The sequence below is a fragment of the Orbicella faveolata genome, unplaced genomic scaffold, assembly GCF_042242905.1.
Source record: "Orbicella faveolata isolate gen_17 unplaced genomic scaffold, um_ofav_v1 contig_25, whole genome shotgun sequence".
Classification (NCBI taxonomy): Eukaryota; Metazoa; Cnidaria; class Anthozoa; order Scleractinia; family Merulinidae; genus Orbicella; species Orbicella faveolata.
Genome location: NW_028301553.1, coordinates 13,936,751 through 14,197,437, shown reverse-complemented (window position 1 = coordinate 14,197,437; position 260,687 = coordinate 13,936,751). Strand labels below are relative to the sequence as shown.

The following is a 260,687-nucleotide window of genomic DNA, read 5'->3' as shown; positions in this document are numbered from 1 at the left end:
ACCTCTAAGCGGTGAAAAAAAACTTTCAAGCCACGCCCACAAAACAGGATCTTGGTACCTCTTAGGAATTCTGTTCAAAATTTCCGAGGGGCACCCCAGTTTTTTTTTTTTATATGGGAGTCCCCCGGGAACGTGATTTGTGACCTAGAAATCCACCTTACTCGCACGACACTTTATAACTATTATCGCCATCTTTTAGCCGGCCAAATGTAAGCATGGTTTGAGGTACCCATGTTCAATGCGCTCAAAGTGAATCGAGTCGTCTCTGTCTATGGACGAGTGGTCTTAGCAGAAGTCATGTCGGGAAATTCTCTGACTACTTGGCCTTTCTGGAAGTTTACATACCTTTAAGAAAGTCTGACTACACGCACCGTGACGAGTCCACTAACAATACCGCGTTAAAGAATTGGAAGTCGCAGTCTCGCTGTCACGACTCACCGATACGAGTAGCCTCTTCCAGGCGTTCAGTTAGTTAAGGTGCAGAGCGTAAAACGGCGAGCGAAAAAATAGGGGAGAAGCGCGGCGAGAGAAAGCTTTCTTCCTATTTTTTCCGATAGCCTTTTTTCGCGCTGCATCCCAACTAACTGAACGCCTGGAAGTGGATAGATGCGACTCGATATGACCAAGAGCCCATGACTCGATCCGTTCTTCAAATGTCTAGCGCAATATGTGTGCAGACAAAAAACAATGCATGAAAAAATAATAATAATAAAAAAAGCAATAAAATAGAAATAAAGCGAAAACAAAAAGAGCCCAAGCAACATATACCTCGTTAGCGGGACAGCCCTCTTGGTGTAAATACAAACGTAAAAATTAAGTACTTTCAGAAAGCTATCCTGCTGCACAAAGTCCGTAAAGTCGGCGAAAAACAGTTTTCAAAACTTATTTTCGAAGGGAAGCTAAAAAGCACGATTTTACATAGTTCCGATTCATCTTCGGCTGGGGTGCGAAGTTAGTTTGAATTAATTAGCAATTTATCCCTCGGACGTACAAGCTAACTCATATCTCCACCGTGGTACAAGGGGGAGGGGGGGTTGATGGAACCCCCCTCTGGATTTTCGTTCTGTTAAGGCACAGCGAAAAATAAATTTCCTCTATTTAGATAGCCCTGAGCCTGCTCTACAAGATGATACCATTTTTGCTGGTTATGACGTCATATTACGTCAACTGACGTCATTTAATCCGCTATCTTAGATCCGCCATCTTAGATTTCACTAAAGTCAAGAAATAACGGAAATTAGTATATACCACACAAGTGAATAGTGCTTTTCGTGCGCTCTGATTGGTTAACTCGGAGGTGATTAGCAAGTACTATTCACCTTCGAGCAACCGACGCGAGAGATTTTAAAATTTCCGACTGCTTGTCACACATAAATAACGTTTTGGTCCGCTAATTATTCAGTTTGTGTGGTATATACTAAAACAATTATTCACCTCAGTGTCGGTGAAAGTGATGGATGTTTACCTCCACTTCGGTGAATAATTGTTAATAAATGGAAAAACAAGACAAATGTTTATGAAATCTACAAATTCGCGATTTTCGGAAAATTGATGAAGAAAACTGGAAAAAAGTATAGCGTTATGTCTAAAAAGTTGATTTTTGGCCAAACCTACATGAAATTTGTGGTTGCCATGGCAACGTCAAAAATTGCAGAGGATGAATGAACAGCTACTGAAAGTTTCAGCCCCTTAGAGTAAATCGTCTTTTCAAAAATTTGAAAAAACCTTATGGGGGCATGATCCCACCCCCTCCCCCTTGTACGTCCGAGGGTTAACATAACTGTATATCTACAAAGTTCTTTCTGTGATATAGATTTACTTGCGGATAACTTTTGTGCTCCATTCATTTTTTAATTCATCATTGCTCGCATGCGGGTGACTGTACAAGTCTGGAAGCCATAATGTAAGAATTGTTTAACGTTTGCGATGGAAATACACACTTAGAGAAATAGTACAAGAAATGTCTACTACCTGACAGGCTCCGTTCATAAACTGGTAAGAAAATAAGGCGCACTTGAATAACTGATTTGGAGAAGTTATAGATTTAAAGTTACTCATTTTGTAGAAAGTTCTTCATTTTGTATTAGGAAGGGTTGGGGGGGGGGTGCGATTGTTTTTTATAGATTATAACGTTCTGATTGTGGGACTGATCCCAGCGGTTAACTTGCATTGAAAAATAAAAGGCTCTAAACTAAGAGGACAGAAAAACAAAACACATCGCAGAAAAGTAACTTTTTTCTACGCGATCCTCTCTTGCCAGAGAAAAATTCATTCCTGGAAATAATGGAAAATGCATGTTTTTGAAATTGATTTAAAAAATCCGGCTTTTTTGTAGAACGAAATTTGGGGGTGTTTTTCAAAATCTGAGGGCTTGAATTGTTCAATGAAACCTAAAAGAAAACAAAATCAAAAAAATGATTTCGTTGTTGTCTCCTTTTTTTTTGTACAAGCAGTCAAAGTCACACGGGCGAATATGTAGCACTGCTTACGCAAAAATAACTTTAGACAAGGAGTTGAAGCATATATTTATATTTAATCCCAGAAGCTAAGATCTGGGTACTAGGATCACTGACCCTCCCCTCCCCAATCAGCCAACTCCTTGTCAGCGGTTGAACACCAGACAGCTGTCATGGCGTCCACTCGCGCTACAGCCTTTTCAATTTTCATTTGCAAATAGTTAGACTTTGCAAAGCCTTAGAACACGAAAATGAACGTCGAACGAATTGTCTTCCCTGGACCGTTGTGTGCACCTCTTGCCTACGACCCTTCATTCAAAGGTTTGTGCATGTTCTTGCTTGTTTTCCAAACTCGAAACCAGTATATTGTTTCACCTGTTTGTTTGCGTTCTTTAGTGGAAGTTCGACTTCATGAACCACTTTGGAAGGTTCAGTTCTCTCCAGACGATGTTGCCATTGAGGTTTTAACGTTATGCTCCCAACTGGAGCCCCTTTGCAAGAAAGAATACGCTGTAAGCAACGTGTTTCACCTATCAAGATTTTTATTGATTGTTAAGTTAATTTTGCTTTTCTAGGTAAGCTGACATGTACATTTACGAAAATCTAAAAATATCTTCAAGTCAGATAAGTGTTACGTCAAGTCTTGACCCAGCCTATCTACACACATGAAACTGTAAGAAATGACTTTAAGTTAGCTATTTCATGTAAAAAAAAAAAAAATACATGGATGCAGAATAAAACCATGCAGAAATATCTATTAGAACACCTAATTCATTAAGCTTACAATGTGGTGTTAGGCATTATGCACCAAATGGGGGTAAACAGACCTAAGAAAGTGATCCCTTATCAAAGATCATGGGACAGGTTTCTTTTTTTTATATAGCAAAAGCCAGGGTTTTCATTGCCGTTTTCAGTAGGAGAGCAACCAGTTTTCACAGGTGGGCTAAGCTCTTTGAACTGAATTTCTTTGCAAGAAAAATTTCTCCTCTAGATGGTCAAACCAGCTGGTCAGTTTGTCCAGTGCCTGACCCTTAGTGAAACCCCTGAAAAACTGTAAACAAGTATATGTCACTGGAGGTATATTCAGAAGGTATGTCACCTTGCAGTAGAAGATCTATATAAGTGAGACAAGCCATGTATTCAAATTGCCTTTCTCTTACCCATTTCCCATACCTTCCTTCTTTTTGAGGCTACCTAAATCTGCCACTGTGCCTGGGATAAGGAAGGTCAGATTTATGAAATTGTGGTATACATTACTGGAATGAATTTAATTTATAAATTAAAATGTTATATTTGATTTGTTTTATGCACTTAGACAACTCTGGGCAAGATTGATGCAGCTCATAAAGTGGAATACCAAAATAAGTTTGAACCAAAAGGTACAATATAAAGCAAATTTAATTGGTAGCTAATGGATAACAATGCAAGTCAATTTGAAAGAGAGAACTTTGCAAGATCTGGAGATTTTGAGAAAATTCATGTATAGTGACGAACAGGTGTCCCGTCCCCTGATAGAAAAGTTAGTTTAACTGATCTGGTCCAGTCACCAGTCACCTTATCAGGCCTTCTGACAGGGTGCAGGGGTGCGGGAACCGCACAATTCAGTGAAAACTCAGACAATAATATAATTTGGATCCAGGATTTTTCAAGAAGGGGAGGCATGGCTAGTACTTTGGGGTTGTAGAGTCAACTGAGCATGCCCCAAAATGTTGGAATCTGAGAATTGAAACCTAATTTTAAAATGTTCTTCCAGAAATACTAGCAATGCCACAAACTAGAAATTACGATCTTACGATTTTTCTTTACTATGACATTCTATTGATTTTGGTTTCATACATGTTGAGTCTAGTCAGTTATCACGCAAGAAACAGAGTCAGTCAGACACAGTTTGTTAAAACAAGTGGTGATCGCTAGTATTATTTGAAAGTCTACTACACAGTAAAATAAATTTGGCTAAGTGTTCATCAGTGCAGTATTTCCTTGCTATAGGACTTAGCAAGAACACTTGAAATTGGATTGCACAATCCTGCACAATTCCCAGCACAATCGACGTTTTCCCTGGCACAATTTGCCTCCTAACCCTCGCACATATTTTTTTTTCCCCGGGCCCTGTCAAAAGGCCAGCATCATGCTATTGAACCTAGGCTGCAAAGTGACTACCAAATAGTTTGCACAGGTCTCAATGCTGAGGGTTCAAAGAAAATGCTTTTACAAGACATTTCTTGGCTAGATTTGCAGTGAAACATTTTAAAACCAAATTTCATTTTCCAATCCCAAGTGGTTTCAACTGCAGTCTGATATTAAAATTGTACACATGGTCTTTTGAAAAGTACCGGTCAAAGAGATTGCAGCACCTACACACACGTAAAATGCATGTAGTCTGGGTGTAGTATTCGTGGACACTGCGTGTAAGGTGCGTGTGAGGTGCGTGTAATTACACGCGTGTAAAATTTACTGATCTGGTAGTTACACACATTTATGTGTAATTTCACCTGTATGCGTGTATTTTAATTGGAAGAAGAAACCTTTGTTATTCATACACGCAGGATTTTCGCCTGGGTAGATTTTGGTCACGTGCTAGGCAACGCTATTCAAGAAACAGATTGAATTTCATTTTTGTCAGATTAAAGCAATATCAGATAGAGAACATTCGCTTCTGAGCACTATTAATGACAAATCTTCAAATGCTATTTGAACTTAAAGAAGGATAACTGATGTTTAAAAATTAACTGAAAATCTCAAGCGAAATATTTTGTTTTGCTGTTATTTCGTGTCCGTCAAGCCTCAGTTTGTCAGTCACTGACGCCCTCGTTATTTCTCAGGAAAAGATAAACACACGTCGGGAAAAGCTTTAGAACACCGGTAAACTCTGAACGTTTCGGAGTACGAAATATTTTTAATGAATCTTCGGATTGATTTTACGTACACTGATTGCTGTTATTTAAAATTGAAAGCGACATTATAAGTTCGTGTTCTGCTATCTCAGTGAATCCTAACACACCTGCCAGTTGTTGGCACCGCTTGTTGAAACTACAACGGAATTAAAATACTTTTACTCTCGAGCAGTAAGTCGGTTTAAGGAAACTGGTCGATTCTTTTGGAAATGTTTGATAACCAGAAGTAAGAAGGCAAAAGACGAAACTGCATCGCATTACAGTGCAGTGCAGTACGGTTAATGTTACACAGTAAATGTTTTGTTTTCATTACATGCACTTTTAATATTTCGTTCTCATTACATGCACTTAATGAGTTCCAGTTGAACGACTGCGAGTAATTTTACCCGCAATATCACGTCAACTGTGTGTGTAATTACACACATTTTCTTGTATTTACATGTAAGGCGCGTGTGAGGTGTGTGGACACTGCGTGTAATGTGCGTGTAGTACATGCGCTTTATGCGCGTGTAATGCTGCAGTCCCTTTGACCAGTACTGTATTTAGAATTTGAGAAATCACTAGGAGCTTCATGTGGTTTGCATAATTATGCAAACACTAGTAACTAGTTATAATACCAGTATCAAATGATTTGTGGCATAGCTAACAGATAGTAAAATCTTCTAAATTTCAGCTCAAGTACTTTTTGAAAAAATGCGGGAAATGATTCACTTTCTCCCAGACCCCAGACCAACACTGAAAGTAAGTGAAACTTTACTTGATGCTTTTACATTCAAATTGTAATTTGATGATCAAAATTCAACCAAACTGGTGTTTATTTATGATAATTATAACCAATCTTGAGGGAATTCAATTAAATCAAAATATCACAAATTATTATTTTGTTCTTGAGGTGATAAGTTCTCCATCCAGGGTTCTTTCTGGTCATGCAATCCCTGTGGGGGATACTCCCTTATATGGGCTTTATAGATATGTGTGGCCCCAAAGGGTATCACAAGTTTTTGACCGTTTTAGTTAGAAATAGTTTATCGATTGTGGTCATTTTTGTCTCCGAAATAGGGTATGGTTTTGGCACTCTTGTTTGAATTCAAGGCCCTTTGCAATGCCTTTAACATTGTTTTGAACTATGTATTTTAATTAATCATGAGACAGGTCTGAAACAGGGTATCGATTTAAAGGTCAGGTCTTTAATAGGGTATCAAATTTTGGTTAGGTCATAAATAAGCTAGGTAGAGAAAATCACAAATTTTTGTCTTAAATAGGTTAAGGGTTTTGGGAAGCAGGCAGCACACTCCCCTCTGATTTTTCTAGGCATACCCCCCCTCCTTCCCCCTGTGGGATAGAATCCTACCTGCATTGCCTTCCTATCATTTTAGAAAGTGCAAGAGCTATAGTACGTGAAAGCTTGTGGTGAATGATTGAGCAAATAAAAGCATTGAGAGGGGACAGGTGGAGAATGAAAGAAACCATATACATGCATGGGTAATCAAATGGTGATAAAGGAGATTAGGAAATAATTTCAAGTTTTATAATTTCCCAAGCCTTTAGGTGAAGGACATTATTACTGTTTTGACAAAACATAAGTGAAATATTATTACTTGCTAATTTCACATGTGTACTATCGTGGGTGTCAAAAATTTGTGAGCTTTTTACTTATTTTAATTAATATGTTGTCAAGAGATTTTGTACCAAACATTGCCATTGATGGCAATTTTGTTATTTCACATGACTGTGAAAAATTAATATAAATTATTGCTGAATCTTTGTGCCAAAATTATGGAGTAATTTGTCACCCATGTATGATATTAGGTTCCGTTACAATTGATCCCAAAGATTTTGAAGGAAATTAAGCCTGTTTGTCCATAAATGGGAGGCTATGAAGCATGTTGGTTGGCCTATAGCTCAGTAGTTAACCATGCATGATTAATGGGCTACATATGGTGCTCTTAAGGTCATTCCACTGAAATAGAACCTGTACTGAGATTTTTGTGAAACTTTGTCTATTGATTGTTTATATTATAGGAACTTAAATTTTGAAATAAAAATGAGGGGTCCCCATGTTCATTTAGGAGCAACAGCACCTTGTTTATACCCATATAAATCCTTATAATAGCATCATGATTGTAGTCACGATTGCTTGCTAAATTTACGTTTCTGAAGATTGCTTTGTGTCCTACACTGAGAATTGGTCCATATTTATTTTACACAGAGAAATTTATTACTCAATTCAAAACAACAGAAAAAAATGATAGGTCACCATACTCGTTTGCGAGAAAATGACGATTTACCTCTAGGGCGAGGTCCAGCTGTAAACAAAAAGCCGCCATTTTTTAATGCGCGCGCGCTAATCACGTGTGAAATTATGCGCAGTAGGGATGCGCAATGCAATACTGGGGAATGACCTTAAACAGTACCTTAATTAGAGCAGAAATCTGCTACCTGCTACCTCTTGTTTCACTTTTTTTTTAAACAGATATTTAAGATTTTATTAAATTTTTTAAGTTTCCACAAGTTTCCTCTTGAAATTTATTAAATACAAATTAGTTTAAATTAGCATAGGAGATGCGGTGATCTCATGGTTAGTGTACTCGACTCTGGATCAAGCAGTCTGGGTTCAAGCCCTGGCCATGGACATTGTGTTGTGTTCTTGGGCAAGACACTGTACTCTCACAGTGCCTCTCTCCACCCAGTTGTATATATGATTGGCTACTGGCGAATTTAATGCTGGGGGGGGGGGGGGGGGGGTAACTGTTTGATGGACTAGCATCCCATCCAGGGGGGAGTAGAAATACTCCTAGTCGCTTCATGCAACAGAAACCGGGACCAGCTCCAGCCTGATGGGCCACTTGGCTCATTTGCAGACTTAAAATTTTACCTTTTAAATCACCAGTGATTTTTCACTAATTTGTGAGCATGATCTTTTCGTTACAGGAGTACCTTAGACAGACTGGATTGTCATTACTGTTTCCAAGAGTCACTTCTTATTTAACAAATCCTGAGAGGCCGGCATTTCAAACTCAGAAATCCTCCATGGATGGTAATTATTGTTTCTTTCAGTAATAAAACAAAATAATGCCCAAAAAATGGTGAACAGTTTATAAAGAAAATATCACTATAATATTTATCACAATTAGCATTTTTCTACTTATTATAAATTCAACTTCCAACGAGCTCTGTACTTTAATCAACTGAAGATGACAGTAGGTTCTGTCGAAACGTGTCTTTTAAACATAAACGTTTTGTTGTTTTCTTGAAAAATAATAAATAAAAATGGATAATAAACTTTAAGGTAATTAGTCACTGTGATGATATGTTACTTTGAGTCTTGACTTTTGCAAGCCAGAAATGCCTTCCTCTCCTCAAAAACCATTGTTAAATACTTATCATTAATTGTGACATTAACAGATAATTAATTTTATGTGATGAAAACTCTGAAAATTGCACGAATTTTGAAATAACTAGTCCAAAAGTACAAGTGGAGTATTTTATAAGTGCAAATTTTACAAGACATGTAAATTCAAATACATATAACTATGAATTTATGGTTCAAATAAGCGTGGCTGTTATAATTTCCACCCCTACACTGTAGTTTATTGAAAACATATTTTTGAACTGTTGTTTTAGAGGAGATTATAATTATACTAGCTGAAGGGAATTTGACGTCATATTTTGAATGTTTTTTGGGTTTTTTTTTGAATAATTTTCACCAGGATAGGCAAGTACCTAGCAAGTTAACTGTGAGCTCGGGGAGGGGAGTACTCTACATAGTTTTATAAGGGGAGACTCCACCCGAGGTCCAACCCCTTACCCTTTTATATACTATTTTGGCAGAAAAGGTACATCTTTCATATATCTGTTGTTGCAAAAAGGTATCCCTTTCACATACCTACTTAAGAACACTGTATCACTTTTCTAAACCCTTGGGGTGAAGATAATGAACAATACTATGGGAGAACATCAAGAATTACCAGAAGTGTTGTCAACCAAAAAACAGGTTTGATTTATTCAGTTACCATTCATGTTATGTCTAAATGACAGATTTTCCAACCCTTTCGTCCCTCAACTTGTGAAATCCCTGCCCTTTCATATATCTGAAAGCTGAAAAAGGTACCCCTCTTGGGCAGAACCTCTGTGTATAGGCAGTTATAGGGAATATCCCACCTCCTTGGGCCATAAGCTAAGCTACTGTATGTGGTTGGTCTCATTGCAGGGTATTTTCTGCACCTTGGAATGTTGAACCAGCTGATAACCCTGAGTCACCAGCTGAACAGTGATGCATTCAACCTCGCAAATCACAAATACATGGCTCATCAGACAGCGCTTCTATATGTGAGATACTTACCACTGTTTATCTAATCCATTCCCTTATTGAGATACATGTATCTCAGCTACTGTTGTTGAAGGGTGAAAGTTCTACAAGTTTTTTGCATTAATTTTAGAACTTGAAGATCAGATATGACTCGTTAAAATAAATTATAAGTCTGTATAGCAAACTAAGATGAACTTCATAAAAACATAGCAGAGTATGCACTGATTATTGCTTAAATTGCAAGTTTGGTGGCTCCTAGAAGAGCTTTTCTTTGTTCATAAGCATAAATGAAAACACCAGAAAAAGATCAAAGTTATTTCTAAGTGAGTACACACCCTGTCCGTACTACATGTATTAATTACAGAGCTAAAATTATAGGGAAGGGTTTCAGTTTGAAGTTTGCATGGGTTTATGTTCAATGAGTCAACAAATGTACTACTTTTGATTTAGTTTGATTTCTTTCTAAAAACTTTTTTTTCCCAAAAGTTGGGTTGCCCAACTCAGGGTGTGGTTTATCTGCGAGTGCGGCTTATCCGCCGGTGTTAATGATACTAACTCAGTTGTAATCCCTCTCAGGTTTTTTCTAAAATAGATTTTAAAAAGCCTTGTCTTTCTATGTTTATTGAGTCTAAACGGTCTCGGAGAGCTCAAAAAAGTTGTGGAATCACTTAATGTCTACTTATGGCTAATGTTCCCACAGCATTTCTTCAAAATTTCAGTTGTGTTTCTATACCTGATTGATTATGTAAGCACAGGAAATGTGTCCTTTTTACTAGATATTTGTTTCATACTCTGCAATGCTACTAAAACGTTGCTGCATTATTTGCAATACTTACATGTAGCTTCCATGTAATTAGTTGTGAAGGTCTAGTATATACATGACTGGATTTTTGAAAACCATGTTTAATGAAAAGTGCATTCCTTTTCACTAAGTGATTTAGTGGTACACACTTTTATGACTTGAAAAGACCTAAAAACAAGTACAGTGGAACCCTGCTCTACGGACACCTGCTTAATACAGACCCCCGCTTATAAGGGACAGTTTCTTTGTCCCAACAAAATGCTCAAATCTTTTCTTTAAAATTGACGTACTTTATACCGACACCAGTTAACCCATTGACACCTGCATAAAATTGCCTGCAACCCACTCCTAAATCCCTGGCATTTTTGTGAAATATTTCAGAGTGAGGGAAAGCACAAAAATAAACATGTGCACAGTAACCACAGACACAAGATCAGGTTTCAAGACATCGTTTATTTAAAGTTGAATAAATGAAAGGCCAAAATATTAAAATATATCAACGAAAAGAACTCAACTTAATGTGTAAAACTTATAAGAAAACGTGAAATTATATTTTTTTTTCTTTGCCGCACGACAAAAGCTGAGAAAATTGAACACGCGAAAATGAGTTAAGTTTTGACTTCAGAAGACAAAATGAAATCAAATACAATTGAATTTCCATTCTTTTACTATAATGGATAACATGTGAGAAAACACCAGAAAATAAAGGCGAAAGACACATGTTAAGGCCAATTCAAAAAGAAGAAATCAGATAATTTCTTTGCTGCGTGATGAAATAATACAGTACAGTGAAAGGAAGATGAAAGTTGTACTTCAAAAAGGCAACAAAAACAAGCCAATTTTTAGAGATAAATCGTATTTCAACTGTGTTAATTTAGTGCCCACTTAGATCTTTTCTGAGGAGTTCTATAGTAACTAGATAAGACTCAACAAAACATATTTGAGCGAAGCAAATAAACTAAACAAACAAACTACAGGGGTCGCTGGAAATTAAATATGCAGAAATTGCACATGCAAAAATACTGTTCACTTTTAAAACCTAAAATTCCGAAACAAAGGCCACCAAATGAAAGAAACGGGACAGGAAGTTCAATAACAATAAATTTTCATTCAAGTTGAGGCAAAAAACTTATCTAAAAACATAAATACGTTCAAAATTTCGCAGACTTGCTTGCTGTAGGGCCGCATGTTCAAATTAATTCTTCTCGCTAAAGCGAAAGTTTGAGTTTTTGCTGACGAGTTTTGCAGTTATTTTATCAGCCTTGACTTTGCCAATCATTGTAAAAGTTGAATTCAACTTCGAAGTAATACTGTACATTACCATTTTTGTTTTCTTAAGTCCAGGAAGCTGCTTTAAATCCACGATCTGTATTCAAAACTCACTTGAAAGTGCACTGATCACCTTGTTTTTGTGGCAGTTGAAAGAAGGAAATATTCTTCACCAGAAAGGTTTGACGACTCTGTACACCTTAATCTTCCATTCTGAAGCCACCTAAACATCGATTTATGTTTTTCCGTTCTATTTTAAGTGCCAAAGAAGTAATTTCTCCATTTTAGGAATGAAAACAAGACTGTGGAAGTTTGTAGATTTGGCCCGCAATGAACCCTGATTACCTCTGCTTTTCAAGCACATAATTTTCAGATGAAAAACCGTCTTTCTACGACCCCTAAAGTCATCTAAAAATATGCTCAGAAAGTCAATTCTCATTGGTTTATTTGTCCTTAACAACAATAGAACAATAGGAGAACCAAAAAGTCTTTAGGGAGGGTAGGAAAGGCAATTATCCTCATGTGCTTTTTTATGGCCGGTTACGCCCGGCACAGGAAGTTGGAGGTGGGTTTTCGCACGGCTGGTTACAACCGGCACCGGGGTCAATGGGTTAATATGGACAATGGACACTTGTCTGTGTCCTGAGTCACAAACTCTCATATATTGTCAGCCCCGCTTTACAGACACTGGTTATCTGCACACTGTCTTTTTTCATTGTCACAATTATATGATAATTATAGACATTGTACCCTGTTCAAATAATAACAGATTTTCACAGGTTAGTAAAATTTTATTACTAAAAAAAGTAGTGTGACATATTTGATTTTGAGCAGTCTGTCTTTCTTCCAGTGTTTGACTCTTGTACTACTTATAGTCCTTTAATAAAGTTTTCTGCCTCCTGTTCCACACGTTTCACTTCCTTGTGGTAATCAATGAGAGTGCATTTGATGCCTTGACTTCTTAAAATAGCTTGAATGATTCCATTAGCCTACTTTAAACAAATGCCTATTGGTAAAATCAACATCATTATTTACAATATCAACAGCTGAAGTTTTAGACATTATGACAAAGTCCAGTACTTTCCTTGGATTCTCTGTTCCCCTCTATAAACTATGATTTGCTGATATGTTGTGTGATGGCGACAGTATTTGTAAACTTACAAGTTTAATACACTGTAGATATTTACATTTCCCTTCAAATTTCCTGCCAAACAAATCATAAAAGCTTTTTTTTAAAGGTACATTTTTTTATGTACAGTGTTCTGAGCCGGAAATACCAATATTAATCCAGTCTGCATTAGGACTGCGTTCTCCATTTCGTCAAATGTAATCACTCCCAAGTGATGAGAAAGGAAAGAAAATGATGTCGAAGAGTACAGTTTAAGAAAACTGAGATAATAGAGTGGGAAAAAAAGTCTGACACACCTTTAAATTTTTATATTGTTGACTTTGGAGACTTTTTGGAGAAAAAAATGCCACTTGGCCAGGGTGAAACTTTCATGAACACTATTTTCATAAATTCAGACATATGTATTCAATAATATTCATGATTGTTATGAATGTCTCTGTCAACAGCAATCAGTTAATCAGGCTGGCTCACCCATGACCGATTGCAAAAAGAACATTGAATCTAATTTCAAAGGTTTGAAAGCTGGTTTAGTTCCAAAAGACAAGGAGTCTGTACCAAAGCTTCCACAGGCACAAAAAGAATGGTGAGAAGATAAGCTTTTTATTGGTGTACATTTTGTTAGGTAATCTAATGTACGATTCTATCACTGGATGGTGGAGACACTGTAGCCTAATGGATAGTGGGCTGGACTCTGGCGTTGAGTGGTCCAGATCTGAGCCCTTGCTCGGGTAATGGCATTTTGTTCTTGGACAAGACACAGTGCCTCTCTCTACTCAGGTGCATAAGTTTGTACTGGCAAATTCAATGTTGGGGGTAGCCCCTGCAATGGACTTGTACCCTTCCAGGGGGGAGAAGAAATACCTCTAGTTGCTTCATACTACAGAAACTGGGATGAACTCCCATTGTATGGGCCACTAGCTGTATCATTGTTCATCTATGATAATCTCAAGTAAAGGATGCTCAGTTTACCAAAGCAATCAAACCGCTGATCGGCACATCATATTTTCAACCTTTTTCCCAAGACAAGGTGGTAATTTCCTGATATAGTTGCTACTGTCATTATTCACCAAAAGCTGGGTAAGCTCAAGTCTTTGTGATTAAAGAGGAACTCTGGTGTCGTATTGACCGAAGAAAAAATCTTCAGGTCACTTATGTCACCTTGGTTCATGTATCTAAAATTAATATGCTTTATTTGCTTTCTAGGATTAGCAATGTCACAGCCAATATTCTTGACAGTGTCCATTCCTTGCCACCAGGCCTCACTCAACCCATGATATCAGCCATGAGTTTTGTTGAACAGCAGAGACAGTAAAATAACTTTTTAAACGTAGCTTGGTAGGCATTTGCTGTGGTCTAAAATTGCAAATCTGGGAATTTGAGTGGCTCTCCCACTGATCATTAATGATTTACTAAAAGTCAGTGACCTATAGCATTAATAACGTTATGTAATCCTATTGAACATATTTATATTTGAATTCCCACTAGTCACATGCATTGATCAGCACAAGATATGGACCAGAAGTTTGTTTGTTTTTTTTGGTTTTCTAGTATACAAATCAGCTCCACCACTGTGTTGAAATTACCCTAAAATTTATGTTTTATGATAAAAATGGCTTTCCCTTAATATCTTTCCTTTGTTTTGAGCAATTAGACCACAGCAGAAAACGTATTCTACAGTTAAAGTTTATGTTTACAGCCCAATTCTCCACTTAAGGAGACTAGAACAGTGATGTCAAACTAAGTTTACTTCTGGAGCAGGGTCTAAATTGGTCGAGTCTAATGGAAGAAAGACAGAATTTGAATTACATGTAGGTAAATTTGATTTACAACAAGAATTACGTGCATCTTGAATACGATATCATAATTAAATGCACTGTTTGCATCTAGTGTGGAGTTATTTCATTAAACTAGAGTGATTGCACAGTCATATTCCTTTAGGCAGTGTGTTTTGATTACAATTATTATGAATTCCTTACTTTACAATTGCCTTGAAGAAAACTGCAAACTAATGGTCTTGGAAAGAATAAATATTTCTGCTTTAGGTCTTATTACAATAATGTAAGGTCTTTGTTGTGGTTCAGTGGTTTCATATACATTATAACATCTCACCATATATATTATACAAGAGCAAAGAAAAAATACAAGCTTTCCCAAGGGTAAAATAATTATTAAACCACAACATCTGTTTCAATTAATATGTCTCTGATAGTAGGTAATGTATTGAAAATAATAAGTTGTATTATGCTTAGACTTATCAGGTAAAGAGGGAAAGTCCATTTTGAAAAAAAAATCGAGAAGTAATATATCAAACACAAGAGACAGTGTTCCGTGGGGATATCCGAACACCGAGAAGGGAGTTGAAAATACGACGCGTAGCGGAGTATTTTTGACGAAATTCGAGGTGTTTGGATAGTCGGGGAAACACGGTCTTTCTTAGTAGTTGCAGTAAAGCAAAGAGGCCGTAGCAGTGTAAGAGAAGACGACTCTCCATTTGTATTATTTCATAACCAGTGAAAAATGAGCCCTTACACAATCTTTCTGAAATAGGCGAGACTACTGCTACATGTGTTGTAAAATTCTCCCAACCTTGTATTATAAGAAACATGAGAACCATTAAAGAGAATTCGATTTTACAATCAGATTTCTCAGCCCTCAACTAGCTATGCAATCCTCTAGCACATGCACATATCAGAATTTAATGAGGGTTGTAAATAATCTTTTGAGGGACGGTATATTTAAGGTGTTGGAAAATAAAATATGAAGGCATGTATAGCTATGGAATGATAATTTCTTCTAATTTATTTATTTTATTTGTTTTGTAAGATATTTGACTTAGCTAGCGAGGATGCATAAAGATTTTGAATAAATTGCACATGCCGAAGGGAGAGTCTTATTTGCCTCCCTTGATTTGCTGTGTCACTTCTTTTACTGTACCTTACATTGACTGCAAATACACTTCGCCTACTACTTGTCATGGTAAGTGGAGCGGGGTGGGCTCATGGTTAGTGTGTTCGACTCTAGATCGAGCGCCCCTGTTTAAAGCCCTGGCCAGGGCCATTGTGTTCTTGGGCAAGACACTTTACTTTCACAGTGCCTCTCTCCACCCAGGTGTATAAATGGGTACTAGCGAATTTAATGCTGGGGGGTAGCCCTGCGATGAACTAGCATCCCATCCAGGGGGAGTAGAAATACGCCTAGTTGCTTCATGCTACAGAAACCGGGATAAGGTCCGGCCTGCTGGGTCACTTGGCTCGCATACAGACTTAACCTTTTACTTTACCACAGTACGTAGGCAGCCATCCTTTTGGCCACCTCTTGCTGAAGTTGGTGTTTCGACCATATGTAGAGAACTCCTTTTCGATTGTAACCCAATGAGGTTTGAGCTGAAATCCTGGAATTGCAGTTTTCTAAGTTGATTTTTCTTGTTTGCATCATTGATAATAAAATTTAACATGGATGCGAGGCAGTTTCGAGCAGAAGCCTCAAAATAGGCCATTTCCGAGTTTCCTTGAAAATGAGTTTGATTTGCATGGAAATGAACTTGCTGGCGGAACTAATTCTCATGAATGGTTTCGCAGGTAGACTCGTTCTCAAATAAAGGCAAAAGGCAAGTCAGATATGGCCTATTCCCCGAAATTAATCCTCATTCTTGTTGGACTAAATTACAGTGCAAATAAGAAAACAACAACAACCATGAAAAGAGCCATTGAAACCGGCCAGGGGTCGTTAATGTTGGCGCTGCTTAAAGGGATCTTGGACCCTGTTGACGAGAATTTAACCTAAAACAATTGAGGGGGGAGGGGATAGATTTTTACACTGCCAAAGATAAACTCGCTTGAAACGAAAGGATCATCGAAGATTAAAAGACAGTGCCTTCCTTCATGTAGTGACTTTTCTTCGCAATAACTGTATTTACAATAGCTCTGGAGCTACTGGATAACGTTAGGTTACCTCATACCCCGGAACCCATTCCAGACGTCCCTCTCGCCACTGTACAGATACGTTCTCGGTAAGTTCCGAGTAGAGGTCACAGCCATGCTGACCTCCTGTCAGATGCAATTCTTTTGAAACATTAAAAAAGTATATCGAGAGCACTGCACGGCTCCACAAACCATAAACAATTTATATATTGATTGATATTTTGGTCAATTTATATGTTCATAACAGTTCATGGCTACCAAAACTATAACAATCCTAGAGATGGAGAAATACAGTTGGGTGGCGATTTATCGAATTTACCATAACTAGAACCAAAACCCAAAAGTTGTTTCCCCTGGATTCTGCATTTTACAGTAATTTTACCTCTGATAACATCCACTCCACATTTTTTGATCATGAACTAATATTTTCCCTTTGAGGGTCGAGAAATCGGTACTCTCGTGTTGTCAAAAAGCAACAGTGACAAAGTAAGCAAAAATCATGATCTGCAAAAGTGTCCAGACTCCATTCTACTGATAGATAAATGAATTTGCTCTTTTTTCACTTTGAAAGATCCCCGATGTTGACCATCGTATAACTATGCGCACAGTGCAAACCACAAGGATTCCCTGAAGCTTATCTTGCTATAAAGTGATGGCGACTTATTTAATCATCGGGAAGACATTTTTGGTGCAGTTTGATTTAAAACTTTTTTTTACAGTTTGTGATAGAGGACGATAATTTCGAGAAAGTTGGCTTCTGTGACTATGCATACTAGAGAGTTCATTCGTCTCTCTCAGAGTATTGCTGGTTTTCAGTGTCACGCAATTCAAAATATATCAAAATAAAAATCAAAACCGGTCAATAGATAAAGTCCAGAATCTGGGAAATGAAAGAAGGTAAATATGCAAAGACTCTCGCCCAACTTCTGTTGACAGCAATTTTTCTCGGAGAAATTTTTTACCCAAATTTATAGAGATTTGTATGGAGACGCCATGCTGGTGCCCATCCGTATGGGCACCAACATGGCGGCCGGAAACCAACAGAAACATCTGTCACTGAGTTTTGCACAAAACCGTGAATTTATCCCTCGAGGAACTCTAAAACATTAAAATAATACTTTTTGGAAGACATGAACTGTTCAGATAGCCAAATTCCCCGAAATAAGTCACTTTTTAACCATCATGACAGCTCTCTAGGCCGTAATGTAAATGCCGCGTCACGCAAAAGCTTAGAAATTCAAGCCTAGTGTATCACAAAACCAAGAACCTATTCGGAGCGAAAATTTGTATGAATATTAGTTTTCAGCTGCTCTTATACGTCATTAAAGTAAAATCTCAGGAAGATCAGTAGTTTTGTAGTTCGAATTTTAGTGACGTGATGTGAAAAAAAAGCCATTAGCTATAATTTTGGCCCGCTGTAATCCCAATCATTTTATTTTAAATATTACATACTACGCTCCAAAACGGTTTTCAAATCTTCTTTCGATGTACCTGTTGCTTGTTACTATTTTTGCCACCGATGCGCATTGGTTGAATTACAATAAACAATCCCACCTGAAAGTGAGGCCTGATTGCAATTGACATTTGAGCGCTCGATCCAACATGGCGATCAAATTGAGTTCTGCGGTAGCAAGCAAAGAATGGATTTAAAGGTGAGTTATTTTCGTAAAGTTGAAGCTTTAAAAAAGATTTTCAGACTTATTAGCTAAGGTAAAAACTGCCCTAGGAGTTTTTGGTGTAAAGGTTTCACTTCAAAACAAGAAACTCGTGGAAACTAGACCTCGTGGCGCAGAGTCGTGGATCTCAAGTCCTCCACAATTCCCTGTAAAAAGCCTGCCTGTTTTAATGAAAGGCATACATGGTAGATTCTTAAAGCCGAAGAATAAGGTGTCAGATAATCGAATAAGATAAAAGTTCCATCATTATACCGAGGGATAACTGCTGTTAAAACGTATGCGAACGAGATCTCTTATCTGGGATCATCCGATCGATGTGTATGGAGACTTGGTATGTTGACACTAGTTGACATCGATGTTTTTGCAACTTTTCAGCTGTAGCGCTTTATGCAAGTGCTTCTTCCCTGTGAATTTTATCCAGTTTCGTTTATAATTCCTCAACAGTTACCAGTGTTTAACACAGTAGATGTCAGCTTGTTTTGAACTTGTTGTATTGTTAACATGCAGTGAGTGTTTCATCTATTGATTTTCCAGTGTTTACATGTAAAGTGAGTTTCACTTGCCTAGCAGTATCACAACACTGTTTTGCTAGGTTAAATAATTCATGTTTCTATAAACTTGAAATTCAAGATGTGCCAATTAAAGCAGAGGGATGTATACTGTATTACATTGCCTCACCGAATTCACCAGTATTGGAAATGAAGTGGGAAAATTGTATAAAAGAGCTGAAAGCTCACTGTCTACTTTCCAGAAGTTTGACAGTGCAGATCAAAATGTTTAATCTGGGTTTGCCTTTTCTACAACTTATAGCTCACGAGACCATTCTACATTGAGCAGCCTATAAGCCCATTCTCCCCCTGGATCTAAGCTTTCCCTACAGTTTAAATCCCAACTAAAAGTCATAACAAAGTTGTATGAGGTAGCCCAGGGTCATAACCAGCTGGTTTTACCAGTGTATTTCATGTTATGATTCAGCCTCAGTCAAAATGAATTCAAAATAAATGCACTGGCACTGGCATATAGAGGCCTGAAGTAATACAAACAACACAAGTTTTCTTTGCAACTGTTTTGTACAACAACAACAAAAAAATGTCACCATGCAAGTTGAAAAGCATTGTTGCTGCACTTACTAACACCAAGTCATAGGATTATCTTGCACAGAGGTAATAATTATTAGTAATTTCTTCTTTATGCATATATATGTTGTTGCAGTTGCCACTTGGGCAGTTAAACAAGCACAACAGCACTTTTAAACTTGTAATGTGACATTGCTTGACACCAAAGTGAAAGAAAATGTTGCTCATATTACCTCGCCTTATTACAGAGCTTATTGTTTTATCTTTTTCAGCAGTATATTATAGATTTCCTTGAATTGTGAGAAAGGAAATAGAGAAACATTGTTGATCTAGTATTGTGTTATACATTAGTGACTGGCGTGAGCATAGAATTTTTTACATCTAATTACTCGACTTATTGTACTGTAACAATGCTTACAATTTAACCTGTACATACACTGATTACTCTCCCAACAATACTTACAAATACCTACAATATTGATTTAGGTAGGAAAAATTGAGAGTCATTACATAAAAGGATTATTGACTAGTTTTTCACGAAGTATGATTTACTCAAAAAGCTATACTTCATACTAAAAGTCAGAGACACATAAAAGTATAATAAACTGGTGTTCTGTAAAGTATGATTTACACATAAAGTGAGTTAAGTCATAAGTGCAAAACATCAGATGAGTATGAACCAACACATGAGATTACACTCTCCCCCACCTTTCAAAGTGTTGTGAATGGGTTTAACTGTACATTAAATTTTGATTTTTTTTTCAGAAATGAAAGTCAGTTTATTTTGTAATCCACTTAACTGAAGAACTGTTATCTCAAAGTATGGTACAAGCATGGAAACTGGAATGGACTGAATGGACTGAATTCCTGCTTGCCCATGGTACGGGTAATTTAGATGTAGAAAGTTCAACTCTACGAGCTGAGGGAGTTTATTTTTTTTTAATTTCAGTAAGTCATTTTCTTTACAACTTCCATACAACTTCCATAATTTAAAACTAACTTTAGTTTTGAGGCCGGGTGGTCTAATGGTCTGGGTTCGAACCCTGGCTGGGTACTTTGTGTTGTGTTCTTGGGCAAGACACTTTACTCTCACAGTGCCTCTGTCCACCCAGGTGTACAAATGGATAATGGGGAATTTGATGCTGGGGTTAGCCCTTCGATGGACTAGCATCTCATCCAAGGGGGAAATTCCTAGTCATTTCATGCTATAGAAACCAGCTTAAGCTCTGGCCTGATGGGCTACTTGGCTTGTATGCAGACTTTACCTTTCTTACCATTACAATAAGTTAGTAAAATGTGATTGAACCTCCCTGAGAGAAGCCTTGTATAAGCTTTTTTATATACCACCTCTTCAAAGTGTCTTGATTTAAGCACATTGTCAGTGTCCAACTTCGCCTCATTAACATGGAATGATCAATGACCAGATATAGAAAGTTTAACTCTGTAAGTTGAAGGAATTTATTATTTTTTTTACTTTAGGGATCATTTTCTTTACAACTGCAATTGTTTTAAACTAACTTTAGATTTGATGCATGCCTGGTAGTCTAATGGCTTAGTGTGCTGAACACTGGTTCAAGCAGTCTGTGTTTGAACATGGGCTCTGCAATGTCCCTAGAAAGCAAGCTGGTCTCTTCGTTGTGTTCTTGTGCAAGACTCTGTACTCTCACTGTGCCTCTCTCTGTCATTGTGTATATTTTGAATGGTTGGCACCAGTGAATTAAATGCTGGGATGACCATAATGAAAAGCTATGGTTTGATAAGATCGTGCTCTGCCACAAGACTCAAATACACGCTACATCTCTCTTAATCTTGGACATATTTCACTGGCCAGTTAACCTTGAGCAGTCTGTCACATTTCGTTAGATTATGAATTATTTCTCTCTGCACGTTGCATTTTGTTTTTTTTTGTTTTTTTCAGAATAATTATCATGGTTTGGTATGGACTGCAATAGGTTTTTTCAAGTGAAATTCAAATGCATAGAAGCAGGCTTAACTTTGTAAACTGTGATAGCTATGCAAGTGTGCAGCATGCAAAGAAAATTGTGTCTGATAGCTTAGGACCAGTAGATTCCTTCACTTGCATGAAGTGCCTTGGAAACTTTTTGAGCATGTTCAAATAACAGAAGTACTGAAAGACATGAAATTTTGTGGGACTTGTAAGAATGGCTATGATGCACTAGTATATACATCATAGTCACGGATGGACCATTATTTTGTGGAGGAGGGGAGGTGGGGTTTGGGCAATATTCTGGAGCATGAACATTTTCTTCTCGCCTTTAGATTGTGCATTTTTTTTTTCAGGGTGGGGAGGGGGGGCAATAGATTGTGCGAGAGTTTTTTAAAGGCAAACACAGGACCTGTATAGTAGAAAGCACTTGCTCAATTTTTTTTTTTTTTTTTCAGTGGCACAATGTTTTTTCAGCTGTCTTAAATGTAGCTGTGCAGGAATTTTTTTTGGAAATTGCCCAGCTCCCACCCTCCTCCCCAACCCTCCCCACTCAAAAAAGTTATGGTCTATCCCTTAGAGCTTGCATAAAGAGCAAGCCAAAAATTTGGTTTCCTCTTGCACCCTAGTTTGTGTTAAATTTTCACCAAATCTTCTTAGATAGCCAAAATAGAGGAGTGGCACATTTACTTCATTTTGAAAACTTGTGAAAAGTACTGTCTACATTAAATTGTAGTCCAGCTCATGTGTCAGACAACCGTATTGTAGCTTGGAGGTTAGGCAAAGCTGGTACTAAAATTTAAATCATCTATAACCTGCACTGAAAAAAGACTTTCAATTTACCATTGCTACCAATAAACATAATTACACAGTAACAAAAACTAAATCGAAGTTACAAAGAAATCGTGTTAAATGAAGTTGATTAAACAATTATTATTGGAAAAATAAAGAAAAGAATAATGTGGCGCAGTGGTGTCATGGTTAGTGTACTCGGTTCCGGATTGAGCAATCTGGATTTGAGCCCTGGCTGAGGACATTGCATTGTGTTCTTTGGCACGACACTTTACTCTTACAGTGCCTCTCTCCTCCCAGGTGTATAAATGGTTACTGGCCACCTTAATGCTGGAGGTAACCCTGCGATGGACTAGCATCCCATCCAGGGCAGAATAGAAATATTCCTAATTGCTTTATGCTACAGAAACTAAGATAAGCTGCGGCCTGATGGGCCACTTGGCTCGTATGCAGACTCTGCTTCTCACCTTTACCAATTCAAAAATAATAAAAAGATATTTCATTATTTTGCAGTAAAGTCCTACGTCTTGTTCTTTTACTAATCATTTACTGTATTTAAATTTAATGCGCTAAAATGTTTAAACATTTTACTTAATTGTGTTGTTAGCAATCTAATTCTATTTCATAACAGTGATGTGTGAGAGTTCTTTTTCATGATCTTTTAATTTGTTTAGTTAGTAAATCAGCTTAAAGTAAACCAGATGAAAACAAAAGAAAACAAGAAGATCTTTCAGATCTTATAACCGCGCTTTTAAAATTAAACTGTTTCTTAGCACTACAATCGCAATGCAGTGCGAGAGTCCCCTTTTTTGCATTTTGAAATCTCTGTGCACTTCATGCTTGGAATGTGGTGGTGCCCTTTGTTATTATAACAGTCCATCGAAAGTCACTTTATTTACGCTAGATGATATAAAACGATGTTTAAAAATAACTTTGAAGTGCAATTTCTGTAATATTTCTTAAGGACATGCACAATATGGTGACAGCAACAATGGATAGAAATTTAATGCTAAATCACTACAATACATATGAAGTTTCCATGTATCACAGATGACATTGTAAGCTTGTAAATGTGTAGTTTTGCCTATAGGCAACCTTCAAAGCAAGTGTTACGAGTGAAGACAGTGAAGTGTAGACAATAAAGACAGTGAACCACACCCCCTACAGTGAAAAGACAACACCGAGTAGGACTGGCTGCATAATAACATCAACTGAACAATTGTGACCATAGCAATACAGGTTAATGGATTACAACGAAATGCAAACAGCTGCTTTGGAGATGAAGATTGCAGTTGAGACACCCCTTAGAGAGTATTCTAATTAGCACGATGGTGATAAGAAAAGTGCGCCGTCGGTGTGGAGTGAACAAATTCCAACTGAAATTTAAAGATAATTGCAGGCAGGAGCACAAAGAAGTGATAAGGTCGGCAACTCATGTTAAGTTGCAGAGGATTTGGAAGGGTTTTATCATGCCATTGAAGCTGCTACTGAAAATGCATTCAATCCGGAAGACACTTGAAATAGCAAATACGTAAAGAGGAGTTATAGCGCGCTTTCGAGATTACTTGCTTATCGCGTGAAGATCTAGGGTGATAGAATTCACTGATTAGGTGAATTATTGCTTAAAAGATTTCACCGGGCTTCAAAACAAATTGTAATGAAACTTTGTCCAAACAGTTGAGATATGGATTTCTAATGCTGCTTTGTTTAAGTTTGTCACCCTTCCGTGTAGGTTAAAATGCACTACTTGAAAGGCGGGAAAACTCCGGGGGTGGGCCTTGAAACTATGTACTTCTGTGTTTCTTTACATAATCTAACCATCAGCACCAGTCAGAACACCCGCTCACCACAGAATCATTTGGTCATTATGTGCAGATAATTATAGCTTAATCCTTTTAAATGGCTGGTGTTAAATAAGGACTTTAGGTGATTTTATTTTTGGGATAATTTGCGCAACGGATAGTAGATCTAAACTTCAAGGGATTGTTGTCCAAATCAAAAAGCTTTTTAACACTTTCTCGAATTGAATTAGTGGGCCTGTTTTCAACTTATTTTTAAGATGTTCCATTAACTGTCAATTCAATTTTAAAAGAATGAACAACATTTCTCCTATTAGACATATCTGCAGGCAGTTGACTTTGAAGACAAGTTCTAATGAGGCGTAAACCGAAAAATCTGATATGAAATTGATCCCTGTCAATAACAGCTTTTAAAGATATAATTGTAAAATAGCTTTGCTGTGTGTAGAGTGTTAACCATGGATGTTGTTATCGAAAGGTGAGTTGTTAGTGTGCAGTTTATAAAATATTGTGCAGTTTTCATTAGGGTGAACAGGACATATATTGCATGATGGAAAATAGCTGAATTGATTGTTATGAGCTAGTACAAGTAGTGTGGAAAGCGTCAGCAATTATTTCAGATCGTGATGAAAGTCGATTGATAATCACACTGCGCGATGCTCACCGGTAAACCGCTTTTAGCCGGTTTCAGTTAGATTTCAATGAAATCAAATAAGTAGAGCGGACTTACAAAAAGGGTAACAATGCCGATGATCTAAACAGTGCAATGACAAAGTATTACGCGAAGGAGCGCTCGATTTGTTGAGATGATAAATAAAGGCTGCACTGAACTGGGATTTCTTCACAGAAAACGTGTTGTAGTTATAAGTGGTACTAATGAGCATTTTGTAACAGAGTTTGTAGGTTTTGTCAGGGATGATCAGTATTGCATGTTTGTAATAATGCACTTAACTTTGAATCGAAGACGCAAATTGTGATATGACATCATGAATGTGCTACATTAGCAAATTATGGATCTTTAGGAACATGCTATTTTCAAGAAAGTATGGGGTAAGGGGTGGAATGCAACAAACAAAACTTAAAAGTATAAATTTCTCAATCTTTGTTCTGTTTTTGTATTCCATTTATCGTTTTCTTGTAAGAAGTGTAAGAATTGGCGGGAAAAATTCAGGTCACGTGACCCTCGTTACCCCTAGAAAAATACAAGAACTTTCAGGTATATGGACAGTAAGAGTTAAGGTATACTAGAGCTGTATTGTTAATGCTGTTATTCAAAATGTGGAAGCAGTCCATGGAACTGAACCATTAAACTTACTATAAGGTTGGATGGATGTTCCACCCAACTAGTATTGTTTTTTTCAGACTCTGGGGGATGGGGTTGGTAAAAAATGCGGACCCCTTAATCTGGGCCCCGTACTGGACAGCGTTCTGGCCCTCCTTATTTTTTATCGAAAATACCGGCTCTATTTAGTCAGTGGGCAGAATGTGAAGAAACAGTGAATTCACGCAGTGTTGTGAGTGATATTATGGAATAATGAGAAGTTTGCCTATTATTTCATTTATGATCAAACAAAAAGTCTCCAACTGTGTTCACGGATTCATTCATTGATCTGCATGTCTTGTTACTTTAACGAATTGCCACTTCCCTTTGATATATACTTCTGTGCTTTGCGGAGGTCGATAAAAATTTTTCATTGTAAGCTGAACGATCGCTTGCTGTTAAGGTTATGGTTGAGGCATCAATTCATTCCTTGCAAACTTCACTGATATGGTATAGCAGAAGGATATTAGAAAAAAGTGGAAATAAGCTGTGATAATAAAACTGTATGGAACTGTATTTACAATTCACAATTTTAAGTAGAAGATTATGCACTTGTTTGAGCTGGTCTAGGTTCAAGGAAATGCGGACTATAACTGCCACTAACTTTTTTCCGGTAATCTCATTAATGGTAATTGATAACTTAGAAGTAAGTTGGTGACTGGTAACTCTATTTGTCAATGTTTTGTTAACTTAAAAGCTAATGTTTAAACAATTGTCAATTGAGTTTAGGGGTCGTACATAGCTATCCGAACAACCCCTTGATACTTCCAATGTTTGCGCTGTCTGCACTGATCATACAGAGAAAGAATTTTGTTTATGAGAAGTTTTGGTTTTTTCAGCAGAGAAAGAAAGATGATCTTCAGATAAAAATGTTTGGTCTGTGGGATATTGCTAACTATAATAAAAGTGTTGCACAGAAATACTAAATGCGATAGAGTGCTGTTAAAGTAAAGTCCTAGTAGCAGGTGTCTGGAAAAGGCGAATAGCGAATAGTTTCGAATACTGAGCAGTGAATAGTCTCGAATAGCAAATAGCGAATAGTGCGAATAGTGCGAATAATTGCGAGCAGTCTCGAATAGTAGTGTATTGTGGCAAATAGTGGCAAATATTGGCATATAGTAACAAATAGGGTACCCAGTATCTCGCTGCTAACCTTGTAGCAACCTAGGATGGGTTTTTTTCAGCTAAAAAGCACAGATGCTTATAAGGACAGGTGTTTCTAAACGTAATTTCTTCTGTTTTCACCGCTGCAAAAGTGTAAATATGTTTTTATTAGGTTATCTTTGTGTTTTCTGTTTTGTTAATGTCTGCGATGGACAGCCTACCAGCCTGAGTCCGGAGAAGAAAAGGTAATAAACTCACTGAGATTCTGTTGCTTATCTGGATAATTAATTAACGGTGGATATTAGATCTAAAGCGGTAACTGTTGAGGACTATTCGTCAGTATTTGCTACTTTTCGCGACTGTTCGCCACTATTCGCACTGTTTGAGACTATTGGTACTATTCGGAACTATTCGCTATTCGCTACTATTCGCCTTGCTATTTGAGTTTTCAAGACACCCTTTGAGTAGGCATTTACAAAAAGGACTCCAGTTAGCAGAATAAAGGGAAAGGGATACTAGGCAATGAGTAACTAAATTATAATTAATAACTAAGTGCAATGGGGAACTAAAGCAAACATTTCTTTTCAGAATGGAGAGTTTGACTTTGCAAGAAGACCAGGTGGAGGAGTAAGTGGTAATTCTTGTTAACAATGATGAATGTGCCCTGGCAAACTAACCTTAAAAAAAGGCCAAAAAGATGTGATTCTGTACAGGGTGTAATAGAACAGAAATATAGAACAGAAAATAAAAAGTGCTTGTATTCATTTCAATTTATTGAGAAACGTTTTCTTAATACTGTTTCAATGAAATAAAAAACACTCTAGTAAAAGCAAGGGATTAATGTTTTGTAGAAGTACTAAGTGTAGCATTATATTACAATCAGCAAAGGGCAAGAACAGTACATGCTAGTTATCTACAATTAGGGAATGAGTAGCTAAATAACTTAGTAACTGCACTGAAGAACTAAAACAAAGATTTCTTTTCAGGATGGAATGGGAGACAACCGATGTACAAGAAGTTAGTAAAAATTGAGTTGCACCATATTTCTCTACAAGAGGCAGTTGTCCCCATTATGTGCTATGAGGAGATGTTGTGAGCTGTTAGAAAGAGGAGCTTGGAAAGAGCGGTTTCTTTAAGATCTTTAGGCAACATATTGTCTTAAACAAATAGTGAAATTTTCCTCCAACTTTGGGCTATACTTATTTTGGAAGCGAGGGAGGGGAAGTGTTGGTAGTAGTTATTTTTGAATCTTTACATTTTATCTACACTTTGTCCCTGATTGCACCTAGGTCTGCCTATGGGGATGTGTTAGCGATTAAAGGGGCGCTGTATGAAATTGTAGTTGTCTTAGGGACAGTTGATAACCTTGTCAGGAGTGTAAAAGTTTATGGAGACTGACCAATTTGTTTGGATGTAAATTGTGGGTTTTAAGATGCCAGGGAAAGAAATGTAATGGGGAATATACAGCGTATGGTCTCCATTTCTGTTACGAAAATTATAAATAACTTAAAAATTGTGACAATCTCAGGGCTGGATAGGGAGTAGACTTGGCAGGGAGGAGGGGTAAGAGTTGGGGTGGGGGTGGAATGGTGAGATATGTTTCAGTGTGCCTTAACGAACTCTTGAACAGAACAACTCATCCAATCCTTTCCTTAGCTCTTTATCTTGTTTTTAGCAACTGAATTCCCGGGCCCCACCAATTGCAATGAGTTCGATGGGTTTGGCCGAACGTGAGGCGAGTAAACAAGAAAGATCTTAAAGACTAATTTTTGTCCTGATGTACTTGTATTTTAATTTTTTTACCGTTTATCCCCAGGACGCCAATGAGGGTTTGCCTCGAGCTTTGCCAGAGGTTATTGCCTCCCTGGACGTAATTAAGATTACTCAGGAAAAAGTGGATGAGTCTTGGCTTTGTCTACTGAGATGATGAAGCAATTCTTTTCTCTCTTTTCACCTCTTTCAATTAATAATTTGCTTCAAAATTTAAGAGTTCTGGATACAGTCCTGTCATTTTGTGTTTATTAAATAAGTGTACCATCAACCTTGATTGATCTGTATGTTTGCGTTAACAATATTTCTGTGGTCACTTCTATGGGTTAGTGAAATTAGCAATTTTTTTCTGTGTCCTTTGATGGTAAATTTGCGTACTTTAAAAGTAAAGTTGTAGAAGGATGTTTTTATTTGACTATTTCACTTATAATTTTTGGTTAAATTACCTATAGCTCTTATGTTATCCTGCACCATTTGCCTAATTGAATTTGAGGAGGGTGAAGAGGTGAATCAACTACCTTGTAGTCACATATTTCACGAGAAGTGCATCAACACATGGTTGAAAATGGTAAATGCAATAATATTTGCGTAATTAATAGACAGACAGGTAGATTGACAAACAGACAGGCAATTTATTTCAACACGGTATGTCTTCAATTGCAAAGAACTAAATTACAAAGATAATTATTAATCCGAAGAGTTGTTACAGTAAAGTTTTTAATTGTAACATTTCCTGACTGACTGACTGATTGTGAGCCATTAAGTTAGTTTTATTTGTAGCCTTAAACTTTTTTCATGATAGGAAAATACAGTCTATTTTGTGCATTCTCGTGTAAACAAATGAGGCAAAATACAACCCTTTGGCAGATAATCAACAGACTATTTGAACGTAGTTTGAGTTTCCTTGGCACTGAGCAAGGATTCATGCGAAGAAAGTAGTGTTGATAAGGCACACTGAAGGGGGGAGGCTGAACTTTGTGGCAAATAAAAGTTGATTAAAATCTTTGGACTTTTGTTGTCAATACAGTATGTGTTGTCTCGCTGATCTAGCGGGAGCATGTTTTCTTAAAATTCCTGATAGAGGCCTTTTTTGTGGAATGTAGTGGAAAAAAAGTTGAAGTACTAGACAGGGTAAAATTTCTGATGGCTGCAAATTCAATATCTATAAGGGGGAGAGTTGTATTTAAGATTAAAGATGCTTTCTTTTCTTTGTAGCATGCCACTTGTCCAATGTGTCGGGATGAATTGCCGCAATAAAGAAATACTGAAATTATTGTAAATAATTATTATAAATAATGTTAGGAACAACTAAATTGTAAATAATGTTAGGAACAACTAAATTGTAAATAATGTTAGTATTGTAAGTTTTGTTAGTATAGTTAAATTGTAAGTTATGTTAACATTGTAAGTACTAAGTAATTTTTGTATGTAATGTAATGTAAGTTATTGCATTAATCACAAAAAAAACTGTACATTTAATTTCAACTGTAGTTTAGGAAGTTAGTTAAAAATGAAAGTATTAGAAGTAAAGTGCTATTTTTTTCAGCCATCACTTTTTTTGACTGTTAGATGGTGTTGCTTTCACTTGTATATGTAGCAGCTGCCTAAGAAGTGAAAAGAAGTTACATTATGGTTTTTTCAAACTGAAATAGTAGTACAGTGTTTTATACTGAACGAACAAAATGATATAAATTTTAGTTGCAGATGAGATCTTAAGATGCCATTTTTTTGTAAAGTCTGTTGAATTCAAAAATCAAATTATTATATTTATTAGCATTTCTTGTTTGCCATCTTCTTTGTTACCATCAGCAGCGATTGTTACTGATCTTTTTTTAAAACTTTACAGTGCCCATTACATTTTTTCCTGTCACCTCCCCACCAGGTAAAACAATTGCATATCTCACACTTGTTTTGCATGCACGCTATGCTATCTGCAGGTACATGTTTACAGTTGAATTTTAGGATAATTTTCAACAGATAACAGCAAGTCAGCCTAGTGATATACTACTATTTTGGAATTCCTGGTTTAAGTACAAGTTCTTTAAACTTGATCTGGTCACAGTAGGAAAATTTTGCTTTCAATTTAGTCGTGTACTAGGTAGCATAGTTGATTGCTTCACTGTTCACCCTAGCGTATGCGTGGCGCTTAAACCATACCTTGCCTGATGTGCAGAACATGTGCGTACTAACGAAAGTAGGCATTGTCTTTAAAAGCATCATAGTTATGAAAAAAGATAATTCAATCTAATATACTAGTACATTTACCTTATCCCAGTACAGATGGTGGTTTTTGATCTTTTCATAGAGTTTCTTAATGGCCTATAGATAATAGATAAAATATAGCACATGTTTACTAGAGAGCTGATATATGCTAAACTAATGTATCAATATTGTTTGATATTGAAAAATATAAAATATGTAATGTGCAGTGTTTTTCATTTTGAGTTGATATGTATCTAATACTTGAAGTAAATGGATTGAATTAAACAAATTAATGTTCTTACCTTTTTGCATTCTCCAGATATAATTTTATTCTGTACAGGATCATCTGTTGAAGTCTGTTGTATAGCAGTATCAAAAAGTTTTTTAATATTTACCATTTTCCATAAGGGTTCCATAGAATCAAATATGTTAGTGATATTGATTACATGATTTTTGGCCCACGTGTAGTCGGCGCTATGATGATATCTAAAAAAATAAATGTTGACATCATTTAGCTGTAAGTGTCAGTAAGCTACTATTAATTGTTGCATCTACTTAGCATATGGTAAATGGTATATATTGAGAACTTTGCAGTTTTGGAAAATGCATAGAAGTTAAAATATTTCATCAATGAAGTAAGTTAATTTTGCAGACATTATTTTCACATCTAGTCCTTTTGATATTTCATCTGTGTTTGTGTGGTGGAGTTGAGAATAGTTAATTTGTCAACTTATGGCAAGTGTACAGTAATGTATTCTATGTCTATTACTGTTCTGACTGTTTGAAATGCCTGAAATGTAGCCAATAATTATTTTTGTCAAATATGACAGTTTAGATGTAGTGCTTAATTTTGTTACTTTGATATTTGTTTTTTTTTTTACAAAATGTACTCATGGAAAATATTAGACTTGAGCTTAAAGCTACTTCATGGTTGTTGAATTATTTTATTGGTAACTATCAATAGTTAGTGTTTTAATGTTTAATTACCTCGTAACACCTTGTGTGAGATGTAATCTAAAACACAAATTCAAAGTAAAGTTAATTTTCTTACAGTTCTGAGTTTATAGTTCTGCTAGTCACAAGAAACTTTACTATCGATCAGAATTTATTATTTTGCAATTAAAAATTTTTAAAAGTTATAGTCATAGATTTTATACTTATAAGGTTTTGACATGTGCCTTGGAGCATTAAGTTTTTGGTGTCTGTACTGTTTTTCTGAAATAAAGTTAATGTTGATATTAGTAAATTTGTGCGCTTTTGTGCTGCAATTCTGATTAGTCATGGTTTATGTACTTGCAGGGAATTTTTGAATTTTTGTTTGGCAAAGCTGAGCTTATGCATTTTGTAAATCTTTCCAGTTTAACATAGTAGTTTGGAGACCCTATTCCTTCATGACTTTTCAATGGCCTTCCCTGGGGTTACAGTGACAATGGGTACTATGTGGAATTGTGTAGTGTGTTGTTCCAGTAATGTCCATATTTGTGCCACAGAAGGGATTTGAAATTCTTGGCGCAAGGAGGGTTCTCGAAGGGTACAGAGTTTAAGAAAATTTATGAAGCATAATTGAAAGTATTAGAATGTTGGGCTTGGGGTGTGATGAAACATTTCTTTCATGGGGAGTGTATTGATAATATACAGAACTATATACAATAATGTTTAGAAGCCAATTTTCAACATGTAAAGTTGAAAAATATCTGTATTATTTGATTTTGGTAGATTTTATTGAAAACAATAGATGTACTTACGCTGGTGTCGTGTTGTCATCTGGGCATCATGATCTAAAACAAGATCAGTAATTTATGCTGCTGTTACTTGTACTTAAAATTGTAGGTTGTGCAATGTTGAGTTTTATATATAGTTTAACAAAAAGTTCAATATTAATTACAAAATTGATAGATATTTTAATTGAAGGTTTTGTTTCTTTTGTCATATTAGAAATGATGTTGCAGGTATTTTTGCACTTTAATATATTAGGCATTGATTTTCTCTTGTGGTTCTGAGTTGCAAATTAGTCTCACTTTACATTTATGGAGGTGAAAATGGGTATTATTGTGAACTATGATGAATCATTTTTATTACTTGTGAATTGTGAAATCGCTATTTTTTTCTTTTAGAATTGTTATTTGTATATTAGCTATTGATTGTTATTTTCTAAAATGCATTGTTTTGTTTTCCATGAAGCTTGAAGTGCCAATATTATTTTTTTTGTGAATTGTTTATGTGTCCTTTTTCGTAAAATTTGATCTATAGCGTGCTCCCTGAAAAGGCCTACTGTGGGACCTTAAGTCAGCATAACTTAAGGCATCTTTGGGCAATTTAAGGCACCTTTAGGCGACTTAAGCAAAATTGGCAAGAAAAGCATTGCGACTTTAGGCAACTTAAGGTAATTTTAGGCAACTTAAGGCGAGTTAAGGCAACTTAAGGAGACTTAAGGTGACTTAAGGTTACTTGAGGAGACCTTATTTCACTTGAGTGATATAAATTTAAACTTAGCAACAGTCTCTCCATATATCTTTTGCAATAACCCAATATTGTACCAATACTGGTATATAATTAAGTCACCACAGTCTCAAATATCCAAGGTCGGGTTGTTCAAAGCCTAATTAAACTAACCCAGGATTAGAGAGAATTTTTATTACTTTCAGTTTTGTAACTTTTTGTTCTAGTTTTCTGTTTATGTAGTTTGTCTTTTAGTTTTGAGTTGATTCATTTTAAAACTACACAACTATAAGGAGTGAAAGATATTTCTATACAAAAAAAATATATTACCTGAGTTAGCGCTACCCAGCTTTCGAACAACCCGGGCCAGATTTCAAACCATTAAAAAATAAGTACTATTGAAGAAAGAATTACCACAACACTGGTTAGCTCAGTTGGTAGAGCTTCGGACTACCGTGCGAGAGTTTTCGGGTTCGAGCCCCAGACCGGACCAACACTCAGGGTCTTAAAATAACTGAGGAAAATATGCTGGGTTTGCAATGACATCTGCAAATGGTTAGATATTCTAGTCTTCTCGGATAAGGACGGTAAACCGTAGGCCCCGTCTCCTGCATCTTCACTGTTATGGTCAGCAGGGGACGTTAAAGACACCACACACTCATCGTAAAGATCAGGGCACGAAGTTCCCGGTGTTTGTGGTCTGGTCTTTGCCCATTGTGCTGCTGAAATGCTCGGAGACATTAGCTGTTAAAGCTACTCTACAATCCGGGGGTAAATAAAGTATACATACCACTACTTATCTGCTATCTTGCATCTCGAGTGTCAATTTTAGTCCTTTTCGGGGACCCAATCGATTTGATGCTCTCTTGCCTCACTGAGGCAAAATATTCCAATACCATAGCGAGTACCGCATGCTAAGTTGTTTCGTAAGAACACTTCTTGTCAAATTTCACCAACCACTTGTGAGGTTCCAGAAAACTTTGATGACCCTGGCAGTTTACACAGTGAATCGAATCTTTTTAGAAGGTTTTGTTGATCAGACCACCAGGAAATACATCTTCCAAGTTTCACTAGTTTCCACGTGACAAATTACAAATGCCCAGAACTACATTTTCACAATTAAATACTAGAAATTGTTACATCGATACTAGGCACAGTGGTTTCCGCTATTTTGATTTTCCCAGTAACCCTTGTGTCACAGTGATATGTGTATCCCCGTGATATGTGTATCCCCGTGATATGTGTATCCCCGCACACATATCACTAGTGATATGTGTATCCCCCGTGGGGATACACAAAACAGTGATGCGCGCCTGGACATTCAACGAACAAAATGGCGACTCGGTTGCGAGGTTCCGACGAGCGCTGTAAAGAGTAGAAGAAACCAGAAATGAATTCGCGCCCAACGGAGCAGATTAGGATTTCTTGAGTTTGGTTGAGTTCCAACCGACTCGATTGTATATCTGACTAAAACTTCGAACAGCGGATACGCATATCACTAATTATTTCATGGCGCAGTGATCTCAGTGTGTATCCCCTAAACACAGCCGTTAGATTGGCTATCTACCTGATCGAAGAAAATGGCCAATTATTGCCGAAACGTGCTGGCTGCTTACTCGCTACGACGTTTATACCCAGGTTGAGGTTTGCGGAGTTTGCAACTCGAATGTTTAAATATCTAAACTGAAATCGCGTGCAGGGGATACACATATCACTAATTATTTCATGGCGCAGTGATATGTGTATCCCCAGAAACACAACTGTTATAATATAGCGCATCAACCTTGTCAAAACTGCAGGCAATATTAGCACCCGACGTTTTTACACGGCTTGGGTTCACTGAAGTTTGAAACTCGATAATTCCACTAAAAACGCGTGCACGCGTGTACAGGATAGTAAGGGATACGCATATCACTGATTATTTCATGAACTAGTGATATGTGTATCCCCATGGACACAGCTGTTATATTGGCTTTCTACCCAAGAAGAAAAATGCCCATAACATTTGCATTGTCAAAACTGGCTTGCTAGAAATATTCACACCAGGCATTTATTCATAGCTTGGGATTTCTGGAGTTTCACTGACCTCGGTTGTACACCGTCGCCGACCGCATGCAGGGGATACACACAGGGGCACCCAGCGACCGTTTTCTCTCTAATGCTGTTAGATGCTGTTTTAGGCTATCTGGAGTACTTTTAAAGCTCTGTAGGTTAATTTTAGGTTGCACTAAAAAATTTTTATCTGTTCGGATATTCTAGGGGAACTTGAGTATTCTCGAATTTATTAGGGCTTTTTTGTCCATTTCCCGAAAACCTTAGGTCTTATCGCCTTTCCGAAAATGATAGCTGACCTTTTTTCGGTACTCAAAACGACATTTTCAACAGTCCGAAAACAACAGACATTAAATTTCTCATATCACGAAAGTGCCAGGTGCCAATTCTCTCAAGAAAATCAGAGGGGATTTAAGGCCTTCCGAACAGATAATTTACCGAAACGATCCATACTCCAAAGAGACGAGACATCTGTGCCACGAAAATATGAATTTTCTTGCGAAGTGTTCGGGTGATTTCAAATCACCCGAGAATAAATTTCTGTATTCAAATTTTGGAGAGTATTAGTTTGGCGATTTGTTTTCTTTCTGGTTTTTTGTTACTCGCGTGAGAACGAGTAGCTCACGTGAGCTCGTGTAGACTTTAGTCACGGGGCCAAACTAAGGCACGTGTTCCAAACAGTAGTCTGGCGGCCATGTTTACTGAGAGTTGAGCGCAAGGGTTATGTTAGATTTCGATAGTAACAGTAGTAACAGTAAGCGTAGTCCACGTAAAGTGTATAAGATAATGTGAATAGCTGGCTTTATCAAATGTACGAAAAGGATAGATAAACTTTACTTTGCAAGTTGGTTCTTCAATTACGAAATTCACAAGTTTACAGTTGGTCTGAGTTGGTCGAATGTGGAATCAAATGCAAATAATGATTTTTGTTGGAGAAATGGGCCACTTTTGTCACTTTTTTACACTGGGTAAGTGAAGTATTTAAAGCGTAGACTCAGTTCGGTTCAATTGAATTTGGATGACAATATTTTTACTGCTCAGTGTAAAAGTGACTAGAAAGAATTAAGCCTTAACCCAGAAATATCTTTCTGTTTTTTGCTTTTCTCGTTAATGATTTGGAACACCTCTCACTGTTGTTGTTTATTAATTATAGACTGTAAGTCTTTGGAAGATTGGATTCAATAATATTGTACAAAAATTAATAAGCTTAAATGAAATTATTGCAGTATAGTTATTTGCTGTATCTTTCCATATTTAATATATTTTGTGATGATAACACAGAGTGTCATCTTGTTTATTAATTCTTTCACAATGAAATACTCGAAAAATAAAACTTAATAGAAATAAAAAGGCATCTGTGAGACAGTATAGATGAGATTGTCATTCCTATTTAATTATTGTCCACATGTAGAAATTATTCCTGCTAACATTAGGGGCTAGAGAGGTGCAGGACTATAATAATACTAGATTTTTTATGTATAAGGCAACTACGACTATGAGGCATAATACAGTAATTGTTGGGTTCTTGTCCTCTTAAAGGCATTGATTTTCTCTTGTGGTTCTGAGTTGCAAATTAGTCTCACTTTACATTTATGGAGGTGAAAATGGGTATTATTGTGAACTATGATGAATCATTTTTATTACTTGTGAATTGTGAAATCGCTATTTTTTTCTTTTAGAATTGTTATTTGTATATTAGCTATTGATTGTTATTTTCTAAAATGCATTGTTTTGTTTTCCATGAAGCTTGAAGTGCCAATATTATTTTTTTTGTGAATTGTTTATGTGTCCTTTTTCGTAAAATTTGATCTATAGCGTGCTCCCTGAAAAGGCCTACTGTGGGACCTTAAGTCAGCATAACTTAAGGCATCTTTGGGCAATTTAAGGCACCTTTAGGCGACTTAAGCAAAATTGGCAAGAAAAGCATTGCGACTTTAGGCAACTTAAGGTAATTTTAGGCAACTTAAGGTGAGTTAAGGCAACTTAAGGAGACTTAAGGTGACTTAAGGTTACTTGAGGAGACCTTATTTCACTTGAGTGATATAAATTTAAACTTAGCAACAGTCTCTCCATATATCTTTTGCAATAACCCAATATTGTACCAATACTGGTATATAATTAAGTCACCACAGTCTCAAGTATCCAAGGTCGGGTTGTTCAAAGCCTAATTAAACTAACCCAGGATTAGAGAGAACTTTTATTACTTTCAGTTTTGTAACTTTTTGTTCTAGTTTTCTGTTTATGTAGTTTGTCTTTTAGTTTTGAGTTGATTCATTTTAAAACTACACAACTATAAGGAGTGAAAGATATTTCTATACAAAAAAAATATACTACCTGAGTTAGCGCTACCCAGCTTTCGAACAACCCGGGCCAGATTTCAAACCATTAAAAAATAAGTACTATTAAAGAAAGAATTACCACAACACTGGTTAGCTCAGTTGGTAGAGCTTCGGACTACCGTGCGAGAGTTTTCGGGTTCGAGCCCCAGACCGGACCAACACTCAGGGTCTTAAAATAACTGAGGAAAATATGCTGGGTTTGCAATGACATCTGCAAATGGTTAGATATTCTATTCTTCTCGGATAAGGACGATAAACCGTAGGCCCCGTCTCCTGCATCTTCACTGTTATGGTCAGCAGGGGACGTTAAAGACACCACACACTCATCGTAAAGATCAGGGCACGAAGTTCCCGGTGTTGTGGTCTGGTCTTTGCCCATTGTGCTGCTGAAATGCTCGGAGACATTAGCTGTTAAAGCTACTCTACAATCCGAGGGTAAATAAAGTATGCATACTACTACTTATCTGCTATCTTGCATCTCCAGCGTCAATTTCAGTCCTTTTCGGGGACCCAATCGATTTGATGCTCTCTTGCCTCACTGAGGCAAAATATTCCAATACCATAGTGAGTACCGCATGCTAAGTTGTTTCGTAAGAACACTTCTTGTCAAATTTCACCAACTACTTGTGAGGTTCCAGAAAACTATGATGACCCTGGCAGTTTACACAGTGAATCGAATCTTTTTAGAAGGTTTTGTTGATCAGACCGCCAGGAAATACATCTTCCAAGTTTCACTAGTTTCCACGTGACAAATTACAAATCCCCAGAACTACATTTTCACAATTAAATACTAAAAATTGTTACATCGATACTAGGCACAGTGGTTTCCGCCATTTTGATTTTCCCAGTAACCCTTGTGCCGCTAACTGGTTTCCATACTCCAAAGAGACGAGACATCTGTGCCACGAAAATATGAATTTTCTTGCTAAGTGTTTGGGTGATTTCAAATCACCCGATAATAAATTTCTGTATTCAAATTTTGGAGAGTATTAGTTTGGCGATTTGTTTTCTTTCTGGTTTTCTGTTACTCGCGTGAGAACGAGTAGCTCACGTGAGCTCGTGTAGACTTTAGTCACGGGGCCAAACTAAGGCACGTGTTCCAAACAGTAGTCTGGCGGCCATGTTTAGTGAGAGTTGATCGCAAGGGTTATGTTGGATTTCGATAGTAACAGTAGTAACAGTAAGCGTAGTCCACGTTAAGTGTATAAGATAATGTGAATAGCTGGCTTTATCAAATGTACGAAAAGGATAGATAAACTTTACTTTGCAAGTTGGTTCTTCAATTACGAAATTCACAAGTTTACAGTTGGTCTGAGTTGGTCGAATGTGGAATCAAATGCAAATGATGATTTTTGCTGGAGAAATGGGCCACTTTTGTCACTTTTTTACACTGGGTAAGTGAAGTATTTAAAGTGTAGACTCAGTTCGGTTCAATTGAATTTGGATGACAGTATTTTTACTGCTCAGTGTAAAAGTGGCTAGAGAGAATTAATCCTTAACCCAGAAATATCTTTCTGTTTTTTGCTTTTCTCGTTAATGATTTGGAACACCTCTCACTGTTGTTGTTTATTAATTATAGACTGTAAGTCTTTGGAAGATTGGATTCAATAATATTGTACAAAAATTAATAAGCTTAAATGAAATTATTGCAGTATAGTTATTTGCTGTATCTTTCCATATTTAATATATTTTGTGATGATAACACAGAGTGTCATCTTGTTTATTAATTCTTTCACAATGAAATACACGAAAAATAAAACTTAATAGAAATAAAAAGGCATCTGTGAGACAGTATAGATAAGATTGTCATTCCTATTTAATTATTGTCCACATCTAGAAATTATTCCTGCTAACATTAGGGGCTAGAGAGGTGCAGGACTATAATAATACTAGATTTTTTATGTATAAGGCAACTATGACTATGAGGCATAATACAGTAATTGTTGGGTTCTTGTCCTCTTAAAGGACCCTAGTCAGCCCTTGCTACTTTTGAGGCCATCAATATTATTGATATTACAGGTGAAGTCTTGCTGCTTTACTGTAAGTTGTGTTCCTGATAGTATGTCCCTTTATCTTTAGTAGTTTCACAGTGATTTTCTTTGCTTTAACATGCTATGAATAAAACATAAATGCCAACCTCTTGTATGCAAACAAAACAAAGGTGTGGTTGACTAGGATCCTTTAAGGAGGAGGGGGGTTTAGGTGGCTCCAATACATTGGGAACAAGTGTTTTAAAAAAATCAAAGGCACACCTATTGAGGTTACCTCTGGTGCACCCTGCACCCTGCCCCTCCTGTTCTGTAACCATTACGCATTTATACATCTGGGTGAGGAGAGACACTATAAGAGTGCAAACACAATGCCATGATCTCCAATAGGGGTCCATTGCACCAACCATTGGGTCATCATGCCTCCTCCTTCATAGGGTTAGAGTGCACTTTATCCAAACATGACAGTTACAAGTTTGATAACTTTCTAGAGGGGCAATTTGAGTGTGTTGAAACCTAGCTTCTGACATTGCATAACCATTAGCAACTTAAGGCGACTTAGGAAGACTCAAGGCGACTTAAGGCGAGTTAAGGTTACTTTAAGCGACTTAAGGTCCCAGCATAGGCCTTCGTAACCTCCTTGGTTTATGTTGATATAATCAGCTGTGTTACTGTTGGATGTTACCCTCTCCAATAAAGTCTACTCACTCACTTATTGTCTCACTTACTCAATTTAAGCATTGTGATTTCAAGTAAATACTTACATTCCTCATTGTAACTTTCAGGATTCATTGAGTCTGTAATTATAGACAAAATTGTTTCTTGTTTTAATAACAGATTGCTTTGGTCTTTTTTTTAGCTTGAAAAATCTTCTAGTCAAGATTAATTGTTGTCATGCAAGTCATATTAAATGATGCCAATCATAAACCATTTACACAAGAAAGCTGTACAGTCACAAATATAATACCGCAAAATTTTGCAGTTCTTGGAAAATTTGGCTTTTATTGTCAATGCTTGCAAAATTTTGGTAGGTTTGGTTGCTTGTACTTCAGAATATTCTCATAAGTGCTTAACAGCTTCATTTGGGAAAGTGCTTGTTGCTCAGAAAGCCAAGTTTCGTCAGTGTTTGTGCTTTCTGAAAAAAGTTTTTGATATGCTTGGCCAGAACATTTGATTCCTTTACATACTCCTTTGTTGGTGGTTGAATCACAATTTAGAGAAACTGTTTCAATTTGGAATAGCATTACTATGGGTGTAAAATGGGTATAAAATTTTCTACATGTACAAGATAACAGTTTCATAACTTAATTTTCAAAAAGAATATTAAAGGTCTTAATACAAAAGTTGATGATGGCTGGCTGTAGTTGTTCATCTTCACCTGTAATATTTGAGAAGATCATTAAAAAGAGACTGGTTATCGGTTGAAGGGTGGCTTTGTTATGCATTTACTAGGGGAGGGAGGGATATGTTGAAATTCTCTTTATTTTCCCCTTTGTACAGCATACTCTCTTACTCTGTTTTAGTTTGTCATTCATCACTTGGTGACTGTTGAAGGTATATTATTTAAAGTAGGATGCTTTTTATCCAAGCATAAGAATGAGGGACATTAACAGCTATTAATTTGCACCAACTATCTTTCCTGCAATATAATGACGGGATCTTTGCTGTGAGACTAAGTGATACATTGCTGTTTAAAGGTTATTTGATTATAAAGTGTAATTGATTCTTATTTATATTTACCTCGTATCCTAGTAATGTGTTGCTGCAGAGAATACTTATACTCTACTGTTGAAGGATAGTTTTCATTTGAATTGTCTCTTTTGTGTCTCTGTAAATCGAGTCTTTAAATATAAGGTAGAAAAAGTAGAATCATAAGTGACGCCTTGCTTTTTCTAGTAGAGGCAGTGTATTGTTCTCCTTCACTTGTGATATTGAGAAGATCATTAAAAAGAGACTGGTTATTAGTTGGTGGGGTGGCTTTGTTAATGCAGTTATCAGGGGGACGGGGGCATGTTGAAATTTTCTTTATTTTTCCCTTTATACATCAATATTCTGTTACTCTGTTTTCGTTTGTCAATCATTACTTGGTTACTGTTGAATGTATATTATTTAAATATATTTGCTTTTACTCTAGCATAAGAATCAGTGACGAACAGCTATTTGTACCAACTCTCTTTCCCTCAACATAGTGAGGAGTTCTAATTGCTGTGGGATCAACTGATGGATTGCTTTTTAAAAGTTGTTTGATTGTGTAATTAATTCTTATTTATTTTGACCTCATATCTTAAGTAATGTGGTGCTATAGAGAATATTTATATTCTACCCTTGAAGAATAGTTTTCATTTTAATTGTCTTTTTTGTGTCTCTATAAATTGAGTCTTTAAATATAAGATAGAGAAAGTATAATCATGACTGAAGGCTAGCTTGCTCTCCAGCAAAGGCAGTGTATTGCTATTTGTTGTCTTATTACAGTAAAGTACATAGTAAAGAGGTGCAGTCAACAGAATTCCAGACAATAGTCTAAAGGAATAGTTTTAGCTTCTATATGTACTTAATTGGACAAAATGTCCATATACTCTTTCCACAGAAGGAATTGGAAATTCCAGAGGGTGAAAGGGTTTTCAAATGCTTAAAACTTTAAGGAAATGTATAAAGCTTAATTAGAATTTCCAGAAGGATGGGGGATTTTATGAAAAATTCTTTCTGTAGTGAAATTTGAATAATCTATGCAACTACACATTATGATTTTGCTTTTGCCTGTGGTATGTCATAGGAACAAGTTGGTTTTAAGGCACATCATTTAAGTACCTGCATTTTAACAAAGAAAACTTCACAAAGCCAATTGAATGAAAGGTTTTAAGTTTGCTTTGTTACAAGAAAATATAAGATGAGATATGGCTGATTTTATTGACTTGATTTTAATTTCACTTGCCACTTAAATATTCAATTATGAGCACATTGCCTTTAATAAGACTGCATAGTGTCAGCAGGAAAAACACTATTAACAAGGGCTCTGAACTTCAAATAAGTGATCAGCCAGCCCTCATCTCATCAAAAAAAAAAATAAATAAATAAATAAATAATGACAAAGTGCACAAGAGGAGTATTGGGATTACGAATTATGGGATTAAAATTTGCTAGGTAGCAATAACAAGAGTAAACGTTTGTTAGAATTTTAGACAAACTTTTCATGAACACTTAGACTTCTCTTTTAATAAATCTTCATGCATACCATGTTTTGTGAAAAATTAGTTTACTACATGTTGAAAAAGGTGACATTTTAATTACTGCCTAGTTTCAAATAACGCAATGGAGGAGGTACTAACTGTGATCATGGAGGCAGTGCTTTTAAAATGAGGGCGTTTGATTTACACTTTGATAAGCTTGACCTTTGCAAATTTTGTTGTTGCCAACTTTCCCCATCGATTCCAAGTAGAAAATATATATCAATGTGTGTATGGAGATTATTGCAGCTTTCATTTCTATTTTTCTTGACTGGTATTTTTTTGCCATCAACTCGCAATTTGCATTATAGACGGTAGTATTCTGTATCTAGCAGAACATATCGGCTTTAAGTTGCGATTCAAACTTCTTTTCTTTGCTTTTCTCTCTTTTCGCAAGAGTTTTTGTGCTAATCTCAGTTCGCAAGCGAACATTTGCGCGGTTTCGGTTCCTAAGCCTAAATGAGATACTTTACCGAAAATCAATCTTACCGCGGAGGCCTGGAAGAAAGCCGTACCGGAACTTTAAATGTACACGGTAGGTTTTTACGAGAAGAACAAATTAAGGCGCAAAGTTGAAGCCAGATTTCTTTTTAACTTTCTAAACAATTAAAGCCAAAAAAAACTTAAGAATATGAAAACAAATAAAACTAAGATTACAATGATTAATTTGGTTGGAGAATAGTTTTAGTGGTTACATGTAGCATGCGCTCAAATATAAAGCACAAAACAATTTCAAGAAATCTTCTCTTTTCTCAATCAGGCGGCAACCAGCTAATCTAATTATTCCTGTTTAAGTTGTAAAAGTAACTTGAAAAAAAATGTAACAAAGCAAATAAATAATTGGAACTATCCAATGCAATTGGGTCTAAAAAGTTCATAGGGCGAAAATTACTTTGCGATTATAATTACCATTGTTTATTCGTAATAGGGCAATCGAACTTTTATATCAAGAAAGCAGTTTAAAATATAATAAAACGGAATACTTACGATCATCCAATGGCGCAAAAACTAGAATAAAATGTGAAAAGAAATAAAAGTAAGATTAAGGGAACTTTACATGTACCAAAATAAACGCAAAATGATATCTGGTTCTTATGTAATCTTGGCGCGAGAAAACTGATGTTATAAACTCCTTACAAAGTTTTTCAAAACGCAGCTTGAAAACAAAAAAAAAAGTAAGTTTGTAAGAATATAAGTGATATTTACTTACAAGTGCTTTCTTCCGCAATGGGAACTTCGTGTGGCACTGAAAAGTTTCATAGAGATAAAGGTTTTAACTTTAAGATGACTGTTGAGCAATCAAATCTTCACGTAAGTAAAGCAAAGAAGTTTAAAATAGAAAACTAAAGATAAAATACGTACACTCGTCTGAATTAATCTTTATGTTGATTTGCTGTTGATCTAGAAGACAAATATACATTTTAACACCATTAGAAATTATCTTGGCTTACGGAGCAACATCGGTATTCTAACGACGATTGTCATATTTAGAGAAAAAGTAATACAGTTTACTTCATTAAAGTGCCCTAGTGAGAAGAAACTTTAAATTTGCGCTGTATTCATTTTGCGAGGTGTAAATTTCTTGACAAAGGCAGCTTTAAACTTACCCATCTTAATGAAACGTAGAAAAACAATTAACTGAACTTGCAGCGCAATGTTACATTGGCGCAAAACAAGCAGGGTGTTGGCGTTTTATACAGGAATCGTTAAACGATGTCATTGTGTTGCATAAAAAGACGTTATTGGTTCTGCGACGTTTGAGTGACAAAAACGTAGATTGGCTATTGCGTTTGCTCTTTGGCTTGAGGCGGGGTTAAAAAAGTACCCTGGGGCCGAGATTGGAGATAGGCCCTTTGCAGAACACACTACTTTATTAATCATAAAAATCAAGTAATTGAATTATCCACTACGGATCTACCGTACAACCATTTTAAAATTTTAGCTTGAGTTTCAATTCAAACGCAAAGACAAGTCTCTTGTCTTATAATATATCAAAGTTACAAAAAAGAGGAAAACTTTACCTTTAGAACCATGTAAAGAACAGGCAAGTAACAGCAACAGAAAGAGATGGTTGTTTAGGGTTTCCATTTTGCATTAACCATGTCAACCAATTTCACTGGATGACTGAAAATTAAAACCTACAAAGGTATCTTTATATCCAATTTGGCAACAGTGAACAGCAACCTTATTGACTTATGGTTTGATAAATATTGCAAAAAATTTCATTTATAGCAAAGTGAGTGCTGATTATCCTCCACTTATTTTGTTTACCTTTTTGTAGCGCTTTATCTTTTTGAGATCATTTCGCTATGTTAACAATGCATTTTTCTCTTCGTTGCATTTGAATCTAAATTTATGTTATCAGTTCCCAGAGTGGTTACTGATGTTTTTTAAAGTTATTTTAACTTTGTTTTTGGCGCTGTTTTCCAAGTATATATGTTATCTTTGAATGCATTAGTTAGGCTCCATTGGAAAATTTTTACTATTTTCTTTTTCCGTCTACTTTTTCTTGATAACATAACTACATAACCGGCAACACGTTTTGTCAAGGCAACAATTTTCATATTCTTATCTTTATCTTTCTTGATCTTGTTGTTACTATTTTTGTGTGCTAACACCTCTTCTCGGTTGTCTAGTGATCTCTTCTGTTTTCCAGTAAAAGTATTAGCACGCTTTTTTTTGTTGTTTTTTTTCTAACTAGGTTTGCACCCTATGATTGTCGCTATCAGGATGTGATAAAAAATATGTCTTTTTTCCTTTTTTTATACTTTCCGTTAACCACATTTCTTACTTCTTAAGAATAACAATTTTAAGGAAATTTATCGTTTAATCTAGCAGATCTAAAATGACGCAAGTATTTCTTGTATCTTTTCTACTGTATGCGCCATTGTCTTGTTTTGTATGTACATCATATTTCCTTTTAAGGAGTTGTTTCTGCACTTGTTCAAACATGCAGCCTACATGTTCTGTTTCTCCATTGCGTCTTCGCATGTCTCCATTTCTATCTGTAAACATTTTGCTATGTCCTTATGCGCAGTCAAGGACTGTTATAACAGAACTGTATTTTTTTATACTCAAGCTTTATTTCATTATCTTGAGGCAGATGTACTTTGCTACGAAATAACAAGTTTTCAAAACCTCCCCTGTTGATTCCATCTCCTTTCAAATGGGACGGGTTGTTATCAGGCCAACTGACCACTTTGACATAGCTATAATTATTCATTTTTAAAATAAGTGGATTTTTCGGCAACTTTCAAAGTCCAGTTATGAGTAGAAAAGTCTATTTTTCTGTGGGGACTTTTTTACTTCTTTGTTCTCTGGGAAAATGACTTTATGCACACTTTTTTAAAGAGCGTATTTGGAAAAAAAACTATTTTGTGATATACCTCTTTTAGTTATTGTTGCAGTTGTATGTTGCCTATTGTTCAAAAAATTAGGTCTTATCTCTATGTTACCAAACTGTGGCTAGTATTGTTTATCGATCAATTAATGCAATTGATCACACAGGAACTTCTTGTTCTTGTTCTGAGGTCCCTTTATTTTCTACACTGTGACAGGGATGTTTGCAAAAAAAAAAAAAAAAAAAAAAAAAACAGTTAAGAGCAAGGAAGATAACATCAGAGTGAAATAAAGCATTATCTATCTTATTCGCCGGGCAGGCTTCATTTATCGACTGGCCAAGATTCTCCGTTATCTTTGGACTTCATTTCCGGCATGAAGCAACTTGAGACTATGCTACATGAGCTGTGTAGGATGTTAATCTTACTTTCAGTGTAGTTGTCTATAACTAGTCATTTTGCTTCGCTTCTTTTACTTCTCACTTAAGCCATTTGTTTAGCGTTAAATGTCGAACCGTACTATTAAAGCTTTATTTCATTGGTCTGAGGCATATGTACTTTGCTACCTTACTGGCTTGTGGTTTGATAAATATTGCAAGAATTTTCATATATAGCCGCCACTTGAGTGCTGATTATCCTCCAATTATTTTGTTAACCTTTTTGTAGTTTTTTATCTTTTTGAGATCATTTCTGTATGTTTACAATGCACTCCTCTCTTCACGGCATTTCAATCTAAATTTATATTATCAATTCCTATAGTGGTTACTGAATGAGGTTAGCCTTGTTTTTGGCACTTTTTCCAAGTAGATATATTATTTTCGATTGCATTAGTTAGACTCCATTGGAAAATGCTTATTCTTTTCTTTTTCCGTCTACTCTCTCATGATAACATAACATCATGAGCGGCTACACGTTTTATGAAGGCAATTGTATCCCTAACTTTCTTGATCTTGCTACATCATTTGTCTACGTTTCTCATGTATTGTTCCACTGGTTGTGTAATTATTTTCGTGTGCTAACACCTATTCCCGGTTGTATAGTGAGCTCTGTTGTTTTTTAGCAAAGTTATTAGCACGCTTCTTTTTGCTTTTTTCTAACTAGGTCTGCCCTCTATGATTGTCGCTGTAAGGATCTAATAAAAAATATGCCTTTTTTTCTTCTTTTTTTTATACTTTCTCTTATCAACATTTTTTACTTCTTAAGAACAACAATTTTAACGAAATGCCATCCTTTAGTCCAGTAGGTCTAAAATGACGCCAAGTATTCCTTGTATCTTTTCCGTTGTATGCGCCATTGTCTGGTTCGTATATGCACATCATATTTCCTTTTAAGGAGTTGTTTATGCACTTGTTCAAATGTGTCGCCTACATATTCTGTTTCTCCATTGCGTCTTCGCATGTCTCCATTTCTATCTGTAAACATTTTGCTATGTTTTTATGTGCAATCAAGGACTGTTACAACAGAACTATATTTTTTTATACTGAAACTTTATTTCATTATTTTGAGGCAGATGTACATTGCTACAAAATAACGAAATTTACCAAACCTCCCCTGTTGATACCATCTCGTTTTAAATGGGACGGGTTGTTATCAGGCCAACTGACCACTTTGACATAGCTATAATTATTCATTTTTAAAAGAAGTGGATGTTTCTGCAACTTTCAAAGTCCAGTTATATGTAGAAAAGTCTATTTTTCTGTGGGGACTATAACCAAGGCTGTCCGCGTGTTTCTACGATGTTAATTTCTAAGTCTTTTTCATTTCTTTGTTTTCTGGGACAATGACTTTATGCATACTTTTTTAAAGAGCGCATTTCAAAAAGAAAGAATATTTTGTGACTTACCTTTTTCAGTTATTGTTGCAGTTGTATATCGGCTATTGTTCAAAAAATTATTTCTTATCTTTATATCAAAGAAGTGTGGCTAGAACTGTTTACCCATCAATTTTCCCAATTGATCACACAGGAACTTTTTGTTCTTGCTGGGGTCCTTTTATGTTTGACAGTACAACAGGAACGTTTGCAAGAAAAAAGAAATCAGTTGAAAGCAAGGAAGATAACATAAAAGTTAAAAAAAGCATCACATATCTTAGTTGTCGGGCAGGCTTCATTTCCCGAATGGACAAGATTCTTCGTTATCTTTGGACTTCATTTCCGGCATGAAGCAACTACAGACTATACTATGTAGGATGCTAATCCTATTCCCAGGGTCGAAAGTGGTTTTCTATAACTATCCATTTGGCTTCGGTTCTTCTACTTTTCACTAAGGCGTTTGTTTAGTTTTAAATAGCGAACTGTATATATTCAACACAAGAACAATTTTCAACAGTTTATTAAACATTATGCATTTCAGTGATATTACAATATTTTTCACTAATGAATTATTTCTTACACTTTCAAAAAAGGAAACAATTTCTAGAAGATAAACAATATTGGGCATTCTACAAATCAATCTCCTTACTTGCTATACACGTATCTTATAGCATTAAGTTTCAACAAAGTAAGATTCAGCAAGGAAATGCTTTTCCATTTCTTTACGTTGCAAAGCAATAACTTTTACAACTCCTTGCTAACCTAAATAAAACAACAGGCAATGTTACTTTAACTTATTTGCTATATAAAATCGAAGACACCAGTTTACTTTTAGTGTTGAAAGTTATTTTCAACTCGCGCGCTGCCAAAAATGCAGCGATAATCTCAGAATTTGTGGGATTTTCCACATTGATTTTGTTGTAAGACTCTGCTTGTTCATTATACAACTTTATGAAAGATTCCACTTGATCTTGAAGAACCCTTAAAAGAACGTTGTGTTCTCCGCCAATGAATACCCCTACACTGAAGTGTGTTTGATCTGCAGCTGTCTTGATTTGACTTAACCCACAAGAATCACAAGTACTTAGATATGACTGGAGATTGCTCAGTCTACGGTGACAACTGTTGCAAACTGCATAGCGTTGAATTTCTTGCACCCCAGCAATTCGATTGACAGTTATAGTATTCAGTGAAAGAGACTCTTCATTTTCCATTAGCTGTGGAACAACTGTCATATTCCGCACATCCGATTTCACTGTAGTAATGATGGTGTCAAAATTACTTGATAAATATTTCTCTCCTTGGAATGAGCGAACTCTTGCATTGACAATTTCGTATACTTGCCCTTCTTGGACTAAGGGGATATTTTTGTTCCATAAAGTAAGTTTAATTGCACTGGTGTCGTCCGCTATATTACAATCCAATTTCATTACTGACCGCTCCTGAACCTTAACTTCACTCTGCTCTGATCTGATATGTACTTTCCCGATAACTGAAACTAAAGTGAAATCTGAAATATTATCGATTTCACTGATTTTTATAAATCGTTTTGAAGGTGCCTCAATCTTGGACAAAACAAATGGAACATCTGGACCACCCCTCCCCCCATTTCAATGATGCCAAAATGGCGCGCTTTTGCTCCTTCGCGCCTTCATCATTGCTTTGGGGGGGATGGGGGATAATTGTTCCATTTTATTCTGTCCAAGATTGCTGGTGATCAAATGGGCACTCTGAAATACTCTCAAGTTTTAGTACGTTTATTAATGACAATTGTCGTGTCATTGCTATTTTGCAATGACCTTTTCAATGAATAGTTGGAGAGCCTAACACTCTTTTGCGTTTCGTCTTTTTGCTTCACCTGATTATAGAGACTCTTATCAAAGCACACTCCATCGCAGAAACCATTTGCACTTTGAAACTTAAAGTTGAAATATGTATAATTATTGCGGCTCGGCTTTACTGGTGAAGTATCATGAATATATCCAGAGATCGGAACTTTCTTTAGATGATCACATTCCTTTGCATCTCCATCAAACTGTTTATTCAGTTGACCTTCACTAAAAGATGCTACAAAAAAGAGAATAAGATTTTGTATCATTCCTTTACTAACTGTTTTAAAACTTCCATATTCTAAAGTGCTGGCAGTCTTTGATGTTTTAACCATTTGTCTTAAAGAAATTGAGCTAAATTGTTCCACGCTCCCCAATCATTCTAGGCCTATCAGCGGATTGAGTTATTACTTTAGCATAATTTACTCAGTAAAATGACTATTTGCCAGCACATTTGGTAATCACGATTTTTGGTAATGTCATTAGTTGTTAGGCTAAGGCCTGTAGCTATTAACGGCATCTGGGACATTAAAGTTTTACATTACGATGTAGACAGAAAATAACACAATTCTGACATTCTGTACCTTCAGTTAATGCTGACGTTTCTCCAGTGCAGAAAGAGTAGTCATGAGATATCAATGTTTCATCTCTCTTTTCTTTAGTTTCACCTGTAACAAAACAATGATAGCAGTTCACCTTGAATACAAATCAAAGTGGCTGTGACCCACTGAACTCGGAAAATAATAATGAAAGGGTGTTATGGGGCACTTGAGCCTTCTGTACCTAATTATATAGGTAACGTTTCCCCAAGTAAATTCTTATGTGCACGTAGCACAGTCTGATCAGTGCTTACTCGCTGCGCGAGAGTCCACGAATTCCAATCCTGTTAAAATAAATCATTTGTTTCAGGCGATTGCTTTGGAACTTACGATATTGCGTAGCTTTTTGAATGAAAAACCACTAACACTTTTCCTGAATCGAATCGCTAAGTCAAGAACCATAAGTATTTTCCTTACTATGGAAAATTCGTTACACCTTCAACTTCTATATTTCAAAAATAATTAACTTGACACGCAGCAAGAAACTTTAAAATGGCCTTAGACTGCTCATGTTCGAAACCCGGCGGGGAAATAACAATATGTAAGATAGGGGATGCTCGTCGTCCCGGTTGCAAACCAAGGACTCTGGTCTACGCTCTAATTTAATTTCTGTTTTCAGGCTTGATTTCCCTCATCTCTCCAGTACCCGAGTTGGATCTACAACTGCGCGTGGAATCCTTTCTTGAACAGTGGCTAATAATCGAACCTATTCCGTGTAATGAAGCTCAGGCAACGTCCACATTAGTCTCCGTCAGGAGTTAAATTGTAATTTTCCGAAGAGTATTTCTTGCCTTTTCATATGAGAGTTCCCCCCTTCCGGTTTCCACATGTCTAATGGGAAGTGAGTTAAAGAGTAAAGGAGTGATGGAGTGATGGAGTGTAACCGTTTCACCACCGCAACTTGGAAAATAATAAACATATTCCGAGTTAAAAAGTACCTTTAATGCTTCTTGCTAAACCACAGCCGGACTAAGACTAAAGAAGATTTAGTATCATTCTTTTACTGGCTGTTTCAAAACCTGCATGATCTAAAGAGGTGGCAGCCTTTGGTCTTGTAAATATTTGTACTGAACAAATTGAGCTGGATTGTTACAACCTGCTGACCCTTTTTCTAGACCATCAGCGGATTGACTTATTACTTATTTAGCATAATTTACTACAATGACTATTTTCCGGTACATTTGGTAATGATGGTCGTGCATAAAGCCATTAGTTGTTAACCCGAAGCCTGTAGTTATTAACGGCATTTGGTAGATTAAAGTTTCAGTTCACCGTGTAGACGCAAAATAACACAGTTGTGACATTTGGTACCTTCATTTTGTCCAGTGCAAAAAGAGTAGTCACTGGATTTCAAAGTTTCATCTTTTTTTTCTTCAGTTTCGCCTGTGAAAAAACGAGTCGAGTCAAACGGTTATTTATTACAGCATCCGAAATGTTTAAATACAACATCGGTAGAGCAATCCAACCAGCTTATCTTAAAAAGCAAAAAGATAATAAGTATGTAAGGAAAATTTAGTAATTCAGAAACCATCGACGGACAGAAATAACATTTCACTCACCTGTAGATTTTGACGTCCCTGTTTCACTAAAAGAATTTTCAATATTGGCAGTAAAGATTTCCTGTTGTTTAATTTGCTGCTTTTGTTTGCCTAGTAAAGCAAAAATAAAGGTTATTATTTTTACCATTTTTCTCGCAAGATGCCGCTATTTCTACCGCTTATCTCTTTTAATTTACAACTGAAAGTGACAACAACAGACCTGTGTTTGAAACTCTTTCCTCCACGGTACTACTATTTTTCCTTAAACATTTACTCTTACCAAAGTCTTTCCTTTCTGCAATAGAGAAAATAAATTATAAAAATATAGTCTATTTTAATATAGTTCCCCAGTTTCGGCTGTCCCTTACCTTTCGACATTTTCACAGCAAGAAACAATTATGCACTGATGGAAGAGAATTGTAACCACTATTCACCTCTGAGAATTCGCGTTACTCCACTGCACTGTTCAGCAACATCATACGTGAGCTATTTAACTAAACTATTGCACCATCAACATATAAACTATTGCACCATCATTGAACAATAACTAGCTGTCATTTAAATGTTACAACAGAACATACTGTTGCACTATCATTGTGTAATCGATACTTACTTGACTAATATTTTTATAATTCATGATTTCTTGTTAATTACAGCAAAAATTTCAAAGTTTCGAAGTTTTCCATGGCATATATTTTTGCTAACTGCCCACTCAACTAACCCCCACTCCTTCCCCCACCCAGCCAAAAAGCTTTGCCCATCCCTCGGTCCATTCTCAATTCGGACAACACTCTTAAGGTAATTCCTCTGAAATAAAAGTGACAATAGATTTTTGTTCAAACTTTGTCCACTGAATATTTGTCATATGATAACTTCAATTTTGAAATAAAAAAGGGGGGTGCCCATGTTCATTTAGGAGCAGTGAGGCATTGAAAATGCCCCATTTTGGCATTATTTAATGCCTATTATAACAATGCAGTCCCAGTAATTGTAACATTTTTATAAGCCCGGACTCATAAGAACACGCATTAAACTACAGTCAATACATTGTGTCGGACACAAATGAAAGTTTAAGTTTGATTCAGACAGAAAGCTAAATCCTTGATTAAAAATTTGAACCAAATTTCTTGACGTGATTACCGACTGCAAAATAGAAAAGACCACACTGTATCTGCTGTTTTCCTTATTTATTCAATTTTCAGCAATAGAAATTAGATCAGTCTTTTCTCACACAAAGCTTATGATTAGTTGATTACAATGACTAGAAAAAAAATTGGGGTGCCCATGCTCGTTGGTGAGCTAGAGCCATTTTTCAACTGACAGAGCTCAATATCAAGGCAAATCTGTCATGTTTTCAATATGTGCGTACACAAGCATGCGCTAATGACGCCATAAATTATGTGCAGTAAGGATGCGCAATGCAAATGTGAGGAATGACCTTAAACATTCCTGGTGTTACATTATGACAATCATCACAATCAGCAGTTATTCCCCACTCGGTAAAACCAAGTCCACTGCACTGTTTTAAATTTTTAGAAGTCTTTTCCAACTGCTTTAAAAGGAACAAAATGTTTCAAATTTACTCAATAGAAACAATTGCATACGTAAAGAAAGCACACAAAGTCTCTGTGGAAAACTTCCTTGGAACAAAGGATTTTTAAATATTTGGGAAGTTACACGCCATGTTGCGGTTTTAAAACAAAAACAAAATTCCAACAAAGGACCGATTCATCGAGAGTATTTACAACAGGCCAATTCGTCGACTACATGAAGTTGTGACCTTCATTAATTCAGCTTTTTGGATCATCACCCATAAAACCTGTGGGATGCATGTAATTAGAAGGAATAAACCAAGGTAATTCAAAATTTCTCTATTTTCTGTATTAAGTCTTGATCGATTTGTATGTTAATGAGTGTGCTGTACGCGCTATACTCGACATGTAATTTGACATGTGCTATTTTTATTATTTCTGTTCTTCATAGAGAGAGAAGGATGACAATAATAATAGTAAATTGCACAGCATATAATTAATGTCAACTGAATACTCTACTGAATATTGTCATCAAGATCATCATGTTTTCTATTCAACAGTAGCTTTAATGTTGTTGTTAATCTCCTAAGGCAGTGACTATAGATTTTATGTTCCTCAAAATGATCTCAAAGTTTAGAAGACAAATGCCTTCCCGAATCAATACAAATTAATTGAGAAGGTAATTTTTCCTAAAAGAAATGTCATTCTACTGGCATTGAATATCATCATATTTTGAACTATGGTTTCATCTTCACTTTGTTATATGTCAAATAGTTTCTCTTTAGAATTTCATTTCCATTGTCTTGAAGTAAACTAGACCACCAATTCCTTGACTTAAATAACACTTGATGACTTCCACACTTGAGATGCATGAGCCAGTAATGTTTTTGTGCTGATTGAGATGTCCATTGTGTTCAAACTGTACTTCACATTCACTTGTTTTTGGTTACATGTATACTTTATCCATTATTGAGAAAGTGACACAATGTGGTGCAATGTCCCCAATCTGCAAGTTATATAACAATCAGAAAAGAAATATTTGAGTTCTGCTATTTTGACAAGGAAGACTATTGAATTAATATATATCCAAGTTCATGATAAAAATCAAAAGGTTTACTTTTACAAATTACAATTTCGGCACTTTCAACAGCTAGTAAAGTACTTGTTCCCATAATTAATTACAACAAAAAATAACAATACAAAAAACTATGAATAAAAAGTATCTTATATGAATACAAGTGCATTGATTCAAACATGGTGTTGATCCTTAGCATAAATGGCCACACAAGTAAATGAATAAAATTCAAAACTATGCAGTAGTTTCAATAATCCAAGTCACATTTTAATTTTAAACTATAAATTTACAATTATGAAACTTACCTTGGTGGTGGTCCGGGCTTCATGTTTCTACACATTGTGTACAACATTGACTGCTATGCACTAACATAGAATTTCTCTGTAATACTCACTTTATCACCATATTCACTTCATTCATTAAATTTTCTGTTCAAATTAAATGATACTATTTCAATAATCGTACTGTTGCATAAAATCAAAAATGCATGCAACATGTATTTTAAGCCTTTAGAAAACACTTACATGTTTCTTCAGCTGCAAATTATTGTTTACATCATAAATGAATGACGATTTTAACTGCATCATGATCTGAATAGTAAACCCCAATCACACTATTATCAACACTTTTAAATTTATGTGATCTGATGTAAACATGATCAAGAAGACTTCCTGATAAAAATGTTGATGTGCTCACAATTTGTTGATAACCCAATCTACTTTCCAATATATTCTTTAAATTGTGTGATTCTTTTTCATTAAAGTAATTGATATTAAAATCTCCAAGAATTACATCAAATGTGTACGCATTTGTGATATGACTAAGATTGTTAACAAAATCATGTACATTAGAACTCTCCTGTAGTCAAAAAGCAACAGTGACAAAGTAAGTAAAAGTCATGATCTGCAAAAGAGTCCAGACTCCATTCTACTGATAGATAAATTAATTTGCTCTTTTTTTTACTTTGAAAGATCCCCGATGTTGACCATCGTATAACTATGCGCACAGTGCAAACCACAAGGATTCCCTGAAGCTTATCTTACTATAAAGTGATGGCGACTTATTTAATCATCGGGAAGAAATTTTTAGAAGCATTCTTGGTGCAGTTTGATTTAAAACTTTTTTTTTACAGTTCGTGATAGAGGACGATAATTTCGAGAAAGTAGGCTTCTGTGACAATGCATACTAGAGAGTTCATTCGTCTTTCTGAGAGTATTAGCTCATTTTGGCCGGCTGTAATCCCAGTCATTTTATTTTAAATATTACATACTACGCTCCAAAACGGTTTTCAAATCTTCTTTCAATGTACTTGTTGCTTGTTACTATTTTTGCCACCGATGCGCATTGGTTGAAAAAACAATCCCACCTGAAAGTGAGGTCTGTTTGCATTTGACATTTGAGCGCTCCATCCAATATGGCGATCGAATTGAGTTCTGCGGTAGCAAGCAAAGAATGTATTTAAAGGTGAGTTATTTTCGTAAAGTTGAAGCTTTAAAAAAGATTTTCAGACTTATTAGCCAAGGTAAAAACTGCCCCAGGAGTTTTTGGTGTAAAGGTTTCACTTCGAAACAAGAAACTCGTGGAAACTAGACCTCGTGGCGCAGAGTTATCGATCTCAAGTCCTCCACAATACCCTGTAAAAAGCCTGCCTGTTTTAATGAAAGGCATACATGGTTGATTCTTGAAACCGAGGAATAAGGTGTCAGATAATCGAATAAAATACACGATCCATCATTATAGTGAGAGGTAACTGCGTTTAAAACGTATGCGAACGAGATTCTCTTATCTGGGACCATCCGATCGATGAGTATGGAGACTTGGTATGTTGACACTAGTTGACATCGATGTTTTTGCAACTTTTCAGCTGTAGTGCTTTATGCAAGTGCTTCTTCCCTGTGAATTTTATCCAGTTTCGTTTATAGTTCCTCAACAGTTACCAGTGTTTAACACAGTAGATGTCAGCTTGTTTTGAACTTGTTGTATTGTTAACATGCAGTAAGTGTTTCATCTATTGATCTTCCAGTGTTTACATGTAAAGTGAGTTTCACTTGCCTAGCAGTATCACAACACTGTTTTGCTAGGTTAAATAATTCATGTTTCTATAAACTTGAAATTCAAGATGTGCCAATTAAAGCAGAGGGATGTATACTGTATTACATTGCCTCACCGAATTCACCAGTATTGGAAATGAAGTTGGAAAATTGTATAAAAGAGCTGAAAGCTCACTGTCTACTTTCCAGAAGTTTGACAGTGCAGATCAAAATGTTTAATCTGGGTTTGCCTTTTCTACAACTTATAGCTCACGAGACCATTCTACATTGAGCAGCCTATAAGCCCATTCTCCCCCTGGATCTAAGCTTTCCCTACAGTTTAAATCCCAACTAAAAGTCATAACAAAGTTGTATGAGGTAGCCCAGGGTCATAACCAGCTGGTTTTACCAGTGTATTTCATGTTATGATTCAGCCTCAGTCAAAATGAATTCAAAATAAATGCACTGGCACTGGCATATAGAGGCCTGAAGTAATACAAACAACACAAGTTTTCTTTGCAACTGTTTTGTACAACAACAACAAAAAAATGTCACCATGCAAGTTGAAAAGCATTGTTGCTGCACTTACTAACACCAAGTCATAGGATTATCTTGCACAGAGGTAATAATTATTAGTAATTTCTTCTTCATGCATATATATGTTGTTGCAGTTGCCACTTGGGCAGTTAAACAAGCACAACAGCACTTTTAAACTTGTAATGTGACATTGCTTGACACCAAAGTGAAAGAAAATGTTGCTCATATTACCTCGCCTTATTACAGAGCTTATTGTTTTATCTTTTTCAGCAGTATATTATAGATTTCCTTGAATTGTGAGAAAGGAAATAGAGAAACATTGTTGATCTAGTATTGTGTTATACATTAGTGACTGGCGTGAGCATAGAATTTTTTACATCTAATTACTCGACTTATTGTACTGTAACAATGCTTACAATTTAACCTGTACATACACTGATTACTCTCCCAACAATACTTACAAATACCTACAATATTGATTTAGGTAGGAAAAATTGAGAGTCATTACATAAAAGGATTATTAACTAGTTTTTCACGAAGTATGATTTACTCGAAAGCTATACTTCATACTAAAAGTCAGAGACACATAAAAGTATAATAAACTGGTGTTCTGTAAAGTATGATTTACACATAAAGTGAGTGAAGTCATAAGTGCAAAACATCAGATGAGTATGAACCAACACATGAGATTACACTCTCCCCCACCTTTCAAAGTGTTGTGAATGGGTTTAACTGTACATTAAATTTTGATTTTTTTTTCAGAAATGAAAGTCAGTTTATTTTGTAATCCACTTAACTGAAGAACTGTTATCTCAAAGTATGGTACAAGCATGGAAACTGGAATGGACTGAATGGACTGAATTCCTGCTTGCCCATGGTACAGGTAATTTAGATGTAGAAAGTTGAACTCTACGAGCTGAGGGAGTTTATTTTTTTTTAATTTCAGTAAGTCATTTTCTTTACAACTTCCATACAACTTCCATAATTTAAAACTAACTTTAGTTTTGAGGCCGGGTGGTCTAATGGTCTGGGTTCGAACCCTGGCTGGGTACTTTGTGTTGTGTTCTTGGGCAAGACACTTTACTCTCACAGTGCCTCTGTCCACCCAGGTGTACAAATGGATAATGGGGAATTTGATGCTGGGGAATTTGATGCTGGGGTTAGCCCTTCGATGGACTAGCATCTCATCCAAGGGGGAAATTCCTAGTCATTTCATGCTATAGAAACCAGCTTAAGCTCTGGCCTGATGGGCTACTTGGCTTGTATGCAGACTTTACCTTTCTTACCATTACAATAAGTTAGTAAAATGTGATTGAACCTCCCTGAGAGAAGCCTTGTATAAGCTTTTTTATATACCACCTCTTCAAAGTGTCTTGATTTAAGCACATTGTCAGTGTCCAACTTCGCCTCATTAACATGGAATGATCAATGACCAGATATAGAAAGTTTAACTCTGTAAGTTGAAGGAATTTATTATTTTTTTTTACTTTAGGGATCATTTTCTTTACAACTGCAATTGTTTTAAACTAACTTTAGATTTGATGCATGCCTGGTAGTCTAATGGCTTAGTGTGCTGAACACTGGTTCAAGAAGTCTGTGTTTGAACATGGGCTCTGCAATGTCCCTAGAAAGCAAGCTGGTCTCTTCGTTGTGTTCTTGTGCAAGACTCTGTACTCTCACTGTGCCTCTCTCTGTCATTGTGTATATTTTGAATGGTTGGCACCAGTGAATTAAATGCTGGGATAACCATGCTGAAAAGCTATGGCTTGATAAGATCATGCGCTGCCACAAGACTCAAATACATGCTACATCTCTCTTAAAATCTTGCACATATTTCACTGGCCAGTTAACCTTGAGCAGTCAGTCACATTTCCTTAGATTATGAATTATTTCTCTCTGCAAGTTGCATTTTGTTTTTGTTTTTGTTTTTTTCAGAATAATTATCCTGGCTTAGTATGGACTGCAATAGGTTTTTTCAAGTGAAATTCAAATGCATACAGGGCTCGAAATTGCGACTCACTGGTCGCCAATGCGACCAAAAATTGAGCACTGGCGACTAAATTTTCAGAACTGGTCGCCAGCTGGCGACTTGCGATTTGTACGATAAGTAAAGATGACCACAACACAACTTTTGTTTTTAAATCTTAAGATAGCGAAATTATTCAGATCTGGTAGCTAGTAGACAATTCACCTTTCCGTCCCCACTAAAATAATGTCTGAATATTACAAGAAAATTGTAAAAATTACTTGTAATGGTAAAAATTACTTCGACACGTCGAAACTGCGTTTACCAAGCGTCATATTGTTTCAGCGGCCTCTTCCAAAACGCGAGAACAATGGCGGCAGATGTGATCAGTTGTGTAGAAGCCTAGACCAAGCACAGTGTTGTTTATCAGCGGCGAAAGGCGACGAAAATAAAGAACTGCGTTTTGAAGAAATACGAAAGGACCCATGTTTGGGTCATTACGAAAACCATGGACGTAAAAGTTTTTGTGCTTCGCTCCATTTAAAATAACTTAGAAGAAAACCATCACCTGCGAACCAGAGACATCAGGGAACTTAAGCACGCACGTTTTTGAGATGTGGACGGTAACCAGAAGTGAGCTTTTTTCACTTTAAACTTGTCCTTACACACCCATATTCACATTGCTAAGTATCTTTTCTTCATTAGAGATGAGTAGTATAAAAATCTGGGGGACAATACAGTCCAAGCATGCGAAATCTTCTCTTCCAGTTGCCGTCCGCCTCTCAAAAACGCTCGTGCTTAAGCTCCCTATAATCTGAGAACAACGGTAGCTTTATAACAGTGTATAAGTCTTACTCGTGTTGTTTTCAAAAGTTTTAGCTCTTCATTTGTGACTTTCTTGCATGCAAAGTAACGTAGAAAATCATGTTAGTGTTCTCATGTGAGTTATATATAAAATAAGTTGGCGACCAAAATTTACGATCTGGCGAGTTTGCAACATGCAAAGAAAATCGTGTCTGATAGCTTAGGACTAGTAGATTCCTCAACTTGCGTGAAGTGCCTTGGGAAACGTTTTGAGCACATTCAAATAACAGAAGTACCGAAAGACATGAAATTTTCTAGGGCTTGTAAGAATGGCTATGATGCACTAGTATATACATCATAGTCAGGGATGGACCATTATTTTGTGGAGGAGGGGAGGTGGGGGTTGGGCAATATTCTGGAGCATGAATATTTTCTTCTCGTCTTTAGATTGTGCATTAAATTTTTTTTTTTTTTCGGGGTGGGGAAGGAGGGGGGAGGGCAATAGCTTGTGCAAGAGTTTTTTAAAGTCAAACACAAGACCTGGATAGTAGAAAGCACTTGCTCATTTTTTTTTTTTTTTTTTTTTTTTTTCACTGGCACAATGTTTTTCAGCTGTCTTAAATGTAGTTGTGCAGGAATCTTTTTTGGAAATTGCCCAGCTCCCACCCTCTCCCCCCCCCCTCTCCCCACCCAAAAAGTTATGGTCTGTCCCTTAGAGCTTGCATAAAGAGCAAGCCAAAAATTTGGTTTCCTTTGCACCCTAGTTTGTCTTAAATTTTCACCGAATCTTCTTAGATGGCCAAAATAGAGGAGTGGCACATTTACTTCTTTTTGAAAACTTGTGAAAAGTACTGTCTACATTAAATTGTAGTCCAGCTCATGTGTCAGACAACCACATTGTAGCTCAGAGGTTAGGCAAAGCTGGTACTAAGATTTAAATCATCTATAGCCTGCAATGAAACAAAGACTTTCAATTTACAATTGCTACTAATAAACATAATTATACAGTAACAAAAAATAAATCAAAGTTATAAAGAAATTGTATTAAATGAAGTTGATTAAACAATTATTATTGAAAAAAGAAAGAAAAGAATAATGTGGCGCAGTGGTGTTGTGGTTAGTGTCCTTGTTTCCGGATCGAGCAATCTGGGTTTGAGCCCTGACTGGGGACATTGCATTGTGTTCTTTGGCAAGACACTTTACTCTCACAGTGCCTCTCTCCACCCAGGTGTATAAATGGGTACTGGCCACCTTGATACTGGGGGTAACCCTGTGATGGACTAGCATCCCATCCAGGGGGAAATAGAAATATTCCTAATTGCTTCATGCTACAGAAACTGAGATAAGCTGCAGCCTGATGGGCCACTTGGCTCGTATGCAGACTTTACTTTTTACCTTTACCAATTCAAAAATAATAAAAAGATATTCCATTGTTTTGCAGTAAAGGGCTATGTCTTGTTCTTTTACTAATCATTTACTGTATTTAAATTTAATGCGGGTAAAATTTTTAAGCATTTTTCTTTATCGTGTTGTTTTAATTAGCAATCTAATTTTATTTCATAACAGTGATGTGTGAGAATTCTTTTTCATGATCTTTTAATTTGTTTAGTTAGTAAACCAGCTTAAAGTAAACCGGATGAAAACAAAAAAAAATTAATTAAAATTGGTTTGTTCAAGCTCTATACTTATCTGTTCTGTCATTCAAGCTTTGTCCTTGTCTGCAGAATGTATAATTGTTGGCATAAATGTGGTCATATTGCAAGCAAGGATTTTTCGTGCGCTCAGTATACAGCAAAAAGTATTTTGCTCTAGACATAATTAAAGACACCTTAGGCAGACAACTTCATTGATCGCCAGCATAATTATCAAATATTAGTAAGATTTTTGGGCAGTAATGAGTTTAAAATAAGATAAAGTAAAAATCGTCGCAGGCTTCTTCATGTCATTTCCGGGAGCGGACGCGCTAAAATGTGTTTTTAAGGATTGTTGTGTTTTCGTTGTTCATAGTGGGTGATATTTTAATTACAGAGCGTAAGTAACCCTAGATAAGTCAGTCGACTCGAATGACTTGTGATGGTGTTTAATCTTTGGTTTCAAAGCTGTGTGCTTCGTCGACGATAATTTTTGTGTTCATGCACGTTTACGTCAGACAACTTACAACAAAGCAGTATTACAAACTTCTGGAAACTTTGCGCGCAAAACAGCAACTGCAAAACGTACGGGTGAAACTTGTAGGTTGTCGAGGCCCGTGATTATATGAAACTGCCAAAGTGTTGCTACAACAAATGTTGCGTTAAAAACCATTGTATCCCTGCAAACGAGAGACGCTTGTTCATTTGAGAGAGCGCCTTAATGTCTAAGAAATATTTTTTTAAGATGGTTGAAACGATAAGAATTTTGTACAGAAATTACGTTTAAAATTTCCATGACACTTAAGGGTACGTTTTCTGAAGCTTTTCTTTAAAATTGAAAGCTCAAATGGGTTACAAAAGCCATGAAATTGTTAGTTTTTAGTACCGTGTTCTCGATCGAGCCTTCAGGTTATAGACTACTTATCTTTTCTATAATCATGAAAGCGCACGGTATTTCAAATGCCGCAAAGATAAAATGCGCGTGCAAATTGGCAGCTATTGAAAGAAAGCCGACAAAAAGAAAGCATGCGAGCGTGCGCGCGTGTCACGACAGATTAATCAACCAATAGGAATCCGCCTTTAAAAGCCACGCATTATATCGCTATGGAAACGCCAATTGATTACGTGTCTGATAACTGCGCTTTTGCAGTCTTATAGCAACAAAGCTGATACTGTGCGCGTCTAGGCTGTGTGATAAGAACAAAGCCCGCAAGGGGTTAGAACAAACAAAGATCCTTTTGAAGCATGTTCACAGAAGAAGTTAACGAAGAAGATACTCGGTGATGTCGAGCTGCAATGAAGGGCGCTTTCCAGGTACTGCATTTTTAAAAGTTTGCGTGATAATGTGCTATGTCTCGCTGCCGTCTTGTGCCTGTTTCATTAGGATAATTGTGAGACCGATCGATAAGATCTTCATGGATTGAATTCCATCTTGCAGTTAGCCTAATGCCAGGACTTGTGCTACGTTCTTTAGTAACAGTAAAACGCTAGTGATTGTGAGGTAGAGTAGAGTATACCACTATAGGAAAATAGAGGTTAATCGATGTTCAGTTAGCTGCTTCCCTTAACTTGCGGTAGTTGTAAATCGCCACATGTAGTGCGCAGTTGAGCGTTGATATTACGTTGTGAATTGCATGCATGCTTGTCTCTGTGATTGTTTCAATTGGGATTTTGATGACATTTGCGTTATAAATTAGGAACAAGCGATGCCCCAGCCACTGTACTCATTTGCGCTATCATCCTTGAAACCGCTAACGATTCTTGTGATCACGTTGTTCCAAAATACAGTTTCAATCTATTAAATCGCGGCAAGAATTGCGTAATTTAAACCGTTGAACTAGTTTCTGTGTTTAGAAAGCGAGCTTAGATTACTGTATGCAAAGTTGTTTACAAGTTTAATTGGTAGAATTCCTTTGTTTGAATAACTACATTCCACGGCTTAAAAATAAACAACGGGAAATAATGTGTAGGTTACTCTTTCTCCGATAATGCGATTTTAATGTACGAGTGCAATTAACATGATATTAAGTAACATTCGTTACCACAGACTATAACCTCAAAAATCAACCTCTATATAATTAATATTCGAGAAAATTAAACGCCTTACTCGTACATGTGAATCTTTAAAGCAGCCTGTTTAGGCTTAGCTGTATTAATGAGCGCTAATTAACTTTGAATTTAGTTTCATAAATAACGATTAGTGACTCCGTAACTTATATTTGTTCTTCAGTGTTGATTTTGACCAACCTTTACAGGTAACTTAAAATCGTAACTGGAAAGCACTTCTGGCTGGGAGGGATTAAACCTTGCTTAACTTTTAATTCCTGAATAACGTTAATACTTCTGTCATCGTCTTTTTTATCAAAAATCGTTGATCTTTTGCTTGTTTTGAATGAGACAAAGAAATTTTATTTCAATTCTTTTCGTCATTATTCAAGCGCATACATTAAATGAAACTGTTTGTTAGTAGAAAAGCGAAAGCCGCAGAATTGCACTAGCTTGTGAAATATGCAACTTAATCGTTTAATTTAGAGCTATGGAGGTCTAATTTTAGGCTCGTGTTTTGCTGCCCTTTCCGAATTTGTTGATCGTAAACGTATAGCCAATCGTTTGCGATACTGCTACTTTAAAACAACTAGTTCATAAGAATTAATGGTCGGGCTGGATTTATCTACTTGCCAGTTGTATAGAGTCTTTCTTTTGGAATATGAGTGAAGTTTAAAGTGCGTAACAATTGCGAAAATTCGCTTGAATTACAGTCGTCTTTACCGACTCAAAGAATGGCTTTTCTTCGTTCGTACGAAGACTGGTTTTCTAAACGAAAACAATTTAGACTCCAAAAGAAGACAAACCAGACCAAATAGAATTTTGATTTAAAAATCGACAGAATTTTGGTTTAAAAATCACAGGCCCAATGCGCGCAATCTATTCTTCGATGTTGTTCCTCAGTTTCAATCACTTACCTTCAGTTTCAACTTGCTTCACAATGAATAGCACCTTGTGTGCTCATACGCTGCAATGAAGACGGATGAGCAATTCAGGAGACACTTGCTTCGAAATAAAACGGGTCTTTAAAATAGGGGATGCTGTCTTTTGCTTCATTGTCTGGTGTTAGATTCGGTCTCAAACGACATTTCTTCGGCAGTAGATCGTGATATCCATGGCATTCTTTTTTAGCTGTTCGTTTTTTCTCGTTTGCCACTTTGTTGTCTTGCCTTTCTAATATCTCGGGTTAGTATTTTCCTTCATTTCTTCTTTTGGACATTTGTTTATGCTGGTTACATGTTTGCGCATTAAAGAACTCCTTCGATCATCTAGATAGACAGAATAACTTGGCTTGAACGGCACTCGAAATTTTCCATTCGCTGCTTTAGAAACGAGCAGAAGTCTGGAGCGAGTCTTATCTTGCAGTGGCTTGTGGGATCGTTACTGGAAACAATATAGCTTTGTGCCTAGTAACGGCCTCACAAGCCACTGCGAGATGAGACCTGCCCCAGGTTTCTTCCCGTTTTTAAAGTGGCAAATTTGAGTGAGTCTTAAGTGCAATTTTCGACCCAGGGCTTCGGTTTTTGTGCGCGGAAGAACAAAACGCAGGTGACTGGGATGAAATGTCCTTGTGCGCATTCTCTAAATTCCTTTCTATTAGTTCAGGCATGCCGTGAATTTCCAATGAATCAGGCGCCTCGTATTCGAGTTAGTTACTGGCCCCGAAAAGATCATTTTGTTTATTCTATCAAGTAACGATACTCGATTAAAATTGGCCATTTTTCGAGTAAAAAACAAATTTTATGCATGAATTCGCGTTTTTGTTAATCTTCGTATGCACGTGACGTCATCACTTTCTAAAAACCAAAACTAAAGAGCCACCAAAGCTGTTATCCTCATCAGGCACAAGAGGTAGTAAATTTATATCTTTTAACAGCTTTTCACCTCAACAGCTTGCTTCGTCCGGCACATTTTGAACAGGCACATTTTGAATTTCAGAATTATGGCGGTGCGTGACATAAAGTCATGAACGCGTTTGTCGAAAAAGATAACTCCTCTCGTGATTTTAAGCCTTTTTAGAAGTTAAAGTATTAGGAAAAGTGCTTATTCAAATGTGTGCTTGATCAGTTCAGATAATCAGTCGCCTAGATAGCCAAAGTAAGTTCCAGATGTTTACACTATTTTCCGGCTGCCATGTTGGTGTACCATGGAGGTATAGCAACATGGCGGCTCCATACTGGGCTCTGTAAATTTGCGCAAAATATTTCGACGAATATTTGAAGTTTGGGAAAACGTACAGACCTAAAACTTGGAGAAGTGTCTTGTTTATTTATCTCCTATAACATCAAAATTTCTTGACTTTATATACTGAATAGTTTTTGAATTATTTTTTTATTGCGTGACAGTGCAACCAAAGAATTAGCATTAACGCGTGGTGAATGTGGCCACACATAACCAATAGCCTCCCTTTGGGCGCGAAAATATGCCCACATATTTGTCTGCGGACATTACCTGTCCCGTGAAGTGATAGGAAATTTGTAAGCTTCGAGGAACAGATAATGTCTAAAGACAAATATCCGGGCATATTTTTGAAGTTAAATGGAGGCTATTGAGTTTATTATCCTTCAAATATTTTTCACAACCCGCGGGATTTGGAGAATGGAGAATATGAAATTGATAAAGCGTGATAGGTTCTTATAATGTATCTTCCGTACTTTTTCTAAATTTGTCTGCTTAAAAATTTTTCAAAAGTGATCAATATCCGTTTTCTCTTCACAATTTCAATACGTGTTCATAAGAAAGTTGATGAGAATATACGAAATAATCACTCGTTTTAGTGACCCTCCCTTGCCCAGGAACACTTCATTGATGGATACACCAAGAGATATGTTTTCAACGCGACATATTTAATAAGCTTTTCATATAACATAGTACAGAATTCAAAATGTCGAGTTTAAATGTGCCCGTTACTATCAGACATTGCAACGAGGACCTGCGAACAGTCTAGTCTCTACGGCATTGACAAGCGTTTCATATAATACATTGCAGAAGTGCTAAAGGGTGCGCATTACAACAGGGAACTCACAATAAGTCTGTATACGACAAGAACTGTTATTCGGCTAGACGATTTTTATTATTAAACAACTCCTAGTTTTTGTCTTTTTCCTCTTCTTCGTCCTCTGAAATCTGCAGGGCAAAAAATCATTTTCAATTTTATTATATAAACACCAGTGAAATACCAGGATTTTTCCTTTTACTAAAACATCATATCTTCATCGCGCGCAGTGAAGATACTATTTTTATCTTTCACACCGTGAAGATATCACTCCTTTTTATAACATTTTTCTTTTGTCCCTTTCACTACACTTAAATTTGTTGATGTATGATCGAAACATCTTCCGATCTTCTTCGGTCTTCTTCGGCAATCTTCGGCAATTTTCGGAAAATGTTCGGAAAATGTTCGGAAGCGTTAATATGGCCTTCGGAACAATTTTGGAAAATCTTCGGGATCTTCGGAAAGTGGTCGGAAATATTCGGAGAATCGTCAAAAACGTCGTCATTAGTGTGTTCAACTCAATATCGATATCTCATGAGTGAGCTGCGCTCACTTGTGAGATATCGAGTTGAACACTCGAAGATAAAATTCGTATCCACGCGCGGGCATGTAATATCCTCTATATCTCTCGAGCAGGTTGTAGAAGATAAGTGATATTAAGCCTGCGACCCACCAGTCGATTGAATGCGTTGTCGCGGCGATTTTCATCCCTAGCGAAAATAGCAAGGAAATTTCGTCGCAATTTGCTGTTAACACGTTCGTTGACTGATGCAAAATCACCGGCGGATTTTTTAGGTGATGTTTGACATAGCAGACATATCGACGATTTCGAGTCTCGTAGCGGAGATCAGAATTGCTAGTGAAAGCACGCGTTAGTAGCAGTGAGCACATAGGGTGACTTTTCTCAATCGCCGGACAATTATAATATAATGTATTTTTTGCTCACAAGCTGAGGGAATGGCTAACGATTTCTGTCGATTAAAACGTTACATGATTAAAATACATCAAAAAAATGTAACTTAGTGGTACTTACATCCGCACTACAGGGCTTCTGATAGGTTGCGGAAAAAGGTCAAATTTCGCGGGATTTTCCGAGACAAATTCGCGGAAAAAAACGGCCTATTTCGCGGGAAATTGGAGGAAATTTTCAGCGCAAATAGTTCGCTGAAAAAAGATGGGTAAAAACGGCCGATTTTGTGGGCATTTTCTGGGCGCATTTCGCTGGCAAGTGATCGGTTTTGGACCGATTTGGCGAGCGTTCTTAACTAAAAAAAGACAGCAATTTTGCCAACTTTTTGGGAAAATTACGACTGTTAGCCTATGCAATGACAGATACACCGTTTTGCCTTTGTAAAACCGGCGATTTACTTTTGCAGGAAAATTTGGATTATCTTCCGTGTTTGTATTTGTTGACAAGAGGTTATTTTAACAGTGATCATCATTTGCTCTTTTAACAACAATGCGCTCAAGAAATGCGCCAATGGCAAAGCTTTTTACATCGTGGCCACAGAGAGTGCCCAGTTTTTCGCAACATTACTCCAAGAACGCCTGGTAGTTTTGGGATGTTGTTTACTCGTTGTAGTGACGAAGATTCACGATAAATTTGCAAGTTTACTGCAAGTAAACAGCCCCAACAGCCAAGATAAGTTTCAAATATGTTGTACCAACATGTGTTTGGTACGATTTCTTGTGAATTCCGCGGCATTTTGCGGATTTACATGAAATTCGCAACTCCGCGACCGCGCGAAATATCAGAAGCCCTGGCACTATCCTGTGGATTCGGAGTGTCTTCAGTAGAAGAGAAATTTCTCTGCTGTCCCTCACTCAATCTGTTGGTTTTGAGTGCCTTCTTTAACGGTGGGACTACTCGCTAGGTATTCTTTTTCTTTTTCCGGTACCTAAAGCATCGGGTTCCTGATATACTTCATCTACAGCAGTTGGTTCTATCTCAATATTTTCACTTCTTTGGTTGCGCCTTTTATTAGGCCCATCTATCGGCGCGTTATCTGTTGCTCTGAATTTCTGGGACATTTTGATTCAGCTCTTGTTATACTAACACTACTATCCTTGCTGTCAAGTGAAAATACTGCTTCAGTGATAGACAACTTATTTTCTGCCGAGGCAGTCTCTTCTTAGTTTGCTAAATTTAGACTTTGAATCGCCTCATTCCCCCTTGTAAGACAACTATTTTCTCAGCGCTCTTAAAGAAACACAACACAAATGAATCTATGGATATCAATTTGCCGCCAAGGTATTTGGTAATGATTGAAACTCTGCTTACCTTCTGTTGTCATTGCAAAATGCAGGACGAGTTGTACCCTGGAGTAGGAAAAAGAAGCACTCGTTAGAGAGAGGATTTAAAATAGCAAAGGAAAACGTCCCATTATCTCTTACCTCCTTCGCAATTCGGTTGGCTTTGGGTATCGGCAGAGGTAGTAACATTTGGCGAGTGCTGGTCGTATGTATCACTTGGACTTTGTAGAGAATTCCTGCTACACTCGCCTCTTCTTGCAGTGCCGGGGTGCTGGTGTGATGTAGTTTTAGAACGCCCCCGAGAATTCCTGCTACACTCGCCGCTTCTCGCAGTGCCGGAGTGGTGGTGTGATGTAGTTTCTGAATGTCCGCGAGAATTCCTGCTACACTCGCCGCTTCTTGCAGTGCCGGAGTGGTGGTGTGATGTATTTTCTGAACGTCCTCGAGAATTCCTGCTACACTCGCCGCTTCTCGCAGTGCCGGAGTGCTGGTGTGATGTAGTTTCTGAATGTCCCCGAGAATTTCTGCTACGCTCGCCGTTTCTCGTAGAGCGGGAGTGCTGGAGTGGTCTATTAGTTGAATGTCCGCCAGAATTCCTGCTACTCTCGCTGCTTCTAGCAGAGCCGGAGTGTTCACGTACCCTGCTTCTCGACGTATTTGTTCGTCGTTGTGGATTTCCACGACATGAGTTGTCTCTGGAATAACCCGCGTCCTTTGTAGAATTCCCTGTTGCCCCAGATTTTCCAGACATTTTGAAAACTGTCAGTTTCTTTCAATATAAATTTACCTATGTCCTCTTCTTTCTACCTCGTACAGCTTATCTCGAAGGATCGCAATATTTTGTTGCACGTGGTACTGTTAAACCAATGAGAAGGTTCGTCGAATGCGCAAACAAAATGCGCTCTATTTGTATACAAAGGTGCGGGGACCATACTATTTGTTCTTTCTATGGCATCATTATTTCTCGATGGCGGGAGAGAGCCTAGTTTGGTTGCGTCGCAATAAGTCGAGGAACTTCCCGTCAGATCGAATGTTCGTAAGGATATGGAGGAATATTCGAGTAAACAATGACTGTTGGTGCTTGGAAAGAACACGAGAATGGGAATTTTGAAGGAGTTTGTTGGGGCGTAACGATCCTAATTCATTTTCTTTCGTTTGTGGCGTGCGAAAATAGTTATAAGACAAGGAGTGAGCGAATAATTTGTTTTGCTATATCTGGTCCTGCCTGCCCACTTATATTTAAACAAACTTAAATTTGTCCTCTATTCTTGTTATGAAGTTTGCGCGCCATGGAAAAATGGATTCTCAGGTTATTTTCGCGTCGCTTTCAATCACTGTTAATCATTTCATCAATCAAAGCGTTTTCTTTGAATAGGTTGTGTGCGCTCATTGGGTTTCCACTGCCGCGGCAGTTGGTCGTTGCTTGACCGAAAATTTGCTAACACTGCATATGACAAAACGCTGGCAAAGCAGCGGGCTGTCTATTTATGGGTATTCTTGTTTTGAAATTGTCTAATAACCACGTGATTTACTTGATAAAAATATGCTTACACCGCAAATTATGAAACGCTAGAAAAACGCACCTAATATTTAGTCGTCCTTGTATTAAAAATTTTCAGCGGAATACTGCGAACTTTGTGCTTCATAGATTTGCTCTTAATACTGGCAGGGACATGTAGAGTATGGAAGTCATTTTACTAGAGTTTATGCTCAATATTCGTTCACTTCCCTTTGACCATTTTTGAGCGCGAAGCTAGTTTTATATTCTCTGCTAAATTGGTCTGTTATCGTGGTCAGAGAATCATTGTTTTACCCTCATCTATCATCTAACGAAACAGCTCGTGTAAGCCAGAAACAGAAACGCAACTGATGGTACTTTCTATATGATGTTTATTTCACAAAGCTGTGTTTCGCAACATCAGTACTTGACTCTTGCAAAGTTCACATTAGAAATGAAAGCTCAAAATGATGGAATGCTTCCAACGTTCATGAAAGAAACAGTCCTATTCTTGTGCTGAAGAAATTCAACTTCAAAGTACCGTACATGTTTTTAAATAGACTTGGATATAATATCTTCAAAGGTGCAAAGAACGAGCCTAATCCTTGTGATAAATATTTTGAACAAAACTAAAGAAACTCGAAGAAAACTGCAATAAAATTGCTAAAGTCTTTCAATGCTGACTGAGGCCTGCAACCAAATAGTAACAGCTAAACTTGGTCATTGTAAGAAGAGATAAATCATCCGTCCATTTTCCAAGGTCTTCATCCTCTCTTCTTACTTTTTCTTGGTTGCTGAAAGACAAAATAATTTATCTCAGGGGAAGAGAGCAATGTAATAGAGAGTTATAGATCATCTAAGATGGAAGTCGCTGTATGTTAGGTGTTGTGAAACATTTGGGCGATGTAGCCAGTGTCTCTAATGCTCTTCTCTATGACAGTAATCATCTAGTTTCTTTCTCGTGTTTTGAGCGGTGCTTAAGTGCAAACTGCACATACGGCCTCCATTTTGCGTTAGTCTTTAAGCAAGAACCTATCCTTTCTCTTCAAACGTTTCTCATGAAGCAAATTATTCAAACATTTTCGTTGGGATTTTGCTAAGTTGGTGATTTTAAGAAGAGAATTCTTTCACGATTTGCGGCGATAAATGTACAAGCTAATTTTTTTTTAGATATTACTTTCGGCTCCTTTCGAGCGATGCTCTAGAAAGGTGCTTTGTAAGCAATTCAAGGATAAAGAAGGAAACGTTCGGCCTTTGAAATATGTAACGACATTCTTTATTTCTCATTCAGCTGGTAGCATAATAGAGTACAAAATGGATGCATCTTGCAATTAATTTTACCGTTAAAATGATCTTTTTCGCCAGCAATTCCTAATTTTACAAAATCGCATCTTCGTATCACACTCAAAACCGTCTTGCAAGACCTGGGTGGTAGCTTGATAAGGAAAATCACTTTGACTCAAGAAAAAAAGTAAAAAAAATACAACTTACCTTGTTAGGTCATGGTACAGGAGTCGCGCCACTCTGAAATAGAGTTATAAAAATACGCGTTAGGTCGTAGAATTGCAAAGAAAAACATCTTAATGACTAGCAATATACGTTACTTGAAGCCCGTCCAGCTGTCCGTCGTCGCGAAACAACCGTTTGCGTCGCCGTTTTTGTTCTGCATCGACCGTCGGAAGTCTTCCCCTGACTAGATTTCTTCTTGATTGTTTTAGCCTTCTTCTTTGGATAACCTGCGTCGCGACTGCTGTTAGCGTTCAATCTTGATTTCCCTGGCATAATTGACGGTGCACGAAGAAACTTTTGCGCTCTATGTTTGCGCCACGAAAAATTATCAACTGAAGTACAACGTATTTCGCCTGATCCCGCGTTTTTCTGGTGTGCGCGGCGCACACGGTTTGTATTCAACAAACGTTTGGTCAACCCCTCAGAACTGATCTATCTAAAGACGCTCCGGCTAAGTTCCGGTCTAGCTATCACCAAAATTTAGCATAAATCGAATACAGCCTAATCCAAAGGTGATGCTCAAGTGCATCATTTTGTACAAACGATGATCTTCAATACCAACAACGATTGCTCTGAAGCGAAACACAGCTACTTACCTTTTCTCGTCTTAAGATTATGCATGCTGAAATAAAATGGAAGAAAACCAGTTACATAGTTCACAAGTGAAAGAAGCACATGATATTATTAAAGGAGCTCAATCGCGGCAGTTTGAGTTATTTTGGCCATGGACAAAATTACCTTTAAAGTGAAGGAAACCTGAAAATAATAATTTACTAAGGGCCGACTTACACGGTACGACTTTGTCGCACGCGACAAGCTTACGACAGACCTACGGCATGACTTAGGACCATTTACACGCGCTCGACTTTTTCACTTACAAAATTAAACATGCACAAGTTTGCACCTGGATTTTCGGAGCGAAAGTTCTCACAGAGTAAAAAAATATATTGGCTGTCCTGCGCTTTGAAAAGAACTTTCTAAAGAGATGTTTTTCGCTTTAATCTGTTCAGTACTTTTTGAGAAACGTCTTCATGTGAATCAGTCAACAGCAACTTCGTCCGCCATTTTGACGCAAGAAAACATCACCTTCGTCCCCTACTCAGTAGAAATTTGTCACAAGATACTTCATTTTCTATCGACTTCGGCTACGATTGTCGTCGCGTTTTAAAACATGTTTTAAAATTCTACGACATTTTTTTTGACGTACACAACAGTCGTAAGCGAGTTGTAGGTTTGATTTACACGAAACAATTCATGTCGTAGGCCTGTCGTAAGCTTGTCGAATGCGACGAAGTCTTACCGTGTAAATCGGCCTTAAGATAGAAAAACAACAAAGAAATTATAATAAACCATAAAGGAACAAGGATGGTTAAGGGGAAGACTGACGCTGATTACAAACGACGAACTAGGAAAATTTGCTCAAGATGAGCGAACCGAGACGTAGCTCCTCTAATTTTCACTCACAACACCCGCCATTCCCTTGACTGTTTGAACTGCCTCCACCATATCCAGCATCAGTTCCCGAATTCCCGGTAGATCCTGATTTTCCAGTCATGGTAAATGCGTTTTATAATTTTGCGATACCGTTGCTATTTTAGCTTTATCTTGCCGAAGCAGACGCAAAGCGGAAATGGCGATCCTTTTTATGGGCATGTTGCATATATTCATGAGGGGCTCTATTCTCTGAGCTCCGCATTCGATTGATTGAGAGCATGTTTGGGTTGAGCAGCATGTGTTTTGAACAACAGAATGTATTTTCGCCCAACGCAAAGAAAATTTGCTAACCCTCTATCTTCGTAGCAAAATGCAGCACGAGCCATGATTCGCTGAAACTGCAAAGAGGATATGATCGTCAGCCAAAGGAACACACGTCATTTGTCTGTTTCAGGGTAAAGTTGCGCGTAAAATTATGGCAGAACAAATTTTATCGAGCTATTTTACTCCCCCCCCTCCCCCCCCCCCCCCCAACCCGGCTCGCAGCGTGGTTCATAACTCTTGAAAGATGTGCGGGTCACAAAATTTTAACACATCATGGCATGTTTGTTACTCGAGGACGGGAAATCAATCTTAAGCGCTTTGTTTGAATAGGTTGTGTATTGGGTTTCCATAGAGATGGCGGGATGTTGGCTGACCAAAATAAATGTGCTTACATTGCATATTAGAAAACGCTGGCAAAGCGTGCTTTCTATTTTTATATATCTTTGTTCTGAAATACATAATTTCCATTTATGTGGCACTCCAGATGCTTTTCTTGACAAAAATATGCTTACTCCGCATATTTCAGACCTTAGAAAAGCGCGTTTTGTGTTTAATCAAACTTGTAGTGAAAATTTTCCAACAGAATACCACTAAAGTTGCGTTGGTTTCATTAGATTCATAACGAATACCAAGACTTGCACAGTGTGGAAGCTATTTAACAGGAGGTTTTGCTCAATATCAGTTTAATTGCCTTGTTGGAAATTTCTTGTGCGGAGCTATGTTGAATTCACTTATAAAGTAGTCTGTTTTCATGCTTGGAATATCAATGTTTTACACGCATCTAAAAGCTAAGAAACACCACGTGTCAGTCGTAAATGAAACAGAACTGAAGTTACTTCCTTCACAATGTTTATTTCATGATAGCTCTATGTTCTACAAAAATCATGCGTTTCACAGTTCACGCCAGAAATGATAGAATAAATGGTGCTTTTCTCGTATACAAGCACTGAATTTAACTTAAAAATGATACATGCACTTAAACACATGTAATAGCTTTCTCTTGACACAAAGTGATGTTCCAACTACAAAAGTCTTAAGTTTTTCAAAACAGGCTTGCAAACTGTCACAAGTAAACTTGAAGAAAACAGATCAGAAGAGATAACACATCTGGTCCTTGTGCCCAAGGCTTCATATACTCTCTTTCTTGTGTCAGGTTTCTGAAAAACAGGATATTCTTATTAATTATCTCCTCCTAACACTAACAGTGCAAAAAACATAACCTAGGGGAGAAGGGAAATGCATTTCTGATTCCCAACTAAGACCATGTTTGCTAGAGTATAGAGACACTAGGGCAATGTGGTCAGTCACTTTATTTAAGTTGTGTTTATCGAATTATGAGTAAGTTCTTTCCTCTTCGTTTGATTTAATTGTAAAGTATACGAAAGCGCGCAAATGTTCTTCATCTGTTGAACGTTAAGATCACTAAATCAGATCCAAGTTTTCTATTTGCTAACAAAGGACATAGTGGTCAGAAACTATTAAAGCCACATAGATGTTAAAAATCCCGCGTGCATTGATCAAGTTCCTTGTGTTAATCCACTGACAACTATTTTCAAAACATAGACCAACTACTTTCAACTTAAAAAAGTAATGGATGGAAATTGACTTAGGAATGGACATTTTCACGAAATCTGAACGTAAACCGTGCAGTAGAATTCAATCGGAGATTGAACAAATAAGACAAAATGAATATGGGAATCACTGCACCATCTTGTAACATTTATCAGGAAGTAAGATTTGCGGTGGACAATCCATATTATTTTGCTAAAATTGTGATTTTATGAAGTGGTTTGGAAACAGTAAATAATTTTCGATGAAAATAAAGCGAACTTTGTGTTCAGATATCACTTTCAGCTGCTTTGTAGTGACGCTCTGGAAATGTGCTGTGCAAGCAATTCCTGGTCGAAGAAGGACACTTTCAGCCTTTGAAATAACTGATGACAGATTCTACATCTCTGATATTATACTTGAATCCAAAATCGACACAACTGAGATTAAATGTACTAGTGAAATGATTTGTTTCGCTAACAATTCGAAAGTAAGTGAATCGTATATTTGCGAAGCGCAGCGCTATCTTGTATCTAATGTTTGGGTGGCAAAACACTAGCAAAGAATGACTTTCGCTTTTGAAACAAGCTGAATGTAACAACACACCTTCTTAAAGTATTGTACAGGATGCGAACCATGCTGAAATAGGGAAGAAAAAGCATGTTAGATGTGGCAGAAAAGGGAAAACGAGTTAAAAACAACACGCATTATAGATACTTTACATCGAAGGTTTCTTGGCAGGAGTAGAACAACTCCTCGCGGATTTCTACGCCTGTGTCGATTTGCGCGAGTTGCAATTTGGCAAAGAGATCTCTGACATTCCTCCACAACTTGCTGAACACGTCTAACGCACTGAGAACCAGCATCAAGAGGTAAATTAGCTGTTGCTCTAGATTTTTCAGGCATTCTAGAAGGTTACCGATTCTAAGACGCTTGCTCGTTTACGCAGTCCTATTCGTGACCCAAGGGATTCGTATTTGTCACAGAAAGTTAAGGCAAGCACAAATTATTACAGAACCGCACTTTCAAAGCATACGCGGCGCGTTTTGGAAGTGGAATTTCTGTATTCAGCTTTTTGCTTGATTGGACACCGAGAAAAAGCTGATTTTTGCTGACCATTGAATCGACCTTGGAGTGTACTGAAGATATTCTTTCTAAATATAACCTTAAATTATATCACGCCGCGACGCGGTTTAGGCGGAATAAAAATACGAGTTTTCCGTTCTACACTATGCACGTTTTGCATCATCATTTTCAGTCTATGCCGCGTGAATCTTCAGTAAGAAAATTGGTTCCAAATCAAGTAACGACTGCTGGAAAGACAACGAGTGAATCCGCCGCCATGTTGCTCGAACAATTGTGCAAAGATATATACTCACACGTGAGCTTACATTTATACAAAACAGTTTTTCAAAACCAGATCTTAAATAGTTGTTGGAAAGCAGCAAATCTTCAATAGATACAGTACACGAATTTTGAACCAAGTTTTGTAATAACAAATAATCGTACTAACTCAGTTTGATGCATCTTGAAGGAAGAAGCACTTGGTCCGCCATTTTGAATATAGCGACCAGTTCAATTCTAAACCACACCGTTTAATAAGTAAAATGGATGCATCTTGCAATTGATTTTTCCGTTAAAATGATTTGTTTCGCCAGCAATTTCTAACTTTTACAAAATTGCATCATCGTATCACACTCCACACCGTCTTGCAAGACGTGGGTGGTAACTTGATAACGGAAATCACTTTCACTCAAGAAAAAAGTAAAAAAAATACAACTCACCCTGTTAGGTCATGGTAATGGAATCGCTCCACGCTGAAATAGAGTTATAAAAATACACGTTAGGTCGCAGAATTGCAAAGAAAAACATTTAAATGACTAACAATATACGTTACTTAAAGCCCGTCGTCACGAAACACCCGTTTGCGTCGCCATTTTAGTTTTGCGTTGACTGTTGTAAGTTTTCTTCTGACTAGATTTCTTCTTGATTTGCTTTGCCTTCTTCTTTGGATAAGCAGCGTCGCGACTGCTGTTAGCGCTCGCTCTTGATTTCCCTTTGGGCATTATCGACGATTCACGAAGAAACGTTTGCGCTCTATGTTTGCGCCACGAGAAATTATCAACTGAAGTGCAACGTATTTCGCCTGATCCCGCGCTTTTCTTGTGTGCGCGGCGCACACGGTTTGTATTCAACAAACGTTTGGTCAACCCCTCAGAACTGATCTATCTAAAGACGCTCCGGCTAATTTCCGGTCTAGTTATCACCAAAATTTAGCATAATCGAGTACAGCCTAATCCAAAGGTGACGCTTGAGACTTTCAATATCATCAACGATTGCTCAGAAGCGAAACACAGCTACTTACCTTTTCTCGTCTTAATATTATGCACGATGCTGAAATAAAAGGGAAGAAAACCAGTCAGGTAGTTCACAAGTGAGAGAAGCACATGGAATTATGAAAGGAGCTCAGTCGCGGCATTTTGAGTTATTTTGGCCATGGACAAAAGTTACTTTTAAAATGAAGGAAACCTGAAAATAATAGTTTACTAAGACAGAAAAACAGCGAAGAAATTATAATAAACCATAAAGGAGCAAGGATAGTTAAGGACAGAGCTAGAAGATTGGCGCGGATTACAAGCGACGAACTTGAAAAATTTGATCAAGATGAGCAAACGGTGACGTAGCTCCTCACTCACAACACCAACTATTATCTTGACTGCTTGAACTGCTTCCACTACATCCACAATCATCTGTCGAATTCCCGGTACATCCTGATTTTCCAGGCATGGTAAATGCGTTTTATAACGTTGCGATACCGTTACCGTACTATTTTAGCTTTATCTTGTCGAAGCAGGCGTCAACGCTAAAATGGCGATGTACGCAAATGATTCCTTTTTTATGGGTATGTTGCATATATTCATGAGGGGCTCTATTCTCTGAATTCCGCAGTCGATTGATTGACAGCATGCTTAGGTTGAGCAGCATGTGTTTTGAACAACAGAATGTATTTTCGTCCTACGCAAAGAAAATTTGCTAACCCTCTATCTGCACAGCAAAATGCAGCACGAGCCCTAATTCGCTGAAACAGCAAAGAGGATATGATCGCCAGCCAAAGGAACACGCGTCATTTGTCTGTTTCAGGGAAAAGTTGCGCGTAAAATTACGGCGGAAAGAAATTTTATCGAGTTGTTTTACCCCCCCCCCCCCCCCCCCCCCGCAAACCCGGGTCGCACCGTGGACCATAACTGTTGAAAGATGTGCGGGTCACAAAATTTTAACATATCATGGCATCTTTGTTTCTCGTGGGCGGGAAATCAATCTTAACCGCTTTCTTTGAATGGGTTGTGCATTGGGTTTCCATAGAGATGGCGGGATGTTGGCTGACCAAAATAAATGTGCTTACATTGCATATTAGAAAACGCTGGCAAAGCATGCTTTTTATTTTTGTATATCTTTGTTCTGAAATACATAATTTCCATTTATGTGGCACTCCAAATGCTTTGCTTGACAAAAATATGCTCACTCCGCATATTTCAGACCTTAGAAAAGCGCGCTTTGTGTTTAATCATACTTGTAGTGAAATTTTCCTACAGAATTCCACTAACTTTGTGTTAGTTTCACTAGCTCATAACGAATACCAAGACTTGGACAGTGTGGAAGCTATTTAACAGGAGTTTGTGCTTGATATTAATTCAATTGCCTCGTTGAAAATCTCGTGTGCGAAGCTAATTTGAATTCACTGTTAAATTGGTCTGTTCACTTGTGCTTTGAATATCAATGTTTTACCCTCATCTATAAGCTAAGAAACACAGCGCCTAAGCCGCAATTAAAACAGAACTGAAGTTACTTTTTTCAAATTGTGTATTTCGTGATAGCTCTGTGTCCTATAAAATCATGAGTTTCACAGTTAATACCAGAAGTGAGAGCCTTCAATGGTGCTTTTCTTGTGCGCAATAGGGTTAGATACATTATGCTCAAAAATTTGGGCAGTATGCTTTTGAGCCTCACCCTCAAAACAACAGCACTATGCCTAAAATAATGCTCGAGAAGAAGCATTATGGTCGACTGATCTTGGTTATATTTGACGCCCTTTTCCATCCCTGAGGACAAAAAGATGAAAGTGAAGAATAAGTCATAAACACATAAGTCAGAAACACAACATTTTATTGCAGCAGCTACAACTTTACAAACAATAAATAACAAATAATGTTCAAAAGCACTTGAAATGTCTTCTTTCAATGGAACCCGTCATCGTTAGGATACTCTCTGATCACTTCAATGCCTTGAAAGTAGCAACCAAGCTTTTGAATATGTTAAATCCTTGCTAAAAGTACTAGAAAGTGAAAATGTCTCATTACAGTTATGAAAATATTAATTTTATATATTATTATTACTCTCTTCATGCTGAAAAAATATCCATTATGCCAGCATTATGCTCGATTCTCAGACTATGGCATAATGCCCAAAATTATGCAAGCAACTTAACCTAGAAGTGAAACATACACTTAAACACACGAGATTATAATATCATGAGATCGCGCAAAGTTAATGTTCTACTAAACTACAAATGTCTCAGGCAACAAAAGTCTCGGTCTCGCAAACTGTTAAAAGTAAACCTCTTCCACGTCAGAGATAAGAGATAATCCATTCGGTCCTATGTTCAAGGGCTTCATCAACTCTTTCTTTCTTGTGTCCAGTGTCTGAAAAACAGGTTTATTGTTATTAATTTTTGTTACTCTTAACTCTAATAGTGCAAAAACATAACCTAGGGGAGAACAGAAATGCATCTCTGATTCCCAACTCCATGATTGCTGGAGTATGAAGTCATGAAGGCAATGTGGGCAGTTAGTTATTAAAGCTGCATTGAGCAACATTATGAGCTAATTCTTTCCTCGTTGTTTGACTGAATTGCAAAGTACAGGAACCCGTGCAAATATTTGAGATTAAATGCACTAGCGAAGTGATTTGTTTCGCCAACAATTCGAAATTAGGTGAATCGGAAGGACGGCAGCGCCATCTTGTATCTACGGTTTGGGTGGCAAAACACTAGCAAAAAATAACTTTCGCTTTTGGAGCAAGCTGAATATAACAATTCACCTTCTTAAAGTGTTGTACGGGGTGCGAACCACGCTGAAATGGAGAAGAAAAAGCGTGTTAGATGTGCCAGAAAAGGGAAAACGAATTAAAACGACATGCTTTATCGATACTCGACATCGAAGGTTTGTTAGCGGTAGTGGAACAACTCCACGCGAATTTCTTCGCCTTTGTCGATTTACGCGAGTTGTAGTTTGGTAGAGAGATCTCTAGCATCCCTCTACTACTTGTTGAACACGTCTAATACACTGATAACCAGCACCAATAGGCGAATTAGCTGTCGTTCTTGATTTCCCTGAAGGCGTTTTTGACGATTCGCGAAGCAACCTTCACGCTCTATGTTTGCGCCACGAGGAATTATCAACTGAAATACAACGTATTTCGCATGATCTCGCGCTTTTCTGGAGTATACGGTTTGCATTCAACACACTTTTGATTGAGACCTCGAACTGATCCATGTAAAGACTCTTCGGCTGAGTTCAGGTCTGGCTATCATCAAAATTTAACTTAATTCAAATGCAGCCTGATCTTAAGTTGACACGCAGTTCCACAGTTTGTACCAACGACGGCCTAGATAGTAACGACGGTTGCTCTGAAGCGAAACATAGCTACTTACCTTCTTTCATCACAATATCATGCATGCTGAAATAGAATGGAGAAAAGCAAGTCAGATAGTTCACGAGTGAGAGGAGCACTTGTCAATATTAAATTTCACTCACAAAACCAGCTTCCCCCTCCATTGCCTTTCCTAGATTCACTGCTTGGATTGTCTCTAGGATATCCAGCATCAGTTCCCGAATTCCCGCTAGATCCTGATTTTCCAGGCATGGTAAAGGCGTTTTACAATGCTGCGATACCGTTACCGTACTATTTTAACTTTATCTTGCCGAAGAAGGCGTCAAATTTAAAATTAAAATGGCGATTTTGGCAAATGATTCACTTTTTTTATTGCATATATTAATGTGGGCTCCGCATTCGATTGGTTGACAGCAAGATTGCGTTGAGCAGCATGTGCTTTGAACAACAGAATGTATTTCCGTCAAACGCAAAGAAAATTCACTAGCCCTCTACCTTCGTAGCAAAATGGAGCACGAGCCTTTATTCGCTAAAACAGCGAAAAAGGAAATAATCGCTTGCCAAAGGAACACGCGTCATTTATCTCTTTCAGGGAAAAGTTACGCGTAAAATTACGGCTGAATGAAATTTTATCGAGTTGTTCCCCCCCCCCCCCCCCCCCGAACGCGGTCGCACCGTGGTTCATAACGCTTCGAAGATGTGCGGGTCACAAAATTTTAACATATCATGGCATCTTTGTTCCTTGTGGGCGGGAAATAGCCTAGTTTGGTTGCGATTCAGACAGTTAAGGAACTTACTCCTCCGAACGATTTTGAGGAACATTTCGGTTCACGAGGCGCACAATGACTGTTGTTACTTGTTAATTAGATAAGAATGTGAATTTTGGAGATGTTTGTTGATGCGCAACGATGCTGGCTTCATTTTTATCTCGTTTGCGGTGCGCAAATAGGACTAAGCAAATTTATTTCAGTTGTTTCGGATTCCTGCCCGCGCCAGTTATATCCAGACAAAGTGAATTAATCTTATTGTAACCTTTGCGCGCAATAGAAAGCCAGTTTATCTCAGTTCTTCCACATCTATTTTCATCGCTGTCAATCGATCGATCAATCTGCCAATCAATCTTAAGCCCTTTCTTTGAATGGGGTGTGTATTGGGTTTCCATAGACGTGGCGGAATGTTGGTTGACCAAAATAAATGTGCTTGCATTGTATATTGGAAAACGCTGACAAAGCGCGCTTTCTATTTTTGCATATTTTTGTTCTGAAATACATAATTTTCATTTATGTGGCACCCCAGGTGCTTTACTTGACAAAAATATGGTTACTCCGCATATTTTAGACCTTAGAAAAGCGCGTTTTCTGTTTAATCATACTTGTAGTGAAATTTTCCAACAAAATACCACTAAATTTGTGTTAGTTTCATTAGATTCTTAACGAATACTAAGATTTGCACAGTGTGGAAGCTTTTTAACAGGAGTTTATGCTCGACATTAGTTCAATTACCCTATTGAAAATTTCTTGTGCGAAGCTAAGTTGAATTCATTTCTCAAGTGGTCTGTTTTCATGCTTGGAATATCAATGTTTCACATTCATCTATAAGCTAAGAAACACCACGTGTAAGCCGTAAATAAAACAGAACTGAAGTCACTTTCTTCACAATATTTATTTCATGATGGCTCTGTCTACAAAAATCATGCGTTTCACAGTTCACACCAGAAATGAAAGAATAAATGATGCTTTTCTTGTACGCAAGCAATTTAACTTAAAAATGATGCATGCACTTAAACAGACGTGATTATAATCTCATGAAAACTGTAACGAATTTATAGCTTTTCCTACTGATACAAAGTAATGTTCCAACAAAGTACAAGAGTCTTTAAAGTTTTTCAAAACAGGAGTGCAAACTGTCACAAGTAAACTTGAAGAAAACAGAACAGAAAAGATAACACATCGGTCCTTGTGCGCTAGGCTTCATTTACTCTCTTTCTTGTGTCATGTTTCTGAAAAACAGGATATTCTTATTAATTATCTCGTCCTAACACTAACAGTGCAAAGACATAACCTAGGGGAGACGAGAAATGCATTTCTGATTCCCAAGACCATGTTTGCTAGAGTATAGAGAGACACGAGGGCAATGTGGGAAGTCACTTTATTTAAGTTGTGTTTATCGACATAATGAGCTAGCTCTTTCCTCTTCGTTTGACTTCATTGTAAAGCATACGAAAGCGCGCAAATGTTCTCCCTCCGTTGAACGTTGAGATCACTAAATCAGATCTAAGTTTTCTATTTGCTAACAAAGGACTTAGTGGTCAGAAACTATTAAAGCCACATCGATGTCAAAAATCCCGCGTGCATTCATCAAGTTCCTTGTGTTAATCCACTGACAACAATTTTCGAAACATAGACCAACTACTTTAAACTTAAAAAAAATTAATGGAGGTAAAATGCCTGAGAAATCGATGTTTTCACGAAGTCTTTGAGTTAAACATGCGAGAGAATTCTCCTCGAGACTGAATAAGTAAGACAAAATGAGTATGCGCCATCCCTTAACATTTATCAGGAAGTAAGATTTGTGGTGTACAATCGATATCATTTTGCTAAAATTGTGATTTTATGAAGTGGTTTGGAAACAGTAATGATTTTCGATGAAAATAAAGCGAACTTTGTGTTCAGATATCACTTTCAGCTGCTTTGCAGGGACGTTCTGGAAATGAGCAGTGTAAGCAATTCTTGGTCGAAGAACGAAACCTGCAGCCTTTGAAATAGCTAAATCGAATCGACACAACTGAGATTAAATGCACTAATGAAATGATTTCTTTGCGCTAACAATTCGAAATTAAGTGAATCGTATAATTGTGAAGCGCAGCGCTCTCTTGTGTCTAAGGTTTGGGTGGCAGAACACTAGCAAAGATTGACTTTCGCTTTTGAAACAAGCTGACTACAACAACTCACCTTCTTAAAGTATCGTACAGGATGCGAACCATGCTGAAATAGAGAAGAAAAACCGTGTTAGATGTGCCAGAAAAGGGAAAACGAATTGAAACGACACGCATTATAGATACACTACATTGAAGGTTTCTTGGCAGGAGTGAAACACCTCCACGCGGATTTCTACGCCTTTGTCGATTTGCGCGAGTTGCAACTTGGCAAAGAGATCCCTGACATCCCTCCACTACTTGCTGAACACGTCTGACGCACTGATAACCAGCATCAAGAGGCAAATTAGCTGTTGCTCTAGATTTTCCAGGCATTCTAGAAGGTTACTGATTCTAAGACGCTTGCTCGTTCACTCAGTCCTATTCGTAACCCCAAAGATTCATATTTGTCATAAAAACGTATGGCAAGCACAATTTATTTCAGAACCGCACTTTCAAAACATACGTGGCGCGTATCGGGAGCGGAGTTTTTGTATTCAATTTTTTTGCTTGATTGAACACCGAGAAAAAGTTGATTTTTGCTGACCATTGAACCGACCTTGCCGTGTACCGAAGATTTTCTTTCTAAATATAACCTTAAATTATATCACGCTGCTACGCGGTTTAGGCGGGACATTTTTCATTTCAAATACTAGTTTTCCGTTCTATACTATGCCATGTTTTTTATCGTCAGCAAAATTGGTTCGAAATCAAGTAATGACTGCTGGAAAGACAGCGAGTGAATCCGCCGCCATGTTGCTCGAACAATTGAGCAAAGCTTTATACTCAGACATAAGCTTACATTTATACAAAACAGTTTTTCAAAACCAGATCTTAAATAGTAGTTCGAAAGAGGCAAATCTTCAATAGATACAGTATATGAATTTTGAACCAATTTTTGTAATAACAAATAATCGTGCTAACTCAATTCGATGCATCTTGAAGGAAGAAGCACGTGGTCCGCCATTTTGAATTGAGCGACCAGTTCAATTCTAAACCACATCGTTTAATAAGTAGAAAAATAACAAAACTTCTTACTTTCGTCTTTACGTCTTCTTCAGAACACGATCTGGAAGAAATAAACGCTTGTAAGATGGTTCAAACGGGAAGAGAGAAAGACGATCTTACCCACAGGTGCGCGCGTATATGAACTTACACTGTTACTGTTGGTTAGCAGGCGGTTTGTAACCTGGATCGGGAGTGACGTTAGGCCTTAGTTTAGATTGTGGCGGCTTTTCTGGCGGCTTTTCTGGCGTCGGTTTTGGTGGCATTTCGGCGAGATAAATTGTAACGCGCCCAGTTGGAGGAAACTCACACTCGACTGTAATGATGCTTACTAAGCTGACGCCAGATATATTGACACGACCATGCGCGGTTTGGATGACTTTGACGAGCAGCAACATTGAAAGAGTTGTGAGCTATATACGGATAATCACATTGTAAAGATATGGACACTTGCTTACCTTCTTCGTCATAGAATAGTACAGCTCGAATGATACGCTGAAATAGCAGAGAGGAAAAGCTCGTTAGATGTTTTAAAACCGAAAAACGCAATAGTGTCGCAAAGGCGCTTACATTCCCGACTACTTGAAGAGCTTTGCGTGTTCGTTTTTGTCTGTGAGCTGCTGTTATTGTAGCCGGAATCTGGGGTGGTGTTTTCAGTTGATTTAGATTTACCAGGCATATTAATTCTCTCTCAAAATGGATAGTAGACAGAAAGAACCTAATGGGTTTTCTAGCTCGAGCTAGACCTAAGAGTTTTTATGCGGAAAACAGGGTTTTATAGGTGTCGCGCGCCCATTGGAGGGAAGTCGACATTCGAATGATTGGCAGGTTAAAATCACCTGACTAGCATTTATATGCGTTGAATTTTTTTTTTTAATGGCGACCATTTCTCTTACCTTGTAGATCGAAACTTTACATCGCCGCACTCAACTCTCTGAGGACTAAATGGAAAACAAATATGAGAAACGCGCGAGTTTGTTTTTCCTTCAGAAAATTTTACATAAGATAACCAGTACACATGCGTGCTTATTCGTTTTGGGGAAAAGTTGGGCGTAAATTAAACTAGAAAAAAGTTCAGTACTTCTCTTACTTCTCTTGGTTTCTCCGCTGACAAAATGTGTGCCTCTTGTTTGTGTCACAAAGGTGCGCACGCCACGCTTTCATATCCATAAGAAGGCGAGAAAAAGCGCAGTTTAGTTGGAACGCAATCAGAGGAGGGACTTTCCCGTCTTATCAAATGTTCGAAGCGATGTGGATGAACATTCTAATAAACCACGACTGTTGGTGCTTCTATTGAAAGAACAGCAGAACGCGTCTTTGGTCGACGCGCAACGTTCTTGCTCACTTCGTTTGTCGAGGTTCATTTGTCTCCTTTGTGTTGTGCAAGGTATCAGTACAAATAAGTGGGATTGCCTTTCTCTTCTTGCTCAAAGTATGACGTCTTTCATTAAACTAGTCAATTAATGTGACCTTCAGTTAGGTTTGGCGCACGATCTCCTGATTTGGGTGCAAATCCTTTCTCCCACGACGATATCATCTCTTTGTTTTGACGGCTATTGACACAAAGAAGTCGTTCTTGATTGTTTTTTCGCTTTCCCTGAAAGCGCGCTAACAAAGCACTTCGGGGTTTACTAGAAAACGCGCTAGCGAAGCACTTTCGAGATGATTCATGGCCAAAATATGTGCTTGTGACGCAGTTTAAGAAGTGCTAATGAGGACGCGCAACACAGCTTAAGTGACAATCTGTCATTCTGCAAGCGCCAAGGTGGCGAGAAATGTATCTCTTAATGTCTTTGACGCCTCTTTGTGCACGAGATCTGTTATCTTTACATCGTGAATTCTGTTATCTGAACATCATAGAATCACAATTGAAGCAAGAATCATTCCTTTTTTGGCCATTGTGTATATTAGAGTTGAAACCACACTCTGCAAAATGGCCTTGGGCTATATTGCTTTGTTCAGCTTTTAATTTCATCGCGTAAGAAACCAGCGTCGTCTTTTATTTTCTTTCAGTAGATGTTAATCTGCTTTTGTTTCAGACGCTCAACATTTAATTGCTTTCTGTTTGTCATGGTCACGCAATTTTCCAGCTATCTGAAGCGTCGCATTCTGATTGGTTGATATTTTAAGCTCCACAACGCGTGTGACAAGTTCTGTCAATGAAACAAAAGGCCCACGCCACTTCGGACATCCTGATTGGTGGATAATGTGCCTTTTTAGACAAGAGGGCTGCAGGGTTTTTTCCCTTCTCAAGTATTCATGGTCAAAGGTTTTACGATTTCGATACCTCGCCTGTCTCGCTGTTATTCCAAACGCAATGGATCCCACAGTGGTAAAGCTCTTAGAAGGAAAGACTGACCAAGAGAAATTTCAAGCGATAGCATTCTCTTTTGGGTGCCTTTTAACACGGCCTACAATCAACTCATCCAAGGACGCGCCAATGAAAGGTAAGACAGTGCATGTTTATTCTATTCTCGGCTGCGGTTTTATTGTTGCGCTGTTTGTTGAGCGATTGAATGCTAAATGTTATTGCTCCTTCGTTTACAGGTGAACTTAAGACGAAGAAGAAGTCGCACAGTGAACCGAAATATTCCTTCGAAGAACTGAGCGATGAAGAGGAAACCGCAGGTAAAATTACATCGATGTGTATTTGTAGTGTTGTTGCTGCTTGGTTAACATCTTCTAAGATCGATGGAGGGGTTGTAAACTCAATTAGACAAAGCTACTTTCACTGCACGATGTTCTAAACCCTTTCAAGACTTCTTTGAATATAAAATCGTTTATGACATTTATGCAATTAAGACACAATTTAATGAATAATGATAGTTGTAATTAGTTCTGTGCCATTTCTTCTCCTTTTACGACGTTTTATCATGTTTCAAGATCTTGCGCATGTAACTGAACTCCGCGATGTTCTTAGTTTTCACCCGTATCTTAAATATTTTTGTGTCGGGAATCCGATTTCATAGACTGTCAATGTTTATAATTTACATATTTGATTGTTTATTTATTTCAGAATGACGAATCAGCGAGGAGAAAAAAAATGCATGGAAATTCAAGCAATGAAATGATATGAACACGAGGAGCTTATGCATCACGGACAAGTTAAATCCCGTCAACACGATGTTTGGATTTGTTGAGCATTTGAAGCCAGAATGCGGCAAATTGAGAGGCGATCCGGTGACGCAAATCGACGCGTACTGAAATGGATCTTTTCCTTCATTTTCGCTCCGGTGGTTTCGTTCCATATTTTCATTCATTTTCAAAACGACTAGATTCTTTTCAACTAATTTTGTTGCCCTTGTAAACATTTTTGAATTATATTAGTTATTTTTTTCTGTGGATAACTGCGCTCTGTAATGTAGTTTTACTATGCTCTCTATTTTGGCTTTTGTGGGGCTTTATTGAAACGTGCCGAAAGTTAAATTTCCCAAATTGCACTTTAAGTGTCTCATATGTTTCGAAGTAATATATGTATTTAATCTATCACTTGTCATAGAATCATTAAAATTGCTGTGTGTTATTTTGTAACAGAAAAGTGTCAAAGAGCGTTTCTTCAACATGTTGTAACAATATTATGATCCCATATAATGTTCTTTTCCCGCAACCAGGCTTGTGAATAAAATCAGTTCAGCGCACGACTTTTACTCGGCGCTTGCTGTGCTTGTATTTAGTTTTAGGGTATATTTTGTACAGCTAAGATGGGCTTATTTTGGTTGTGTGAAGCTGTTGGTCTTTTGACATTAGAAAACCGTCATCAGTCACTACATCAATTGTGTCAAAAAATCGCGGCATTCCAGTGTAAAAGATTCGAAAATATATCTATTGTAATAGCATACGAACTCATCAATGATCAGTTATTTTTTGTCCCTTCAAGCATGGCCATTTTCTGCCGCTCCCATTTATTCTGTAAAACACGCCAAATAGTTTATAATTCCTGATTAAAGAAATAAACCTATCGATGATTTCCTATGAATATAGTTCTTTTTGACAAGAATTTTTTTCGACACTGAAAGTCGCTTGAAGCCATGTTTGGCTTTGAAATGTTTCATATTGACATTTGGAAAGGTTTCATTCTTTCAGCTTTTTGATTTAACATCGGCGTAACCTATTTCCCTTGAAATATATACATAATTAAGCTTTTTGGAAACTTATTCAGGAAAAGTGTGGTTGGCTCTAGAAAACTTGTTTAAAATCGCAAGACATCATTTCTTGGCCAGTGTTTTTCCCCTCTAAAATTGTTGCTCACTTTAATCCTTGCTTTGGCAAATTTCGCGAATAGGACTCATTTGTTATACGGTTTATCTTTGTAAATAACAGGTCGTTCTATTAAATTGTATTGTGAATTCAGCTTGTAGGGTTTTTCGTTTCCTTTTCAAGGTGTTCAGTTTGCTTCAAATTTGCCAAAGAAGGCACGGACGCAGAAGTAAGGATCTTCAACAAGGATAAGATTCGAGGATTCTCATGACGGTCAAGGAACTTTTTTGCAAGGCGTTCGAAGCGCGTTTGAGCGGAGGTTGGGTCCCACAACATTGTCTTAAGGGCCAAAAGATTCTGTGTTTTTTTCCGAGAAACGTGGCGACGCGACTTCATAACAACCACTTTTTGAAACCTCTACACTTGATGATTAAAGCTCTTTTTCTGATCACTGTGGATAACAACAATTCAAACACCGTTCGTTATACAATATAAGTATCATTAATGATTTGGTATGTACCTTTTGACTGAATATCGGCGGAGCAATGATTCGCTGACGATTGAAAGTGAGTTTTGAATATGTAACGCAATGCTGCGATCTCGCGATTCTTCTTCTAACAATGCATTGACCGTAACGAACTAGTCGCCTTCTATTTATTCCTATTCGCTTTAGAATTACGCACTAATTCTGCCAGCTTTTTGGGGAATTCAAAATCTATTTTCAGTTTCCTTCGCTTAGAAGAAGAAGAAGTCGAAGAAGTTAAGATTTGCCCACGCTTACGTATAGGGGAAGAAAAGTTAAAATTTGATTTTGACAACGGAAGTTCTAGAACGAGTGAGATAAGCAGAGAAAATAGTTTGAATTGAATTGTATAATCCAGTGATCCAATAGAGTGTTTCATTCTTGCGAACGAGCGGACGTTTGCGACGCTGCTATTTCTTTGTTTATGGTAGATTTTCTGTAGTTTAGGCTTTGAAAGTTAGGCTCAATATTTGTCAACAAATGTTGGCTAATTAGTATTCAAAAACTACGGTGTCACGAATGTGCAAAAGAGCGTGACGGAGGTCGATGGCAAACGTATGAAACTACTGCACTGCTTTCCTTTTGAGAAAATGAGTCAGATTTCGTCAGGTCAATGCGTTTAAAAACGTCCAGGGGCAAAGTATAATGTCCTTCTTACTTCATATCTTCCTTATATAAAAAAGCTGACCCCGATAAATGCATCTGTCAGCGACTGATGTTCACGTGCAGGAAAATGTAGGAAAAAGTGATTTTAAATTAGTTCGCGCTGCACTTAAATAATTCTCCTTGACTCTCTCTAATAGAAAAATAAATAGCTGAATAGATGCCTTCCTCTAAATTCATCTAAAATACAAACAGCCTGTTGTCTCAAAGTATAAGACGGTAAAGTCTGCATTTGAGCTAAGTGGCCCATCAGGCGGGCACCTTTGGCGGGCACCTATCTCTGGTTTCTGTAGTATGAAGCAACTAAGAGTATTTCTACTCCCCATGGATGGGATGCTAGTCCATCGCAGGGTTATCCCTTAACGTTAAATTCGCCGGTACCCATTTGTACTGTACACCGGGGTGGAGAGAGACACTGTGCGAGTAAAGTGTCCCGCCTAAGAACCCAACACAATGTCCCCAGCAAGGGCTCGAACCCAGATCGCTCGATCCGGAGTCCTGTCCCTTTCTCCTATCCCTCCAGCATCACCTCTTCCTCTACTTCCTCCACCCTTTCCTCTACTTCCTCCATCCTTTCCTCCTTTCTTTCTCCCAACTTTTTTCCTCCCCCTGTTGCTGTTCCTTCACCCCCCCCCCGTTTCTCCTTTTTTCCTGCCAATTTTCCCCGTCATTATCTATATGCGATTCCTAAACGAAATGCATTGATTTTCACAAGTAAACTTAACTTTTATTCAAGTCGGTGGTTATTAGAAATAATAGACACTGTTACAATGTGATTTGCTTTCTCTGTCCTTAATTTTCCGTCCCAAGATTTAGATTATTTTCAATAGACCGAGTTGTCTCTTGTCAGAGAATGGCGTTTTTCTCACCATTCGTAGTAGCAATGTTACAACTGTATCATATTCATGAGTGTAAGATTAGCGAGTTATTGATATTCATTTGAAGTTCACGGCACCTTTTTCAAATTTACCTTCTCAAGTTGCTCTCAGTTGATCTTCATAACTTAAGTCCTTAATCCTTAATCTTTGACAATATATTTCTAAAGCAGCGACAACAATCATGAACTATACTATGAGTTTATTTATAAAACAGAATGGCATCTAAAAATGATTTCTATGGATAAATAACAACATTTAAAATTTAAAAGTCGATAAAATGAAAGAGCTGTCCACTTCTCTCTCAATGCAGGCTCATTTGGGAAAAGATAATTAACCCAAGCGTTTCTCCTTGCATTATTGAAGCATTCGGAACATGTAATGCCACTACTTCGTCCGTTCAAAGCGACTTTTCATCCCCTCTGAAGTCGTCCGCCATCTTGGACCTGCAAAACCTGGACTGGAATTGACTTGATGAATACAACTACCACAATTCCATGCAGGCTTGTCTCATGGAGGGAAAGGGCCGTTGGGTGCTCCTAAAGCAATAAAAACTATGCTAGGAAGTTTAAGGTTACACTTAACTCTACATTTACAATAATAAAATCTAATTTAAATTTAAGAACGCTTAAACCTAACTAGTTAAAAGACTTACCTTTAAATTAATTCTAAATTTGAACTAATGAAATTTATTCTACATGTATATAAACAAATTATTTGTCTAGTTAACAAAACCTTACATAGTAAGTGATCGACTAACAGAAAAGTAAATAAAGAGAGAGACTGGGCCTAGAACATAGTGGTGATGAAAATTCTGGCTCGGGAATTTTTGTCTTTTTGGCCTTGCTTTTAAGAAATAAGCTCGTGTCAGCGAAACTGCTCTGCGATTCTTGACTCCTGTCTTCAATTCATCACGTTCGCACCAATTTTCTATTTGTCTGAACGAAGGGAGTCGGTGAGGGAGCGTGATAGAGCGCGAAGAGTGTGATCGAGTCAAAGGGAGTCCATGAGGACGCGTGGTAAAGCGTTGTAGAGCGTGAAGAGTGTGATCGCGCGAAGAGTGTGATCGAGTCAAAGGGAGTCGATGAGGGCGCGTGGTAAAGCGTTATAGAGCGTGAGGAGTGTGATCGAGTCGAAGGGAGTCGATGAGGGCGCGTGATAGAGCGTGAAGAGCGTGGCAAAGTCGAAGGGAGTCGATGAGGACGTATGAGAGTTTTAGGCCAGGCTTGGTAAAGAGTCTACCTGATGTGGAGTAACCACTGCAAATCTTGCAACTTGTTATCTAAATCTGAAATCTCGACCCTTTCACTTCTCTTGTACCAGTACTCTCACATCTCTTCCAACTTAAAGGGCACTAGCTAAGGCATGCATCTATGTTAATTAGACCTGGGCCGATGTGCTTCATTCGATTGGAAGGCCTGTGTACTGAAGTGCCGACACCACAGGGAAGGTAACTGTAGGGCGATGAAACAGTAGACCTGAGTGGAAAGCTGTGATACCGAACACAGTGTTCCACAGAAACGCGTTTTGTACACTAATTCTACACTGGAATCGGTGATTGCGAGACAGAGCCGGTTAATATTTTTCGGGAGGGAAAATTTCGCGATAGCAATAAGTGAACCACGTGGTCTTTATTTAATCGATTCTTTCCTTTTATAAATCTTAAATTAAAGACTCCCGAAATATGCGAAAGTGTAAGGGATTTTTTGATAACTATGCGTCCTGAATTTTGCTTGCTTGAAAGGCAAATGATTGATTAAAGGGCTTTTAGAACTGAGAAAGAGAACAAATGATTAAAATATTGTACTTTTTTCACGAGTCATGCTTTTCTAGTGAAGCGCAGTGTTTTTCACTCTGCATAAAAAATAAGCAGGAAACGTTATCGAAAATAGATAAATAATTAACAAATTACTACACGAGCGCGTGTTGGCCATAATCATCTGATATCCAACAAGCGCGAGTGGAATAACTGTTTTACTGGAAGCGTCCCCAAAACATAGAAAAGAAAAAATAATCAAACTGGCCATGAGCCACTCAACTTGGAAAATGGATTGTCTGTAAACAGTGACAATTTTGATGCCACTTGAGGTTTTAATCCGAAGATTAAGTTAAAGTTTAAGCCCACTGGCAAAACGCAACGGTAAGAGAGTACACAAGGAGATATAACGCCGTTGAAAAGTTATTGACAATTATGAAGAAAGTACGGCTTCTTGTCTGATCAGCAAAGCAAGTATAATCGGGTTCTCATCTTCATTCCTGTTTTTCGTTCTTTATTTTCCCAGGCAATTATAATATCACAAAGACAGCACCGCGTCCTTTCCGCTCAATAAAGTTAAGCCCTGTTCGGCGGGGTTCCTGCTCGAATGGGTTACCAAATACCAATACCCCGTGTTGTAATAACTTCTTTTTTCTTCTTTTGTTTTCTTCCCTTTCCAAGGCGATATTAGTGACCGCTGATCTCCCAGTGATTCTTGTGTAATGTTTCTTTTTCCTATTTATCAACTATTTTGTTCAAATCATTTCGCCTTGTCCATATTCATCTTTGAAGTATTTATTTACAATACTGTATAAATAGTAGCGAAACGCGTCGTTCAAATTCTCCTCAATTCTCTTGTCTGTTTATTTTCCCCAATTAGTATACATTGTATGCTAGCTGTTTCGAAGCTTTATTCACACAGGTAACGGTAGAAGACTTAACTAACGATTCAAAATACATAATTTATATGTACGGCAGAAAGTCCGCTGACAATTACAGCTACAGAAATTTGCATAATATCGTAACATCCTTCCCTCAAAAGAAAAAAAAAAAAAGGGTAAAAACAGAAAAAAAAAATCAGTTCTTCTATACGCTAACAGTTCTTAAAATGTCACTCGTTAGACCTTAAGAGTTACAAGATCTGTAAAACGACTAGGCGGTTTGACCAGTCTCCCACTTCTTGTACGGACTTGGCTTTCACACCCCGTAGGTGACACTTGTTGTCTCAAGGGCTGATCTTTGATGGTTCGATCTTGGTCTACTGAAGTGGCCGATAAGGGCTGATCCTTATTTGACTCAGTGGTGGTCGTGGACTGATTAACTTTCGTCGTTGCCACTGGCTTCAGCGTTGGCTGTTCCTTGGCGAGGTGATCCTTAACTTTAGAGTCATGGTGGTTTGAAGGCGTTGACCATTCCTCAGCTGGAACACTATCAGCCTCTGCAGAACGTTTCAGGTGTCTCCGATTCCTGATATAGAGCTGACCATTTGACTCCACTACATACGATCTTCTGCCCAGTGGCTTCAGCACTTTCGCTTTCCTCCATGTTTTCTCGTTCAGCCGAAAGGGTTGCATCCGAACAACGTCATCTTTCTGAAGGTCCCGTAGGTCGTTTGCTGATCTGTCATAATAGAACTTCTGCTTCAACTTTCTCAGCTTGTCTTTCTCTAGAGTGTCTTCAGCCACGCTAGGTTTCAGCAAGTTGCTAGAAGTAGGGAGGTTTGTTTTTGTCCTCCTGCTTAACAGACGCTGGGCAGGGCTGGTACCAAATCCTTCCTGTGGGGTGTTACGATGAGCCAACAGCGCCAGGTAAGGGTCACTTTTGGACGCTGCAGTTTTCTTGAGGATCTTCTTTGCTTCCTTGACAGCAGACTCAGCTTTACCATTGGACTGATGGTGGTAGGGACTTGTTGTCACGTGATTGAAACCGTACTCCTTGGTCTCAGGATAAAAAATCGCCGCATAACTGCAAGATGTCAGGCGACGAGGGAACTACGGCGACAAATACAACTAATACAGCGTCCGTTGGAAGTGCACAAATGCAGCAAATCTCTTCTTTGCCGAGTGGAATACCAATGCCGAAACCGTTAAATCTTGACAACGTTGCCGCTAACTGGAAAAAATTAAAAGAGCCTGGGATAATTACGCCGTAGTTGTGAGGCTCCAGCAGTTCGACGAAGAATATAAGACTGCAACTTTTCTTTCTGCGATCGGCGAAGAAGCTCTTGAAATTTATGAAGGTATGACATTCAACCCGCCCGAAAGTTCGAAAGTACTCGACTCTGTAGTTCAAAAATTCGAGGAATATTGCATCGGACAAACCAATGAGACCTTCGAGCGGTATTTATTTAACTCCAGATCACAGAAAGAAGATGAAAGTATCGATCACTATGTATCGGCACTTAGAACACTTGCGAAATCGTGTAATTTTTGTCAGTGTTTACATGATTCACTTATACGTGATAGAATAGTGTTTGGCGTTAGAGAGCCTGCCTTGAGAAAGAAGCTGTTGCAAGAAAGACAACTCACTCTAGAAAAAGCAATCGACATCTGCGGAGAAACAACTGCACAGCATTTAAAGGATCTCGCCACAGCTACGGATCCGAATGAAATACACGCTTTGAAACATCGCAACGAAAGAAAACCAAGATTACCGGAAGATCCAAGAGATTCAAAGGGTGCCAAAAAATGCAAGTACTGTGGAGGAAATCACGTGCTCAAGAGGGAAAAATATCCGGCCTATGGAAAGACTTGCGGAAAGTGCGGAAAGAGTAATCACTTCGCTAGAGTGTGTAAGCAGCGTGGACGAAGGAAAAAACCGGTCAACACAGTCTCAGTCTCTTCCAGTGAATCTGGTGAATCACTGTTTACGATTCAATTAACTCCAGAAGTCGACTCGGTGCACGCGATACAGAGCAACATCCCATCAAAGATCACTGCGGTTATGAAATTAAAGGGAGGACCCGAAGTTAATTTCCAAATCGACACCGGAGCAACGTGTGATGTACTCAAGCTAAGCTCCATCAAAGGAACGAAGTACGCTAATAGGATCACGCCCACTAATCAACTCCTAAAAATGTACAACGCCTCTACGCTCAGGCCGCTTGGAAAGTGCAAGGTTCAACTGACGAATTCCAGGGATAAAAGGAAGTACAAAGTTAACTTTACCATTGTAGAGGATGAACACTGTGTCAATCTGATCGGGAGTAAAACCGCCCAGCAAATTCAGTTAATTACAATCAGAAATGATAAGATCAAGCCGTGTTCCGAACCTGCAGAGTGCGCTTCTACAGCAAATGTGGATGTGAATCTGACAAGTAGCCGACAGTTCGAAGGACTTACCCTGGAACACGTGTGCTCCCAGTGCGAAGATGTTTTTGATCGCCTTGGCAATCTGGGAACTCCATTGCGACTTGAAGTTGACGAAACGGTTAAACCTGTCCAACAACCGTTAAGAAGAGTGCCTGAAGCTTTAAGAACTCCGCTTAAAGAGTATCTTGACGATCTGGAAGCTAGAGGTGTTATCGAGAAAGTTGAGAGGCCGACTGAATGGGTAAATTCCGTGGTGATCGCAAGGAAGGCTAACGGTAACCTTTGCCTTTGCCTGGACCCTAAGCCCTTGAACAAAGCGTTGAAGAGATGCCATTTCCCTATGCCAGTCATTGAAGACATACTGCCGGAGTTGGGCAAGGCCAAAATCTTTACTAAAGTCGACTGCAAGGATGGTTATTGACAAATAAAGTTTACAGAAGAGAGTTCACTGCTTACGACCTTCGCCACATCCTTTGGCAGATACAAATGGAATCGTATGCCCCTCGGGATTTCACCCGCTAGTGAAATGTTTCAGCTCCGTTTACATGAAGCTGTTGAAGGCCTTGACGGAGTATATGCAATAGCTGATGACATCCTTGTAGCAGGCACTGGAGACACTATGAAGGATGCGATAGCAGATCATGACCTCAAAATTAAGAAGCTGTTGAGGCGATGCCAAGAACGTAACATTAAGCTAAACAAGCAAAAAGTCGCTTTTAAGCAAACAGAGGTACCCTACATCGGACATCTCCTGACCTCAGAGGGAATAAAGGCAGACCCGTCCAAGGTTGAAGCAGTACTACGGATGGAGAAGCCGACTGATGTAACTGGTGTTCAGCGGATTATGGGCACCGTGGGTTACCTAGCAAAGTTCCTGCCGAGATTATCCGAGGTCTCACAGCCTCTCAGACAGCTCACCAAGAAGGGAACAGAATTTTTATGGGACGAGATCCATGATAGAGCATTCAGCAGGATCAAAGAGACGGTGACAGCCCCACCACTGCTCAAGTACTATGAGCGAGAGAAGGACCTAGTCATTCAGTGTGACGCAAGCGAAGGGGGCCTGGGAGCCGCATTACTTCAAAATGGAAGGCCGCTGGCATACGCAAGCAGAGCCCTGACTGCAGCTGAGAGGAACTACGTCCAAATAAAAAAAGAGCTCCTTGCAATTGTGTTCTCAACAGAGAGGTTTCATCAGTATACGTATGGTAATTGTCGAGTCAGACCATAAGCCCCTAGAAACGATTCTTGCCAAGCCGCTGGTCTCTGCTCCTAAGAGATTACAGAGGATGATCTTGAGGCTGCAACGTTATGATCTGGACGTGCGATACAAGAAAGGAAGTGAGCTGCATCTCGCAGACACCTTGAGTCGGCACTACCCCAAGTTGACAGAGGCAACCCAAGATCAGAGAGAACATGTCCTGTTCGCAAGATCTGCCTTTGAAGAGGGACTGGAAGTCGAGCAAGACGTTCAAGAAATAAACCACTTGCTGGTGAGCGAGCACGAAGCAGAAATGTTCCGCGAAGAGACTAAGAACGATGAAGTTGTTGGCAATGAAGATATCGCTGGACCATTGGCACGCCATCAGCCAGCTTTTAAGGGTGCAGGATATCGCCTTGGAGACACAGAGGCTGAAAGTTCACAACCTCTTCCAGAAACAATATCAAACAGACAAAGCAACAGTCAACAGCAAACAAAAGAAGTTGTTTTGAAGTTCTGGTCCAATGGTTTTTCTGTCGATGATGGTCCTTTAAGATCTTTTTAAGATCCCGCGAATGGGGCATTCCTGAATTCTGTCAAGCGAGGAGAGATTCCACAGGAGTTGTTGAGGCAGTCACGGAGAGGAGAAGTCCATGTGAACATGGAGGATCACCGACATGAAGACTACATCCCACTCCTGACACCATGTTTCGAAGCTTTATTCACACAGCTAACGGTAGAAGACTAAACTAACGATTCAAAATACATAATTTATATGTACCGCAGAAAGTCCGCTGACAATTACAGCTACAGAAATTTGCATAATATCGTAACACTAGCGACCTCGACACGTTAATAAAGTTCTTATCTTATCTTATCACGGCATGAATCATAATTCGAAAATTCGTACAGCCCATCAATTTTGTGATTTTCAATTAAATTCAATTTCAGCTCATCTATTTTTACGATTTCGTGATCTCAGTTTTTCGGCAATGATGTGCGGTTAAACCTGTATAAACGGACACCTTCAGGAAATGAGCTATTTATATAATAATTAGCTTCTATATATAAAAACATTCGTGCGAAAATCTATTCAATTTAGATCATTTCTGCGGTAAGATATTGAGTACTTGCGCCAGAAAGTCAAAGAATAGCTGACTTGACAGTGTAAGACAGTACATTGTTCAAAACCTGGTTGGGGGGGGGGGGGGGGAAGACTCCTATATGAATAGGTTCGGGGATGCTCGTCGTCTCGGGTACAAATCAAAGATTCTGGTCTCACTTAGGGTGTTGAGGACGAAACGTTCCCATTCTTAGCTGTCAAAGTATCCTTCAGGGTGCACTCGAAGAAATAATAATAATAATGATGATGATGATGATAACAATGATGATAATAAAAGAAACGCTCTCATTTGTTCTCCGCTGATCTCTCAAGTACACGAGTTGAGTCTACAAGTGCGCGCGGGATCTTTTCTTGAACAGTCGCTAGTAATCGAGCCTCTTCCGTTCTAAGTGGTATCTTTTTGGGGTCTAATGAAGCTCGAGCAACTCCCACATTAGTGTTCTTTAGGAGTTAAATTCAAATTTTCATACGAGCATCCCTGACCTTCTCATATGGGTGTACCCCCCCCCCCCCCGGGGCTCAAAATGTCTAACAGGAAGTGAAGGAGTGAAGGAGGGAATCGACCCACCACGACAACTTGGAAAATATCAATATTTTACTAAGTTAAAAACGTTCCAAAAAAGTTACGCGTATGCCTACCATATTTTTAGAGCATGGTATAATGGCTCACATATCATGAAGGCTAAGCCAATGAAAACTCTTGAGTTTCATTATCCAATGATCGGTTTTTAATACTGAAGGATATAAATAAATAGATAAATAAATAAATGAATAAATAAATAAATAAATAAATAGATAGATAGATAGATAGATATACATAAATAAATAAATAAATAATAAGCACATAAAGAGCGTCCAATCAGAAACCGAACGAACTAATTATTTGTTAAAACAGGTGCAAAATTTGTTATTGGTGTATACGATTTTTTTAGTTACAGTTCGACTAAAGAAATCACGTCAATTTTGTGGGAAATTAGCCTTTCTCCTTTACAGACATTTAGACGCTTGTCAGCTATGCTAACAAAACAGTTTGAAAATTAAATTTTAAGAACGGCAAACAATGCCTAATTTTAGAAAAAAATTTAATATAATTCTAACTCGACTCCAAAACAAATCATCTAAATAAACCGCATGGAGGCTGAAGGATGAATTAGTCGATGATTTGTACACGTCTTTGCATTCAAGTTCTCAGCTGGATGTGAATTTTATCCGTGTAAATTTGAACTTGTTGCCACGTAACGCTGCCAATTAAAAGAATGTCTTCATTGAAGGGGTTTACCAAAACAGAAGCAAGTTTTGGAAAAAACAGTTTTCGAGCCTATTGCCACAGATTTTAATTAATCGTGATCCATTCGTTTTTGTGTCAATTGTGATCACAGGTGCACCACACGGAATTGTGTTATTTATTAAATTACAAAGGCAGGGAAAATTAGTTTTTGTTCACCAATTGAGGCGAAAAACACGCACCCGTCTCAAATGGAAGACGAAAACTGCTCGCCAAAGTTAAACGCGGCGTCTTCTATTGTTTTAGCCTCGTTCAATGGCGTTTCTGGCATTTCAACAATAGTTGGTAACTCGATTATTCTTCTAGCGTTGTACAAAACACCTTCTCTCCAGACGGTCTCTAACTATTTTGTTGGTTCCTTAGCCGGCGCCGATCTCTTTGTGGGTCTGTCTGCTAACTCGTTGTACGTGGCTTTGAGTGGCTTTGTTTCTCTGCAAGAAATACAAGAATTAAAGGACGCTGAAACTTTTGTTTGGTTGTTAACTACGACTGTTACGACTTTCAACCTATGTTTTGTCGCAGTTGACCGTTATGTCGCTATAATTCGACCTCTACGATACCCATCGGAAGTAACCACAAAGCGATTTCTTAAAGCAATCACTTCCATGTGGATCTTCGCTTTTTTATTCTCAACCATCGGTTTTTATATTCCATACAGCGACCTGCCGAAACTGTGGATAATTGGTTCTTTTGTGACTTTTCTCCTTCCTCTCGGAGTAGTTTTATTTTGTTATTTTCGCATTTACGCGATTGCGAGAGCGCAAAACTCTCGGTGGAAACAGCAGCCCGCATTTCACCGCTCAGCTCAAGTGACCGAGGGGTTGAAAAACAGGAAAGCAGCTGTGACGTTTGCAATCATAACAAGCTTTTTTGTTGCTCTCTTCTTGCCAACCCTTGTCATAAACTTTGTTGTAATTGCCGTAGAAGGCCGTTGTCACAGATTCAGGCTTAACATCGCGTGGTTTTGGGCGGCAGCTCTGTCGTACACTTCTTCTACGTTAAATCCTTGGATTTACGCTATACGAATGACAGATTTCAAACGAGCCTTAAAACATTTACTGTGCAGAATTTAAAAAGCCGTGACATCTTCGATATCAGCATGAACGCATAGCTACTATGAACATTACCTAAGATCGATATGCGGTTGGCACTTGGTGAGATTTTGTTGACTTTGTTTGTGGCTTCCCGCTTTTTAACCAATGGAAATCGAAGTCCTGTGCAAAGAGGTGGAGACGTTAGATCAGATCAAATGAACTTATGTGCGGTCAGCTCCTTAAGAAAATTACAGAACAAACCGACAGTTTAAATACGCCTAAACGCTGTTCAAAAAAAAAAGATTAAAAAGAACTCGCTAACCAATTTTTTTTCGGACATTCGTGCCAGACAACTCGCTATACATTAGATAGTGGTCAATTTTCGCCCAGATTTCACGAGAAAGCGAATGTGTCTATGGATATCAGGCACACATTTATCCTCGCGTGACAAAACAAAGCAAACAAAGCGGACAGACAAGTTGTAAACTCTGTTTTAATAATATCACATCAGCAACTCCTGAGATAACGCCAGCATTAAATTGAATTTACTTTGGAATCTCGTATTTATCTAGATTTATATTCAGACCATCGGTTGTCAGAATTATGTTCAGCTGAAGACTTGAGAAATTGCCTCTCGTGTTTTTTGTTTGTTTGTTTGTTTGTTTGTTTTTTTTTAGCCCTCTACATAACCGTACAGTGTTCCTCAAGTTGTAAAAGTCTTTTTTCGTAATACCGAGTTCTCGATCTCGTGGCCGTTGTGTTTTGCCGGCGGGATATTTTATTACTCCTAGCACGGGGTTGCAGCTTGGAATTCAACTAAGCTACGATCCGCCAAGCGTCCTGCCCAAAAAACTAAGCTCCAAAGGAAAGTTTAGCTTCGAAGGCCTGGGTCCTGTTTGAGGAATAGAGGAGAACGCACTTGGAGTCAGAGATAACCTTCTTTTTCAAGTCCCTTTAAAACCTTTTGTAATTGCATGTACTCTACAGTCGAACTCCCCTACAACGGCCACCGTGGGGATAGAGTTTACTGGCCATTGTGGAGAGATGGCCATTGTTATAAGGCTAAAATCATCACAGATCTCTCGACTAGTACGAAAATAGGTATCTGTAGCAGAGAGGTGGATATTGTGGGGAGGTGACCGATAGTAGAGGTTCGACTGAATTATGCCCTCTGTCTGTCTTTTGACCTGAGTTGGGACAGAGGAGGCTGAAGGCGTATTACCTTGTAAATGATACTGTCTAGTAACTCTGATCACTTTAAAAAAAGACCGGAAAAAAGAAACAATGAAGGGTTACACATTAAAATGTGCCACAGGCGAATCTCTCTACAAAGGCCACCCTGCGAACAAATTTTTCTGGCCACTGTGGAGAGCCAGAGTGTTGGAAGACGAAAAGGCGAAACTCTCAACTGGCTCGAAAATATGAAGTGACCGTTAGTAGAGGTTCGACCGTAGTTAAAACCAAAATAGATCCAAATTGAATGTCCATCTCATTATTTTGCAGCTCTTATACCAGATTATCTCTGTGCTCCGTGGATAATGTCTCGATACTGTTTCTCTCATGTGTCCCCAGCTATTCAGTACTTATAATGAAATGTGTTGCACGACATCTTGTGTTTTATTCATCATTATATTCATAATGTTAAGAAGATAACTGTCTGAACAAATGAAAGATTTTACTTCATTTATTGTTCTGGTGCTAGATCCCTGACCGGACACCGGCTCGATGTCGTTTCACTTCTCACCTTACCGTCAAAGTGGAGGAGCGTGGCTTATGATTTACTCGAAAAGCTATACTTCATATTAGAAGTCAGAGACACATAAAAGTATAATAAGCTGGTGTTCTGTAGAGTATGATTTACACATAAAGTGAGTTAAGTCATAAGTGTAAAACATCAGATGAGTATGAACCAACATATGAGATTACACTCTCCCCCACCTTTCAAAGTGTTTTGAATGGGTTTAACTGTACGTTAAATTTTGATTTTTTTTTTTTTCAGAAATGAAAGTCAGTTTATTTTGTAATCCACTTAACTGAAGAACTGTCATCTCAAAGTTTGGTACAGGCATGGAAACTGGAATGGACTGAATGGACTCCACTGTAATTGTAACAAAAGTGTGAGTACCTCAAATAATAGTGAAATGTTTGCTCAGGGAATTTTAAGGAGATATAATAAGTTACAGGGTTGGAAAAAGAAACTTGAATTCCAGCTTGCCCATTGTACAGGTAACTTAAGATGTAGTAAGTTCGACTCTACAAGCTGAGGGAGTTTATTTTTTTTAATTTCAGTAAGTCATTTTCTTTACAACTTCCATACAACTTCCATAATTTAAAACTAACTTTAGTTTTGAGGCCGGGTGGTCTAATGGTCTGGGTTCGAACCCCGGCTGGGTACTTTGTGTTGTGTTCTTGGGCAAGACACTTTACTCTCACAGTGCCTCTTTCCACCCAGGTGTACAAATGGATAATGGGGAATTTGATGCTGGGGTTAGCCCTTCGATGGACTAGCATCTCATCCAAGGGGGGAATTCCTAGTCATTTCATGCTATAGAAACCAGCTTAAGCTCTGGCCTGATGGGTTACTTGGCTTGTATGCAGACTTTACCTTTCTTACCATTACAATAAGTTAGTAAAATGTGATTGAACCTCCCTGAGAGAAGCCTTGTATAAGCTGGTTTATATACCACTTCTTCAGAGTCTCTTGATTTAAGCACATTGTTAGTGTCCAACTTCCTCTCATTAACATGGAATGATCAATGACCGGATATAGAAAGTTTAACTCTGTAAGTTGAAGGAATTTATTTATTTATTTTTTTTACTTTAGGGGTCATTTTCTTTACAACTGCAATAGTTTTAAACTAACTTTAGATTTGATGCATGCCTGGTAGTCTAATGGCTTAGTGTGCTGAACACTGGTTCAAGCAGTCTGTGTTTGAACATGGGCTCCGCAACATCCCTAGAAAGCAAGCTGGTTTCTTTGTTGTGTTCTTGTGCAAGGCTCTGTGCTCTCACTGTGCCTCTCTCTGTCATTGTGTATATTTTGAATGGTTGGCACCAGTGAATTAAATGCTGGGATAACCATGCTGAAAAGCTGTGGTTTAATAAGATCGTGCGCTGCCACAAGACTCAAATACACGCTACATCTCTCTTAATCTTGGAAATATTTCACTGGCCAGTTAACCTTGAGCAGTCAGTCACATTTCCTTAGATTATGAATTATTTCTCTGTGCACGTTGCATTTTGTTTTATTTTTGTTTTTCAGAATAATTATCGTGGCTTAGTATGGACCGCAATAGGTTTTTTCAAGTGAAATTCAAATGCATAGAAGCAGGCTTAACTTTGTAAACTGTGATAGCTATGCGAGTTTGCAGCATGCAAAGAAAATCGTGTCTGATAGCTTAGGACTAGTAGATTCCTTCACTTGCATGAAGTGCCTTGGGAAACGTTTTGAGCACATTCAAATAACAGAAGTACTGAAAGACATGAAATTTTCTAGGGCTTGTAAGAATGGCTCTGATGCACTAGTATATACATCATAGTCAGGGATGGACCATTATTTTGTGGAGGAGGGGAGGTGGGGGTTGGGGAATATTCTGGAGCATGAATATTTTCTTCTCGTCTTTAGATTGTGCATTAATTTTTTTTTTTTCGGGATGGGGAAGGAGGGGGGGAGGGCAATAGCTTGTGCAAGAGTTTTTTAAAGTCAAACACAGGACCTGGATAGTAGAAAGCACTTGCTCATTTTTTTTTTTTTTTTTTTTTCAGTGGCACAATGTTTTTTCAGCTGTCTTAAATGTAGTTGTGCAGGAATCTTTTTTGGAAATTGCCCAGCTCCCACCCTCTCCCCCCCCCCCCCCCCCCTCTCCCCACTCAAAAAAGTTATGGTCTGTCCCTTAGAGCTTGCCTAAAGAGCAAGCCAAAAATTTGGTTTCCTTTGCACCCTAGTTTGTCTTAAATTTTCACCGAATCTTCTTAGATGGCCAAAATAGAGGAGTGGCACATTTACTTCTTTTTGAAAACTTGTGAAAAGTACTGTCTACATTAAATTGTAGTCCAGCTCATGTGTCAGACAACCATATTGTAGCTCGGAGGTTAGGCAAAGCTGGTACTAAAATTTAAATCATCTATAGCCTGCAATGAAACAAAGACTTTCAATTTACAATTGCTACTAATAAACATAATTACACAGTAACAAAAATAAATCAAAGTTATAAAGAAATTGCATGAAATGAAGTTGATTAAACAATTATTATTGAAAAAAGAAAGAAAAGAATAATGTGGCGCAGTGGTGTCGTGGTTAGTGTCCTTGTTTCTGGATCGAGCAATCTGGGTTTGAGCCCTGGCTGGGGACATTGCATTGTGTTCTTTGGCAAGACACTTTACTCTCACAGTGCCTCTCTCCACCCAGGTGTATAAATGGGTACTGGCCACCTTGATGCTGGGGGTAACCCTGTGATGGACTAGCATCCCATCCAGGGGGGGATAGAAATATTCCTAATTGCTTCATGCTACAGAAACTGAGATAAGCTGCAGCCTGATGGGCCACTTGGCTCGTATGCAGACTTTACTTTTTACCATTACCTATTCAAAAATAATAAAAAGATATTCCATTTTTTTGCAGTATTTAAAGGGCTATGTCTTGTTCTTTTACTAATCATTTACTGTATTTAAATTTAATGCGGGTAAAATTTTTAAGCATTTTACTTTATCGTCTTGTTTTAATTAGGAATCTAATTTTATTTCATAACAGTGATGTGTGAGAATTCTTTTTCATGATCTTTTAATTTGTTTAGTTAGTAAACCAGCTTAAAGTAGACCGAGTGAAAAAAAAAATTAATTAAAATTGGTTTGTTCAAGCTCTATACTTATCTGTTCTGTCATTCAAGCTTTGTCCTTATCTGCAGAATTTATACCGGTAATTGTCTGCATAAATGTGGTCACATTGCAAGCAAGGATTTTTCGTGCGCTCAGTATAGAGCAAAAAGTATATAGCTCTAGACATAACTAAAGACGCCTTAGGCAGACAACTTCATTAACCGCCAGCATAATTATCAAATATTAGTAAGATTTTTGGGCAGTAATGAGTTTAAAATAAGATAAAGTAAAAATCGTCGCAGGCTTCTTAATGTCATATCCGGGAGCGGACGCGCTAACATGTGTTTTTAAAGATTGGTGTGTTTTCGTTGTTCATAGTGGGTGATATTTTAATTACAGGGCGTAAGTGATCCTAGATAAGTCAGTCTACTCGAATGACTTGTGATGGTGTTTAATTTTTGGTTTCAAAGCTGTATGCTTCGTGGAGGATAATTTTTGTGTTCACGCACGTTACGCCAGACAACTTACAACAAAGCAGTATTACAAACTTCTGGAAACTTTGCGCGCAAAGTAGCAACTCCAAAACGTTCGGGTGAAACTGTTGCAGGTTGTCGAGGCCCGTGATTATAAGAAACTGCCAAAGTGTTACTACAACAAATGTTGCGTTAAAAACCATTGTATCCCCGCAAACGAGAGACGCTTGTTCATTTGAAAGAGCGCCTTAATGTCTAAGAAATATTTTTTTAAGATGGTTGAAACGATAACAATTTTCTACAGAAATTACGTTTAAAATTCCCATGACACTTAAGGGTACGTTTTCTCAAGCTTTTATTTAAAATTGAAACCTCAAATGGGTTACATAAGCCATGAAATTGTTAGTTTGTAGTACCGTGTTCTCGATCGAGCCTTCAGGTTATAGACTACTTATCTCTTCTACAATCATGAAAGCGCACGGTATTTCAAATGCAGCAAAGATAAAATGCGCGTGCAAATTGGCAGCTATTGAAAAAAGCCGACAAAAAGAAAGCATGCGAGCGTGCGCGCGTGTCACGGCAGATTAATCAACCAATAGGAATCCGCCTTTAAAAGCCACGCATTATATCGCTATGGAAACGCCAATTGATTACGTGTCTGATAACTGCGCTTTTGCAGTCTTAACGGCAACAAAGCTGATACTGTGCGCGTCTAGGCTGTGTGATAAGAACAAAGCCCGCAAGGGGTTAGAACAAACAAAGATCCTTTTGAAGCATGTTTAGAGAAGAAGTTAAAGACGAAGATACTCGGTGATGTCGAACTGTATTGGAAGGCGCTCTCCAGGTACCGCAATTTTTATAGTGTGCGTGATGATGAGCTATATCTCGCTGTTGTCTTGTGCCTGTTTCATTAGGATAATTGTGAGACCGATCGATAAGATCTTTATGGATTGAATTCCATCTTGCAGTTAGCCTAATGCCAGGACTTGTGCTACGTTCTTTAGTAACAGTAAAACGCTAGAGATTGTGAGGTAGAGTAGAGTATACCACTACAGGAAAATAGAGGTTAATCGATGTTCAGTTAGTTGCTTCCCACAACTTGCGGTGGTTGTAAATCGCCACATGTAGTGCGCAGTTGAGCGTTGATATTACGTTGTGAATTGCATGCATGCTTGTCTCTGTGATTGTTTCAATTGGGATTTTGATGACATTTGCGCTATAAATTAGGAACAAGCGATGCCCCAGCGACTGTACTCGTTTGCGCTATCATCCTTGAATCCGCTAACGATTCTTGTGATCACGTCGTTCCAAAATACAGTTTCAATCTATTAAATCGCGGCAAGAATTTCGTAATTTAAACCGTTGAACTAGTTTCTGTGTTTAGAAAGCGAGCTTAGATTACTGTTTGCAAAGTTGTTTACAAGTTTAATTGGTAGAATTCCTTTGTTTGAATAACTACATTCCACGGCTTAAAAATAAACAACGGGCAATAATCTGTAGGTTACTCTTTCTCCGATAATGCGATTTTAATTTACGAGTGCAATTAACATGATATTAAGTAACACTCGTTACCACAGACTATAACCTCAAAAATCAACCTCTATATAATTAATATTCGAGAAAATTAAACGCCTTACTCGTACATGTGAATCTTTAAAGCAGCGTGTTTAGGCTTAGCTGTATTAATGAGCGCTAATTAACTTTGAATTTAGTTTTATAAATAACGATTAGTGACTCCGTAATTTATATTTGTTCTTCAGTGTTGATTTTGACCAACCTTTACAGGTAACTTAAAATCGTAACTTGAAAGCACTTCTGGCTGGGAGGGATTAAACCTTGCTTAACTTTTAATTCCTGAATAACGTTAATACTTCTGTCATCGTCTTTTTATCAAAAATCGTTGATCTTTTGCTTGTTTTGAATGAGACAAAGAAATTTTATTTCAATTCTTTTCGTCATTATTCAAGCGCATACATTAAATGAAACTGTTTGTTAGTAGAAAAGCGAAAGCCGCAGAATTGTACTAGCTTTTGAAATATGCAACTTAATCGTTTAATTTAGAGCTATGGAGGTCTAATTTTAGGCTCGTGTTTTGCTGCCCTTTCCGAATTTGTTGATCGTAAACGTATAGCCTGTCGTTTGTGATACTGCTACTTTAAAACAATTAGGTCATAAAAATTAATGGTCGGGCCGGATTTATCTACTTGCCAGTTGTATAGAGTTTTTCTTCTGGAATATGAGTGAAGTTTACAGTGCGTAACAATTGCGAAAATTCGCTTGAATTACAGTCGTCTTTACCGACTCAAAGAATGGCTTTCCTTCGTTCGTACGAAGACTGGTTTTCTAAACGAAAACAATTTAGACTTCAAAAGAAGACAAAGCAGACCAAATAGAATTTTGATTTAAAAATCGACAGAATTTTGGTTTATAAATCACAGGCCAAATGCGCGCAATCTATTCTTCGATGTTGTTCCTCAGTTTCAATCACTTACCTTCAGTTTCAACTTGCTTCACAATGAATAGCACCTTGTGTGCTCATACGCTGCAATGAAGACGAATGAGCAATTCAGCAGACACCTGCTTCGAAATAAAACGGGTCTTTAAAATAGGGGATGCTGTCTTTTGCTTCATTGTCTGGTGTTAGATTCGGTCTCAAACGACATTTCTTCGACAGTAGATCATGATATCCATGGCATTCTTTTTTAGCTGTTCGTTTTTTCTCATTTGCCACTTTGTTGTCTTGCCTTTCTAATATCTCGGGTTAGTATTTTCCTTCATTTCTTCTTTTGGACATTTTTTTATGCTGGTTACATGTTTGCGCATTAAAGAACTCCTTCGATCATCTAGATAAACAGAATAACTTGGCTTGAACGGCACTCGAAATTTTCCATTCGCTGCTTTAGAAACGAGCAGAAGTCTGGAGCGAGCCTCATCTTGCAGTGGCTTGTGGGATCGTTACTGGAAACAATATAGCTTTGTGCCTAGTAACGGCCTCACAAGCTACTGCGAGATGAGACCTGCCCCAGGTTTCTTCCCATTTCTAGAGTGGCAAATTTGTATGACTCTTAAGTGCAATTTTCGGCCCAGGGCTTTTGTGCGCGGAAGAACAAAACGCAGGTGACTGGGATGAAATGTCCTTGTGCGCATTCTCTAAATTCCTCTCTATTAGTTCAAGCATGCCTTGAATTTCCAATGAATCAGGCCCCTCGCAATCGAGTTAGTTACTGGCCCCGAAAAGATTATTTTGTTTATTCTATCAAGTAACGATACTCGATTAAAATTGGCCATTTTTCGAGTAAAAAACAAATTTTATGCATGAGTTCGCGTTTTTGTTAATCTTGGTATGCACGTGACGTCATCACTTTCTAAAAACCAAAACTAAAGAGCCACCAAAGCTGTTATCCTCATCAGGCACAAGAGGCGGTAAATTTATATCTGTTAACAGCTTTTCACCTCAACAGCTTGCTTCGTCCGCACATTTTGAACAGGCACATTTTGAATTTCAGAGTTATGGCGGTGCGTGACATAAAGCGATGAACGCGTTTGTCAAAAAAGATAACTCCTCTCGTGATTTTAAGCCTTTTTAGAAGTTAAAGTATTAGGAAAAGTGCTTGTTTATATGTGTGCTTGATCAGTTCAGTTAATCAGTCGCCTAGATAGCCAAAGTAAGTTCCAGATGTTTACACTATTTTCCGGCTGCCATGTTGGTGTACCATGGAGGTATAGCAACATGGCGCCTCCATACTGGGCTCTGTAAATTTGCGCAAAATATTTGGACGAATATTTGAAGTTTGGGAAAACGTTCAGACCTAACACTTGGAGAAGTGTCTTCTTTATTTATCTCCTATAACATCAAAATTTCTTGACTTTATATACTGAATAGTTTTTGAAATATTTTTTTATTGCGTGACAGTGCAACCAAAGAATTAGCATTAACGCGTGGTGAATGTGGCCACACATAACCAATAGCCTCCCTTTGGCGCGAAAACATGCCCACATATTTGTCTGCGGACATTACCTGTCCCGTGAAGTGACAGGAAATTTGTAAGCTTCGAGGAACAGATAATGTCTAAAGACAAATATCCGGGCATATTTTTGAAGTTAAATGGAGGCTATTGAGTTTATTATCCTTCAAATATTTTTCACAACCCGCGGATATAAAGCGTGATAGGTTCTTATAATGTATCTTCCGTACTTTTTCTAAATTTGTCTGTTTAAAAATTTTTCAAAAGTGATCAATATCCGTTTTCTCTTCACAATTTCAATACGTGTTCATGAGAAAGTTGATGAGAATATACGAAATAATCACTCGTTTTAGTGACCCTCTCTTGCCCAGTAACACTTTATTGATGGATACACCAAGTGATATGTTTTCAACGCGACATATTTAATAAACTTTTCATATAACATAGTACAGAATTTAAAATGTCGAGTTTAAATGTGCGCGTTACTATCAGACATTGCAACGAGGACCTGCGAACAGTCTAGTCTCTACGGCATTGACAAGCGTTTCATATAATACATTGCAGAAGTGTTAAAGGGTGCGCATTACAACAGGGAACTCACAATAAGTCTGTATACGACAAGAACTGTTATTCGGCTAGACGATTTTTATTATTGAACAACTCCTAGTTTTTGTCTTTTTCGTTTTCTTCGTCCTCTGAAATCTGCAGGGAAAAAACATAATATTCAGTTTTATTACATAAACACCAGTGAAATACCAGGATTTTTCCTTTTACTAAAAAATCATATCTTCATCACGCGCAGTGAAGATACTATTTTTATCTCTCACACTGTGAAGATATCATTCCTTTCTTATAACATTTTTCTTTTCTCCCTTTAATTACATTTAAATTTGTCGATGTATGATCGAAACATCTTCGGATCTTCTTCGGTCTTCTTCTGCAATCTTCGGATAATGTTCGGATAATGTTCGGAAAATGTTCGGAAGCGTTAACCTGGCCTTCGGAACAATTTTGGAAAATCTTCGGAAATCTTCGGAAAGTGGTCGGAAATCTTCGGAGAATTGTCAAAACGTCCTCATTAGTATGTTTATATAATAAACACAATATTACATGCCCGCTTGTGGATATGAATTTTATCTTCTCGTGTTCAACTCAATATCTCACGAGTTGGCTGCGCTCACTCGTGAGATATCGAGTTGAACTCTCGAAGATAAAATTCGTATCCACGCGCGGGCATGTAATATCCTCTATATCTCTCGAGCAGGTTGTAGAAGATAAGTGATATTAAGCCAGCCACACACCAGTCGATTCAATGCGTTGTTGCGGCGATTTTCATAGCTAGCGAAAATCGCAAGCGAATTTCGTCGCAATTCGCTGTTAACACGCTCATCGACTGCTGCAAAATCACCTTCGGAAATTTTAGATGATATTTGACATGTCAGACATATCGACGACTTCGAGGCTCGTAGCGGAGATCAGAAATGCTAGTGAAAGCACGCGTTAGTAGCAGTGTGCACAGAGGGTGATTTTTCCCAGTCGCCGGATGATTGTATAAAATCGTCTAGTTTGTCGCTGGCTTTAGGGGCAAGGTAAAGGATGTTCCTGTATAATGTATTTTTTGTCGAATCCTACTTAAAACTCAAATGCTGAGGGAATGGCTCACGCTTTCTGTCGGTAAAATTTTTACATGATTAAAATACACCAGAAAAATGTAACTTAGTGGTACTTACATCCGCACTACAGGGCTTCTGATAGGTTGCGGAAAAGGGTCAAATTTCGCGGGATTTTCCGAGACAAATTCGCGGAAAAAAACGGCCGATTTCGCGGGAAATTGGAGGAAATTTTCCGGGCAAATTTCGCTGAAAAACGATCGGTAAAAACGGCCGATTTGGGAGGCATTTTCTGGGCGCATTTCGCTGGAAAGCGATCGGTTTTGGACCAATTTGGCGAACGTTTTTAACTAAAAAAAGACAGCAATTTTGCAAACTTTTTCGGAAAATTACGACTGTTAACCTATGCAACGACAGATACACCGTTTTGCCTTTGTAAAACGGACGATTTTGTTTTGCAGGAAAATTTGGATTATCTTGCGTGTTTGTATTTGTTTGACAAGAGGTTTTTTTTAACAGTGATCATCATTTGCTCTTTCAACAACAATGCGCTCAAGAAATGCGCCAATGGCAAAGCTTTTTACATCGTGGCCACAGAGAGTGCCCAGTTTTTCGCAACATTACTCCAAGAACGCCTGGTAGTTTTAGGATGTTGTTTATCCGTTGCAGTGACGAAGTTTCACGATAAATTTGCAAGTTTACGGCAAGTAAACGGCCCCAACAGCCAAGATAAGTTTCAAATATGTTGTACCGACATGTATTTGGTACGATTTCTAGTGAATTCCGCGGCATTTTGCGGATTTACATGAAATTCGCAGCTCCGCGACCGCGCGAAATATCAGAAGCCCTGGCACTATCCTGTGGATTCGGAGTGTCTTCAGTAGAAGAGAAATTTCTCTGCTGTCCCTCACTCAATCTGTTGGTTTTGAGTGCCTTCTTTGACGGTGGGACTACTCGCTAGGTATTCTTTTTCTTTTTCCGGTACCTAACGTATCGGGTTCCTGATATACTACATCTACAGCAGTTGGTTCTATCTCAAAATTTTCACTTCTTTGGTTGCGCCTTTTATTAGGCGCATCCACCGGCGCGTTGTCTGTTGCTCTGGTTTCTTGGACATTTTGATTCAGCTCTTGTTATACTAACACTCCTGTCCTTGCTGTCGAGTGAAACTAATGCTTCAGTGATAGACAACTTATTTTCTGCCGAGGCAGTCTCTTCTTAGTTTCCTAAATTTAGACTTTGAATCGCCTCATTCCCCCTTGTAAGACAACTATTTTCTCAGCGCTCTTAAGGAAACACAACACAGATGAATCTGATGATGTCAATTTGCCGCCAAGGTATTTGGTAATGATTGAAACTCTGCTTACCTTCTGTTGTCATTGCAAAATGCAGGACGAGTTGTACCCTGGAGTAGGAAAAAGAAGCACTCGTTAGAGAGAGGATTTAAAATAGCAAAGGAAAACGTCCCATTATCTCTTACCTCCTTCGCAATTCGGTTGGCTTTGGGTATCGGCGGAGGTAGTAACATTTGGCGAGTGCTGGTCGGATGTATCACTTGAACTTTGTAGAGAATTCCTGTTACACTCGCCGCTTCTCGTAGTGCCGGAGTGGTGGTGTGATGTATTTTCTGAACGTCCCCGAGAATTCCTGCTACACTCGCCCCTTCTCGCAGTGCCGGAGTGGTGGTGTGATGTATTTTCTGAACGTCCCCGAGAATTCCTGCTACACTCGCCGCTTCTCGCAGTGCCGGAGTGGTGGTGTGATGTAGTTTCCGAATGTCGCCGAGAATTCCTGCTACACTCGCCGCTTCTCGCAGTGCCGGAGTGCTGGTGTGATGTAGTTTCTGAATGTCCCCGAGAATTCCTGCTACGCTCGCCGTTTCTCGTAGAGCCGGAGTGCTGGAGTGGTCTATTAGTTGAATGTCCGCCAGAATTCCTGCTACTCTCGCTGCTTCTAGCAGAGCCGGAGTGTTCACGTCCCCCGCTTCTCGACGTATTTGTTCGTCGTTGTGGATTTCCACGACATGAGTTGTCTCTGGAATAACCCGCGTCCTTTGTAGAATTCCCTGTTGCCCCAGATTTTCCAGACATTTTGAAAACTGTCAGTTTCTTTCAATATAAATTGACCTATGTCCTCTTCTTTCTACCTCGTACAGCTTATGTCGAAGGATCACAATATTTTGTTGGACGTGGCACTGTTAAACCAATGAGAAGGTTCGTCGAATGCGCAAACAAAATGCGCTCTATTTGTATACAAAGGTGCGGGGACCATACTATTTGTTCTTTCTATGGCATCATTATTTCTAGATGGCGGGAGAGAGCCTAGTTTGGTTGCGACGCAATAAGTCCAGGGACTTCCCGTCAGATCGAATGTTCGTAAGGATATGGAGGAATATTCGAGTAAACAATGACTGTTGGTGCTTGGAAAGAACACGAGAATGGGAATTTTGAAGGAGTTTGTTGAGGCGTAACGATCCTAATTCAGTTTCTTTCGTTTGTGGTGTGCGAAAATAGTTATAAGACAAGAAGTGAGCGAATAATTTGTTTTATTATTTCTGGTCCTGTCTGCCCACTTATATTTAAACAAACTTAAATTTGTCCACTATTCTTATTATGAAGTTTGCGCGCCATGGAAAAATGGATTCTCACGTTATTTTCGCGTCGCTTTCAATCGCTGTTAATCATTTCATCAATCAAAGTGTTTTCTTTGAATGGGTTGTGTGCGCTCATTGGGTTTCCACTGCCGCGGCAGTTGGTCGTTGCTTGACCGAAAATTTGCTAACACTGCATATGACAAAACGCTGGCAAAGCCACGGGCTGTCTATTTATGAGTATTCTTGTTTTGAAATTGTCTAATAACCACGTGATTTACTTGATAAAAATATGCTTACGCCGCAAATTATGAAACGCTAGAAAAACGCACGTAATATTTAGCCGTCCATGTATTAAAAATTTTCAACGGAATACTGCGAACTTTGTCCTTCATAGATTTGCTCTTAATACTGGCCAAGACATGTAGAGTATGGAAGTCATTTTACTAGAGTTTATACTCAATATTCGTTCAATTCCCTTTGACCATTTTCGAGCGCGAAGCTAGTTTTGTATTCTCTGCTAAATTGGTCTGTTAACGTGGTCAGAGAATCAATGTTTTACCCTCATCTATCATCTAACGAAACACTTCGTGTAAGCCATAAACAAAAACGCAACTGAAGATACTTTCTATATGATGTTTATTTCACAAAGCCGTGTTCCGCAACATCAGTACTCGACTCTTGCAAAGTTCACATTAGAAATGAAAGCTCAAAATGATGGAATGCTTCCAACGTTCATGAAACAAACAGTGCTATTCTTGTGCTGAAGAAATTCAACTTCAAAGTGCCGTACATGTTTTTAAATAGACTTGGATATAATATCTTCAAAGGTGCAAAGAACGAGCCTAATCCTTGTGATAAATATTTTGAACAAAACTACAGAAACTCGAAGAAAACTGCAATAAAATTGCTAAAGTCTTTCAATGCTGACTGAGGCCTGCAACCAAATAGTAACAGCTAAACTTGGTCAATGTAAGAAGAGATAAATCATCCGTTCTTGTTTCCAAGGTCTTCATCCTCTCTTCTTTCTTCCTCTTGGTTGCTAAAAGACAAAATAATTTTATTTATTCTGGTTCTGCTAAGCACTGGTTGTAAAAAAGGATATATCTCAGGGGAAGAGAGCAATGTAATGGAGAGTTATAGATTATCTAAGATGGAAGTCCCTGTATGTTAGGTGTTGTGAAACATTTGGGCGATGTAGCCAGTATCTCTAATGCTCTTCTCTATCACAATAATCATCTAGTTTCTTTCTCGTGTTTTGAGCGTTGCTTAAGTATAAACTGCACATACGGCCTCCATTTTCCGTTAGTCTCTAAGCAAGAGCGTATCCTTTCCCTTCAAACGTTTCTAATGAAGTAAATTATTCCAACATTTTCGTTGGGATTTTGCTAAGTTGGTGATTTTAAGAAAAGAATGCTTGCACGATTTGCAGCGATAAATGCAAGCTAATTTTTCGTTTAGATATTACTTTCAGCTCCTTTCGAGCGATGCTCTCGAAAAGTGCCTTGTAAGCAATTCAAGGTTAAAGAAGGAAAAGTTCGGCCTTTGAAATATGTAATGACATTCTTTATTTCTCATTTAGCTGGCATCATACTAAAGTACAAAATGGATGCTTCTTGCAATTAATTTTACCGTTAAAATGATCTTTTTCGCCAGCAATTCCTAATTTTAGAACATCGCATCTTCGTATCACACGCAACACCGTCTTGCAAGACGTGGGTGGTAACTTGATAACGGAAATCACTTTCACTCAAGAAAAAAAGTAAAAACAATACAACTCACCTTGTTAGGTCATGGTACAGGAGTCGCGCCACTCTGAAATAGAGTTATAAAAATACGCGTTAGGTCGCAGAATTGCAAAGAAAAACATCTTAATGACTAGCAATATACGTTACTTGAAGCCCGTCCGGCTGTCCGTCGTCGCGAAACAACTGTTTGCGTGACCGTTTTAGTTTTGGGTCGACCGTTGGAAGTCTTCCTCTGACTAGATTTCTTCTTGATTTTTTTAGCTTTCTTCTTTGTATAACCTGCGTCGTGACTGCTGTTAGCGCTCGTTCTCGATTTTCCTGTCATAATTGACGATCCACGAAGAAACTTTTGCGCTCTATGCTTGGGCCACGAGAAATTATCAACCGAAGTAGCACGTATTTCGCCTGATCCCGCGCTTTTCTGGTGTGCGCGGCGCACACGGTTTGTATTCAACAAACGTTTGGTCAACCCCTCAGAACTGATCTATCTAAAGAGTTCCGGTCTACCTATCAACAAAATTTAGCATAAATTGGATGCAGCCTAATCCAAAGGTGACGCTTAAGTCCGTCATTTTGTACAAATGATGATCTTCAATATCAACAACGATTGCTCAGAAGCGAAACACAGCTACTTACCTTTTCTCGCCTTAAGATTATGCATGCTGAAATAGAATGGAAAAAAACCAGTCAGATAGTTCACAAGTGAGAGAAGCACATGATATTATTAAAGGAGTTCAGTCGCGGCAGTTTGAGTTATTTTGGCCATGGACAAAATTACCTTTAAAGTGAAGGAAACCTGAAAATAATAGTTCACTAAGGGCCGATTTACACGGTTCGACTTTGTCGCACGCGACAAGCTTACGACAGGCCTACGACATGACTTAGGACCATTTACACGCGCTCGACCTTTTCACTTACAAAATTAAACATGCAAAAGTTTACACCTTGAGTTTTCGGAGCGAAAGTTCTAACAGAGTAAAAAAAAATATTTTAGCTGTCCTGCGCTTTGAAAAGAACTTTCTAAAGAGATGTTTTTCGCTTTAATCTGTTCAGTACTTTTCGAGAAACGTCTTCAAGTGAATCAGTCAACAACAAGTTCGTCCGCCATTTTGACGCAACAGCACTTCACCTCGTCCCCTGCTAAGTAGAAATTTGTCACAAAATACGTTATTTTCTATCGACTTCGGCTATGATTGTCGCAGCGTCTTAAAACATGTTTTGAAATTCTACGACATTTTTTTTTTGACGTACACAACAGTCGTAAGCGAGTTGTAGGTTTGATTTACACGAAACAATTCATGTCGTAGGCCTGTCGTAAGCTTGTCGAATGCGACAAAGTCTTACCGTGTAAATCGGCCTTAAGATAGAAAAACAACAAAGAAATTATAATAAACCATAAAGGAACAAGGATGGTTAAGGAGAAGACTGACGCTGATTACAAACGACGAACTAGAAAAATTTGCTCAAGATGAGCGAACCGCGACAAAGCTCCTCTAATTTTCACTCACAACACCCGCCATTCCCTTGACTGTTTGAACTGCCTCCACCATATCCAGCATCAGTTCCCGAATTCCCGGTAGATCCTGATTTTCCAGTCATGGTAAATGCGTTTTATAATGTTGCGATGCCGTTACCGTGCTATTTTAGCTTTATCTTGCCGAAGCAGACGCAAAGCGGAAATGGCGATCCTTTTTATGGGCATGTTGCATATATTCATGAGGGTCTCTATTCTCTGAGTTCCGCATTCGATTGATTGACAGCATGCTTAGGTTGAGCAGCATGTGTTTTGAACAACAGAATGTATTCTCGTCAAACGCAAAGAAAATTTGCTAACCCTCTATCTTCATAGCAAAATGCAGCACGAGCCATAATTTGCCGAAACAGCAAAGAGGATATGATCGCCAGCCAAAGGAACACACGTCATTTGTCTGTTTCAGGGAAACGTTGCGCGTAAAATTACGGCAGAAAGAAATTTTATCGAGTTATTTTACCCCCCCCCCCCCCCCCCCTCGGAACCCAGGTCGCACCGTGGACCATAACTCTTCAAAGATGTGCGGGTCACAAAATTTTAACATATCATGACGTCTTTGTTTCTCGAGGGCGGGAAATCAATCCTAAGCGCTTTCTTTGAATGGGTTGTGCATTGGGTTTCCATAGAGATGGCGGGATGTTGGTTGACCAAAATAAATGTGCTTACATTGCATACTGGAAAATGCTGGCGAAACCGCTTTCTATTTTTGTATATCTTTGTTTTGAAATACACAATTTCCATTTATGTGGCACTCCAGATGCTTTTCTTGTCAAAAATATGCTTACTCCGCATATTTCAGACCTTAGAAAAGCGCGTTTTGTGTTTAATCAAACTTGTAGTGAAAATTTTCCAACAGAATACCACTAAATTTGCGTTAGTTTCATCAGATTCATAATACCACGACTTGCACAGTGTGGAAGCTATTTAACAGGAGGTTTTGCTCAATGTCAGTTTAATTGCCTTGTTGAAAATTTCTTGTGCGAAGCTATGTTGAATTCACTTATAAAGTAGTCTGTTTTCATGCTTGAAATATCAATGTTTTACACGCATCTAAAAGCTAAGAAACACCACGTGTAAGTCGTAAATGAAACAGAACTGAAGGTACTTCCTTCACAATGTTTATTTCATGATAGCTCTATGTTCTACAAAAATCATGCGTTTCACAGTTCACGCCAGAAATGATAGAATAAATGGTGCTTTTCTCGTATACAAGCACTGAATTTAACTTAAAAATGATACATGCACTTAAACACACGTGATTATAATACCATGCAATAGCTTTTTCCTATTGACACAAAGTAATGTTCCAACTACAAAAGTCTAAAGTTTTTCAAAACAGGCTTGCAAACTGTCACAAGTAAACTTAAAGAAAACAGATCAGAAGAGATAACACATCTGGTCCTTGTGCCCAAGGCTTCATATACTCTCTTTCTTGTGTCAGGTTTCTGAAAAACAGGATATTCTTATTAATTATCTCCTCCTAACACTAACAGTGCAAAAACATAACCTAGGGGAGAAGGGAAATGTATTTCTGATTCCCAACTAAGACCATGTTTGCTAGAGTATAGAGACACGAGGGCAATGTGGTCAGTCACTTTATTTAAGTTGTGTTTATCGAATTATGAGTGAGTTCTTTCCTCTTCGTTTGATTTAATTGTAAAGTATACGAAAGCGCGCAAATGTTCTTCATCTGTTGAACGTTAAGATCACTAAATCAGGTCCAAGTTTTCTATTTGCTAACAAAGGACTTAGTGGTCAGAAACTATTAAAGCCACATAGATGTTAAAAATCCCGCGTGCATTGATCAAGTTCCTTGTGTTAATCCACTGACAACTATTTTCAAAACATAGACCAACTACTTTCAACTTAAAAAAGTAATGGATGTAAACTGACTTAGGAATGGACATTTTCACGAAATCTGAACGTAAAACGTGCAGTAGAATTCAATTGGAGATTGAGCAAATAAGACAAAATGAATATGGGAATCACTGCACCATCTTGTAACATTTATCAGGAAGTAAGATTTGCGGTGGACAATCCATATTATTTTGCTAAAATTGTGATTTTATGAAGTGGTTTGGAAACAGTAAATGATTTTCCATGAAAATAAAGCGAACTTTGTGTTCAGATATCACTTTCAGCTGCTTTGTAGTGACGCTCTGGAAATGTGCTGTGCAAGCAATTCCTGGTCGAAGAAGGACGCATTCAGCCTTTGAAATAACTGATGACAGATTCTACATCTCTGATATTATACTTGAATCCAAAATCGATACAACTGAGATTAAATGTACTAGTGAAATGATTTGTTTCGCTAACAATTCGGGATTAACCGAATCGTATATTTGTGAAGGGCAGCGCTATCTAGTATCTAAGGTTTGCGTGGCTAAACACTAGCAAAGAATCACTTTCGCTTTTGAAACAAGCTGAATGTAACAACTCACCTTCTTAAAGTATTGCACAGGATGCGAACCATGCTGAAATAGAGAAGAAAAAGCATGTTAGATGTGCCAGAAAAGGGAAAACGAATTAAAACTACACGCATTATAGATACTTTACATCGAAGGTTTCTTGGCTGGAACAACTCCACGCGGATTTCTACGCCTCCGTGGATTTGCGCGAGTTGCAGTTTGGCAAGGAGATCTCCGACATCCCTCCACTACTTGCTGAACACGTCTAACGCACTGATAACCAGCATCAAGAGGTAAATTAGCTGTTGCTCTAGATTTTCCAGGCATTCATAAAGGTTACTGATTCTAAGACGCTTGCTCGTTCACTCAGTCTTGTCCGTAACCCGCAGGATTCGTATTTGTCATAAAAACGTATGGCAAGCACAATTTATTTCATTACCACACTTTCAAGGCATACGTGGCTCGTATTGGGAGCGGAGTTTCTGTGTTCAGTTTTTGCTTGATTGAACACCGAGAAAAAGCTGATTTTTGCTGACCATTGAATCGACCTTGGAGTGTACCGAAGATTTTCTTTCTAAATATACCCTTAAATTATATCACGCTGCGACGCGGTTTAGGCGAACATTTTTCATTCAAACTAAGACTTACTAGTTTTCCGTTCTATACTATGCCACGTTTTGTATCATCAGTCTCAGTGTGTTCAGCGTGAATCTTCAGGAGGAAAATTGGTTCCGAATCAAGCAACGACTGCTGGAAAGACAACGAGTGAATCCGCTGCCGTGTTGCTCGAACAATTGTGCAAAGCTTCATGCTCATACATAAGCTTACATTTGTACAAAACAGTTTTTCAAAACCAGATTTTAAATAGTTGTTGGAAAGTAGCAAATCTTGAATAGATACAGTACACGAATTTTAAACCAATTTTTGTAATAACAAAAATAACTCAATTTGATGCATCTCGAGGAAGAAGCACATGGTCCGCCATTTTGAATTGAGCGACCAGTTCAATTTTAAACCACATCGTTTAATAAGTAGAAAAATAACAAAACTTCTTACTTTCGTCTTTACCTCTTCTTTTGCCGCCGCTACTGTTTCTGCTGCTGCTGCTGCTGCTGCTGCTGGCACTGAGACGGTGGAACAGTATCTGGAAGAAATAAACGCTTGTTAGATGGTTCACGGCAAAAGGGAAGAGAGAAAGACGAACTTACCCACAGGTGTGCGCATATATGAACTTACTCTGTTGCTGTTGGATAGAAGGCTGTATTGCCTTTTCTTTAGGTGGGAAACCTGGTTCGGTAGGTGTGCAAGGCGTTGGTCTACATTTTCTTGGCGGCATGGCGGGATCAATTGTAACGTGTCCAGTCGGGGGAAACTCACACTCGACTATGATGATGCTGACTAAGCTGACTGCAGATATATTGACACGACCATGCGCGGTTTGAATGACTTTCAGCAAATTAAAAAAAAAAAGCTGTTGACAGGCGAATCGCGTGCCCTCAAAAAATGACGCACAAGCCCGCAATATTGGGAAAGAGTAATGAGATGTATACGGATAATCACACTGTAAAGATATGGACAATTACTTACCTTCTTCATCAGAGAATAGTACAGCTCGAGTCATGCGCTGAAATAATAAAGACGAAAAGCTCGTTAGATGTTTTAAAAACGAAAAGTGTCAAAAAGGGGCTTACATTCCCGACTACTTGAAGAGCTTTGCGTGTTCGGTTTTGTCTGTGAACTGCTGTTATTGTATCCGGAATCTGTGGTGGTGTTTGCAGTTGGTCTAGATTTACCAGGCATGTTAATTCTTTCTCAAAATGGATAGTAGACAGAAAGAACCTAATGGGTTTTCTAGCTCGAGCTAGACCTTAGAGTTTTTGTTCGGAAAATAGGGTTTTATAGGTGTCGCGCGCCCATTGGAGGGAAATCGACATTCAAATGATTGGCAGGTTAAAATCACCTGACTAGCACTTATATGCGTTGAATTTTTTTTAATGGTGACCATTTCTCTTACCCTGTAAATCGAAACTTTACATCGCCACACTCAACTCTCTGAGGACTAAATGGAAAACAAATATCAGGAACGCGCGAATTTGTTTTTCCTTCAGAAAACTTTACACAAGATATTCAGTACACACACACGCTTATTCGTTTTGGGGAAAAGTTGGGCGTAAATTAAACTAGAACAACAAAAAAAAACAAAATTCGGTACTTCTCTTAGTTCTCTTGGGTTCTCCGCTGACAGAATGTGTGCCTCTTGTTTGTGCTACGAAGATGCGCACGCCACGCCTTCATATACATAAGAAGGCGAGAAAGAGCGCAGTTTAGTTGCAACGTAATCAGAGGAGGGACTTTCCCTTCGCATCAAATGTTCGAAGCGATGTGGAGGAACATTCCAATAAACCATAACTTGATGCTTGTCTTGAAAGAACAGGAGAGCGCGTCTTTGGTCGACGCGCAACGTTCTTGCCAACTTGGTTCGTCGAGGTTCATTTTGTCTCCTTTGTGTTGCGCAAAGTATCAATACAAATAAGTGGAATTGCCTTTATCTTCTTGCTCAAAGTATGACGTCTTTCAGTGAACTAGTCAATCAATCTGACCTTCAGTTACGTTTGGCGCATGATCTCCTGATTTGGTTGCAAATCTTTTCTCCCACGATGGCATCATCTCTTTGTTTTGACGGCGTATTGACACAAGGAAGTCGTTCTTGATTGTTTTTCGCTTTCCCAGAAAACGCGCTAGCAAAGCACTTTCGAGGTTTACTAGAAAACGCGCTAGCGAAGCACTTTCGAGATGATTCATGGCCAAAATATGTGCTTGTGATGCAGTTTAAGAAGTGCTAATGAGGACGCACCCCACAGCTTAAGTGACAATCTGTCATTCTGCAAGCGCCAAGGTGGCGAGAAATGTATATCAATGTCTTTGACGCCTCTTTGTGCACGGGATCTGTTATCTTTACATCGTGAATTCTGTTGTCTGAACATCATAGAATCACAATTGAAGCAAGAATTATTCCTTTTTTGGCCATTGTGTATTTGAGAGTTGAAACCGCACTTTGCAAAATTGCCTTGGGGTATATTGCTTTGTGCAGCTTTTAATTTCATCGCGTGAGAAATCAGCGTCGTCCTTTATTTTCTTTCAGTAGATGTTAGTCTGCTTTTGTTTAAGACGCTCAACATTTAATTGCTTTCTGTTTGTCATGGTCACGCAATTTTCCAGCTATCTAAAGCGTCGCATTCTGATTGATTGATATTTTAAGCTCCACAACGCGTGTGACAAGTTCTGTCAATGAAACAAAAGCTCCACGTCACTTCGGACATCCTGATTGGTGGAAAATTTCCCTTTTTAGACAAGAGGGCTGCTGGGTTTTTTCCCTTCTCAAGTATTCATGGTCAAAGGTTTTACGATTTCCATACCTCACCAACCTCGTTATTCCAAACGCAATGGATCCCAAAGTCGCAAAGCTCTTCGAAGGAAAGACTCACCAAGAGAAATTTCAAGCGATAGCATTCTCTTTTGGGTGCCTTTTAACAAGGCCTGCAGCGAACTCACCCCCTGACGCGCCAATGAAGGGTAAGGCAGTGCATATATATTCTATTCTTGGCTGCGTTTTTACTGTTGCGCTCTTTGTTGCGCGATTGAAGGCTAAATGTTATTGTTCCTTCGTTTATAGATGAGCTTAACGCGAAGGAGGAATCGCACAGTAAACCGAAATATTCCTTCGAAGAATTGAGCGACGAAGAGGAAACCGCAGGTAAAATTACATCGATGTGTATTTGTAGTATTATGTTACTCGTTTAACTTCTTCTAAGATCGATGGAGGATTGCAAAGTCAATTAGACAAAGCTACTTTCATTACACGATGTTCTAAACCCTTTCAAGACTTCTTTGAATATAAAATCGTTTACGACATTTTCGGGAAAATTTTCTTACACTTCGCAATTAAGATACAATTTAATGAATAATGATAGTTGTAATTAGTTCTGTGCCATTTCTTCTCCTTTTACGACGTTTTATCATTTTTCAAGATCTTGCACATGTAACTGAACTCCGCGATGTTCTTAGTTTTCACCCGTATCGGGAATCCGATTTCATAGACCGTCGATGTTTATAATTTACATATTTGATTGTTTATTTATTTCAGAATGACGAATCAGCACGAGAAAAAAATGCATGGAAATTCAAGCAATGAAATGATATGAACACGAGGAGCTTATGCATCACGGAGAAGTTAAATCCCGTCAACACAATGTTTGTGTTTGTTGAACATTTGAAGCCAGACTGCAGCAAATAAGGTTGAAGCCTTTCAAAGGCTATCGGTTGACGCAAAAGGACACGTACTGAAATGGATCTTCTCCTTCATTTTCGCTTCGGTGGTTTCGTTCCATATTTTCATTCATTTCAAAACGACTAGATTCTTTTCAACTAATTCTGTTGTCCTTGTGAACATTTTTTAACTATATTAGTTATTTATTTCTGTGGATAACTGCGCTCTGTAATGTAGTTTTACTATACTCTCTATTTTGGCTTTTGTGGGGCTTTATTGAAACGTGCCGAAAGTTAAATTTCCCAAATTGCACTTTGAGTGTCTTATATGTTTCGAAGCAATATATATATTTAAACTATCACTTATCATAGAACCATTAAAATTGCTGTACGTTATTTTGTAACAGAAAAGTGTCAAAGAGCGTTTCTTCAACATGTTGCAACAATAATAAATTATGATCCCATATAATGTTCTTTTCCCGCAACCAGGCTGGTGAATAAAGTCAGTTCAGCTCACGACTTTTGCTTGGCGCTTGCTGTGTTTTTATTTAGTTGTAGGGTATATTTTGTACAGCTAAGGTGGGCTTATTTTGGTTGTGTGAAGCTGTTGTTCTTTTGACAGTGAAAAACCATCATCAGTCACTACATCAACTGTGTCAAAAAGTCTCGGCGTTCCCGTGTAAAAGATTCGAAAATATATCTATTGTAATAGCATACGAAGTCATCAATGATCAGTTATTTTTTGTCCCTTCAAGCATGGCCATTTTCTGCCGCTCCCATTTATTCTGTAAAACACGCCAAATAGTTTATAATTCCTGATTAAAGAAATAAACATATCGATGATTTCCTATGAATATAGCTCTTTTTGACAAGAATTTTTTTCGACACTGAAAGTCGCTTGAAGCCATGTTTGGATTTTAAATGTTTCATATTTACATTTGGAAAGGTTTCATTCTTTCAGCTTTTCGATTTAACATCGGCGTAACCTATTTCCCTTGAAATATATACATAGTTAAGCTTTTTGGAAACTTATTCAGGAAAAGTGTGGTTGGCTCTAGAAAACTTGTTTAAAATCGCAAGATATCATTTCTCGGCCAGTGTTTTTCCCCTCTAAAATTGTTGCTTACTTGAATCCTTGCTTTTGCAAATTTCGCGAATAGGACTCATTTGTTATACTGTTTATCTTTGCAAATAACAGGTCGTTCTATTAAATTGCATTGTGAATTCAGCTTGTAGGGTTTTTCGTTTCCTTTTCAAGGTATTCAGTTTGCTTCAAATTTACCAAAGAAGGCACGGACGTTGAAGTAAGGATCTTCAACAAGGATAAGATTCGAGGATTCTCATGACGGTCAAGGAACTTTTCTGCAAGGCGTTCGAAGCGCGTTTGAGCGGAGGTTGGGTCCCACAATTAAGGGCCAAAAGATTGTTTTTTTCCCGAGAAACGTGGCGACGCGACTTCACAACAACCGCTTTTTGAAACCGCTACACTTGATGATTAAAGCTCTTTTTCTGATCACTGTGGATAACAACAATTCTAACACCTTTCGTTATACAATGTAAGTATCATTAATGATTTGGTATGTACCTTTTGACTGAATATCGGCGGAGGAATCATTCGCTGACGATTGAAAGTGAGTTTTAAATATGTAACGCAATGCTGCGATCTTGCGATTCTTCTTCCAACAATGCATTGACCGTAACGAACTGGTCGCCTTCTATTTATTCCTATTCGCTTTAGAATTACGCACTAATTCTGCCAGCTTTCTGGGGAATTCCAAATCTATTTTCAGTTCCCTTCGCTTAGAAGAAGAAGAAGTCGAAGAAGTTAAGATTTGCCCACGCATTCGTATAGGGGAAGAAAAGTTAAAATTTGATTTTGACAACGGAAGTTCTAGAACGAGTGAGATAAGCAGAGAAAATAGTTTGAAATGAATTGTATAATCCAGTGATCCAATAGAGTTTTTCATTCTCGCGAACGAGCGGACGTTTGCGAGGCTTCTATTTCTTTGTTTATGGTAGATTTTTCTGTAGTTTAGGCTTTGAAAGTTAGGCTCAAAATTTGTCAACAAATGTTGGTCAATTAGTATTCATATACTAGCGTGTCACGAATGCGCAAAAGAGCGTGACGGAGGTCTGTAGAAAATGTATGAAATTACTGCACTGCTTTCCTTTTGACAAAATGAGTCAGATTTCGTCGAGTCAATCCGTTTAAAAACGTCCAGGGGCAAAGTATAATGTTCTTCTTCATATCTTCCTTATATAAAAAAGCTGACCCCGATAAATGCGTATATCAGCGACTGATGTTTACATACAGGAAAATGTAGGAAAAAGTGATTTTAAATTAGTTCGCGCTGCACTTAAATAATTCTCCTTAACTCTCTCTTATAGAAAAACAAATAGCTGAATAGATGCCTTTCTCTAAATTCATCTAAAATACAAACAGCTTGTTGTCTCAAAGTATAAGACGGTAAAGTCTGCATTTGAGCTAAGTGGCCCATCAGGCGGGCACCTTTGGCGGGCACCTATCTCTGGTTTCTGTAGTATGAAGCAACTAAGAGTATTTCTACTCCCCCTGGATGGGATGCTAGTCCATCGCAGGGTTACCGCTTAACGTTAAATTCGCCGGTACCCATTTGTACTGTACACCGGGGTGGAGAGAGACACTGTGAGAGTAAAGTGTCCCGCCTAAGAACCCAACACGATGTCCCCAGCAAGGGCTCGAACCCAGATCGCTCGATCCGGAGTCCTGTCCCTTTCTCCTTTCCCTCCAGCATCACCTCTTCCTCTACTTCCTCCATCCTTTCCTCCTTTCTTTCTCCCAACTTTTTTCCTTCCCCTGTTGCTGTTCCTTCACCCCCCCCCCCCTTTCTCCTTTTTTCCTGCTAATTTTTCCCGTCATTATTTATATGTGATTCCTAAACGAAATGCAGTTTATACCAGGAGCATTAATTTTCACAAGTAAATTAACTTTTATTCAAGTCGGTGGTTATTAGAAATAGTAGAAACTGTGACGATGTGGCTTGCTTCCTCTGTCCTCAATTTTCCGTCCCGAGATTTAGCTTATTTTCAATAGACCGAGTTGTTTCTTGTCAGAGAATGGCGTTTTTCTCACCATTCGTAGTAGCAATGTTACAACTGTATCATATTCATGAGTGTAAGATTAGCGGATTATTGATATTCATTTGAAGTTCACGGCACCTTTTTCAAATTTACCTTCTCAAGTTGCTCTCAGTTGATCTTCTTAACTTAAGTCCTTAATCCTTAATCTTTGACAATATATTTCTAAAGCAGCGACAACAATCATGAACTATACTATGAGTTTATTTATAAAACAGAATGGCATCTAAAAATGATTTCTATGGATAAATAACAACATTTAAAATTTAAAAGTCGATAAAATGAAAAAGCTATCCACTTCTCTCTCAATGCAGGCTCATTTGGGAAAAGATAATTAGCCCCAGCGTTTCTCCTTGCATTATTGAAGCATTCGGAACATGTAATGCCACTACTTCGTCCGTTCAAAGCGACTTTTCATCCCCTCTGAAGTCGTCCGCCATCTTGGACCTGCAAAACCTGGACTGGAATTGACTTGATGAATACAACTACCACAATTCCATGCAGGTTTGTCTCATAGAGGGAAAGGGCCGTTGGGTGCTCCTAAAACAGTAAAAACTATACTAGGAAGTTTAAGGTTACACTTGACTCTACATTTACAATAATAAAATCTAATTTAAATTTAAGAACGCTTTAACCTAACTAGTTAAAGGATTTACCTTTAAATTAATCCTAAATTTACACTAATGAAATTTATTCTACATGTATATAAACAAATTATTTGTCTAGTTAACAAAACCTTAAATACTAAGTGATCGACTAACAGAAAAGTAAATAAAGAGAGAGACTCGGCCTAGAACACAGTGGTGACGAAAATTCTGGCTCGGGAATTTTTGTCTTTTTGGCCTTGCTTTTAAGAAATAAGCCTCGTGTCAGCGAAACTGCTCTGCGATTCTTGACTCCTGTCTTCAATTCATCACATTCGCACCAATTTTGTATTTGTCTGAACGAAGGGAGTCGGTGAGGGAGCGTGATAGAGCGCGAAGAGTGTGATCGAGTCAAAGGGAGTCCACGAGGACGCGTGGTAAAGCGTTGTAGAGCGTGAAGAGTGTGATCGCGCGAAGAGTGTGATCGAGTCAAAGGAAGTCGATGAGGGCGCGTGGTAAAGCGTTATGGAGCGTGAAGAGTGTGATCGAGTCGAAGGGAGTCGATGAGGGCGCGTGATAGAGCGTGAAGAGCGTGGCAGAGTCGAAGGGAGTCGATGAGGACGTATGAGAGTTTTAGGCCAGGCTTGGTAAAGAGTCTACCTGATGTGGAGTAACCACTGCAAATCTTGCATCTTGTTATCTAAATCCGAAATCTCGACCCTTTCACTTCTCTAGTACCAGTACTCTCACATCTCTTCCAACTTAAAGGGCACTAGCTAAGGCATGCATCTATGTTAATTAGACCTGGGCCGATGTGCTTCATTCGATTGGAAGGCCTGTGTACTGAAGTGCCGACACCACAGGGAAGGTAACTGTAGGGCGTTGAAACAGTAGACCTGAGTGGAAAGCTGTGATACCGAACAGAGTGTTCCACAGAAACGCGTTTTGTACACTAATTCTACACTGGAATCGGTGATTGCGAGACAGAGCCGGTTAATATTTCTCGAGAGGGAAAATTTCGTGATAGCAATAAGTGAACCACGTGGTCTTTTTTTTAATCGATTCTTTCCTTTTATAAATCTTAAATTAAAGACTCCCGAAATATGCAAAAGTGTAAGGGATTTTTTGATAACTATGCGTCCTGAATTTCGTTTACTTGAAATGGAAATGATTGATTAAAGGGCTTTTAGAACTGAGAAAGAGAACAAATGATTGAAATATTGTACTTTTTTTACGAGTCATGCTTTTCTAGTGAAGCGCAGTATTTTTCACTCTGCATAAAAAATAAGCAGGAAACGTTATCGAAAATAGATAAATAATTAACAAATTACTACACGAGCGCGCGTTGGCCATAATCATCTGATATCCAACATGCGCGAGTGGAATAACTGCTTTACTGGAAGCGTCCCCAAAATATAGAAAAGAAAAAATAATCAAACTGGCCATGAGCCACTCAACTTGGAAAATGGATTGTCTGTAAACAGTACAATTTTGATGCTACTTGAGGTTTTAATCCGAAGATTAAGTTACAGTTTAAGCCCACTGGCAAAACGCAACGGTAAGAGAGTACACAAGGAGATGCAACGCCGTTGAAAAGTTATTGGCAATTATGAAGAAAGTACGGCTCCTTGTCTGATCAGCAAACCAAGTATAATCGGATTCTCATTTTCATTCCTGTTTTTTCGTTGTTTATTTTCACAGGCAATCATAATATCACGAAGACAGCAGCGCGTCCTTTCCGCTCAATAAAGTTAAGCCCTGTTCGGTGGGGTTCCTGCTTGAATGGGTTACCAAATACCAATACCCCGTGTTGTAATAACTTCTTTTTTCTTCTTTTGTTTTCTTCCCTTTCCAAGGCGATATTAGTGACTGCTGAACTCCCAGTGATTCTTGTGTAATGTTTCTTTTTCCTATTTATCAACTATTTTGTTCAAATCATTTCGCCATGTCCACATTCATCTTTGAAGTATTTATTTACAATACTGTACAAATAATAGCGAAACGCGTCGTTCAAATTCTCCTCAATTCTCTTGTCTGTTTATTTTCCCCAATTAGTATACATTGTACGCTAGCGACTTCGACACGTTAATAAAGTTCGTATCTTATCTTATCACGGCATGGATCATAATTCGAAAATTCGTACAGCCCATCAATTTTGTGATTTTCAATTCAATTCAATTTCAGCTCATCAATTTTTGCGATTTTGTGATCTCAGTTTTTCGGCAATCAAGTGCGGTTAAACCTGTATAAACGGACACCTTCAGGAAATGAGCTATTTATATAATAATTAGCTTCTATATATAAAAACATTCGTGCGAAAATCTATTCAATTTAGATCATTTCTGCGGTAAGATATTGAGTACTTGCGCCAGAAAGTCAAAGAATAGCTAACTTGACACGATGCAATCGACTGTAAGACAGCGCATTGTTCAAAACCTGTTTGGGGGGGGGGGGGGGGGGGACTCCTATATGAATAGGTTCGGAGATGCTCGTCGTCTCGGGTACAAATCAAAGATTCTGGTCTCACTTAGGGTGTTGAGGACGAAACGTTCCCATTCTTAGCTGTCAAAGTATCCTTCAGGGTGCACTCGAAGTTTTTAAAGGATTAGGATTTTAATTTTAGGATTTTAAACTTAGGATTTTAATTTTTAAAGTATTGTAAAGCGCCATGGACAATTAATGGAAAATGGCGCTATATAAATGTATATTTATTTATTTATTTATGTATAATAATAATGATAATGATGATGATGATAACAATAATGATAATAAAAGAAACGCTCTCATTTGTTCTCCGCTGATCTCTCAAGTACGCGAGTTGAGTCTACAAGTGCGCGCGGGATCTTTTCTTGAACAGTCGCTAGCAATCGAGCCTCTTCCGTTTTAAATGATATCTTTTTGGGGTCTAATGAAGCTCGAGCAACTCCCACATTAGTGTTCTTTAGGAGTTAAATTCAAATTTTCAGACGAGCATCCCTGACCCCCTTCTCATATGGGTGTACCCCCCCCCCCCCGGGTTCCAAATGTCTAACAGGAAGTGAAGGAGTGAAGGAGTAAAATCGACCCACCACGACAACTTGGAAAATATCAATATTTTACCAAGTTAAAAACGTTCCAAAAAAGTTACGCGTGTGCTTACTATATGTTTAGAGCATGGTATAATGGCTCACATATCATGAAGGCTAAGCCGATGAAAACTCTTGAATTGCATTATCCAATGATCGATTTTTAATACTGAAGGATATAAATAAATAAATAAATAAATAGATAGATAGATATACATAAATAAATAAATAAATAGATAGATAGATATACATAAATAAATAAATAAATAAATAATAAGCACATAACGAGCGTCGAATCAGAAACCGAACGAACTAATTATTTGTTAAAACAGGTGCAAAATTCGTTATTGGTGTATACGATTTTTTAGTTACAGTTCGACTAAGGAAATCACGTCAATTTTGTGGGAAATTAGCCTTTCTCCTTCACAGACATTTAGACGCTTGTCAGCTATGCTAACAAAACAGTTTGAAAATTAAATTTTAAGAACGGCAAACAATGCCTAATTTTAGAAAAAAATTTAATATAATTCTAACTCGACTCCAAAACAAATAATCTAAATAAATCGCATGGAGGCTGAAGGATGAATTAGTCGATGATTTGTATACGTCTTTGCATTCAAGTTCTCAGCTGGATGTGAATTGTATCCGTGTAAATTTGAAGTTGTTGCCACGTAACGCTGCCAATTAAAAGAATGTCTTCATTGAAGGTGTTTACCAAAACAGAAGCAAGTTTTGGAAAAAACAGTTTTCGAGCCTATCGCCACAGATTTTAATTAATCGTGATCCACTCGTTTTTGTGTCAATTGTGATCACAGGTGCACCACACGGAATTGTGTTATTTATTCAACTACAAAGACAGGGAAAATTAGTTTTTGTTCACCAATTGAGGCGAAAAACACGCACCCGTCTCAAATGGAAGACGAAAACTGCTCGCCAAAGTTAAACGCGGCCTCTTCCATTGTTTTAGCCTCGTTCAATGGCGTTTCTGGCATTTCAACAATAGTTGGTAACTCGATTATTCTTCTAGCGTTGTACAAAACACCTTCTCTCCAGACGGTCTCTAACTATTTTGTTGGTTCCTTAGCCGGCGCCGATCTCTTTGTGGGTCTGTTTGCTAACTGGTTGTACGTGGCTTTGAGTGGCTTTGTTTCTCTGCAAGAAATACAAGAATTAAAGGACGCTGAAACTTTTGTTTGGTTGTTAACTACGACTGTTACGACTTTCAACCTATGTTTTGTCGCAGTTGACCGTTATGTCGCTATTATTCGACCTCTACGATACCCATCGGAAGTAACCACAAAGCGATTTCTTAAAGCAATCACTTCCATGTGGATCTTCGCTCTTTTATTCTCAACCATCGGTTTTTATATTCCATACAGCGACCTGCCGAAACTGTGGATAATTGGTTCTTTTGTGACTTTTCTCCTTCCTCTCGGAGTACTTTTATTTTGTTATTTTCACATTTACGCGATTGCGAGAGCGCAAAACTCTCGGTGGAAACAGCAGCCCGCATTTCACCGCTCAGCTCAAGTGGCCGAGGGGTTGAAAAACAGGAAAGCAGCTGTGACGTTTGCAATCATAACAAGCTTTTTTGTTGCTCTCTTCTTGCCAACCCTTGTCATAAACTTTGTTGTAATTGCCGTAGAAGGCCGTTGTCACAGATTCAGGCTTAACATCGCGTGGTTTTGGGCGGCAGCTCTGTCGTACACTTCTTCTACGTTAAATCCTTGGATTTACGCTATACGAATGACAGATTTCAAACGAGCCATAAAACATTTACTGTGCAGAATTTAAAAAGCCGTGACATCTTCGATATCAGCATGAACGCATAGCTACTATGAACATTACCTAAGATCGATATGCGGTTGGCACTTGGTGAGATTTTGTTGACTTTGTTTGTGGCTTCCCGCTTTTTAACCAATGGAAATCGAAGTCCTGTGCAAAGAGGTGGAGACGTTAGATCAGATCAAATGAACTTATGTGCGGTCAGCTCCTTAAGAAAATTACAGAACAAACCGACAGTTTAAATACGCCTAAACGCTGTTCCAAAAAAAAAAAAAGATTAAAAAGAACTCGCTAACCAATTTTTTTTCGGACATTCGTGCCAGACAACTCGCTATACATTAGATAGTGGTCAATTTTCGCCCAGATTTCATGAGAAATCGAATGTGTCTATGGAAATCAGGCAGACATTCATCCTCGCGTGACAAAGAAAAAGCAAACAAAGCGGACAGACAAGTTGTAAACTCTGTTTTAATAATATCACAACAGCAACTCCTGAGATAACGCCAGCATTAAATTTAATTTACTTTGGAATCTCGTACTTATCTAGATTTATATTCAGACCGTCGGTTGTCAGAATTATGTTCAGCTGAAGACTTGAAAAATTGCCTCTCGTGTGCGTTTTTTTTTTTTTTTTAGCCTTCTACCTAACCGTACAGTGTTCCTCAAATCTTTTTTCGTAATACCGAGTTCTTGTTCTCGTTGCCGTTGTGTTTTGCCGGCGGGATATTTTATTACTCCTAGCACGGGGTTGCAGCTTGGAATTCAACTAAGCTACGATCCGCCAAGCGTCCTGCCCGAAAAACTAAGCTCCAAAGGAAAGTTTAGCTTAGAAGGCCTGGGTCCTGTTTGGGGAATAGAGGAGAAGGCACTTGGAGCCAGAGATAACCTTCTTTTTCAAGTCACTTTAAAACCTTTTATAACTGTATGTACTCTACAGTCGAACTCCCCTACAACGGCCACCGTGGGGATAGAGTTTACTCGCCATTGTGGAGAGATGGCCATTGTTAGAAAGCTAAAATCATAACAGATCTCTAGACTATTACGAAAATAGGTAAGTGTAGTAGAGAGGTAGATGTTGTGGGGAGGTGACCGACATTAGAGGTTCGACTGAAATATGCCCTCTGTCTGTCTTTTGACCTGAGTTGGGACAGAGGAGGTTGAAGGCGTATTATCTTGTAAATGATACTGTCTAGTAACTCTGATCACTTTTAAAAAAAGGCCGGAAAAAAGAAACAATGAAGGGTTATTTGTTAAAATGTGCCACAGGCGAACCTCTCTACAAAGGCCACCCTGCGAACAGATTTTTCTGGCCACTGTGGAGAGCCAGAGCGTTGGAAGGCGAAAAGGCGAATCTCTCAACTGGCTCGAAAATATGAAGTGGCCGTTAGTAGAGGTTCGACTGTAGTTAAAACCAAAATAGATCCAAAGTGAATCAGTGCAATATAGACTTCAATTTTGTGGAATAAAAAAGAGGTCGAAAATTTCATTTCATAGGCACTTTAAACCAGATTATCTGTGTGCTCCGTGGATAATGTCTCGATACTGTTTCTCTCATGTATCCCCGGCTATTCAGTACTTATAGTGAAATGTGTTGCGCAACATCTTATGTTTTACTCATCATCATATTCATAATGTTAAGAAGATAACTGTCTGAACAAATGAAAGATTTTACTTCATTTATTGTTCTGGTGCTAGATCTCTGACCGGATAACGGCTCGATGTGGTTTCACTTCTGACCTTACCGTCAAAGTGGAGGAGCGTGGCCGACTGGTTAGGGCGCCGGACTTGAAATTCGGAGGTCACCGGTTTAAGTCCCGCTCTGACCACTAAGCTGGAGTTGTTTTTCGGTAGACCCTAGTTCAATTCCCCGGTCTTGCATGTAAATAGCCAACTTGCCCTTCCGCCAGTTGGGATTTTTAAGCCAATTTGTTTAGTTAATATATTTGTTTCTGTCAGTTTAGTGGCATGCCTGTGAACTAGCTAGGTGTAGCTAAGCGCATTGACCACTATAAACAACAACATTTGAACAACATTTGAGCACGCCATGCTTCATTCAACTATCTTATGCTCTTTATTACCTAGCATCCTTTACGCCTAAAATATTTTAAAACGTCCTTCGAAAGAGCGACTCGCAAACTTGACAATGTCCCCGAGGGCAATAAATCGCTTGAAGACAAAGCTACAATACATGTCAATTATTGGGACATTTGATTTTCGTCTCCTCCATTGGTAATAAAATATCAGTGTCGTGAATGTCGCATAACAGAGTTTTTAATTTGTCTTTACATCCCAGAATTTATCCCTTGATGTTCCCTCAGTACATACTAATTATGCAACGCTTTCGAGTGGTATACTATGAAATATCCCACGAGTTACTTGAATTCTCTTGGTATACACACTCGCCTAAAGGCTCTAAGACGCGGTAGGACGTTATTCGGTTTGATTTTGCTTTTTGAATTTGGTGTCTTCGACAGTAGCTGTCTTAAGGCCTTTTTGAAATTTGCCATTCTAATGGCGTAGATCCAAGGGTTTATGGCCGACGAAGTGTATGACAGAGCTGCCGCCCAAAACCATGCTATATTGAGCCATATTCTATGGCAATGTCTTTGTAAGGCTATTCCAACAAAGTTTACAGCTAGCGTTGGCAGAAACAATGCAGCAAAAAGCCCAGTTATGATTGCAAATGTCAAAGCTGCTTTTGTATTCTTCAACTCATCGACAGGTCGAGTCGAGCCGTCGAAAGTGGGCTGTCTTGTTTTCCACCGCGAATTTTGTTCCTTTGCAGCCAGGTAAATGCGGCAATAGCAGAATACGAGTACACCTAAAGGAAGGAAAAAGGTCACAAAAGAACCAATTATCCACAGCTTCGGCAAGTCGTTGTACGGAAGACAAAAACTGATGGCTGCGAATAGTACAGCGAAGATCCATATGCAGATGGTCGCCAGGAAGGATCGGTTTCTTGTCATAATCTGTGGATACAGTAGAGGCCGAATAATCGCCACATAACGATCTATTGCGACGAAACACAAACTAAACGTCGTAATAGTTGTCGTGAACAACCAGATAAAAGTTTCAGCGTTCTTTAGCTCTTGAATTTCTTGAAGAGAAACGAAACCAGTTAGCGCCACGTACAACGAGTTGGCAAATAGACCCACAAAGAGATCGGCGCAAGCCAGCGAGCCAACAAAATAGTTCGAGATCGTCTGGAGAGTAGGTGTTTTATACAATGTCAGAAGAATAATCGAGTTACCAACTATAGTTGAAATACCAGAAAAGCCATTGAACGATGCTAACACGACGGAAGATTCGGTGGTTAACGTTTGCGAACAATTTTCCACCATTGGCTGGAGGCAATTTCACTAGATGAGATCACCAGTGACGCGAAATGATAAAGTCAGTTTTGATAAAGCCTTGCGCTAGAAAACACTGTGAAGTACTAGTAGAAAGGAATTTTCTGTCAAACGGCTAAAACGTGTAGCGTTTAAAAAGTGAGAATAACTTCAACTTAAAGTAGTTTCGAACCTTCTGGCAAATGTGATTTTACATGAAGGTCAGAGGATGTAACTTCCAAAATATTTCAATTACTTTCAGTCCATATTTAAATTCTCTCCAAAATACCATTTTCCATTTTCCATGTTTTAATAACTTTTTTTCGCTACAGGCACAACTTGAAAATTTTTCCAAAAAAATAATCCAAAAAAAAAAAGAATGTTTAAAAAACGGAAACTGATTTGAATAAAATATTCGCCGTTAGTAGAGGTTTGATTTAAATGATTTAGGTATTCGGTCGAACTTTTGAGACTTGAGATTTAGGATCAAAACCAACCTGGATTTGTGAAAGTTATATTTGTTTGTCTCATTTAAACTGATCACTTCACCGTATAGTATAGTTTTCAAATAATCCAACCAGGGAGGACTGGGGTGGGGAAGAGCTAAACGACTTATTATGAAATAGAGCTGCCATCTTACAATTTGTAAAGCAATCATCGCGGCACTAGGCAGCGGTATGTTGTCTGCGAGCGCAGTAGGTGCATGACGGGGAAACAATATCGAGAACATTTTTGCTTTTGAGGCGATGTCAGTGTATGTTAGCGTAACCACGGCTACTTATACCAGGAGCATACAATAATTGCGTTCAAGTAGTGTAACGCAATCCTAATCCAGTTTGTATCGAGAATTTTTCTTACGGATTTGCTCGCCGATTTGCACCCTCCCCCCCCCTCCCCCACAGCAGGGGCAAATTACATCATAAGCGCATGCACGCAGTCATATTTAACAATAACTGTCTAATTTCTAGCGCGCTGATTGGCTCATTTTCATCATGAATAAGAGTACAGACGGATAAAATTTTAATTTATGCAAGCTTTCAAGTTCAACTTTCAGCAGTCGAACTGTCAACTTTTTAGCCAATGAGATTTTATGGACTTTTTTAAGCAGGCAGTGCCCCCCCCCCCTCCCCCACCAGGCAATCAAAAAGCGAGAAAGCTATCGACAATGTTCGCGTCATTTTCAATAAATTTCATTCATCTTTGTTCACGGCAAGTTTACGGCGTCTTTTCCCCTCATTTATTCCCAACATTTGATCGTGACAATTTTGGGGTCTTACTATTGTAAAAAAAACAAATTGACGTCCGTTTTTTATGCGTCTGTCCTCTTATTGATGATAAATTTCGTCATAACATTGTCAAAGTTTACTGTGGAACCACTCGCCTGCGGCTTGTGGTTCCACAGCCACTTTGACAATGTTATGACGCAATTTATCATCACTAAGAGGACAGACACACAAAAAAACTGACGTCAATTTGTTAATTCGCCGTATAGTTTCGAAGTGTGTATGATTTCAGCAAAGCTACTTATATTTTGACCCGCTGGCCTTCGACAACAAGTAACTAAGGCCTGCGTCATCAGGAAAGAATGTTTTGTAGCTCGGCGACGGCAGATGGCCAGGAGTTGTGGTAAGCTCGTTAGTTCGGCAAATTTCCGTGTAGCTCGGCAAATTTTCTGTGATCAGAAAATAAATTTTTCGATTTGTAGCTCAGCAAATTCGTTTTGGCCATAATTGTTTGTCAAAAAAACAAACTTTCCGTGTTGCGTAACTCGCCAAAAGGTCGTGTTTTGTGTTCAGAATGGTTCACCTTTTTCATTTGTAAAAACAAGATGTAAATTCGAGTAAAGTAAACAAATACAAACACAAAATTTAAAAACATTTGGCGACGCGCTGTCTTGCAGGGTCGCTGGTCAAAACTTTATTTCCTCAAAAAATATTTGTTACAAGTGTTTCTCGATCTGAAATTGAATTCTAAGTGTGACCAACAGTTCAAATGCGTTAACTGGAAAATATTTCGCGTGCTTTGCATGTTTGGTCAACTTTAGTGACGTTTGAGTAGCCCAATAGAAAAACTAAGTTTGATCGAATGACAGATAATAATGAGATACGATCGTGAAGTTGAAGCATGCGATAAAAGTGCTTTTAACTAATTAAGTATTAACTAGTAGCCATATTATTGTAATTTGTAATTTGTGATACGTGTAACTTGTTAAAGATGTGTTACTTTAAATAAAAAAAATAAATAAAAGAAAAAAATTAAGAATTAACTTGCACTGAACAAAATATTTTCCATGTCGAGGAAAAGGTTGTTGTTATTCATCGTGGTAGATGCAATAATAAGGTGTATTATCGTTTGTCTCACGATGTAGTCACTTGAGATGTAGATCGCGACGTTTCGACTGCTTACTGCTAGTCTTCTTCAGGCGATAAGGTCGACTGATTGTACGGTATCATTTATATCACAAAGGTCGGCTGTGATTGGTGCATTTCGATCCTCCTATTGTTCCATTATTCCGGCGAGTAGCTGTTCCCTCAGTGGTCCGCTGTTGTACCGTTCTCCTGTTGTTGTGTTTCTTGATCGTGGGTATCCATGCTTCAGGAATTTCAATTCCACCATCCCTGTTGATGTTGTTAGGGTGAAGTCTTATGTGAATAGCTTCCTTGACCCTACGTGTGTACCAATGAGGATCTCGATCAATAAACTTGACCTCATTCCAGATAGGATAGTGGCCGGTCTCGTGGGTGTGTTCAGAAACGGCGGAGGTCTGGGTTCGGGCGAGTCGTATATCCCTGTCGTGTTCTTTGATCCTCTCCTGCATAGATCTCCCTGTTTCCCCGATGTAGACTTTGTCGCACTCACAGGGAATCCTGTAGACAACACCATCTTGTTTAGCCGGGTTGACGGTGTCCTTTGGTCGCACTAAGTGTGACCGAAGTGTCGTGTCGGACTTAAAGACGGTGCGAATGCCTTGTTACATACATACATACATACATACATACATATATTTTTGATGAGGCAGGTCTGCGTCTGGCAACCCAGAGGGCTGGTGTGGACCTGCCATAAAATATATACCTAAAAACTAAAATCTAAAATTATTAAAAATACATCGTTAGGACTCAAAAGCTAGTAAAAGATAATTTAAAATGACTTGTTGTTCTAGACAGCGGTGGAGAGACTCCGAAACTCCTTGGACATAAGGTAAAACGGCGGTGGATTTAAATTCCGCGACAGGCTCTCTTCTTGGGGTTGTTCGTGCCTTTGTGATCTTCTGTACAAAAGAGGAGGGATATCCGTTAGAAACAAGTTCAGATGACAGATGTTTCTTCTCTCCAGCGATTACTGATGGTTTGGTGACGAGACGTTTAGCCCGGTCGTACAGACACTTCACAATACCGCGCTTTACTGAACGAGGGTGGTGTGAATCATACGCTAGGTACTGATCAGTATGTGTTGGTTTCCTGTAGACACTGGTGGTAAGGCGGCCATCAGGTTCTCTGTAAACTGACGTGTCGAGAAAGGCGATCTTGTTGTTGTTCTCGATCTCCATGGTGAAACGGATTGATGGTTGTTGACAGTTCAGGTGTTGCAGGAAGACGTCAACTCTATCCCGATCCAGGATGGTGAAAGTATCATCTACGTAGCGTTTCCAGATCTTAGGCTTGCAAGGTGCGGACTCTATTGCTTGTTCTTCAAATATCTCCATGTAGAGATTAGCAATAACCGCGGATACAGGGCTCCCAGGGCACTTAGTGCGACCAAAGGACACCGTCAACCCGGCTAAACAAGATGGTGTTGTCTACAGGATTTCCTGTGAGTGCGACAAAGTCTACATCGGGGAAACAGGGAGATCTATGCAGGAGAGGATCAAAGAACACGACAGGGATATACGACTCGCCCGAACCCAGACCTCCGCCGTTTCTGAACACACCCACGAGACCGGCCACTATCCTATCTGGAATGAGGTCAAGTTTATTGATCGAGATCCTCACTGGTACACACGTAGGGTCAAGGAAGCTATTCACATAAGACTTCACCCTAACAACATCAACAGGGATAGTGGAATTGAAATTCCTGAAGCATGGATACCCACGATCAAGAAACACAACAACAGGAGAACGGTACAACAGCGGACCACTGAGGGAACAGCTACTCGCCGGAATAATGGAACAATAGCAGGATCGAAATGCACCAATCACAGCCGACCTTTGTGATATAAATGATACCGTGCAATCAGTCGACCTTATCGCCTGAAGAAGACTAGCAGTAAGCAGTCGAAACGTCGCGATCTACATCTCAAGTGACTACATCGTGAGACAAACGATAATACACCTTATTATTGCATCTACCACGATGAATAACAACAACCTTTTCCTCGACATGGAAAATATTTTGTTCAGTGCAAGTTAATTCTTAATTTTTTTCTTTTATTTATTTTTTTTATTTAAAGTAACACATCTTTAACAAGTTACACGTATCACAAATTACAAATTACAATAGTATGGCTACTAGTTAATACTTAATTAGTTAAAAGCACTTTTATCGCATGCTTCAACTTCACGATCGTATCTCATTATTATCTGTCATTCGATCAAACTTAGTTTTTCTATTGGGCTACTCAAACGTCACTAAAGTTGACCAAACATGCAAAGCACGCGTGAAGGCACTGCTCAATCTAATCTTTTATTACTACTAGTCTTTATTCAGGAAGTAAACGGGACCAAATCATAATGTGGTTCACAACTAGGGACATGGAGATTAAAATAAGTTGAAATTAATTAGCACTGAAAACAGCGTCATGTTTTAAAGCTGACAGTGTCACACCAGGATCAAATGCAATAAAATTAACTTTAAAAAGATATTTGCAGTGAAAGTTAAAAACCGACAAAGAATAAAAAAATAAGTTAATATGAGGGCCTTGCGAGGCAGATTGAAATTCCAATTTTGTTGCCAATGTATCTTATTCTGTTTGAAGGTCTGCTGCAAAGTTAAAAGATTTTCAATGCTACACCGTACTACACTTGTAGAGGATTTAAATGGGGTGCTCTTATTTCAGTTGCCAGTAAATTTTGGAAATTTACTAGCTATCCGTTAAAAATTTCCGCCCATTTCTCGGCTAGCCGTTAATTTTGTAGATCTCGAGACTCACGCCCCGTCTACTCTACGCAAGAGAAATTTCAAAACGCAATAATCACCAGTCATTTTGGATTTTTCAGGTTTGAGGAAAACTCTGTCAGGGGAATCACATGGTTATTGTAACGTCGTCGTTTTCGAAAAACTCCGTTTTCAAAATGTTTTCCGTGCGTACTAAAATGCAAAGCCCGCGTTTTCAAATTCCTCCGTTCGAAAAGCTCCGTTTTCGTGACGGATTAGTGTGGACGGTAGGCCTAGCCGCGGAAATAAAGCTGCGTTTTCAAATTTCTCCGACGTAATGTAAAAGGGGCCTCAGCCATCGGTTTATAAACGTGTTATTTCTCAGCTGATATATAGTAAAGGCTAAAACAATTTTCAGCTAACAGTTTAACTCCATCTAGACCCGCAGAATTATTTTTTCAAGTATTCAGTCAGCATCTTAACAAATGTCCGGGACCGAAAAGATCTGTTAGTTGCGCCTATGATATCATTCCCTGATACTGTTCTGAGTCTTTCACGCCCTGCTTAACAACACTGTTATGGCGCGTTTGAAATCTGTCATTCGTATTGCGTAAATCCAAGGATTTATCGCAGAAGAAGTAAACGACACAACTGCTGCCCAAAACCAAGCCATGTTCAGTTTTACTATATGACATTGTCTTTGTAAGGCCATGCCTAGAAAGTTTACCACAAGCGTCGGCAGAAATAACGCAACAAAAACGCCAGTCAAAATTGCAAAGGTTGTGGCTACTTTTCTGTTTTTCAACTTTTCCGCAGATGGCGTTGAACGGTCGAAGGTGGGCTGTCTGTTCAACCGAGAATTTTGTTCCTTAACAACCAAGTAAATACGACAATAGCAGAAGAAAAGCACTGCTAAAGGAAAGAAAAATGTCACAAAGGAACCAGCTATCCACAGTTTCGGCAAGTCGCTGTACGGAAGGTAAAAAGGAATGGTAGCAAATAAAACAGCGAAAATCCACATGCAAATAATTGCCCGAAAGAGTCGCTTGGTCGTTATCACCTCTGGGTATCGCAGAGGGTGAATAATGGCGACGTAACGATCAGCTGCTACAAAACACAAATTAAAAGTTGTAACAGTTGTAGTTAACAACCAAACAAAAGTTTCAGCGTTCTTTAACTCTTGAATTTCTTGAAGAGAAACAAAGCCACTTAAAGCCACGTACAAGGAGTTAGCAAACAGACCTACAGAGAGATCGGCACAAGCCAGCGAGCCAACAAAATAATTTGAGGTTGTCTTCTTAAGCGAAGGTGTTTTGTACAATGCCAGAAGAATAATTGAGTTACCAATTATTGTCAAAAAGCCAGAAACGCCATTTAACGAGGCTAAAATGACAGAAGAAGTGGTAGTCAAGATTAGCGAGCAATTTTCCTCCATGTTCCTTTACTCTTCTGCCTGTTCAGTTTAGAAAGACAGGTGGTTATTGCAGCTGGTTCCATTAGTAATTATCAAAGCAAAACGTGAGACGAATAAATTTCCAGACGCAACATTTGACAACAAAATAAGCCTTAGGGACTAATTGCCGTTAACTTTTTAAGCAGTATAAAGCGATTTTTATGTCTAATGTTAGTGGTTTTCTCTAGAAATATGTGTTTGCATGCAGGGAAGCTTTTTAAAAGAAGAAATTTACTCTCACGTCGGTCAAGTTAAGTCATCACGTAACACGCCAACACAATATGGAAGCTATACACAACTTAGAGTAACACGATTTTGATATAATTTCATCAGCCACTTCGAGATTATGCCTTTCCTTTCATTTTAATGTTAAAACCTTGGAGTCGAGTTAGAAATTCAATAGCGTGGCAAATAACCTGTCACAATCGAACAAAATTTTGCCTGAATTTGAAATCAGTGATCTTCCTCTTCAAAAGGTTAATGTGATTTTCTTCAAAAACCTGCAAGTGTCCTGTTAAATATGTAAACACTATAAAGAGCAATGGGCAGAAATTCATATCTGACTTTGAAAAGAGAGAAATGAAGCAGGTTGTTTCTAATAACATGAAAATGTCCGGAAATATCTCGTCCGTGCTGTTCCACCTGGTAATAATAGCTCATCGGATGAATAATTGACAATTATTATAACCCCACGTTGGATACCAGGTGATATATAACAAACGGTTGTTATAATCACGTCTTATCGAACAAGAATGGAATAATTGTTTTATGAATTCTGCTATCGAACGGTTACGCATTACTTGCAAAAAAATTCAGGACATTAAAATTTCGGACGTTTTATTTTGGACATTTCATTTCGGACAGTTTTTGACTCACTTCAGAGAGATTTCGAACACAATTTTCGAACACTGCCGGAACTTAGCTAACGTAAATTTACGCCTACAAAACACGTTTTAGACTGAAACATAGTTTTCCTCGCAAATCACTTCCAAAGTTGTTTACATAATGGAAAACTGTGTCAAACGACAAAAGATTCACAGTGAAATCCGAAGTACACCAACGGTCCACAAAAATCTGGCCGTATTAACGGGGTGGCCGTATCAAAGGAGTTCTTGAAATAAGAAAATGACTGACTGAGCTTTACTTCGGGCCAGAGTAAAGTGGCCGTGATAACCAGGTGGTCGTATTAACGGGGTGGTCGTAAGGCGGGGTAGTAGCTTTGCAGAAAATTATACGCCTTGCTAAAGTGAAATGTGACAAGAGTTCAGTCCTTGTTTACGCGACTTTATTAGTATTATTGTGAGGCTCACAATCGATCGAGTTCACTCATGAAATACAAAAGGATAAGATCTAAATGTCAGGTTACAAGCTTTAGTAAAGGACTACGCTTAATTTTACGCCGAAATCTGGTTTCACTTGCTGAAAGATATTGTTTTGGGATTTTAGGGCCGTAGCGAATCCGCTTAACGAGTGAGTAGTTTAGTTTTCTATTTATGTTTGCACTCGACCCTTTGACGCAAATTGTGTTTTAAGTGTAAGAATAATATTGCATAACGTGACGCATTTAGCGTGGGAAGTGTCACGTTTTTCATGACGGAATCTATATTGGTACAAAAAGCAGTTTATTTTCGTTTTAATTTAAGGAAGCGGATAATTAAAATGCACGTCCTGGTTTTACTCTTAAAATAGAAAATAAAATGGGAACCCGCAGTACAGGTATGGTCAGGGATTTTATTACTTGGTCACGCGTCTAGCACTGACTGAGCTAAGTTAGCTTTGGTGGTTAGCGGTACTTTGTTTGTGGTAACGTCTCTGACCTACGACTAATATGACTTCATAAGGTTTCACATCTCCTTAATTATCCTCCTACTGTTGCGTTTGCATTATTTCGTAACAATGCCAGAGGGCTCTATCTTCATTTATCACCTCTCGAGCTCGATACATCACGTTATGTCATTGCTTGTTTGTACGCCGAACTATATAGCCTCGAGATGCAAGTTGTCCACTTCTTTTGATTTACATGACTGTGAAATAGAGCCAAAATATTGTAACAATCTTTTGCCTCATTCATGATTTTTTTTTCCAGGCTACGACCCTGGTTTTGGATCTTCTCATGAATTTTTTTACACTTCGTCATCTTCATTCCTTCGCTGGCTTTTTGCTGTACATCTACAAAATCTATTTCGATTGAATGCGTCCATTAAACTCTAGGCGGTTGAGTTAATTGTGACCTTTTGTAGTTTCTAGGATGGCCGATATTTTTCCTGAATGCGTACCAAATGTGCTGCTGTCAGCCATTTTTTCCGACAGAACTTTCCACTAAGCGACTCTTCCCGCACTTATTCTCCATATACGGTCAAACACAGGTATAACGGCTGGTAACTGAGATTCCGTGAACCGATCAGAACGCTAGAAATGCATTATCCGAAAACAAATTTTAAACCATCACGTAAAAAAAGGTCTCCTTTCAAATCGATATTTTTATTGAAAAATTTACACAAGTTTGAGATGTTACCATAAAGCTGTTCATCCTATACAAATGATTACAATTTACTATACAGCGTTGTTTAGTGGTGAGGTTTGAGTTACTTCTTCTTCTTCTTTCCTCCCTTTTTTCCGGATTTCTTTCCCTTTTTTCCTTTCTTCTTCTTTTTCTTACTGTACGGTCCTAGCTGTTTACGCACCATGGTCCCCCTCCACCAGGACTGTAACTGAAAGAAAAGGCAAAACCATGCTTGAGCATGTTGAGCCTAAATTTAGTAGCCCGCTTTCCAAACTCGTCCCTACACCCCGCGCGTTTTCGGTCAGCCGCGCGACGCCTTGGACGAAACAAAAAACTGGAACCGAAAGTCCTATGGCACTACGACCCCCCATTTAGCGACCAAAACAAAACGGCTATCTAGTGGGCTTTGAAGCTTTTAGAGCATGGTAAACACGGAATGGCAAAACCTTTTTTTGAACCTACTTTTGTAGCAGCCTTGAGTTCCTCTAGTTCCTGCTCTGCCTTTCGTCTGGCTTGTTCCTTAGCAACACGGTCCTCGATCACAACCTTTTCATAATCGGAATACTGTGGATCAAAACAAACGTTCAGCTTACAGTTGTAGACGACCATTACTTATAGAATTTCGTGTTAGACTCGACATCAAGAGTTCCGGGTTCGATTCACAGCAAGGGATCATGTTGTGTTTCTGGGCGAGAGAAATAAATTTATCTGTTTAGTATCACTAAATCAATCTTCTTGTCTTGATATGCTGCCCACTGCTTGCATCACGAGAAAGACGTGCAAGTTATTCCTTACATGTAAATTTCAGTTCCTTTTCGTCACGCAATAGGCGAAAAAAGCCGCCATCACTTACATATTCTTTAGGGATTGACAAGCGCGTTGGGCAAATGCATGGTTAGCGATTTGTTTTATGGAACGAGAACGAAATGATTGAGTTGTGTTACACTCTTTAGGAAAGAGAGAATATTTTCATTGTTTCTATCGCGTTTTAGTATAAATCTACTAGCATTCTATCACGACTGGCCTTCTCTGATTGGCTACGCTACTCACCATCTTCTGTTGTAGATAGTGAGTAGCGTAGCAGTGAGTGCTTGTTAACAAACTGGCGACCGCTTCTTTGAGTTTTTGAAGTGTCCGTGAAGAGGATTTAGATAAAGTTCTGAACCACTAGTAGACCAGTTATAGTAAAACAATTAGATTAGTCGCTCTCGATTTCTATCGCGGGGTAGTTGACTTCGTCACTTATCCCGCGATAGAAATCTGGAGCTCATAGTCTAATTGCTAAATAAAAACACGGGTGAAAGTCTGAGAGAACGACAAATGCTGTAATAAACTGGGTTACCCACTCATTCATCAACTTTCTTACCTTTTGTGTGAGTTCTTGAAGCTTTGCGAGATCATTAGCTTTGGAGGCCTAAAGAATAAATGACAACAAAGATAAAACATTTAATTCTCCTTACTCATTGCTATGCATTTCTTTGAATGTCAATTTTGAGAATTTGGCAGTACATCAAAACTATCTCCTGGTGATCATTTTCTTTACTCTTATTTCCTGTCTGCTTTATAATCCATCGATATTGTAAGGAAAATTTAGATGTTTTTTAGGACGCCAAACCTTCAAAACATCCAGCTCATGTTGTTTCTGTTCCACATCTCTATCATATTTATTCATCCAGTATTCCACTTTGTCTTCCAGTATCTGCGAAAAATAACATGAAATCTTCACATCAATCTGATTTAAAACTAGACTAAACCTGTATGAACTGCAAGAACGTTCCGAAATTTTCCAGACAAACCGAGGGATCTCAGAAAAAAAAAATTGGAGAGAATTTTCTCAGATACTAACACTGTATTTTGCGCTTATTCTTCTCAAAATAACGGGGAAAGCATACATTTGAGTATATTTTTCACTTACTTGGTGATGTTGGCGTAAATAGGTCTCAATTTCGGAATTGACGCGAGCTTCTTCGTCTATTTTGTAACGCAGTGTCTGCCAAACGAAACGAAACGAGAACAAAACGTAAAATTAGGGGAATTCAGCAGATTAACAACTCCCGTCACGACTGCATAAAAACCACTAAAAGCTGTTACACGTACAGTGATAAATATTGCACTGTGAAGGATGGTTTGGTCGAACGAGGAATCACTCCATAACCTACAGCTTCTTCCACAAAACCGTGACAAATGGTGTAGAGTTGCACAAGTGATGTTCTAGGCAAATCTAAAGCTGAATAGCTCAGCTGAATTGGATTATGTATTAGTGAATGTGCAACTTTGGTTTAACGAACTCTTGTTTGTCACATCCACTGTCCATTTGCCTAACTCGTTCATGAACAGCAAACAAACAAAGGGTTTATTCATCAGTATGTTTTCAGGGGATGCTTAATTGCTGTCTGTTTGTGAAGCAAAAAGTCTACAGATTGTCTTCAGAAAAGAAACCTGAACCAAAACGTTTTTTTTGTCATCTCCTTTCATCATTCTGTATCCAGGTTACCGCACACTATTAGCTTTTGTTGCTGATTCAAACTCATTTAACGTCGGTGGTGTTTCAGATGTCTACATGCATGACTTCATGTACGGTACAATGAACTGTAACTTGTACCTCAAGATCTTCCTTCAGAGCGTTCTCCCCTTGCTGACAGCGTTTCTGTGTGCAGCTGACGCGAACCTAAACAGAGAAAGGCACAGCCCAAATGCTGTTAATTTGAAAAGTGAAGTAGGCTCACTGGCTATTGACTGTAGAAAAATGGATAAAAGTCTCTTCCGGCTACATTTGTGGAATAAATACTTAAGGGAGCTAAGTAACGGTTTGTGCATCTTAAAAAGTTCAGCCTAAATTTTTTTTAAGTTCGTTGTTTGTAATCCGTGTCAGTCTGCTCCATCCTTAACCATCCTCGTTCCTTTAAGGGTTATTATTATCTCTTCAGTGTTTTTCTATCTCAATAAACTACTATTTTCAGGTTTCCCTCAATTGAAAGGTAATTCTGTACAAGGCCAAAATAACTCAAAATACCGTAACTGAGCTCCTTTAACAGTCACCATCAACAACTAAATGACAAAGAACAATTTACGTTTTGCTGACTTCAAAGGGAATAGAAAGGAAATTTGAAAATGTGATGCTCATATTTCAAGTTTCTCCCCATCATTGGTCACTCTCACTTAATAATGGCTTGCTATTATTTGTCAAGGGAGGTGCGGTGGGCTCATGGTTAGTGCACCAGACTCTGGATCAAGCAGCTGGGTCCAAACCCTGGCTGGGGACATTGAGTTGTGTTCTTGGACAAGACACTTTAGTCTCTCTATGCCTAGGTGTATAAATGGGTCTCGGTTAATTTGATGATGGGGGTAACTCTGCGATGAACTAGCATCCCATCCAGGGGAGACTAGAAATACTCCTAGTCGCTTCATGCTACAGAAATCGGAATAAGCTCTGACCTAAAGGGCCACTTGGCTCGTATGCAGACTTTATCTTATTATTTTTCAAAAACTGTACTACATGTAGGAAACAATTACTAACTGAGTTTGTTATCACAATAAGTAAGAGTGTGCTACAGGTTTGAAAATTTTACCTCAGCATCTTTCTTGATGTACTTTCCTTCCATGCTTGTTTTGGCCTTCATTTCTTGTAACTGATCTTTGAGATGTGCAATCATTTCATTTCTTTGCTGGTTTTATTCAAGTAAAAACATTTGTTAGCATCTTCAAATGGTTTTAATTTAAAACTCAACCCACATCTACCAATGAATAATTCTTCAAAGAAGGTCATACTAACCAAAAGAGTTAAAAAGGAAAGTTTTTCGAGACTCACTTGTATTTCACTTTCTTTTTCCTTTTTCACATCTCCCAGTTGCCTTTGGAGAGTTTTCACAAGTCTGCGGCTTTCTTCCTCCCTGTAAAGTTACACAAAATATTAATATAGATAGAAGTGAATCCGTTATTAGAATGCCTAGAATATCAACAAACTATCCACGACTCAAAAGGTCTTGTTTTACATTAGCCTCCTAAGCGTCTAGACGTATGGTACTTTGAGCTTGTCACACAATCTTTGAGATATGTGTGACAACCATCACACAATCTTTGTGATAAATTATGTGACAACCCCCTTCGAGTATCTGTGTAGGAGGCTAGTTTTAGCCTTATTATCCTCAAGGAACCAGAATCAATCACTCAACAAATCGGAGCAAAAACACGAAAACACAAAACCTTAACTTATCATATATTGGTGTATGTCTGTTTTCCTGCCCTTTGTACTGGTCAATGTTTTTCTTTCAAGTTGTGATAGTCAGATTCTTACTTATAGTCAATTATTTGTATGGTAACTTAATTTTTGTGATTGGCCAGATCATTGATTGAATGATTTGGATAGTTAGCAACTACACAAAGATTGCTGACAAGAACATGTTTACCTGAAGGAAAAAATTAAATTAAAGTGTGCACTGAGTATTTGTTCTCATCAGACACACTCAATACATCCTGAACATACAGTAAATAATACGTACTTGAGTATAGTTTGCTGAAGTCCTGCTTTCTTTTCTTTCTCTGTATTTACAGCTTTGACGAGGGAGTCAAACGATCTGCTGCCAACAACCTCACTAAGTGTCTCCTCCATAACTTCCTGGAGGAATTTTCTGCACAAATAAGAAATTGTTGTCTTAACATTATGTTTTTCTATCTGTACATGTATGTATAATATAAAGCAGAAAGAATGTATGATGTTGATGTCTGTTCAGTAGAACAGGTATATCACAGAAAAAATCAAAATGTGGTAAGAACATACCCAGTTATCGCCTTGTGTGCCCCCCCCCCCCCCCCGTTCTGTCCACATTTTGCATCATCTGTGATCAATTACTGAACAGACACTTGGCAACATAGAACCTAGTTGTTAATTTTGCCTCCATTGTGGTACATCATAGAATTGTAGGCATGCAGTGTGTGCAGAGAAAGTAAAGCATTTGTACCAAACAGTAGCTATAGCCCTCTACATACATGGCAATGCATACTGCTAATTAATGCTTGTCAATTGAAAATACTATTATTTTGTAGTCTCTTAATGCAATGCAGGGCTGTGCTCTAGAAGTGCCAGGTGCCACAGGGGACTAACTTTGCCTTTGGGCAACTGGAAAAACTTACTTTGTTCATGTAACCTTAAGTGCTAGGCACTCAGGATTTCATGGTTAGGACCCTTTGGGCTCCTCAAATTTTTTTTTTTAGACCACAAAGCCTTGCTATGGAAACTAGAAGGACAAGAAGAACCATGGTTACAGACTAGAGGGTTTCAATCCACTGTTCTTCCTTGTTCTTCCAAATGCCCTAACACTGCCCCGTGTCAAACCTATTACATGTAATCCTGTAGAGGCTGAAATACTCAGAAATTAAACAAAACATAAAGACTTTAGGTTACCTATCTGCTTGAATTTTTGATAGACTGTCATTTGTCAAGGGGTTTTGCCTGAAACTTCTGTTTAGTGCTACACAAGGATAAAAAAAAACATGATTAGAGAAAAAGACAGTTAAATAAATGTGTCCCAGAACACTAAGAACACCATAAACTGGGAAGTAACAACAATATTACAAACACAGCACTAGTACAAGTCAATTTTTGTGTTGTTGCTTAAGAATTTTAATTTGTTAGCACAATGCTGAGTATAATCAAGTCCTCAAGTGACACTGATCCCACATACAATTAGAGATGGATTTTGGTCAGTGTTTGTCCTAAAAGGTAACTTGTATGCAGGGCTCTCCATTGTCTATGTTCACATTTTGTATCACGAGAAAGATGTGAAGGTCATTCCTTACAAGTAAATTTCACTTCCTTTTCACTACACAATTGGTGAAATCTAATGCAAAATTATAAATGAACTTTACTTCAAAAATTAATATGTCAAGTAATTGGTTAAGAGAATGTGAGGATTGGAAAGAGAAAATGTTCAAGCTCAAGCTCTGGCTGACTCACTGTGTTATGTTCTTGGGCCCCTGTGTTGCATTCCCTCCGTTCACCTACGTTTACGCAGTACTAGCAAACTTTTACAATGGGCTGAAGGTAAGGGGGAGGGGTAGCCCACAGTGGAACAGTATTGTACCAAGGAGGAGGCAATCTTTTCACATGTACATGTAGTTGTTTCCTGTTACAGAAACTGGAATTAGGCACTTATCTGGTTTACAAGCTATGCACCCTTGAAGAAAGACTGCATCTTTTTTATCCCTAATGAATACCAAATCAGTTTGGGATTCCAATGAGTTCCACTAGGTACTGAGACATAGAACATCCCAAAGGAAGCAGTTCTTCTCTCAAACCTTCTTCCCCCCACACCCCCATTATCCAATCTCACTGACAGCTAACAGAGCATCATCCACTCCGTACATACCATTGGTGCTGTCTCGTAAGGATCTTGCTACAGAAGGCAGTGAATCATCCATTACTCTAAGCTGGCTCTTGTGGTTGGAATTGGGATCATCTCTATTACTCATAAGCTGCAACACAAGTAATGAAATCAAACGAATAAAACAAGAAAAGAAATAGAAAAGATGGATTGAACATTTTAGAGGCTCTGAAATGTAATTTTACGCATTCTCTTGGAGATAATTCCTCCAAAAAGATCAGATTTGGAAAAGGTCAAAACACCAAGAATATGAAGGGATCAAAAACATTTCTTTTCAATTTTTATTCTACAGTGCTAGCATAACTGAAAATGTATACCACACCCCAACCCCATGCCTCTTCTCAAGCTACAGCCTCAACTGCCCTGAGACAAGGACAGTCAGACAAGGTTCAGTCACATTCCAAAAAAACCTGTGTTTCCCCTAATTACTCTTAACAACTTACACATGTATTATTTCATGAAAAGTAGGCAGCTCGGAAATCAAAGAAGCCAGTTGTTTAGGCAGCTGCCAGCACTCAATGAGAATCCTGTATATATGCTATTGTGGAATCAAGGCTGTGCTCTAGCAGCGCCCAGTCACCGGCTTTCATCTTCGGGTGACAAGAAAAATGTACCTAGTCACCCAGCCCGGCGACCTCCTTTTTGAGATTTAACTTAGAGATGAAAACAGTCTCATAATAATAAATTTGACTTTCCCTTTTTAATGTCTTGTGTTGCATTCAAGTTTACAAGGCAAAATGGCTCAATTCAGAATGTTTAAATAAATCTGTGAAGTCAAAACATCGGTCATTCAATGGCTTGGTTCAATGCGTACGTTTAACACTGGCCTGCAGTGATACGGACAGCAGTTTCCTTGTTTACTTTGTACAGCGTCAACAAAAAGTGTTCTTAGTTCTTGTGCTTTGTATATTGTGCATGAAAAATCCCTAATTGAAGAAGAATGTGAACTATAGAGGGAAAATAGGGAATTGGAAAAGGACTTAATTTTTTACATGTAACAAAAAACTTTCTTTGTGGACTTTTGACAACAGTATTATAAAAAATTACATGTGAGCCTTTATCTTTGGCATCTCTAAATAGGATAAATGCCCTAGAAACATACAAGACAAATTATATTTCAGGGTCAACTGGTTATCATATATTTATCAATAACGTTATTACATAATTACAATTAATTAATCAATTGATTATCAATTAATTAATTTTTGGATATTTTTTTGTTTTCGTTCGGCCCACCAAGCCTGACTTCTGGGCACCCTAGCCTTCAAGGTTGGGTGCCCGAAGGGCTCCCTAGAATTTTTTCTAAGAGCGCAAACTTGGGAATGCATAAATGTCTGGGACTGGTGCTTTTTCACGTTCATGCACAATCTCTGCTTCTCACCACTTCATATCTGGACTCTAGATCCCTTTGATCCTGCAAAATCTGCCCCAGTTCATCGTCCACAATTTGTGCAGCATCCGGCTTTCCTTCCAATGTCGGTGGCATGATATGACCTAAGATCGCCAGCTGATCTACGCAGTCTTCTAACACTGCTGAAATGTGGATTGCATCCAAACTGGACAGCATTTTGAATTCGAAACCTGGTGGAACGTGAATAAAACTTAAACGAATCAATAATCTGAACTAAACCTTGCTGCAGAAAACAGTTATAAGCTTGCTTAAGACTTATTTTGTTCCAACCAATAGATCAAGGCATTGGATTTCATAATCATTCGGCAAATTATTTTTTTTTCACTCTGTATTTGAGTAAGAAAAATGTGCTTTAAATTTATCCCGCATTTCATAAAGGAATGCGTAAGACGCGAACAAATGTCAGCGTAAGTTATAAACGAAAACATTGTTCGTATAAATGGTCGACCGCAAATATGAAATTTCCCACTTCAGAAATCTTATATTTATAATCAACACTGAAATAAAAGTAAAACTTTCTCTTACTTTCTTACTTACGTGAAAAATCTATCTTAAATATGCTTTTCTGAGGAGAATAAATGACGAATTGATCGCAGCTAACAGATTCGTGTCTTCTTGCCCGCCATCTTTGCTCGTAACTAAGCAACCTTCGTTTATGTCGCCGTTCATAACAACCAACGATCCTTTGCGCGAGGGTACTGATCAGCGGTTTGTCAGGCTGATTTATGCGCTGTTTACAGCAGGTTTTTCAAGATGGCGGCAAGCGACGATGAAGATACGCTCGCGAATTTTGGAACTCCATTTGAACCTGTAGAAGAAGATGCACCGCGCAAAAAGGCAGTTCCGATACACGAGCAAGTTGTTACAGATGCTGAGGGAAGAAGACGATTCCATGGCGCTTTCACGGGCGGATTTTCAGCGGGATATTTCAACACGGTTGGGACGAAAGAGGGTTGGCAGCCATCCACTTTCGTATCATCTCGCTCGAAAAAAGGCGAGCAAAGAGCACAGAGACCTGAAGATTTTATGGATGATGAGGATATGGACGAGTTTGGAATCGCGCCTAAAAGAATTGCTACAAAGGAAGAGTTTTTATCCCAGGGAAGTGAACAGAATCGACGTAAACGTGTCGTAACTTCTGATTTGTCAGAAGGCATTATCCCAGGGGGACCCCTACTACAGGACCTCGTAGTGCCAGTGAAAATGTCCGTGGGAGTCGAACTGCTAAAGAAGATGGGATGGAAAGAAGGACAGGGGGTTGGAGCTCGTGAAAGGAGAACCAAGAAAAAGGTGAAAAATGGAAGCTTGGCAGCTACTGTGAAAAAGACAGTGGCTATAAGTCGGCTTATTAGAGGGAGACTTTGGGGGTTTTGCCAGGAGACATCACCTTTTGATTCATTGAAGTACAGCTTTATAACTTCTGTTTCCTGAGAGGTCTGCTAAGTTGACTGAGAGCACAAAACATAAAACCATTGATTGAGCAGAGTTGGCATGTTAATTGAAAGGTGCAGTAATCAAGAATAATATGTTTGTTTTGTAGGTGTATGGTTGCTCTCTGCCACCGGGTTTATCTTCGTCACAACCAGCAACGGGAAATGATGAAGAAGAGGACATTTTTGCAGTTGGTCTGCTCTTTGCACCGAAAGATGTTGAGGTGTTCACATTTACCCCAAAAGATGATAAACATGGACTTGGTTACAAAGGACTGGACCCATCTACTGCACTGTTTGGTCAAGACAACTGGCTTGGAGTTGATCCTGTATCAACTAGAGTGGGACGGAAGGGCATCTCTGGGGAGGTATATTTTATAGGCAGTGCCTTGTATCCCATTTTTAAGCCCCCTCTTTCCATGTCCTCTTTCTCTATAGCTGTCAGTCTAGCTCACCAGTCCTGACATGAAGTTAATAGGGAGAAGAATCAAAGTTATGCTTCACTTCCTCTTTTAGTAGTTCTTTTATAGTATTTTAAACTTATTTTCTTCTCATGTTGTCAACATCTGTTAGGCAAAATCTTTGTGCATAAAATCTGTCTCTGAGTATTTTACCTACTTCTTAACACTTGGACATTTTATCTACTGCCACTTTGTCTGTGTTAACAGAGCTTGACCTTGGTATGTTTGTTGCCTTTTGTACATAGGCATTTGGTGTAGGTGCATTTGAGGAGGCTGACGATAACATCTATGCTGTAGACCACATGTCTAACTATGACATAGAACTCAGGGCTGATACAACTACTGGACTCCATGGCTGGACTGGCCCTCCTAAAGAAAATACTAGAGGTTAGTATGAGAAGGCCCTCCCAATGGTGTATTAGTTGCAACTCATTTAGTGTTGATGTTCTAAATATAACTGGAAGTTAGCTTCCCTGTGTACAGGGCCTTTATCAAGGGCCATAACATGTAACTCCTAATATTACATGTCTAGCTCCATGAGTGGACAAGATGAACCAAATCCTGTGCTGTGATTGGCTACCTGAGCGAGCAAGATGGAGCTGTCTTGCCCACTTGGGACTACCCACCATGTCCCGCAAGATAATTTTCCCTGAAAACCATATAGTAAATCCTTTATCGACCAAGCTTCTTCGGTCAAGATGGCTGGATATTGGCCTCATTTTTGTTTTGGCTGTTTATGCATCTGGACTCTGTCTCAGTCCATAAACACACAGAAAAAGAACTTGACTAATATCCAGCTATCTTGACCTCACATTTGGTCAATAACCCATATTTATGGCTGAGTATACTTGATGGGCCCTTGATGTTTGACTCAAAACTTAATAACAGCCATATTCTGAGCATAATTAATGCATTGTCAAATACTCAGATGTCAAACATACTGAAAGTCATCAACTAGAGGATGTTATTTTGATATACTACCAAACTCTCAGAACATGCATTGAGGGAAATGTATGGAAATCGGTAAAGATAATTAACATTTCAATCATGAGACTAAATAGTTGATTTCTTTCTTGGGACTTAGGTGGTGCATTGTCAATTTTTACTGCCACACCCAAAGCCATGGATGCAATGAAACCCTTCCCTCCCCCGGTGGTGCCACGAGGCTTTGACTGCACTCACAAGTTTGCTGATTCCATAAATGAATCAAAGTCCTCTAAAGAAACTGCTCAAAACAGAAAGACTCTAACTGCGTCAGACAGAGGAGAAATGCTTGGAGAAGAACCACTCCCAGCACCTCAAAAGTCAGTGTTTGAATATCTCTCCGAAGAGGATAAGAAGCGAGTGTTGTCAGTATCGAAGGATAAGGCAACCAAGCCTTCCAGCACAATGCCTTCTACAGTAAAAGGTTCTTTATCGAGTGATTCAACGCAAAAGAGTTGGTCGTCCAGCCGATGGAGTAGTCATAGTAGTTTTAAACCGTTTATGAAAGACTCGGCCAAACAGGCCCGCTACGAAGAGTTTTTGAAACTAAGACAAGGAGGGCAGGTTTCTCAACAGGTTCACGACAGGTAAGCAACAAAAAATAGTGCAAACTTCATTCCTGAATCAGCATCATTCTTTGTTCGCAGATTTCCTACATGTAGATCGTAGTCTCTTCAACAAGTCCTTTAAATGTAACATCTCAAAGATTTTACTGGGGCCTTGGTTTCTGTGACAACGGTTGCCAAGTCGCATCGCACCGCTTTACGAAGACGAATTGGCGCGATAACTTTCGGTGCACAGTGCTCTGATCGGTTAAGAGTTATCGGAAACTGTTCGGGTTCTTACGAACATTACCTAAAAACGTGCACTTTTGTTTTTTGATTAGATTAACGTTTCTCTACTTACAGACTCTTGCTTTCTTTTCCTTTGAACTGTTTCTCCCCCTTCAAAATTGTTTCATTTAGTTTCTTTCTTGCGTTGTAGACGAATCTTCTTTTTGGCCTCGTGATTGCATAGGACGATATTTGAACTTGTCCTTGTTTTGTTTGTCAAGAGTGAGCACTCACGATACATACCTTGTCTTGCAGTGGCCTGACGGAGTGGGAGAGAGAACGCGAAAAAGAGGAATTTGCCCGCTCCGCCGCCTTGTACAGACCAATGAATTCTACAATGGCGGCCAGGTTTACTTCGGCTAAACAACCCGACGACCACAGAATTGTGTACGAAGAGGTACCAGCTCAAGAATCGTCGGGTTCTTCCGACCAAACAGAAGCGGCCAGTATGAAAATGTTCGGGAAATTAACTCGGGATACCTTCGAGTGGCATCCCGAGAACACCTTATGTAAACGATTCAACATTCCTAATCCATATCCAGGTTCTCGTGTTGTGGGTGTACCTAAAATTCGGAGGCCGAAGTTTACACTCGGAGATCTTATAACACAGCCACAACCCCGTGCTTTGACTTACGAGCCATTGCCGACGATTTCAAACAACGACAGTAAGTCGGAAAGGCTCGGAACGACATCGAAATCTGTCGATGAACCGATACCTTCCGATTCAAAGTCGGCAAATTCCGAGTTAGCGACGAAAGCTTTTGTAGTGCCGTCCGTAACCACGTCTGTTGGTAAAAAGGGGATAGGATCAAGTGATACACAGCTGAGTGAATCACAAGAAGACAAAACGAAAGAAACACAAAATGAAGGAGTAAATTCTGCTCCTAAGCGGCCAAGTATGGATTTGTTCAAAGCAATATTCGCTGATTCATCTTCGGAAGAATCGGAAGCGAGTGACCAAGATGACGGCGAGAACGAAAAAGCAGAAACCGAACCCATATCGATTCAAGCTTCGGAGAACAAGCCTCAAGAAAAGGCTTCGAGCAGCCATGTCGATTTAAGAACTGAAGACAACAACTTAGCTAGTCGATTTACTTCTAATCATAGAACTTTAAATCAGGATTCGCCTAGCAAGCCTGCTGGAAAAGAACTAAAACAGACTGACATGCAAGTTGTAGTGACTGAAAACGCAAAAAGCGATGAAGTTGAATCGGCTAGGGAAATTTTCGGGCCAGCACCTCCGTCCAGCGGGCACCAGCCCTCTTCTTCGCGTTCTTTCTCCAGAGAAAAACACAGCGTTGACAAAGCACAGAATAAAGAAGATTCTGAACGTAGAAAACGGAAAGAAAAACGAAAAGACACAAAGAAAAGTTATTCTGATTCTACGGACAGTGAAGACGAGTATCGCTCGAAGCACAAGCATAAACACAAGGAGAAGCGAAAACACAAACACAAGCATAAAAGTAAACATCGAGACGACGAGAAGGAAAGACTTGACAAGAAAGCGAAAGGACGTGATTGCTCTAGCCAATCATTGGGACAAACTCGTGTGTCAGAGGATAAACAGATTCTTAGTAAGCTAAAGAATCTGCAGAATTTAAAAGCGGGAAAGAGAATGCGCGCAGCTGATTTCATGTGAATGTAGTGTAGGAGCAGTCATTGTTTTCCCGCTTATACCGTCGACGAGAAACGAAAAAGGCGAGTGAATGCATAAAATGGCCGCGCGAAATTTGAGGACTAGAGTTTCCTTCTCGTCTCGCCCCAGTTTTGTCACGGTCATTGTGACCAGCTCCCAATTGTCAATTTGACTTGATAGTAATTTTGGATACTAATCATTTTTCAAGTTCAAACCAAAGCGCTGTGCACGAGACTGGTAAATAACAAGTGTTTAAAATGTTTTTTTTATAACCTTGCGGTATACACGCGCTTTGCGAAAGTAATTCAATAGACTGTATGTCGCACTTTGATGAAGAGAATCAAAATGATCGACATGTTCCCTAATGATACATGTGTCCTCTTGCGCAGAAATAAAATGTTTCAACTTATTTGATGTCTCAAGAGATCATTGACTGAGACGTTACCTACCCCTCCGTAGCGTGATTTGATATTGGCATTTTTGCACCATCGCGTGACAATGCGTGACATCGCCTGCGGGTACTCGGGTTAGCTGGGAACCAATCTCCCTGCTACCAGCTGACAGCATAACATGGTTGTAGCTGCAAGACTCCGTCGTCTTTCTTTAGGGCGAATGTTTGGAAATGTCGTGTGGAATCCGGCCAGCTTTCTGCACACGTTTTTGCTTGGAACTATTTACGTCTCGCTGGCGTGTTCCAGGACGCTGCTAACCAAACTGTCCATCAGAGGTGACGTATGTATTTCCTTGTTTACGTAGACACGCTAACCTCCATTGCCTGAACACTTCATCAACACTGTGCAATACTGGAGGCAATTCAAGGAAAAGTTAACCACGAATTTTCTTTTAATTTTACAAGAAGTTGTCTATCAAAATAGGGCCAAAATAATACTAGAAAGAGGATAGTGGAGGTGGGAAAGTGGTCCTGCAAGGTAATTTTTTGTTTAAGTTTCATCAGCATCGTGTTCAAAGCAAACAATGTCACAATATGAATTAACGATTCTAAGAATGAATGTCGTGCAATGAACTAATCTGATCAAATTAGTTCCACTTTGGAACGGACGATCTTCTCTTCTCGAAATCTCTTCTCGAAATCCAATAACTTTTTCTCGGCATTTGTTAACTTCTTCCCAATACTCCCATTTAGCTTAGCGTGGTTTTTAGGATCCCTTCCAGCTGGTAAACTACATTAGTAATATTGGTCTTGTTGACGATCAAGTCACGGCAAAATATTATCTCACCTAAAGTATGAAGCGAACATACCCTGGCACCGCCCCAGTCCCACCCCCGGGAGTATTCTTTTGTTCTATACGGCGGTTGTTTTTTTCTACAAACACTAGCTGCCAGTTCGCCTTTTTATCTTTTTTTCCGGTATTTTCCAACATATGAATTGTTCAATTTGAGGTTGGATGCCCAACACAGTACTCATGCAGACTTGATCACGCAAAACTCTTAATTCTGTAATAGTGAGTGTTATTTCTTTTGAAATTATGGTTGTCATGAAGAGAATTTCAAAATATCCCTATACTAAGACGACTATTTGTTTATTCCAGACACACTGTCTGTTGCAAAATTGGAAAAGACAAAACATTATTTTTTTTTTAATATATTGATCACTTTTAAAGTGATCGAATCAATATTAGTGGCGACCTTGCAAAGCACGGCGCCAAAGAAAACGTCGCCAAACAAAAAGCTAAAAGAAGCTACGCCACGCTTTGAGCATCTTGAAAAGTTTAGCCTAAACGTAATTAACTTGAGTACAACTTCATCGTTTGTGATCAGTGTCAATCTTTTTTTTTTTTTTTTTTTGAATTTAAACATATTTTTTGTTGTTTTCCCTTAAAGTCCCTTGGCTTATCAAGGGAGAATACGATATCACAATTTTAACTTCATTTATTCAGACTCACACACAAAACACACACACACCGTAAACAATACACAAAAATTGCGCTGAAAACAACGAGTTAAGCTTACACATCAGGAGAGAGATTCAGTTTCAACAATCAAACAGTGGCCACCTTAACTATCCTTTATGAGTTATTGTTATTTCTTTGGTGTTTTTCTATCTTAGTGAACTATTATTTTCAGGTTTCCCTCAATATAGCGGTAAGTATGTACGTGGCCAAAATAACTCAAAATACCGTGACTGAGCTCCTGTAATTAATGAAAAGAACAATGGATCTGCATGTGCCGCATGTGCATTATGCACCTTTGTACATTTCGTAGCCGTCCTTTGCAAATCATCAACATGAAATTGTCAATTTCCAAACCTTTGGAGAACGTGAACCACTACGGCTAACTTAAGTTAACTTTCGTATTTGAATTTGGTACATACACAGTGGCGGATCCAGACCTTGAGCTAAAGGGGGAGAGGGGGGATGCTTGCCCTGCCGGCTTTTCTTCCTTCTGTGATTTCTTTTTTTACCCAAAATAGGGGGGGCGGGCCACCCGGGCCCCTCCCCCTGATCCGCCACTGAGACAGAAACACTGAAGAGATTCAGAAAACCCTTATTACGGACGGTGCCTACTAAATACAAAGGTTTTTGCGCCAGGTTAGGACCACGCGGAAAAAGTAGATCTTTCCAAGGGCTATGGGGGGTAGCCACGCATTTTTTCGAGATAATTAATTAACCTTGAATCCGAACAAAAATGCTGACATCAGCATTTTTCTGAAAAAAGTAGGAAAGAATATTTCTTCACAGATTATCTAAGAATTCGCCTTTACATACAGAAAAGCAAACACATTTATAAAGATCTTAAAACTACCCGGTAAATGGTAACATAAAAACCATTTCTGGTATGTCTTTAATGAAAAAATCGTTGCAACAGTACTTTTAATGTCTCTGACAGCCTTCCTCCGGTTCAGTTAAAATACAGTCTAAATACCTTTTGCTCACAACCAGAAACTAATCACGTGTTTAATAGGCTTGCCACTTCCATTTCATAACATAAAATGTAGGGGTAACCACGTGTTTTTTAAAGTTATTAATCTTTTCTGAAAACTTTTACGGTGCCCATTACATTTTTTCCTGTCACCTCCCCAGTAAGTAAAACAGTTGCGTATCTCGCACTTGTTTTACACGCGCACTACGCCATCTGCAGGTACATGTTTACAGTTGGATTTCAGTAGATAACAGCTAACAGAGAACAGCTAGTTTTTCAGCTGGAAGAAGTTAACAGTTAGTGGTTAGCGATATGCTTCTCGTATGGTGTTTCTGGTTTAAGTACAGGTTCATTTCACTTGATTTGGTCACAGCAGGAAAATTTTTCTTTCATTTTAGTCGTGTACTTGGTAGCGTAGTTGATTGCGTCAATGTCAACCCATCGCGCGCTTGGCGCTTAAGGTTATTCCCCAGTATTACATTGCGCATCCCTACCGCACATAGTTTCACGCGTGATTAGCGCGCGCGCATTAAAAAATGGCGGCTTTTTCTTTACAGCTGGACCTCGCCATAGAGGAAAATCGTCAATTTCTCGCAAACGAGTATGGTGACCTATCATTTTTTTCTGTTGTTTTGAATTGAGTAATAAATTTCTCTGTGTAAAATAAATATGGACCAATTCTCAGTGTAGAACAAAAAGCAATCGTCGGAAACGTGAATTTAGCAAGAAATCGTGACTACAATCATGGTGCTATTATAAGGATTTATATGGGTATAAACAAGGTGCTGTTGCTCCTAAACGAACATGGGGACCCCTCATTTTTATTTCAGAATATAAGTTCCTATAATATAAACAATCAATAGGCAAAGTTTCGCAAAAATCTCAGTGCAGGTTCTATTTCAGTGGAATGACCTTAAGGTGATTCCTCAGAATTGCATTGCGCATCCCTACTGCGCACGATTTTCGCGTCATTAGTGCGCGCTCACGAGCGCGTGTACATACACAACATATAAAAAATAGTGTCTCGTGGCTTGCGAGAGATAAATCATCGTTTTTTTTCTCGGAAACGAGTACCGGGACCTAAAGATTTTTTTATTTAGTTTGAAGGCAGAGATCTCCTTTCTATACAGTGAATATGGACCAATTTCTATTGCGGAGTAAAAAATTTTCACGGAAAATGAGAGCATAGCTAGCACTCGTAAAAGATAATGTGTGGCCCCAGAACACTGCGAGCTTGGAACTTATTGTATCCCTGTCAACTAAATATGAGTGCCGTTATCATGCCGTGAAACGTACATCAAATTGCTCCTTAACATTTATGCAATACATCCATATTGTTATTTTTCTCGCTTAACTTTCTTTCTATTTTTCTGCACGCTTAATGCGTCAGGTGAATGGTTCAAATATAAATGTTTCTGAAAGCAGATAATTTCAGGAATTATGGGGTTTATTGAAGGTCCTCCTGCTCCTAAACGAATATGGGGATCCCCTTTTTTATTTCAAATTTTAATTTCTCTTGATATAAGCAGACAACAGGCAAAGTTTGAAAGAAAATCTATCGTGAGTTCTATTTCGATGGAATTACCTTAACAACGTTGGTAAAATCAGCATAAGTTCTCTAATTAGAAAAATGTTCCACGGATGTAAATCCTCCCACACCCCACCCCCTACCAAAGTGTTGCTGACATTGTACCGTGGTCTGATCCAGTTTCGTTTTCTCCCAACAGGTGGTGGATACGAGTATCTTCCTGTAACTGTCAACATTTTTGCCGAGCTGTTCAAGTTACTTGTTTGCTGCAGTCTTTATCTTCACTTATTACTGTGCAAGGGTAAGGGAGAAGCGTCAACTCCGTTGATCGACTATTAGATCAGTAATTGTCATCTGAGGTACACTGCAGCCTGGTTTTACGGACACTCACTTAATACAGACACCTCATAACTACCGACGGACACTTTTAGTGGTCCCTCACGTGCCCATTTAAAGGAGTCACGCCACGGTTTTTACATCCGCGTTAATCTTCTCCATTCGTAACCATCCTTGTTCCTTTATGCTTTATTATTATCTCTTTGGTGTTTTTCTATCTTAGTAAACTATTATTTTCAGGCTTCCTAACATTTCAAGGTCATTTTGTACGTGGCCAAAATAACTCAAAATACCGTGACTGAGCTCCTTTAAGCAGGGTTCGACTGTTGAGTGGAACTTCTCTGTATGGCACCTACATAACTTCATCACGGACAGTTCAATTAGTTCCAGGGACTGACCTGATTTATGTAATTGCTTCCACTATATAAGATGGATACCTCCAAGCTCAGGGCTAGTCAGCCAGGCTCGACTGTATAGTTTACGTACAGTTTCAACTAAATACATATTTTGAAGCTTCTAAGCAGTTCTTGTGAAAGTACCCGTCTGCTATTGGCATGAATGTGTGAGTACACCCGAATTTTTATATAATCCATGGAATGGTCACAAGTGCATTTTTATCATTATTGTTTTTCATCTTTATTTTATAGGGGGAAAGTCAGCTGGAGAAGTTCTGTCTGTTTGTGATGTCAATTGGCGTGAACTTCTTAAATGGGCGGTTCCAGGATTGCTGTATTTCTGCGACAATCTGATAGGATTTTATATTCTGTTGCATTTGTCTGCAGTAAGTTAAAAGTACACATTTCCCCGAGTCCCAAGTGAACTGAAGTGACTTACACCACACGCAAATGTTGCATATTAGCCTTCTTCGCAGACCCTAGAGTGTGTGACAAGACAGTTCACAAGGATATCTGTGAAGGAAGCCAACGCTGCATTTGTACGCCCAGAAAAGCGGCAAATGCCATCAAAAATGAAACCGAAAATGAAATTCCCAAAGTTCAGATTTGATAAAGCTCGGAAACGTCACTCTAGATTAGCTAGTGGGAGCTGCACGGTTTTTAATGCGCGCTCATTAATCACGCGTGAAATTATGCATAGTAGGGATGCGCAATGCAATACTGGGGAATGACCTTAACTTGGTTTTACGACACTCAACTGAAAACCTCTCTATGCCAGTTGTATAATTGCTGTATCCTTGTTCGTAGGCGGTGTACACGTTGATGCAGAACTTTGTCATCATATCCACAGCCGTTCTATTTAGGATTATCCTCAGGTCAGATACCGCGTCTTATCATTTTATTCGTTATCTTACTCGTTCCATTGGCCCAACTCATCCCGGAATTAGATCACTTAATTAACCGTGAATGACCATTATGTTGAGTTACCATTCCAATTCTGGAATTCGTGGAGTTCTGCTCTTGTTCGCAGAAAACTCATCTATCCCGGTGGTTGATACTTAGACTACATTGCCCCTCTGTCGCTTAGTCCATCCTGCGTGACGCGGAATACAAAGGGCCTGCTCGTAGTCTATTGTTACTCATCAGAGTATTCTCCAATCAGAGACACTATATTTCACGCAGGCTATGACCTTGGGCGCTTTCCATTCGATGAAAAATTCCTGAACTTTTGAAGCAGAAGTAGGGGCAATTTGTGAGGAAATTTCTTGGGAATGTTCACGGAAGATCCGACAATTATTGAATTTCTGCAATTCGAACCAATGAGAAGTCCCGGAAATTCTGAGAGACAAAGAAAATGGCATGTAACTCCCGGCCAAGGGATTTTTCGAAAATTTGGATATACCTCGCGAGGTTGTCCTCTCTCCTAAAAATTCCAGAAAAGTTGTGCTATCAGTTTATACTGACTGGTAAACCCAAACGTTTTAAAATTGACCTGCATGTTGATTGTTTTTTTGTTTTTTTTCTTTATAGGAGAAAATTAAGCAGCGTCCAATGGGCGTCTTTGCTGATTTTATTCTTATCAATCGTTTTGCTCTCAAATGAGAAGAAAGAAATCGAACATTCACACCACCGGCGAATCATCGGCGACTTCTTACCAGCCGAAGTACAGTCGACCTTAAACGGACACGAATCGGACGCTTGTCGGAAGGCACGACGAACTCCGGGCTCGCGAAATGTCACCGAAGCTGTCGAAGAGAAACCAAGCATTTTTCGAGGAAGTCAAGGACACATTCTGGTCCTAGCACAGTGTGTACTGTCCTCCTCAGCGAATATTTACAACGAGAAGATCTTCAAAGAGGGCCAAGGAATGGAAGAAAGCATACTCTTGCAAAACACAAAGCTGTACATGTTTGGCGTCTTTTTCAACACCGTGACGTTACTTCTCAGGCCCGAGTTTCGTTATCACGTCGTAAACTGCGGGCTTTTCTATGGTTATAACCGTCACGCAACGTTACTCATTGTTGTTACGGCTTTTTTTGGATTGACCGTAGCACTGATTCTGAAATTCAGAGACAACATGTTCCAAGTGATGTCCAATCAGCTGACCAATGTCGTCATGATTACGTCATCAGTTTTTTTCCTGGACTTTCATCCGACGTTGATGTTCTGTCTGACAGCGCCCGTGGTGTTGTTGGCGATTTTTATTTTTAATGTAGGCACCAAGGCCGAGGTGGTATCACCAAAAGAAAAAATAGACACCCAGATATGAGAGAAAGAAATACAACAGTCATTAAAATAAAGATTAAGATCAGCAATTGTAGAGTGGTTTCCAACTGAGTATCGAAAAATTAAACCAAAGTTATCGCTTAAGCCAGTCACAAAGGACATAGACAGTACATTGAACCAATCAAAACTCGAAGTGATTACATGTAGCTGATGCGAAGCGCGGGAAAACTTGTGCGAACAAGTCACGATTGGGTTTGGCTTTACTTCTGATTGGATGAAAATTGGCGAGAGTTTTTAAGCCAATCGTGTTGCGTAGTAACTGCAAAACCAATTACTCTTCGACACTCAAATGAAAACCGCTCTATGATATTGAAATAGTTTATGACAAACTTATCCCAACTTTACTATAGCGCCAAAGAAATGCATAGCAACCAGAGCTGGGAATCTCCCTGTTGATATTACAGCCAGTTATTCAATATATCTTTTAACTGACGAAACGTTTTTAGTGATATGGGAGTTTGACTTAAATCAGAGACAAAAGCTGAGGACAAAAAGAATGTAAAAAGAAAACTCACCGAGAACGGTTACAAAAATTAAAATCAAAATTTGATCACGGTAATTCTAGATTGGTTTAGGCCCCGACCACATTAATGCGTAATCGTGCGAAAACGCAGACTTTTTGATGCGTTTTTGCCTATCGTCCACACTAAAATGACCGAAAACAGTGTTGAAAATGGAGGCTTTCGAAAACGGTTTCACGAGTGGAGCGTTTTTAAAAAGAATCGTTTTGAAAACGCTCCGTTTCTAGTGTGGATAGGAGAAAACGGAGGCTTCTGAAAACGGTGCCGAAAAAGCGTCAACGGTTTCCATCAGCGTTTTCGAGCGTTTTAGCGTGGACGGTAGACGAAAATGTATCAAAAATTATGCGTTTTCATACGACAGGTGAAAACAACACCGAAAACGCTAGGGTGGGCGAAAATATTTTGCTTCGTTTTCGTCGAGACGAACACGGGGCTGTGGTCCGGGCCTTAATCGTGCTTCGCAGAATAGCACCAGGGACTCAATGGCTGTTAAATGCATCATTAAGGTCTCGAAATAAGAATGACGTCCGTGCTTGGCGTATTCCTTTGCTTTGTATGAAGCCCTCGGTCCATGACAGTAATACCAGAGGCAGGGGTTAGGGGATAATAACCAGAATTAGAATGGTGTTTTTGTTTACATATTTAATAGGGAGTTTAAGAAACCAAGGCGCAACGCCTAGGACATCGTCGATTTAAAAAATTATTTTACATTTACCTACGAATCTCGCGATACTCTAAAGTCATTTTCCTTTGTTTCTCAGTGTCAAAACTATTACGACGCTGAATCTGGGACAGGGCGAAACATTTGAAATAAAAATAAAAAATTAGCCGTCGTGGTTCACGTTCTCCGGACAACGTAGAATTTTGATCATTTCACGTTGTTGTTTTCCAGAGGACCGCAAAGAAATGTACCAAGAATTATAACGCACGTGCACAGCTATTGTTTTGCTCATTAAACCTTTGGTTTAGCGACGTTGCCGGTGCCGTTGCCGTCGTAGTTTTCTTAAGGGCCCATTAACCGATTCATGCGCGCGCTCGCGCGCGTTGCTAAGGAGGTGAAATTTCACTTCCGGTTACTTACGTCAGCCTGAGCGGGCAAAATAAAAACAGCTCAAGAACTTGCAAATTCGCTTACATTTAAGATGTTTCTCTTTGTGTTTCACAAAATGCAAAGTAACAAAAGTACAAGCAAAGGCAAAATGAGAGAAAGACAGAAAAACCAGAGCAATAGAAAGAGAAAAACTAAGTCCACATGGCTTTGTTTGATCTTACCGAAGTGCGCTGGTAGTGTAAATTACGCACGCGCTCATAAGGTAACTTCCAAATATATATCGGGCGCACTTCCGGTTTCTTTAAATGCTAAAGGAAACGCGGTTTTACATTAAATCCAGCCGACGAATTTCGATTCAAACCAACGTTAGGAACATAGCTTGCATTCCTTTTTCGAAATCACGCTTTTCTCAGAAAATTACGAATTTTTCAATATTTTGAAATTCTCCCAAAATCTGACCTTTAGAAATGAAACAAAATCTGTGCACAGCGTAATGAGGATTTAAATTGAAATATTAACTCAATGAAAAAAATCCCGATAAGGTGATTTGCCTGGGAGCCTTTACATTTTTTCAGTATCAGTCACATGACCAAGGGCGTGGCCTTATGAAGTCATCACTGGTACTACTGATCGTGAAAAAGTTAAAACACATGAAATAACTCTGAACTAACAAAAAATGATGAGGTTATATGAGAAAAAATTTTCCTTAGCAAAGGCTCGAAAAGATCAGTTAATGGGCCCTTAAACTCTCTAATTAAATTGGCTTTCAGCCGTTGGGGCTTTAAAACGGGATGGGTGACTTATAACCGTAATTTTGCGATATTTTGTACAGTTGACAAGTAATTCACATGTTCTACTATGCAGAATAGACAAAGAGCACAAAACCAACGTTAAAAATATTTCATTTACACTAAAAGAGTAAACCTAGTTGCAATACATTATCTATCTATTTTTAAACTTAAAGCCAAAATGGCCGCCTCAACCCCACAAAAGACTGGGGCCACCCACATTTTCGTGTCACTATGGTTTTCTGTACGGCTCTCTACCCTATATCTTACTTTTTTTATAGTAGAGAAACATTTGACACCCTCATCAAAGAACTTTGAATTTTCTAAGTTCCTAAGTTCCTAGAACTTTCTATTTTGCATAATTGTAATGTTCTAATGCTGACAACAACGTTTGATACTAAGTTCTTACAAGTAGTCAGTGTGTAGCGTTAACTCGCCTATATGTCTCGAGTGTAAATGAAGTTTGTCTATCAACTTTATTGGTCTCACAAGTTAAATATACACATATATGGTAAATCAATATTAGAGATGAAAAGACCAAAAGGGATTGGGCAAACGGGATAAGTATCCTATGCGATGCGCAACCAAAATCTAATAAAACCTGATATAAGAAATCTGAAATTTAATAAAATTACAATGAATGTAATTAATTACTAATAGTGCACGGTAAGGTGCAAATAAAATCAGTCAGGTTAAATTAAGAGCGGTGGCAAAGGCAGTTGCAGGAGAGGAACCAGGTGCAGGGCATGTCAATATTGTAAGTAGTGTCCAGTAAAGTAAAAGGTGGCGCGCAGAACATTCTTAAACATACTTAGACTGGAAAACTTGTCATAAGGGGCGAGATTTACAGATAATGTTCCAGGGTTTTACAATTCTAATGAAAAATGAGTTTATGTATCCCTGGAATCCTTTCGTGACAAAACGGCAAAATGCTCAGTTATGATGACCGCCTTAAATGTGTAACAGGGGCTACATTCTTCTACGCCTCGTCCAAATTACATCTAAGGTCATTCAATTCCCCAAGTTTTTCTAATACGTTATATATGTGGACACACTTTTCATTTACATAAAAATAGTTAGGTTCTCCACTTGCCCATGCAGCATACTGGTCCGTTAATGGAATGTCATCGATCCAGTAAAACGCATTATTAGCCTTTCTGTAAAGTCCAAGCCAAGCAACCCAATCTTGGTCTGTTTGCTGGTTCATTAGGTCATGAACGAAGTTGTTTTCATCTTGTGATTTGATGAAAGCGAGGTCTCCTCCCAAATTCTGCCTGGAGTGTCATTCCGCCTGGTTAGCTCAATTGGGAGAGCGCCGGACTGCTGTGCGGGAGGTCGAAGGTTCGAGCCCCAGACCGGACCAACACTCAGGGTCTTAAAATAACTGAGGAGAATGTGCTGCCTTTGTAATTACATCTACAAATGGTTAGACATTCAAGTCTTCTCGGATAAGGACGATAAACCGTAGGCCCCGTCTCACAGCACTTCACTGATCTGGTTCTTGTGGGACGTTAAAGAACGCATGACACCGTTCGAAAAGAGTAGGGGACGTAGAACCCGGTGTCATGGTCTATCTGACTTGTGCCGGTCATTGGTCTGGGGTGGGTAAAGTGAGATCATACGTGGACTGAAGTGGCTGCAAAGTGCGCCTTCATATGCTGACGTCCGATCTCACCTTTCTGGTTCCTCCACAATTCAGCCTCTGACTGCAAGGGAGGAAATTGACACCAACTATCTATCTATCTATCTACTGTCTATCTGTCTATCTGTCTATCTATCTATCGATTCTGGCAAGTCGTCTATCTGTCTATCTGTCTATCTATCTAGCTGTCTATCTATCTAGCTGTCTATCTGTCTATCTATCTATCTATCTATCTATCTATCTATTTATCTATCGATTCTGGCAAGTCGTTCGAGCGTCGCTCCATTTGAGGGTCGGAGTGTCGATGACGTGGTAACAAGAATTTCCGTAACGAACCCAATCTTGCGGACATTCTAATCAGGTGAAATATAAAACAGGATGAGATTAAAGCTATCATAACGAATACAGACGGGTTTTTACTCGCTCTTTCGTGCCAACGAACAGATTAATTTCGATATATTAAAATTTTAACATGGCTCCGAGGCTTGGAAGACTAAAACAAAAAGTCACATCAAGGTTGAGCAGAACCATATGCTTCTGGGTTGAGACAAAGCGCCATGTTAGAATTTTAATATAGGCGAAATTGGCTTGTTGAAATAAGGCATGAAACTACAAATAAGAAAACGCAGGGGCTGTTAAATTGCCCTGCCCTTTCAAGAATCTTCATAAATTCATATAAAATAAATTCATGAATAAATTCATATAAAATAAATTCATGAATAAATTCATAAATAAATTCATATATTCCTAATCGCAAGATCCTAAAAGACATATGACCTACAGAAAAAAAATTAAAACGCAGGCTTTCCGATGCCTTCTGTTGGGGCAATTTCTACTGGCCGTTTGTTTAGACTACGAGTAAAGTGAACCTCTTCATTACGCATTTATATAAACGTTATGCAAATATGGACAGTTTATCGTTAATTAGAAATAGCTGCAGTTGATTTTTTCTTCAGTGATTATCCTCAGCCAGGATCAACTGTCCATTGCAAGAAACTGGTTCTCTAGCGGAGGACGACCAAAAACCTTCACTATTTAATATAAAAAGGGGACCGTTTGTGGGGGGTTGGCTGTGTTATTAACTGTATATGATATATAAAGTAGAACTCATAATTACCTTTCTTAACTTCACATCTGTGTCCAGTCCAAAGCTGGTGGCACGAAGAGGAAAAAGGTTTGTTTTTCGGGGTCGTGTAAACAAGAACCGCCATTGAGACAGCTGGTGATCAAACATCCCTGAATAAAATTGATAAAATCAATACGTTAAGAAAGCAAATCTACAAGCCAAGTTGTACTTTTTTTTTTTGATTTATTTTCCTTTTTTTAAATTCCCTGTACTTAGTCAGTTTTGACCCTCAGCGTTTTTATTTCATGATTATGTATTTGCGAAGTACCGTTGGCCTATTGAATTATGGTTGACTTGCGCAAGTTTCATTTCGCGTGTCGCTTTGAGCGCGTTCGGTATGTCTTAGCGACCTGTAATGCTACAAGACTGCTGCTGTAACTAGTATAGCTAGAAATCAATGAAGTATCTCAAACATCCCCGAATAAATTAAATTAACGAGATAAAAACGCTGCGAATGCGAAAGAGAAGCTTGATGATATGAAAAACCAGGTCCAAAAGTGCCAGTTCCTTACACGGCTTGGTTTGACTTATTTAGTTTGCCGGCGATATAAACAAGGCAGACTCACTATGTTTTAAATAATCTTGTTTTAATTACTGAATACTTCAACATAATGGGGTGCTCAAACCAGTAACGCAAAGATGTGTATAATAGATGTAATTTATAACCTGAAGTCTTCTTTAAGTTGAGCAGATCTTAGTAACGAAAATAAAACAATCCCATTTGAGTACAAAATCTTTTTCTACCAGGTTAAGGTTCTACCACGAAATATACGAAAGCTAAAACATTTAACGTAACATCGATGATTCGCCCTATATCGTAAACGTAAGACGTGACATTTTAAAGGCTTGAATTAAAAAAAAACCTACATTACCTTAAGCGGCGTCAAGAAAATGACTCCCTGCTGATCATGAAAGTTGGTGTTTTCACTGATGAGGGAGATGTCATGCTTGTTCAGTTCACAAGTTCCTTTGCCGTCCTTCTTGGATGACATCTTGTAGTTTGTGGAAGTACACCAAGCGTTTCTCATTGTTGGCCGCACGATAACAAACTGGGAGAATCAAACCGTTCGACACCGTATCCCTTAAGCTGTTTATTTTCCCGCGTTGTGAAATATAATGAACGGGAAAATGCAGCTGTTTCTGCTGTGGAGAAAACGAAAGAAATTTGAAACAGGAAAAACATAAAAAGCTTTACACACGCCATTGCTGATCGATCGCACCATAAACAGCTGCATTTTCCCGTTCATCATACTTCACAACGCGGGAAAATAAGCAGCTCAAGGGATACGTTGTCAAACGGTTTCATTCTCCCAGTTTGTTATCGTGCGGCCAACAATGTATGAAAAACGCTTGGTGTACTTCTACAAACTACAAGATGTCATCCAAGAAGGACGGCAAAGGAACTTGTGAACTGAACAAGCACGACATCTCCCTCATCAATGAAAACGCCAACTTTCACGATCAGCAGGATGCTGCTTTAGGTAATGTAGGTTTAAATCCAAGTCGTTAAAATGTCACGTCGACATCTAACTTTTAAGATCTAGTGCAAGTTTTGGTTGTCATACGTTAAATGTTCTCACTTTCGCTCATTTTCGTTGATCCTTAGCCTGAAAAAAAAGGATTTTGCACTAAAATGGCGTTGTTACTTTTTCATAGCGCAGACCCGTTCGACTTAATACTTCTCTGCTTGTTTACGTACAGTGTATTTATCGACTGGAGCAATCTATTATGTTGAAGTAAGAGAAGGTCGAAGTATATTATGATAACATTAATATAAAACCTGGTTATTTTGTTTTGCTAATCATAAACTAGATAAGTAAATAATTTGTTTCCCCTTTTTTGGACCTAGTGTTTCTTTGTCATCAAACTTCCCTTTGTTATTCGTCTCAGTATTTAATTTTGTTATTTTTTTCAGGGTTTATTGATCACCAGCGCTAGCTTTGTTCCCTGATAGGGAATCAAAGGGAATCAAGTTGCAATGGGTAGCTCAGTGTTACTTTGTATGTCGGCCGTAGGAACAAGTGGAAATAAAAAGTTATTTAAAAGTTGTTTAATATGTATTTAAAAAAAAAACAAAAGCCAAACGAATCTTCGTTGTTAAGGAGAAGTCTAGTCTTATTTGGATGAAATTGGGTGAGAGTCAACGAGAAATGAAGTGAGGCAAAGAAACGGATAAAGCTAAAACAACGTTAACACAAGAGTCTTTCAGGTTGGGGCTAGTCTATGCTGAAGTTCATCTGTGTCGAGGAAAAACTCCATGTCACGACATTTGCCCAAATGAATTTTATTTTCGCGTAAGTTTGTTCACTTTTCGCGCCCTCGCGTTTGAATCTTTTTCGGAAAGGTTCGGCGCAAACATTTAAGCCCGTGAACGGTGGGAAAATGTAACAGTGGCTGTGACAGACGATAAAAATGTTGTTCTAGTTTTTACAGTATTTTTTATATTTAGGACTGGAGAATTTGTTCGTGGGAACATATATCAAAATAATTTAACCGTGCAGTTTTAAGGCAATTTGTAAAAAAAAAAAAAAAACTTCGGTTTGGGCACAAAAAATGTATACTACCACGTTTTCAAAAATCGTGTTCATTAACGAATCGAAGGTGTTTGGCAGGCATTAAAAGGTTTATTTTTTATTTGTAAACATGAACCTCCTTTGGGACAGCTGGTGATCAAACATGCGAGTGAATCAAATTAATCATGAAATAAAAATAAAACACTGCGAATACAGATCCAAAAGTGATGTGTTTTATGATTGTTTTAATATTACATGCACTTTGTTTGTGACACAAGCTATAAATATATATATTCTCCTAGCTTATTATGAACGAAAAACGAAGGAAGTGAGAAGTATTTTAACATGATAAGTAACCGATATATCTCCACATAGAGAAACTGACTTTTAAAGTTACTGTAGACCTTCAAGGGTGCCATTCAGAAAATCTTTCGTAATGGCATACACCAGAAATAATTATTTCAAAGAGTATAGGGTAGAGAGCTGTATAGAAAACCATAACCCCATACGAAAATGTGGGTTTGTAGAAATGTTTAAGTCCAATTGAGGCGGCCATCTTGACCTTAGGGTAAAAAATGAAAAGGTTTATTGTAAATATTTTTCTTGCTTTGGTGGAAATTAATTTTTTATCGTTGGTTCCGTTTTTCTTTTCTATTCTACATAGTAGCGTCACCGTGATTTTTGGATATCTGACCTTAATTAGCATAGAATATTTACCATTTTATTTCCCCATTTTCGCCTTAGGTTTGGTTTCGATTTAGAAAAAATATCAAACACTCAAGACAGTGTTTGACAACATTTCCAGACACCCCGAAGTTCGTAAAAAATACTCCGCTGCGCGTCGTATTTTCAACTCTCTTCTCGGTGTTTGGAAATGTGGTCAAACGCGGTCTTTCGTATTTGTTGTAATATATCAAACACGAAAGACCGTGTTTGACCACGTTTCCAAACACCGAGAAGAGAGTTGAAAATACGACGCGCAGCGGACTATTTTTGACGAACTTCGAGGTGTTTGGAAATGTGGTCAAATACTGTCTTGAGTGTTTGATATATTACATCAAATACGAAAGACCGTGAAAAATGGAGATATAAAAGCGTAAAAATCTATGCTAATTAAGATCAGGCATCCAAACACCGTCACGGTCATCCCTTCGTTTGTCTAAACTTGCTGAATTGTAATTAATGAGTTTGAGAAATATTACATCAATGTAAGGTTAGTTGATATCTTTCAGTTGTGGCCATCTTTTCATATCACCTTGGTCCGGGACGTAATTAATATTGTAAATCTCTTAATACATTGTCGATGTGATGAAAGCTGTTGAAATGACAAGAAAATGGCATGCCAGAAAAAAAGTTTTAATAAAACTTGTATCTAAGCAAATTTGACAAGTTAATTTAATTTTTTGGTGTCCTCAGATCACAAAGAAATGAAATCCATTCTCACCTATTTTGGTCTGAAACAACTCATTACCACCCCCACGAGAATTACGCGTGAGTCCAAGACCCTAATTGATGTTATTTGCAGCAACGTACCACATAACATCTCTTCGGTGAAAGTAATTCCAGCTGGCCTGAGTGATCATGAGCTCATTGGATGTGCTCGCAAGCTAAACAATGCTAAGTTCAATCCGCGAATCATTACTTGCCGAAATTTTGCTAACTATGACCCTAAGCTATTTTGCGAAGAGCTAAATTCTGCGAATTTTGAAGAGGTTTATTCATCTGTCAGCATAAGTGAGGCATGGGCCTCTTTTCGTGACATACTGCAACAGTGTATCGACAAGCACGCTCTCCTAATCTTGAAGAAGGTCAAAGGCCGACTGTGTCCTTGGCTGACTCCGGATGTCAAAAAAGAGATGAATCTCAGGGATGGTTTGCTCAGGAAAGCCCGCCGTACTAATCAAGAAAACGATTGGTCTTCTTATAAACGGCAACGCAACAGAGTCTCTGGCCTTGTTAAAAAATGTAAAAGCAGATATCATCGCGATCTCCTTAAAGGTTGTGCTGACTCTCCTGATAAATTTTGGGCAGCCATCAAGAAACTCTATCCTACCAAATCACCTTCTGATCAAGGTTCGGCGTTTGTGATAAATGGATCGAAGTCAACTAACAAAAGCTTCATTGCAAATAGCTTCTGCGAATATTTCAGTTCCATTGCCAGATGTCTGAAAAGGAAATCAATCTTACTCCGTGACTTTGTCTGGAGCAAACCTGCTGAAGAAAATCTTCCCAAGCAATTCACGGAAAGTCAGTTTACTTTTAAAGCTGTGAAAGAATCAGACATTCTTAAAGAGCTAAAAAATCTTGAGCGGAAAAAAGCGTCTGGACTGGATAATTTCCCCCCCGGGACTGCTCAAAGACGCTGCCTATGTTTTAACCACGCCTTTGACATTTATCATCAATTTATCTCTTAAAACTGGAGTTGTGCCTAGTGAGTGGAAAGTGGCAAAGGTGATCCCCCTATACAAATCAGGGTCTCTGGCTGAGATTGACAATTACAGGCCTATCTCAATTCTCCCTACTTTGTCAAAGATCTTGGAAAGGATAGTCTACAAGTAGCTGATGGCTCATCTAGAGCGTCCTAATCTACTTTTTTGAGTACCAATTTGGTTTCCGTCCGAACCGCGCAACGGAACTAGCTGTTACTTACTTCACTGATCTCATCAGAAAGGAGGCCGACAGTGGAAAGGCAACAGGAGCAGTTTTTATTGACTTATCAAAGGCATTCGATACCATCAGTCATTCCGTTTTATTGAGTAAACTGTCCCGTTATGGCGTATATGATATGGAATTTCAGTGGTTTACTGATTATTTATTCCATCGTAAGCAGATCGTTCAATTTAACGGTGTGCTTTCTGAACCAAATCCAATTAACACTGGAGTTCCTCAAGGAAATATTCTTGGGCCCCTCCTTTTTCTCATTTTCTTTAATGATGTGCATAGTCCGCTTCGTCATTGTAAGATTATCACTTACGCTGACGATACGGTGATTTTTACATCCTCAAGTGACATCGATGCGATACAAAGCAGCCTTTCACAGGACTTAGATAATCTCTCTAACTGGTTTCGTGAACTTATTTTTAATCTGAAGAAAGGAAAATCTGAGGTGATGCTGTCTGGTACCGGTAAGCGGTTGAATCTGTTTCAAGGCTGTCAAGTCAAGCTCTCAGTCAACGGTTTTCCCATCAACACCACTACATGTTATAAGTACCTCGGCGTGCATCTGGACCCGACACTTAATTTTGAAACTCATTTTCAAAAAATTTACAAGAAGGCAGCAGGAAGAGTGAACCTCCTACGGCGCATCCGTTCCAGTATTGATACTTTTACTGCCCAACAAATTTACCAATCAATGATTATGCCAATATTTACGTATTGCGGCTATACTAGTCTTGGATGGTCAGAGTCCCGCAAACGCATGATCCGCTCCATTGAGACCCGAAGCCTCGAAATCATTTCCCCAAAATGCAGTTCGCAGAACTGTGATCTTCGATTTCTAACTGTTGATAACTTTTTACAAAAAAGAGCGTGCTGCCTTGTATTTGACTGCCTTAATGGAACTGCATGCTTTCCATTTAAAGACTATTTTCACCGATTACATCATAACGCTTTAAACACTAGAAACAATGGGAAAACTGCAAAACTACCAAAAGTCAGACTGGATTTTGCGCGCCGTAGCTTTTATTTTTTAGGTGCCTCGATTTTTAATGTATTGCCTTTAAGTTTAAGAAACATTAATTCTAGAGTTTTATTTAGGAAAGCCTTAGACGATTATTACTTGTAATTTCTATTGTATTTTTAACGGTTTTTAACATGTATCTTATTTTATATATCTTAATAATTCTTGTTTATTAGTTTTTAATTCTTAGCAGGACCCCGTTGATAACAGTACTATGTACTGAAGGGTTATCCTGAGGAAATATTCGATTATTATTATTATTATTATTATTATTATTAAATTACACCAAATTTATTGCAAGGTTAGCACAGAATGCAAACTTGCCAAGTTGTACTTATTGGTCAATATTTCAACAAGCAGGGCTATTGTTCTTCAAGACTGTGATGAAAGGAAAATAATGAATCCGGGGCGGCTTAATTTACATTAGGACTGACGATGAGTGTGAGCATTTCTTAACAAGAGATCCGGTAGGTAACAAATGAGTCAAAAGCAGATGGCATAATCCTATGGACCAAAAGTTTTAGTTTAATTTGTCTTGACAAGTTGGCCTACAGCAAGTGTTTGCTTGAAAAAGTCCATTGTCCTAAAAAATAAACACAAAAACCATCAAAGCAACTTTTGCCAAATTTCCTTGTTCAGAATCTGGCAAACCTGTCTTTTCAACAAAAGAGAACTGCTAAAAACTCAGTGTCACCGGCGACATCGACTCCAAAATGTCTTTTCTTTTCGCATGGGTCTGTTCAATTTCTGCGGTTATCCCTTTCGCACATTATTGTGATAATAAAAAAAAATGTTGGCAAAAATTTAATTTGATAACAGCTGTTATGAACACCAAAACTTTATTTCTAGGAATGGAGGAGAACTTGTTTTGTACTTGCCTCAAGATGTATTTGCGAAATTACAATTTTAACGGCCAGTTTTGCACGGTTTTGGTGAAATTTTAGCCCTCCTAAAATTTGAAATAATGGAGTCTTCATTGTTTTCAATGCTCACTAAAAAAATTGTTTTATAGCTAGGGTTTAGTTGAATCTAACGTGCGCTCTTATTGGCTGAATTGTAGTCACGTGGCAAATTCCAGTTACCACTTGAGAGATTACTTTGACTTCTTGTCTTTTCACAATTCTCTATAAACTCCAGCTAAAGCGGTGTTCATTTGAGCGTCGAAAGTAATTAGACAATTACTTTGGTTTTGGTTTTGGTTTTACTACGGTTTGAATTTGGCTGAGTAGTCTATCCGCGCGTTCATGGATCGAATAAAAGTACGAGAAAATGGAGGAGTGAGAACGGTCTACGGTTTCCGGGCTGGCTCGGTTACCGGAACGAATTTTGTTGTCTGTTCATATGGGAAATTTCAACCCGGTCGACCGGGATGAAATTCAAGGAACAAAACCAAAGTGGAACATAAACTTGTATCGTTCGCGACTATCGTAGCTTTGTGGACTCTAATAACTTAACTTTCAATTTTAAAGATAATTCGCATACTTTTGAAGTGGTAATACATGTAAGGCAAACATTATGTTATTTTGGCCGATATGTTGTGAAAGCAAAGCTATTTTGTCAAAAAAGTTTCGTCTCGGTAATCCGGGCTGTGGTGTTCATATGCGAAAATTTTCATCCCGATTACCAAGATATCGGGGCTAGGGCCCGTTTCTCGATAGTCCCGGAAACTTTTCAGGCCCGCAAAGCCATTTTTAGTTAATCGAGACAGAGAGGTGTATATGCCTGAAACTTCTTCAAACATCCCTGAATAAAATTGATAAACTCAACACGTTGAGAAAACAGATCCAAAAACTAAATTGCAATTTCATTTCAAATTACATTTCCATGTACTTTAATAGTCAGTGATGATTGAAACTTCGTTAATTCATATTTGTTTCTCATGTTATTTATTTTGATGAACGAAACAAGAAAAATCTTTAATAAAGGCCAGTATTGTATAATTATGAGCAAATCACTAATTTTAGCTAAGGGCACCATTTTCACTTAGCTTTAACTTTGACTTTTTGGTCGCCTCGATTTTCAATTCGTTCAAATCGCTATCATGGTTGGTATGATTCAGCTGAATTGTCTTCGTCAAAACGATGAAAAAATGAAATGATGATATTTTTATCTTGTTCATGAAATTCTGTTTACCTTCAGGAGCATTGAAAAAGTGACTCCTTTCTGAACAACAACTCGATGAAGGGGGTGTCGTGCTTGTTCAGTTCACAAGTTCCTTTAATTTGCCGTCCTTCTTGGATGACATCTTGTAGTTTGTAAAAGTACACCAAGCGTTTCTCATACATTGTTGGCCGCATGATAACAAACTGGGAGAATCAAACCGTTTGACAACGTATCCCTTGAGCTGCTTATTTTCTCGCGTTGTGAAATATGATGAACGGGAAAATGTGGGGTCAGCGTTTACTTTAGCGAAGAAAACAACGATGGCTTGGAACAAGAAAAGTTTCAACGCAGATTTACACTTCATTGCTAAACCAGTACTGTCTGAAATGCCTACTGAATGATTTTTTTTATTCCATTTTTTTATTCCATTGGTTTTTGAATTGCCTAATACAACGTTTCTAAAGTTTGACAGGAACTGCTTTTATCATCTTTGAAATGCTAATTAAATAGTCCCAGTTAAAACGACACTGTCTCTTTAGGGCCGTAGCTAGGGGTGGGGGGAGGAGGGTGGTCCTGGGGTGCCAGTTACCTGCCCTTTTGTAAGCCTTTTTTTAAACAACTTACAATAGGTGGCGAAAACGACCATGACAATCTGGTGAGTACCCTCACTTTGACACAGTGTGACCCCCCCTTGAAAAATCCTGGTTACGCCCCTGCTGTTATATATTTATCAAGTCAGCTTTGATTAAAAAAAAGGCATCTGGTCACGAACTGAGCATAAAAGACTTGTCTCCGATAAGCCGAAAGGTTTACCCAGTTCTACATTCAGAATTTAACAATATAATCTACATATTTAACAGTCAATTTTCCTAGCTCCTTCGAACAATCGATTCATTTCATTTTGAAAATACTACACACTCCCATAGGTCATCCATAAGCCGGGGAACACAAATAAAATGCGTATAATTTTGATAAGAATTTAAAAAAAAAAATTTTTTTTTGGATCCCCGTTTTATTCATCGTTGTTTGATAACCAGCTGTCTCAATGGTGTGCCATGTTTAAGCGACAAGAAAAAATAAACCTTTTCCTACTAATTCCTGCCAACTATCTTGCATTGGATGATAAGCGATATTTTTGATATATGGCAGGTGATAAACAAAACACTTTTAAGTGTTAGTTTAGAATTACTGGTCCCGAGGGAAATACTTAGTTATCTCGATGTTTCTTGAAGTTGAGAGCAACATCCAGATTCGAGGGAAAACATTTAGTGTTTTGTTACATAGCTGCAGTTTATAGGGTTAATCCACGTTCTCTAACGAGATTTCGCGAGTGATTACCAAAACGAAAATTGTGTTAAAATTAAAATCCCTGGGTTAATACTGTGAGTTGCTCGGCTAATGTTGCAAGCGATGTTGAAAGCGATGATTGGAGATCCAGACAAGAATAGCGCTTTTTAAACATCACTAAAAGATGGCGACATGAAACAAAAAACAAGGTCTATAGTGGCTGAATGAATATGAAAAGTCCCTGCGCACATTCTAACAACATATACACACACATAGAACCGTTTGTTTAAACATGCATGTCACATGCATGTCAAAGTCTTCGGGTTGTGGGTCGTGTACCAACTGATTGAAACAAAACGATTACAAAAGTTCAATATTTTAACTAAAATAAAAGGGAAGGATCTACATTAAGGACGTTCGCGCGAAAATTTCCAGTCGATAGATTTCTTTTAAAATTTTTACTGCAATCAGATAATGAGTTACTTGTGTCAGAAATGCAAAAAAGAAAAAATTGGGGGTCACCGACTTCGTTTCAGAGATAAAGCGTGTGGAAAACTACCCTGATTTTGAAAAATTGGTGCACGTAATTCAGCATGGTCTACAGGAGTTTATAGTTAAAAATATCGAAGGTGAGTCATACTTTGTGGAAGTGGGTCTATTGCGTAAATAGTTCCCAATGTTACCAACGCTTTCACAGAACTTAACCCTTCAAGAGGCATTTGAAACCGTCGCAGAGATGAACGAAGAGCTAAAAGGAACGAAATTCGATGGTGCATTTTGCAAAAAATTCAAACTTCTAATCGATAGATTTTCTTTATTTTTTCGCTAAACGTAAAAAATCGATAGAGAAAATGATCCATCAAAAGAAAAACAGGGGTCACCGAACGTCCAAGATCGTTAAATCCAAGAAATGCTATAGCAATTGTGATAACAAGTTTTTGGGCCGCTTAAGTTGTTATCCTTGTTACAACAATCCAGAGGGAAACACGCTTACAGCGACGGAGTTTGTCAGACTCCTAGAGGACTCGGGATCTGTTACAGCAAAACAATCCAACGGGAAGACAGAGAATACACAGTTCTTGGGTCCAACAGTAGAGTTTAATCCACTAAGGTACTCGCAACGTACCCGAACATAACCAGAATGTAACCAAAGAATATTTTACAAGGTACGACTATTTAAGCCGAAAGCACAATTCTAAAGGATCAGGTAAAGCTATTAAAATTTCTTAACTAAACATTATCTAATACATCTCAGAAAGCTCGATTGGCTATAACGGAATTCGACGTTTACAAGATTAATAACTTTCAAAACAACTCAGGTAGATAACAGTTTAACAACAGACTATCGCAGGTAGTAATTACAGTTCGGTTCTGACTACAGTTATGATCTTACACAAAACAGCAGGTGTTTGGTACGGTTAATGAACTGGAACAGTAACCTGTAACTCAGAAACGCAAAACGAACTAAAACAAATATATCTATGTTGGATTTCTATACTTTCTCATAGCGAAAGCGAATATGTAAAACGTACTTAATTATCTAATTTTCTCTCCTCACACAATGGTCATCATTGTTTATTTTATTACTTAGCGCGCGCTCTCATGTATGACGTGGCGTATAAATTTTCGAATATTTAAGGTGGCTCTGAACCCTACCTACAGAATTTTTTTAAACTTTGCCAAAATTTGCGTCTTACCATGCTTATCAAAAATTGATAATATAAAAGATTTCACCGTGCCGTTCTTGAATTATGAGCCCCTAAAGCTGTAATTAAGGGTGTTTTTAGGCGGTCATACTGTTGCTATGGTAGCCTATTGTGTCACGAAAATGATAACAACGTGTTCACCAATGATTAGGTAGTGTTTTTGATACCATGATTGTAGCATCAAGTGATAAAGAGTGGTTATAACGACCCATCAAAATCTAAGTGCTGGAAACTCTTTTGAGCCAGCTTTAGGTCATTCCTCATGTACAACTGCATTGCGCATCCCTACTGCGCACGATTTTTGCGTCATCAGCGCGCGCTCACGAGCGCGTGCACGTACAAAACATAAACAAATTGGTAGCTTTTTCTAAACCGCTTGGCTTCCGAGAGACAAATCACCGTTTTTTCCTCGGAAACGAGTACCGGGACCTAACAATTTTTTTAAATTTAGTTTGAATGCAGAGATCACCTTCTTTCCATACAGTAAATATGGACCAATTTCTATTGCAGAGTATAAAAAAAATATATTACGGAAAATGAAAGCATAGCTAGCACTCGTAAAACATTGTATGTGGCCCCAGAACACTGCGTGCTTGGAACATATTGTATCCCTGTCGACTAAATACGAGTGCCTTTATAATGAAACGTACGTAAAATTGCGCCTTAACATTGATGTAACGCATCCATTGTTGTATTTCTCGCTTAACTTTCTCCCTATTTTTCTGCTCCGTTAAAGCGTAAGGTGAATGGTCCAAATATAAACCTTTCTCAAAGCAGATAATTTCAGGAATTAAAGAGTTTATTAAAGGTCCTCCTGCTCCTAAACGAATATGGGGATCCCCCTTTTTTATTTCAAATTTTAAGTTCTCCTGATATAAGCAGCCAACAGGTAAAGTTTGAATGAAAATCTGTTGTGATTTCTTTTTCGATGGAATTACCTTAAGGACATTCGCGCGAAAATTTTCCACTGGATAGATTTTTTTGAAATTTCTACTGCGGACGGATTATGATATACTTGTTTCAGAAATGAAATAAAAATTGGGGGTCACCGACTTCGTTTCAGAGATGAAGCGTGTGGAAAGCTAGTCTGATTTTGATAAATTGGTGCGCGTAATTCAGCATGGTCTCCGGGATTTTTAGGTTAAAATATCAAAGATAAGTCAACAAAGGCAAACTATCCTAATAATATTTTGTATGAGTGAATCTGTGGCGTTAATAATTCCAAATATTGCCATCATTTTCACAAACCTTAACCCTTCAAGAGGCATTTGAAACTGAGGCGCAGCTAAACGAAGAGGTCAAATGAACGGAATTCGATGGTGCGTTTTGCAAGAATTTCAAACTTCTGCCCGATAGATTTTCTTCACTTTTTCGCAAAACGTAGAAAATCGATAGAGAAAATGGCCCATCAAACGAAAAACAGGGGTCACCGAACGTCTAAGATCGTTAAATCCACGCAAAGTTGTAGCAGGGGGCATTTGTTCTATTATTGTTCACTTTACTACTTAGCGCGCGCGCTCGATGCATGACGTGGCGTGTGAATTTCGTGCGTAAGGATGCGCAGAAACAATTAGCGCGAACGTCCTTAAGGTAATTCCCCTGAAATAAAACTGCCAATAGATTTTTGTTCAAACTTTGAACTGGATTCACCTTAAGGTAGCTCCCTATAGTTTTACGATTGCACGCGCGCATAGGACGAAAGCTCAAGTAATCTGCAATCGCTCAAAGGAAAACGCTAGTGTTTTTCGATTTTTATGACGCCAACATGAGCACAAAAAGCAAAACTAATAGTGAATTTTCTCGCGTTTCCTTCGGTGAATTTTTTTAAAATTTGGCTCAGTTGTAGCCACATGCAATTCCTAGTATATAGATTTAGGCCAGCCTAAAAGCGTAGCTCCTGGGCCGGGTTGTTCAGAGCCCGATTAAGCTAACCCAGGAAAAGGTAGAAGTTTGATTTGAGTTTTGTAACTTTGCGGTGAGGTTTTCTGTATATTGTTTGGCCCTATGTTCTGAGTTTTAATAATCACCATATACACAAAACAAAGCAGCAAAAAACATTTGCATAGAAGAAAAAGTTATAATTCGGTTAACTTTTAATCCTGGGTCAGCGTTAACCGGCTTCCGAACAATCCTGCCCTGTTTTCAAAAATATCCAAGTCTAGGAGTAATGCGTCTGTGAAGCTGTTGGAAAGAGATTCAAAGCAAGTGGTTGGTGTTTGCGGTGGTCGGTACGTGTTACAAATCAAGAACGATTTAAAACTCCTGCATTGCACCTTTGCGTTCACGTTTGTAGTTTGTAGTCATGTAAAGTATGTATGTATGTATTATGTATTTTCAACAAGTTAACCTGACATGAGCCCGCGATCTTATCGAAAACCAGCACTTGGTCAGCGGTCAACTTCAAAAAACATGTGACCTCGATGAGCTGTAAACTTGAGCCCGCTGTATGGTCAAGTGATACTGGTCAGCGGATACCTTGTTTTGACAGGTGTCAACAGGACAATCACATGACTCTTGGAGGGCATATAGTTTATTTGTGGCCCGAGTATCATCATTTGCGCCCTCGCTCCGCTTGGGCGCAAATGATGCTACGAGGGACACAAATAAACTACATGCCCGACAAAAGTCATTTGGTTATCTTTATTATCAATACACAAAGCCAAATTGTGCAAATTCATTTAAATTAATAAGAAAAAAATGTTTAAAAGAGATGCAGCATGAAACTATGGTATGAAAAGTTGTTGCTACAATGGGGGCGACTTTGTCACGGTGGCGAGGTCGTTAAGCTAGAAATTCAAATCCTGTGGCCAAGATAATCGGTTACGGATCGAAAGGGAGTCGAAATGGAAAGCAAGAACTGAAAAACCAGCGATTCTCGGGCGGTTAAGATAAACTTTGAAACCTTGGGAGAAAGCGAATGGGAAGAAGAGTTATCGACGGCTGCCATGAGGCAATTTTGACGAGATTAGACCATTTTTGTGGAATTTACGGAACTTTGAGTGCGGGCCGTCGGGCCAGTGGGTCGCCCGCCTTTCGTTTCTCTTTAGGGGAAGCAAACCGCCAGAAAGTAAAACTCGCCTAAATGGCTCTAAACCACCTCCAGGAACCCAGAGACATCAAAATAACGCAATGCAAACATAAGGTAAGCCATTTTATTCAAATTATTTTCTACACGTTGCATTTAGAGTAATTTTCGACGCATTCTCATACATTGTCTTATAAACGGCTAAAATTGTCACGCAATCGGCAACAGCATAATGTCACGTATTAATCGTATACAACGTCTGGGCCGCCTGTATACAGAACTACAAAGTGAGCAAGTGCAAAGTAATTCACAAAAATTTGCGCCAACTCTAGCGTTGAAATGGTGTCCTCAGGATCTCATTGGCTGAGCGAAGTTCTTTGACATCTCTGCAGCCAATCAGAATCAGGGCGGCAAATGCATTTTCAGCCCGCGCATTTCCCGTTTGGCCCGCAAAATGACGCTTTTTACAGAGGGCAGTTTGTCATTTGGCCGCGCGTATTGATAATAATTGTTCATAACATGAATGTCCAATATCAAAGAAGTACACGGTAAACCAATGCTGCATGTCTCTGTCAACCTGTTATTTAGAGTATGGCCGCTATGTTGCGCGACTCCGTCGTCGCCGTCGTCAGTACGCACCCACGAGCAATACCGCTAGCCATGTTAACCATGAGAAAATCAACTCATGGGTTTCCTTTTTTTTCCTATATGGGTATGGGGCTCCGCTTGGCGGCCCTTCGGGCCGCCGGAGCTCCGCTACAAAATACCCTATTTTTGTTAAAATCTGTCAGAGCTAATCTAATATATTTAGAAGAATGACAAATTACAGAATATTGGAAAAACCGTCTGAACAACCTTGACTTTTTATCAATTCAAAATGTCAGGCAATATCATTTCCAAGATGTGGCAAGGTATGAAATAAGACTTATTTCGACAGTACCCATACTGGTAAATCTCTACAGGGAAAACTTTAAGAGAAAATAACTAAGTTTCCTTTTCTAACTCGCGCTTATAGGAAGGGTGCCTACTTTTGTTGGTGCGCACACGTTCTACGCATCACGCAAGCCATGGTTTAGCTACACGCGCGCGCTGGGGCTGACATTTGACGCAATCAACTGCGCTATCACGTACACGACTGAAATGAAAGCAAAATTTTCCTACTGTGACCAAATCAAGTTTAATGAACCTGTGCTTAAACCAGGAACACCAGAATAGCAGCATATCGCTAACCACTAACTGTTGACGTCTTCCAGCTGAAAACCTAGCTGTTATCTGTCGAAAATTATTCTGAACTCCAACTGTAAACATGTACCTGCAGATGGCGTAGTGCGCGTGCAAAACAAGTGCGAGATATGCAAATGTCTTACTTACTAGTGAGGTGACAGGAAAAAATGTAATGGGCACCGTAAAAGTTTTCAAAAAAGATCAATAACTTTAAAAAACGCGTGGTTACCCCTAAATTTTATGTTATGAAATGGAAGTGGCAAGTCTGTTCAACACGTGATTAGTTTCTGGTTGTGAGCAAAAGGTATTTAGACTGTATTTTAGCTGAACCAGAGGAAGGCTGTCAGATACGCTAAAAGCGCTTTTGCAACGATTTTGTTATTAAAAACATATCAAATATGTTTCTTTTTTTTGTTACTATTTGCCATGTAGTTTAAAGATCTTTTTAAATGTGTTTGCTTTTCTGTATGTAAATGCGAATTCTATGGAAATCTATGAAGAAATATCCTTTCCTTCTTTTTACAAGAAAATGTTGATGTCAGCATTTTTGTTGAGATTCAAGGCTACTTATCTCGAAAAAATGCGTGGCTACCCCCATTTTTCTTTGTGGATTCCAATAGCCCTTGCAAAGATCTACTTTTCCCGCGTGGTCTTAACCTGGTGCAAAAACCTTTGCAATTAGTAGGCACCGTCCTTAAGGGCGTTCGCTCTTGTTCGCGCCAATTGTTTCTGCACATCCTTACTGCGCACGCAAATTCACACGCCACGTCATGCATGAGTGTGCGCGCTAAGTAATGAAATGAACAATGATAGGGCAGATTGCCATTGCTATAACTTTTCCTGGTTTTAACGATCTTGGACGTTCGGTGACCCCTATTTTCGTTTTATGGATCATTTTCTCTATCGATTTTCTACGTTAAGCGAAAAAATGAATGAAATCTATCGACTAGAAGTTTGAATTTTTTGCAAAATGCACCATCGAATTCCGTTCTTTTTAGCTCTTTGTTTTGGAATTTCAATGCTATTGATCAATAAATGAGCGTTTCGATGCAAATTTAATCATCTATCTTGCTAAGTTTGGAATGATCTTGCTGATTTCATTTTTGAAGATATAAACGATCAAAAGTCGAATTTTGTTGAAAAAACACGGTCTTCGACCCTAGAAAATTTTTCTGCGAAAAGAGGGACTGTCATTCAAAACGTGAGAGGATGGAAATAATTGACCTGCATCTAAAACGCGTTTTGGGGGGATAATATCACTAAAAATCGCTGCCAATTCCTCAAATAATTGCTATTTTCCGCTAAACGTCACGTGAATGTCACGTGACCTTTCAGAAGTACCAATTCTACTTTAAAATGTTCAGGACGTTAAAACCTAACTGTGTGCTAAATTCGGCCCCATAACCATTTATGACTTTAGAAATATAACTAATAAATTATTTTTGCAAGTAAAAGTCTTTAACCCAGGCCTTAATGTCCTTTCGGATCTGGGGTCCGTTTCTCGAAAGCTCCGGAAACTTTTCGGGCCCGTAAAGGCATTTTCAGTTCGTCTGTATCTTAAAACGGACAAGTGTATACGCCTGAAACTTCTTGTGTGAAGGGAACCTCTGTTCATATTAAGAATATGTGAATAAAACAGTTCTATAGTCATAAGGTTCGAGATTTTTTATGGCTTTCCGGGTGCGAAAACTTTTCGGGACCTTCGAGAAACTGGCCCCTGGACACGACCTACCAACATGTCGAAACGAATCGGTTAGGGTAGAAATATACTTTCCGCGGAATAAGTAAACACATGTGTTTCTCGCACTTAAAATTCAGTTGCATTCAGTAAAGACGTATATAAACTGTGCATGACTTAGCAAAAATTCCTCACTAAGTGTGTTGTTTTGTTAAAAGTCCGAAGGTCGACTGTTGATAATAGACAGAACATGACAAGAACACTTGAAAACGTTTGACATCATCAAAACAGCACTTGATTTAATAACCTACAATTGACGTCGGATACCAAAGAAGGGACATTTAAGCTCTCAGTCAAGCCGGGCGAAACTTTGAGCCTGAGCACGAAGGGAGAGGCCATCATCATAAAATGAACATGTTTGCATCGACAACAGTTTCTTAGATTTTTCACCGGTTTAAACAGTGATGTATTTAATGAAGTGAAACAGGTCCCACTATCAAAAATATAGAGAATATAGTAGTATACTACATATTTATTGTGGAACAATATAAATTACCCGGGGGGAGGGGAATACTCTCAGAAAAACCGAGGGGAGGTGTGCGGCCCGCAGTCCCAAAACCCTTATCCCATTTAAGACCAAAATCTGTGATTTTCCCTACCCTATTTATGATATATCTGACCAAAATTTTGATACCCTATTTAAGACCTGACCCTCAGATCAATATCATGTTTCAGACCTGTTTTATAGCTTGTTACCTAGTTCAGACCGATGTTAAAGGCATTGTAAAGGGCTTTTGTTGATTGTCTTATCGATAGTGGTGAAAAAGTAGCTTCTCGTTCTAAGAAACATACGGAATTCAAGACCAGAGTGCAAAAACCATAACTGTTTAAGACTGAAATGGCTGAAATCGATCCCCTATTTATGACCAAAATGGCTGAAAAACCATACACTTTGGGACTGCACATACCTATATAGTTCTGTTTATTGGCGTGCCGCAACTTCTCCGCCAATTGCCTGCAGTACCTGTCTTAATGCTTGGAAAAGAAATCAATCCCGTCATTGTCGCCAAAGACCTTGGTCTTTATCTTGATCAATCTTTAACTTACAGCGATCACGTTACAAAAACAGCTTCTAACTGCATGCACAAACTGACAGAAATAAACAGGATAAAGAATTTATTGGATAAGAAGACATTGCTTCTACTTATGGATTCTTTTATCTTCAGTAAGCTGTTTTACTGTTCTACAGTCTGGTCGAACACAAGCAAGTCTAACATCGAGAAATTACAGTTGGTGCAAAATTTTGCTGCACGTATTGTATTGGGACTGCGGAAGTACGACCATATCTCACAAGGCATCAAATCCTAGAATTGGCTGCAGGTCAGCGATAGACTCTACATAAATGACGCTGTGATGACTTTCAAATGTATTCATAATCTTGTTCCAGACTACTTGATTAATAAATTCATTTTCCGATCTCAAATCGCTACAAGAAACACCAGACAGAGTAATGACTTAAACATTCCACGTTGCCGACTGGCTACCGGACAAAGCTCATTTGCATATCGCGGAGCAAAAATCTGGAATGAGCTGAGTGATGATTTGAAAAGTTTACCTTCTGTGAAAGCTTTTAAGGGACACTTGACCAAACATATTTTAAATGTTAATAATGTAAATTCTTAATATTCAATTTTAAACCTTGTAAATTTTTAAATCTTGAATACTGTGATTAATTTTAGACTCCTTTCCCAGTTTGTTTATTCATTTTAATTGACGTATTTTTATCTTTTTTATTCCTTTTGTAACTGAAAAGCCCCTTTGGGGAGTTGCAAATAAAGTATGTATGTATGTATGTAGCCCGTATAAAGCCGGGAGTACCCCCCAGGTATAAAAGAAACAGGGGTAAGTTTATTGACGTCAAATACAGCTCTATAGACTTTCTTATAAAGGACGTCGGTTTTGTTTGCGCCTGGGTTGAGGTTCGCTTAATTTTTGGTCTACTTATTTAAAACCCACATTGTTCTATTCTTTTCGATTTTCAAATCTTTTTACCACAACGTTCTGCCAGTATTACAGATACACAATCTACGATGCTTTCATGAACAAAGGTTGATTCCTATTGCATGAACAAGTATTTGCCATTCAAGTTGCAAAAGCGGAAAATATAGTTCAAGTTCAAACCACCAATATTTGAATCATTCTTGCACTATCGAAACAGGAGACAAATGACCTAAATTTTTAATAACTTTTACCTCTCCATTCATCATGCCTTCTGAGTTTAGGTTTTTGAATCACGCAACACTCTCGTCAAATTCTTTAAGTGCACCTCCCGCCTTAGCCTATGGACTGGAAAGGGCTCGTCGTCTCACAGCCGAGCGTAATCGGTTGCACTACGCCTGAGAAATTTGAAAACGCAGCTTTATTTCTACGGTTAGACCTACCGTCCACACTTATCTGTAAAACCGAACTTTCCGGAAACGCTCTTCAAACCGGAGGTCGGAAAACGATGACGTCTTGATAATCACGTGATTAACCCTAACCCCGAGGGTGCACTTAAGTTTTTCTACCGTCAGTGATTGTTACGTTTTTAAATTTCTCCGGCGTAGTGCATGTGGACGGAAACTGAACATTTGATGCGTTTTCGGAGTGAAAACTCCGTTTTCAAATTTCTCTGGCGTAGTGTGGACGTAGTGTTAGACTGCACAGCAAAATTTTACCAGTGACCATATATGTGTTGCAATACATTTAATGCAATAAAAGTGGCTGAACCTTACGTTTTATTGGCCAATCCCGACAAGTTTTTTGAAAGGCTAAGAAGCAACATTTATCACCGACTATTTTTAATCGTTTCAGTAGTCAGTCTTATATAACAAATTTGTGACCAGTACTAGCATATGAACGACACTCCTTACAGCAAGGAGCAACATCTATAATTTCCACCTCCGATTTTTAAACGATATTTGATAGTGACCAATCTTATTTTTGCCTTATAGAATAGTTTCCACTGAGCTTACTACCGACTTTTTAAATACATAAATGGATAATTAAAATGATTACGGCTAATTAACCAGTTACATCATAATTCCGTCTTTCCTGTATCAAGATGAGTTTATTTTTCTTGTTTTCCTTTCTAATTTTGGCAAGACGAATTCAGTTGATTCAATATTTTCAGGAGATATTCACATGTGCAGAGTTGACGTACAGTATAGCGAATTCACGGGTAGAGCACATGAAACTAACGTCATTTATAGGAAAACTCAAATATTAGTTCCTTGCTCACGAACCTTGGACTTCATTTTGGCAGCTAAGAGACTGGGCGCCACTTCACCTGCTCACGTAAACATTTTCGCGGTTAGAAGCCGTCGAGATCGGAGCGGACATTTCGCTGGGAAATAAACTTTGTTGTTTGAACAGAATTTTGTACGTCAGAACGAAGATGGAACTTGTTTATGTGACCTCTTGGTTGTTCGTTTTGAGCGTAGTCTTTCCAAAATGCGCCGAAAGTTTAGGAACTTGGTCTTATCACGGTCAAGAAAACCCTGGCACGTGGAAAGACCATTACAGCGATTGCGGAGGACGCAATCAGTCTCCAGTAAACATTGTGCCCAAAAACACGATTTTCGACGCAGGACTGGCCGACTTGACTATCAACTACGAACCTAACGTCTCTGCCTTCCTGCAAAATAACGGGCATAGCGTTCAAGCTTCGTTTTTAACCGGCAAGTCCAATATTTCTGGTGGTGGTTTGCCGTCGCGTTTTCAAGCAGCCCAGTTGCACTTTCACTGGGGAAGCGAGAATTCACGTGGTTCAGAACACCAAGTAGGTGGACGAAAATACCCCATGGAAATACACATTGTGCACTACAACGCAGAGAAATATCCGAACGCCTCGACGGCTCTGAAGAAAGCGGATGGTTTGGCCGTGTTAGGTGTACTGGTGGAAGTGCAGGCTAGCGACAACCCAGTGTTTAATGTGATAGTGGACAGGCTAGAAAAGATTCGTTATAAAAGCGATAACGTTACTATAGATTCTCTACAACCTTTTTTGTTTTTACCACACGACATCGCCCAGTTTTACACGTATAAAGGTTCGCTGACGACCCCTGGTTGTTTTGAGAGCGTACAGTGGTTTGTTTTCAATCATACGTTTGGCATCTCCGAGGCGCAGCTCGAGAAATTCAGATCAAGTACTTTCGATGGAAAACGCCAAGACACGAAAAAATCGCATTTGAGTGACAATTTTAGACCAGTTCAGCCTTTAAATGGAAGGACAGTCACTCGAAGCTTTAGTAAGTATGATTAATTGGACTTGTTTTGATATTTCATTCATGGACTGAAAATGTAAACAAGTGTGATATCCGACAGTCGTGTCAAACAAATCATATCACAAATGTAACAATATCCGAACCTTTTGTTCTAATTTTGTTTGATACGTGAAGAAAGTCATTCAAAAAAATATGCAAATTTTCTGAGTGCATATAGTTTTTGAATCTGCATAGATATCTAAAATCTCTGGTGATTAAAAACCTATTTTGAGTCAAGATAAGAATATTATCTCATCACATTGTTTGTCTAATGAGTCCAGTTTATTTAGAAAACACAAAAAATAAATAAGTACATTTCCTTAGTCAGGAATTATAATATTTTTTCAAAACACTGCAATATTTTTTGAATTCATAGTCATTTCCCTCAAGTGTAGGTTACAATGTTTCAACAAATAATTAATTTCTTTTTTTTTTAATTTTAATTTGCAGAGCGTCCACCATTTCCCTGTGGTAAGACTTCAAACACAACAATGGACTGTTTAGGTTTTGCCGATGACAAAGCAGTTTTCTATGAAGCGACGGTTGACATGTGTACATTACCAGCGATAGTAACATTACAAGTCTCTCAGCCTGACACTGATTTTCTATTTGCTGGAACCTACTACGCTGATATAAATCCTCCCCAAAAAATAGGTAACCATTTCATCTCAGATATTCAAATATTATTCAATTTGTTGCAGTCATAGAATGATATGACCATCTCAGTTTCCTAAATTATTGCTGTTGCTCCTTTCAGGAAATCTTGATTATGGATTTAACTTGGAAATGCATTCTCATAAAAGTATGATGGATCAAGGAAGTTTGCATGTCTCAGTAAGGATTGATTCTTGATTTAATGAATTCTTAATGAGTTCCATCTTAGGGGTAGATAATGTATGGAAGGATTTGCAGTAAGAATGAAAAACCACTCTACAATGTTCAGGTGTCATAATTCACTATCCAGTAGATAGCATAGTTTGTTACTTTCAGTTGATACTTATCCACTAGATTATACCTCATAATAATCAAGTTGACAGTCCATACTGCAAGTTACAGACTGCATTACCCCCCTAGATTTATGGCCCAAATGTGAAGTGTGTTGGCTATAAATTGAAGTGGGAAAAAACAAGGATCTGTAACTTATAGTACTGACTGAGAAAACGAGGTTAGTAAGATACATTATTTATTATATTTCTCTGATAAAATGTATTTTAATACTAATGTACAATGTAGATTAGTCAAGTTCATCCATTGTCGTCAAAACAAAGAAAAGAGCTGGTTTCAGAAGATTTCCTTGAAGACACTTGCCAACTTGGTAAATCATTTTTATTAATTTTCCCAGTTAAACCTTTTTTTTCTTATAAAATGTCAATTTTTAAAATGAACTTGAGCTAAGTGCTCTTAAGTATAAGATTGAATAACATAAATATTTTCTTCGTAGTGTAAATGACACTTAATTAGATGGTACTGTACAACTTTTTCACGTGACGAGTTTGAATAACTGAAAACACAATTTTTTTTTGTACAGTTTACTTACAGCAATACAATTCAATGCAAAAACTCTATTAACGAGTCAAAATTTAGCTAGCGGTGAGAAAACACCCATCTAAAAATAAATGGGGACATTAAGATTATATAATGATTATTAGAAGCTTACTTTTCATTACTATAATCTAATAATACTTATTAAAAAACCTACCAACCATTAACTAATGAGATAAATTATTAGAAGAAAAAAAAGCCAAATAATAGGAAAGGAAAATTCATTCTGTTAAGAGTTACAAAAACTGCGATTTGAGCAATTGTTGTCTTCTACCAACACATTTGCATAGTTTGTCCTGCAAAGTCTACCAGTCCTTTAACTTTATTTCACATGTACATACTGAATGATTGTTTATAATACTGGTAACATTTCCTCAATATCTGATTTCTCATTTAAATACTTTTTTTAAAATTTCAAACAGGCAAATGTATTACACGGTCATGCAATAGGCACTGGTGTGATGGCACTGCTATTGGCTATTATGATGATACTATTTACGTTGGGTTTTCTTCCACCTTCCGAGATCTAACAGCAGCAAGCCCTTCTGTTGATGTTAACTTCTATCGCAACCAGTCAGGCACTTGGCATCGAACGGCAACAGAAACGTTTGCTAACAATGAAGAAAAACTTGTGCATCTTACGGGAATGCTTGTTGGTAGCAAGTCATCAGCAAGACATCGAAGAATGGCTGTGGAGTCTTCACAGTGGGAGAATGTAACTTTTAAAGCCAAGATAAGCAGAACATCGGATAAAGTATCTTACCAGGTAATTATTTGTGGTTCTAGTTTGCCTTGAAGGATAAATCTGGCTTCTGGAGAGTTCTTATGTTTGATTTTGAAACTTTCAGGCTAGGTCCTAATGGAATTGAGTGTCCTTGAACTTTATTCTTTCCATTTGTCCTACCATCCTCATTAGGGATCCATATTCGCAGTCGTCCGGTTGTCCATGACGACTGAAAAATCATAGGGGTGACCAAATCAATACAAAAACCCTTTTGCTGGACGAGTTTAGTTTGACTCTACCAGGATATAAAACATTTCTTAAATTTTCTTATGAGTTCCCTGCACTCTGACCAGTTGTCAGCCATTTGCAACTTTTAGAAAACAGAGAAAGACTTGCAGCTTTCTTTTGCAATTTAAAATCACCCTTTTGGTCTGTCATCTGGGATGATGTGGTATTCTGAGCCATGATCATGGCAGGCTCATTTTGTCAACTGCTGATGCTCTGTACTACAATCATCTGCATCTGTAAAAACACATGGTGTGAATGCATCAGCTGTTTTTATCAGGATATGTTGTTTAGTAATGTTAACACTTTGGAGCAACAAGCCAAATACGAGCAAGAAGAGCAAAAGCGTCCCTTTCAGCCTTCATGGCAGTCAAAGAGGCTTTCAATTGGTTTTCATTTGCACCTGGATTTAATTTTCTGTGTCCGCTGACAGCCACCACTATGGACATGATGTACTGGGAGACTGGTTGCATGAAAATAATATAAGAGTACATGTAACTTTGCCATTTCCATGATGTTCTGCTGCCATTCTTCCATATTGAATGGTCGAGTAAACTTTTGCCAGGGTAAGTATGTCATCTGGCATACTTGCCCAGTTGACGACTTGGAGAAAAAAACCAATATTGATCCCTGCTCAAGAAAAGTTTGCAAAGTCAAAACTTTGATAAGTAGTCATTCAAGCATGTACGACTGTTTTAATGTAGAGTGACAAAGTACTTAGTGGAGGTGGTGGTAAAGCAATGGACTTTTTTACCGATGTCATCGTTTTTCAATGTTCTCATTCAGACAAAAAATAAACTGCACTACTCAATTTATCATGCCAAATTTATTAAACATGTGAAGTTGCATTAGAATCCATTGCAAACTCGTAAACATATGGGACCTCGAACCGTCAATTTTTTCAAAGAAATGTGTGCTAGGGAGCTATGTAAGTTTGTAAGTTTTTGTGTCCCATATATTTATGAGTTTGCAATGGATTTTTGTAACTCTTCATAGATTTACTAAATTCAGCATCATGATGATGATAAATTGAACTTTGAAGGTGATTTTTTGTGTATTCAAAAATTGTACGAAAAATTGTTGAATAGATATTGCGTGACATGGATAAAAAGGTTCATTTGCCAAGTGGTGCCTGGTCAGGTTCCAAGGCTTACCCCCCTGTTCCACTTGAAAGTATTTGATGGCTGCTGCTGATACACTGATCAATATTATCTTCCAGCTTTACATGGTTCCAGCAAATGGGCTTTATTACAAAGTAATCAAAGATGAATATACACTGGATTGCGTTAAACCCCAGCCAACTGCAAGTAAGTTTTCTTTTCTTTATACAATTTATGTACAAACTGTTGCATGAAAGACCAGGATGTTACTGGCTGTATCGGCTTTTTGCATTATGTCCTGTCTTGGAGCGGAGTATTTTTGTCAACAAGGTCAATGCCTGTCAAAGAAACAGGCAAAAAAATCATTATTTTAATCTTAAAAAAACATTTACATTTTTGTGTGGTCTCTCTATTACAGAGCGACTAAGTAAGGGCACCAAGATTGCCATTGGAGCGTCAGTTATTTCAATGGTAGTAGCACTTGTGGGTGTAACCATGGGGATACTTTACTGCAGGCGAAAGGAGTACTCAGGTCACAGACCCACGCTAATGGATGACATTGATGCTCAAGATGACTATAGGTTATGAGCTGTTCAAATTTGAGATGAATTGATCTTCACGCATATTGGTTTCACCTCTATAAAATCACATCTAGAGCAAGGCCAAAGGGGTGGGGGCAGTACTCTCTTGCTACAATTTGGAGATTTTAAGAGGCCCTGCGCCTAAAAAACGACCGATGATTTCTGGCTAAAAAATAAAATTGGCCGATTTTTATCTCCCAAGCAGAGGTTACCGAATACTATTTAAAAATGAATTTCTTTTGTTTCAGCTTCGCTTTAAACCAAAAATATAGAGCCACAAACTTTTTCCGTCTGATAGCAGCAAAATCAGGCCGAAAATAAGCCCCCGCAAAAAACTGTTCAGAAATTACTATCGCAACGCAAAATAATGAGAAAACTACACAGTGTTGAAGAAAAAGGCCTTTTAATGCAATATCATTCGATAAACATCAAAAACCTGCCGAAGCGATTAACAAATAAAGTTTCAAATAATGCATACTAAATTAGATGGAGTGTTGGAACTGATTTTAAAATGATTATTTCTCAAAAGTTCAACGCTTTTGAAAGCAATCACAGTGATGAATCAGACATTGGAGGGATATACATCACGTTTCTGGAAAAACATTTTTCGGCCAAAGTATATTGACTTTGTACAAAGCGTTCAAAGTTACCGTGTTTACCGTTATCCTGCTACTTCGGCGAAAAGCTTCTCTTTTGCCAATACGGCCGTGGATAGCGTGGTAAACGCCACTTTAAACCTTGCTAGGCATTCAAAGACCATCCTGAGTAGAAGAACGTAGAATTAAAAGAGAAAGAAAGATCAAAAATACGCAGAAAAAGAAAATAACTCAAAATTACCATCTGCTAACGAAAGTTGAATCTGGAAAATGTCGTGGCGTGACAGCGGCCATTGACGTCATTTGTCATGTCAAGTCGCAAGAGTGTGGGAAAACGAGTCTGCAAAGTCCTTCGAGTGGTCAGCGGCTAGGGATCCAGTCGTGACCCCATAACTCAGATCACGCTGCGGCCAAAACGGTGTGGCGGTTGGGGAAGTACTTCTTTTTCAGTGAACATCATTTGTGAAAAATAACATAACATTGTTCCACTAAGCGTTTTCTGGCCGGGAAAAATTGTTTTCCTATTTGTGCATTCGTTTGGATTCCGCTGCTATTTATACAAATGACGTCAATGGCCGCTGTTACGCCACGACATTTTCCAGATTCAACTTTCGTTAGCAGATGGTAATTTCGAGTTTTTATTTTCTTTTTCTGCGTATTTTTCATCTTTCTTTCTCTTTTAATTCTACGTCCTTCTACTCAGGATGGTCTTTGAATGCCTAGCAAGGTTTAAAGTGGCATTTACCACGCTATCCACGGCCGTATTGGCAAAAGAGAAGTTTTTCGCCGAAGTAGCAGGATAACGGTAAACACGGTAACTTTGAACGCTTTGTACAAAGTCAATATACCTTGGCCGAAAAATGTTTTTCCAGAAACGTGATGTATATCCCTCCAATGTCTGATTCATCACTGTGATTGCTTTCAAAAGCGTTGAACTTTTGAGAAATAATTATTTTAAAATCAGCTCCAACGCTCCATCTAATTTAGTATGCATTATTTGAAACTTTATTTGTTAATCGCTTCGGCAGGTTTTTGATGTTTATCGAATGATATTGCATTAAAAGGCCTTTTTCTTCAACACTGTGTAGTTTTCTCATTATTTTGCGTTGCGATAGTAATTTCTGAACAGTTTTTTGCGGGGGCTTATTTTCGGCCTGATTTTGCTGCTATCAGACGGAAAAAGTTTGTGGCTCTATATTTTTGGTTTAAAGCGAAGCTGAAACAAAAGAAATTCATTTTTAAATAGTATTCGGTAACCTCTGCTTGGGAGATAAAAATCGGCCGATTTTATTTTTTAGCCGGAAATCATCGGTCGTTTTTTAGGCGCAGGGCCTCTTAAGAGAGCACTTAACATACACTGTGATCCCATTTTGTAATTAAATTAATAAGGCTTAAAAAGAATTTTTCTATACCTGAGTAAAAGGCAAAGATTGCTTCAAATAGCCTCTTTTCTGACAGTTCCCATCATTTGTTTTGGCTTATAATGATTAAAAAGCAGCATGATGACTCTAATTTAAAATTTCCAGCAGTACCAATTGTAAAGCAAAGGCTTCCTTTCCCAATTTCTTGATGGAATAAAGTAAGTTTTCAATCCAAGCACTTGGCAAGATGACAGGGCTTGAAAAAAACTTGAATTCTAGCTTTCACTTTGGACAAGCATCTCTCAAATTCTGTTTGCCCTGGGCAAGTCTTAGAATACCTTGTTTTAATTTTGGGGGCAGATGACTTGCCCTTTTCCATTAGGCAAGTGACAATGAAAAGTGACTTGCTCAGCAGGAAAATCTACCTGTCCTGGATGACTAAATGGCACTTTTTAAAGCCCTGTAAGATGTATCTTCAATCCAGACCTACATGTCACTTGGTTCATGTACAAATGTCATGTAATTCAAACATTTACCTAAAGTTCTGTTTATAAGTAAACTTTCTTTTGATAGATGTATATATAATAAACACAGCATTCCTTTCATATTTACCCCTAGCTAGTTGATGGTTTTATCTTAGTCAAGTGTGTGACTTAATGGGGATTGGAATTGGCTGGTTCATTTTGTAAATCAGTACATAATTGAAGGCTTTCGTGGAAAAAGGGCATATATAGCATTTTGGGCTGATTTCTATTTTTTTGCAGGATCGAGCTAATTTTTGGCAGACTGACTTGTTTTGACATGAAAAGCATTGTTGCATAATTGTTTTTGTTGATTTGCGCTTCGTTTTCAAGAAATAACATATGCAAAAAAACTCAGTTTTCCGAGTGGCATCTTTTGGAACGAATCCTTCAAAGGTGGATTTTGACGCAGTGCAAACTTAAACGGTTACGTTTAGCAGCTTCGACAGCACGATTTTTTTTTAATAGATGTTTTCATTTTTGAAAGAGGTAGAGAAATAGACCAGGAAAAAAATTTGACCGACCTTGTATCGAACTGGTGTCACGACAAAACAAACTCGGGTCTGGCCCATTCAGTGCCTTATTTGCTTGTGCTATGGAAGCAACAGTAAGAGAATTGCGTTTTTATATGAATAATAAAACTAGCGGCAAATACCACGTTTCAGTGACTTCATCGTGTAGCAAAACAAAAGATCTCCAAAAGATACCCTTGGAAAACTGAGTTTTTTGCATACATTATTTCTCAAAAACGAAGCGCAAATCAACAAAAACAATTATGCAACGATGCTTTTCAAGTCCAAACAAGTCAGTCTGCCAAAAATTAGCTCAATCCTGCAAAAAACAAAAATCGGCTCAAAATGCTATAATACGCCCTTTTTGTATGAAAGCCTTCAATTATTATTATTAGTATGAGATATGTGTGCAGCAGGTGGAATTAACCCATTTACAGTTCTGTGCTTGGTGATCAGGGCTTTGAGCACAAGTGGGCCTGGAGTTGACTTGCTACATCCTGACTGTAAGCATAAAAGATCCTGCGGTCATAGCTCAACCTAAACCTCGCATTCATGCAGAGGCTTGGTTACATTTCACTGAACTGTAAAATTAATTAAGAAAAGTTTGTGCCTTTTTTAATTAAACATCTCATTGAATTGTTTCTTGAAGTTGATACAGGCAGGTGCAATGTAATTCTACTAAAACTACATTTCACTTTCTGCTTTCTCTCTATTTTTTTTTTCTGCTCCAGCTTGTGAAACACAAAGTGAGCAGTGTTATGGTATATTGTAGCCCTTTACAGTGGACATAATAATTATCGTTTTTGTATTATCCTTGTCAGTACAAAATAGTGAAATAATCAAGTTAGTTTGTAGTTGAAGTAGTGTTGTTTGTGTTCTTTTTGTAGTTTGGAATGCTTATTAAGTAATAATATTTCTTGCCAGTATTTTTTTCAATTGGTGAAGTAACGAGGTAAAACAGACCTTCACCCAAAATAATTCTTACCAATTCTTAATTCTTAAAATGGAATTCTGGTTTCTGGCTGAGAAAGCATGATGTGCAGAGCATTTTTTCGATCAACCTGTTTTTAAATAAACATGTTTTTTACATCTGAATTAAGTCCCTGTCAATAAGAAACTTCTTGGTAAAGTTATTTTCTATGCTCAACGTTTTGGTTCTCATATTTATATTCAATAATTTATTCACCCTCGTTGTGCAGCATTGTTAGTCATTGGTGTTTCATTTCACAATTTTGACAACGATTATGAAATAATCCTGCTTACTATAGATTAATTTAATTGTTTTTATGCATAACCTCAAAAACATTGTACTTGTAAATTGTTTCAAGTACTCTAATGTAAAAATTTACTGTAAAAATGGGTGTAGACATTGTGCAATAAAAATTGAAGGTTCTAAACTCACAAGTATGCACTGGGTTTTGTTTTGCTGGAGAGAAACCAAGTAGTATTTAAGTAATAAATTATATCAAACACCAAAGACTGTTTTTCACCACATTTCCAAACAATAGGAGCGTTGAAAATATGTCTACAAGGGTATTTTTGACAACCTAATACCTACAGTGCTTGGAAAGTGTCTGCAAGCACGGTCTTCTGTGTTTGATCTTCTCATTCAAAACCAAAACTAAGGAGAAAACAGCGGGAAAAAACTATAATATGTACATGTAATGCTTATTAAGATCAGATGTCCAAATACCGTCACTGTCATGATTTCCTTTGTTTAAGTCAATGTATTTTGATGAGCCTTAATGATGGTGCGTCAAAGATATGCAACTTAACCCTAAACTACTATTCATTCAACTGAACTATGAAACTTTCAAACAATTTAGATAAAAGTTTTATTCAGGATTTAAGGTCAAGTTATCCTGATTTTAAGGAAGAAAAACAGCCCAACAAAGAGTCTTGCGTTAAGCTGCATTGTTTGTGGCTAGTCTGACAGCACTTTCGTTTTGACCCAGCCAAAGGACTCTTCAGAGACCTTTCAGCTTGGTAAACTAGTTGAGCATCCTGCTCAAAGTCCCATTCACTGACAAAATGATGACAGCAACCTGGCCTTATATTGCATAAGGATTCCCGACCACACAGATTCACGCGTGAAAATTGTCATCATTTTGTTACCGAATGGGGCTTTGAGCCCGTTGCTCAATGAGTTTGCCATGACCAAAAGATAATTATGACTAAACAAGACACACTGAAAGTTCTCTCAGAATTTCAAACTTTATTATTGGTAACAGCAAGAATAGAAGAGAAATTCTACAATAAGGAATAACAAAGTCAAAAATGTTATAAGTTCGACACACGTTGCTGGCAAAAGGCAAGAGATTACTAATTAGCAAAGCATAAAAGCTATGAACAAGATGATAAAATCCAAGAGTTATCTAGAATAGATCTTTAAAGAAAACGACGAATTTAATACACCTTATTCCAAAATGGCGGCTTATTTATTATTCTTTTGTCTGCATGTTAATTAGCCCTCTTTGCCTCATTTTCACTTCAAAATTCTTTTGTATATTCTACATGTTGACGAGGTAAAGAGGGCTGATTACCATGTAAACAAAAGAATAATAAACTGGCTGCCATTTTGGAATAAGGTGTATGTCATGATTATTGTAAAGAGGCACTTTGACCATAAGTAAAACTTTTACAGAAAAAAATGTATGCAGAAGTCAAGTTCACAGTTTTTTAAAACTGTACTTGTACTCAACTACAATACAAAAATCATGTCTGACTCATTGCTTTCTAATAACAGTGTGTAGTAGAACTTTTCAAGATTTAGATTACGCAAATTAAAACATGCGATATATATACCCATAGGCAAGTGCAATTAGGATAAAATTAAATGTTAGAACGAGCAATGTTCAATTTGAAAACCCATTATAAAACAATGAACTAAAATTACAATTTACCTCCAAAGCAAAACATAAAAATATACAAAACTAAATTCTGATGCCACATGTGACAAAAATCAAAGCCCCAAATTTACTTAATTTCCAATTTGTGTAACACTAACTATATGGAATACTCATTAATCCTAGCTAGTTTTATTAAAGATAATTTAAACATGCTAAGATGATGATAATTTAACATAGCTGGTACATGAGCTTCAAAAAAATACAGCTCAGATTAAAAGGTTTTGCACTTGGAAATAAAATGCTGTAAGTGTAATGTTGGCAAGGGAATAGCTTGAAAAGAAACAAATGCATAATGAACGATAATTTGTACAAAAATGTCAAAAGAAAACAGGACGAAAAGAAGCATAAACCTGAAAATACAGGCAGGTAAAAAGGCAAATGGAAAACTGCAAAAGTTTAAAATACAAACAACTTTTTGGAGAATGGTTTACTGACAGAAGTGTTATTAAAGGGGTAAGGCCGCCTTAAGTGACTGTTGATGTAATGTGAAACTGTCCTTGTGTTTCAAAAGGAAATAGAAGGCAATTTGGAAGGAGAATCTAGTATTTTATCAAACGTCACTTTGAGCTTTTTTTCAGTCACCCCTTCAACTGATATTCTTACTACTGTATTTATTAAACAGATTCTGATAGAACTTGTGACTAGAATAAGAGTCTGCTTGTACATGTATATGAGTATTGTTAAGAGTCCTGCATTTGTGTGTGATGGAACGTATGCCTTAGCAAATTTTGTGGTATTGAGTGTGTAGTGTCTACCTTACAGAATATGTCATACTCTACATGTACAAACAAACTGAGGCCTGCAGACTACAGTCAAACCCCACAATGGTGACCATGGAGAGAGAGAGTAATCATTGTAGAGAGGTACCTGGTCATTATGGGGAAGTAGAGGTGTAATACATGTATGACAACTGATTTCATTTTGGAGGAGGGGTGCAACATTTCTTTTTTTCAAAAAAAAAAAAAAAATGCTTGTCAGTAGCATAATATATAGATTTAGGCCAGCCTAAAAGCGAAGCTCCTGGGCCGGGTTGTTCATTTGGACTATTTGGAGTATGGCCGCCATTTTGGGCATCTCCATCGCCATCGTCGCCGTCGTGCGTACACACCCACGAGCAATACCGCTAGCCATGATAACCATGAGAAAATCAACTCATGGGTTTCTTTTTCTTTCCTATATGAGTATGGGGCTCCGCTTGGCGGCCCTTTGGGCCGCTGGAGCTCTGCTATCAATGCATGACACAATCAAAATAGAGATGAGATGAGACCAATGATGTGCGGTACAGATCAAGTTTCGTGAAAAATGGGGTTTTGTATACACTGTTCACCAGTCTTTGATTAACATTATCAAGCTCTAGGCTATTTTGGCAGTTGCGAGATGCTTTTAATTACATAGTAGCTGTTTTGGAGAGACTAAAATGAAAGTGAATGTATGGAATGTCTTCCAGGAAAAAACAGTGGCCATTGCAGAGAGGTGGCCATCAGTGGAGGTTTGACTGTAATTTTTTAATTGATTTAAAACAACTGTAACTTAGTGTAAGTAACTTAATTAAATTCTTAAGAAAAGTTTGTCTTATGAATAGATCCTTATTACACTAGGAGGGTTTCTTTTGTTCTAATTATGAGTACAGGTAAAAATATATTTGTTAAAGTAATAAAGCAGTCCATTGTGCAAACCCAAACACAGCAAGTGCCATTTTCTTTTTCATTTTTTTTTCAGTCTTGGATGAAAAAAGGAAAAAGAAAGCTTTTCCGCCACCAATGACACTCAACTGTGTCAATAAATATACATTATATAATATAACAACTTACAATGAAATATTAAACATCTTTGAAAATGGTATTCACAACTAGTAGGCTAAATTGTTAATAACCCTAGACTCCACGTTTGTCACGTACACTGCTTGGAGGCAAGGTATTCATTGTAGGCTACGGTGACCTTTTCACTCTGGTATCGGGTCACTTTAATGGAGTTGCGAACCTCGGCAGTTATAGTCCCTTTGAAGCCACCTTTCCTTAAGAGGGAATCAATAGTCTGAATTTGATTCCAACCTGGAAAAAAAAGATAGTTATGTTACAGTTAGCAATTTTATAACTCAGTAATTTATTATTAGTTATTTTGAAACTCTTCAATGTCCTAGTGAATTTATAAAATAATGTACCTGTTTGTGATTATACAAGAGCCCAAAAACTAATCAAAATTGTGATGTTTGGTCAACCACTGATGAATCAACTGAACAATATGAATGACTGAATAATTGACTGACTGAATGAATGAATGACAGACTGACTGACTGACCGACTGAATGGCTGACTGACTAACTGACTGACTAACTGACTGACTGACTGACTGACTGACTGACTGACTGACTGACTGACTGACTGAATGGTTGACTGACTGAATGACTGACTAACTGACTGACTGACTGACTAACTGACTGACTGACTGACTGAATAAAGGACTGACTGAATGATTGAATGGCCGGCTGACTAACTGACCGACAGACAGACATTGAATGTTAACATTGAAATAGGGTAAATGTATAACATGTACCTTGTTCTTTGGCAACTTCTGGAAGGTAAGTGGCGGTTCGTTTATGGCCTTTGTCATTATAAAATTCTATCCTTATACCATGAACGCCAATCTGGAGGAAAAAAAAAATGCAAACTGTCAGTTAGTTCATAATTATATAGCATGGATAGTCCATCATTTGTGATTGATCATACTACCCGTACAAACTTTCCTTATAAGTGATGTATCAACTCACAAATAATGGTCCTGAAATTTAGCCTGGGACACTACTGACAGGGAGTATTTCAATTTTGGTATGTACACTAATTAAAAGGAATTTTGAATCTTTGTGCTTGCTTGCTGGTCAACATCCTGAAGTATCTCGAGTTCTTTGGTGGAACTGGTACGTAGTGTTGTCCACTTATCTTTAAAAATTGACCCAAAATACAATGACAACAAAAATCAAATTATACAGCCAGGGGTCTGTTTCTAGGAAGCCCGCAAACTTTTCAGGCCTGCAAAGCCATTTTTAGATAATCTGTACATGTATATCTAAAAACCGAGAGGTGTACATGCTGGACACTCCTCGTATGAAGAGAACCTCTGTTCAGTCAAACTTGAAAGTGTTCCCTAAAAAATACATGTATGTCTCATAATCCTCTAGGGTTGGAGTCCATTGATGTACATGTTATACTACTTACTTCCCAGTCTAAGCAATTGACATTTTCCTCAAAGTTGGTCAGAACTGACACAGAGCAGTAAAGGAGAGCTAGTTCCTCTTTTGTTACAGGAGAAAATCGGCTATCTCTAAGGGCGCTGAAAAAGATGCAGCATTATTACACATGAGTCTTGCACAAATTTAATTTGGACTTCCTATTATGTTCTGCCAAAACATCAGACAGATGTCAGAGCCAGATTGCATCACAATGTCCTACAGAAGTCGAGTTAGGGTGTAGTCTGTGTTCCAGCCTAGTGGCCCATCAGGTCCAGCACTTACATGTATCTCTGGTTTCTGTAGCTTGAAGCAACTAGGAGTATTTCAACTCCTTGATAATCATGGGATGCTAACTAGTCCCTTCTCCCCCCTCTTTCATTCATGATTAAATTGGTATCACAGGTAGATTTATACACATGAGAAAACAAATCCACAAAAAGAGCAATAGCTCTTGCCAAAACAAAACACAATGACCCCAGCTGGTGCTTGAACCCAGACTGCTTAATCTGGAGTCCAGTAAACTAACTATTAAGCCACCATGCCTTCTGCACAGTGGTTGAATTGAATACAAATCTGTACACGTATGTAGGCATCTGCAGTGTTGTCAAAGTTTGACGTTAGCTCTCTGCTGGACGACGGATGTACATGTATGCGTTGTTCTTGCTGTTCATCTATGTCAGGGCTGGAAATAACAGTCGGTCATCGGACATTGTCCGACCAAATTTTGAATATGTCCGGCCAATTTCACATTTTGATCGGACGTGATGTCTGAACATTTCACCAACACCTATTGTCCATCCATAAAATTTGGTTATATAAATTGTTAAAAAGGCTCGAAGTTGCGACCGGTACGGGCGCCAATGTGGCAAAAATTTCATCTTTGGCAACCAAAAATTCTGGTTTAGTCGGCAACCCAAAATATGTCCGTGTTCACAGGCTACCATAAATGGTGACTATGTTTCTCTGCGTTGACAATAATGGTTATTTTCTCAGTCATTACGTCCTTCCAGATATACATAGTGAAAGATCTTTGCTTCTATATCATTCAACATAAAAGAAAGCAATGTATCTTTTTGCTTTGCTGTAAAGGATTCCCTCACATCGCAAAACTTGCAAATGGCTGATCGTGTTTGAAATCGCCCTATAATACATTGCAAACCCTTGAGTATTGAGCATGTCATGTATGCATACTGATTGTGTCTTTTGTAATGCAGACACAATTAGCAGCCAAAAAAGTCTTAGAAATTTTTTCTTTACAGATGTAATGTATTGAGTTCTTTTCTGAATAAAATTCCACTTGATTTTTATCACTTACTCGCCAAATTGCTACTCAAGCATTATTTTAAATTTTGGGCCCTTGACTCTGCACTGACAGTTTGAGCCATATCCAGGAGCCCATTAATTATGGGCTTCTGCCATATCATAAAGCAGAAGTGTTCATCTTTCCTGTACTTACCAAATACAGTACTTTTCAGAAATCGCCCTATTATCCATTACGTGCATTGCGATATGCTGTTAGCACTTCATGTATGTACCCTAGAGTCAACTTTGGTCAGGAGCCCATCATTAGGAGCCTGCAACTCCCATACTAAGCCTATGTCACAGGATTTTTACAGATCGGTCTATTTTTAGGCTTCTTTTCCCTCGAAAAAGGTCAGTTCCAATCTATACGAGCGTGCATCGGTAAGGGGAAAAATGGAGGCCTCAGATGGACATGGCAACCTAATCTTCTGGTGAAATTATAAAGTCTGTGCTTATGATTGGTCACTGAGCTTCCCGCGGGGGCTGAATTGGCAGTAAATTCAAACTAAAAATAGATCGGTCTGTGAAAACACCAGGACAGGAATAATTGAGGAAGTTGCACACTCCTAGTGATGGGCTCCTGTGTAGAAAACTAGGTTTGCTTGAAGAACATATAATCAGGAGATAACCAGGAGAGATTGGTACAGTCATCTAGTAGATAAAGTCATCTAGTTCATCATAAGTGATAAATAAATCAAATTTTAAATACAGTTTTGAACGATTTGTATTGAAAATCTTTACAGTATGCTAATAAATTTTCTTATGCTAATTAATTATGCTAATCAATCATGCAAATTAATGTCCGGTCAAATTGAGAAGATGTCCAACCAAAATGAAGATTTGAAAGGACACATGTCCTGTTAAAGAGGAAAATTTATTTCCAGCACTGTATGTAGTTAGTTGTTAAATAACTATTAGGTGATAATATTATGATAGTATTTATCAACAAATTATTATTTTGTTGATTCAATTTTAATACTTTAATATTTTCTTAATTTTACTAAATCTTAGGTGAATACATTTTACTTTATATTTTAGTCTCCCCAATTAGTAGAGCACTTGTGCTCAGCTAGTAAGACTGAGACTTAAATAAAGTTGTCATTCATTCATTCATTCATTCCCCTGCATTCTGGTGAGAGGGAACAAGGATTTTGACCAACTGGTGACTTGCCTCTAGCCAGTTGGGGTTTATAAGCGTTTAAAGTTAATGTGCATTATAAGCCCCACCAACAAAAATGTCATTTGAACTAAATGTATGGCTATATTTTAAATTGGTATATAGAATTATATTGTCATACAGCACTGCTACCTGTGGGAAAAAGACATTGCTGTAGCTCTTACCTGGAAAGAGTATATTCTTTAAGACCTTTATGTAGTCGCATAGCAGTAAATGTTCCTATACAACCTCGTAGTCGATGATCATGGCCAATTTTCCATGTGACAAAGAGCGGACTGTAATAAAAGAAATAACATTATTTTTTACACTGGCCAATGATTACTATTTTCCCATTTGAAAAACAGAACAGAAAACAGAAAAAGAGAACTTGCTGGGCACTTTTTCAATAGCATTAATGTGACACAAATAAAAGAGTTCTAGCTCCTTGTTGGTGTTAACACTGCACAATGAAGGGATTACTATTGAAACAGTTGAACCACGCATCCCACCCTCACACGTCCCAACCTCAGGCTGTACTCAAGACCTTGGGCAAAGTCTTTTTTGATACAATCTCCCGCCAGCAAATAACATGTTACTGTATATGTATATTCAGTTTTAAAATTGAACGTGTCTTTTACATGTAGCTTTAATTGTTATGTTTTTTTTTTCTTATGACCATATGTTTTTATTCTTCACTATTAAAACCATTTGCAAACCAACCTTTAACTGTAGCAAAACTCACAATGCATCTTTGAATGTAAAACAGTTGAATTGGAATTTTGACCACAAGAATTATAATTAAATGTACATGTACATATAAAACACAGAGCTCTCTGTCTTTGAGGAAACAAGCTTGTGTAAAGATTTTTTCTTGGTTCTCATGAATGTGCTTGTCTTGCCAATTTATAACAGCTGTAAATGCACATTTCAAAATATTATTGAGTGTTTTAACTGAATTGAAACTAACAAAGACGTAACTCTTTGACAGCTGTGTACTCATACAAGTAGAATTTATCCTTCTTGCTACAGATAGGAAAAATTACTTGAAAATGAAATTTTATCAATCTCTTAAGAGAGATTTTTTTTTTAAGTTTTAATTTTTTTAAAAAAAAATAGACCTTAAAAACAAGCACAGGAACTTAATAAAATACTTTTATCATAATATACTACCCAGAAGTCTATTTAGGTATTTTTTTTCTTACAAAAAGATTATATATGAGAACATTTTTGTACAGTAACGTACATAAGTTAAGATGATAAAAAAGAAGCTGTACGTTACATCTAAAGGCAAGCTTACAATCCATTCCATCTCTTACATGTGAATGTAAGTCTAGACACTGAGAATGTTTTAATTTTAAAGATTTCTGGACTTTGAAACTAATTATTTACAAGAATATTCATTCCAGAAAAACTGTTATTGGTTGTGGGCAAACATGTAGCTAAATGAGGTGAAATAAGGTGATTTTGAGAAAATAACTTCACAATTTGTGAATATGATGCATTATTTTCAGCCATTCGATGAAAAGAATGACTGAAATATCAAGTTGATGTTTTCAAAACATAGGGTTAATACATACAATGTAACATAATTATACATTACAGGATGGTTGAAAATAATACCACAATGACGAAAAGGCCAAAGAAAACAATGGCATGCTGATCACGCAAAATATTTTCCCCAAGTTTGACAAAACAGAAAAAGGGTTTCAAGCAAAAATAGTTCAGTTTCCTTGCTCTGTTTGCTGGATGATGCAAAACTATTGATAGTAGTACCATTTTGGACAGAAAAATCAATATTTTTTTCTAATATGTGTATTTGAAGGCAAAAAAGAAATATTCAGAGAAATAATTATGCGTAAAAAATAAGTCTTTCAAAAGGAGTGCCATGGTAACAGTACACAGGATTTACATTTTTCTTTCCCAAAATAGCAAACAGATTGATTTTTTTTTTAAATAGTTATTTGCTTTAGGTACTCCGTATAATAAACGACTAAGACATTTTTTATGCCTGAAGCTATACATTTAAAGGGGCTATCATAGCAGTAAAAAAAAAATTGGATTTTTCAAAAACCAACTTTCTGGGCAACAAAATTTCGCTGGGGTTTGTGTTACTATAGAACAAAAACGGTGAGAACTCAGATGCCGGGGTGAAAAAAATTAAGTTAAGTTTAACAAGCCTGAGTAAACTAAAGCTGTTAACACGAAACTTGATGAGAAAAATGCATGTAGAAAGCAGTTAAACGGACAAATAAGATTTGGTCCTCTTGAGACAAGTGAGCTGAAAACAGAAATGATCGTATGAGATTAAGCTCTGAGGGAAGTTTGTACAATATAATGCAGGACCATTCCTGGGAAAATTTTACAGGTAAATGTCAAAAGCGTGATATAATCATGGGAGCTCAAACAAAAACAATGCCAGAATTGGTGGACTAATTTACATGAAGCTTCGCTGTAAGACATATATGCAAAACACTGCCACCTTTTCAAGGCCATAAATCAATCTCATTTCGCCTAGATGGTAAGATAGCTTCGTGGATTCGAACCTAGGAGTGCGAACGTTAGAATTGACCACCAAAACAAGCTCATTCTCGTTCCGCAAACGGTGTTGCTTTACAATCTTTTGTTGTCAGGAAACAAGAAACCTCTGAGAAGGAAAACGGGTGTTTTCCTTATAAATCGCCTCTCGAAGGACCACAAATTAACGGCAGCAAAGCGAAGCAATGCTATCGTTACCTTCAGGCGAAGCAACTGAAGAAATTCGCTTCATACTTACAATTCTTCATTGGGGAAATTTGGCCAAGGCGGCTCTTGAAGCCGATACAAATGGCTCTCTAAGATATCGAAGCAATAAAAGGCCATGTCCTTGCTAACTATACGATGTCTGTAGCCGTTTCTCGGGACTACATCTTTGTTAGCATTTCTGTAGTAGTTCATATCTTCGGCCTCCCGATCCGCCGCCACCAGCAAGCTCTGACAGCAATAGAACGGCATCAAAGTAAAGGGAATCTTGAAAATGAGCCAGCAGGCGGACTGCTCTGCGATTTTGTTTTCTGTTCAAATTACCGGAAATGTCGTCATTGCGGCTAAAGAAAGGAATAACTTTACCGGAAGTGATCTGGGAATGGACCTTTTCCGTGATCAGTGGTCAAGAGTACGGTGATCATTTCTTGCCAGTTCACTTGAATTCTACGGAGATTTCCCCTTCAGAAAACTATAAACTATCAATGGAAGTTTACCCAGAAGTAACGTGAAAAAAGCCTTTTTAGCATTAAAAAAGGTTTAATGAAGGGGCCCTTTGTAAAGTGTAGTAACAGCTTTGAGAAGCTTGTTAATTCTTTTCGTAGTTGGGGAGGGTATATCATCTATGGTACGAGCTGGGTTCAGGAAGAAGAGAGAGAATATCCATAAGGTGAGGAGTTCTGCTCCCAGGGAGTGGGGGGTGGGGCTCCCATATGAAAAGGACGGGGGTGCTTGTGGTACCTTTTAGGAGTTAAAAAAGTGGTTATAAAACTTCTTTACAGGGTCCACAGCGAGAGCTTTTGTAGTATTTTTAAGGGTATTGAGCCGAAACAAAATATGACAGAAGATATTGCACTGTTTTAGAATGGGTACTTCTTTGGGGTGAAAAACATATCAAGCCACACCCACAAAACAGGATCTTGGTACCTCTTAGAAGTTCTTTTCAAAATTTCTGACGGGCAGCCCCGTCCCTTTTATATGGTAGTCCCCCTTGGGGTGTTCTTCTGGGATGCAGTCTGTCCACAGCCATTTCATTTTTCTACATAAAAGTTATAAGCAAGTGAGTGTATCGATCAGTTTATTTTTTGTTGATAACCTCCAAAGAAATGAATGTTTACAGCTCTAACTGGGTCCTCTTCACAGACTTGTTTTATAAAATGTACTGGCATAAATACCCTCAGTTTCAAGATAAATTGTGGGAGATGGAGGAGAGACCGGCCCACTACCCCCAGGGTGTTATGGCAAAAAAAAAAAGTGATGAAGGAGAGAGAAATAAAAAGCTGATGGTGTGCACCTGTTCTTTTTCTCCCATTTGCTCCTCACGCTACCAGAGGCTCATTTACTCTAATTGTTCAAATGTCAGCACAACTCTACACAATTACCAAAACACATTACAATTAAAGGATACTAAGTTTTTATTCTGAAAACGCTGACTACCTGTTTTGGACAAGTCTGTATAACACTTTAAAGACAAAGGAGATCAGTGTTATTTTATGTTAAATGATGAACCACTTCTATTTACTTGGTAAGTCCAGTAAGTACATCATTACCTCAATAACAACATTGCTACAAGATAAATGGCTTTAGGGAAGACATGAACCTTTAAGTTGTAAGTTCAAAATACAAACTCTCATTGGTTATTGCCCCAAAGGTCTTTCAATGTTAGCTGTAAGAATTCTGAGGTACAACAAGACAACTTAACCAATAGCTGATGATTTTCCTCTGGACATCTTAAGAAGAAACAAATGGCCTTGTTAGACCTACATTGTACACGAACAGCTTGACACACTGAGAAAAAGTAATACCTGGGAGATGCCAAACATGGAGTCTTTAATATTGTACAGTTGTTTCTACCCTTCAGGGATAGAACCTAAAATGTTTGAAGCAAAATGAAGTCAAGCATCACAAATCAATCTTCCATCTATTTTGATTGACAAAAATGTCTTCTGCATGCTTTTGTGTGATAGTGAAATGCTGTCATGTAATATGATAATATGGTGTCATTTGTCGGCATCTTCAAATTGTTCTTGATCTGCACCACTATGTTCCATCTCGGCATCAGCTAAAATATTATGAAACAAACATATTGTGTCATATTTGGAAGTGTACTTTACAAAATATAATACCAGCTTGCTAACAAAAGTTATATAATTAAATTTCCTTGGAAAAGATCATCACTAATTATAAGGAAATAATCTGACTTCAGTTTGAACATATCATGTTATGACAGCTACAAAGGAAAGTTAGCCCTTCTATTGCCTGGATTTAACTTCCAGTTTGAGTTGAAACCTCAGCTATTTATAGGGACCACCTGAACCACATCTCCCACATAAGAGTTTGTTTATCTTCACACATACATGTGTAAAATAACAAAATCCTAGATTTCCGAAGTGGAAAAAAAAAAAAAACGATGACAACAAACATGCAACAAAGAAGATCCATTTAGAGACTTCAGTTTAAAGGACCTTAGTCAGCTTCCCCCATTTTTTAAGCCATCGAAACCATTGATATTGCATGGTGAAACGAAATCATAAGTTGTGTTCCTGAGAGTATGTTTGATTATCTTTAGTAGTTTCACAGTGATTTCCTTTGTTTCGACAAGCTCCGAATAAAATAATACATAATAGCCAAACTCTCACATGTAAACAAAAACAAATGTGTGACTGACTTGGGCCTTTTAATGTCTCTGGTTAAAAGAAATATTAAAATTCCATTTAGTAAATATACAAAAAAAACCTCTAAACTACATGTACCTGGTACACTGCTGTGACCGTTAATGTAGTGTCCATTCCTTCCTGATGTCATTTCCACAAATTCTTCCTGACTCGGCATTTGCATGATACCTTCCAGTCTTTCAAGTGTTGCCTGAAAAATTAATCAATCATGATGAAAATCATTAAATTCAAGACAGAAAATTGTACAAAAACAAAAGTACAAATTCAAAGCTTGATTTAGACATGAATAAAGGAATTGTTCTACTTGTTGAGGATCAAAATGAAAAAACTTTCATCAAACAAATATTGACAAAGCTGAAGATGTCCGTGGCAAACAATTTTTTGATTCCGTTATTTCTGAATCACAGTAATGACACAGCACCAGAAATGTTAATGATTACTACAACTGTAAAATCCTAAGGCTTAAAATTCCATAATAAAGACTCAATTAGGTTGCCAGCCCCTCCCACCCTCGGAAGTGCAATAAAAATTGCTCCTGCCCCTCCCCCTCTTAATAGTGCATGTATTTTGGGTTTCGAGTTGGAACTTTAAGAATGTAAATTAAGATACCTGTCCTTGTTCTGACAGCTCTCCTTCATCTGCGTCACAGAAAAAGTCTTCTTCTTCCTCTAAAACCACAAAAATAACAGCAATGTAAGAAGTTAAAAATAAATGAACTTGATAAATAAAACTTGATCAAAGGGAAAACAAAATTAACAAATTAAAATTAATAAACTAAACAAAGGGGGTTAGTATGCATGCATGCTTGCCAGAGTCATCATGACATAAGGACATTATTTTTACTGTTATTAAGACTTCATGTTGTAGCTGCAGTTAATCAGTACTTGAGTGTGTAAAACTCAGTTTGGCTAATCAAAATTTTAATTTTGATTACATTGCAGAGTGTATGCTAAATTTAACTGAGTACAACCACGGTTACCAAAACCAGATCTAACGTACACTTTTAAAATTAATAATTAAAAATTGCTCCACATACCTTAATTATAGGAAATTAACGCTTCATGAAATTAACACAAATTTTTGAAATTCACGTTAATTTCCACGCTGTTAATTAAGTTGCGCGTTAATTTCGTGACATAAATTACCATTATTTTCACCCAAATCTGTGACACGCTCCAGACATTCTTGACACAGCCAAACAATAAATTTTATACGTGCACTTTACATTTCACATCAATCTTTCACATTAGTACATCGTTCACTGAACTTCAACTGAATTTTCATGTTTGCTGTCAGCCTTACAGTATTAAAATAACTTGGTTCCTGTTCGCAGCAAATTCTGTTTTTTTTCCTTGGTTTTTTTTTTTGGTGTAGCAGACACGTTAATTTCCCTCATTTTGAAATTTTACCGCTCTCTCATGTTAATTTCCTTTACACACGTCAGAGATTTTATTTTTTCTTTGTGTGCAGTAAATTTATCTTCTATTTGCATTAATTTAAGTTGCTTTAATTTCAAATACATTAATTAACACGGGCATTAATTTCCTATAATAAGGTAATGTACTACCCACAAACCTTGTTCTTGAGGGTCTGGGTGAAGGACCTGACACTCTGACAGAGCTTTAAACATGACATCCACTTGAAAAAGAGAGAGATTCGAGGGTTAGTTAGATTGGAAGGCATTCATCTACAACTTCTCAAACTCATCAAAAAGTCACCAAGGTTAGACAAAGGAAATCATGACCATGGGGGTCTTTGGATATCTGATCTTGAGTATAGATTTTTTCGATTTTATCGCTCTGTTTTCTCCTAAGTTTATAGTTTTATCACTTTCAATTGAAACAAGAAAAGTTTTTGACCACATTACCAAACACCTTGAAGTTCATCAATAATTCTCTACTATGTGTCATATTTTCAACTTGCTTCCCAGTGTTTAATTTGGAAATGTGGTCAAACACTATCTCTCATGTTTAATATATTAATTCAAGCAAATATACATGTGTGCTAATCTAAAAGTTCTTAGGGCTAACTTCACCATTCTGGTAATTCTTCTTTTGAATTCCTGGATTCAAAGTCTATATACACTCATTAGTATCATCATTTGGTCACTGATTTAAATCAGAATTATTTCAAGTTTCTTCATGATTCAAATTAAATTTTTGTATCTTACATGCTGACTTGTCCTCAGGAACAAATCTAACTTCTCCAACTTTGTCGTCACTGTCATCACTTGCAACATCATTCTCATCATCTAAAAGAAAGGTTTTTGTAGTTGTCTACAGTAGTTCACATTACCTAATATTATGCTATACGTAAGTACTAATAATATTGAACTCAATAATCCATAGTCATGTTGTTTGTTATTTTCGTTGGGATGTTTTCTAAAAAAAAGATGGAAGACATCTTTCTTTGTGTCTCTATTGAGTTATAGAAACACTTGTGAAAATTTGGGATAACTCAAAAAAGCTGTGAACACATTCTCCTATTGGCTTGTGTTCCCACAACATTCCCGTTCTCCTAAACTTCCATTTGTGTTTCTATAACTTGATAGAAACACGGAAAATGTTTCTATTTCTTAATGAATATACCATTTAAAGATGACTCCATCATACAGTAGATACATTCGTGAGGAAACTGTGAAGTGTCCTTGCAGATGGCATGTAAAGATATTGATGGATATTCCAGTGAGAAGCCTTGCCCAGATGAGTCACACCAAGACAGTCTCCTGCAAACAAAAGTATTAAAAATATTTTCAGCATCTACCAGCTGATAAACTGACTTAAATTATTTGGATCATGTATACTAAAGACATCCGTGGTCCAATGTCTATTGATACCCTCGATCAATACTGTCGATCAACCCTCGACTGATACTTGATTGACACTCCATCCACACCTCAGATGACACTCTATTGACACTCCATTGACATCTTGGTCAACAGTTGCCTAATTTCCGATCGATGCACATGAGTCAGCTGACACTTGACCAACTATCGGCCGACTGTTGAACAAGTGTTGAACGAGTGTATCAAGAGGGATGTCAATCAAGTACCCATCAAGATGTCAATCAAGGGCATTGATTGACACGGGATTGTGGATGCCTTTAGTACACATGACCCAATTATTGATATTTACTTATCGCCTTGACTAGAAATTGAACCATGAAGAGCCTCAGTTAATTGTTGTCATAATTGTCATTGCCAATGATTTACGTGTCAACCATCATTTTCATCGTCATCATCATCACTATCAAAATAAATCTGGACCCAAAATTTTAATTTATCTTAATGGCTTACTCAGATGCTATGTATAAAGTTCCCACTCCGTATGATTTATCGTGGACAAAAGCTTCCGTTTTCTCTTGGACATGGTGCAAACCCTCAGTAGGCGGAGGAAATGATGTCATTATAACCATCTTGCTCGCCAAGATCTCTACGTATTCTCAAAATAACGCTGGTAAAGTTCCAACACGTGCTTTGCTCTCTATAAATCTCCAGGTACTTAGAGAAGAAAATGCAATCAGGAGAATAAAAACTGCCACGTCAGTTATTACAAACACACTGCTTTCATTTTGCGTTTTGTTTTAAGACCGCCAGCACAAACAAACGTTTGAAAACGTTGGAAAACTTCCGATCCAAGCACATGGAGAATCTCAGGAGAGGAGAAGTCTGGAGCCGAGCTGCTGTACTGCTGGCAACTTGCTGGCTCACATTATTATTCAATATGGCGGATGGAATAGTGATGTTTTGAACGAGATTCTTCAAAGATCTTACGTAAGTTTTGCACGTGACGATCACATCTTGAGACACGATTATGGACTCCAAAGCTCCACAAGGAAGTACACCGGGTTATGCAAAAAGCATTTCTTTGCCTGAGGTGTTTCGAAACTTGAAAAATGCTAAGGTATTCGCTGTCGATATTGGTAAGTGCTGTTAATTTTTCTCAAAATATAATTATAATAATGATAATAATAATAAAGCTTAGCTCTAGTTTTTGTCTTTATCAGAACTATTTTCAATAAATTATAATAATGATAATAATAATAATAATAATAATAATAATTTAATAACTTCTAGAGTGCTATTTACATTTACTGATCAACAGCGCTTTACAACTTAAATTAGCTTAGTTTCTTGCCCCCGAGTGGGGGATAGGGCCGGAGATGAATGCTCACCATCTGTCCCTATTCTTGGCCACAGCTGCTGCTGCAGCCCACAATAAATTACTACAATAAAATTCAAACTTGTAAAACTAATTACATGTATATTAATAAAATAGAATATTTGCAATAATAAACTTAATTAGTAATACTAATAAGAGTGAATATCAAGCAAGATACACTTAAAAAGCTATACGAAATAAGTAAGTTTTCAGCTTACATTTAAAAGTAGCTAATGACTGAATATCACGTAATTCAGCTGGCAAACTATTCCATAAATATGGAGCAGCAAGAACGAATAAACTGTTAGTGATCATCTAGCCAGCTCCAGCTTTTCATCTAAGAATGAATAGGTCACGCTGACATGGACACTGACTTCATATGCTGAAATATTTGTAAACAGTACTCAGTGGCCAGTTCTGGGGGAAGAGAGGTAGCGGGATAGGGTAGATCCATCACTGGTACTGGTTCATAGTTGTCACAATTTCATCTTCACAGGTGGATCTTTGGCTAAGGTGGCGTACATGTCTGAAGTGAGAAACATTAGAAAGCGGCATTACAGCTCTTCTTCGAGCAAGAGTGATGATGAAGATCATGAGAAAGTGGTATAAACTTTGAAATTTCATTAATTTTAGGATGCCTGTCTTCTTCATTAAATTTGCTGTTACTTTTTTATACCCCTAGGTGGAGAGAGGCACTTTGAGAGTAAAGCATCTTGCCCAAGAACACAATATGTAATTCCAGAAAAGATCCATACCTCTCCCACGGAAGGTATTTTTTCCTAAGAACCCCTCACCCCTCTGGAAATTCCAATTATGTTTCATACATTTCTTAAAAGGTTTTGGTCTTACAGAGACCCCCACCCCACAGGAAATTCCAATTCCTTCTGTGGGGGGGGGGGGGGGGGTATATGGATGTTTTCTGGAACTGCACGATACAATCTCCCCAGCCAGGGCTTGAACCAGACCGCTTGATCCAGAGGCGAGCACATTGACTACGATGCAACTGTGCCTCCACTCACTGTATCTAGTCCAAAACAAATTTGCAACTAACAAATTGACGCATGTTATGTTTTTAGCCTGGTCATATCTATGAGATCAAGGAAGATCAAGAACCCAGTATAAGATTGCACTTCATCAAGTTTGAAACAAAGTACATTGAAATGTGCATCAATTTCATCCAAGAAAACATCTTATCGGCGACATACAAAGACAGAGCACTCAAAGCCACAGGTAGGCTGTCTTGATTCGCTACGTAGATGCATTTGATTGCCCTGAAAATACAGTTTACTATTTTGGATCTGGCGGCATGAATTGGGATTTCATTCACGTGTTGCCTCCTCGATAAACATATTTATTAGTTAGATGGCTTTGTTTTAACCATAATGATCTTAAATCTGCACTTCAAAATGCTAGATACTGTAAAACACATAGGCGTGAGAGCTGGAGGGGGGGGGGTGAGGGGGTCTGCAGCCCCCCCAGCTACAGAAATTATGTCATTTTTCAGGCAAAATGCTCATGATTTGGGCATGGACACTTGTGAGAAAACAATGCAAAATAATGCGGTTGGCGTGATTTCCAAAACTCACAAATAAAGTTTCTAGTTAGTTGCTTTTTTTAGAACTTTAACTTTTAATAAGGTTTTGCTTTTATTCGGATTGAGACTGTTGTTAGAGTATGATTGATTGAGTATACATGCAAGCTTTGAATATAACTATTTTTGGAATTACCATGTGGCATAAAATTTTTGTAGGATCCAATTTTTGTGAATTTCGTGGATTTTTTGTTGATCTGCAAAAATTAAATCCCATGAAAACAAACTCCCGCCCAAAAAAATCCCGCAAAAATTTACTCCTTTTATTTACATTGCTGAATTTCAATGAAATTGGTTGCAAACAGTGTAACCAAAACGACCATATGGCTTCTGTTTTTGTTACTTTCAAGTACTGTACATGAAATCTGTGAAAATTATTCCTTGGTCCTAGGAATAATTTTCAGGGATTTCGCAAATTTGGATTTCAGACTTTACTCCTAGTGAGAGTAAAGTCTGAAATCCAAATTTGCGAAAATTTGTTACTGCGAAAAACTCAAAAACTCCGAAATTTGCAAAATTAAAATCCCGCAAAAATTTCATGGAACATGGTATAGCAGTTTCATTAGATGTGGGAATTGTGAACGTTTTTGTTTTTCATGCAATTTGAGTGCATTTGCATCCTGATTTCAACAATCACGCATTTGGGCATTGCATAGATTTTTAGGGCAAGAGGTCACTGCCCCCCAAGCGCGAAAGTGCCCATATGCCTATGGTCTTTTTTAGACCATCACTTGAATTTTTGATACAAACTGAATGCTCCAAAACTCTCAGAAAGGAAACGAAAGGCAGTTATTTCAAGCCCAGAGTGTCCTCTCTTGTCATAACTTCAATCTTTAAGATATTAAGATGAATTCTGCTCAAAGTTTGAGCAATAAGTACGAAAATTATTTACTAAAAATTTACTCATAGCACAGCAACTTTTGGAATACTATTTAAAACAGCTCACTTAATTAAGTTCATTTCTCTAAGTGGCCCCACGATTGAATTCTGAAGCATTGTCAAGAAAGTTAAAATCAAACCTCGTAAAAATGCTTAAAGCACGACTGTGCTATTGTGTTTTCTAATGCGAAACATCTGTTTTGATTGAAATATGGATAACTTCAAGTTTAATTTTCTGTTGCAGGGTCAGCTTGAGAGCTTAAGTCTCAATAAGTTCTTCTTAACTATATTCCAAATATTACCATGCCATGAGTATTTTTTGGTTACTTAATTTTTTGCCATTCTCACTCAAATGTTCTGCGGAAATCACCTTTAGTTGTTTTCATTTTTCAAGACCCCAGGCCCACTATTTTTTAGTAAGCACATTTATTTTCTTTAAAAGGTGGTGGAGCACACAAATACATGGATTTACTTACAAGTAAACTTGGTGTCAGGTACCATAGAAGAATTTTTTTATTATTTTAGATTAGTAGATATACTGTATACAGTGTACAGCTCGAAGATAGACAGCAAAATAGATTAACAAAGGAAAGAAAGAAGGAGGTAGAAAGGGCAGGAGGAAGGAATGGATAGTGAGGGAATGAAGGGAGGTGGGAAGGGAGTGGACAGAGACAGGCATGGAGGGAGTGGATGAAAGGAGTACAGGGAGAGAGCAGTGCGTGGAGGGAAGGAGGGAGTGGAGGAGAGAGAGTGGTGGAGGTAGTGGAAGAAGGAGTGAGTGGAGGAAAGAGGAAGTGGAGGAAGGATGGAGAGGAGGGAGGGAGGAAGTGGAGGGAGTTAGTGAAGGGTATGAGGAAGGAGTGGAGGGTGGGAATGTAGAGTGAGAGAGAGTTGGTAGATAGGTAGGATGGGGCAGAGAGAGGGGGACTGGAGATTAATAAATTATTGGAGTGAAGGAGTGTTAGGAGGAAAAGGAGGGTGGGAGTGGTGGGAGGAAATGGAGGGAGGGAAAAGAGGGAGGGAGGGAGTGAAAAAGATAGGCTTGGGTGGAGGGTGCAAGTGAAAAGAAGGAGTGGAAGGGGAGAGTGGAGGGAGGGAGAGAGGGAATGAAGAAAGGGAGTGGATGGTTGAATGGATGGACAGAGTGATGGAGGGTGAAGGGATGGGTTGAGAGGAGAATAGAGGTATGGATAAAAGAGAGGGTAGGAGAGTAAGGGATAGGGATGAAGGGAGGAATACTGGAATGGGCATATGGGCGAGAGGAGGAGATGGAGGAAGGGCCAGAGGAATAGGAATAAATAGATGGCTTGAATGAACGAACAGATGGACGAGGGGAATGAAGTTAGGGAGGGAGGAAGGGAGGAAAGGAAGAGGGAGGGATGGAGAACGGGTGAGAAAGAGAGGAATGACCAGATGGATAAATCTGTGAACTAAACACAAGCTAATTTTTGTTCAACTCAGGGTCGACAAAGAAGATGAAATTGAATGCATCATCAGAGGTGGAAACTTTCTGTTGAAACACATTTCTAATGAAGTGTTTGCATTTCATAAAGAGCAAAGTCCTCCATACGTCTTCCAAGATCTTAATCATTCAGAAATATTTCCCTACCTCATAGTAAATATTGGCTCTGGAGTCAGTATGATCAAGGTAATTAACGTGCACACAGACCGTTAAACAGTGTCTGACGCCATCTCATCCTCGGAGACCCAGGGGCTGCTAGTCGGGACGATGCAATATTTTCGGGCGAAAGTTAACTTCAAGAGCGGTAGAGTAAACTTTCGCCCGAAAATATCTCATTGTCCCGACTAGCAGTCCCTGGGTGGTCGAGGATAACGCCATCTTGACTGGGCGAAAAGCACAGTAAACGTATGAGGCAAAGTTGGAAACCCTAGGGTTCTTTCCATGCGACCAAACGTTCCGGAAATTTCCAGTGGAATGGAACAGCATTCTCTGGAATTTCCGGAAAAGAGGACAACCTTGCGAGGTATACCAAAATTTTGGGGCATTACTTACCGGAATTTGCGGTTCGCTTTTCGGAAATTCAAAAACTTCCGAGTTTTCCGGAAACTTTCTCAGGAAATTTTCTTACCATTTGCACGGTACCCATTTTGAAATTTTCGCAATTTTTGGTTAAATGGAAAGCGCCGGGCTTTGCTCAACAATTTTTGCGAAATTCAAATTCTGAAACACGTACATGTATGAAATGAGTACAAAATTTGAGATATCATGCAAAAGATTTTACTGATGCAATTTGAGAAATGTAGAGGACCTAAGGAAGCGCAAAATGTGATTTATAGAATACTTTCCCTGCATTTGTCTGGAAACTGTACATTGCAGTCTGTGAGAAAGTCGATGAAAAGATTATTGCCTGGGAAACAAAAAAGATAATTCCTGACACCGTCCCTTGAATTTGACCAACGAAATGTTTTACCTCGTACTGTTAACTTGTATGTTATCCAAGAATATTTCGGATTTAAAATTGCCGCAAATCATTGAGCATCAAATGTCCCACTTTTCCGTAAAAAATACTGTAAGTATCGCTGTACTGTCTTTACCTCCCCAATAGCGTCAGAAACTGTGAAGAGGTTTTTTTTATAACATTGAAAAGATTTTGCCTTCCAGTAATATATCAAACACTCAAGACAGTGTTTGACCACATTTCCAAAAATTCTCCGCTGCGCGTCATATTTTCAACTCTCTTCGTGGTGTTTAGAAAGGTGGTCAAACACTGTCTTGAGTTTTTGATATATCTTCTTAATCGAAACTAAACCTAAGGAGGAAATGGAGAATTAAAATCTTAAAATCTATGCTAATTAAGACCAGATATCCAAACACCGTCACAGTAATGATTTCCTTTGTTTAAATTAATGAGTTTAAATTAATGAGTTTGAGAAGAACACTGTAGGATCTTTCCCAAGAAGTCATACTAAGGTGTATAAAGGACCGCGCAAGACAATCTCGTAGTAATGAAAAAAGGCCCAGCTTCAACAATGTGGTCTTGTTTCAGGGAACAATTGAAACAGCTGTCAATTTGTAGAACATAGAATTAGTCTCACTTTTACAATTACAAGAATACGTCTTTGAGTCCACGATTAGCTCTTTGAAAGCTATGTAAATAGTTCAGAAGACTTGTTAATAGAATTTTGCTTTTACTTACATGACCCGTATTATCTGTAGGTGGAATCCGAGAACAAGTTTGAACGAGTTGGTGGCACGAGCATGGGTGGAGGAACATTCTGGGGCCTGGGTTCCCTCCTCACAAGTGCTAAGGTACTGAGATAGTAGCTTTTCAAATTTGCTGTAGCGGTTAAGTTACCTGCTATTGACTTATTGAAGTTTTGAATTAACTAACGTATTAAGCAAGTATCAACCTCCAATTGGTCATGGAAGTGGTACTCCGGATCTTAGATTGCAAGAAGTTTCTCTAGTTTGCCCGGAAATCCGCGGTGAAGAGCGCAGACGAACAGAGCTGCGCCTCCGCTCGTTCGTTTTCGTTATTCCCTCGGGGACCTTCGCTAGATTGCTCGCAGTCTCCGCTCCGATTTTTACTCGTAAAAACTTGTTAGTTAACTTATAGAAGTTTATATTAAGTTTTAAGATTTTATTTAGTAACGGCAGAGAGCTCATAAATTCTTGTTTTGAACTTTGAAATTGAAGGGTTTCGACGAGTTGCTTGAGCTTGCAACGAAAGGTCACCACCAAAGTGTAGATATGCTGGTAAGGAAGTTGTATAGCTTTGCAGTGGTGGAATTTTGTAAGCTGATTAAGAGAGAGTAATCAAGGAGTATTTTATTTTAAGGTAAAAGACATCTACGGCGGCGCGTACGATGCTTTGAAGCTTCCAGGAGACTTGACAGCCAGCAGCTTCGGAAAGACTGTGAGATCACCCAGGGACGACCAACATACTGGTTTGTGAAAATCAGTGCTCAGAATCCACCGTAGGAAAAAAGATGGCGGCTGTACATTTTACCACAATGCCTTGCGAACCTAACAGAGCCTTCAAGGCACAAAGAAAGCCAAACTTTTACAACATTTGTTCCTGTACTAAGTTCATTAAGATTTTGTATCGTTTCTGTAGGTTTTTATGAACGTTGTTACGTTTTTCGTGCGTTAAGAACTATGGGTAAATGTACCAGTCGCCATCTTTTTTCCTACGGAGGATTCCTCCTTGTTTGTAAATTAAAAGCGTTTCTCGATTGTGTGGCGAAATTAAATCCTCCTTTTCGACCAATCAGGAGTCAAACAGAACTAATGATAAATATGGGTTATTGACCAAGTGTGAGGTCAAGATGGCTGGATATTGGCTAAGTTCTTTTTTTGCGAGTTTATGGACTCCGTCTCGGTCCATAAACTCGCAAAAAAAGAACGAGGCCAATATCGAGCCATCTTGGCCGAACAAGCTTGATCAATAAAGGATTTATTATATTGCTTTCGGGGAAATTTTTCTCGCGGGACACGGCGGGTAGTCCCGAGCGGGCAAGATAGCTCCATCTTGCCCGCGCGGGTAGCCAATCACAGCGCAGGATTTGATTCATCTTGCCCCCTCGCGGAGCTAGCTATATAATAATGTGGCTTACGTGTGTTTTCCCGCCCTTGACACCGGGCGGTCGCACATTTTCCCTTTTCCATTTTCCATTTTCCCGCGCTCGGCACGGCTCTCATGTGTTTGCTTCAAGTTTTGATTGGTTCTTTGCCTTCATATGTTCGTTATGATTGGTCAGATTTGGTCACTTTGGATCTGGCGACGACGGGTTTTACGAAGAGTCAAAACAAAATCGATCGCCCGAACACAGCGTGTGCTAACATGACTGTACTAAAAGCAATAACCTGCTTATACATGTACTGTTTTCTTTTCTCGCAGCTGCTCAGTTCGCAGAAGCTGATATAGCAAAAAGTCTTCTTCATATGATCTGTAACGACATTGGGCAGGTTTGTGGAATTGTTGTAAAGTATGAATGCAATCTGACAGCGAGCTGTTACGTTCGACTTTCTAAATAGTAGATCAGAGCATCTTTGGGACTTACTGAACGCAAGTTTGGCTGCTTTTTACCCAACAATATTGTTTTAGAAAAGTCGGGGACAGTGTAACGTTATCCCAAGTTGATAATTTTCGTTCTTTTGCTCTCTCTGATTGACAAGTTTTGTTAGTTAATTAAGTTTTGACTGAGAAGGAAATGTTAGATTTTCACTGAAGATTTCAAACCAGCTATCAAGGAGGCAAATTAAAAAGACTGATCATATCTTTCCTTATTAATTAGATTGCCTCTCTTTATGCAAGACTAAACGGACTGAAGAAAATCTATTTCAGCGGGTATTTCATCAGAGGAAACTCTGTCACAATGCGGGCTATTTCTTTTGGTATAAACTACTGGTCGAAGGTATGTGAACTTCAAATTGTATTTGAAGGAAATAGTAACACTAAGGTTGAGATTGCTTTTTTAATTTCAAAAAAAATTTTGCTTCAATTCAAACCAAATAATCAGCAGGCCTACTTTAAAACAGAGAACGGACAAATGATTCCTCATTTTGAAGGTTCACATCAGTTTACAGGATTCTTCGTTTAAACGATTTACCGCTTTGGAAGATCATCTTCCCGTTTAAAAGATTGCCTGTACTCAGTTCCCTATTCCCTAAACCATATTTTAAATCTAGCCAGCTCAAGTGTGCAGTTGAATTGAAAATCAGTTGTGGAATTGAAATCGCCTGGATTAGTAAGTTTTACAGGGCTGGGCACTTGGTCTAGTTCAATTAAAACTTTCAAGTCGAATCCCACTAGCTAATGCTTTTGCACAAAATAATTGCAAGCACCGTTTAACGAAACTGCTTTAGGAAAGGAAATACAAAATTAATGCACAGTATATGTAAGAGATCATTATGTTAGGAAAATAGTTGACAGTTATTAAATTTTTCTTAATTAGGCTTTGTCACTTGTACTATCGTGGTACAATTCTAATCTTTGTTTTCTCCACAGATTGATATAGTTTATGAGCTTTTTTGATTAAAAACGTTTTCTTTGCTAATTCCTGTGTAATCTTTTAAGGGAAGCCAGCAGGCACTGTTTCTTAGACATGAAGGGTACCTGGGGGCCATAGGAGCATTTTTGAAAGGAGTCGAGGAAGATGGTATGTTTAGGTCCTTCACCGTCGATCTCTTTTATCATTTCGTTGACTCCTTTATTTCTCCGTTTTCTCCTTAATTAAGTTTCGATTGAGAAGATATATCAAACACTCGAGACAGTGTTTGACCACATTTCCAAACACCTCAACGTTCGTCAAAAATACTCCGCTACGCGTCGTATTTTCAACTCTCTTCTCGGTGTTTGGAAATGTGGTAAAACCATTCTTTTGTGTTTGACATATTTCACATCGGGCTTGCTGTGAGAGAAAAAATTCTACTCTCTTTCTTAACGCAGCGCGTTCTATTTTATAAAACATCGCGGAAGATCCCCTCTTGGTTTAAAACGATAAAACTTGTTGAAAATAACGTAGAGTAACTATAATATATAACTATAATGAATAACTATATTCATTACATTTCATTAGAGTCTGGAGTAAGGCTTATCCTAAAACAAATACCACATCTGCTTGGCAAAGCTTGGTTTATCTGCTCTGTTACTTCAATTATTTTATTTACAAACCAGTTCAAATGGTACATTCGAGGTAACTACTTTCTCAGGGTTGCTTTTTGGATTACCCCAAATCCTTCAACAATGTCCACGTTTTGAAAATATTTCACTCTCCTTGTTGCAGTGGACTTCAGATTAGGGAATCTCGACGTTTTAACATGGCGGGAGAACTACGCTGGCAGTTCAGGCCTGTCATCTGCAAAACGCTCCTCTGATTTGATCAATACTCGGATACCTGACGGAGCTTTGGTAAGATGGACAAATTAAGGCAAGCTAAATGTACACGGCTGTCCGGAGCTTTAATTTTTAATCGTGCTTTAAATAAAGGTTGTCTGTCTGTCTGTCTGTCTGTCTGGCTTGAGTGACTGTCTGGCTTGACTGACTGTCTGTTTCTTTTCAGTATGATGTGTTGGAGATGGACCAATTCACTCACACTCTGGTACCATTTCCTCTCCTCGCCTCTCACAGTGACTATTTCCCTGATACACAAGACCTTACTGTGGACACGGAGGCTAGAGATTACTGGCTCAAATGCTTTGAGGACGCATTAGACAAAGTAAGCTTTGCTATTCTTCTAGGGTTGTTAAAGAACTATTAAAAGAATACACTGGCTAATTATAAGTAGAAAAAGCCCATGCAGGCTTTAACTCTACTTGTACATTATTTCAGGTGGTTGAGCGTGCAATTGCCAGCCAACCAGACGCCCCGGATGCCAAAGAAAGAGCAGAAAAGTTTAGCAACAAATTTCGACTTCGCCTCAGTGTTCTCAAGCAACAGCCGGCGTAAGTCGCTTGTTCTGCATCACGTAATGTTGTGAAAAAAGGGAACAGCTTGTCGAACTCCCAAGGATACAAACACTCGTTTACCGTAACAGGGGTGATACCAGTATGACCAGAACTTCGTTCAGACGATCTTCGGAAATTCTCAGGAGACTATATATATGAAAAGCTGTATATGAAAAACATGCAGTGAAACTTATTGTGACTTTCGATAAATTCTCGAATCATTTTGGAATCTCTCAGCTCGTCTACGGGAATCCTCGGAAATCTTCGTGCCACTTGAGAAATCTTTCAGGTCTTCGGGAAAATTTCATAGAATCCTCCGAGTAATTTTGCCTCCGACAAACGAACTGAATTTAAAAAATGTCCTCTGTCACACTACTAGCTGTCAGTTGATTTTCATTCTCGCAGGGCCTATGGAACTCTGAATGTGCGGAGTTTGTTAGACGTTAGAGAGCAGTATCTTAACGAGTTCAGTTTTCCTGACCCGTACGCTGAAGTAAGTTACAATGTTTGCAATCTTTTCCAATCTTATTCAGTTTTGTGCATCCATCCGCCTTGTTTACCTTTTTGATTTTGGTTGTGTTTTTTTCTATCATTCAACGATTTTAAGCCATTTTCCAGAAGTGTCGTCGCCAGTTTTAGACTAGTTTGTGTAAAATCAAGTTGCCCAAAGCACTAAAAATGACATGGCCATATAAAAAGCGCGGGAAAAAACGCGCCTGTGAAATCCAACTCAGTTTTGGTTTCGCTTTCGGTGAGCTTAAAAGAATTAGCTGTTATCTGATTGATTACGAGATTATGCAGGCGTTTCTTAAACAGTTATAGCACTTAGCATGGACAGTAAAATGGCATTGCACGTTCGTTGCACATCTTAATACATTTCTTAACTGTCCTGTGCGAGCTTCTCTTTATCCCGCCATTTTTGGCGAGCGCCTACTTTCTCGCCCTTTTAATCCTCAGGTGAAGCAAGAGGAAAACGAGGCTGCGCTTCTTCTGCTGTCCAAGCGACTCGAAGAACTGGACGCGTTGCCATGGAAACGACGGCAGCACGCTCTCATTGAAGGAATAATAGCGGGGAATGTTTTTGATTGGGGTGCAAAGGAGGTTGCAAAGTAAGATGTACAATTGTTATCTAGTAAATCAATTCCTGCTTTTAGCTAATCTCTTTCATTTCTTACTGGAAGTCGTTTCTCGTTCTTGCAAATTGTGGAATATTGCTAAACTTGTTCCTAGTGGTGTACGGGTATATTTGTGCACAGCGCTACTTTTCTCCATTGCATTCAAGCTACTTTTTCTTTTTTGCAGGCTCATGGAAGGAGGTCAACTTGACTTCGAATCAGCCATGAACAAATTACAAGGTAGGCAAACAAGTGAAGCTGCACACTTTTATTCTATAATTCAACTTGAATAGTTTTCGCATTTGTCAGCATACGTGGCAAAGAATTTCAGGATTGGTACTTTACATTGCATTTTAGAGGGATTTTTAGGTATTTCTTGTAAATGTTACGAACAGCAGAGCACTCTTAAACCCAACAAGGAGCTAACGTCTGTGCTGATACCTCAAAAACGTTTTAAAAAGTTTGTAAGTCTTTACATTTTTGTTCTATCATGGTCTTTCAGCTCGCCCTTGGTTAAGAGATGACCTTGATACCTGGATTGAAAGGTCAAAGGTCAGTTCTTTATTTCATTCTATTCAGAGGTCAGTCTTCTTTTCCCTTCGTTCGTTCATTCCTTCGATCGCTTGCTTGTTCGTTCTTTAGTCCTTTTCTCGTCCGTTCGTTCGTTTATTCGTTCGTTCGTTTATTTGTTCGTTCATTTGTTCGTTCGTTCATCGTTCGTTCGTTCATTTGTTCGTTTGTTCGTTCGTTCGTTCATTTGTCTGTTCATTCGTTCGTTCGTTCGTTCGTTCGTTCGTTCGTTCGTTCGTTCGTTCGTTCGTTCCTTTGTTCGTTCTTTCATGCTTTCCTCGTTCGTTCGTTCGTTCGTTCGTTCGTTCGTTCGTTCGTTCGTTCGTTCGTTCGTTCGTTCGCTCGTTCATTTGTTCGTTCGTTCGTTCGTTCGTTTGTTCGTTCTCTCGTCCTTTCCTCGTTCGTTCGTTCGTTACTTAGTTCGTTCGTACGCTCGTCTAGCCTGCTCCTTGGGAGCCTGTTCGCAGGCTAACGCTCGTCCGTCCATTTTCTCATACATATTTTCTCCTACTAAAAAAATTAAAATTTGCTGTTTTTTCTTCACAGGGTCCGCCTCATAAACTGGCTGTCATATTCGTGGATAACAGTGGTGTGGATATTATTTTAGGAATGTTTCCATTTGTCAGAGAACTTCTTTCTCGTGGGACCAAGGTACCTCTACTACTTAAACAGATGATTTGACTTTAAACCCGTGTCAGCGAACAAATGGACAGAAGTTAACTTACTCTGTTCTCTTTTAGCTAAACATCCTCATTTCCAAGCAGAAAGTTAAAAACTAAACTTAAAGCACTCTTTGTGGTGTAATTGGTTTCTTTGTAGCTCGTTTTCAGGATATAACGAATCCCCCTCTACGCTTCTATTGGTGACAATGTTTTGTATAACGTGACACAGGTCTCAAATGTTTTTGTTCCTTGCGTGACATGTGTAGGTTGTTATGGCCGCTAACTCGTATCCAGCCCTGAATGACGTCATGTACAGTGAACTTGTTATCTTGACTGAGAAAGTAGCGGATTTATGTCCAGAAATAAGGTGAGGGAGTCGTGGCTGATCATATACCGTCTTGTTGCTCAGTGAACTTTTAAAACATTTGTGCGGAAATTTATCTTTGGTCATAATTTATCCCTTAAATATGTTGCGTTTTTTGTGCCACTGTCCTACATAACAATCGCCGTTGTTCTGCCCACTTCTCCCACATTCCTTTATTTTCGTCCCACCTTTCCCCCTGCTCCCCCCCCCCCCCCCCCCTCCATGCACTTACACGAGAGCTGGCTACTGACAAGAAAACTTACATTTCGCTTTGTTTTGAATTAGGACTGCATATAAGGAACAGCAGTTAGTCCTTATGGAATCAGGGATTGGTTCACCTTGTTTGGACTGCAGGTATGTTGATTTTATTCTCCTGTTTATCATCAAATTAAAAACCCTATGGCTGCTTTATATGATTTTTATAGGTATGTGCGGCCCTAAAGGGTATGGTTTTTCAGCCGTTTTGGTCGGAAATAGGGTATCGATTTTAGCCATTTTGGTCTTAAATAGAGTATGGCTTTTGTAGTCTTGAATTGGGTAAGTTGTTAAGATGAAGCTACTTTTTCATCATTATTGATAACACTATAAACAAAAGCCCTTCAAAAACTATGTTTAGGGCAACTGTGTCAGCCGCAGTGGTCATAAATAGGGTATCGAATTTTTGGTCCGGTCATAAATAGGGCAGGGAAAATCGTAGTCTCCTCCGCAGCCGTTTTTTGGGATGTCACGCAACGCTCCCCCCAAAGAAACGGCCGTTTCTTTGGGGGGAGCGTTGCGTGACATCCCAAAAAACGGCTGCGGAGGAGACTAGGAAAATCGCAGATTTTGGTAAGCGGGCCGCACGCCTACTGAAGTTTTCTGAAAGTAACCCCCCCCCCCCCCTCTCCTCCGGGGATCGAACCAAATGCGCAACATGGTAGCTCTCTATCAGAAAACTTCTGTATAAGCTTTGACATTTGACTAACTAAGTGGAGCAAAAAAGTGTGAAAATGAGTACATTGCCCCATCATGTCTATAGAAAAGGGTAAAAACTGATAAATTTTGTTTGTATTTTTTCAGGAGGGTAAATACTGAACTTGCTCTGAAATGTAGAGATGCAGATCTTTTAATCTTGGAGGGAATGGGAAGGTAGGTGAATGTCGTTTCTACTTAAGAGTGCCTGCCTGTAAAAATCAGACAAATTCTTAATTTCGCGGCAAGGGTCGAAAATTCGATTTCGTTCATATTCTTATGGTAGATAGGCTAGGGCATGACAAAAACTACTGGATAGTTTTTTTTGGCAAAATATCCTTTTATTTATTTATTTAGCAAATAAGGTTAGAACATTTCGAAATTATCAGCTCTGTGTCTATTTCAACTTAATATAGGTCAAGTCATTTGGCGCATGCTAAAATATACGTCTAACCCGTAAACTGAAATTTGACGACGGATGGTCAAATATTTGCATTTTTGACGTACTTTGAAAAGCTATCGCGTCGCTCACAATCATTTGCCCAAAGACATTTTTACAGGAATCAGTAGACCATCCTTTTGCGATTCAACCACCGGACGCTCAATCCATTTGAAGGTTTCGCACATGGTGAAAATTAATTATATTCACGAAGTACTTTTAAGTAAATAAAATACTTCGAAATTCAATTATTTTGCACCCGAAAAGACAACGCAACATTCCCTAAAATCAGCCCAGTACACATTTAAACATTGCACAAAAATATTTGGGTGTTTTAAAGACGGAAGAATGATGTGGTTTTGCATGCGAAGCTCTCAAACTTGTTTAATAAAATGGTGCGTCAAATGACGATTTTAACGGAATTTGGTAATTTGCATATTTCTTTGAAATAAAAGGATATTTTGCCAAAAAAACTATCCAGTAGTTTTTGTCATGCCCTAGCCTATCTACCAGAAAAAGATGAACGAAATCGAATTTTCGACCCCTGCCGAGTTATTTTCCATATTTATGGACAGGGACTCTTAATTTGCAGTCTTAGAAACGTGTTGAAACGTCATTTCCTTTTCTCAGGGCCATCCATACAAATTACGAGGCGAAGTTCACGTGTGATTCTATAAAAATGGCCGTTATCAAGAACCGCTGGCTCGCTCAAAGACTTGGAGGCGATATGTACAGTGTGGTGTTCAAGTACGAGCAGGGAAATATGAATTGAATTTAGAATGAAAGTGGGCTGTTATATGGGATGTTTGTCTGGTTTGAAGGGGTTTATTATGATCATGGTGATAAGAGAACGGGTAATGACAACATTTGTGATGTCAATAAACTCAATAACGATGATGGTGATGACGGTGACGATGAAGATCTGGACGACAACAATGCTGATGATGATGATGATGACGATGACAATGATGTTGATGATGATTATGACGATGATGACGTTATCGGCAATGATTAGGAAATACGAGATAATGATGATTATGCCAGCAAAAGACAATACCGATGATGGAGCCAATAGTGCTAAGGGTGATGTCATTAATGATGACGTCATACAGACGATACCGACGTCTCTAATGACATTTTATGATTACAATAATGATGATAATTAGAATAGTGGTTTTAAAAGAATCAATTAAACAATGCACCATACATACATTCTTCAAATAGGTGATATACCAATTATGAAAGTTGTAAAATACTGGAAAATGGCATGTAGATTATTTATTTCCTCAAAAAGGAAAAACATCAACAAAAACGACCAGTAACAGCATAATAAAGAACACGGGGAAAGACAGGTAAATTGAAATCGAGACGCAATAAAAAAAATAATCCAATTTTTTACTCAGAACAGAGGTCTATATCTGTATTTATGTAGGAGTTATGCATTAAAATGAATTTTAAAAGTGCATTTTGTGGTGTGCAAAATTTTGCTAGAGGCTATGCATTAAAATGAATTTGTGGTGTGCAAAATCTTTCTAGAGACTTAGAACATCACGATGACAATGCTCAATATAATAAGAGAGTCTGTGTTAAAGGAAGAGTTTCTCGTAAAAGTGCTGTTACACCGTGCAAGATACCATGCAAATTTCTCGCAACTATTTTCAAAAACGGTGAGTGGAATTACACGAGACAGTGAACCGTGTCACAGAACCTGAAGTATTTACAGAAGGAAACTTTTGAGCATGGAAAACACTTAGACTACAGACCATTAGACGGCTGACAATGAAGGTAAGAGAGAAGAATTGTGATGTATCTCAGTAATAAAATTCCTTTTAAACTAAGCTTGGTAAATTTATTCTTGAGTTCGCTCGTTCCTTCATTCGTTCGGTTGCTCGTCCATTCGTTCGTTCGTTCGCTCGTCCGTCCGTTCTCTCATGATCAGACGTATGTTCGCCGTATTAAATTTGTTGTATCTTTCTTTACAGGGTCCGCCTGATAAACTGGCTCCCATATTCGTGGATAACAGTGGTGTGGATATATTTTATGTATCCATTTGTCAGAGAACTTCTTTCTCGTGCAACTAAAGTACGCCTATTGCGTTTACTCAAAATGACAGAAGTTAACTCCGGTCTAAATATCTAAATATATCCTCTTTCTGGCATTAAAAACTGGACAATACTTTAAAACAAAGCTTAAAGCACTCTTCGTGCTTCAATCAGTTTCGTAGTAGTTCGTTTTTAGGACATAACGAACCCGGGATAACGGATCCCTCTTTACGAACCAAGATATGGAACGTTTTCTTAGTAACAATGTTCATGTAACGTGACACCACGTCTCAAATATTTCTGTTCTCTTGCGTGACAAATGTAGGTTGTTATGGCCGCTAACTCCCGGACGCTAACTCCCATAGTTGGTTTTTATACACATTTGAACCTCTCCATAACGGCAACCCTGGCGACAGAGGAAAGTGGCCGCTGTAGAGAGGTGACCGTTATGGGGAGGTAGGGATGTAATATGACACCTGTTTTTTTTTTCTTTTCTTTTTCTTTCAGGAGTTGCAACATTTTATTTTTATTTTGAAAATATTTATTGTAGCATATCAATACATAACTCAATCAAAATATATCAATTCTCTATTTTTCCAATTCCCCCTAATTTACTCCGTTTGCACCCCAAATTTTGGCATAAATTATTGTTGTGAAATGAGTTTTTGAATATGCAGACCTTCCAGGAGCATTTAAAAAATAATAGTTTATGGAAAATGTGGGGGAGGGCAAACAAAGTCAATTGTTGGGAATTGGGAAATAGGGAATGAAACATAAATCAACAGAAACAGACCATCAACGCGCGGTACGGATCTAGATTCGTGACCATTTACATTAAGAATAGTGTCTTGTATTCACCGTTGGTCATTTGTTGTTTAACTGGTCGTTGTGGAGAGGTTATTTTGACAGTTAGGACACGTTGTAGTGGGCGTTGCCCTTGTAAAGGGGTGGCCGTTGTAGAGGTTGAAGTAAGAGAGAATGTATGGACTGTCTGCCGAGACCAAAAACTGTGGCCGGTGTAGAGAGGTGAACATTAGTAGAGGTTGGATTTTATAAATTTAGAGATTTAAATAAATTTAAGCAATCTTCCATCCTAGGTATTTAAAGTTAAGTATTGAATACTGACGGAAAAATCGTATCTTTTCGCCTCGCACGATTTATGTGGTCCCAAAGAAACAACTAAGCAAAACTATAGAAAAAGAAAACAAGAACACAGTCATGTGTCTTTTTCTGCAAGGCATAATCAAGGAAGAAATTTTAAGCGGCTCATCGGTTATCAGCACTTACAAAATTATTTCTCAAACTTAGAAATTCTTACTCCGGAGCTATTCCATAGCACTTCAATTTTCCCAGTGTGTGGTAGCCTTTCTCGTCAGCAACAGCGTTCGGACCATTTATTCCTGTATCGCCAAACCTGAGCTCTTTGACTGGAAGTGCTGACTTATCAGTGAGAAGACCGCTGTCCTCACGCCATACACCGTCATTCTTGTCACAGTTGCACACTCTACTGGGATCTGCGCACGAATTGGTCATTCCGCATGCGCACTTTCTGCTGCCAGGAGAGGCTCCGCCCCAGTACAGCATCTGACTAGAATCACGTGACACCCACCAGGCAGAGGGACTGGAATGGCTAAACCATAACACAGAGCCATAACACTCATATTTAATGAACTGTTCGCAGTTTGAAGAGACATTCGTAAGACTGGCCAGCTGAGATATATTTGCTCCTGAGTAGTGAATGCTGCGCGAGTATGAACCATGAGCATCATATCCATCCACCAATGTTCTGCTTTCACTTTCGTGACTAATTACTGTCACGCCAACACCATTCTTGTCACTCATGTCACAGTAGACTGTAAACGGCACCAGGCCACCCGCGCCGTCTGGATCAATGACGTAATTTCCACTAGAACTGCTGTTGTATTTCCGTATCACAGAACAGGAAGAAAAAGGGGTAGTGGAAGATGTAACCTGAACACTTGCTTGTATAGAAGATAAAGCACTGGTCGCTTTACAGGTGTAAGATCCCTCATGTGATTTCTTGACACTGGAAATGACGAGTGTGTTGTCTTGAAAAATACGAGAGTCTACAGGAAGTGACGGCTTTCCATCCTTCATCCACGAGATTGTTGGCTTCAGGCTACTCTCGGCCACACACAGTAGACGCACAGGAGACCCAATCAGAGCTGTCAGCTGCGCTGGAGGACGAACTTTAAACCGCAGTCGAGAGAATATCATCAATTGAGCTGTCGTTATCGCTTTTCCCAGGATATTCTCTGCTTTGCAGATATATATACCACCGTCCTTTCTTAACACGTTGTTGATTTTCAAGGCACCTTCACGTACTGTTGTTCTATCAGGTAAACTGCCGATAGCTTTAGACCAGGTGATAGTTGGTGGTGGCTGGCCAGTTGCACTGCAGGTGATGGTGATAGTTTGTTCCTCCTCAGCCATCAGTTGATTAGAGGAGATTGAAACCCGAGGAGCAACTGTTGAGACGCAGTTCAACAAAATAATCAAGGAAACCAATCGTAAAATCTGACAAAACTCCGTAATGTAGAAATATGATGGAAAACATAAAATACTGGGAACCATACAGAACAAGGGATATGGTCGTGGTCAATACTCGACAGGACTGATATGAGAGTCAGTTGTTCAAACAACATCCCATAGCGTATATTTCAAAGTTGGGGATGCAGATTTAGAAAGCAATCATAACAGGCGGATTAGCGGGCTCTAGTGCAATACACGAGTGCGCGGGTATCGACTGGTCTTTGTAAGCATTTGCGAGCATGGGAGCAGTGCGTTTAAATTTGCCAGCACGAGCAGTGATCAAATTTGCCTTGAAACAGCAAGCGTTTAAGAAAGGGACAAACGACGCAATCACGTAGCTTCATGTGAGTCACTGAGCTTCTGTGGGTTGATGTTAAAGCTTTCTAACCCGACATTGTGAACGCACCATGAGAAGAAGCGAAAAGCTACCAGACTTTGAAGTGTTGTGACATGGAAGGTTTCTTTGGTTATATAGTTCTTAGGAAATGTAAACAACTTAGCATTTAGTCTAACAAGCATTTCGAATTTCGGTTTCCATGATCGGCAAACCCCAGTCAGCGAACTGGTTTCTCGCTGATTGAATGAAAAAGGATCAAAGAGATTCAACGCTGTCAACGTAATGAAGCTTCATTCGGAGGCTGCTAGAATCTAACCAATTACAGAAACCATACAGCTCTGACCGTGAAGCTCTGAAGGTCGAATAGTAGTAGTAATATTCTTCATGTCTTCGTGTCTCTAGGTTACTTTTTGCCTTTGCGGGTGCCTTTCGCGAATGGAAGAACTCTTACGCGCGTCAGTTTCAATACATCGTCAGGAAAACAGGGAAACATGTCTCCAGAAGCTTTTATAGACTTCATGGCTCGTGCATGTTTCCCAAATGATTTCCATACGGAAATGGAGCAAATTTTAACGAGGATCCGAGCATGCGAGCAATAGCAAAACTTTTGCGAGCGCGAGCGAGAAATTATCCGAGCAAAGGTCAAATTATGCGAGCACTTTTAAATTGAATGGGACCATTCGATACCTCTAATCATCTTCACGAATTCAATATGGCGAGTTCCAGTCATAGACGATTTATGTTCTTTTTGCCTGCAATGCCCACACATCTTTTTTTCCCGGGTCGACTATGGCCATGAACATTTAGTTTCCAAAACATGGAAAATGCTATTCTGTGGTGAAAAGTACCCGCTTCAGGACTCATTCAGAACAAAACTAGCTTGAAGGCAAACCGAGACACAGACCTCCCATCAACCATTTCGTGGTAGGGCAATGCTTGACACCAGGATAAAAATGTAACCAAATGCCCAATTATTCCCGTCCGGGAATCATGCAGTGTGAATTCTCTTTATCGACAATAAATTGTAGCACTCACACCCCAGATAATTTTGCCAGAACGTTCATTACGATATGTTGCTTATACACGAGATTTACAAAACTTACATTGCACTGTTAACTTTGCTGAAGCGCTCACACTTCCCAGCAGGTTTTCCGCTCTGCAGCTGTAAACTCCATCGTCTTCTGATTTCACATTCTTTACAATCAGAGCGCCACTGGACTCTACCACGTGACGCCCAACTGGAAGTGGCGAATTCATCTTGGACCACGTGATCCGTGGAGGTGGATGACCATCTGCTATACATTTCAGGGATGCTGTTTGTCCTTCTTTGACTGTCATTCCAGCGAGAGGCTCCTGAAGAAAAGGAGCTGAGGCAGTCTTGCCCCTCTCGCCCTTGGCTCCCTGGGGGCCTCTAGGGCCCGGGGGTCCTATATCTCCCGGTAATCCCGGATCTCCCCTTAACCCGATTGGTCCTTGAGGTCCCACGGGGCCGTGCTTACCCGGGGGTCCATGGGGTCCAAGTCTCCCTGGTCTTCCACGGAGGCCAGGTCTACCGCGACGGCCTGGGTTCCCTTTTGGTCCTGTTCGACATAATACGTGATCTTTAGCACAGATTTGGTCCTGCAGTTTTCTGAGCTCTTCTCTGATGAGTCGCTGTACATCAGACGTTGTTGAGTGTGGTGTTGTGGGTGAATTCACAGATGAAACACTTCGTTTGAACCTTGAAGTACTTTCCTCCTGACCTGAAAGAAGTAACGCTATGTTGAGACTTTTTAGCCGTTAATTAGATTATGAGCTCGTGATTTCTATTTAAACAATAGAGTGTTTCTGTCGAGGAACTATCGGCTGATAGTTGCACCGCGGAAATTTGATGTTCTTAAAACAAATATTTGCCCGAGAAGCGAAGCTTTGAGAGCAAATAGACTAGTTTTAAGAATATCAAATTTCCAAGGGGCAACTATTAGACCGATAGTTCCGAGACATTAACACTCCATTGTCTTTATTGTTTCCACTAAATTTTCTTCCGTGCGCCGGTTCAAAAATCATATTAAATTTTTTTCAACCTTTTTAGATGGAAGCCGTGAAAGCCAAATGTAAAATTTAGAAAAGAAAACAAAAACCCTCTTAATACAAATTCAATTGTTTATCTTCTATAAGCCCGCTTGTTTACAGAAATATTTTCACGGACGAGTACTATCCATCCGATTATTTTCCTCGGACGGGCACTATGGGCTGATAGTGTCTCTCTGCGGATGAGCACTATCGCGTCACGTGATCAATTTAAACCAATAATCGGAGAAAATTTAGTGGTGAACTATAACGCGTGATAGTTGACGAGGCGCACCACGGATAGAAATTCAAGAGCGAATAATCTAATTGTCCTAGTATAAATCTACTGGTTGCTCAAAACTTTATCTAAATCCTCTTCACAGACACTTTGAAAACGCAAAGAAGGTACCGCCAGTTCGTTAACAAGCGCACACTGCTAGGCTGCTCGCTATTTAATATGATATTATTCATTCCTGGTTCTGACTTCTAAAAGAAATATTTTCATCTGGAGAAGTCTCTGGAAGGCTTGGCTCTCTTGAAATACTCCTCAGAGGATGCGAATGAAGAAGATTGACTTGATGCTAAAAGAAATTCCTTGACTTCACTTTAAATGAGATGGGTAACAGCTAAAATGGAGAGTTAATATTTCAAAGGTCAGGATTTGAAAGGTTTAACTACAACTGTGTGATCTCTCTTGACAGATGGATTTCCTGTGCGGCTTAAGGCGTGATTTCGTTAGAATGATATCAGCGCTCTTGTTTACTTTACGTTTCTTTTATTTTTTTTCCATCAGCAAATGAGACTGACAATAGAATCAAACCCTTCAGAAACATGACCTTTTTGAGATGAGGTCCGCGAGCAGGAAATAAGAAGTATTCCGAGCCTCGAGGCAAAAATGAATAGAAATTAAAAACGATTATCTGTCTGGGTTGAACATAAGTTATCGAAAAAGGGCCGAACATAAATATCTGCCTTAGCTCAACTGTCTAAAATACTCCATTTCTTTCTTCTAACCAGCCTGCTTGCATAAATGGTCTTTGAAAAAAATTGAATCAGAAATGAGCGCGCGGTTTCGTCTTATGGCACAGAAGATATTAATTACAAATGTTTTCTCGTTAAATAATGATAAAATCGAAAGGTTCTCCCGAGTATACCTTTGTGAGCTCGGACTGAATTTCTCCTGCGAATTCTTTGGCTGAAGAAAATATGTCCCCGATCAAAACTCTAAATTCAGCCTATAGCTATATTCATTCATGTGTGTGTGTGTGTTGGGGGGGTGGGGGGGGGGGGAACTATATGAAAGTTGAAAATTTACCTTTTCCTTCATTCAGCTTTTCTTCTATCGCAGCTCCCCACCGATTGAAATTTTGTTGTACTTTGCGCAGGATTTCTTCCTTCATCTGATCACAGATTGTTGTCGGGTGTGATAGCAGTCGATGATGTTCTTGTATCCTGAATTCCACATGAACAAGCGCGACACAACACACGATAGACAGCAGTAATCCCGACATGCCACACAAACTACCGAGTGATATTCTCCGCTTTGTCTCAGAAGTGCGTTTCTGTTGGTTCATTGTAAACCTCGTTGAAACGGATTCCACTCGAAGATCTCGCTCCTGTTCCCTTAGATGTTTACACGACAAATAAATTGTGCTTTACCGCTGTTGTGATCTGTAGAGTGTGCGAATTTGCTAAACTGGTGAGATTATTGTACGTGCTCGCTTAAGAGGATTTGTATGAAATAGTGATTAAATATCAGAAGGGGAAAACAGTATCATGTGACATGAGACAGTTGGGTCAACTTAAATAGAAAGGTTAGATGCCTCAGCTGAGAGCGCCATGGGGAACAATGAGGAATTGTTTTTTGTAGAAAGAAGGTTTATTTTTCTGTTGGAGAGAAAAAAGAAGAAAAGATGAAATAACTGAATAAATTACAATATTTAGAGAGGAAGCCTCGTCAGTCTTAGTTGGGTTTCATACGTTAAGTAAAGCAAAAACGCGTGAAAATGGGTTTATCGGTTTATTGCCCCATCATGTTTCCAAAAAAGCATACAAAGTGAAAATTACCCGTTACGTATTTATCTTGTTTGTATCTTTCAGGAGACTAAATACTGAACTTGCTCTGAAATGCAGAGATGCAGATATTTAATCTTGGAGAGAATGGGAAGGTAGGTGAATGTCTTTTCCACTTAGTTTGCAGTCTCATTTCATTTTCTTTTTTCAAGGCCATCCATGTAAATTACGATGCAAAGTTCACGTGTGATTCTATTAAAATGGCCGTGATCAAGAACCGCTGGCTCGCTCAAAGGCTTGGAGGCGACATGTACAGTGTGGTGTTCAAATACGAGCAGGGAAATATGAATTCAGTTTAGAATGAAGGTGGGTTGTTATATGGGATGTATGTGTTGTTTGAGGGGTTTATTATGATCATGATGGTGACGAGAAGGGTAGTGATGGCGATGGTGATGTCAACATTGGTGATGTCAAAGGTAATTACGGTGATGGTGATAACGATGACGATAACGATAACAATGATGATGCCCACTATGATGATGAAGATGAGGACGATGATGATGATGACAATGATGATGATGATGATCATGATGACGTGATGACGTTATAATAAAGACGAGATAATGATGACGATTATGCCAACAAGAGACAATGTGCCAACGATAGAGCCAATGATATTAAAGGTGGCGTCGATAATAATGACGTGACAATAACAACAGGCCATTTTACAGTTCTGTGCTTAGTTACCTGGCCCATGGATGCAAGCGAGGCTGAAGGTGACCTGGCTTTGATACAGACCTCTCTGCCTTTCTTATTTAAATGCCAACTAGTTAGCATAAGAACAAATTGATTTACACAACAAAACCAGTGAGGTCTGTATCAAGACCAGGTCACCTCCAGCCTCGCTGCCATTCAGAGGCCAGGTCACTGAGCAGACAACTGTAAAATGGTCTATACCGACTTCTCTAATGCCATTTTATGATTACAATGATAATAATAATTATTTTATGATTAGAATAATGGTGATAATAAGGACTGTGGTTTTAAAGGAAATAATTGGACATTGCAATATTCATACATTCTTAAAATACGTTGGATAACAATTATGGAACTTGTAAAATACTGGAAAATGGCTTGCATCTTATTTATTTCCTCAATAAGGAAAAACATCAGCAATAACGACTTGTGACAGCAGAATAAAGAATATAGGGAAAGAAAAGTAAATTGAAATCGAGACCTAAATGAAAACAATAATCCACTTTTTTACTCAAAACAGAAGTCTATAACTGTATTTATGTAAGGCTATGCATTAAAATAAATTTGAAGCAAAACATTTTGTGGTGGGCAAAATTTTTCTAAAGACTTAGAACATCACTATGCCAATGCTCAATATAATAACAGAATCTGTGTTGAAGGAAAGAATATATCGTAAAAGTGCTGTTACACCATGCAAGATGTCATACAAATTTCTCGCAACTATTTTCAAAAACAGAGTCGAACGGCACGAGACAGTGCACTGTGTCACAGAACCTGAAGTATTTACAGAAAGAAACTCTTGAGCATGGAAAACACTCAGACTACAGACAAATGTCAAGTTGCATTAGACGGCTGACGATGAAGGTAAGAGAGATGAATCGTGATGTATTTCAATGATAAAATCCCTTTTAAACTAAGCTTGGTAAATTTACTCTTCAGTTCGTTTGTTCTTTCATTCGTTCGTTCGTTTGTTCACTAGTTCGCTCGTTTGTCCGTTCCCTCATGATCAGACGTATGTTCGCCTTGTTAAATTTGCTGTATTTTTGTTTACAGGGTCCGCCTGATAAACTGGCTGTCATATTCGTGGATAACAGTGGTGTGAATATTATTTTAGGAATGTTTCCATTTGTCAGAGAACTTCTTTTTGCGTTTAGTGAAAATGACAGAAGTTAAATGTCTAAATATTCTCCTTCCGGCATTCAAGATTGGACAATACTTTAAAACGAGGCTTAAAACACTCTTCGGGCTTTAATCAGTTTCCTAGGAGTTCGTTTTCGGGACATAACGAACCCGGGATAACGGGATCCCTCTTTACGAACCAAAATATGGAACGTTTTTATATTCGGGATTCTATAAGTAACAATGTTTCATATTACGTGACACATTTCTCAAATGTTTCCGTTCTCTTGCGTAACACGTGTAGGTTGTTATGGCCGCTAACTCGTATCCAGCCCTAAATGACGTCATGTGCAGTGAACTTGTTATCTTGACTGAAACAGTAGCGGATTTATGTCCAGAAATAAGGTGAGTGAGTTGTAACATGATTGGGCCTTAGGCCGATCACATACCGTCTTGTTGCTCACTAACTTTTAAAAGCTTCATACGTAGTATTTGTGCGGAAAATTTATCTTTGGTTATAGTTCTTCCCTTAAGGTTACTGCAGACCTACAGGGGTGCCTTCAGGAAAATGCTTTCTTTACGCGCTGCTTGAAAAAAAGAAAAAACACGGCAAACTATATATCATTGTAAAGCTAATAAACTGTAGAGTCGGAAACTAACAATTTATTTTGCTATTTTTGTTTTGATAGGCACGCACAAGCCTAAAAACGCAAAGATGACCTTACTTGCTAAACTGAATTAACAGTGTTACCGCGAACATTCAAACTCACTGGACATAATCAATCAGGAGATAATGAGCTAACAAAGAGTGTGAGGGTTTTTCGATATTTTTATTGGTTGCTTAAAAAATCCCTTTTAAAGTTGGACAATAGAAAATTTTCTGACTGCTGTTACTCAATGGTACGTCACAGGAAAATATTTCGATTTTTGCAAAAGCCTCACACACTTTGGGGCGCTAATGTCTGACGAAGATTTTGGCCAAGTTTCGCCAAAATCCGATAAATCTAAATACCCTATTAATTCATTTGAATGAAGGTAATTCACGCAAAAATAAGCTTTGAGTATTCGGTTTCGAAAGAAATTCACTGTTTTTTGCACCTCACTGAAGCGGTTGTCAACGTGGCCATGCCGCCAACCAATGAAACGCAGCTTTGAACTTCCTAGCGGGCTACAGTAACGCTTCCCGGGAATGAATGGTAAAGGTAAAGTCTGCATACGAGGCAAGTGGCCCACCAGGCCGGAGCTTATCCCGGTTTCTGTAGCATGAAGCGACTAGGAGTATTTCTACTCCCCCCTGGATGGGATACTAGTCCATCGCAGGGTTACCCCCAGCATTAAGTTCGCCGGTACCCGTTTATACACCTGGGTGGAGATAGGCACTCTGAGAGTAAAGTGTCTTGCTCAAGAACACAACACAATGTCCCCGGCCAGGGCTCGAACCCGGACCGCTCGATCCGGAGACGAGCGCACTAACCATGAGGCCACCGCGCCTCCCACAACGGGAATGAATGAGCAATGTTTATATTTACAGTATATCTTTATATCTTGCATCGGGAGTAAGGAAGTCTGTCGAGAAACATTCAGCAGCATATAAACCGGATCAGCAGATAAATGGTAAAGAAGGAAAAGGGAAAAAAGAATAATGATAGCGGAATAGTCTTGAACAGGCCTACTCGGCGAGCCCAGTCGAGTATGGATTTACACATTTAAAAAAAAGTCTAAACGCGTAATTCATTAGCCTGTTTGTTTTACAAGGATAATAATAATAATAATAATAATAATAATAATAATAATAATAATAATAATAAAATATTTATATAGCGCCAATATCCTAAAAGTTCAAAAGCGCTTTACAGTTAGAAATATTAAAAACACTTAAGACAAATAAAGTAAAAATAAAAAAATGTCGCTAAAAAGTTATAAAAATGCTTTCTTAAAAAGGAACGTTTTTAGTTTATGTTTAAAAAGGGACACTGAGAAGCTGTTCTTGATGTCAGACGGAAGAGTGTTCCAAAGTGTAGGAGCTGCTACAGAGAAAGATCTTGCGCCATATGTTTTCAAATTGAAGTGCGGAATGGAAAGAAGTTCTTTAGAAGATGAACGTAGCTGACGAGACGGAGTGTAAGGAGTGAGAAGATCACGATAAGGAAAAACACTCTTCGAAGCAGAAGATAGGAGCGTTTGGAGAGGCTGCGTTGTCAGATATCAGCGATTAAATTCGTCAGTAATTCCGCGACAATCAACTTCTGTGCCAGAAGAAGCTAGAGCAGGGCATCGACGAAACATTCGCTTCCGATTTGCGCTTGCGTTCAAATGTGGGAACGCAAAGACCGTGCAAAATCGCCTAGTCTATCACTTAAGAGACGAAAACAATCAACAAAAGCGAAGATTTCTGTTCGAGAAATTGCAAGACGTAAGGGATAAAAAAAAGAAGCGAAATACCACTCCGCGGATGAGATCAGTTGCCGCGAAAATTGTAACTGCTCAACTCAAGGGTTGACACATTTTAATTCGCTCATTACAGTTTGCGGTTCATTGACTAGTTTTAAAAATTTACGTTTTTGTGGAGAACTCGTTCGCGTTTAAAGTTTTCAAAATAATTTTTCTTGAAAAATTCAGATAAAGTAAAAGTCTTGAATTTGGTGTAAAAAAATTATTTTGGACAAAATAGGCCCTTGAAGGTCTACAGTAACCTTAAGGTGGCTCAAAACAGTTTTCAGCACTCAAGTTTTGATGGGTCATTATAACCACTCTTAATCACTTGATGTAACAATTATGGCGTCAAAACACTGCCCAATCATTGGTGAACACTTCGTTATCATTTTCTTGACGCAATAGGTTACCATAGCAACGGTATGACCTGTTGAAAACAGCCTTAATTACAGCTTTAGGGACTTATAATTCAAAAACGGCATGGCGAAATTTTTTTATATTATCAAATTTTAATAAACATGATAAGACGCAACTTTTGGCAAAGTTTAAAAATTTCTGTACATAGGGTTCAAAGCCACTTTAAATTTTCAAAACCTTAAGGATGCTCTGAACCCTATGTGCAGATTTCTTTTAAACTTTGCCAAAATCTGCGTCTTGTCATGCTTATTAAAATGTGGTAATATAAAAAAATTTCACCGTGCTGTTTTTGAATTATAAGCCCATAAAGCTGTGATCAAAGGTGCTTTTAGCGGTTCATACTATTGCTATGGTAACCTCTTGCGTCACGAGAATGATAAAGTGTTCACCAATGATTAGGCAGTTTTTTGATACCATGGCTGTAGCATCAAGTGTTAAAGAATGGTTATAACGACCCATCAAAATCTAAGTGCTGGAAACTGTTTTGAGCCACCTTGTCACTTTATTTTCTTGCTACACTTCCCCCGCATACGCTTACATGACAACTGAAAACTTATAAGAAACTTACATTTCATGTTGCTTTGAATTAGGACTACATGTAAGGAAGAGCAGTTAGTCGCTATGGAATCAGGGATTGTTTCACCTTGTTTGGACTGCAGTTGTGTTGATTTTATTCCTGCTGTTTAGTACTAAATTAAAACCATGTGGCTGCTTTATATGATTTATATTATCCTGACACAAACAACAGGAATAGAATCACTTTTTTGGTTCCATCTAAAATTAGGAAAGAAGGAATTTTAAACGACTCATTGATCTTCGGTGCTGTCAAATCAAAGTTATTGTTATTGTATTCTACTCGTGAGCTATACCATAGCACTTGAATTTTCCGAGTGTGTGGTAACCCTTCTCGTCAGTACCGTCACTGTATGTCCCTGTATCTCCAAACTTGAGCTCTTTGACCGGAAGTGCTGACTTATCAGTGAGAAGACCGCTGTCCTCGCGCCATACAGCGTCATTCTTGTCACAGTTGCACGCTTGACTGGGATCTGCGCACGAGTTGGTCATTCCGCATGCGCAGTTTTTACTTCCAGGCGACGCTCCGCCCCAGTACTGCATCCGACTAGAATCTCGTGACACCCACCAGCTATGAGGGGTACTATCAAATGTGAATAGAGAGTGATAACACTCATATTTAATGAACTGTTCACAGTTTGAAGAGATGTCAGTAAGACTGGCCAGCTGGGATAGACTTGCTCCTGAGTAGTGAATGCTGCGTGAGTATGAGCCATAATCATCATATCCATCCACCAATGTTCTGCTTTCACTGTCGTGACTAATTACTGTCACGCCAACACCACCCTTGTCACTCATGTCACAGTAGGCTGTAAATGGCGCCAGGCCACCCGCACCGTCTGGATCAACGACGTAATTTCCACTAGAATTGCTGACGTAATTCCGTATCACAGAACAGGAAGAAAGGAACTTGGAATTAACCTGAACACTTGCTTGTATAGAAGACAAAGCATTGGTCGCTTTACAGGTGTAAGATCCCTCGTGTGATTTCTTGACACTGGAAATGACAAGAGTGTTGTTTTGAAGAGTACTGGAGTCTACAGGAAGTGACGGCTTTCCATCCTTCATCCACGTGATTGTTGGCTTCAGGCTACTCTCTGCCACACAAGGTAGTCGCACAGGATACCCAATTAGAGCTGTCAGATATGCTGGAGGATGAACTTTAAACCGTAGACGAGAGAATATCATCAATTGAGCTGTCGTTACCGCTGTTCCCAGGATATTGTCTGCTTTGCAGATATATATACCACCGTCCTTTCTTGACACGTTGTTTATTTTCAAGGTACCATTGTTTACGGTTGTTCTCTCAGGTAAACTGCCGATCGATTTAGACCACGTGATAGTGGGTCGCGGCTGGCCAGATGCACTACAGGCGATGTTGATAGTTCGCTCTTCCTCAGCCATCAGTTGATTAGGGGAGATTGAAACCCGAGGAGCAACTGTTGAGACACAATGTTAGACGAAATAGTTAATTATGAATTGATGCTGCGCCTGCAAAGCCAAGCACGACGTCGTGGACAATACAAGACACAGCTGATACATAAATATTCACGAAAAGGGATGTATAATTCCAAACCTTTTTCAGATGGTAAAAAGAGAAAAATATGAATCATTTTGTGCCTCCGGCCAAACTTTTAATTTGGCGCCAAAAAGTGGGTCGCCCGCGTGTGGCAACTCACTCTTTGATCGCTGCCGCCTGCAGGTAGAATAATAGTTGTTATTTTGAACATAATATGCTGTTCCTCGTCAAATATACCCAGAATTCTCGAGTTTAGCATGAGAAGAGGCCAAAGCAACTTTAGCATCGTCTTTCCATTTTGTAAACTGCGAAGAAAACGATTATTATCGTGGTGTCATTCCATTAGGACAGTTTGGTTTTAACTGCCTTTCAGATTGCGGGGACAGCCACAGTATGTAAGGATCTCAATGCTGATATTTCGAAGTTGGAAGCACGGATTTAAACAGCAAGCTGCTTAACATTGTGAGTTCGAGTAAAAAAATGCTTTATGCAATACTAGCCAACAGTGGCCACGCAACCCCGCTACCCCGGGTCGAAACCCGGATTTAAGATTTTAGTAAAAAATACCAAGCAAATGCTCTACTGTGCTGGTAGGTATATCCCGCTGAGGGCAAACCGAGGTACAAACATCCCGCCATGTTACATGAAAATGTAACCAAATGCCTCACCACGGGATTGATGCAGTGTGATATTCTCTTTCTCTACAAGAAATTCCGACACTCTTATGAAGATATGCTGTTTATACACGAGATTTACAAAACTTACATTGCACTGTTAACTTTGCTGAAGCGCTCATACTTCCCAGCAGGTTTTCCGCTCTGCAGCTGTAAACTCCATCGTCTTCTGATTTCACCTTCTTTACAATCAGAGCGCCACTGGACTCTATCACGTGACGCCCAACTGGAAGTGACGAATTGATCTTGGACCATGTGACCCATGGAGGTGGATGACCATCTGCTATACATTTCAGGAATGCTGTTTGTCCTTCATTTACTGTCATTCCAACGAGAGGCTCCTGAAAGAAAGGAGCTGAGACGGTCTCTCCTTTCTCGCCCTGGGCTCCCTGGGGGCCTCTCGGGCCTGGAGGTCCTATATCCCCCGGTAATCCCGGATCTCCCCTTAACCCGATTGGTCCTTGAGGTCCCACGGGGCCGTGCTTACCCGGTGGTCCCTGGGGTCCAGGTCTCCCTGTTCTTCCACGCAGGCCAGGTCTACCGCGACGGCCTGGGTTCCCTTTTGGTCCTTTTCGACATAACACGTGATCTCTAGCACAGATTTGTTTTTGCAGTTGGCTGAGCTCCTCTCTAAGGAGTCGCTGTACATCAGAGGTTGTTGTTCGTGGTGATGTGCGTGAATTTACAGATGAAACACTTCGTTTGTACCTTGAAATACTCTCCCCCTCACCTGAAAGAAGTAACGCTATGTTTAGAGCAGTTAGCAATTAGATTATGAGCTTGCGATTTCTATCGCGTGATAGTTGACGAAGGCGCATCACGCATAGAAGTTCAAGAGCGAATAATCTAATTGCCTTAGTGTAAATCTACTAGTCGTTAAAAACTTTATCTAAATCATCTTCAAAGAGACTTTGAAACCGCAAGGAAGCGGCCGCCAGTTCGTTAACAAGTGTACACTGCTGAATAGCGTAGCCAATCAGCGAACGACATTGGAAATAGAACGGTTTTAGATTTAGATACCGGTATACTAAAAAGTGATATAGATCTATTGTACGTCGTGGACGTACCAAATTGCTCTCTGGAAGGAGCATGATCCTGATACCTTCTCTGTGTGACACAACACAATTCCCAAGTGTTGATTTAATTTGGTTACAGTAATGATTTAGTCGTCATTAGCTTGTGCAGTTTAGTATAATATTATTCATTCCTTTTTCTGACTCGTCAGAAAGGGTCTGGAAGTGTTGGCTCTCTAGCAATACTTCTCTGATAATGCGAATGAAGAAGATTGACTTGATGTACAAAGAAACTCTGAATTTAAATGAGATGGGTAACAACTAAAAAGGAGAATTAATATTTCGAAGGTCTGGATTTGAAAGGTTTAACTACAACTGTATGACCTCTCTTGACACATCAATTTCCTGTGCGGCTGGAGCCGTGTTTTCGTTGGAATTATAAAAGCGCTCTTGTTTACTCTACGTTTCTTTATTTTCCCCATCAACAAATGAGGCTGACAATAGAATCAAACACTTCAGAAACATAATCTTTATGACATCAGGTCCGCGAACAGGAAAAAAGGAGTATTCCGAACCAAGAGGTAAAAATGAATGGAACTTTAGAAACGATTATCTGTCGGGGTTGAACATATGTTATCGAACAACGACCGAACATAAATTTCTCCCTCAGCTCAACTGTCTGAAATACTCCATTTCTAAACCAGCCTGCTTGCACAAATGGTCTTTGAAAGAAACTGGACCAGAAATTAGCGCGCGGTTTCGTCTTAATTACAAATGTTTTCTCGTTGAATAATGATAAAATCGAAAGGTTCGCGCGGGTATACCTTTGTAAGCTCGGACTGCTTTTCTACTGCGAATTCTTTGGATGAAGAAAATACGTCCCGATCAAAATTTTACATCCAGCCTATAGCTATCTTCATTCCTGCGTGGAGGGAGAACTATATGCCAATTGGAAATTTACCTTTTCCTTCACTCTGCTTTTCTTCTGTCGCAGCTGCCCAACGATTGAAATTTTGTTGTACTTTGCGCAGGATTTCTTCCTCCATCTGATCACAGATTGTTGTCGGGTGTGATAGCAGTCGATGATGTTCTTGTATCCTGAATTCCACATGAACAAGCGCGACACAACACACGATAGACAGCAGTAATCCCGACATGCCACACAAACTACCGAGTGATATTCTCCTCTTTGTCTCAGAAAGGCGTTTCTGTTGGTTCATTGTAAACCTTGTTGAAACGGATTCCACACGAAAATCTCGCTCCTCTTCTCTTAGATGTTTACGCGACAAATAAATTGTGCTTTACCGCTGTTGTGATCTGTAGCGTGCGCGAATTTGCTAAACTGGTGAGATTATTGTACTCGCTCGCTGAAGAGGACTTGTCTGAAACAGTGATTAAACATCAGGAGGGGAAAACAGTATCATGTGACTTGAGACAGTTGGGTCAACTAAAATAAAAAGGTTAACTGCCTTAGTCGAGAGCGCCATGGCGAACAATAAGGAATTGTTTTTTTGAAGAAAGAAGGTTTATTTTTCTGTTGGAGAGAAGATTAAAATAAAAGATGAAATAACTAAATAAATTACAATATTTAGAGAGGAAGCCTCGTCAGTCTTTGTTGGGTTTCATACGGTAAGTAAAGCAAAAACGCGTGAAAATGGGTTTATTGCCCCATCATGTTTCCAAAAAAGCATACAAAGTGAAAATTACCCGTTATGTATTTATCTTGTTTGTATCTTTCAGGAGACTAAATACTGAACTTGCTCTGAAATGGGAAGGTAGGTGAATGTCTTTTCCACTTAGTTTGCAGTCTCATTTCATTTTCTTTTTTCAGGGTCATCCATGTAAATTACGATGCAAAGTTCACGGGTGGTGTTATTAAAATGGCCGTGATCAAGAACCACCGGCTCGCTCAAAGACTTGGAGGCGACATGTACAGTGTGGTGTTCAAATACGAGCAGGGAAATATGAATTCAGTTTAGAGGGTGGGCTGTTATATGGGATGTATGTCTTGTTTGAGGGGTTTATAATGATCATGATGGTGACGAGAAGGGTAGTGATGGCGATGGTGATGACAGCATTGGTGATGTCAAAGGTGATGACGGTGATGGTGATAGCGATGACGATAACGATAACGATGATGATGCCCAATATGATGATGATGATGATTACGACGATAATGATGTTGACGATGATGATGATGACGATGATGATGATGACGATGATGATGATGACGATGATGATGATGACGATGATGATGACGATGATGATGACGATGACGTAATGACGTTATAATAAAGACGAGATAATGATGACGATTATGCCAGCAAGAGACAGTATGCCAATGATAGAGCCAATAATGTTAAAGGTGGCGTCGATAATAATGACGTGATAATGACAATACCGACTTCTCTAATGCCATTTTATGATTACAATAATGATAATAATAATTATTTTATGATTAGAGTAATGGTGAAAATAAGAACTGTGGTTTTAAAGGAAATGATTGGACATTGCAACATTCATACATTCTTAAAATACGTAGGATAACAATTATGGAACTTGTAAAATACTGGAAAATGGCTTGCATATTATTTATTTCCTCAATAAGGAAAAACATCAGCAATAACGGCTAGTGACAGCAGAATAAAGAACTTGGGGAAAGAAAAGTAAATTGAAATCGAGACCTAAATAAAAACAATAATCCACTCTTTTACTCAAAACAGAGGTCTATAACTGTATTTATGTAGGGCTATGCATTAAAATAAATTTAAAACAAAACGTTTTGTGGTGTGCAAAATTTTTCTAGAGACTTAGAAGATCACGATGCCAATGCTCAATATAATAACAGAATCTGTGTTGAAGGAAAGAATATATCGTAAAAGTGCTGTTACACCAAGCAAGATGTCATACTAATTTCTCGCAACTATTTTCGAAAACAAAGAGTCGAACTGCACGAGACAGTGCACTGTGTCACAGAACCTGAAGTATTTACAGAAGGAAACTTTTGAGCATGGAAAACACTCAGACTACAGTCAAATGTCAAGGTGCATTAAACGGCTGACGATGAAGGTAAGAGAGATGAATTGTGATGTATTTCAATGATAAAATCCCTTTTAAACTAAGCTTGGTAAATTTACTCTTAAGTTCGTTCGTTCGTTTGTTCACTAGTTCGCTCGTTTGTCCGTTCTCTCATGATCAGACGTATGTCCCCCTTGTTAAATTTGCTGTATTTTTGTCTACAGGGTCCGCCTCATAAACTGCCTGTCATATTCGTGGATAACAGTGGCGTGAATATTATTTTAGGAATGTTTCCATTTGTCAGACTGAGAACTTCTTTCTCGGGTGACTAAGGTGCTTCTATTGCGTTTACTCAAAATGACAGAAGTTAACTCTGTCGTAAATGTCTAAATATCCTCCTTCCGGCATTGAAAATTGGACAATACTTTAAAACGAAGCTTAAAACACTCTTCATGCTTTAATCAGTTTCCTAGGAGTTCGTTTTCGGGACATAACGAACCCGGGATAACGGGATCCCTCTTTACGAACCAAAATATGGAACGTTTTTATATTCGGAATTCTATAAGTAACAATGTTTCATATTACGTGACACATTTCTCAAATGTTTCCGTTCTCTTGCGTAACATGTGTACGTTGTTATGGCCGCTAACTCGTATCCAGCCCTGACGTCATGTACAGTGAACTTGTTATCTTGACTGAGACAGTAGCGGATTTATGTCCAGAAATAAGGTGAGTGAGTTGTAATATAACTGGGCCTTAGGCCGATCGTATACCGTCTTGTTGCTCACTAACTTTTAAAAGTTTCATACGTAGTATTTGTGCGGAAAATTTTTGTTTGGTTATAGTTCTTCCCTTAAGGTTACTGCAGACCTTCAGGGGTGCCTTCCGGAAAATGCTTTCATTACGCGCTGCTTAAAAAAAAAACACGGCAAACTATATATCATTGTAAAGCTAATAAACTGTAGAGTCGAAAACTAACAATTTACTTTGCTATTTTTGTTTTGATAGGCACGCACAAGCCTTAAAAGGCAAAGATGACCTTACTTGCTAAACTGAATTACCAGCCTTTGTGTTACCGCGAACATTCAAACTCACTGGACATAATCAATCAGGAGATGGTGGGCTAACAAAGTGTGTGAGGGTTTCTCGATATTTTTATTGGTTGCTTAGGAAATCGCACAATAGCAAATTTTCTGACTGCTGTTACTCACTGGGACGTCACAGGAAAAATATTTCGATTTTCGCAAAAGCCTCACACACTTTGGTGCGCTAATATCTGACGAAGATTTTGGCCAAGTTTCGCCAAAATCCGATAAATCTAAATACCCTATTAATTCATTTGAATGAAGGTAATTCACGCAAAAATAAACTTTGAGTATTCGGCTTCGAAAGAAATTCACAGTTTTTTGCACCTCACTGAAGCGGTTGTCAACGTGGCCATGCCGCCAACCAATGAAACGCAGCTTTGAACATCCTAGCGGGCTACAGTAACGCTTCTCGGGAATGAATGAACAATGTTTATATTTATAGTATATCTTTATATCTTACATAGGGAGTAAGGAAGTCTGTCGTGAAACATTCAGCAGTATATAAACCGGATCAGCAGATAAATGGTAAAGAAGGAAAAGGGAAAAAAGAGGAATGATAACGGAATAGCCTTGAACAAGCCTACTCGGCGAGCCCAGTCGAGTGCGGATATTTACACATTAAAAAAAAAAAAACTAAACGCGTAATTCATCGGCCTGTTTGTTTTACAAGGATATGGAAAAACACTCTTCGAAACAGAGGATAGGCGCGTTTGGAGAGGCTGCCTTGTCAGATATCAGCGATTCGTCCCCGAATTCTCTTTCTCCTCCCTTACCCCCTCCCCTTTATACACCTGCTACGCAGGCTAGTAATTCCGCGCCAATCAACTTCTGTGCCAGAAGAAGCTAGAGCAGGGCATCGACGAAACATTCGCTTCCGATTTGCGCTTGCGTTCAAATGTGGGAACGCAAAGACCGTGCAAAATCGCCTAGTCTATCACTTAAGAGACGAAAACAATCAACAAAAGCGAAGATTTCTGTTCGAGAAATTGCAAGACGTAAGGGATAAACAAAAGAAGCGAAATACGACTCCCCGGATGAGATCAGTTGCCGCGAAAATTATAACTGCTCAGCTCAAAGGTTGACACATTTTAATTGGCTTATCACAGTTTGCGGTTCATTGACTAGTCTCAAAAATTTACGTTTTTGTGGAGAACTCGTTCGCGTTTTAAGTCTTCAAAATAAATTTTCTTGGAAAATTCAGATAAAGTAAAAGTCTTGAATTTGGTGTAAAAAAATTTTGGACAGAATAGGCCCTTGAAGGTCCACAGTAACCTTAAGGTTGCTCAAAAACAATTTTCAGCACTCAAGTTTTGATGGGTAATTATAACCACTCTTAATCACTTGATGTAACAATTATGGCATCAAAAAACTGCCCAATCATTGGTGAACACTTTTTTATCATTTTATTGACGCAAAAAGGTTACCATAGCAACGGTATGACCTGTTGAAAACAGCCTTAATTACAGCTTTAGGGACATAATTCAAAAACGGAATGGCGAAATTTTTTTATGTTATCAAATTTTAATAAACATGGTAAGACGCAACTTTTTGGCAAAGTTTAAAAATTCTGAACATAGGGTTCAAGGCCACTTTAAATTGAGCCCTATGTACAGATCACTTTTAAACTTTGCCAAAATCTGCGTCTTATCATGCTTATTAAAATTTGGTAATATAAAAAAATTTCACTGTGCCGTTTTTGAATTATAAGCCCATAAAGCTGTAATCAAAGGTGCTTTTAGCGGCTCATACTATTGCTATGGTAACCTATTGCGTCACGAGAATGATAAAGTGTTCACCAATGATTGGGCAGTTTTTTGATACCATGGCCGTAGCATCAAGTGTTAAAGAGTGGTTATAACGACCCATCAAAATCTAAATGCTGGAAACTGTTTTGAGCCACCTTAATGAGTTCTTGTGACATTATCCTCCGGAGCAGTCTTCGTTGTGCTACCCACTTCTCCTATGTCACTTTATTTTCTTCCAACACTTCCCCCGCATACACTTACATGACAACTGAAAAGTTACAAGAAACTTACATTTCATGTTGTTTTGAATTAGGAGTACATGTAAGGAAGAGCAGTTAGTCGCTATGGAATCAGGGATTGTTTCACCTTGTTTGGACTGCAGGTATGTTGATTTTATTCTCCTGTTTAATACTAAATTAAAAACCATGTGGCTGCTTTATAGGATTTAGATTATCCTGACACAAACAACAGGAATAGAATCACTTTTTTGGTTCCATCTAAAATTAGGAAAGAAGGAATTTTAAACGACTCATTGATCTTCGGTGCTGTCAAATCAAAGTTATTGTTATTCTATTCTACTCGTGGGCTATACCATAGCACTTCAATTTTCCCAGTGTGTGGTAACCCTTTTCGTCAATACCATCGAATACTCCTGTATCTCCCAACTTGAGCTCTTTGACCGGAAGTGCTGACTTATCAGTGAGAAGACCGCTGTCCTCGCGCCATACAGCGTCATTCTTGTCACAGTTGCACGCTTGACTGGGATCTGCGCACGAGTTGGTCATTCTGCATGCGCACTTTCTACTTCCAGGCGACGCTCCGCCCCAGTACCACATCGGACTAGAATCTCGTGACACCCACCAGCTAAGAGCTCTCAATTGAGAGTGATAACACTCATATTTAATGAACTGTTCACAGTTTGAAGAGGCATTAGTAAGACTGGCCAGCTGAGATAGACTTGCTCCTGAGTAGTGAATGCTGCGCGAGTACAAACCGCCATTATCATATCCATCCACCAATGTTCTGCTTTCACTGTCGTGACTAACAACTGTGACGCCAACACCATTCTTGTCACTCATGTCACAGTAGACTGTGAATGGCGCCAGGCCACCCTCGCCATCTGGATCAATGACATAATTTCCACTAGAACTGCTGACGTATTTCCGTATCACAGAACAGGAAGAGGACTCGGATTTAACCTGAACACTTGCTTGTATAGAAGATAGAGCATTGGTCGCTTTACAGGTGTAAGATCCCTCGTGCGATTTCTTGACACTGGAAATGACAAGTGTGTTGTTTTGAAGAATGCGAGAGTCTACGGGGAATGACGGCTTTCCATCCTTCATCCACGCTACTGTTGGTTTGAGGTCGCTCTCAGCCACACAAGGTAGATGGAGAGGGAGCCCAATTTCAGCTGTCAACTGTACTGGAGGACGAACTTTAAAACGCAAACGAGAGAATATTACCACCTGAATGGTTTTCTCGGCTCCCCCCAGAATATTTTCCGCTTTACATATGAACGTTCCTCCGTCTTTTCTCGACACGTTGTTGATTTTCAAGACGCCGTTATTGACAGTTCTTCTTTCAGGTAAACTACCGATAGCTTTAGACCACGTGATAGTAGGTGGCGGCTGACCAGTTGCACGGCAGGCGATGTTGATGGTTTGTTCTTCCTCGGCCACTAGTCGACTAGAGGGCAGTGAAACCCGCGGAGAAACTGTTGAGATAATGAAATAAAGCTTTGCTTTCATTCAAGTGAAAGATCCAGAAGATCAGGCATGCAGGAGGCGGCGTGGCCGATCGAGTTGTTAGAGCATTGGACATTTTGGGCGGTTTTGGTACATGATGCATTTAAGGTGGCTCAAGACAGTTTCCAGCACTTTGCAAGACTTATAATTTGATAAGTCATTATAACCACTCTTTATCAGTTGATGCAGACATGGTATCAAAAAACAGCCCAATCATTGGTAAAGACGTTGTTATTATTTTTGTGACACAATAGGTGACCATAGCAACGGTATGACTTGCTACGGCACGGTGAAACCCAGTTTTTTATTATCAAATTTTGATTAGCAGGATAAGAGGCAATTTTTGAGAAAGTTTTTTTAAAAAATTCTGTAGATAGGGTTCAGAGCCATCTTTAATTTTATCGAAGCATTCATGACGAGACGCTATATAGTCTGTTTTGTACGCGAGTTCATAAGTTCTTTATAGATAAAAATTAAACTCACATTGCACTATTAACTTTGCTGAAGCGCTCACACTTCCCAGCAGGTTTTCCGCTCTGCAGCTGTAAACTCCATCGTCTTCTGATTTCACGTTCTTTACACTAAGAACACCACTGGACTCTATCACGTGACGCCCAACAGGAAGTGACGAATTGATCTTGGACCACGTGACCCGTGGAGGTGGATGACCGTCTGCTGTACATTTCAGGGATGCTGTTTGTCCTTCATTGACTGTCATTCCAGCGACAGGCTCCTGAAGAAAAGGAGCTGAGACAGTCTTGCCCCTCTCGCCCTTGACTCCCTGGGGTCCTCTAGGGCCCGGAGGTCCTATATCCCCCGGTAATCCCGGATCTTCTCTTATCCCGATTGGTCCTTGAGGTCCCACGGGACCGTGCTTACCCGGTGGTCCCTTGGGTCCCGGTCTCCCTGTTCTTCCACGGAGGCCAGGTCTACCGTGTCGGCCTGGGTTCCCTTTCGGTCCTGTTCGACATAACATGTGATCGTTAGCACAGATTTGGTCCTGCAGTCGACTGAGCTCTTCTCTTATGAGTCGCTGTACATCAGAGGTTGTTGTTTGCGCTGTTGTCGGTGAATACACAGATGAAACACTTCGTTTGTATTTTGAAATACTTCCCTCGTCACCTGAAAGAAGTAACGCTATGTTTAGACTATGTTTAGCAATTAGAATATGAGCATGAGTTTTCTATCGCGTGATATTTGACAAGGGCGCATCACGCATAGAAATTCAAGAGCGAATAATCGAATTGCCTCAGTATAAATCTACTAGTCGTACAAAAACTTTATCTAAATCGTCTTGAAAGACACTTTCAAAACTCAAAGAAGCGGCCGCCAGTTTGTTAACAAGTGTACACTGCTACAATGGATAGTGAGTAGCGTAGCCAATCAGCGAACGGCATTGGAAATAGAACGCTAGTAGATTTACCGGTATACTAAAAAGTGATATAAATCTATGGTCGTGGACTTTAATTACTCTCTGATCTTGATAACCTCTCTGTGTGACACAACACGATTCCCAAGTGTTGATTAAATTTCGTTACAGTAATGATTTACTCGTTGTCATTAGCTTTGGCAGCTTAATATAATATTATTTATTCCTGTTTCTGAATTCTAAAAGAAATATTTTCATCTGGAGAACTCTGGAAAGCTAGCTTGGCTCTCTATAAATACTTCTCTGATGATGCGAATGAAGAAGATTGACTTGATGCGAAAAGAAATTCGTTGACTTTACTTTAAATAAGATGGGTAACAGCTTAAAAGGAGAATTAGTATTTTGATGTGCGGGATTTGAAAGGTTTAACTACGACTGTGTGACTTCCCTTGACACGTGGATTTCCTGTGCGGCTGGAGGCGTGTTTTCGTTAGAATGGTATCAGCGCTCTTATTTACTTTACGTTTCTTTATTTTTTCTCCCATCAGCAAATTAGACTGACAATAGAATCAAACACTTCAGAAACATAACCCTTTCGACGTCAGGTCTTCTAGCAGGAAAAAAAGAAGTATTCTGAGCCTCGAGGCAAAAATGAATAGAACTTTAGAAACGATAATCTGTCGGGGTTAAACATATGTTATCGAACAACGGCCGAACATTAATTTCTGCCTCAGCTCAACTGTCTAAAATACTCCATTTCTTTCTTCTAACCAGCCTGCTTGCACAAATGGTCTTTGAAAGAAATTGAATCAAAAATGACCTAGCAGTTTTGTCTTAAAGCACATAAGACATTAGTTACAAATGTTTTTTCGTTGAGTACCGATAAAATTGAAAGGTTCGCTCGGTATACTTTTGTGAGCTCGGAGTGCATTTCTACTGCGAATTCCTTGGATGAAGAAAATACGTCCCCGATCAAAACTTTACATTCAGCTTATGGTTATCTTCATTGTTGCGAGGAGGGAGAAATATAGGACAATTCAAAATTTACCTTTTCCTCCACTCATCTCTTCTTCTTTCGCAGCTGCCCATCGATTGAAATTTTGTTGTACTTTGCGCAGGATTTCTTCCTTCATCTGATCACAGATTGTTGTCGGGTGTGATAGCAGTCGATGATGTTCTTGTATCCTGAATTCCACATGAACAAGCGCGACACAACACACGATAGACAGCAGTAATCCCGACATGCCACACAAACTACCGAGTGATATTCTCTTTGTCTCGGAAAGGCGTTTCTCTTGGTTCATTGTAAACCTTGTTGAAACGGATTCCACACGAAGCTCTCGCTCCTGTTCCCTTAGATGTTTACACGACCAATAAATTGTGCTTTACCGCTGTTGTGATCTGTAGCGTGCGCGAATTTGCTAAACTGGTGAGATTATTGTACTCGCTCGCTTAAGAGGACTTGTCTGAAACAGTGATTAAATATCAGAAGGGAAAATCAGTATCATGTGACATGAGACAGTTAAGTCAACTAAAACAAAAAGGCTTGATGCATTAGTCGAGAGCGCCATGAATGGGGAACTATAAGGATTTTCTTGTTGGTGGTTCGTCACGAAACAAAACGTTGTGTTCTTTTTATATTTTTCAACCGAGTCCGGACAACAGTTTTGGACGTTGCTGTTGATTTGCTATTATACATGAGAAAAAAGAAAGTTTTCCAGCTACGACTGCCAACAGTATTGAATTTTTGAAGCGAGATTAAGCAATTAGAACTAATCCCATAATCTCATAGAGAGCTATTAACTTTCTTTGTGATAATATTTGCAATTTTTCCTTCTCGTTAATCTTGGATAGGTCACACTGTCATATTCACCTGGTCACGCCCACTGAGTGTGTATCTAAGTCCAAAGTTCGATTGTTACAACGTTAGAGGAGGTTGTAGACTTTCCTACGATCCAGATGCTCCGAAAAGTTCTTTACGCTTATTAAAAAGTCATTATTGCTATTTAGTTTTGCTCATGGTTATAAGCACCTAAGATACCAATAGTAATCCAAATATTCTGTCTCAAATCAAGTGCGCAACACGAAAGCTCGCTATTGGTATAGGCTTTGACCAACTAAGTAGAGTGAAAACGTCTGAAAATGAGTGCATTGCCCCATTATGTCTCCAAAAAAAGGGGAAAAAATGATAAAATGGTCTTGAGTAAAATTTATTCTCTTTGGTATTTAGCTTGTTTGTATTTTTCGTGATCAAGAACGGCTGGCTCGCTCAAAGACTTGGAGGCGATCTGTACAGTGTGGTGTTCAAGTACGAGCAGGGAAATATGAATTCAGTTTGGAATGAAGCTGGGCTGTTATATGGGATGCTTGTCTGGTTTGAAGGGGTTTATTATGATCGTGGTGATGACGAAACGGGTAAAAACAACATTTGTGATGTCAATGATGATGATGACGATGATGATGATGACGATCATGAAGCTGATAACGATGACGATGATGATAATGATGAACGTGATCATGACGACGATGTTGATGACAACGTTTGCGATGCCAATAACGATGATGGTGATGACGGCGACGATGAGGATCACGATAACGATGACGATGATGACCATTTCCCGAAAATCATTTGTTCGTGTAGGTTGAAATGTTCAAATCAAGGCCCAACTTAGATTTGAGATTTAATTTTCGAGAAATTTTGGTGTTCTTTCGTTAAAATCGTCGCCTGAACTTACACTTAGTTTTTCTTCGAAGGGTTCCTTTAAAGAGGAAATATCACAGAGAGGTCTGATATTTTCCTTTAACATTCAACAGTACTGAAATAGCATTTTCATTTCTCGCACTTCACATGGCTTCTGCACGTTTGGCAAAGATAAACATCCTTCCTATCTATGAAGTCCAATGAATCTCACCGCGATAAATACATGGAGATGGAACAAACACGGTGGGAT

General features: G+C 38.5%; 21 protein-coding genes, 5 long non-coding RNA genes and 2 pseudogenes across 82 annotated transcripts; 13 read left to right on the top strand and 15 right to left on the bottom strand.

Annotated features, from left to right (window-relative positions):
• The first annotated feature begins 2,608 nt into the window (after nt 1–2,608).
• Nucleotides 2,609–15,766, top strand: LOC110042057 (uncharacterized). 2 transcript variants are annotated; one of them, XM_020747388.2, is made up of 8 exons: nt 2,609–2,777; nt 2,853–2,968; nt 3,772–3,835; nt 6,024–6,091; nt 8,282–8,387; nt 9,561–9,679; nt 13,306–13,442; nt 14,063–15,766. In XM_020747388.2, exons 1-8 carry the CDS (start codon nt 2,708–2,710, stop codon nt 14,169–14,171), a joined length of 789 nt encoding a protein of 262 aa, XP_020603047.2. In that variant the 5' UTR covers nt 2,609–2,707; the 3' UTR covers nt 14,172–15,766. The 2 variants fall into 2 exon arrangements, with proteins under 2 accessions (XP_020603047.2, XP_089150231.1); XM_089294105.1 differs by having other exon boundaries at nt 2,609–2,968.
• A 2,588-nt stretch (nt 15,767–18,354) lies between these two features.
• Nucleotides 18,355–31,710, top strand: LOC149109087 (uncharacterized). Of its 3 annotated transcripts, none has more exons than XM_089293456.1 (6): nt 18,355–18,431; nt 20,297–20,411; nt 27,081–27,119; nt 27,479–27,509; nt 28,309–28,830; nt 29,478–31,710. In XM_089293456.1, the coding sequence occupies exons 3-5, from the start codon at nt 27,082–27,084 to the stop codon at nt 28,417–28,419; spliced, it is 180 nt and encodes a 59-aa protein (XP_089149582.1). In that variant the 5' UTR covers nt 18,355–18,431; nt 20,297–20,411; nt 27,081; the 3' UTR covers nt 28,420–28,830; nt 29,478–31,710. The 3 variants fall into 3 exon arrangements, with proteins under 3 accessions (XP_089149582.1, XP_089149581.1, XP_089149580.1); XM_089293455.1 differs by having other exon boundaries at nt 20,297–20,479; XM_089293454.1 differs by lacking the exons at nt 18,355–18,431; nt 20,297–20,411 and adding an exon at nt 24,362–24,545.
• LOC149109086 (uncharacterized) lies at nt 31,594–44,117 on the bottom strand. Its single transcript, XM_089294589.1, has 8 exons — nt 44,114–44,117; nt 43,869–43,907; nt 43,717–43,752; nt 43,494–43,514; nt 40,622–40,660; nt 40,047–40,079; nt 32,210–32,242; nt 31,594–31,679 (listed from the first exon to the last, which is right to left on the bottom strand). The coding sequence occupies exons 1-8, from the start codon at nt 44,115–44,117 to the stop codon at nt 31,594–31,596; spliced, it is 291 nt and encodes a 96-aa protein (XP_089150715.1).
• Nucleotides 44,118–48,158: 4,041 nt separating this feature from the next.
• Nucleotides 48,159–49,264, bottom strand: LOC149109085 (uncharacterized; the record flags this gene model as incomplete). The annotated part of the gene is made up of 1 exon (XM_089294588.1): nt 48,159–49,264. A coding segment is annotated over one exon (816 nt), but the record flags the coding sequence as incomplete, so codon positions are not given.
• On the bottom strand, nt 49,259–70,308 carry LOC149109084 (uncharacterized). The gene is made up of 7 exons (XM_089294587.1): nt 70,303–70,308; nt 68,631–69,215; nt 51,841–51,928; nt 51,642–51,731; nt 51,394–51,465; nt 50,068–50,151; nt 49,259–49,721 (listed from the first exon to the last, which is right to left on the bottom strand). The coding sequence occupies exons 1-7, from the start codon at nt 70,306–70,308 to the stop codon at nt 49,396–49,398; spliced, it is 1,251 nt and encodes a 416-aa protein (XP_089150713.1). The 3' UTR covers nt 49,259–49,395.
• A 54-nt stretch (nt 70,309–70,362) lies between these two features.
• On the bottom strand, nt 70,363–73,412 carry LOC149109083 (uncharacterized). 5 transcript variants are annotated; one of them, XR_016208379.1, is made up of 4 exons: nt 73,282–73,412; nt 72,093–72,118; nt 71,479–71,511; nt 70,363–70,781 (listed from the first exon to the last, which is right to left on the bottom strand). It is a non-coding gene; the product is annotated as an uncharacterized LOC149109083 (long non-coding RNA). The 5 variants fall into 5 exon arrangements; XR_016208378.1 differs by lacking the exon at nt 73,282–73,412 and adding an exon at nt 72,961–73,201; XR_016208380.1 differs by lacking the exon at nt 73,282–73,412 and adding an exon at nt 72,401–72,954.
• A 674-nt stretch (nt 73,413–74,086) lies between these two features.
• LOC110069432 (uncharacterized) lies at nt 74,087–122,407 on the bottom strand. 50 transcript variants are annotated; one of them, XR_016208352.1, is made up of 9 exons: nt 121,712–122,325; nt 121,514–121,558; nt 121,087–121,123; nt 84,425–84,455; nt 83,424–83,456; nt 80,616–82,471; nt 80,513–80,538; nt 79,900–79,932; nt 78,946–79,502 (listed from the first exon to the last, which is right to left on the bottom strand). It is a non-coding gene; the product is annotated as an uncharacterized LOC110069432 (long non-coding RNA). The 50 variants fall into 50 exon arrangements; XR_016208331.1 differs by lacking the exons at nt 121,087–121,123; nt 121,514–121,558; nt 121,712–122,325 and adding exons at nt 84,850–84,886; nt 85,288–85,332; nt 85,482–86,054; XR_016208364.1 differs by lacking the exon at nt 80,616–82,471 and having other exon boundaries at nt 121,712–122,381.
• LOC110069413 (uncharacterized) lies at nt 86,583–88,038 on the top strand. The gene is made up of 3 exons (XM_089293451.1): nt 86,583–86,838; nt 86,939–87,019; nt 87,408–88,038. The coding sequence occupies exons 1-3, from the start codon at nt 86,598–86,600 to the stop codon at nt 87,410–87,412; spliced, it is 327 nt and encodes a 108-aa protein (XP_089149577.1). The 5' UTR covers nt 86,583–86,597; the 3' UTR covers nt 87,413–88,038.
• LOC149109082 (uncharacterized) lies at nt 94,114–95,868 on the top strand (annotated as a pseudogene).
• Nucleotides 99,493–100,915, top strand: LOC149109081 (alpha-1A adrenergic receptor-like). Its single transcript, XM_089293450.1, has one exon. It carries the CDS (start codon nt 99,517–99,519, stop codon nt 100,396–100,398), a length of 882 nt encoding a protein of 293 aa, XP_089149576.1. The 5' UTR covers nt 99,493–99,516; the 3' UTR covers nt 100,399–100,915.
• On the top strand, nt 102,307–150,629 carry LOC149109077 (uncharacterized). Its single transcript, XR_016208383.1, has 3 exons — nt 102,307–102,476; nt 127,197–127,386; nt 149,244–150,629. It is a non-coding gene; the product is annotated as an uncharacterized LOC149109077 (long non-coding RNA).
• Nucleotides 110,014–121,120, bottom strand: LOC149109080 (uncharacterized). Its single transcript, XM_089293703.1, has 7 exons — nt 121,087–121,120; nt 120,708–120,945; nt 120,568–120,643; nt 119,533–119,565; nt 112,703–113,320; nt 112,590–112,627; nt 110,014–110,314 (listed from the first exon to the last, which is right to left on the bottom strand). Exons 1-7 carry the CDS (start codon nt 121,118–121,120, stop codon nt 110,248–110,250), a joined length of 1,104 nt encoding a protein of 367 aa, XP_089149829.1. The 3' UTR covers nt 110,014–110,247.
• On the top strand, nt 122,870–124,284 carry LOC149109079 (uncharacterized). Its single transcript, XR_016208382.1, has 3 exons — nt 122,870–123,072; nt 123,173–123,253; nt 123,644–124,284. It is a non-coding gene; the product is annotated as an uncharacterized LOC149109079 (long non-coding RNA).
• LOC149109078 (beta-3 adrenergic receptor-like) lies at nt 131,290–132,603 on the top strand. Its single transcript, XM_089294785.1, has one exon. The coding sequence runs from the start codon at nt 131,444–131,446 to the stop codon at nt 132,323–132,325; it is 882 nt and encodes a 293-aa protein (XP_089150911.1). The 5' UTR covers nt 131,290–131,443; the 3' UTR covers nt 132,326–132,603.
• LOC110069472 (beta-2 adrenergic receptor-like) lies at nt 134,365–135,838 on the bottom strand. Its single transcript, XM_020776995.2, has one exon. It carries the CDS (start codon nt 135,655–135,657, stop codon nt 134,689–134,691), a length of 969 nt encoding a protein of 322 aa, XP_020632654.2. The 5' UTR covers nt 135,658–135,838; the 3' UTR covers nt 134,365–134,688.
• On the bottom strand, nt 140,092–142,227 carry LOC110069445 (alpha-1A adrenergic receptor-like). The gene has a single exon (XM_020776966.2). The coding sequence runs from the start codon at nt 142,169–142,171 to the stop codon at nt 141,290–141,292; it is 882 nt and encodes a 293-aa protein (XP_020632625.2). The 5' UTR covers nt 142,172–142,227; the 3' UTR covers nt 140,092–141,289.
• Nucleotides 144,650–153,155, bottom strand: LOC110069444 (dynein regulatory complex protein 9-like). The gene is made up of 13 exons (XM_020776965.2): nt 153,021–153,155; nt 152,454–152,653; nt 151,058–151,163; nt 150,094–150,160; nt 149,192–149,320; nt 148,501–148,582; nt 148,262–148,357; nt 147,295–147,360; nt 146,608–146,682; nt 146,308–146,391; nt 146,059–146,106; nt 145,155–145,256; nt 144,650–144,900 (listed from the first exon to the last, which is right to left on the bottom strand). The coding sequence occupies exons 2-13, from the start codon at nt 152,637–152,639 to the stop codon at nt 144,775–144,777; spliced, it is 1,167 nt and encodes a 388-aa protein (XP_020632624.2). The 5' UTR covers nt 152,640–152,653; nt 153,021–153,155; the 3' UTR covers nt 144,650–144,774.
• Nucleotides 153,156–153,179: 24 nt separating this feature from the next.
• On the top strand, nt 153,180–158,236 carry LOC110069443 (G patch domain-containing protein 1-like). Its single transcript, XM_020776964.2, has 5 exons — nt 153,180–153,773; nt 154,024–154,281; nt 154,620–154,761; nt 155,459–155,945; nt 156,447–158,236. Exons 1-5 carry the CDS (start codon nt 153,237–153,239, stop codon nt 157,828–157,830), a joined length of 2,808 nt encoding a protein of 935 aa, XP_020632623.2. The 5' UTR covers nt 153,180–153,236; the 3' UTR covers nt 157,831–158,236.
• Nucleotides 158,237–158,382: 146 nt separating this feature from the next.
• Nucleotides 158,383–166,748, top strand: LOC110069446 (UDP-sugar transporter protein SLC35A5-like). The gene is made up of 5 exons (XM_089293449.1): nt 158,383–158,554; nt 162,435–162,536; nt 163,219–163,352; nt 163,774–163,841; nt 164,497–166,748. The coding sequence occupies exons 1-5, from the start codon at nt 158,398–158,400 to the stop codon at nt 165,233–165,235; spliced, it is 1,200 nt and encodes a 399-aa protein (XP_089149575.1). The 5' UTR covers nt 158,383–158,397; the 3' UTR covers nt 165,236–166,748.
• Nucleotides 166,749–168,591: 1,843 nt separating this feature from the next.
• On the bottom strand, nt 168,592–171,446 carry LOC110069441 (perlucin-like protein; annotated as a pseudogene).
• Nucleotides 171,447–190,718: 19,272 nt separating this feature from the next.
• On the top strand, nt 190,719–200,525 carry LOC110069420 (uncharacterized). Its single transcript, XM_020776946.2, has 8 exons — nt 190,719–191,884; nt 192,350–192,553; nt 192,657–192,733; nt 193,133–193,214; nt 193,864–194,207; nt 195,670–195,757; nt 195,969–196,263; nt 198,070–200,525. Exons 1-7 carry the CDS (start codon nt 191,032–191,034, stop codon nt 196,136–196,138), a joined length of 1,818 nt encoding a protein of 605 aa, XP_020632605.2. The 5' UTR covers nt 190,719–191,031; the 3' UTR covers nt 196,139–196,263; nt 198,070–200,525.
• A 791-nt stretch (nt 200,526–201,316) lies between these two features.
• Nucleotides 201,317–210,740, bottom strand: LOC110069424 (AMMECR1-like protein). The gene is made up of 5 exons (XM_020776950.2): nt 210,488–210,740; nt 207,900–208,010; nt 205,243–205,357; nt 204,584–204,674; nt 201,317–204,081 (listed from the first exon to the last, which is right to left on the bottom strand). Exons 1-5 carry the CDS (start codon nt 210,703–210,705, stop codon nt 203,921–203,923), a joined length of 696 nt encoding a protein of 231 aa, XP_020632609.1. The 5' UTR covers nt 210,706–210,740; the 3' UTR covers nt 201,317–203,920.
• Nucleotides 210,741–211,850: 1,110 nt separating this feature from the next.
• Nucleotides 211,851–216,780, bottom strand: LOC110069426 (methylosome subunit pICln-like). Its single transcript, XM_020776952.2, has 7 exons — nt 216,424–216,780; nt 215,717–215,853; nt 215,299–215,379; nt 214,704–214,766; nt 213,738–213,796; nt 213,207–213,318; nt 211,851–212,515 (listed from the first exon to the last, which is right to left on the bottom strand). Exons 1-7 carry the CDS (start codon nt 216,540–216,542, stop codon nt 212,454–212,456), a joined length of 633 nt encoding a protein of 210 aa, XP_020632611.1. The 5' UTR covers nt 216,543–216,780; the 3' UTR covers nt 211,851–212,453.
• A 61-nt stretch (nt 216,781–216,841) lies between these two features.
• On the top strand, nt 216,842–232,735 carry LOC110069417 (4'-phosphopantetheine phosphatase-like). Its single transcript, XM_089294182.1, has 23 exons — nt 216,842–217,049; nt 217,785–217,891; nt 218,365–218,518; nt 220,201–220,252; nt 221,220–221,406; nt 222,937–223,029; nt 223,417–223,476; nt 223,559–223,667; nt 224,621–224,688; nt 225,018–225,137; nt 225,800–225,881; nt 226,509–226,633; nt 226,785–226,940; nt 227,054–227,166; nt 227,575–227,662; nt 228,127–228,278; nt 228,472–228,524; nt 228,787–228,836; nt 229,401–229,505; nt 229,783–229,883; nt 230,166–230,234; nt 230,940–231,008; nt 231,901–232,735. The coding sequence occupies exons 1-23, from the start codon at nt 216,941–216,943 to the stop codon at nt 232,040–232,042; spliced, it is 2,364 nt and encodes a 787-aa protein (XP_089150308.1). The 5' UTR covers nt 216,842–216,940; the 3' UTR covers nt 232,043–232,735.
• Nucleotides 232,736–233,830: 1,095 nt separating this feature from the next.
• On the bottom strand, nt 233,831–239,984 carry LOC110069427 (uncharacterized). The gene is made up of 3 exons (XM_089294184.1): nt 239,567–239,984; nt 237,306–237,944; nt 233,831–235,801 (listed from the first exon to the last, which is right to left on the bottom strand). Exons 1-3 carry the CDS (start codon nt 239,823–239,825, stop codon nt 234,627–234,629), a joined length of 2,073 nt encoding a protein of 690 aa, XP_089150310.1. The 5' UTR covers nt 239,826–239,984; the 3' UTR covers nt 233,831–234,626.
• A 22-nt stretch (nt 239,985–240,006) lies between these two features.
• LOC149109076 (uncharacterized) lies at nt 240,007–244,201 on the top strand. Its single transcript, XR_016208615.1, has 2 exons — nt 240,007–240,419; nt 241,757–244,201. It is a non-coding gene; the product is annotated as an uncharacterized LOC149109076 (long non-coding RNA).
• A 427-nt stretch (nt 244,202–244,628) lies between these two features.
• LOC110069454 (uncharacterized) lies at nt 244,629–250,196 on the bottom strand. The gene is made up of 3 exons (XM_089294185.1): nt 249,730–250,196; nt 247,847–248,485; nt 244,629–247,001 (listed from the first exon to the last, which is right to left on the bottom strand). The coding sequence occupies exons 1-3, from the start codon at nt 249,986–249,988 to the stop codon at nt 245,842–245,844; spliced, it is 2,058 nt and encodes a 685-aa protein (XP_089150311.1). The 5' UTR covers nt 249,989–250,196; the 3' UTR covers nt 244,629–245,841.
• Nucleotides 250,197–252,225: 2,029 nt separating this feature from the next.
• On the bottom strand, nt 252,226–259,231 carry LOC110069418 (uncharacterized). Its single transcript, XM_020776945.2, has 3 exons — nt 258,785–259,231; nt 256,851–257,489; nt 252,226–256,336 (listed from the first exon to the last, which is right to left on the bottom strand). Exons 1-3 carry the CDS (start codon nt 259,038–259,040, stop codon nt 255,195–255,197), a joined length of 2,037 nt encoding a protein of 678 aa, XP_020632604.2. The 5' UTR covers nt 259,041–259,231; the 3' UTR covers nt 252,226–255,194.
• Nucleotides 259,232–260,687: the final 1,456 nt, after the last annotated feature.

Bases quoted from the DNA above. Each gene is read 5' to 3' on its own strand.
- LOC149109078 (XM_089294785.1), top strand. From the start codon at position 131,444: ATGGAAGACGAAAACTGCTCGCCAAAGTTAAACGCGGCCTCTTCCATT.
- LOC110042057 (XM_089294105.1), top strand. From the start codon at position 2,708: ATGAACGTCGAACGAATTGTCTTCCCTGGACCGTTGTGTGCACCTCTT. The intron at 9,680-13,305 runs GTGAGATACTTA...CTCTGTCAACAG, and splicing joins ATCAGACAGCGCTTCTATAT to CAATCAGTTAATCAGGCTGG. The intron at 13,443-14,062 runs GTGAGAAGATAA...TTTGCTTTCTAG, and splicing joins CCACAGGCACAAAAAGAATG to GATTAGCAATGTCACAGCCA.
- LOC149109084 (XM_089294587.1), bottom strand. The intron at 51,732-51,840 runs GTCTGTTGTTGT...TTGCTTTACTAG, and splicing joins GGAAAGAGTTTCAAACACAG to GCAAACAAAAGCAGCAAATT. The intron at 50,152-51,393 runs GTACCAAATGTC...GTTTTGTTACAG, and splicing joins TTGCACTGGACAAAATGAAG to GTGAAACTAAAGAAAAGAGA.
- LOC149109086 (XM_089294589.1), bottom strand. The intron at 43,515-43,716 runs GTAAGTAAATAT...ATTTTATTCTAG, and splicing joins CATTGCGGAAGAAAGCACTT to TTTTTGCGCCATTGGATGAT. The intron at 31,680-32,209 runs GTAAGTACATCT...ACTTTATTTCAG, and splicing joins GATGACAACACGACACCAGC to AAAAACAGTACAGACACCAA.
- LOC110069443 (XM_020776964.2), top strand. From the start codon at position 153,237: ATGGCGGCAAGCGACGATGAAGATACGCTCGCGAATTTTGGAACTCCA. The intron at 154,282-154,619 runs GTATATTTTATA...TTTTGTACATAG, and splicing joins GGAAGGGCATCTCTGGGGAG to GCATTTGGTGTAGGTGCATT. The intron at 154,762-155,458 runs GTTAGTATGAGA...CTTGGGACTTAG, and splicing joins TCCTAAAGAAAATACTAGAG to GTGGTGCATTGTCAATTTTT.
- LOC110069472 (XM_020776995.2), bottom strand. From the start codon at position 135,657: ATGGTGGAAAATTGTTCGCAAACGTTAACCACCGAATCTTCCGTCGTG.
- LOC149109087 (XM_089293454.1), top strand. From the start codon at position 24,526: ATGGATGTTGTTATCGAAAG. The intron at 24,546-27,080 runs GTGAGTTGTTAG...ATTTCTTTTCAG, and splicing joins ATGGATGTTGTTATCGAAAG to AATGGAGAGTTTGACTTTGC. The intron at 27,120-27,478 runs GTAAGTGGTAAT...ATTTCTTTTCAG, and splicing joins CAAGAAGACCAGGTGGAGGA to GATGGAATGGGAGACAACCG.
- LOC110069418 (XM_020776945.2), bottom strand. From the start codon at position 259,040: ATGAACCAAGAGAAACGCCTTTCCGAGACAAAGAGAATATCACTCGGT. The intron at 257,490-258,784 runs GTAAATTTTGAA...TACTTCTTTCAG, and splicing joins AGAGATGAGTGGAGGAAAAG to GTGACGAGGGAAGTATTTCA. The intron at 256,337-256,850 runs GTGAGTTTAATT...TTATCTCAACAG, and splicing joins AGCAAAGTTAATAGTGCAAT to TTTCTCCGCGGGTTTCACTG.
- LOC110069446 (XM_089293449.1), top strand. From the start codon at position 158,398: ATGGTTGTAGCTGCAAGACTCCGTCGTCTTTCTTTAGGGCGAATGTTT. The intron at 158,555-162,434 runs GTGACGTATGTA...TTCTCCCAACAG, and splicing joins AACCAAACTGTCCATCAGAG to GTGGTGGATACGAGTATCTT. The intron at 163,842-164,496 runs GTCAGATACCGC...TTTTCTTTATAG, and splicing joins CTATTTAGGATTATCCTCAG to GAGAAAATTAAGCAGCGTCC.
- LOC149109080 (XM_089293703.1), bottom strand. From the start codon at position 121,120: ATGACTCGAGCTGTACTATTCTCTGATGAAGAAG. The intron at 120,644-120,707 runs GTAAGTTCGTCT...TATTTCTTCCAG, and splicing joins ATATATGCGCACACCTGTGG to ATACTGTTCCACCGTCTCAG. The intron at 119,566-120,567 runs GTAAAGACGAAA...TCTCTATTTCAG, and splicing joins TAGCGGCGGCAAAAGAAGAG to CATGGTTCGCATCCTGTGCA.
- LOC110069444 (XM_020776965.2), bottom strand. From the start codon at position 152,639: ATGCTGTCCAGTTTGGATGCAATCCACATTTCAGCAGTGTTAGAAGAC. The intron at 148,583-149,191 runs GTACGTATTATT...GTAACTTTACAG, and splicing joins CTTCAGCAAACTATACTCAA to GGAGGAAGAAAGCCGCAGAC. The intron at 144,901-145,154 runs GTAGGTTCAAAA...CTTTTCTTTCAG, and splicing joins AACTCAAGGCTGCTACAAAA to TTACAGTCCTGGTGGAGGGG.
- LOC110069413 (XM_089293451.1), top strand. From the start codon at position 86,598: ATGTGCCTTTTTAGACAAGAGGGCTGCAGGGTTTTTTCCCTTCTCAAG. The intron at 86,839-86,938 runs GTAAGACAGTGC...CTTCGTTTACAG, and splicing joins CAAGGACGCGCCAATGAAAG to GTGAACTTAAGACGAAGAAG.
- LOC149109081 (XM_089293450.1), top strand. From the start codon at position 99,517: ATGGAAGACGAAAACTGCTCGCCAAAGTTAAACGCGGCGTCTTCTATT.
- LOC110069420 (XM_020776946.2), top strand. From the start codon at position 191,032: ATGGAACTTGTTTATGTGACCTCTTGGTTGTTCGTTTTGAGCGTAGTC. The intron at 192,554-192,656 runs GTAACCATTTCA...TGCTCCTTTCAG, and splicing joins AAATCCTCCCCAAAAAATAG to GAAATCTTGATTATGGATTT. The intron at 193,215-193,863 runs GTAAATCATTTT...AATTTCAAACAG, and splicing joins TGAAGACACTTGCCAACTTG to GCAAATGTATTACACGGTCA.
- LOC110069427 (XM_089294184.1), bottom strand. From the start codon at position 239,825: ATGAACCAACAGAAACGCACTTCTGAGACAAAGCGGAGAATATCACTC. The intron at 237,945-239,566 runs GTAAATTTTCAA...TACTTCTTTCAG, and splicing joins AAAGCTGAATGAAGGAAAAG to GTCAGGAGGAAAGTACTTCA. The intron at 235,802-237,305 runs GTAAGTTTTGTA...GCGTCTCAACAG, and splicing joins AGCAAAGTTAACAGTGCAAT to TTGCTCCTCGGGTTTCAATC.
- LOC110069426 (XM_020776952.2), bottom strand. From the start codon at position 216,542: ATGGTTATAATGACATCATTTCCTCCGCCTACTGAGGGTTTGCACCAT. The intron at 215,854-216,423 runs GTAAGCCATTAA...TTTTGTTTGCAG, and splicing joins ACTTTATACATAGCATCTGA to GAGACTGTCTTGGTGTGACT. The intron at 214,767-215,298 runs GTAAGATACAAA...CTCTTTTTCAAG, and splicing joins TCCTGAGGACAAGTCAGCAT to TGGATGTCATGTTTAAAGCT.
- LOC110069454 (XM_089294185.1), bottom strand. From the start codon at position 249,988: ATGAACCAACAGAAACGCCTTTCTGAGACAAAGAGGAGAATATCACTC. The intron at 248,486-249,729 runs GTAAATTTCCAA...TACTTCTTTCAG, and splicing joins AAAGCAGAGTGAAGGAAAAG to GTGAGGGGGAGAGTATTTCA. The intron at 247,002-247,846 runs GTAAGTTTTGTA...GTGTCTCAACAG, and splicing joins AGCAAAGTTAACAGTGCAAT to TTGCTCCTCGGGTTTCAATC.
- LOC110069417 (XM_089294182.1), top strand. From the start codon at position 216,941: ATGGACTCCAAAGCTCCACAAGGAAGTACACCGGGTTATGCAAAAAGC. The intron at 220,253-221,219 runs GTACCATAGAAG...TGTTCAACTCAG, and splicing joins ACAAGTAAACTTGGTGTCAG to GGTCGACAAAGAAGATGAAA. The intron at 226,634-226,784 runs GTAAGATGGACA...GTTTCTTTTCAG, and splicing joins GGATACCTGACGGAGCTTTG to TATGATGTGTTGGAGATGGA.
- LOC110069445 (XM_020776966.2), bottom strand. From the start codon at position 142,171: ATGGAGGAAAATTGCTCGCTAATCTTGACTACCACTTCTTCTGTCATT.
- LOC110069424 (XM_020776950.2), bottom strand. From the start codon at position 210,705: ATGCCGTTCTATTGCTGTCAGAGCTTGCTGGTGGCGGCGGATCGGGAG. The intron at 208,011-210,487 runs GTAAGTATGAAG...CTTTTATTACAG, and splicing joins AATTTCCCCAATGAAGAATT to TCCGCTCTTTGTCACATGGA. The intron at 205,358-207,899 runs GTAAGAGCTACA...CATCTTTTTCAG, and splicing joins AAAGAATATACTCTTTCCAG to CGCCCTTAGAGATAGCCGAT.